The sequence below is a fragment of the Pinus tabuliformis genome, chromosome 7 (genome assembly GCF_031772625.1).
Source record: "Pinus tabuliformis cultivar Carrire ecotype Pingquan chromosome 7, CPIR1, whole genome shotgun sequence".
Lineage (NCBI taxonomy): Eukaryota > Viridiplantae > Streptophyta > Pinopsida > Pinales > Pinaceae > Pinus > Pinus tabuliformis.
Window position 1 is genome coordinate 218,392,354 of NC_142293.1, and position 288,358 is coordinate 218,680,711.

At 39.1% G+C, this 288,358-nt stretch overlaps 2 protein-coding genes across 4 annotated transcripts; one reads left to right on the forward strand and one right to left on the reverse strand.

Moving 5' to 3' along the window:
* The first annotated feature begins 63,858 nt into the window (after positions 1 to 63,858).
* LOC149246640 (pterin-4-alpha-carbinolamine dehydratase 2, mitochondrial-like) lies at positions 63,859 to 222,741 on the forward strand. 3 transcript variants are annotated; one of them, XM_089457987.1, is made up of 6 exons: positions 63,860 to 64,113; positions 106,571 to 106,700; positions 120,165 to 120,250; positions 120,355 to 120,478; positions 178,509 to 178,577; positions 222,396 to 222,741. In XM_089457987.1, exons 1-6 carry the CDS (start codon positions 63,982 to 63,984, stop codon positions 222,485 to 222,487), a joined length of 633 nt encoding a protein of 210 aa, XP_089314113.1. In that variant the 5' UTR covers positions 63,860 to 63,981; the 3' UTR covers positions 222,488 to 222,741. The 3 variants fall into 3 exon arrangements, with proteins under 3 accessions (XP_089314114.1, XP_089314113.1, XP_089314112.1); XM_089457986.1 differs by having other exon boundaries at positions 63,867 to 64,113; positions 120,159 to 120,250; XM_089457988.1 differs by lacking the exon at positions 178,509 to 178,577 and having other exon boundaries at positions 63,859 to 64,113; positions 120,159 to 120,250.
* On the reverse strand, positions 113,979 to 115,909 carry LOC149246641 (uncharacterized). Its single transcript, XM_089457985.1, has 3 exons — positions 115,054 to 115,909; positions 114,798 to 114,939; positions 113,979 to 114,673 (listed from the first exon to the last, which is right to left on the reverse strand). The coding sequence occupies exons 1-3, from the start codon at positions 115,859 to 115,861 to the stop codon at positions 114,169 to 114,171; spliced, it is 1,455 nt and encodes a 484-aa protein (XP_089314111.1). The 5' UTR covers positions 115,862 to 115,909; the 3' UTR covers positions 113,979 to 114,168.
* Positions 222,742 to 288,358: the final 65,617 nt, after the last annotated feature.

Consider the following 288,358-nt stretch of genomic DNA (forward strand, 5'->3'; position numbering starts at 1 on the left):
ATATCACATTATAGCCATGATCCTCCAACATGGAAACTGAAACCAAGTTCTTCTTCAAACCTAGAACATACATGACATCTATTAATGTGAGAGGAGAACCAAACTCCCTATGAAAGGTAACAGTATTGATGTTGGTAGTGTTATACCTCCCATCATCTCCCACTTGATGTGCATCTGAAGGTCCTTCTTCTCCAAGCCACTAAAGAAATATTTGTTGTCGGTCATATGGAATGAGGCTCTACTATATGGGTACCACACACTGCCCATCACCGATGTCACCATGCAAGTGATGATGGTGAAATCCTATAAGAGCCCTGGTAAAAATTCCATGTAATAAAGTTAAAAACAATAACCACGGATGAATGAGACACTTATTCCAAGTTGAATGTTGGGCAAGACATCCTAAGGGGTGTTCATTTGGTTGTTTATGGCTAAGGAAATTGGCAAAGGCAATGGCTAAGGCATTAAAAGGCATTTTGGCACAATTATTTATGAAAATAATGGAAATTAGGAGAAAAAGGAGGTGAAAGGTCACAAGTTGCATGTGAGGAGGAAAATGAAGGAAAATAATGGAAAATGAAGAAAATAGAGGCCTCATTCATAAAAATGCTTTTGAGGATCAGTTGGTAACCGTTTTTCCATTTAGATTTGGAGCTCTCTCAATATTATCTCTCTCTCATAATTTTGGATACTTAGAGTTTTCTTGGAGCACTCTGGGAGGGTGTGACATACTTGGAGTCTTGGAGAAAGAAGGCAAAGGAAGAGCAAGAAAGTGCAAGAAGGCATCGGCATCAGTAGCTACATCAGATTTTCTTGCAGGTACCGAGTTGCATGTATGATTTCTTCACTAGTTTGGACATGCATGGCATATGCATGTGGATTCTTGGTCATGATTTGTCATTGGCATAGAGGATTTTCTGGATCGACAGTGGGTTGCCTAGCCTTGCCATCTCCTAGATATCCATGGTGATTGTGGGTTTACTTTCATGATTTGTTTTTGGTTAGTTCTCATGATTCCTTAGCAACTTGCATTGAGTTACTAGTCCTGGAAGCCTTGGTTGGAAAAAAACGCTCTGGAAGCCCTAGAAGGCTTGGATGGAGACCAATATGATGATGATTTTGTGATGTCTGGCCATGAGGTGGAATCACTATTTGATGGGTTGAGGTGGATGGCCTCTAGAAGCCCTGGATGAGTTTTGATTGATGTGTTCTATGAGATCCAACATTCTTGCTTGGACTATGGCATGGGGGTGAATGGCTGAAGAGAGATTTGGCTAAGCCATTCTACAGTCAGGTGGAACATGGTAGTCCCATCTCTAGTTGGTTCATTGCATTCATTAATGAGAAATCCTTTCCCTTGATTTCCATGTGTAAAGGTACTAGTGTATTTATGGATTTGATGGCTATCATTTTTATTGTATTTTTGTCCCTCTTATGTTGGTTATATGCACATTTTATGACAACATTTATGTATGGCTTTCAACATTTTTTTTACTTGTATGTGAATGGATAATGCATCTATGACCTAATAGATGATAATGCAATAAATGGCATAAGGGAACAATGGTTCATAGTGATTCTCATATAATTATGAGATCCCTACACTTAACTTTGTTATTTACACATGTAGATTACATATCGATGATATGTTTGACGAAATCCCTGTCATGGCTAGTAGGGATCCAGTCAAGGTCTTGAACAAGTATTCGCATTACTACTTTCATTTCCATGTTACTTTACTGATTTGAAGAGATGGATCAGTTCTAGGCAGTGACCTGGGCTCTAGGCCTGAAAAAGTGGCTCAAATCCCAGAGTCGTTGGCATAGCACTGAAAATTCTGGTCCACAGTCACTGGCAGGAAGGCCTGTAAGAGCGACTTTAGGTTGTTGGTCATTCCCTTGCCCATAGCATGAGAGCGAATATGACCCAAGAGACCTAAAGCAATAGTGGGACCCAAGGACAAGTTGTCTGAGTGGCTGACTTGTCCTCTAAGGATTTTGTTGATGATGTTGGAAGTTTATATGGAGTGTTTCCATTGATTCCACTTCCTTAATGTAACTTAGGAGTTCAAATCATATCATAGTGGCCTCTCGTCGCATGTTTAACCTTGCTAGCCAGTTGGTTGGGTAGATGTGGGAGGAGGGTGTTACAGAGTGGTATCAGAGCATAGTTCACTCGTCAGACTAGATGGGCTATGTGTTGGTCATGCATGCATGTCAGTTGCATGTGCGTCTCTTACACTTATATACTTGTTACATTTTCTTGATGATTGATTAGGGTTGTAGTATGGTTATCATGGAGAATTTGTTATTGATTTAATGAAATGTATTTTAAATGAGTATGTGACTGACTGTGTATGGATTACATGTCACTTACATGTCGATTTCATGGTACATACTTATGTCCTTGTATGTTACATTAAATTTTGAATATTTTGATTACATGCATCTGTCTTGTAGGTTGATTACAAGAGCTGGTCGATTATGTATTTGTAGTTGGTTTGGCATTGCTTATGCATATTGCTGGTTGCATGTGGAAATGTGTACAATGGAGTAATGTTTGTTGTCATGCATGAGGTCATAGCATGCATTGTTGATATGGCCTTGCATTGATGACTGGATCCTAGTTATAGTAATGTTTATGAGTTGATACATTTTCTCGTCTATGTCTATATGATGTTATGGTTATGCTATACATGTATCACACTGAATTGGTAATCTTGTAGACAAGGTATCCTCCCCAAGTTATACTAAGGTACGTGAATTATTATGATTGGTTTATTTGACATACTATGGCTTGCGGGAAGAAATATCAAATGGCTAGAAATATGGTTGACTACAGAGACTCTCCCTACAAATCCAAGGAGCAGAATGGTGTTACAAACTCTTCCAACTTGGCAGTGACACTGAGAAGTTTAAAGGAAGAGATCAAAGGTTGTAAGGCGGATAATGACGGAATCATGCAGTCACAGGAAAAGTTAGCAGAGGTAAATGCAGTCATACTTCAGAGCTTGTCGGATTTGCAGTGACAAGGACCGCTCCAGAATAGTCATGAGTAGGAGGACAAAACTAATGGGGCATATGATAGCAGGTCTCGTAGTAGAAACAGGTCAAATGTATTTGGCACCATCTGAGATGGTAGATTTTTGGACACTCCGGAGAGGAGAAGGGACATACACAAGTATGATTCTAGTTCTAATTCAGATAGGCACTATGATCGTCATCGGTATCATCCTTACGGGAGGAGTGATAGGGGGTATTTGCCAGATGAATTTAAGAAAGCAAGCCATCTACTTTTGATGGGGAAATGAAGAAACCACAGGATGTAGAATTGCTTGGCATGAGGAAGTTCTTCAAGTTTCATGATTATTCAGAGAACATGAAAGTTAGAGTAACCACCTTCATTCTCAAAGGTAAAGCAGACATCTGGTGGGAATATGTGAAGAATTTTAGGTGTGCTCATGAGGAAGATTTGTCTTGGAGTGAGTTTGAGCAGCTATTTAAGAAGAAATACTTGTCAGAAAGGTACTTTGATGACATAGAAAAATAATTTTATGAACTAAATATGGTTTCTATGATAGATGATGAATACACTAGCGGGTTCTTGGAGTTAATAAGGTATGTGCCTTACCTCACAGAGGAGAAGGCTAAGATTCAGAGGTTCATTAGTGGATTACCAGTTGCATTCAAAGACATGATTGAATTCCATGTGCCTATATCATTGGAGGAGGTCATTAGAAAGCTAAAGCTTTGATATGAGCAATCGAAGTGCAGAACTGAGACTAAGCGAGACTAGAGAGGTAATGAAAAGAACAAAGGAAAATAGGATAAAAAGCGAGCAAGTTTGCAGGGTACAAATAACAAGGAGAATGTTGCACCACCTAAGAGGTTCAATGTATCACATAGAGGACAGGGACATTGAGCTGAAGAGAAGACCAAGGATGGAGTTTGGAAGCCTATAGAGCGTTGGACTTGTGGCAAAGACCATCGCAGGAGAGATTGTCCGCAGAATCAGGGTGACTAACCCCAGATTTACAGTGCACAGGAGGCGTAGACTGTTGGAGATGTAGGCCAGATTATTCCTCGTATGTATGCAACCGTGGACAATGGGCAAGCAGAACACCATGCATCTATCATTGAGATGGACGATAAGATTTGTGATCAAGTTATTTCTATTTTGATTGACCTTGGATATAATTATAGCTATCTTAGTCCTAACTTGGTGGATAAGTGTGGGTTGAATAAGGAGTTGCATGCATAGTCTTGGTTAGTGCAGTTGGCTACAGGTACGAAGAAGTGAGTTCATCATTGGGTAAGAACTTATGCATTTGACTTAAATGGTATTCCTACCACAACACATTTGAGTTTTTTACCGTTGGATTCATACAGTAAGTTGTTGGGCATGGATTAGTTGTATCTACATAGAACCAAGGTTGACTACTATGACAAATCCATTGAGTGTGTTGATGACAATGGGGGGCCAAGAGTCTTGCAAGGTAAGAAGAAAGCCGCATCAGTTAGGATGGTGACAGTTAGGCAAGAAAAGTGTAGCCGCATGAAAGGGTTCAAGCTATTTTCAGTATACATTTCTAGTGATAATGGTAAGGAGGTTGAGGATGCATATGTGTTGAACAAGGACCCAGTTTTACAACAATTCAGGGATGTATTTCCTGAGGACATTACAGAGTTTCCACCTCATAGGGAGGTATACTTTTCTATTAAGCTAGTGTCATGGGTAGCTCCAACATTGAAATCACCTTACAAGATGAGCATTCCTGAGTTGTTCGAGTTAAAATTGCAGCTGAAGGAGATGTTGGACAAGGGGTACATCAGGCCAAGTGTATCAGCTCGGGGCGCACCGTTCTTGTTCTTCAAGAAGAAAGATGGTACCCTCAGATTATGTATTGATTACAGGCAGTTGAACAAAGTGACTATCAAGAACAAGTAACCTTTGCCAAGGATTGATGACTTGTTCGATCAATTGAAGGGAGCAGCAGTGTTCTCGAAGATTGACTTGAGATCCGAATACCATCACGTACGCATCAAAGAGGACGACATATACAATACTACGTTCAGGACCAGGTATGAGCATTATGAGTTTTTTGTGGTTCCATTTGGCCTAACTAATGCTCCAGCTACGTTCATGTGTTTTATGAATAGTGTGTTGCGTCCATATTTGGTTAAGTTTGTTATTGTGTCCATTGATGATATACTGGTATATTCTAAGAATGAGGAAGAGCATGCCGAGCACTTAGCAGTAGTGTTGAGGTTGTTGAGAGAGAATCAGTTGTATGCTAAGATTAACAAATGCAGCTTCTTTCAGACTGAGGTACACTACTTGGGACATGTTGTCTCCAAGGAAGGTATTGTAGTAGATCCAGAGAAGATAAGGGCCATCATGGAGTGGGTAGCTCCTAAGAGTGTGGATGAGGTGAGATATTTCATGGGTCTGGCAGGCTATTATAGGAGGTTCATCAGGAACTTCTCGTAGATTACTTATCCCATTACATCTTTGCAAAGAAAAGGTAAGAAGTTTGAATGGACTGAAGAGTGTGAGGCTAGATTTGAGCAGCTTAAGCAGCTGCTAACACATGCACTAGTACTACATATTGCAGATCCAGACAAAGAGTTTGTAGTACATACATATGCTTGCAAGAGAGGGCTTGGTGGAGTCCTTATGCAGGATGGAGAGGTGGTATGTTATGATTCTCGAAAACTAAACGAGCACGAGCAAAACTATCCCATGCAGGATCTTGAGTTGGCAGCAATTATACATGCATTGAAGATCTGGAGACACTATATTCTTAGCAAGAGGTTTGTGCTTATGAGTGATCACATTGGGTTGAGGTATTTGTTTGAACAACCGAATCTAAATGTCAGGTAGGTTAGATGGTTAACCATAATCAATGAGTTTGACTTCGAGATCAGATACATAAAAGGCAAGGAGAATAGAGTGGAAAATGCTCTCAGTAGGCAGATACAGGCGAATCACTTGGTAGCTATGAGCTCTTGTGGGACAAATTTACAAGATAAGATCTTGCAGGCAGGACAACATGATGTCAGATATATGGAGATTGTGCATAGGTTGCAGCAGAGTACAGGTACATGTACATGTGCAGGTGATGGTACATGTACAGGTGCAGGTACGGATCCACAGGACTGGGACTATTGTCTTGCAGCAAATGGATTGGTCAGGTTCTAAGACAAGACATATGTGTCAGATGACAGTGACCCCAAGAAGGTGTTCTTGAGGGAGTTTCATGTGAAACCGTATTCAGGTCACCCAGGTTATCAAAAGACATTGATAACAGTAAAGAGATATTACTATTGGTTGAATCCGAAAAGGGATGTAGCAGAGTTTGTGGCGAGATGTTTTGATTGTCAGTGACTGAAGACATAGTGTAAACATCTGGTGGACTGCTATAGCTGATTGCGATTCCAGAGTGGAAATAGGAGGTCATTTCCATGCATTTCATCACAGTGTTGCTGAAGACAATGAAACAACATGATTCCATGATGGTCATCGTGGACAAGTTAACAAAGGTTGCACACTTTGTCCCAGTAAATTCTACATTCTTAGCTAGTGATGTGGCATAGGTATTCATCTGAGACGTGGTTAAACTACATGGTGTTCCAAAGAAGATTATATCAGACAAGGATGCGAAGCTTGCTTCCAAGTTTTGGAAGGAGTTATTTGCAGGTTTGGGCACAAAGTTTGCCTTCAGCACATCTTATCATCTGCAGACGGATGGATTGACGGAGAGGGTCAACAGGATATTAGAGGACATGTTGAGGATGTATGTGATGCATCAGTAGCAAAAGTGGGAAGAGTATCTCCCTTTGTTTGAGTTTACATACAACAACTCTTATCAGGAGTCACTGAAGATGAGTCCCTTTGAGGCATTATAGGGGCAGATTTGTAACACTCCCATTAGTTGGAGTGATCCGGTTAGCAGGGTATTGATTGGACTAGATATGTTGGCAGACATGGAACACGAGATGCAGGTGATTAAGAAGAATCTTAAGGTAGCACAAGATATGTAGAAGAGTTATGTAGATAGGAACAAGTTGTTCGAGGAGTTTCAAGTTGAGGAACATGTGTACTTGCGCATCAAACCGAAGAAGAGCTCCTTATAGATTGGCTCTTGTGCCAAGTTGGCACCACGGTTTTGTGGACCCTTCAATATTATTGAGCGGATTGGGCCAGTAGCCTATCAACTTACACTACCCCCAAGAATGAAAGTCCACGATGTTTTCCTTGTCTCATTACTTAAGAAGTATGTTAAAGATGTTGATCATGTAATTGACTGGTCTGTGTTGCAGGTGGAAATAGATGGAGAATTCCAGTTGGAGCCTTAGTGTATATTGCAGAAAAAGGTGCTCATGCTCCATAACCAAGCAATAGAGCAAGTTAAAGTGCAATGGAAGAACTTTGGGCCCGATGAAGCTAAATGGGAGATGGCGGATCAAATGCGGGTTATGTATCCTTCCTTGTTTTTTGGTTGAGGCAAAGTAGCTTAACATGGTGGTTTGGTATTTTATTTATGGTGGTTTAGTATTTTCTTATGTTGGTTTAGTATATGATTTATGGTGATTGATATATGTTTTATGATGGTTGATATATGTTATATGATGTTTTGATATATGCTTAGACATGGTGTTTAGTATATGTTTTTATATACGCTTTGGTATATGATTTGGCATATGTTTTGGTATCTATATTTTGATAATGTTGCTATATGTACACCCGTGTATGGATGTAAATATTGTAACGAGCTATGTTATAAAGCTCCACTATGCACTATGGGTGTCATGTTATTATGCTATCATGTGGTTATGTTATCATGATGTTATGATGTCATATGAGTTGGCACTCAATAGGATGATCATTGTAAATACTGTAACGAGTTGTGTTATAAATCTCCACTATGCGATATGTTGTCATGTTGTAATGATGTTTTTTGTTGAGCGGGTCTTTAATTGTAAATATTGCATTGAGCCGTGTTATAAAGCTCCATGAGCAGTATGTCTTCTTCAGCAGATTGCTAAGGAATATGTGTGATTGAAAACTGAGGACGGTGTCCCCCAAGGGGGAGGGTTTTGTAACAGGCCTAGTAAAAATTCAATGTAATAAAGTTAAAAACAATAACCACGGATGAACATGACACTTATTCCAATCTTAATGTTGGGAAAGACATCCTAGGGGGTGTTCATTTAGTTGTTTATGGCTAAGGAAATTGGAAAAGGCAATGGCTAAGGCATTAAAAGGAATTTTGGCACAATTATTTATGAAAATAATGGAAATTAGGAGAAAAAGGAGGTGAAATGTCAGAGGTTGCACGAGAGGAGGAAAATGAAGGAAAATAATGGAAAATTGAGAAAGTAGAGGCCTCATTCATAAAAAGGCTTCTGAGGATCAGTTGGTAACCTTTTGTCAGTTTAGCTTTGGAGCTATCTCATTATTCTCTCTCTCTCTCTCATACTCTTGGATACTTAGAGCTTTCTTGGAGCACTCTTGGAGGGTGTGACATACTTGGAGTCTTGGAGCAAGAAGGAAAAGGAAGAGCAGGAAAGTGCAAGAAGGCATTGACATCAGCAGCTACATCAGATTTTCTTGTAGGTATCGAGTTGCATGTATGGTTTCTTCACTAGTTTGGACATGCATGGAATATGTATGTGGATTCTTGGTCATGATCTGTCATTGTCATAAACGATTGCCTGGATCGACAGTGGGTTGCCTAGCCTTTCAATTTCTTAGATATCCATGGTAATTATGGGTTTACTTTCATGATTTGTCTTTGGTTGGTTCTCATGCTTCCTTAGCTTGGGTTGAGCTACTGATCCTGGAAGCCATGGTTGGAACAAATGCTCTGGAAGCCCTGGAAGGATTGGATGGAGACTAATCTGATGACGGTTTTGTTATGTTCAACCGTGATGTGGAATCATTGTTTGATGGGTTGAGGTGGATGGCCTCTAGAAGCCCTGGATGAGTTTTGATTGATGTGTTCAATGAGATCCCACATTCATGCTTGGAATATGACACACGGGTGAATGGTTGAAGAGAGATTTGGCTCAGCCATTCTATGGTCAGGTGGAACGTGATAGTCCCATCTCTAGTTGGTTCATTACGTTCATTAATGAGAAATCCTTTCAATTGATTTCCATGTGTAAAGGTAATGATGTATTTATGGATTTGATGGTTGTCATGGTTATTGTATTATGTCCCTATTATGTTGGTTATGTGCACATTTTATGACAACATTTATGTATGGTTTTAAGCGTGATTTTTACTTATGCGTGAATGAATAATGTGTCTATAACCTAATAGATGATAATGCAGCAAATGGCATAAGGTAACAATGGTTCGTAGTGATTATCAAATAAGTATGAGATCCCTACACTTAACTATGTTATTTACACCTATAGATTACATGTCGATGATATGCTTGACGAAATGCCTGTCATGGCTAGTAGGGATCCAGTCAAGGTCTTGAACAAGTATTTTCTCTAGTACTTTCATTTTCATGTTAATTTACTGATTTGAAGAGATGGACTAGTTCTAGGCAGTGACTTGGGCTCTTGGCCTAAAAAAGTGGCTCAAATCCCGGAGTTGCTGGCATAACACTGACAATTCTGGTCCACAGTCGCTGGCAAGAAGGCCTATGAGAGCAAATTTAGGTCATTGGTCGCTCCCTCTCCCATAGCATGAGAGCAATTATGGCCCAAGAGACCTAAAACAATAGTGGGACCCAGGGACAGGCTGCCTGAGTGGATGACTTGTCCTATGAGGGTTCTGTTGGTAATGTTGGATGTCTATATGGAGTGTTTCTGTCGGTTCCACTTCTTTAATGTGACTTAGGAGGTCGAATCATATCATAGTGGCCTCTCATTACATGTTTATCCCGGCTAGTCAATTGCTTGGGCAGATGTGGGAGGAGGGTGTTACAAATCCAGCTCTAATTGTGAAGCAAGAACTTCACCTACTGCTCCTCCTAAGGGATTCTTACCGGCCTTCTTGTGCAAACATTTTGGGGCATAATGTCTTAGCTCGTGACAGTGAAAACATTTAATCTTCAACATGTCCTTCTTCTTGTCACCCTGACTAGAATCTGATTTGGAATGGGATGACTTCCTCTTCCCTTTATTCACCTTTCTAGTTAAGGCACAATTCTCATCATCATCATGCTTGGATGAGGATCCATCTTTGGTGTTCTGCCGAATCTCTTCTTGTACCAAGTCAAACCACAATTGCTCCCACTCTAGTAGCTTCTCCCTCCCATTAACTGAGTCCTAGTAGTTGTGCCATCTCTTGGGAAGGCCTAGAAGTGTTAGGCTCACCATGTCATCTTCAACAACTATAACACCAACACTTCCAAGCTCATCCCAACATTGGGTGAAATTGGTCAAGTACTTCAATATTGTGTCGACCTTATCCATCTTGATCTTTTTGAGCTTGTCCTTTAGTGCTAACTTCACGTGGTCACTGTTGTTTTGAAACATGTATGTCAAGGCCTTCCACATTGCAAATGGAGTTTCCTTACCATGGAGGTTGGAGACAATATGATCTAGAACTCCTTTTAGGATAATCCTTCTTGCCTTTTCCACACATTTGCTCCACTCTACTAGATCTTGAGCATCAGCTGGATTAGGAATATCTTTGTCTATGAATTCCTTAAGCTTGTTGTCTTCCAACACTGCCTCAATATTGTCCTTCCAAGAAATATAGTTCTAACTACCCTCAAGGTCATATTCGAGTCTCAATCCATAAAATGACATCTTTCTAGCTCTGAAGTACGATATTGAAAATTCAATTTCTCCTACAAAAGACAAAATCATATTCTCCTCTTCTATAGTGATTGAAGCTCTGATACCATGTAGAAATTCCTTGTAGGTTCAAACTGCATATTTTAATATGCTAAAACAATTGAATTGAATCTACTCTACTCATCAGCAGAAAGAATAAACTATCGATGAAATCACGAAGCATAAAAGAGAAAGAATTCAATCACACACAACACACTGATTTTCCAAGGAAAGCCACAGTTAAAAACTCTTGTTATCTGTATATTGCATTAATCAGAAAATATGAGAAGATTACAATGCTTTGCTCAAACCCGAGCAACCTCTGCACTATCTCTATCTATCTCATTGCTTCCTAGATAAGCTCAAGCCAATACTTAGCCAATTTTTTCGCTGCCAAGCTCCTATTTCCTTACCAAGTTTCCTTGGCAATTGGCCCATATTTAATTGGGAAATTCCACAATTATGAATTGTGCAATCCTCATAGGCCTCCTCTGATTGCATGCACTACATGTATAATTCAAATGATTACACAACTGATAGTACATTATCCCTAAACTCCAATCTCAACTAGGTCTTTCTCTAAGCTGACATGCATGAGTTAATTATGAGTTAATTTTTAGTTTACTAGTTGATCAATGTTGGTTACACCCTACTACTGCAAGTTACACCCCACTACTGGATCTTCCACTAATTCCTCTATCGGTTGGAACTAGTTTAACTGAATTTAACTCAGTTAGACTGAATTAAATAATTATAACTCAAAATAAACTCAATGAGTGCTCCTAAAAAGTAGGAGACACTCTACATGACTCTAGTTAGACTCCCAACTCAAATTAACTGAGCTTCAAATTAACTTAGTTAACTATTACAATTTGTCATGAGATGTGGAATTACAATTTAATTCCTAATTTAATTGAAGGACAAAATTAAACTAGGATTTACTTGTTGCATTTTCAACATGCACACAGTGTCGTAAATGATGATACCAGATATCTATATGCTTAGATTGATCGTGAAATACTGGATTATTAGAGAGATTAATGCAACTCTGATTATCACAATAGATCACAGTTGGATCCCTCTCCTGACCAAACATTCCCACAAATACATTTCTCGCCCAGATCACCTCACATGTAGCTTGACTTGTAGCCATGTATTCAACTTCTGCCGAGTTGAATGCCACAGACCTCTAGTTCTTGTTGTACCAGAAAATTGTTGTGGACCCAACACTGAAGATTCCACCTAATGTACTCTTTCTATCAGATGGACTCCCGACCCAATTTACATCTGTGAAGCCACACAACTTCACTCCCTCTACCCGTATGTACCATAATCCATACTGGGTAGTGCCTCTGAGGTACCTTAAGACATTCTTTGCTGCCTTCCAATACAATTTGGTCACCCTAACCATAGCTTGGCTCAGTTGGTTGACTACATAGCCCATATTTGGTAATGTTCACAAGATACATTAGTGAACCCACTAGCTGCTGGTAAATGGTAGCATCAACCTCTTCACCTAAAGTGGAATTCTCCTTCCTCCAATTGGTTTCTAGATGTGTCTCTGTGGGCTTACAACTCTCCATGCGAAATTTCTACAATATCTTAGTGGCATACTTTCCTCGAGACATAAACAATATCACATCACCTTGCCATTCTTCCATCCCAAGGAAGTAGTCATCAAACCCATTCCTTTCATCTCAAATTCCCTTGCAAGCGCTGATCAACTGCTCATCACCTGTCAATATTAAATCATCAACATATAAAACAATGATAAGTGATTTACCTTCTACCAAAATATGATAGAGGTTCGCATCCGCTACACTTTTGGTGAAGCCCAATCTAGTGAGATAACTATCGATCTAAGGGTACCAAGCTCGGGGTGCTTGTTTGAGACAGTATAATGCTTGCCTAAGTATACACACATGGGACTCCCGATCAAATGTCTAAAAACCTTCTCGTGCCTCGATGTACACCACCTCCTCAATAACACCATTGACAAATGTTGTTTTTACATCCATCTGGTGTATCTTCCACCCTATTTGCACAGCTAGTGCAAGAATTGTTTTGATGGATGAATACCTTGCTACGGGAGAAAAGGTTTCCTCATGGTTAATTCCCTCAAATTGAGAGAATCCTTTGGCCACAAATATGGCCTTATACTTATCTAAGCTTCAATTTGCTGCATGCTTAACCTTGAAGATCCATCTCAAACCCACAACTGATTTATCTATCGGTCTTGGGACTACTTCCCAAACACTGTTCTTCGTGATGGATTTGTATTCTTCCACCATTGCATCAACCCAAATTGGTAGCTAAAATGCTTCCTAAAAATAGTATGGCTCAGGCTCTACAAGCTCAGTCATTAGAGCCATGTAGATAATGTACCTCTCAGGTGACCTCCTTTTCCTACGCAAATTTGAAGGAGCTCCCATGTTCTCCCTCGCATCCTAAACCAATCTTTCGGCTTCCCTGGTTCTTTTTCTACCTTATCTAGATGGTTTTGCTTGAGTGGATGTCTCCACTCTACCTCCTCTCTGATCCTCCATTTTTTGCTTCTCTAAAACTTCCTTAGGCTCCTCCTTTGGAACTAAAAGCTCCTCTTTGGTGGGACCCTTGTTGAGAAATCTTGGGCATAAAGATGAAGTGATTTATCTTCTATTAGTAACTGCTTGTGAGTGATTTTTACTTCTTTGGATTAGGATCTTATTTTACTTATGTTATTAGTGTTCTTCTTCATCAAAAAACTTCCAATAATAAACCATAAAGAGACAAGAGACATAGAATATAGGCTATCAGCCAGGGCCAAAACTATTCACTCTTTGAGAGGAAAAACCGAACAATTTTTTCTTCTTATAGAGATTCCAATTGACGAATACCAAGGCCAAGACCCTTGACCTATTTGACCTATCCAAGACCAAGACACCAAGCTTCTTATCTTTCCCTATTGAGTCAACAATAGTCAATTATTTTCTCCTTCCTTCTGCTTTGACTTCCTTTCAGATATTGGCTTCCTTTCCTTTTCTTTAGGCCTGCAACTTATCAGCCCTAAATCATATACCCTAGCACGTGTAGATTACCATCCTTTCTACGTTGATTTCCTTTGCTTGAGGTGGAGGATTCCTCTTTGGCAACTCAGCTTGTGTTGCACCTCAATTTTCTCCTAGATCCGACCTTCAAGTATAACAGTGGAACCTCGACTTCTTTTGTAGTGTACAACACCATTTCCTCAAATGTGTGAAATGGATTATCCTAAAACATACCCAAAAATAATACCACAGACTTCAATTTTTCTTTCCTACTCTTCGTTGTTCATGAGACTTCTTCCTCATACTTCCTATTGCAGACTGTTCCTTCACCGAAAAATATGTCTCAGCACTATTAATAGCTGTTTCCCTATGAAAATAAGCTGACTTGAAGAGGGTGATCTGGCATGTCTGTTGGAGGAGATAATTAATTCCATTTTGAAGCCGACTTGAGATTAATGCTTTTTCTTGGTCTTAGAGGGCTACTTAACATTTTCATTGACTCATCTACAAATATCATATGCCCAAGAAGGGTCCTTCATACATGACATAGACTCAAATTAACTTGTATAACTAGATGAAAAATCCTAAAGACTCACAATGGGAGCCATCACTAAAACTAAAATTCCTTTCTCATGAAACCCATAAGAGAAGCATTAATAATAATTTTATTATTCTTCTTTTCATCAGTTACATAAAATCATATTTCCACATGTCATTATGAAGACCGAACCTAGTTACATTTTTCAACACTCCTTGTTAACTAGGGAGGTATTCATAATGGTACTTGGTCATTCTCAATCTGAAGAATTTCTCATAAGAAGAGTTGGATTGGTAACCCATTTTTTTAGCATCATATCAACCAACATTGTCACATAACAAGGTCTTAACTAATAGCTCTATCTCTCCATGAGATCTGAGCACAACGTTGGCGATACCAATGATGTATAGACACCCTCATCATTGTATCTCTCGGAACATACCACAGTTGAGTTCTCAAGGTGTGTTCCACAAGGACTATTCTTATCTTGGATTCCCAATCCTCAAATAATATTGGCCCTCTACGACTACTCTAGTCTTGGATGTCCTCACACATCCTCAAAGAGCATTGGATGCCAGATGCTTACAAAATCCTCCATTTTGTCTTCCCAAGTGAAGAAAAGAATGATGTGTCTACCTCTCCTTCTTAATTAGGGAGGGAATATATATTTCGATAAAGGAATGGACTCATTTCTACCGAAATAATGTACCTAAGCTCCCTCTTGGCTTAGGAATTTACAAGTTTATTCCAAGTAAGAAACTTGTTTCTAGGCTCCCTCTAAATTAGTGACCTACAACAACTCCTCAGGTGGAGATGATGGGACAACCAAATGCTTGAAAAACTCCTCTTCACGATGTCATGAAATTATTTTCATTATCTAGGAGTCTTCATGTTTGGGACTACTACAAGGGTACCAACCATAAATGAGTCAGCGGTGTCATCATCAGAAAGTGATCCATCAGTCCATATCTGGCCTTCCTTCATGCCATGCTACTTTATTCATGACATGTTTACTTAAGGATATTTCATCCTACTACATATGCATCGATGGTGGAAGTCATCCATAAATCTTCCCTCAGCATCCGTGCATAAACCCATCCAAATATTTATTCAAAAATAAAGGAATAAACATTAAAATCAACATTACCTTTGTGATGGTATTTCATCATGACATCTTCTAATTTGCATTAACATCTTGCATACATATCGACACACCTCCCAAAGATATATATTGTCAAGGGTCTCTTTCTTTTTCAGACTCCATCAGAGTCTTCATATCTTCCATGGAGATATCCTAGTCAAATCTTCTTGGTTTATTGGATGTTGATTGTCTTTACCATGGTTGCACATTCCACGATCTCTTCCTTCCTTTCTTCACACATTTCATTCCTAGGATCTTTCGATCAGAGTTCCTCAATTGTATTCAACCACCTCATACTTCATACAAGGAAATATTATGTTGATTTCATCTAGTGAATGTGTGACACATGCATTCCTGCATCCTTTTGAGGGAGGAGATCCTTTCTTTTGATCATGCTCTTAGGATAAAGAATTATATATTCAATCATATGATATGACTTCCACAATATCAAAAGTAATCTCACCTACCTCATTTTTTCTTTGGGTCATCCAGACTTCCTGCAACATCTTCCTTGATTGAAAGAACTTCAATCCCTTGATTTGCTTCACCTTTATGTCATCATACCATCATCCCATGAATTCCACAAGTTTGGAATTCTGGATGAAACACTTGCTTCCCCTCTTGATTGGTGAACCTTTCAATGAAGATTCCATCATAGAATATTGAGGATCTAAAGTATCCCCATCAACAGATGTTTCCATTTGACAAATGTATGATGAACCTCGTACTAGATGACCTTGCCACTTGTGTTTTCAATGAGATTCCCAAGATCTATATCCTTGAATTCCTTAGATTTTAATCGTATTTCATGCTTCTCTATGATGATGTCCTGAGCTCTTTCTTTCAATGCTTCTATGATGCCTTGACGCAACCGATTATTTACTTAGTGAATCATGATAACCATATCTTAGAAGACTTAGGAACTTGAAAAGAACTTATGTGAGGAAGACTATCTCAATAGTGGAGATATATCACTTCCTCCTTCTTGGATTTCTTCTTTTCAGCTTCCTCCAATTCCTTGGTGATGTTTGCTTCTGCTCTTCCTCTTTTGTTATTGTCCTTCTTGAGTTTAGGACAATCTCTCCTATAGTGCCCATATTCTTGACACCCATAACATTGTATTTTAGCCATGTTCTTCTTCTTTTTCTAAGGACCAAACTTTCCAAATTGTCCCTTTCTTTTTGTCATTGTAGCATAAGCTTGATTATGCTCACCTACTCCCAAATCATATTTTGCCTTTAGTCTATATTATTCAATCTTGCACAGTGACCATACATCTTGGAATGGAGTGGCTTCTTTCTTCTCATAAATACGTGAAGTAAAGTTACCCCACTCCTCCGGTAGTGCATTTAATAAAACTATAGTCATTTATCTACGAGACATGACTTTTCTAGATCTTGTAGTTGATCATAAATCTCAGATATCCTCATAAAATATGAGGTTATTCCATCTTCCCTTGACATATTTAGCTTGTAGATTTCTTGCCTTAATGAGATGACTTCTCGAGTAGTGCTTATGGAATACAACTCTACAACTTTGTCATAGATTTATTTTGAAGTTTCGAGTTTAGATATATATGGGATGAGGGGATCCTTGATGGATTCTATGGGAATCCTTTGAGACCTAACTTCCCATTTCATATGCTTAGCAAGAACTTGAGCATCTTCCTTTCTTGTTTTAGTGATAGAACCTTTGACATGTTCCATAACCTCATTTTCAATGAGATTCAGATCTGTCTTTTTATTCCATGCAAGATAGTTTGAAGCCCCGGCCAATTTTTTACTTTCCTTGCAAAAAAACATTTTAATAGATTCAAATGTGGACATAAATATGCTTACTTGATAGGATGCTCCTTATTCTTGTTACTTCCTTGATGTTGACAATGATATAGAGGATAGAAAACTTCTCTTTGATGAAGGTAGTTTTCTTCAAGAATAATCCTTGATCCCATAGAGAGTGAGATGACACCGCTTTTTGATCTAGATTCCTTTGGATGTTTAGTCTTCAAAACACTTTAACTTGAGTAGATGTAGGGTTTTGACCTTCTTCCTCTTGATGATGATCCCACTACTCCTTTGTAGACTTCTTTGATCTAGGGTTATGATGCTTCTTTTGACTTCAAGATGATCTCCGCTTTGATTCCTTCCTTGAGATTTTATCCATGAGTGTCCCTTCATAAGATGCCCTTCCTTGACTTAGTCACCTTAGCTCTGATACCATGTTGAGAAATCTAGGGCATAGAGATTAAGTGATTTCTCTTCTATTAGTAACTGCTTGTGAGTGCTTTTTACTTCTTTAGATTAGGATCTTCTTTTACTTAAGTTATTAGTGTTCTTCTTCATCAAACAACTACCAATGCATAAACCATAAAGAGACAAGAGACACAGAATATAGGCTATCATCTAGGGCCAAAACCTCTCACTCTTTGAGAGGAAAACCCGAACAAATTCTTCTTCTTATAGAGATTCCAATTGACGAATACCAAGACCAAGACCCTTGACCTATTTGACCTCTCCAAGACCAAGACACCAAGCTTCTTATCTTTCCCTCTTGAGTCAACGATAGTCAATTGCCTGCTCCTTCCTTCTGCTTCGACTTCCTTTCATATCTCAGCTTCCTTTCCTCTACTTTAGGCCTACAACTTCTCGACCCTAAATCAAAAACCCTAGCACGTGTAGATGATCATCCTTTCTACCTTGATTTCCTTCACTTGAGGTGGAGGATTCCTCTTTGGAAACTCAGCTTATCTTGCACCTCAATTTTCTCCTATATCCTACCTTCAAGTATCACAACATAACCTCGACTTCTTCAACAGTGTACAATACCTTTTCCTCACAAGTGTGAAGTGGATTATTCTAAAACAGACCCAAAAATAATCCCACATACTTCGCCTTTTCTTCCATACTCTTCGTTGGTCATGAGACTTCTTCCTCACACTTCCTATTGCAGACTATTCCTTCACCGAAAATTTGTCTTAGAAATGAAGTCGAGCAACCCTATTTATAGTTGTTTCCCTGCGAAAATAAGTCAACTTGAAGAGGGTGAGCCGACATATCTATTGTACGAGATAATTAATTCCATTTTGAAGCCAACTTGAGGTTAATGCTTGTGCCTGGTCTTGGAGGGCTACTTGATATTTTCATCGACTCATATACAAATATAATATGCCCAAGAAGGGTCCTTCACACATGATATAGACTGAGGTTGACTTATATGACTAGATGACAAATCCTAAAGACTCACAATGGGAGCCATCACTAAAAATAAAATTCCTTGCTCATGAAACCCATGAGACAAGCATTAATAATAATTTTATTTTTCTTATTTTCATCAATTACGTAAAATCATATTTCCACATGTCATTATGAAGACTGAACCTAGTTACATTTTTCAACAATCTGAAGCTCTCTCTTAAGCGATCATCTCATTGCATTCTCCTCATCAAAATCTACATCCTTTCGCACAACTGCAATTTTGAGGGAAGTTAGGTACACCCTGTAATTATGTGGAGTTTAGATGTAACCCACAAAAACTCCCAACTCTATTATCAACTCAAGTTTCTTCCTTGAATATTTGGAGACATGGCAGTAAAGAGAGGCTCCAAAAATTCTGAAGTTAGACACATTTGACTTTCTCCTTGATAAAGCATCCTTCGGTGTAATCATACTAAGAATCTGATGAGGACTCCAATTCTGCAAGTAGATTGTTATGTTACATGCCTCTACCCAAAAATGCAGTGGCTGGCCTTGGTCATGTAGCATAGCTCTCGCAGCTCCCATAATGCTCTAGTTCTTCCTCTTAGCTGCCCCATTCTATTGTGGGTTGTTGGGTGCAGTGAGCTCTCTTCGAATGCCTTCTTTCGCAATAAAATCCTTGAAGTAATTCGAAAAATGCTCACCAACATTGTCGCTCGTAAGAGCCTTCACCTTCTTGTCGATATCTTTCTCAACTAGTGCGCTGAATTATACAAACTTTGAGAATGTGTCATCCTTCTTCCACATGAAGAAGATCGAGCTCTTCCTTTAGAAATCATCAATAAAAATAACATAGTACTTAAGTTTGGTAGTGGAGGCTGTCGAGAAGGGTCCATAAACATCAAAGTGAACTCTCTCCAAGACTACATGTGCTTTGTTGTCTCGATCATGGAATGTGGATTTCACATACTTCCCTAAGGTACAATGCTTGTAGACATCCTACTGCTCAAGTGATCCTTTAGGGAGGCCAATGGTTATTTGCCGCATAATTTTTAAGGTGCCATGATGCAAGCGACCCAATCTCCTATGCCATAGCTCACCAACATCGTGACTCTGCACTTTCTCTTCCTTACTACTTAATGCAACATAATCTTCCACATTAAGTTTATACATGTTCTTCACACGAACCTCGATCTGCTTCACCTGTCCAATAGCTATGCGCCTCATAAAGGTTTTCCTTTTACTGAAGATTACATCATAGTCGTGGTCTTCCAAAAATTCTATAGAGATGAGGTTCTTCTTTAGGCCTGGAACAAATATGACATTTTTTAGGCGAAGTGGGGATCCCAAATCCTTCTTAAAGGCTACTGTACCAATCTTGGTAGAATTGCACCTTCCATCGTCCCCAAGCTATATGTGCATCTAGAGATCTTTCTCCTCCAAGTCCCTGAAAAACTCTTTACACCTTACATTTGGAATGAAGCACTTGAGTCCAAGTACCACACACTCCCCATCACAGTGTTGGTCATGCATGTGATAAGGATGAAATCTAGTTCGAACTGTGAAGCCAATGCTTCACCTACTGCTCCTCGTGATTTATTTTTGCTAGACTTTTTGTGTGGACAATTTGTAGCATAATGCCCGAATTCATGAAATTTGAAGCATTTTATTTTGGAAAAGTCTTTCTTCTTGCCCCCTTGGCTGGATTCTAGATTTGTTTGAGATTTCTTCCCTTTTCCCTTCTTTCCCTTTCCAACCAATGAAAATTTTTCTTCATCCTATCCCTTGGATGAACTTCCATCTCTAGTATTTCCCTTGATTTCTTCTTGTACCAAATCGGACTCTAAGCATTCCCAATTTGCTAATTTCTACCTCACATTCACCGAGTCCTAGTAGTTATGCCAGCTTTTGGGAAGTCCTAGAAGAGTTAGGCTCGCCAGGTTATCTTCTATAGCATTCACACCAACTGCTCCAAGCTCGTCCCGAACTTGTGTAAATCTGGTGAGATACTGTAGAATAATATCATTCTTTTGCATCTTGATATTTCAAAGTTTGTCTTTGAGGGCCAAAAAAGGAGTTTCTTTGCCTTGGATATTTGACATAACGTGGTCTTGCACTCCCTCCAAGATTATTCTCCTCACCTTGGCTACATCTTTCTTCCATTGGGATAGGTTATGGGCATCAACTAATCCTGGTTTTGGAATGCATGTCTTGACATATTTCAACAATCCATTGTCATTAAGCACTGCCTCCATGCGATTCTTCCAAGAAATGAAATTTGAGTTGCATTCCAAGGCATACTCTAATCTCAGTCCGTTGAAGGCCATTTTCCCAACTCTGAAGAAATCACGTTACATTGAAGCTGCAAATTTGAACCTCTTGAGGAACAACTTAGAAAATCTTGTTCTAGTGTGAATCATGCTATGATACCATGTAGAAATTATGGTGATAGAATTGTAATTGCTCAATAAATTTCATCTAAATCAAGAGACATAATTATACTCTACTGCTTTGTGGAAATTAATTCACTATTTAGAAAAACATTCACAAACATGGATCAATCACATACAAAAGTACACAAATTAATCTAAGGGAACCAATTGTTAAAAATCCCTTGCGTCTGCTTGCATTAATCATATGACTAGAGAATGTATTACAATTGCTTGCTCGCTCTGAGATCAACCTACAAGTGAATAACCTATTCCTTTGCTTAATGAGAAGCTTTGACCCAGACTTAGTCAATTTATGCCTCTACTTGAGCCCCTATTTCCTTGCATAAATCTTGAGAAATTAGTCCCCTATTTTTTAGAAAATTTCCTCCAATTGATTGCGCAATTCCCAAGGTTAATCCTCTGACTGCATGCAACACATGTACACTCAATACTAGTATGCAACTGATGTTACACTACCTTGGAATCTCCACCACAACTGGGGAACTCAAATTCTTTGCATGCACTACCTATTTTTGGTTGATTGATCAATTAATTGGATGATCACTGAGTGAGACGACTGTCCCACTACACAACTGACCTCCAATTAGTTCTATCAACAATTAGAACTAGTTTAACTTAATACAAATTGAAATAATTGAACTGGATTGCTACAAATTAACAATCAGACATGCATAACTGAAATACAAGCCCTTTAACTCGAATTTACTGAGCCAATTGAGTGAAAAGAGCCATGTCACCTCAGTTAACTACCTCCAAGTTGTTTGATGATGTGGAAATTTGAATTTTCTCAATTTAACCAAGGCAAAGTCAAATTGAAACTTTCTTGCTACACTTATCAACAATTACAACAATATTTATCAAGTCAATACAACTCATCATTTCACTAGCAATGATTTGAACCAGGGTGGGGAAGATAACAACATTCTTCCCAACCACCCAAGATAACCCTAATTGACAAGTAAGTATGCTTAATTATATGTGAATCCTACCTATTTTGGTGCAAAGACTTGCTCAAGTTATGGTGGTTGGGCAATAAATGTTCATAATTATGTTTATTTACCATAGTATGAGGAATGTCTGAAGTTTCCTTATTCCTAGGAATTGAATTTGAAACCTCAACTATATAAGTTCATATGTATATGAAGCAATGTTTTCATAATTTTTAGGGTTAGTAAATTTAATTGATGTCCCACAATGAAGATAATCCCCTCTAATGTTTAATTCAAATTCTCTTACATTTGATGCAAGAAGTGCAATATCTTTACTATGGAGGAATGTTTAATGTTGTCAAAAGGTAAAATCCTTGATTGCTACCAATTATTGGCGTGTGTGGAATTCACTGATGGCATTGAAAATCGAGGGATGAATTAAGGGTTTCAAAGGGAAAAAGTACTAAATTTCATCTCCAGGTGGATAATGTCATCAGTGACTAAAAACATTGGATTTTTTTTTCCAGAGGGTAATCAACAATATTGGATAATTTTTTCCAAAAGGTAAACTATCAAATTTCATTGATGAAAATTAATGTCTTTAACGATTGGAAACATTGGACAAAGTTTTCCAAAAGGCAAAATATTAAATTTCACCTATGGCTTATGAGTCCATTGGCTATTTAGAAAAAAAGTTCAGGTTTGACCTCATAACTAGTCGATAAAAAGTTGGGGGTTGACCTCATTGGCAGTCAGTAAAAGGTTTGGGGTTATGCCTCATTAATAGTTAGCAAAATTCTTTGGGTTGACTTCATCATCGGTCGGTGAAAAGTTGAACTTTACCCCATCGAAGATCGTGGAAATATTTTGGGTTGTACTATGGACAACTCGTGAAATTATCCTATTGCAAATGAAGCCTTTGACACTTTGGAAATTTGCATGTGGAGTATGCTCATATGTGAGTTTTATTTGCACGTGGGTTCAATTATTATTTAGATAAGGTAAAATATAAATATTTATGTGGAGTTAATGTATTAAAGTTTTATTTAAAATCTCACTTATGTAAATGCACGTAAAGTAAATTAAATTGAGCCAACAAATGACATGGTGCGGTTGGAAGGCCTTGGTGCTTACTCAATAGTCCACTTGGTATGACATGTGGATTGCGGTACCACGTCATCTACCACTTGGAAATTGTTCAATAGTGCTAACATGGTGCTAAGGGTGAAAATCTTCAAATGATCATATCTCGATGATCTAGCCTCAAATTTTAATGAAGTTTATACCTTTGAAAATCTTTTCAACGAGAAGAAGGTGATAGTAATATCAAAATAAAGTTTCAAATTGAATTAGAAAAACAAAAAATTGATACCCCATTCCATCAACAAGATACATAAGGGGTTGGGCATGTTACATACTACATCTAATTCCACTTCTTCAATAAACTTAGCATTTACAACAAATTTGATATTGCACTATTCTATGACCTTCATTTTTTCATTCTTTTTCAACCACCCCATGGGTATGGGCTTGGATGATCATGAACTTCCAACCCATGCTTACTGACCATATTAGCTGCTATGAGATTCTGCCATGAACTAGAATCAAATAGAGCATCTACCTTGGTCTTCTTGACCTAGATCTTGATATGGAAGAAAATTGGCATCTCCTTCTCTTCCTAGTGATGAAGACTACTTAGGTTCACCTTATTTTGAACCACTTAGACCTCTTCTATGGCTTGTATTTTCCAAATATTGTGCTTGCACATAAGACTCATTAATTCTATTGGGCTTGACGAGCATCACTTGCTTCTAGAAATGATTGTGTAGCCCTCCCCCCCCCAAAAAAAAAAATACTTGAGGAGTACATCTCAGTTCTTAGGAGAGATACAAAGTACAATAGTCATCTTCATGAATTTGGTGTTGTACTCTTGCACACTTTGCCTAAAGTAATGCTTACATATCCATTGGTCCTCTACATAGCTAATAGGTTAGAAATGAGACTTAATGAGGGTTTTGAAACCCTCCCATTTATTTATTGGAAGATCACCCTCCAACATAAGTGTCTCTATATGACTTTCCCACTAGACTAATGCATGGCCCTCTAATTTCAATTTAGAAAATGAAATCTCCTGCTCTTCCTTTGTATGGCGGAAAATTGAAATAGATCTCTCGCTATTGCAATCAATGATTCAACTTTATTGCATTGATGTCACCTTGGTGTGCTAGATTCACTTTTGCTTCCATTTTAAATAATGATTGTGATGGGGTAATGGCACTAGAACTCAGTTTCTATTTCTCAAGATATTTCTTTGAATCCTTTTTCAAGTCTTTATTTTCTCTTTATTTCCCCTTTGTGTTGATCTCTAAAATAGAGTTTGAAATTTCCCCAAATTGTCCAAGCTTGCTTGTTAGAGCCACCACGAAGACAACCATTTGTGAACAATGTCAACAACTTGCTCTTCTAGCCTCACAAATATCTCTTCTGGTAGATCTCAAGGGTAGTTGCGAACATACTCATCTGCCATAGCTAGGGTTTTATGATTTTTTTAAGCCAACTTTTGGACCTTGCAATTTCCCACAAATATTCCCAAAGAAAACTACTCTGATACCAATATGATCTGTATACCGTTGTGCATATTCCATTGGAAGAATCCATCTCGATATCTCTTATAATGTTATGAAATCCTAGACTATGCAAATTTAATTTTTCCTTAGACCCCAAATTAATTAATTACTAGCTTTGCTAGAATTTTATGAAATAACAGAAATAAAAAATGTGAAAAGAATAGGTACAAGTATAGAACATTCGCACAAATGAACACAAGATTTATCCTAGGACACCTAATATGAGAGAAGAGCTATCTAGAAGGTGAGGCATACACTATTCTTTCTTTGGTTCAATTATAAAATGCATATACAAAGGAATGGGAACTCACTATGGAGTTATATTTTGACATTGTGGGCTAAATGGGTGTGTTATGAAACCAACTCACAAAAAGATAGAAAAGATAGATCAATGAATTCAAAATTAGCCTCTTCGAGGGGGCAACCTCCTTTACATTATACAAATGAATAATTCTTCGATGATACAAATGACAAGACCTCCTTTTTATATATAGGAGTCTAAGCGGTCCCAATAAAATTAGAGCCTACATAACAATAATATTGTAGGGGCACAACAATAACAATAGTTGGCTTCTATGGGGTACAATAATAACAACATGGGGACTATATGGGCACAATAATACAATAACGGGGTTGCACTAATAACAATAAGGGCTTACACTAGTAGTATAGGGACCTAACATGCCCCTCTCCTTCAAAAAGTGTTGTCCTCAACGCTTGAGTAGTTTTGGATGCTTCTATATAAAATTCTCATCCTCCCATGTGGAATCTTCAGCGATGGGTAAGTTTTTCCACTTGATGAGATACTCTAAAATTGATCAATTTTGTAGCTGTCGATTTCTTGTTTCTGTGACTGCTTCGGGTTCCAATATGATTTTTCCTTCTTCGTCAAGTTCTGGCAATATTGTTTGAACTAGGATCTTCTGCAACTTTTGAATGAGTTCCCACACTTCTTCATCATTGTTCCATTCATCCTTTGCTTCATTTATCCAATCTAGTTGGATAATAGAAATGGCACAAAACAATGCTTCCACATCCTCATCCTTTCTTGAGAGTGCATCTGCAATAACATTTTGCTCCAATTTTTTGTAGATGATTTCAAAGTCATAACCCAACATCTTTGTGATCCATTTTTGTTGTTCTTTTGAAGATAATCTTTGTTCTAAAAAGTATTTAAGACCATTGTGATATGTTTTTACCTTTAAGTGTCTTCCCATTAGGTAAGATCTAATGTTTGGAGAAACACTTCCTGGAATCAAATGAATAACGTGATCATGATCGCAAATAGGTGGGAGGCCTTTGGGAGTCTCAAATACCTTGGAATGATTGTCCAAGACTTTTTGGAGATCTGGAGAAATAGATGATTTTGATGTGGGAACCTCTAGTGAACATAATTGTGCAATTATTCCTCATTGTTCTTTCTTTAGAAGCTTTGTCATTCCATTAGAGTTTATTATCTTTCCTGGTTTCCATGCGATACCCCTTAATTCAACTTCCTTTCCTTCTGAAAAAAATTTCATGAAAAGTTCTTGAAAATTAAAAGCTATTGTACCCAAGGATTGTAGCCATTGGACTCCTAGTACAACATCAACACCACCCATTGGAATGGAAAGCATTGGGCTATTCAATACATATTCTCCCATGGATAGTTTGATATTATGGCACTTTCCAGCGCAATTTATGGTTCCTCCACTTGCAACCATCACTTGAAACTCTGGTGCTAGATATAGGAAGCAATTCAATTCCTTGGCTATCTTACAATGAATAAAATTATTGGTATTGGCCAAATCAATCAACACTATTACCTTTTTCTTCTTGATATGTCCTTCTATCTTGATAGTTTGAGGAGTGGTAATTCTGGCCAATGCATTACAAGATTTGGTTGGATTCATTTCTTCTTTCTCTAGTGTTTGTTCCTGGTGTATATCCTCTTCTTCTAATGTTTCTTGTTCCTTTTCTTCCTCCTCTTCACAATCTATGTAGAATAATTTGTTCTCAGCACACTTATGACCTTTAGTGTATTTTCTATAACAACTGGAACAAAGCCCTTTTTCTCTTTTTTCTTCCAATTGTTGTGGTGTCAACCTTGTAGGTTGTGGAAGGTTAAGGGCAACAACACTTTCATCTTTATAATTGTGAGTGGTAGGATTTCTTGTTGCCATAATTTTGCTTTCAATTTTTCTTTCCAGCCTGAATTCCTTCTCCAATGAATCAAGTTCCCAAAGACGAACCTCATGTTGAATGTTATCCTTTAAGTTCGCTATGAAGACATCAATCCTCTGCTTATATGGAATATCATTTACCCTTCTATTCAATTTTTTGCAGTCCTTAATGTTCTCTGTCATTGAACCCTTTGTTTGAGATTTATCAATTGGCTAAAGAAGGTGTTGCTCTTTGTATCCTCATAATGTGCTATCATTTCCTCCGTGAAAATTGACCAAGTGACAAGTGGTTTACGAGAACAAAGCCCTTTATACCATAAAAATGATTCGGTTCTAAATATAAAGATGAAATATGTACCTTTTGTAATAGTTGTACACCATGTAGATCAAATATTGCACCATATATAGTATCCAATTTACCAGATCCTTGCCATGAAACTTCCTCATATCGTTTTTTCTTAATTTTAGGAGCTCGATCTTGAAACCACTGTAACTCTATAATTTCGGATCTCCAATTTCTGAAATTGCGTCTTATGGTAGCTCTCTGAGTCCTCTTTCTAACCCCACCAGTCTGATCAATATTGGATTCTTCAAGAAAGAGTTATGCCAAATATCCTATGATGACCTGATTATAGACTAGTTCAGTAGAACAAACTTGTACAAAGTGCCACGTGTCACTGTTTCGACCTTTGGACCTAAAAACAATACATAGAAAAGTACAGTATGTCCTATTTCTATAACTTCTTACGAAATTTCAATCTGATGCTCAGAGAGGAAGTTATGACGATTTTCCGAAGGTCACTTGTTTGGAATGTAATTCAGGAGTCTGCAAAAATGCTAAATGTCTTGGACTGTATCTCTGAAAATATAGCGAAACAAGATCTGAAATGTGGGTCCAAGCTTCACCAAGAAGGCAGATCAAATGGGTTTTAATTTTAGAGTTTGAACCTTCGTAGAAAAAAATTATAGAAAAAATTCCACGATGACCTGTTTGAGATGGAATTCTAGAGCTTGCAAAAACCCTAACTTCCTCAAATCATATCTCCGAAAATATAGTGAGACAAGATCTGGAATTCGGATCCAAGGATCAACGAGATTTTGGTTCAAATGGGTTTTTTTTAGCTTTTGAAACATCACAAAAAAAAAAAAAAAAGTTATATCGAAAATTCCACGATGGCCAGTTTTGGAGCAACAAAACCCTAGAATCCAGAGCTCTGATACCAAATGTTATGAAACCAAATCACAAAAAGATAGAAAATATAGATCAAAGACTTCAAAATCAACATCTTCGAGGGGGCAACCTCCTTTACATTACACAAATGAATAATTCTTCGATGATACAAATGACAAGACCTCCTTTCTGACACTTAAGGATTGTTTGTGGAGGAGAGCGCGAGACGCTGCAGTGGCTAGGGTTTCCGCCAATCGACGCCGCAAAGCTTCCACCATCCAAGACTCGCAGGCTTAAGACTAGCTTGGCAGAGGTGCGGGTGCGGAATACGGTTCTGGTCTTTAATTTTCATTCTGCGAGGGGGCAAGGTGGCTGCCCTTGCTGCCTCTGCCCTCGTTTCTTGCCTTTGCTCTATTGTGGTACTTTTCCTTTGCAGCGGCAGTTGGGTTTTGTTTTGGTTGCTCACGGGCTATCAAGTTGGAGCGTTGAGGGAATAGGGATGTGGAGATTATGACTCTGCATTGTTTCGTGCCGCATCAATGGCCAGTTTCGCTGGTTTTTTTTGCTGGCTGCTGTGGATGTTTGGGGCAGTTGTTCTTCCTCTGGTTGTCTGCTTCTGGAGGTGAGTTTTTGAGGGGGTGGGGAAGGAGTGGCTACCCTGGCTTCTCTCTTCCTCATTTCGTGCCTCTCCTTCTTGTTTGGACAGCCTGTTCTAGGGCCTACTGTTCTCTTTACCTCCACAGGAGCCTTTTTCTGCTAGCGGTTGCATTGGTGCCGGATCTTCTTCTGGGTGCTGCACCTCTGTTTTTTTTTTGCTTTGTTATGTAATGGGTTTGGGTATCCTCTTCAGGTCTGTTTTTCAGGGGCACAATATTGGCCTATTGGGGTAATTTTTTGGGCACTGTTGATGCAGATTTGTTTGGGTTTACATAACCTTTTTATGCTGCACTGTCTGAGGCCTTTTCTGGATACTTCTTTGGGAGTATTGTTTTGTAAGTGGCTCTATCCACATACTGCATATGCTACAAGCATCTACAATATGTAATCTTCTGTTAATGAAAATTACGAATTTTCTCCACGGGAAAAAAGGCAAGACCTCCTTTCTATATATAGGAGTCTAAGTGGTCCCAATACAATCAGAGCCTACATAACGATAATATTGTAGGGCCACAACAATAACAATAGTGGGCTTATATGGGGTGCAATAATAACAACATGGGGACTATATGGGCACAATAATACAATAAGGGGTATGCACTAATAACAATAAGGTTTTACACTAGTAATATAGGGACCTAACAGGGTGCCATGAAATCCTTCTACTCCTCTATTATGCTGATAAAATATAACTCCCAAATGTTTTTCTCAACTATGGAATAAGATACAAAGATAATGAATGGAACCTCGTTTCCTCCTAGCAACCTAGTATTTAACATACCTTGATAGCCATCTAGAGGTAGAGTTTTGACTTCCACAACCCTCAATTGTGATAAGATTTTGGACCTTTTAGAATATTCTTGAAAATCCACACATGGCTAGCCCCACATGTGTGAGTAGTGGGGGTTGTTGTGGCATCCAATTGCACCATGGTGGTCAATGACATTAATCAATTATCTAGAGGCATAACTTTCACATGCGAACTTTAAAGAGACAATTCTTGCATCATTTGAAAACTCTTGGTGTGTGAATACTATTAAGTTGCACGAGGGATCTTTCTAACCAACAAATGTCATTTAAGGCCTCAAAATGAATCTAAAAGGTTTCATATGATTTCTAACCTGGATTTTCCAAACTTGAACCTATTACTAAAATGGCCCTATAGACTAATTTTCCTAATTTTTCCAACTTAGAAAGTACTGACATAGATGACAAATTGTATGATGATCTAGCTTGGATCATTATTATTGGGTGGATTTGCAATACTATGTTCAAAAATTCTAATTTTTGATTGAGGGATTCAACAATGATAATGTAAAGTAGGGGAGGAAGTGGACATCCTTGTTAAAAACCTCTACTAGCTTTGAAAAATAAGAGGCTCTTCCAATGACCAAAAGAAAAATCCAAGGATTGCTAAATCAAGAATATATCCAATGAATGAAGACAAGATAGAAGGAAAACTTATGGATAACATCAAATAGAAATGAATGTTTGACTCAATCAAAGGCATTAGTTGTATCAATCATAAATATCATACCTTTGTCCCCTATGGTTTGGTTTGAATGGATCACCTCTTGAACCCTGATAATATTATCTAGAAGGAAAACTTATGGAGAACATCTAAGATAAATGAATTTATGACTCAATCAAAGGCATTATCCATTTAGATATTAATGATCATACCTCTATCCCCTTTGGTCTAGCTTGAATAGATCACCTCCTAAACCATGATAATATTATCTAGAAGGCACATTTATGGAGAAAATAAAAGATAAATGAATTTCTAACTCAATCAAAGGCATTAGATATACTAATCTTAATGATCACACCTTTGTTCCCTTGGTATAGCTTGAATAGATCACCTCTTGAAACATGGTAATATTATCCATCATCTATCTCTTTTCCATAAAACTACCTTGATTTAGAGATAATTCTAGGGAGAATCATTTTCATCCCGTTGGCAATGATTTTGTTCATTATCTTGTAAGATACATTACATGAAAGAGGAAGAATTGTTATCCTATGGAATGAGAGATTAGAAGGTTTCTTTCATAATACCTCCCATTCTAAGATATTTATGAACATGTGGGAGCATCTTGATTAAACCAAATTTGATGGTATGCCAACGTTCCCAATAGAAATGAATAGAGAAGCAATGAGGACTAGGTGTTTTGTCTAGAGAAAGATCCAAGATTACTTTCAATATTTCCTCATTAATTTCTTGGGTCAAAATCTCATTCCCATCTTGAGAAATTTTTGTTAGAATATTTTACAAAAGTTTTGCTATCTCTTATAGCTCAAATCCTTCCTTTTTAGAATATAACTTAGAAAAATGGGTGAATGTTGCTACCTTGATCTCATCAAAAGAGCATAGTTTTTCACCACTAACAAACCTGATTTATTTAGCATTATTTTTCCCAAAGTATAGCATCTATTTACTTATGAAAATATAATGTATTTATATCCCCTATAGCCAACCAAAGGCTCTAGAATTTTAAATGCCAATGGACCTCCTCTATTTGAAGGGATTTTTTATAGAAGTGAAAAGCCTCTTTTTCTATATTTAAAAGACCCTGAGCAAATTGTTCTCATTCTAGGAAAACTTGAATCAAATCCATATTTTCTTTTCTCTTTGAGAAGATTATTATCTAAAGAGGGGAAGTAATTCTTAGCCCATTCCTTAAGAGCTTGCTTTGTATCTTGGAGTTTTTTTCCCCATATATGAAGTAGCCTATGATCCATTTACTCCAATCCCTGACAATGACATCTAGTGTATATCTTTCCTATAACCAAAGGAGATTGTATTTGAAGGGACTAGGACAATAATATATAAGATCCTCTATGAGAAGAGAGATAGGCCTATGATCAAAAGTTTACCATGGAATGATTTTGGAGGTGATTGAAACATATATTTCATGGAAGGTGCTTTGAACAAGATGTTTGGTCAATTTAGTGTGTCCTAAATTGCTACATTAATTATCAATCCGGGAGTCGTAAACTAATGAAGTGTGGCGCACTATATGTGCAAGACAGCCTCTTTCTTATATTTTTGTCATTTTTCAATTTTATTTTGTTTTGGGGGTTTTTATCTTCTTTTATCTCCTAATGTGAATGGAAATCCTATTCTTGAGTCTTTAGAAGGCAAGCATGGATATGGATTTTAGGCAATTATGTCCTCTATAATGGTTTCCAGCACTTAACACTTCAGAAGACCTTAGGATATACTAGTGATGACAGTAATACTTGAACAAGAATGGAAAATGTGCTGCTATTTAAAACAAGTAAATAATGAACTACTGATCATGAAACTATTATCTCTGTTGTTGTCTAAATACAGAAAAATGATTTAAGCTACTACACTCAAAGAAATAAAAAATTTCAAAGAAAGTAAAACTAAAATCAAATTACATCATTCATAGTCTGATCTCTCGCCAGTTAGTCTAGATATGGCTTTCGGAGATAATCGTCAATAACATGAGCAATCTAATATCTAATTGCAGAAAAGTAAAACTAAAATCAAATCACAACATTCATAATCCGATTCCTCACCAGTTTGTCTAGCTATGGCTTTCGGAGATAATCGTCAATGACATGAGCAATCTGATATCTAATTGCAGAAAAGTAAAACTAAAATCAAATCACAACATTCATAATTTGATTCCTCGCAAGTTAGTCTAGCTATGACTTTCGGAGGTAATCATCAATGATATGAGTAAGTTGATTTCTAAACTAACTAACAAAGCAAATGAACAAGACTGAAATCAACAAAATAGAACTGGAATTAAAAAAAAAAAACCAAGAGAAGCAAAGTCAGCAGAGAATTAATCCCATGTCATTAGTCATTGCGAAAATTATATGCAGATGCCTGGGCTGCCTATTCTATACTGAAACATACATACACTGATCAGCGTCATACAAAGCTTGTAAAATCATGAACATAAGTGAAATGTTAATACCATAACAATTGAAATATACACAGGAAAATATATGCAATGGAAATAAGGAAACAATGCATAAAAATTTACAGCAACAAGGAAAATGAAACCTCAGCGTACAGGGGCCCTCTACACGACCTCGATCAACATGCTATCAATCCAAAATTATGTTCATGCAATCATGTAGAAACAGAGTCTTCTCATATATTTCAAAACACAGTTACAGCAATAAGACTAGTGTCACGACACAGTGAACTTTGAATAACAAAATTACATTCAAAAATACTAACTCTATGCGTATCGAAACGTGTTATTTATAACAAAGGTTACATAACTGTTTTCTTGTAAAACTACATGAACAGGAGACACGTAAAAGACAACGTCCATGGATTTAGCATAATGGTTGCCGAGACTATTAAATCTATCAACTGTGGTTGTTGGATTCGCATCGTGGGGCAGTCTACAAGTGGCAACATGATCCCATAGATTTAGGAATGGCCACGCATCCTTCAGAATCCTTCACGTGTTTGAAAACAGAGTTCGACTGCCGTAGGACTCTTACGTTGGACCACCATTTGACCACCATTGACCACAGCTTCCCTTGATGAATCTGACTGAACCAATAGGACCTGATCCATGTCCAGGTCATTTCTAACTTGCCCATGTGGCTTGTTTTGCCTGATGACACCTGCAAACTATAGTTTAACAAAAATAGCTGCAGAAAGTTGAATCACCTGCGGAAAGTGACTAGATTCCGCAACTAATGAGCAAAATCTAGTTCAAACAGCAAACACAAAAACATAGTTAGAAAACCACTTAAATGCTCTTTTAGAATCAATATGCAATGATTTCTGACAGCTTATGGAGTACTGGTGAGGGAAAAAGTCTGGGAAAATGTGTAGGAGAGGTGTAATTTCAAAGCTCAACATACCCCCACTGTGAAGGTGTTGCATGTCCCCATGCAACCAAAACTTTGATCATCCTCCTTTCAGTTCATGTGTTCTGAGACCTCTGCCAATACATCCAACCTTCTTTTCTTCTTTCTTGGGACCACTACCATCCTCGGCTTCCTCATTAGACACCTGAACTTGAGGTTGATGAGAGCCCTGTTCAACCTTCTGTTCTTTTTCTTTAATTTTCTATTTTTCTTCTGCCATAGCCCAAGATGCAACATGGTGTTGTCATGAATAATCTTATCTAACTTGCCTTGTTCCTTCAATGTTTCGTTTTCTCTTTTGATATGTCTATATAAGACCTCCAACTCAAAAACTTCCTGTTTTAGTGATTGAATTTGAGCTTCTTGAGCTGTATTAGGTTGGGCAGATGAAGTGCCTGGATCTGCAGCCATTTTCTCCAAGGACTCTATATAATCATACATTTCTTGTTGGTTCGGGTCTATCTCAGGTGTGGTCTTTCTTGGGCTGACCCCAAAATCCTGTTGAGAAGGACTGATTTCAAAATCTGGCTGAGAAGGACTCATGTCAAAATCTGGCTGAGAAATAGGAGTATGGTGGGGGCCACGACCAGGAGGGATTGTTGAAGGTTGTTCCGGTGTTTCCCCTCCTAAATCAATAAAGTGGGGCCCCTTAATTTGTATTTTCCTCAATTTCCCTTTAAGTCTGGAACTTCTCCTCAAATTTTGTGGGCTAGAACTCTGTTTTTCTTTGCCTTTCTTCTTTGTTGCAGCTGACTGTTCTTGAAGGTAAACTAGTCTTTCAGATAGTATTTGGTGGTCCTCTTCTAAGGAAGGTTCTTGGGTTTGATGTACAACCTCAATATTTCTTTTCCCTTTTGATTTTCTTGGCTTCTTACCCTCAGTTCTTTCCTTCCTACCTTCAGACAGTTTTTCTTCCCTACTAGTTTCTTTGACTATGTTAGTAGGAGTATCCTGAATTCTATCACTTGTTTTCTTTCTTCTAATTCTCCTTGATGTGCTGCTTTCAGGGGTTTCTTGTGGATCTTTAAAGAAATTTCTAACTAAAAACTGCTCCCAGGTGTCCTTCTTTTCCTTTAATTGTCTTTCAATCAAGATTTTCACAAGGCCATGGTGATACAAGTGGGGTTCTACGTCCCCCAGATTCTTTTGGACGGTGGTGGACATTTTCTTTAGGCTATTTAACAAGAAGTAGGGCAAATTAATAGTTTGGTTTTCTATAAAATTCATCAGCAACCGGGTGTGTTACATGTACATTGACCCGAATCGTCCCTCACAGGTAATGAATTTCTGGATTATTAATAGTAAACTAGCCCATTTTTCATGTAAAGCAAAGACAGGGATTCCTTGATTAAAGATGGTTACATCCATACCTGGATTTCGTAGGATAACCCTCCATGCTCTCTCGTCAAAGCTTTTATTTTTGAACCACCGTTCTCCCTCCTGTGGAAGTTCAGTTACAGCTGTTATGGATGCCTCTGCGATTGAGAACTTAAGGTCTCCAACCTCCGCTTCTATGCCGTCAAAGGACCTCGCAAAAGTCTTCGTAACTTCCTTGTTGTAGCCTCTGAATTTCTGAATAAATTGTAACCACCAAGCCTTCCTTAGCATGCTTTTCACTTGCGGATACCCTTCCATAAATTTGGGCCCTTTCTGTTCTGCTCTCAACAGAGGACCCATTCTTTCCTCATGTCTTAAACACGTCTGCATGGGTATTGGATAAATGGAGGTGAGACGACTAGGTTAGCGGGAAATGGACAAGGTTTATGGAGAAAAACCAGTGACTGTAAATGGAAAACAGAGAACAGGTAGTGGGAGTGAGTTTATGCAGCGGAGCAGAGGCTTATGTGAACAGGGTAGGAATGCAAACGTGACTTCAATAGAATAGTAGGGGAGTAAAATGAGCCCGACAGAGTTTTAAACTGGATGTCTACGAAGTAGACGCAAACATGCTCAAGAAATGGCTGCGGAATTTGTGTGGCGGAGAAGAGCCGTGATCAAATCAACCACGTCCCCATAATTACAGGTGGAGTGTCAAAGTACAGCCAAACACGATTTAAATCTGGAGGCTTGATCATGAGGCCATTTGAAAAATAAATACAAGGTTCGTGGAGGAATCATAGGTCGTGGAATGGTTATGCGCTATCAATGCCAATCATTGCATATAATGGAGCCGTGGTTTCAAAACTATATAAAATGTGCTCTAGATGCTATTTGAAATAAATCTTACTCATACCTTGGAATTTTTGCCACTTTTCATCCACTAACCTTTAATCAGATGCTTCTTGTTGATGCTTTTAAGTGCCTCATGTCTTCAAAATATGTGCTTGTTCATACCTGCATTTGATTTTCATGATCATTTAACTAACATCTGACTGTCAATGTTGAAAAACAGAGTGATGGCTGCGGAAACTGGGCTCAGCTGCGGAAACTGACACAGTAATCATATGAGTGAATGGAGATGGATAAATGATGACTGAATGAATGAAAATGGTAATAAAAGGAATTTTGTTGGCGGAATGAGATGATGAAATGAAAATGAAATGAAGTGAAGTGAAATGAGGTGGAATGAAGTGAAGTGAGATGTCATGAAACTATGAATACAATGAGAGGAGATTTTTTTTTTGGGAAAATATAAGGCGTCAGGAGTTCCTGATTTTCACCCTGTATTTTCTGTATAAGACTGCCAATCAGTGATTTGTTTTCAGGCTTATACACTTTCTTTTCTTTTCTTTTTCTTTTTTTTTTTAAGAGGAAAAAAAAAAAAACAAAAAAAACAAAGGCTAGGCTGGTGGAGAAGAAGGGTTCTTCTTCACCAGCCTTATTGTAGAACTATCTTGAAAGATTTTGAAAAATTCCTCTTTTGAGAGTGGCTTATGATAGATCTTTAATCTGTGGCCATTCACAATAAGAGGAGTTTGATTTTCATCAATGGTTTTGAATCTTACCGCTCCATTGCTAAAGATTTTGTCAATCTCATATGGCCCAAGCCAATGAGTCTGAAATTTTCCTTTAAAATATTTAAACTTGGAATCAAATAGCAATGCCCAATCTCCTTCTTGAAACTTTTTCTCCTTGATGTATTTTTCATGCCACTTAGCTCTTTGATATTGAACTAGATCAGTTCTTAGGATTGCCTCTTCTCTGATCTCATCTAGCTCATTCAACTGCTCCATTCTATGCCTTTGGGCTTCTGATAGATCAATTCCCAATTGAACTGCCATCTTGAAAGTTTGACTTGGAACTCAATGGGGAGTAGGACTTCTTTCCTATAAACAAGTTCATAGGGAGAATGTCCTGTTGTATTTCTCCATGTAGTTTTGTAGGCCCACAAGGCTTCAGGAAGCCTTTCTGCCCAATCTCTTCTGTGTAGATGAACATTTTTGGTGATGATGCCTTCAATAACTTTGTTTGTAGACTCCACTTGACCATTTGCTTGCGGATGGTAAGGAGTAGATTTTCTGTGCTTGATTTTGTATTCTTCGATAAGCTTTTCCACCAGGTTGGATGTGAATTGACTTCCTTGATCTGTCACAATTTCTCTTGGAACACCAAAGCCAGTAAAAATTTCCTCATAAAGAAAACTAACAACTGAATTTTCAGTAGCAGAAAATAATGCTTTGGCTTCTACCCATTTAGTGACATAATCGGTACATACCAATATATACTTTCTTTGTTTAAATGGTGGGTTAATAGGTCCAATGAAATCTAAAGCCCATTTTTCAAAGGGTTCGATGAGTACCTGTGGCTGCAATGGCATTTCTTTTTAAAGGGTAGGTTTCCCTACTCTTTGGCAGCTATCACACCTTTTGACATATTGTTTTGCATCTTTGAAGAGGGATGGCCAATGATATCCTAAAGAGAGGATTTTATAGGCTATCCTTTTGTCAGCAAAGTGTCTTCCGCATGGTTCATCATGACATGCTTTGAGAATACCAAGCATTTCATCTTCCCTAACACATCTTCTGATCACAAGATCTAGCCCTGTTTTAAACAATTCGTTAGAAATCCATGAATATTTTGAACTCTCATGAATAATCTTCCTTCTTTCACCAGGAAATAAATGTCGAGGTAGTTTCCCAATAACCAAATAGTTAGCTATATTTGCATACCAAGGGGTCTCAGTAGTTACTGCAAATAAATATTCATCAGGAAACTTATCCTCTACATGAGAATATTCTTTAGTATTTTGGATCCTAGACAAGAAATCAGCTACTGTATTTTGTTTCCTTAGTCTATCTAACACAGTAATATTGAATTCTTGTAAAAGTAGGAGCCACCTTGTAACTCTGCCATTAGTAACAGGTTTGTTTATTAGATATCTAATTGCAGAATGATCAGTATGAATAAAAGTTTCATAGCCTGTTATATAATGTCTAAACTTATTGATTGCATGAACAACAGCTAAAAACTCTTTTTCAGTTACAGTATAGTTCAACTCAGTGGGAGTCAAATTTTTACTGGTATAGTAAATGGCATAAGGAACTAAATCTTTTTGACCCAACACAGCTCCTAAAGCTGTATCTGAAGCATCTGTAGAAATATGGAAAGGGAGTTTCCAATTTGGTCCTCTCAAGATAGGCGCTTCAGATATTCTTGTTTTCAAAGTTTCAAACGCTGATTGACAATCAGGATCCCATTTGAATTCACAGTCTTTTGTAAGCAGTTTGAAGAGCGGAGATGCTATTTTAGTGAAGTTTTCTATAAATCTTCTATAATATCCAGTAAATCCTAGAAAACTTCTAACATCTTTTTGACAATTTGGAATAGGCAATTTGGAGATGACTTCAACTTTTGATCTATCAACTTTAATCCCATCCCCTGAAATATGATGTCCTAAAACAATACCTTCAGTAAACATCATAAAGCATTTTTCATGGCTTAATGAAAGGTTTGTCTCTTTACATCTTATAAGGACTTTTTCCAAATTTTCTAATGCCTCTTCAAACGAATCACCATAAACTGTAAAATCATCCATATAAACCTCTACACAATCATGGATTAGATCAGAAAAAATTCCTAGCACTGCTCTTTGGAATGTCGTCGATGCATTACATAATCCAAAAGGAAGCACTCGATAAGCAAAAGTTCCCCATGGACAGGTAAAAGTGGTCTTATCCTAATCCTTAGGTGCTACCTGAATTTGATTATAACCACTAAAACCATCCAGAAATGAAAAGTACTTTTTGCCTGCTAATGTATCTAATACTTGATCAATAAAGGGCAAAGGAAAGTGATCCTTCAAGGTTGCTTTGTTCAATTCCCTGTAATCAATGCATACCCTCCATTTACCATTATTTTTGGGTACTATAACCAAAGGAGAAACCCATCGGTTATCCGAAATTGGATAAATGAAGTTTATATTGAGTAGTTTTTGGAGCTCTTCTTTCACTATTTCCCTAAGATTTGGATTCATCCTTCTCTGAGGTTGTCTGATTGGTCTATTGTTTTCCTCAATATAGATATAATGGATGCAAGTCTTAGAATCAATACCTTTCATATCAGTATACTCCCATGCAAATGCAGTAGAATGTTTTTGCAAGATTTTGGTTAGCTCTTCCTGTTGTGATTTTTCCAAATTTTTGTTGATATTCAATGTATTACCTGAAAAAATCTCAATGGTAAAACTACCAAACTCTTCCATAGAGTAAAGAGACATTTGTCTTGATGCTAAATACTCAATGTCAGAATCTAACTGAAATTGTGTGTGGTCATATTCTGAAGATGTTCCAAAATTTTCTAATGTGTTCAAAATTTGACTATCTTCACTAATTTCAGAAATGGTAAAGACAGGTTGTATACTGTCCTCATCATCGACCCATTCATTGTCTCCTACTTCTGCAACTGATTTTGCTGGAGGATACAAATTAATTTTCTTTGTCGAACTACCATCAGAAATGTACATATCCCCAGATCTACAACTAATGAAAGCATCAGTTGTGGCTAGCCAAGGTCTTCCTAAGATGAGTGGATGCCCTCCTAAATTACTCTTGGGAGTCAAAATCATGAAATCTACTGGATATTACCAAGAATCTAAGGAGACTGAAATGTCTTCTAATACACCATCTGGTTTGATTATCGATCTATCTGCAAGTTGCAGTAAGGTAGGTGTAAAAAGAAGATTAGGAAGTTTAAGTTGTTCCATAGTCTGTCTACTCATAATGTTGATAGCAGCCCCTAAGTCAATCAAAGTATTTGGAATTTCTATCCCATTTATATGTGTCTTGACAATTGGACTACCTGGATCTACATATTTCTGCATGGTAATTTTTCCCATCATGATATCTGCAATTTTTCCTACCAAGTGGATTCTTCTTGTATCTCTTGGTTTCCTTCCTGGTCTTTTAAGACTCAACTCCTTTATTGTTTTTGCTAGAATAGGAATCTCTCTAATGGCTTGTAGCAAGGGAATCTTGATACATACATTCTTTAATTCATCTAGGAAATCATAGTCAGGCAACAAGATTTGTTTTTCCACCCCTTTGTCAATTTGTAATCTTTCAGGGAAAGGAGGTGTGGATGAAGATGCAAGTTGCTCAACTACAAGAGTTGTGGGGGTTGACTCTTTTTCTTTTTCTTTTTGAATGTTTGGGTTTTGAAGAGATGCTTCCTCAGTGTAGAAATTTTGAATAATTTAACACATATTCAATGGAGATTATCCTGATCATGTACTATTGCGGAAAACATACACAATACATAAGCTCCTCTACATTGATCATCAATATAGCAGCATCAATAACAATAAAACATCAAGAGCATTCACACATTAACACAGTATGTATCCCGGGGAAAGCATCTCGCTAAAAACCCCAACTATTTGTATATTAATGATTGAGTCATGTAACATTACACAGCATAATACTTCTCACAAGTATCTCCACCTCTGTTACACACAATACAGCTCAGATCTGATCTCCAAATCTCTTCCACTGCTTGCCTGCCTCCACTGCTCAATACCTGCTCAAGAACTGATGAGAATGGCTTACCAAACTCGTTTTTCACCTGCAAAATAGTCACTCACTCTTTGTTGGACGTGAGCACAAGCTATAATGTGGGCAAATATGTGAGAAAACTCATTGGCATACTCAATCCCTTTATTGTGCAAGATCTGGTGCACAACTATAGTCACAACTGATAGCAATCTGATTCTCTACCACCTGTCCCTGTTGAACTGAACATGCACTGACATGCAACTGAGTTAACTGATGTATTCATTAGTTGTATTATGAGTTAATAACTTGTGAATTAATTAATAACTAATTCACCCAACTCATCTCTAGTCTATTTGCCAGTTAGACTAAATACAACCAGTTTAATAAAGCTAAACTGAACACAACTCCATCAACTCCACAATCAACTCCACCAAACTCAACTGATTGAGTTCTAACTGAAGTCATGCATGCAACAACTCAACTGACTCATAAGAAAAGCGTATTTCCTTCTGACAGCTGCATGTGCCACCTCTGTAGCTAAAACTGAAGTGCTCCAAGAGAATAAGATTAAGTTTATAGTCCAAATATTATTGTGAGATAATAATATTTGACTTTTCTATTTTTGACAGCCAGTCTAAAAATAGACTTTGATCACTCACACTGTGATCACTCACACTTTCATCAAAAATAGAAGTCCATCTATTTTTTCCCAACTTGATCAATCATCCATAAACAGCAACCTGCAATCCATAGACATGATCCATATGTCTAAAAATAGACATAGTCTAAAAAATAGACTTGCGCCAAAAATAGCCTGCGGGCCCACTTAGTGAAGGCGACTCTTTTCACTAAGCTCCATCATCTTGTTGCAATCTCAACACTCCCTCTCGACAAGATATGGATTATCAGCAACCCCTATCCTGCCTCGGTGGTACTCGAATTTGCTCCTGGTGAGAGCCTTCGTCAGAATATCAGCATCCTGATCCTCCGTTGGAATGTACAAAAGTAACATGATCCTCCGCTGCACACAATCTCTGATATGATGGTACCTGATGTCAATATGTTTAGATCTATCATGAAATACAGGATTAGCCGAGAGTTTAATGCAACTCTGGTTATCACAGTAAATCACAGTAGGATCCAAATGAGAACCGAACAAACCAACTAGGATCTTCCTCATCCATATAGCCTCGCATGTAGCCAAACTTGCTGCCATATACTCGGCCTCCGCTGAACTGAGTGCCACGGATCTCTGTTTCCTGCTGTACCAAGAAACTGTTGTCGATCCAATACTGAAGACCCCTCCTGATGTGCTCTTTTTGTCTGTTGGGCTCCCTGCCCAATCTGCATCCGTGAAGCCACATAGCTTCACCTCATTCTCGTGTCTGTACCACAAACCATATCCCAATGTGCCTCTCAAGTAGCGCAATACATGCTTGCTCGCCTTCCAGAAGAGCTTGGTAGGCTTAACCATAGCTTGTGAAAGCTGGTTAACTGCATAGCATATATCAGGTCATGTATTGACCAAATACATCAGCGACCCCACCAACTGTCGATAAACAGTGGCATCCTCTTCTTCTCCCGAAGTGGCATCCTCCTTCCTCCAACCTCCAGGAAGAGGAGTATCAACAGGCTTGCAGCCATGCATGTTGAACTTCTCCAGTATCTCCCGAGCATACTTGCCCTGAGAAACAAACAGTCCACCACTGCGCTGCCATATTTCCAATCCCAGGAAATAGTGAAGGAGGCCCAAGTCCTTCATCTCAAACTCTGTAGCAAGATCCTTCTTGCATGACAGTATCAACAGCTCATCACCCGTTAGAATCAAATCATCAACATACAGTACAATGATAAGCAAATTACCCTCCACCACAATCTGGTATAGGTTCGGATCCGCCTTGCTCTTGGAGAATCCAAGTCCTGTGAAATAGCTGTCTATCCGTGTGTACCAAGCACGTGGTGCTTGCTTCAACCCATACAACGCTCTCTTGAGCCTGCACACATGCGACTCGCTGCTGAAGACTTCAAAGCCTTCGGGTTGCTCAATGTACACCTCCTCCTCAATGACTCCATTGAGGAATGCAGTCTTCACATCCATCTGATGAATGTGCCATCCCATCTGCGCTGAGAGAGCAAGAATCGTCCGTATGGAAGAATACCTTGCGACAGGTGCAAAGGTCTCCTCATAATCGATCCCCTCAATCTGTGAAAAGCCTCGGGAAACAAATCTTGCCTTGTACTTCTCCACACTCCCGTCAGCTGCCTGCTTAACTTTGTAGATCCATCTCGAACCCACCACTGATTTCCCTTCCGGTCTAGGAACAATCTCCCATGCACTGTTTCTGACAATAGAATCATACTCTTCCACCATGGCGTCTACCCATGCGGGATCCTCCACAGCTTCCTCGAAAGAGGATGGCTCAGTCACAACACACTTGCTCATAAGAGCCATGTATCCAATGTACCGATCAGGTGACTGTCTCTGCCTGCGTTGGGCTGTAGGTGGTCCTACAACTTTCTCTGCATCTTGAGCCAGTCGCTCAGCTTCTGTCAAGCACTTTCGCCCTCTAATGGTTGGCGCTGCATGAGTGGTCTCTTCCACTCCATGAACCTCGTCCTGTGGCTGATCCACGTCCTGAAGCTCATCCTTAGGAACTAATAGCTCCTCATCTGCATGCAAGTGTAGCTCCCTCTCAAGCGAACACTTCATGGCTTTCTCCTCCTGAAATTTTATATCCCATCGCACAACAGTTTTACCACTGTCTGGCAAATACACACGATAGTTGTGGGGCGTATCAGTGTACCCCACAAATATCCCAACCTCTGCAGTCGGCTCCAACTTTTTCCTGGCATCCTTCATCACATGCATGTAAACGTTAGCACGAAAAATCCTCAAATGAGAAAGATCAGGCTTCTTACCAGAATAAGCCTCCTCGGGTGTACTCATGCCAAGTATCCTATGAGGACAACGGTTCTGCACATAAACTGCTGTATTGCATGCTTCCGCCCACAAGTGAAGGGGTAGGCCCTGATCATGCAACATTGCCCGTGCAGCACCCACAATCGTTATGTTCTTCCGCTCAGCTACCCCATTCTGCTGTGGGTTATGGGGAGCTATGAGCTCTCTACGAATCCCTTCTGTCTTGCAGAAATCCTTGAACTCGTCCAAGATGTATTCACCACCATTATCACTCCTAAGAGCCTTCACCTTCTTCCCCGACTCCTTCTCGACCAGTGCTTTGAATTCACAAAACTTTGAATATGTCTCGCTCTTCTTCTGCATGAAGAAGATCCAACACTTACGAGAGAAATCATCAACAAAAATCACATAATACCTGTGTTTTGCTGTCGAAGCAACTGAGAAAGGTCCACACACGTCTGTGTGAATTCTCTCAAGGATCGTCATGGCGCGACTATCCTTCTCGTGAAAGGTGGCTTTCACAAACTTCCCCAAAGTACACCCCTTGCACTGATCTGACTGCGCAAGTGTGCCTTTAGGAAGCCCTGTAGTGATCTGCTGTAGTATCTTCAAGGCTCCATGGTGAAGGTGACCCAATCTTCTGTGCCACAACTCGCCATCATCCCAGCTCACCAATCCTTCTGCCTTGCCTGCCATTGTTGTGCATCCATCTACATGCAACTGATAAAGGTTCCTCACTCGAACCCCTATCTTCCGGGTCTCACCAGTTGTCTTGCTGCGCAGGAAGGCCTTTCCCTCGCTGAAAACAACATCATACCCCTTGTCTTCTAACATCGCCACTGAGATGATATTCTTCTTCAATCCTAGAACATGCATGACTTCCTTCAATACAAAGGGTTTACCAGACTACCACTCAAAGGAAATGGTACCGATACCGGTCGCACTGTATCTACCATCATCGCCCATCTCGATGTGCACTCCAAGATCTTTGTCCTCCAGATTAGAGAACAAATCTTTATCTCCTGTCATGTGAAAAGACGCACCACTGTCCAAGAACCACACTGATCCCATCACACTTGAAACCAAGCATGCGATCAATGAAAAATCAAGCTCAAACTGAGAAGCTAAGGCCTCTCCCCCTGCAGATCCAGCAGCTTGCTTGTTCTTCTTCTTCTGTAGACAATTTGTGGCATAGTGTCCGTGCTGGTGATAGTGAAAACACTTCACCTTGGACATATCCTGCTTCTTGCCTTTCGCATCAGACTGAGAAGCTTTATTGCTCTTCCCTTTCTTTGCTTTGGCAGCCAAAGCACAATTCTCTTCATCAGATACCTTTGATGAAGATCCATTCTCACCTTTATTGTTACTGAGTTTATCCTTGAGTGCCAGGTCGCTCTTGCTTTGGAATAAAATTTGCAATCCGTTGAAAGACATTTCAACAACACTGCTGCAAATTCGATTTTCCACCAGCTCCAAACTCAACCGCCTCTGATCTAGAATTCGTGAGAACCCAATATTTCTCGTACAGAGATTGACTGTATGGGCATTCACCGGATATCTCACCTTCCAAAGGAAGGATGAATCCAGAGGCTACCTAGCCCGATTACAGACTCTGCCTGAAGAAATAGAATGTAAACACTTCCTGAATAGTAGATCTGATGATCAATCCTCGCTTGATATCCTGTAAAAATCTCTTCTACAAATCAAGCAGCGCCGATACCATGTAGAAATTTTGAATAATTTAACACGTATTCAATGGAGATTATCCTGATCATGTACTATTGCGGAAAACATACACAATACATAAGCTCCTCTACATTGATCATCAATATAGCAGCATCAATAACAATAAAACATCAAGAGCATTCACACATTAACACAGTATGTATCCCGGGGAAAGCATCTCGCTAAAAACCCCAACTATCTGTATATTAATGATTGAGTCATGTAACATTACACAACATAATACTTCTCACAAGTATCTCCACCTCTGTTACACACAATACAGCTCAGATCTGATCTCCAAATCTCTTCCACTGCTTGCCTGCCTCCACTGCTCAATACCTGCTCAAGAACTGATGAAAATGGCTTACCAAACTCGTTTTTCACCTGCAAAATAGTCACTCACTCTTTGTTGGACGTGAGCACAAGCTATAATGTGGGCAAATACGTGAGCAAACTCATTGGCATACTCAATCCCTTTATTGTGCAAGATCTGGTGCACAACTATAGTCACAACTGATAGCAATCTGATTCTCTACCACCTGTCCCTGTTGAACTGAACATGCACTGACATGCAACTGAGTTAACTGATGTATTCATTAGTTGTATTATGATTTAATAACTTGTGAATTAATTAATAACTAATTCACCCAACTCATCTCTAGTCTATTTTCCAGTTAGACTAAATACAACCAGTTTAACAAAGCTAAATTGAACACAACTCCATCAACTCCACAATCAACTCCACCAAACTCAACTGACTGAGTTCTAACTGAATTCATGCATGCAACAACTCAACTGACTCATAAGAAAAGTGTATTTCCTTCTGACAGCTGCATGTGCCACCTCTGTAGCTCAAACTGAAGTGCTCCAAGAGAATAAGATTAAGTTTATAGTCCAAATATTATTGTGAGATAATAATATTTGACTTTTCTATTTTTGACAGCCAGTCTAAAAATAGACTTTGATCACTCACACTGTGATCACTCACACTTTCATCAAAAATAGAAGTCCATCTATTTTTTCCCAACTTGATCAATCATCCATAAACAACAACCTGCAATCCATAGACATGATCCATATGTCTAAAAATAGACATAGTCTAAAAAATAGACTTGCGCCAAAAATAGCCTGCGGGCCCACTTAGTGAAGGCGACTCTTTTCACTAAGCTCCATCATCTTGTTGCAATCTCAACACTCAGAACCTTTATTGGCTTTAAGAGAATCCTCCTCAGAGGTATCTTGCTTTTGAACATCTATAGAAGGTTTTTCTAAAACTCTACTAGACCTGAGTTGTACATCGTTGAGAGGAACAATTATACAGGTAGGAAATTGTTGTCCTTCTACCATGTAAGCATTCTGAGGAATTTTTTTATTGGGATTTGGCAATGGCTGGGCTGGTAGTTGATTTGTCTTTTGTTGAAATGGAAGCAAGAGTTGAGAATTTGGATTTTGCTGAGAAGGTTGTTATTACAGAAATGGTAATGAAAGTTGTGGGTTTTGATTTGGAATTTGTGGATTTTGTTGATTTTGAAAAGATGGAGGATATTGATAAAATTGAGCAAATCTCCCATAAGGATTTTGCATCCCTTGTACCCATGATTGGTATGGATTTTGAGATTGGGGCCAAGGTTGTTGCCAAGAATTCCAGTTTGGTCGGAGCTGAAAGTTCATAGGATTGTTAAATCCTTGATTTTGTGGCCCCTGCCATGGTCTTCTTGAAACAAAACAAAGGGATTCTACTGAATTTGGATCTTCCTGAAAGACAGCTTTGAGCCCAGGAATTGAAGGACAATCCTTGGTCTCATGGCTTTCTGAGCAAATCACACATGTCTCTACAACTTTTGCATCTAAGGGACATTCCCTTAAAGTATGTTTCTTTCTACATTTTGGACAAAATATTGCTAAGGCTTCGGCTTCTGCTTTCTGCTTGTTTTGTATTTTAAGGGTGTCTAGTTGTTCACTAAGGCTCCCTAGAATATCAGTTTTGAACTCATCAAGCATATTGCCAATCTATGCCCTACTTACTGATCCAGTTGCAGATTTGTTTGCTCTAATAAGAGAAGGATCTCTAGGCCCTTTTCCAGTTTTAGCTTTTCCCCTTGAGAGATGGACACATAGTTCTGCTATGTCATGGAGTGGAAGTTGAGAAATATCTCCCTTCCCCATCATGTTTAAAATATCTATCCATTCATCTCTAATGGCTTTCAATAGAAGGGCTTTCAAGGTTTCCTCATCTAAATTACTCATTTTTGCTTTTTTTATAAGTTGTATTGAAATCTTTCAAGTAAATCCTCCAAGTTTTCATCTTCTTTTTGCATCATCTTGAATACCTCATCCTTATGATTGGTGGGCATGCAATAATCCAGGTATCTATCCAAAAATGTTTGTTTCATATCATTCCAAGTCCTAATAGATTGGGTGACTAATCCCATGAACCATTTGAGTTTTTGTGAGTCTTCCATATAATCATAGGTTTGGCACAAGACTTCAAACTCAAATAGAAATGTTTCAGGATCCTCACTTTGCAACCCATAAAAGTTTGGGAGGACAGATGGTGAAATGTTTTTCATTTTTGTATGGGTCTCCTCATCGGCTATAGGGAATCCAAATGAGTTATCTCCATCCCTATTTCCCCCATTGTTACCTCTACCCCCTCCATTGTTTCCTCCTCCTCTACCTCTACCTCTACTCCCTCCTCCAAATCCATTCACTACTTCCTATGTCATGATAGTTTCCTCAGAGTTCTCAGAGTCCTCTGGTTCTTCTATTAATGGCGAATGAGGAAGAATTTCTCCCTCCTCTTCTTCGGGTGATTCTACTTCTTTGATTACAATGTGTTCCCCTGTAGAAGTGAAGAAAGGTTATTCTCCTAGGTCAGATTTGATGGATAGTGTGGGAGAGTCTCCTAATTCAGCTGTTGCCCCTTAAATTCCAGGAATCCTAAGGTTGGGAGTGTGAGTCGGAGATGATGGAGGTGTATCTTGTCTATGCCTTGAAGTAGCTGGAGTTGTGAAAATCGAACTTTTGGCCCTAGCTATAAACCTTCCCCTAGAATCTCTTGCTCTATGCATGTCATTTTTTATTTTTTATTTTTCAAGTCGGGCTAATAATTCTCTTTCTGATCTTCCAGGTCACACTAGGTGCAAGAAGAGAGAATAATCAAGAAATTATTAAACTAACAACTCTCTTTTCTGATCCTCCAGATCACACTAGGTGCAAGAGGAGAGCATACTTCAAGAAGTTATCAATTTTTCCCTTCTCTCTTTTTTTTAAGAGACTGGCTACCTAGTTACACTTCCCCAGCAACGACGCCAAAATATTTGGTCAATTTAGTGTGTCCTAAATTGCTATATTAATTTTCAATCCAGAAGTTGTAAACTGATGAAGTGTGGCGCACTATATGTGCAAGACAACCTCTTTCTTATATTTTTGTCGTTTTTCAATTTTTATTTTGTTTTGGGGGTTTTTATCTTCGTTTATCTCCTAATGTGAATGGAAATCCTATTCCTGAGTCTTTAGAAGGCAAGCATGGATATGGATTTTAGGCAATTATGTCCTCTATAATGGTTTCCAGCACTTAACACTTCAGAAGACCTTAGGATATACTAGTGATGACAGTAATACTTGAACAAGAATGGAAAATGTGCTGCTATTTAAAACAAGTAAATAATGAACTACTGATCATGAAACTATTATCTCTGCTGCTGTCTAAATACAGAAAAATGATTTAAGCTACTGCACTCTGTTAGCCTCCTATACCAATAGGTTTCATGTTTCATGATTGGCATGGGAAGTTCCAAATATGTTCAGCTTTGATGCTACAAAGGCTCCATATTTTTGTGCACAAACACAGTTCTAAATGATTTTGGTACTGTTCCTCTTATTAAATGGGTGATCCAACAGTTCAATCTGGATCATGCCAGGTTTAAATTGATGTTGTAGAATAGAGAAAGAAAATTTGTCCAAACAGTTTAAGCTTGGCAGATTAGTAGTTAGGTAGAGAATAAAGGCGCCCAACTGTTTAATATGGGCCCTTGGAAGTAATAAGGGTAGTTTTGGATAGAAAATCATTTGAAAAGAAAAAGAAAAGAGTAAGTGGGGGTTTGCAAGTCTAAATGCACCCTCCCTGAAGTAACAAAAAATGCTAGGAATGTTAAGATGGGTAGGTAGCCAGGGGTTGTAGAAGCCTGATTCTCTCCAGTTTTAGCCTTGATGAAGAAGGCTCATGTCAGCTAAAGCAGAGGTATCTATGCAGCATTTTGATGGTAAACTATGGAAACATGTCTAATTTCCCTATTTCCCCCCAGTAAATCTCTTTCTAACATCCCTCCAATGGACCATTAAGATCTCCCCAACGAGTCCTAGCATCACCTTATCTTTTGTGAAATATTAAGCCAAAGTGTTGGTTTCCACCACACAAGAAAGCCACATCTTTTGTACAAAATCATTTCTCACTCTCATCTGCTTCTAAGTCTAAGTTTACTCCTTAAACTTAGCTCTCTGTTCCTCTTTCACATCTCAGATTCATATTGACTTCTAACCTTATTATATAGCTTCCTCGGTTTTACCCTCCCCCTATTATTATAGCATTCTATGCAAAAACCCCCAAAAAACATATATAATGTATGTACATACCCCCCCCCCCCTGGGCATTATAGCCATATATTCTCAAGTTCAGACAATGTTGGTAAAAGCAGGGACTCATGTATATAGTTTTCCAGATTATATTTGGGATTTAAATTGACATCTGGTCAATTTAATAACCCTCATCCGCTATACAGTTTACAAGGTCACCTCCCCTTTCCGCACTCATTTGTATTATATGTCCGCATACCCACTTTTTATCGTTTACCAAAGGTTTTCTCCGCCGTGCCTTACCAAAATAATAATTTTATAATCGGCGGGTCCCGGTGTTATCGTGCTGGCAGTTTGTCTTTCCGTCTGTCGTCGGATTTGGGCCCTCCCATCCGACGACTCTCGGGGATTTCGGAACCCCTCCACCATCCGACCTTTAGCCTCCGAAATGGTCAGTGGTTTTACGCCGTACCAGGGACGCACGTCCATTTTCTATTGCGTCGGGCGACCACTGACAATTACCATCCCCGTACAATAAGCGGTCTGATAAAACCGCTTACCACTGTTTATTCTCGCGCCTGCGTCATCGCTCACGTCAGCATCTGCGTCAACTGCCATTTAACCGCTAATCCAGCATGGCCGCCGTGTCACCCTTCCAAGTCAGCCCACTCATACATCGCCACGTCATCATGTTGTACCCGGGCCCGACCAGTGACGTCATTCGCAAAGGGGCGCCAAAATCCCATTTTTTACATATTTTCGCGCAAAATCATTATTTTCTCGCATTTCTATTAGTCAATTGTGGAATTTCCTTGCATGCTGCACTACGTCGTCTGCATGTCCGGTTGCAAATTCAATCCCCTGAGCTACTGTCAACACAAATTCATCAACTCTCAAGCGTCCTCGGCCTTGCCATTACCAGGTACTTACTGTTTTTCCTCTGCGTTCCCTGGTTTTCCTAATTGTCTGCATTAAAAGCATATCGGCCTGCTAAATTTCCGAGTTTGAGACTCTGTAACTACCAATTCCACCTGAAACTCGTTTAAAAAGGGGGTCCCCGGTTCAAATTCACTCAATTCCCACAACTTCTCCTGCATTTGCAACTAAAAAACCATTAGCAGACAAATTCTACTGTAAAGGCAGCGCGCAGTCCCAACATTGGCTCCTTTCACTTTCTCAGCAGCAGTTTCCCTCTGTTCACCTAATTCACCCCTTTTTCCTTTCTGCAAATCACTCCACCCCTCATAAACCACTGTTCAGTGCTGCTCTTTGCTGAAACCCAAGCATAACTCAATTCTAAGTCATAATCAAACAATGGAGACTTCTGTAGCTTTAAACATTGCCCCCCTAAATGCCCCACATAAGAGTTTGGAGTGGTTATCCCTTGCTGATAGGGATTACCAGATGGTGGAAGTAATTGAATTATCAAGCAGATATCATGTTCCAGTTATTACTGAGATAAGATCAAGACATAGAAATGGTATTGATATCTTGGGAATCTGGGAGTCCCACTTACCAGTCTATTATCTCCCTCAGGTGAATGTTTTCCCTGATTTGATTCACCAATGCTGTGCAAATTATGATCCCAATCAAAGGGTTGTTCTGAGTCCTTCAGGCTCTGTATTATTCCATATCACTCCTGAAGCCATCAACCAAATGCTACAATTTCATTCAGCAAAGCCACTAACTCCTCTTTCTATGCAACTTCTGCTGGAGCAAGGTGCCAAGCTGTCTAGCTCACAAATTACAAGAATTGCTCAGTTGTTCATGCGGCCAGATTCCCAACCTCAGCGGCCTCCTCCTTTCCTGCATGTATGGTTCAATGACATAGGCAAAGTCCTAGTGAACATGATGTCCTACATCTTGGGGTACAACACTAGTGAATATGTGGATGAAACAATCTTGGTCATGCTATCTATGTTTGCCCCAGGAAGGCCTCCTGCTGTCCAGTATGACTATGCTACATTTATAGCTGACAAGATTCATGAACAGTTCATGAATTTGGAGAGAGAGAGGGTATTCAAATACACCTCCTATATATATCATTTGCTATTGTACAATCAGCCTGATAGCTTTCCTGTTTTCCTCAAGAAGTTAGATGCAAAGGGAAATAGAAGATCTGTAATATTCTGGTCATCAATCATTCACCATATCTTTCACTCTCCATACACCTACTGTGAGTTTATTGATCTGTTCATCCACCCAGCCCTGTCCTTGCTGATGAGTTCTCCTCCTCCTAGACTCACAGATGAAATGCAGAAGATTCTCCAGCTCTCAAAGAACTATAGCATTGGAGATTGGTATTTTTACCAAGATCACACAGTAATCAGGGTATATGGTTGTGAACTAGCCCCATACAGACTACCAAAGTATGTCCCCATGAGGCTTTTCGCCTTGGAATACTTTCGGCAATTTGGCAATGCAGACATGGTTCACTTCCATAGCAAAAATAAGAAAGCACAACTCAAAATCAAGCACCAACTAGGTCCATTAATTTTTAATAAGAGGGAGGAACCTTGGGAAGAGGCAGATAAAATCCTAAAAAGTTTCTAGCTGAAAACAAGTTTCTACTGGGCACCATATGACCCCAACCACTTCATAAGCCTTAGGAGAATCAAATACAGGCTTACTAGCTATGACCACTTTAACATTCCACAAATTGAAAAATATGCTAACCAACAAGAGTGGGTAGAAGGTACATTAGTTGAAGATTATTCTGAAGAGGAATTAACACAAAAAGCAATTAAAGGGATTGAAAAAGCAGTTGACCTAGAGCATGTTGGACAGGTATTTTCCTCAGCCCCTGGGCATCTTGGAGAAAGCGCCTCTTCTTCCACCGTTCCCCAGCAATCTGCCCAAGCAGTTGTCCAAGCAACAGCCACAACTAAAGGGAAAGAAATGCAGCAAGAAGAGCATCTCCCCAATGTGGAGCAACAAGAAGAAATGGTTGATCAACCTGCTTCTATAGATCAGCAAGCTCAAGGGCAAGCCCCTCCAATGCAGGAAACAACAGTTGAAATCCCAATATTGCAAACACCAGCCAATGAAGAAAGGATTAAGAAAAGGGATAGGCAAGAGGAAACTCCTCTAACAGCCTCAACAGATCAACCAGGGGAAAAGCGACAGAGGCTAAATCCTTTCTCTGAGGAGGAAATGCCTGAAAGACCAACTGAGACTATGCTTCCTCCTAGCATTGAAACATCGGCCAGCTCCTTGCAGCAGGAGCAAGAAATGCAACAAGGGGCAGAAGTAAGTTCTTCAAGGCAGCGGACCAAGTCAGACTCTAGTATCAAGAAGCAGTTCACAGACATCAAGGCAAGAAATGAGCCACTTAGATACCAGCTCTACAATCAACTCTTAAATATGGCACCAACCAATCAGCAGAGGCTAATGACAACCTATGATATTCAAGAAGGAAAAATGACTCTTAGTCATTTTAGGCCTACTATGCAGCAACCTCAATCAGCTGCTGACTATATTAGAACCAATTTGGAGGTTTTTGCTAAAGACATCCACCCCATGGATCAGATTGAGTTGCATAAGCAAACTGGGGAGATGGTGTACTCTACCTTGGTTGACAAAACTTTATTGGCACATAGGTTACAAAATTCTCTACATAATACTGTTGCTAAGTTAGAGTTGGAAAAGGCATCATCTCAGGCCAAGGACAACAAAATTAAGTCCTTGGAAGAAATCATTATAGAGTTGGGACACGATCCCAATGATCCTAAAGGTGTGCAGGCCTTAATGAAGAAAAAGGATGAGGATATAGCAGCCCTGAGAAAGCAAATCAAACTACCAGCTACCCATCACCCTCAAACTGAAGGTGTTGCACAACAAAAGAAGGATCAGGATGTGGTTGCTCTACTCTTGACCTTACATAAGAGATTAGTGGAAACATAGGGTGCCTTGGAGGTAGCATTAAAAGCAAAACAAGGAGAGTTGCCACCTCAGCTAGCACAGACATCTACAGCCATTGAAGATGTGCCTCTTGTAACTACTTCAGCAGGTCCTCCCACTAGACAAACATCAGAGGCAGGCCCTTCAGGCTCAGCACCATCTCCAGAAGTGACAGCACAGACAACAACATCAGAGCAGACACCTAGCCTTAGTATGCAAAATATGATGAAAGAACTAGAAGCTCTTGAAGCACAGATGGCAGAACTAAAGGAGGCTAAAGAAAAATTGGCTATGCTTGAAGAAAAATATGACAAATCAAAGCAGAATGTAGCTGAGAAGACAAGAGAGGTAAGGGCTCTTGAAAGAAGGATAAAAGAATTAGAAAAGGAGCTTACTCTTGACAAAACTTTAATTGAAGTCAAGAAAATATTATGGGCCAAAATTGGTCAATCCATCACAGACCAATGGCAATCCATTGAGACCATCCATGAGCAAACAAATCTCATAAACAAGGCGCAATTTGAAAATCAAAAAGCCAAAACATCTTTAGGGAATATGCCTGAGCTAGCCAACAGAATGATCCAAGTCCTCAACAATCGCACTGGCCCTCAACTGGCAGAAATGGGTATCAGGAACAGGACAGATACCATCTTGCTAATAAAGAGGGTGCTAACCCTGAGGAATTATGTACAAGCATTAGACAGAAAGTGCCAAGAGATGCAAGCAGAGGTAAATGAATTTATTGCAAAAATCACAGCATTTCATAGCAGAGGGCTTCCCAGCTTGGTAACTAGTGCAAGAAGATTATTATCACATGAACATTATGCCAAGAGGGTCAAAAATTATGCCACCAATCAAATCACAGCATCCTCAAGCACCTCTGAGGAAGCAGGGCCCCCATCTGGACAGAGTCTTTATGATAAGTTGGAGAATCTATTTTTTATTGAGCATGAAATCAGACATCTTTTTGAAGTGCCACCAAATTATTATAAATACACTGAGGCTGATGAGACTTTAATTAAATTACAGAGACACCAACTGCCTACAGAAGAGTGGTGGAAAGGCATGATAGAAACATTACTCTGATAAATCAAGTTTGTTGATCAAAATCCTTGGATCAGTCACAAATCAACATTCTCAAAATGACTCATATGTTTAGTCTACCTGGAGTGGCAATGGAAAAGAGCGACTGAATGACAAGGATGGTGACTAGGCACAAATAGATGAGTACAAATAATGTGGCTAAAGTAGCAGCGTCTTGGAAAAGCAGCGAAAAATTCCCGCAATGAATGCGCATCAGTCGGCCAGCCCAATTGGTTCCAAAGTCAAAGATCTCTGACAAAAATAAACAGCTGTTTATTAATCTTTTCAATAGCAATAACTTTTGTATCTACTATTCGTAAAGAGTTGGTAAGGAAAGTTATGAGTTAATGACTCATATTTCAGATATTTTGTATCCTCCTTTGTATATATATCCCCTTGCATAAGGCATTTGGGGTTGTTGATTTTTCTTCTGAAGAGCTACGCTGTAAGTTTCAGACTTTGAATACAAGAAGCTGATGGAGTTCCTGAGTTCTGCGTTGTTTTGATGTGTTGTGATGAGATTGCTTGCTGCTGCAGAATTCCTGCGTTATTTCATGATACAATAAGTTTTCTGAACCGTGTTTTTATGTTTTCTTCGCTCACAAAATCCGCATATGCTGTATGTTTCATGGTCTTAGCATTAGAGAAGAAGAATAGTTTAGGATTTGTTTGTTAAACACCCTAAGCTCAATCTCTACTGCTAATTATGTTTTCTTCAGAATTAGTTATGAATGTGAAACTCTTAATTGCTCACATTTACACTGAATCTTTCATGGTAAGTACTGTTTAGGAACTCTGAGTGGCTCCTGAATAATATTTTACTTTTCCATCTCACCAGCATAGTGAAAAAATCTTAACTGCTTTTCACTGACTGATTGCATCACATTCTTCTCAAATTCGAAGGTTTGTTTCATGAATGCCTATCTGGCTCTGCAGTATCATCATTCTCACCAAATACCTTAAGCAACACATGACCACTGACTCCAATGCCCAATGGACTAAAACTCTCTGAACATTGCATGCCCCTCTATTAGAAGATATCACCCAACCAAACTTTAAACAAACTCAGTACATCAAAGCTAGCCTAAAATCCCATAAAACAAAGCTAAATCCTAAAGAGAGAGCCCTCTCTGATTACAGGTGGGCTAGAACCTGTAGTCCAAAGATTGGTTTGTGGTTACCTCGGCCGTATTCCCTTAGGAGTCAAAGGGAACAACCTGAGTGATAACACACTCAAAGAAATCAAAAATTGCAAAGAAAGTAAAACTAAAATCAAATTACATCATTCATAGTCCGATCTCTCGCCAGTTAGTCTAGCTATGGCTTTCGGAGATAATCGTCAATAACATGAGCAATCTGATATCTAATTGTAGAAAAGTAAAACTAAAATCAAATCACAACATTCATAATCTGATTCCTCGCCAGTTAGTCTAGCTATGGCTTTCGGAGATAATCGTCAATGACATGAGCAATCTAATATCTAATTGCAAAAAAGTAAAACTAAAACCAAATCACAACATTCATAATCCGATTCCTTGCCAGTTAGTCTAACTATGGCTTTCGGAGGTAATCGTCAATGATATGAGTAAGTTGATTTCTAAACTAACTAACAAAGCAAATGAACAAGACTGAAATCAACAAAACAGAACTGGAATTAAAAAAAAAAAAAAAACCAAGAAAAGCAAAGTCAGCAGAGAAATAATCCCACGTCATTAGTCATTGCGAAAAATATATGCAGATGCCCGGGCTGCCTATTCTATACTGAAACATACATACACTGATCAGCGTCATACAAAGCTTATAAAATCATGAACAAAAGTGAAATGTTAATACCATAACAATTGAAATATACACAGGTGAATATATGCAATGGAAATAAGGAAACAATGCATAAAACTTTACAACAACAAGGAAAACGAAACCTCAGCGTATAGGGGCCCTCTACACAGCCTCGGTCAACAGGCTATCAATCCAAAATTATGTTCACGCAATCATGTAGAACAGAGTCTTCTCATATATTTCAAAACACAGTTACAGCAATAAGACTAGTGTCATGGCACAACGAACTTTGAACAACAAAATTACATTCAAAAAGACTAACTCTATGCGTATAGAAACACGTTATTTATAACAAAGTTTACATAACTATTTTCTTGTAAAACTACGTGAACAGTAGACACGTAAAAGACAACGTCCATGGATTTAGCATAATGTTTGCCGAGACTATTAAATCTATCAATTGTGGCTGTTGGATTCGCATCGTGGGGCAGTCTATAGGTGGCAACATGACCCCATAGATTTAGGAATGGCCATGCATCCTTCAGAATCCTTCACGTGTTTGAAAACAGAGTCCGGCTGCCGTAGGAATCTTACGTTGGACCACCGTTGACCACAGCTTCCCTTGATGAATCCGGCTGAACCAATAGGACCTGATCCATGTCCAGGTCATTTCTAACTTGCCCATGTCGCTTGTTTTGCCTGATGACACCTGCAACCTATAGTTTAACAAAAACAACTGTGGAAAGTTGAATCAGCTACTGAAAGTGACTGGATTCCGCAGCTAATGAGCAAAATCTAGTTCAAACAGCAAACACAAAAACATAGTTAGAAAACCACTTAAATGCTCTTTTAGAATCAATATGCAATGATTTCTAACAGCTTATGGAGTACTGGTGAGGGAAAAAGTCTAGGGAAATGTGTAGGAGAGGTGTAATTTCAAAGCTCAACACAAGAATGTGATTAAACCATGCTGCAATTTGGCCTAGACCAAATACTTTATTTTTCCATGCATATTTTCCCTGGCTTGGTTTAATATTTATAAGATACCAAAGTGAGACCAGATCTTCTATCCTTTTCCAAAATGGGTCTCTTATTATACTCCCACCTTTCTTTTCACTTTGATTGATGGTGGTGTTGAAGTTGACCACATAATACTTCTCTACCAATAATCAATATCGCTTAAGGTGGAAAGAGACTCTCAACACTATTTTTCCCCGTAAATCAAAGGTATATAGACATTCACAATGTTGAAATCGTACCAAATTGTAGATGGGCGAGGTTTTTAAGAAGCCGATGTCGAAAATGATAACTAAAATTTAGACAAAAAGAGAGTTATTATAGATTGTGCAAATGTCTCCAGAGGCACCTCTCACACTTACTACTTTTCCTTCATTATAATTTTTTATTTTTATTGCAAATACCTATGGACTCCTTATCCATTAGCTTTGTTTCCTAGAGCAGGAAAACCACAAGCTTATTAATTTTAATTAGATCCTTCATTGATTTTTCCTTGCTCCTATTGCCTATGCTCCTACTATTATAGGAAATAATATTAATCATTTACTTGCTAGCTTGTTGGACCCACCATTGGTAGGTGGGATCCCGTTTGATTCCCTGTACTTATAATTCCCGTTCCATACAAATGATTAAGAGTGCTTTGCTTACCTAGTTCCTTATCTTTGTCTACTCACTCTTCTTACTTTTCTTGGGAGGGTTTTCACCCTTTTAGTTTGTGAGATTTTCCTATGACCATTTTCCTCTTTCATTTCCCTCATTTCAATATATTCTTTCGAATATCGATAGGCTTGATGTTGGGGAGTAGTTCCAAAGGAGTAAAGATCCTATTATGGAGAGTGTGCTAGCTCTTCCTCATCCTAAAAAAATGATACTATTGCTTATTGGAAAGGGGTTCAATTCACGATTTTCTTTTATAATTGTCTCTTCAAAAATATTTCATTAATGAAAGAGGGAGAAGCTAACATTTGAATGCTGGGGACATTTCCCCTTGAGATGGAAATCCATGCATGTTTTTTTTATGATTAGAGTCCTTACCTTAAGGTTCCATTTGTTGGGTTGTTGTTATTGCTTTAGGTTGGATCTATAGATGGATTGGTCTCTCGTGGTCGACCTAAATATTTTCCATATATAGAAGATTTGAAGGTACTACTAATAGGGTCCTTTGTTTCAATTGAGAGGAAGAATTAGCTTGACGATTATTAGCCTTTTTATTATTAATTCGCTTCCATTTGTTGGAATTGAAACTAGGTTCGGTCTTCATAATTGTCATTGTATCATTGTGTATCTCATGTAAAAACAAATGAAGAAATCATTATTATTATTATTTTGATTTCCAAGCATGTTCTTCATGCTTTGTTTTGGTCAAAAGAAAATGTAAAAGGGAATGTTCTTCATGACCCTTGTAAAAGAAGAAAAGTTGTATTTTTAAAGTGCCATTAGTCTCTCCAATTTGTCAAGTTGGCCCTCCTAACCATCAAGTTGGCTATGCTTTGAGAGGCACCTTTTCAGACAGGGAAACAAGTATATATTGGAACATATCTTCCATAATTTGGAAACCAATTTAGTAGCATTTGAGGAGATACAAGTTCGAGCATGTTTCGAGGCTAATTTCTCTATGGAATCTAAGCAAAGTTATGAGGCTAAACATCTCTACTTCGCGAAGGTTTGAGACTGTGACTAGTGAAAATGTGAGGCACAAACTCTCTATAATGCCAGCTACATATCTCTGTGATGTGAACTATACATCTTATGTGATGCAAGCTACATGAATACACATATCTCTGTGATGTGAGCTACATGAAGACACATGTTTCTATGATGTGAATCTCCGTGATGCGAGCTACATGAATACGCATATATCTAAAATACATGCTACCAATCTCTATGATGCAAGCTACAATCTCTGTGTAAAATTGTACTGCATGAAGGTCATCATTTTGTGTTATATGAGCTACCCATCTCTATGAAGCAAGGCATCAAAAGGACATGAAAGGAGCAGATTGGTTAACTATCATGTGGACAAAACATGGAAAAGTTTGGAGGGATGACTTAACACTTGGAGCACTGGTTAGTTTGACTTGGATTTCTCATGTTGACAAAAGATCTATAAGGAAATGATTGATGGGTTTTCCCTTTGTGGGTTTTGCCCTGGCCTCTGGCCTAACTTTTGGTGTCTATTGTCTTTTTGAGCACTATGATCTCTATAATTAAATGTGTTATTGCTTGATGACATAATAGAAGAAAGAAAAATGCTAAATAAAACATATGTAAATATTCACAAGTAATTATCATGTCTAGAAATTCTCTCTTGCATTAGAATTTCAACACCATTGGTCATCCTTTTCTTGGGTTTCTTGTTTTTCTAAGGTGTTCTTGGTGCATTTTTCACAAAATGACCATATTCATGACATGACCTACATTTAAGCTGAATTTGATCATAATCCATTAATTGAATGTGCCTCTAGCTATCTAATGTGAGTTGGATTGCCTCAGGAAAACCCTTCTCTAAATCTACCTCTAAACAATCATGTGCATAGAAAGCATCTGTTTCTTAGGCTTAACACAATCAATGTATTTACCAAGGGTGTTTCCTGTAGATCTCAAGATGGTCTCATTTTGATATTGATGTGAGAGATGCATAAGGTGCATCCAAGCTAGGTTATTAATGAAATACCATTTTCAAGATTGTAACCAGACATTCACATGTTAAGATGGATTCCATTGGTGCCATAAAAGTAAGGTCCCATATGGATCAAGATAAGATCCATATCCTCTTTTATCTCAAAAAGAAGGCTTGAACCCTTGAACACAAAAGGAAATGGGTTAACTAGCCCTTGATCAAGACTTGCTAGGTCTTTTTGAATCTAGATTTCCATGGCCCTAAAAGAGGGCCATAATTATTTAAACTAATAGACTAATCCTTGTTCAACCAATTTCATAGCCATATGACAAAAAGTGGGAGGTAGCTAAACCTTTGGAATCTCCTGAAGCTTTTTAACAAAGCAAGAGGGTGGCATCTTTGAAGATTTTCCTAGAGAAATAATCAATGAACATAATGCTTCAATGGAAGAGATTGGAGGTGGAGTGATGCCACCTCCAATGGCTACAAACTTGGTTGAAATCAGATCACTTAGGAAGATAGGGTTTCGCCAAAGCTCCTAATGCTTCTTCCTTTACACTTAACATATTTTACTTAATGTTTATTAGTCAATTTCTTTTTAAAGGTTGTTTGCATATTATTGGTTTTTTTTTTTTTTTCATAATTGTAAGATTACAAGGATTATGTAAACACTTTCAATAATATAAATTAGCGATAAATATAAATATTGATAAACAAACTAAAAACTATGCAAAATTTAAATAACATATAGACATTGTTGTTAAGCTTTTTATGATATGCAACAATAATAATAACCCATCGTAAAATTGAAATCCTCATTTAGGAGTCCTTTATGAACGATACCAAAAATGGTTTTGTGCAATTTTCTAGGAACACAACTTTCATATACATGTTATTTTGTCTTGCACTTTATGGGTCCAAGTAAGATCACAAAACATAATTTTAGGAATATTCATGTGGAATGAATAGACACACTAATCAAGGCTTACACTAATTGACACTTACATTAGTTCTTAAAGGGACCAAATTTAACCAAAGGTAAAGTATGGTAATAAGAAGTAAATTCCGTTAAAATGGCTTCATCACTAACTATATATAAATTTCAAGAGTTCACATTAACTAAGTCAAGCATTGAACTTTCTAGTAATGTCACATAACACATCCACGGCAAGAATGCAAATTGCATTGACATTCTCATTGGAATGATATACAAAAATGAAAGAAAATGCATGTGTCTCACTACAAAAAGTAGAAGAAACATGCCTATGTTCTATGCCACTTAAAAAACTATAACCTTGACCCCCTCTATCTTTTTATATTCTTACAATGGGGCAAGTTTATAGCTTCTTGTATGCTATAGACACTTTTTTTTCCAAGGAAAACTTAGCAAAGAGGCCCTAGGCACTTCTCCACATTTCATAGACAATACACAATATGCTTGACTTGGTAGGGACATTAAGTAAGGCACACAACAAAGGTAACCAACCCAAGGGATTGACCCCAAGGCCTCTTGCATGAAACTCAAATCACTCAACCACTTGAGCTAACAAACTAGGCTAAATATTCATATGCATTCATGGTAGTTGTAGGGGATTTTGTGTTTCATTTTTCTTCTTCTTTCAATGGATCATTTTTGAGGAATGATGAATAATAAACATATTCACATTGCAACCAATCGACACCAACCCTTTGTAGTTGCCCCCATCGACATGTTATGAATATGCTTCTACATAGAAAATGTTTGATTCATATTTATCATCAAATGAAGTTCGTCTAAAGACAAATGTACAGATTCTTTAATCTTATCGAGCTTTCTAACTAATTAAATTGAGGCATATAATTATTTTTCAAAAATATTTATTTTAAAAATAACATAAAATAATATCCATAAACAATATATTGTATGGAATTTGGACACAAACCTACTTTATATATGTATATGTGTATGTATGTTGTTTATATATAGGCGTAGTCTAAGTTATAAACAAAATGACATTTTTATCGGAATCTGGTGATTATACATTTCGAGTAGGATTGTGATTTTTTGTTATTTAAAATGCATAAATGGATTCAACATCTTGAAAAACCTTTTGCAACACTCAAATTCAAGTATTTAAAAATCAATCAAATTCTATAGACTAAACAACTTAAATCAAGTTATTAAAAATTTATGTCAGATGTTGGTTAAATTTAACAAAAAAATGTCTTGAAAATTGCCATTTTATCTATTCGTTAGACTACGCGTGTGTGCCCACACACACACATACACATATATATATTTAACCATGATGAATTGATAACTTGTTGGAGTAATCTAAGCAAGGTTCAAGATCAAACCTTTTCACTGCCATTATAACACTAAGAGTATATCTAATAATAATCTAATTTTAAGGTCATGGCCAAGACAAAAATCAATTTGGTGTATGTGATCTCTGGTTTGTAATATAAGGGACTCACCTTTATGCAACTGTCTAACTGCTAAAGTCTTGACCCGTCATAGTAACGCTAGAAGGATAGGCGTCCCGTTGGAGTCTGGGATCTCGACTCCAGTTCCAGTGGTCTCCGAACGTCTCAGTCCTAGGTTGAACTATTAGTTCATGATGCATGTGGCTTGCGGGCTATCACATATATCTAGGGAGGTTGCTAGTTCCCTATCAAAATTTATCGTTGAAAATATAAGTGACCCACCTTTATGCAACCATGTAACTACTAAAATCTATAAAAATATACATACTCTACCAACCTCTAAATTTAAACTTAAAATCTCTCGACATAAAACACATATTCTCGACCATTAAATTTAGTAAATAGAAAGAAATTATTTTAACATCCACGAGGCTAAAGATAGCCTATGGGACAGATTGTTTCTTCATTTGCTTGATGTATTCAACCTTTTTCTATGAAGCTTCACAATAAATGCTCCCAGCTTCTCGACAAACCCTTCACTAAATAGATTATCCCAAGAGCTAGCTGCCAGCATATCTGCATAACTTTCCCTGTTGCCTTTAAAGGCCCCACATTCTAAAATGAAATGCTTTTCTGTTTCCACTTTTCTAGAAGAACAAAAAAAGGCCACACTTCTTTTGGCCTTTTCCAGTGCCATGTTTCAAAACAGAGTTGATGAGAATTAGTCCTTAACTGAGCAATACGAATTTTGGCTCTCCAAGAGATATTGACCTCTATGTATGCTTTTGGTTGATGACTATGAATGAGATTAAACACTTCAATATAATACTTTTTCTTTCTTCCTAGCTCTTTATCCCAAGTGCATTTGTGGAACTTATCCATAACAAAAACTTTTATCTTTTCGGTGTTTATAAAACCCTATTCAAGCACATACCCGATTTACTAAACCATTTGTTATTTTACTTGCATATCTTTAAGATTAAACCATATCTTTAAATTTTTATAATTCTATGTAATGTTTGAAATTTCTATTTACTTCTCTTCATTGGCTCCTTTTCAATACCACTTAGCATAATTTTTGTTTTTTTTTCATTGGCATTTGGTGAATGCCACGTGGCACTATTTTTTTAGCTTTTCGTCATTGACATTTTTGTGAATGCACGGTGGTCCTTCATATGTCGTCCTCCCCTATTCCAAGGATATGCTAATGTATCTCTACAGCTAAGTTTGGGAACTCGCAAATAGAAAGGACAATTTCAAGATGGGTATTGACTGCGGGATTGAAAAGGTGGCTCACCTAGGCATAGAGCCTTGGATCAGTGAGAAACGTCTTATACTCAAAACGCATGTGGCCCTGTCAGCAAGCATCCGTGCAAAAACTGAACTGCATAGATTCCCTCGTTCGTTATCCATTGTCCCTATCATCTATCTACATATAGCTAGTTATTCTTGAAAATGAAAAAGATGGCGATGAATTTTGTGACGAAACGCAGCTTATTATCTCCTGCCGTTCGCCTCCCAGTACCAGCAGCACAAACGAGCATGGCTCTGCTCTGCAATCGTCAGCTTCATCTGCACCCTCTTCAGGTAACCTTCTCATGTTATTGTTTATTTTTTTCTACCTTTCAGAAGCCATATGTAATTTATCGGTTTCGCAATTTGATTGTCATTTCTGTTTCACATTGGAATTAAAGAAATTAAACTCCGGCTTTACACCCTTTTGGAACGCCTTTGCCAAACGGAACTAAGCAAAACAGAACATTTTATGAGTTGGGTGCCATTTGAGCTGCTAGATATGACAAACAAATTACAGAGCTTCGTGCACGAGCCTGTTAATAATTTCTTTCGCTTTAATGTTTTTCATGATCCAATTTGGATAACAATATGTATAGGGTTGCAAAAACAGAAAGGCAACATCACGAGGTCATAAAGAAACACAAATAACTGCCCTCTCAAGACTCAGACAGCCAAAAACTGATCAAAAAAATCTTTGAATGTGCAACAAATCCATCATGATCTAGTAGTAATGACAAAATCATGGGCACAATTCTGGCTAACATAAACCCATGAGATTCACTTAATTTCTGCCGCAAGGGTTGCGCTGGCAATAAGCATAATCATCATTAAATTCAGCACAAACTGCCACAACTGCAGGGTCCGGCTCATCATCTTTAGGTTTGGGCCAATCGTTCATCTGTGGAGGTTCGTTCAAAACTAGCGGTCCGCATTCATTGGTCTCCTCCGCGGGTGGTTTGGCCACCTCTAAAATGGCCAACGGGAAACATGGCACTTAATCATCATTGACAGTCAAGCAGTGCCATAAAACTGACCAGGCCATCTCTGTCTCTGCTCCTCCTGCTCACCCACTTGCCCGCCTGCACTATGGTGGGGCTTGCATTGGCTTGAACCCTGACAGGATATCTAGGAGGGTACCTTCGACCGGGATCTGGAATAATCGAGCAGGATATGCCTCATAATGTAGGGCCCTGTAGGGATTTCTTCAAGCATAAGGTTAATTAAAAAGTTGTGCTTAATCGCGCATACTGAAAGAGTTCTTATCTTTTATTTTAGTGACAATCTTATCTGATGGTTACTATTCAGAGATAAAATGTTTTTGTTGGTCAAAATGATACATGCATGCATTGTGGCCACAGTGTATCGGTGATCTGCCAGGTTAATTAAGATTAGGCGATTTTGGCAGAATAACAGACTTACGAACAAAAAAGTCCTCAAGCTAAAACACAATCAATTCATTTATCTATAAAAACTTAGAAGACCTGGAACAAAATATGCTCAAGAAAAATTGAGAGAAGTCTTTCATAGATTTCCTCTCTTGATTCAATGCCTCCCTTACATTCACCGTACTTGTCTGGAAGAATTCATTTCAGTTCCTTAGAGAATTTTCTTACTTTTTTTCTAGTGTTTCAAACTTTTTATTAATATATCACAAACTGTACATGACATTTAATACAAAAGTGGGCTGCATAGGCAGGCCATCACAAACACTCTCTAGAGGAAAATAATACCTTAATAACTATTTATCTGCCAACATTAAAATATCAATTAACAAAGCACCTGCCAACAGTGGCTTGTCTGGTTGGTGGATGTGGGTAGCTAATATGGTCCCTACTAGGGCTAAAGTCCTATCAATGACATTCTCATGCTTGTGCTTCTGCTTGTGGATGTACGCCAATGCACACAACAGTAGTTGGGGCCAGGTGCAAGTCCTATGTCACTTTGTTGGAACAGATACCCCCCACTTACAGCTTCAAGGGCTTCTAATCAAAAGGTCATTGAATTGGTGTGAGTTTTTTCTCTATCATGCCAAATATGGGCTTGCTAGCATTATTGTGACAAGATGAAGCTAGTTTAAGTAAACCTAAATCACCACATATTGCAATACCAGAAAGAGCATATGTACCAATATTTAATACTGCCATCCTGACGGGTGCACCAATAAATACTGAAATGTACTCAATCAAAAGCACTATTAAGCTATCATCTTGTCATCATTTTGTGGCTCTTGCCAACTTTATCGGCACCTCAGGCTCAGGCACATTAACCTTCGACCCATCATTTTCTTGCTTCAAAGGTGGGAATTTCCTTACTAAAAGATCAAGCATTTCTTTAATTATCTCTAATACAGGGAAGGCTATTTCTATCAGTTATTATTGCCTCTTAAACGTTAATGACTCTCCTTTTCTGTAATCTCTAGCCAGTTAAATTATTTCTATGTTTGGGGGTCTATCTCACAGGCATGCTCTGCACCATCTACAAAATTGTTTTGTCTTTCCTTTCTCCATTACCATTATTCTGAGGAGTATAAGAGTAAGTTTATTATCTGTGGATGCCGTGGAATTTACAGTACTTCTAAAACTGTTTGGATTTGTACTCGCTTCCCTTGTCTATTGCCAGTTCTAAAAACTTTGATCTGGTTGCCACTTTGCCTTTCAGCCATACTTGAATTCTTTGAATGTTTGAAGAGTCTTTGATTTGATCTTGAGAAAGTATACACACTTTTCTAGAAAAAATATCAGTTAATATCATTAAATACTTTGCAGATCCCCATAATTGTTGGAATTACGGGTATAATATTCACATCGGTTAATAAACCCCTTGAGATCAAACCCATCTATCTCAACACCTCTTAAATCTGAGTCTGACCTGGGCAAAGGGAATCTCAAAATCCTTCAAAATGAAAAGACTCATTGTAGAAATTTCTGCAAAATGGCTTATAATGCAAAACAAAATTTTCACGTCTTTGACTAGAGGATTCCTGGATCTTAACCCTGTGAATTTCAGCTTAGGTGTGTTATGAAATAGAGTATAAAAAAGCAGTGAAAAGATACAATATTTCACTCTCTAACAGCGCAATCTTCTAGACAATCCAAGGAGAAAAATACTGAATTGTCTAGATAAATTTTCCGCTCTTAAGGGCAGCATATCACACATTGTTAAATTTGGACAACTAGGTCCAAACTCCATGTTCTGATGCTCAGATTAAGAGGCTAATATTTTTGTTGGATTCCCCTTTCTGAGAGGTGTAAAATCCATATAAAAATAGTCTTAATCTGATGAGCAGAACTTATATTTTGAATTTATTATTCTTAATAAATTATATGTGCAAGGTCAGCCAGTTTTGTAATGTAGGCTCACATGCCCAACAGATGTGTCACACACCCTCATTGATGGATATATATACAGGAAAAGTTGGAGAGAATTTGAACATAACTTACATCTTCCTCTCTCATCCTAAAAAGTACGAGCTACCTGGAGGACGAATTTCAGCCACACGTGGGAAGGACGAAGAGGATTTTTTCTGCTGCTAGGGTTTCTGCTGCTAGGGTTTCGGAGAAGTTTGACCAGCGTTGACTTTGGTCAACGCTTGGTCCAAACAAGCTGAAAACTTGTGGGAGGTTCGATTTTTGAAGGCCGTACTACCTGGCACAAAAATCGAGGTCAAAGGGTTGACCGTTTTGCTGCTGCGTTGACTTTTAGCTTGCTGCCCCTGCGTTGACTTTTCAGGACAGCGTTGACTTTGTAGAACTGACTTGGGTTGACTCATCTACTGGTTGGAGGGTTGTTGTGACACATGCTGGGCTGGCTGACCAAAGGAGACTTTGCTGGTTGAAGCATCCTGTTGACCGCCGAAACGAACACATACATTTTTCTTGTTTCTGATTTGTCTTCTGTAAGATCTGCTTATATGTTCTATCTGCATTTTGCTTATCTACTTGTATGATTGCTGTGAGAAAAGTGAAATTGCTCTTAGCATAGAACATCTACAAAACTTTACATGGCATCAGAGCTGAGGTGAAGACAAACTCTATCTATAGCAATCATCATCGAAGGAAATGGATTCCTCTAAGCTTGAATTCAGGGAGAATGACAAGCTGACTGGAAGTGATGACTTCCATGCCTGGAAGATGTTATTAGATCTCAAATTAGAAGATCATGATCTCCTAGATCATGTGACAGGGAAGATTCAAGAACCTCCATCAAATGCCTCTGCTGCTGTTAAACACAAGTATAAGAAGGGAGAAATCAGAGCAAAGCTGCTGATCAGGGAATCCATAAATAAGAGTCTGGTTGCCTACATATCTGAACTAGGCACATCCAAGGAGATGTATGACAAACTGATACTTATGTTCCGAGTAAACAATGTGAACCAAGTGCTATTCCTCAAGAACAAGTTGAAGAATATGAAGAAGGGCCGAGACGAGTCTATTCAAACTTTCTTTATGAAGTTGACCGAAACCAGGAACAATCTGCTAGCTATTGGGGAGACAATAGCTGATCGCGAGATGGTTCTCACCGCACTTGGAGGACTTCCATATGAATGGCAAGTATTCACAACTACCATTCTCAACAATAATACCATCCCTAACTTTGATGAGCTTCTGTCTAGATGTATGCAAGAAGAAACAAGGATGAAGGAATTTGATAATGAAAGAAATGCTGCCTATGTTGCTCATTCCCGAAAGAAGAACTCTGGTGGTTCCAAGGACAAAGGAAGGACTAAGACTCAAAAGAAGAAGGGTAAATGTTTCACCTGCCATAGGACTGGACACTATGCTAGAGAATGCCCCTTCCAGAAGAATTCTCCCGATAGTGACGACAACAACAACAACCGAAGGAATGGGAATCGAAGAAATGACAAATCCAAAGGAAAAAGGAAGGCTCACTTTGAAGGAAACAATCCACCTTCTAAAAGGACCAGAAATACCAGGTATGAGGAGTCTAATGTTGTTGATAAAAGAAATGAGTATATTCTAATATCTGCTCTCTCAGCTGCATCTCCGCCCGACACTATGGATGTCTGGCTAATCGATAGTGGTGCCTCAAGACACATCACCGGATTCAAGGAAGCACTTTCTGACATGGTTGAAAGGGATACTGATCTAGAAATTATCCTTGGGGATAATGCCACTTATCCTGTGAAAGGGACCGGGACTGTGACCCTCCACTTGTCTCAAGGACAAGTCCTCCATCTACAAGATGTACTCTATGTACCCAAATTGAAGAAGAACCTTGTGTCTGTATCTGCCATGGAAGACAAAGGATTCAATGTAACTTTCTCTGATGGAAAGGTACTCATGTGGAAGAAGAGCTTCAAGGAAGCTATCTCAATTGGTTTTAGGGTCGGTACACTCTACCAGGTTGGAGGGAGTCCGTTGGGAGCTATGACTTGTGATACTATCCGTCAAACCGAACTATGGCACCGAAGATTTGGACACTTTCATTACAAGGCTCTTCCCGAAGCAAGGAAGGTGGTGACAGGGATGCCTGATTTTGGAAATAATCATAAAGGTGTATGTAAGGGCTGTGCTGAAGGAAAACATACAAGGGGACCTTTCCCCTCAAGTGTCACAAAGACATCTGAGATATTGCAACTGGTCCATTCTGATCTTTCTGGTATGTTGCCTGTAACATCCCTGGGGGGATGTTCTTACTATATGACATTTACTGATGACTTCTCTCGCAAAACCTGGATATACTTCTTGAAGAAGAAGGATGAGGCTTTCATGTGGTTCCGTACCTTCAAAGCCTTGGTGGAAAATATGATCGGAAAGAAGATCAAGATTTTGAGGACTGACAATGGCACTGAATATGAGTCAAATGAGTTCAAAGACTTTTGCAGAGAAGCTGGCATTAAGAGGGAGACTACCACTGCATATACTCCTGAGCAGAATGGTGTTGCTGAACGCAAGAATAGGACTATTGTGGAAGCTGCCCGTGCCATGCTATGTGACCAAGGTCTTCCAAAGTTTCTGTGGGGAGAAGCTGCAAATACTGCTGTGTATATTCAAAACCGATGCCCTCATTCTGCTTTGGACTCCAAAACTCCCGAAGAGGTTTTCTCTGGTAAGAAACCTGATGTCTCACATTTTAGAATTTTTGGATGTCCTGTCTATTTTCATGTGCCGAAAGAAAAGAGAAGTAAGCTGGATGCTACTGGGAAGAAAGGAATGTTTGTGGGCTACAGTGAGACTTCTAAGGCATATAGAGTCTATGTACCTGGTCAAAGGGAAGTAGAGATAAGCCATGATGTCACTTTTGACGAAGATGCTTCCCTGAAGAAAGCAGTAGATCTTCCTAGATCTGAAGAAAACCATGAAGAAAGACCTGGAAATCTGGAAGAACCCCAGGATGAGACTATGCCTGATGTTGAAGGGCCAATGGACCCTATTGATCCTTCCCCTTCTCTAGGAAAGAGGCCATCATGGCTCAGGGACACCCTCGAAGATGCTGAGGGTCATGCTGCCCCAAGGGGAACATTCCGAGAAAGCAAGAAGCCGTGTAGATACCAAGGGTATCTAGCTGCCATGAGTACTATTATACAATCTGAACCTGGATCTTTTGAGGAAGCCATCAAGCATCAAGTCTGGAAGGATGCTATGCATGAAGAATATGAGGCTATTATGAAGAATGATGTCTGGGATGTGGTCCCGAGACCGAAGGACAAATCTGTTGTCACCGCTAAATGGCTCTACAAGATTAAACATGGATCTGATGGGAGTGCTGAAAAGTTTAAGGCAAGATTTGTTGCCCGTGGCTTCTCTCAAAAGGAAGGAATTGACTATGACGATATATTTGCACCTGTGGCTCGATATACCACCATCCGATCCATCATAGCCCTTGCTGCTACGCAAGGATGGAGTCTTCATCAGATGGATGTCAAGACCGCTTTTCTGCATGGTGCAATAAAGGAAGAGGTGTATGTAGAACAACCTCTGGGATTTGAAGTTCAAGATCGAGACACTTATGTCTGCAGGTTGAAGAAAGCCCTCTATGGGTTAAAGCAAGCACCCAGAGCTTGGTATGAGAGGATGGATAGTTACTTGATGAAGCTGGGCTTCACTCGAAGCAATGCTGATCCAAACCTTTACTTTAAGGTTGTGGAAGGAAAGCCTCTCATTCTAGTGCTGTATGTGGACGACCTCTTCCTGACAGGTGATGACCCTCTCATTCATCAATGTAAGAGGGAGCTTGCTGCTGAGTTCGAGATGAAAGACCTAGGACTGATGCACTATTTCCTAGGCCTGGAGGTCTGGCAGAGACCTGGAGAGATTTTCCTTTCTCAAGGAAAGTATATTGTGAAGCTTCTGGAAAGATTTGGGATGGTGGACTGTAAGTCCGTGTCGACACCAATGGAACTCAACTTTAAGAAGTTGAGTGGCAGCGCTGCAGGGCCTATCTTGGCCAATCCTACTGAGTATCGTCAACTCATAGGAGCTTTGATGTTCTTAGTGAACACCCGTCCGGACATATGTTTTGCAGTGAATACTTTGAGTCAACAGATGGTTGAGCCTCATCATTTTCACTGGGTTGGTGCCAAGAATCTTTTGAGATATCTTCGGGGCACGATAAACCATGGGCTGAGATACACTGCCGGGAGTGTGATACTCCGGGGATATACTGATGCCGATTGGGCTGGCAGTGTGGTGGATCGTAAGAGCACATCTGGATGCTGTTTCAATCTTGGTTCTGCTTCGATCTCATGGATGAGCAGGAAGCAGAAGTCGGTGGCTTTGAGCACCGCGGAGGCCGAATACATTGCTGCTAGTATGGCCTGTTGTGAAGCAGTTTGGTTGAGGAAGCTCTTTAGTGAGCTGTTCCAACATGTGCTAGATACCACTATAATACTCTGTGATAATCAGAGTGGGATTCGTATGACTGAGAATCCTGTGTTCCACGACCGATCCAAGCATATTGATATCAAGTACCACTTTATCCGGGATATGGTACAGCGAGGCGCCGTAAGGCTCGATCATATAGGAACTGATGAGCAGGTCGCGGATATTCTCACTAAGCCCCTGGGGAAGGTCAAGTTCCTAACCTTCCGTGAGAGTCTTGGTGTCGTGGAAAGACCCTATGATGTGGGTCCTGTTGGACAATGAGCTCTGGGAGCTCTGGGGGTCTTTGGGGATAGCTTCTCGGAGCTATAAGCACTCATAATGCTTCTGCCCCACCCTTGTGATTATTGAGCTGGTTCGCCACTCATTTAATCTGTGCCCCGTATGCATCCTACCCATTGAGTTCAGGGCTCATGGGAAGTACCTCTCATTTGGCCAATGAGGTGTGGAAAAGCTAGAGACTATTAGCAAAGACTGATGGACGCATCAGAGATTGCCGTACTCTCTATCTAGGATGGCATGGTCCAACCACTTGATCTGGGATCAAGATTTGTGAGGTCTGGGACCTCTGGACTGATTATGTTAGTCGGGGAATGATGTCTTTGTGACTGATCCACTTCTGTTCTGAAATAAAGAAGCCAGCAAAGCAAGTTTCGGCGGGATGACTCACGATGTTAATTGCACTAATAGATGGAGTTCTCCCTAGTTGAGAGGGAGTGTTAAATTTGGACAACTAGGTCCAAACTCCATGTTCTGATGCTCAGATTAAGAGGCTAATATTTTTGTTGGATTCCTCTTTCTGAGAGGTGTAAAATCCATATAAAAATAGTCTTAATCCGATGAGCAGAACTTATATTTTGAATTTATTATTCTTAATAAATTATATGTGCAAGGTCAGCCAGTTTTGTAATGTAGGCTCACATGCCCAACAGATGTGTCACACACCCTCATTGATGGATATATATACAGGAAAAGTTGGAGAGAATTTGAACATAACTTACATCTTCCTCTCTCATCCTAAAAAGTACGAGCTACCTGGAGGACGAATTTCAGCCACACGTGGGAAGGACGAAGAGGATTTTTTCTGCTGCTAGGGTTTCTGCTGCTAGGGTTTCGGAGAAGTTTGACCAGCGTTGACTTTGGTCAACGCTTGGTCCAAACAAGCTGAAAACTTGTGGGAGGTTCGATTTTTGAAGGCCGTACTACCTGGCACAAAAATCGAGGTCAAAGGGTTGACCGTTTTGCTGCTGCGTTGACTTTTAGCTTGCTGCCCCTGCGTTGACTTTTCAGGACAACGTTGACTTTTGTAGAACTGACTTGGGTTGACTCATCTACTGGTTGGAGGGTTGTTGTGACACATGCTGGGCTGGCTGACCAAAGGAGACTTTGCTGGTTGAAGCATCCTGTTGACCGCCGAAACGAACACATACATTTTTCTTGTTTCTGATTTGTCTTCTGTAAGATCTGCTTATATGTTCTATCTGCATTTTGCTTATCTACTTGTATGATTGCTGTGAGAAAAGTGAAATTGCTCTTAGCATAGAACATCTACAAAACTTTACACACATAAACCAGATCTAAAAATTCACTTACAATAGATATAATGGCAGAAGAATAGCCCTTAGGTTCTTCAATGATGAGGTCAAATCACTCTACAAATTGTCCATTTACTTATATCAAATAATCAAGGCATATATAGCTGTAAATAACAATACCTGAAGAACATATATGGCTGAAAACCAAATATGAAAATTGCACAAGTTTTGGACATTTGAGCACTTCATTAATTTATTAATATGATTAAGATGAAGTTAATGTAGATACCATAGCCTCCTCTCAAGGCTAGTACAAACCATTAGCTCTCCAAAACCCTAGCTAGGTAAAAATGATTAAGATGAAGTTAATGTAGATCCCATAGCCTCCTCTCAAGGTTAGTACAAACCATTAGCTCTCCAAAACCCTAGCTAGGTAAAAATGAAAACCCCTAGATCAACCAAGGAGCTCCAACATACTACAATCACTTAAACAAGTCTTGCAAGGCAAGATGTCCTTTTCTCTTCTTCTTCACCAAAGGTAAATCCCTATTCCTAAACTTCCAAGGGATAAACCCTAACCCTAGACTAAAAGATGCTCCAAGATGCTCCAAGAAGACGACGAAACCTTAGTGACTCCAAGGGAGAGAGATCAAGTACAAAGGAAGCCCAAGAGAGAAAGAGAAGACGAGTGGGCACTCCTCAAGATCACATCTCTATATAATGAGTGAATGATATGAATGCAAAGGACTTTCACCTTCATATATATATATATATATATGCGGGATGTAAGGGAGGCCAACAAGACAATGTTGGCCTAAGCCCTTACAAGCAACCTACAATGAGCTCACGTAGGTCCACGCAAGTGAAGCGATTGCTCCAAGGGTACTCATGTCATGCTCTAAGGTGATGTCTTACATAATTTGAGCTCTAAGTTGGTGTAGTTACTCGATTTGTGTCCACACCTCACCATCCCAAGCCCACATGGATTTTGTTGCTCCTCCTAAGCCATATAGTCCAATAGTTGAACTGCCCCTAAAAGAACAGTATGGCATCCCATGTTTCCTTAGCCAATTCCAAGCCTCCATCTAGGAATCCAAACTACACCATGCCATATTGGACTGACTGGACGCCTTCCTTCAAGATGCACATAGCGCAACACTTCTGATCCATAGATGGTGGGCCTATGGCCTATCTATCTATCTATCTCACTAAAAAGTAGGAAATTACATCAACGTTTATCAAAAGTCATACTAGTGTCTCGTAGGGGAGGTCGGACCACAACCAAAACTGCACCCTTTGAAGGGATACTAGAGATAACTGAAAACTAAAAAGACTAAACACCAAACAAACCTATGCTGAGACATTGGCCTATCTAGCCAAATAGATAATCCACAACAAAATGAAAACCATAAACTTGATCCATAACATAGTCAGGCGAGCGGTTCAGACTGTAAGCCGACAACTGGAATTGGGTCAACTAGATCTGCAGAGGAACTAGCAACTGCTAGAGTGATCTTGAGGTGCTGTTCAACCTTGGCTAGTCTACGATCTATTTGTTCCAACCTGTAGTCGTAATGTTTCATATGGCCATGCATATGATCTAGGGTGTGTAGCAGGTCCCTTCTAGATTTCTGGTTGTCCAATAACATGTGTTCCAAGAGAATTTCATTTGCCAGTACAAATCTACTGTCTGCAGATACTGCTTGGCTTTGCGACGAGTATTTCCCGTATCCCGGATCCATGTTGTCCACTCTGCCAACACTGCAAAGTCTGAAAGGGACGTTCTTGTTAAAAATATAAGGGTACCAAGGAGGTGTTTCCTAGTGCATTAGCCTTTTTGCCTAGAAAGACACTTTAATTACCTTTTTGGCATGTGACTTTATGGGTTATATTAAAGTCATGAGGAAAAAGTCACTTTATGTGGTACATGTACTAGGTACTTTATATTAGTGTCACTTTATGTCTTAAAGTGACTTTATGAAAAAAAGTACTAAAGTACTTTCTAATATTAAAGTCACTTTATATTTTTAAAGTAGACTTTATGTGGAGAAAAAGTATAAGGTACAAAACTAAAGTTATAAAGTGACTCCTCATTAAAAGGGAGTCAAGTGAGGGAATTATATCCACCATTGATCTCATGGATTTAGACCCAATCTCAGCCCTTGATCAATAAGGTTAGGGCTCTCCTATTTAATGAGAAACAAAAAGGGTGAAAAGGCAGGAGATCTCTCATTATTCTTCATGTGCATTTGGAGAGGAGGAGAGAAAAGCTAAAGGTGGAGAATAGCTAAGGGAGAAGGGTTTCTACAGCTGAGAACACCATTGCTACAGCAGGATCGAGTTCCCTAGTGGCTAAGTTCAAGCTCAAGGAAGGCAGAACAAAATTCTAGGAGATAGCCAGAGCTATTCTGCACAAATTTGAAGGATAAAACAAAGGTTTGGTTGAAGAAATTTCGTGGCAGAGGTTGAGAGAAATGTTGCACACATTTCCAGGTAGCTAGTCTTACTTCTGTACACAGCTCAGGGTACCTGTAGCAACCAGTGCAAATCTCGGGATTATATTTGCTGACAGCAAGCATAAAAATCAATGAAATGATTGCAGACTTGTCAGTGCGAATTTTTTTAGGAGGTCTGTGCATTAAATAACTGGTTGATTGTCCCGAGTTTCAAGGTAGTCTGAGAAATTTTATTGGCACAGATTTTCAGGAAACAATGGATTGTTCAGTGCCTCGATTTCAGAGAAATTCTAGCTCTACAGTGACCCAGAATTCAGTCAGCAGAGTACAGTGGAGGCTCACTAATTGAAGAGAGAAAGCAAACTGACTGTGATACTCTTTCCAATGGAGATAAAGTGCAATTTTATCGTATTTATTGCTGTAAATATTTTCTTGAGAAGAAGCTAATAATATAATCCTCCTTAAACTGGTTTTCCCCTTGTGGGTTTTTCTAGGGTCATATTAAACCAAAAGTCACTGTGTAAATTCTATGTGTTCTTGTCATTGTTTACTTATCAGCTGAAACGATAATGAAAAATGTAGAGTAGCTTGTGTATGTTTCAAATTAATTTGAATTAAGTTTTATATCAGCTAACAGTTTGGGGTTGAGGGCATTAAACTTTATGCTAAAACCTTGAATTTGGGAGGGCTATAGAACTCAAAATTTCTACATGGTATCAAAGCCTATGAGACTACAATGACACCTTCAGCTGACAAGAAAACCACCAACAAGCACTTCTTCTACTAAAACTGTGAACAATGAACCTAAACTACCTTCAGACACCTAGAGTTTGGTTGTTGAAAGGAAGGCAGATTTGGGGATTTTCAGATCTGAGATTTTGTGTTGGCTGTGAGGGTCATGGCGATTGGTTTGAGGATGGAGGACAGATTGAGTGGGGATGATAACTTTGGCCCTTAGAAGGAGAGAATCCTGCGCAACCTTCCACTGATCCTGTTCAGTTGGTTGACTTTAACAAGCGGAATGTGAAGGCAAGGAGATTCATTCTTGATGCCATCAAAGACCACCTATTCCCTCATGTGATAGGAATGAAATTTACCTACGAGATGTGGGATTACCTAGTCACACTATACCAGAGTTCCAATGAGAATAGGAAGATGGTGTTGATGAGGAAGCTAAGAAGCACCAAAATGACCAAGACTGACAATGAGGCCTCATACCTCACCAAGATCAAACAGGTGAGAGATGAGTTTGCTGCGGTGGGAGAGGTTATCCCGAGGACCAGGTGGTCAGGATGACACTAGATGGTTTCACCAAGCAGTGGGATGGATTCATTGTGGCCAAAGAGCATTTTCCAGACTATAGAAGGATGTGGATTGATTTCATCCAGGAGGAGTGCCAAGAGTAGAAGTCAGCGTGGTGGACCAGATGAGGAGGAGAGTGTTGCCCTCACAGTGAAGGGCAAGAAGGCCAAAAGGGGTCTTTTAGTGGAGCCAAGGAGCAGAAGGGGAAGTAGAAGGCCAAGGAGAAGGACATGAGCAAAGTGAAATGCTTTGCTTGTGCAAAGTCGGGTCACTATGCTTTTCAGTGTCCCAACAAGAAGAACAAGAAGAAGGGCATAACAACTTTGGCAAAGGTGGATGAGTTCGCCTCCAGATTTGACACGGAGTTTGCCTTAGTGGCGAGCCTAACCACTAGTGTCATGTCTTCCGATGTGTGGTTTGTAGATAGTGGAGCTTCCCGCCATATGAATGGAGTGAGAGAGCACTTCACGAGTCTCATAGACGATGATATTGACTTGGAGGTTGTGCTTGGAGATAACTCCAAGGTTAGAGCAGTTGGAGTGGGGACAATATCCTTTCAGAGGGATTTATCACTTCCTTTGAAAGTGACAAATGTTCATTATGTTCTAGGGCTGAAGAAATTGATTTTAGTGTCTAGTATTAAGGATAGGGGGTATGTAGTGGTGTTCCAAGGAGAACCTGGACAGGTGCTTATATATCCCAGGGGATCCAATATCGAGCCTGCTAGAGTGATTGGAGTCTGCAGTGGGAATGTGAAGGCAAGGAGAGTCATTCTTGATGCCATCAAAGACCACCTATTCCCTCATGTGATAGGAATGAAATTTACCTACGAGATGTGGGATTACCTAGTCACACTTCACCAAAGTTCCAACGAGAATAGGAAGATGGTGTTGAGGCGGAAGCTAAGAAGCACCAAGATGACCAAGATTGACACTAAGGCCTCATACCTCACCAAGATCAAACAGGTGAGGGATGAGTTTGCTGCGGTGGGAGAGGTTATCTCGAGGACCAGTTGGTTAGGGTGGCACTAGAGGGTTTCGCCGAGCGGAATGTGAAGGCACTAGATGGTTTCAACAAGCGAAATGTGAAGGCACTAGATGGTTTCAATAAGCGGAATGTGAAGGCAAGGAGAGTCATTCTTGATGCCATCAAAGGCCACCTATTCCCTCATGTGATAGGAATGAAATTTACCTACGAGATATGGGATTACCTAGTCACACTACACCAGAGTTCCAATGAGAACAGGGAGATGGTGTTGAGGCGGAAGCTAAGAAGCACAAAATGACCAAGACTGACATTGAGGCCTCATACCTCACCAAGATCAAACAGGTGAGAGATGAGTTTGCTGCGGTGGGAGAGGTTATCCCGAGGACCAGTTGTTCAGGATGGCACTAGATGGTTTCACCAAGCAGTGGGATGGATTCATTGTGGCCAAAGAGCATTTTCTAGACTAGAGCAGCATGTGGGTTGATTTCATCCAGGAGGAGACCAGGAGGAGTGCCAAGAGTAGAAGTCAGCGTGGTGGGCCAGATGAGGAGGAGAGTGTTGCCCTCATAGTGAAGGGCAAGAAGAAGGCCAAAAGGGGTCTTTTAGTGGAGCCAAGCAGCAGAAGGGGAAGCAGAAGGCCAAGGAGAAGGACATGAGCAAAGTGAAATGCTTTTCTTGTGGGAAGTTGGGTCACTATGTTGTTCAGTGTCCCAACAAGAAGAACAAGAAGGGCATAACAACTTTGGCAAAGGTGGATGAGTTTGCCTCCAGATTTGACACAGAGTTTGCCTTAGTGGTGAGCCTTGCCACTAGTGTCACGTCTTCCGGTGTGTGGTTTGTAGATAGTGGAGCTTCCTGCCATATGACTAGAGTGAGAGAGCACTTCACGAGTCTCACAAAGGATGATATTGACTTGGAGGTTGTGCTTGGAGATAACTCCAAGGTTAGAGCAGTAGGAGTGGGGACAATATCCTTTCAGAGGGAGTCATCACCTCCTTTGAAAGTGACAAATGTTCTTTATGTTCTAGGGCTGAAGAACTTGATTTCAGTCTCTAGTATTAGGGACAGGGGGTATGTAGTGGTGTTCCAAGGAGAACCTGGACAAGTGCTTATATATCCCAAGGGATCCAATATCGAGTCTGCTAGAGTGATTGGAGTCTGCAGTGGGAGACTTTACAGGTTTATGTTTCAGCCTACTAGAGCCTTAGTGGCGCAGACCAACAATAGTGAGTTGTGCAAGATATGGCACAGGAGGATGGCCCACTTGCACCATGGAGCATTCAGGATGCTGAGGGAGATGGTTACAGGTTTACTTGAGTTCAACACTGAGCATCATGATGTGTGTAGGGGGTGTGCTTTGGGAAAGTACACCAAGACACCTTTCCCAAGCAGTGACAATAGAGTAGTAGGTATCTTAGACTTGGTACACTCTGATGTGTGTGGTCCTATGTCTCATGTATCATTGAGCGGACACGAGTACTATGTGACCTTCATTGATGACTACTCCAGGAAGACCTGTATTTTCTTTCTGAAGACCAAGGATCAGGTCTTCAAGAGGTTCCAAGAGTTTAAGGCTCTTGTGGAGAACCAAACGGGGAAGAAGATCAAGGTGTTGAGATCAAACAATGGGGGTGAGTATACCTCCAAGGAGATGAAGGAGTTCTGTAGGAGTGTTGGCATTAGGAGGGAGTACATAGTGCCTTATAACCCCTAGTAGAATGGGGTGGCAGAGAGGAAGAATAGGGCCATAGTGGGTGCAACTAGAGCTATGTTGCATGATCAGAGACTACCTTTATTTTTATGGGCCGAGGCGTGTAACACTGTAGTGTATCTATGGAACAAGAGCTTGAACAAAGTATTGTGGAGTAAGACTCCTAAGGAGGCTTTTTCTAGGAAGAAGCCTGAGAATGGGCACATTAGGATTTTTGGGTGCCTTACATATTCACACGTCCTTAAGGAGAAGAGGATGAAGCTGGAACCCATTGTGGTGAAGGGTATCTTTGTGGGTTACAATGAGACCAACAAGGCCTACTGTATATACGTTCCTACACTGAGGAAAGTTGTCTAGAGGCGGGTTGTGAGATTTGAGGAGGGGGCCTTGAGGAGGTCTCAGGAGGTTGTTTGGGTAGAGCAATGGACTCCTCAGCAGGGAGCCATACCACAAGTATCAGGATCTTCAGGTGGTACACTAGGGTCAAGAGGATCACCTACTTTTGGGGTGACAGGCTCACAGAGTCTAGTATCACTAGGCACATGATCTTAGAGTACATGTTTACCGCAAACCACAAGAGGGGCTTCCTCATTAGGAAGAGTGGAGAAATTTCACATACCAGTTGAGGGGGCTACTGCACCGAAGAGGAAGCCAAAATGGCTTCATGAGATACTGAAGGAAGCACATGATGCAGTGGGCAAATCCAAGTGGTAAGTGAGGGAGAGTGGACCACCAGAGAGGTTGGGTGGCTATTTGGGAGATGTTGTGGACACTGAGCTAGGTATCTACGAGGAGGCTGCTAGTCAGCGTATCTGGAGGGATGCCATGGTGGAGTATGCCTCCATCATGAAGAATGATGTGTGGGAGATAGTGTTGAGACCTAAGGGGAAGTCAATAGTGACTTCCAGGTGGCTCTACAAAATCAAACATGTTGCAAATGGCAGCTTGGAGAAGTTCAATGTTGGTTTTGTGGCGTAGGGTTTCTCACATGTAGAGGGAGTTGATTAAGAGAAGACCTTCGCACCAGTTTTTCGTTATACCTCTATTAGAGCCGTGATCTCCATAACAGTTGAGATGGATTGGAGGATTCACTAGATGGATGTGAAGATTGCCTTTCTCAATGGGGTCATACAAGAGGAGGTGTACATTGTGCAGCCACAGGGCTTTGAGGTGCATGGGAGAGAGTCTCATGTGTGTAGGCTTAAGAAAGCCGTATATGGACTAAAGCAAGCACTGAGAGCATGGTACAAGAGGATAGACGCCTACTTGCAGCAGATGGTTTTCCAAAAAAGTGATGCAGATTCGAACCTATACTTTATCATGGTCGGTGACTATCCACTCATTTTGGTTCCATATATGGGTGACTTGTTAATTATAGGTGAGGATAGACTCATCCAACATTGCAAGTGGGACCTTGCTTCAAAGTTTGATATGACAGATCTGGGATTGATGCATTACTTTTTTGGGGTGGCAGGAGGATGGGCATATCTTCATGGGCCAGGGCAGGTATGTAGGGGACATACTAATGAGATTTCGTATGGAGGGTTGCAGGCCTATGGCTACTCCTATGATCACCAATTGGAAGAAGCTGCATGCTTCAGATTCGGAGTTGGTGAACCCCACCTTGTATCATTAGTTGATTGTAACCCTCAATCTGGCAGTAATACCTCTCTTCGGAAATAGGTATTCGGAAAGCCTGCTCCACGAAATCCCTCTCCAACACAATCTGAAGCCCAACGACAACCCTGTTGGCCTCTGCGTCAGCCTACTGAGGCTCTGCGCAGCCTCTCTGGCTCTCTGCGTCACTCCTGTAGCCTCTGCGTGGATGAAGCAGGCCCCTTCTGGCACTGTGCAGCCTCTGCTGCCTCTGCGTGGCTTCCTCTAGCTCTGCGTCCGCCTCTCTCTGCTTCTGCATTGGTCTCTCGGCATTGTCCCTGCCTCTTTGCCTCGTACTCACTGCCCCTCGCTGTAATTGATCGCTGATTCTATCTCTCTTAGCAAACCCCGCTCTAGAGAATAGAATGACTGATCACTTTGGTGTGTTGTCCGAGTGACCCTCAAGCCTCCTCTTATACTTTTCTCGTTGACAAATCAATGGCCGAGTTTAAGTCCCTAATCGACGGCTAAGATCAGATCTGGCTTGATCCATGTCTTTTGGACCATTCTAACACAATTTTATATTAATTCACATTAATATTTTAATTTCCTTAAGTTTAGACTTATGGACTTCATTAAAAATATTAATTATTTTAATATCTCCCTAACTGTTTAGAATCTGCCCAAACCCTTTCTGGGTACTGGAGATCTCATGTGCCCTAACCTCTCCACCAAATTTCGTGGCTAGAGCACATCCGATGCTACCCCAAATCAACACTCCCTCTTAGCGAGGACTATGCTCTAGCAATACCCCTTACTGAGTATCACCCTGATTATCTGGCATCGGTCCTTGTGTTGATGCCAGGCCTGCTGCCCATCATCCTTTGCACTGCTGCATCCTGTACTGTTGCCCATATCTCTGGCACTACCATTGCTGCATCTGTACGATAGCTCCCTCTGCATCCGTGTTGCTGCCCATGGCCCTGCCACTGCCACTGCTGTGTCTGCACTGCATCTCCTCTCATCATGCTGCCCATAGCACTACCACTGCTAACTGCTGCACTGCAACTCAGTTACTGAGAAGTAAGTAACTGATCTCCCAACTCTAACCTCTCTGTCAGGCTAGAGTACTCCTAATGCTGAAGCTCCCTTTGCCACTGACAAGTGCTCCCTCTCTGACCTCTGCGCTGCTGCAACAACTCCCTGCATCTCGCACCATTGCACACCTCTCTGTGCCATCCTACACTGGTGCAACACTCCCGTGCCTCTCGCACTGTTGCAGCCTGCTAGCCTCGCGCTGTCCTGGGAATTCTGCACTGTAGCTCTCTCTGCCGCTTCATCCGCATCTGTCTCTACCCACATCTGCCAGTCCTGCTACTCCTCTTTGAGGCTCCCGTAGCAAGGTATAATCCAAGAGGTTGGGTACCTCAAGGATCTTGCCCTCATCGCCTGTAGTCTGTCTGACTACAGCTCAATGTCTCCCCACTTCCGCTCAAGTGGCGTGTGTGCACTCATGGCACAGTCATCGTCTGTCTCCACTTCCTGCTTTTTCCTTGCTGGTGCTGCCTTGGTCTCGAAGGCCTCTCCCTTGTTCTTCTTCCTTGGACACTGGGTCGCATAATGACCCAGCTCCCCACAGTGGAAGCATTTGACCTTGGAGAGGTCCTTCTTCTTCCGTTTCTCTTGCTTTCCCTCAGATGCTAGGGCAACATCCTCCTCCTCCTGCTTGACTCTGATCCCCTTGCCGCTGCTTCCCGTCTTGCTTAGCCTTTTGATCTCTTCTTGGCAAAGAGCCGCCCACATTTCCTCCCAATGTGGAAGGGTCGCTCTGCCTAGTATACTCTGGATAAATACCTCCCAGTATTCTGACACTGCGTTCAGGGCTGTTCTCACATTTAATTCTTGATCCGACGTGGCTCCTATGGAAGTCAGTTGATCTCGGATCTCATTCAGTCGACTGAGGAAGGTGTCAATTGGTTCTCCCTTCTTCATCTGGTATGACCGCAACTGATTTTCTAGTAACATCCTTCTTTGCACAGAAGTATGTTGGTACAATTTCTTTAGGGCCTCCCACATCTCATTTGCCGTTTCCTTCTCGGCAATGTGTGGTACTACATGGTCCTTGACCCCGTCAAGGATGATGCTCTTGGCCCTCGCCATTGCCTCCTCGTACTTGTCATTATCAGCTGGGTCAACTGGGATCGCTATCGTCCTCAAGGCGAAGTGCTTGACACGATTTCTGTCAAGTACGGATAAGATTCTGGCCTTCCAGACTACGAAGTTTGAGGCTCCATCCAGTCTGTCCTGGTCTCTTACTCCGTGTAGTGCCATGCTGCTCTTCTACTTCCCTCCTGGAAGTTCTCAATGTGGTCCCTCTGGGCCTTGATTTCCCTCCTGGAAATCCTTCTGCCGATGTTGAGATGCCCCCTACTCTGATCGTTTGTGCAACTGCACCATTGATCTGGATTTCTTGGCTAGAAACCCTTGGTAGCAACTCCCTCCTCCTTGGCCTTGCCCTGTTAGGTACTGTTCTGACTACAGTACCCCACCAGCTCCACTCTGCAACTTACCCACAACCTCCTAAACCCCAGCAACCTGAAGGTGAGAGCTCCTAGGCTCTGCGCAGTCCCGACACCGGCAAACTAGCTTTCTCAGCCAACTGCGTCAGCCCTCTTGGCCTTTGCGTGGCTTTGCGTGAGCCTGTCCTTGCCTCTTCCAGCCTTTGCACAGCTTCTTCTTGGCTCGAACTTGATGACGTAGGCACTGCGTCACCCCTTCCTTGCTGCTTTGCTGCTAGGAACAACTTTTGTCACTCGGGACAACTGTTTTCTGCTGCTGTTGCTTTGCTCTGCTGATGTCCTCAGTTCTCCTGTGATCTGCAACCACGCTCTGATACCATGTTGGAATTTCTAAGTCTGACACGTTAGAAACCCTCCATGCACTTTACTGATTTATTCCTACCTACTTGTTCTGTTAATTAACAAGTTATTTACCATGTAAATACTGAAAATAAATACAAGTGCATGCTCAACACATTACAGATCATCAACTGAAGGAAACAGAAACAAGCACACAAATGACACTGTTATTTTTGGACTAATGTCCCCGGAAAAACCCAATGCGGGAAAACCGGTGCAACTATTTGAGGGTTTTATTATTAAGCGACTCTTTTTTGAGTACACTAGGTGCCAAACTAGCTAACCTAATAGAGATAAAAAAATATGGCAGCAATACCTCTCTTCGGAAACAGGTATTCAGAAAGCCTGCTCCACGAAATCCCTCTCCAGCACAATCTGAAGCCCAGCGACAGTGCTGCTGGCCTCTGTGTCAGCCTACTGAGGCTCTGCGTAGCCTCTCTAGCTCTCTGCGTCACTCCTGCAGCCTCTGCGTGGATGACGCAGGCCCCTTCTGGCATTGTGCAGTCTCTGCTACCTTTGCGTGGCTTCCTCTGGCTTTGTGTCTACCTCTCTTTGTTTCTATGCTAGTCTCTCGGCACTGTCCCTGCCTCTCTGCCTCGTACTCACTGCTCGTCGCTACAACTGATCCCTGATTCTATCTCTCTTAGCAAACCTCGCTCTAGAGAATAGAATGATTGATCACTCTGGTGTGTTCTCCAAGTGACCCTCAAGCCTCCTCTTATACTTTTCTCATTGACAAATCAACGGCCGAGATTAAGTCCCTAATCGACAGCTAAGATTAGATCTGGATTGATCCATGTCTTTTGGACCATTCTAACACAGTTTTATATTAATTCACATTAATATTTTAATTTCCCTAAGTTTAGACTTAGGGACTCCATTAAAAATATTAATTATTTTAATATCTCCCTAACTGTTTAGAATCTGCCCAAACCCTTTTTGGGTATTGGAGATCTCACGTGCCCAAACATCTCCACCAAATTTCGTGGCTAGAGCACCTTCGATGCTACCTCAAATCAACATTCCACCCTGGTTACTAGACGATTGACCACATCTTCACGCTTCGAGCCATTATTAAGAAGGCTTGTCACCGCTCTTCGAAAGTCTACTGTTGCTTTGTAGAATTTTGGAAAGCATTTGATATTGTGCCTAGGGAGGCATTATTCTAGAGGCTTCGAGACATTGGCATATCTGAGACCCTTTTGGTAGCCATCATGAGGCTATAGGAGTCAATTTCAGGTCGCCTTCAGGTCGCCTTAGGATGGCACATGGTCTTTCTGACCTTATCTAGAGTATCATTGGAGTAAAACAAGGGTGCCCCCTCTAACTAACCCTCTTCAGGATTTACATTGATCAGCTGTAATCTTTTCCCCATGAGCATATCTAGGAAGGGGAATGGTTGCCCTCTACATCAGGTGTTGATCTCCTTGTTCCTTTTTGCAGATGACTTGGTCTTGTTGGCATCTACTCCCAAGGGATTGCAAAGACAGATCGATGACCTGGCCAACTGTTGTGACCTTTGATAGTTGATGGTCAACCTAGGTAAAACCAAGGTTATGATATTCAATGCTTTGAAGAAAACTCTAATTTCGGGGGAAGTGATAGAGGTCACCATATCTTACATCTATACGTGAGTACAGTTGACAGGACCTTCTTTTGGCATTCGACATGCCCTCTAGCCTCGAATTAGCAAAGGGTATGGTTTCTTAGCCCTTATCGAGAGACAATGCTTCTAGAGTCAGTTTCAGGACATCTCATCCAAACTCTACCTCATGGACATAATTATTAGACTCATGGTCCTATATGGCTCCGAGATCTAGGGGTTGAGCTTGGTAAAGAAAGATTGGCCTAGATGGAGAAGGTCCAGACCTTGCTTCTCAGGCACAAACTTACAATCCTGCAGCCCATTATTCAGGTTGAGTTTGGTGCCCACCCCTTTTGCCTCGATGTCATCTTTCGCTTGGTTTCTTTCCTCTACAAAGTCCAATATTTTAGAGATCTCGTTGTCAAGATAGACTGGTACCCATACCTTGCAATTTGTTCCTCGAAGGCTCTAGCTTTGGCTCACCCCTTAGGCTGGACACGAGGTTGGTTCTTAGATGTTTCTCGACTTCTCTAGACATTGGCCATCTCCCTAGAGCGTCTTCCCCCCTTTTGATTCTGCCTTGTTGTACTGAGCCATCTTGTGCCACCTATATAGGTACTGAATCAGTCCATCAAAGAGGATATCTACAAATTGTACATTTAGGTCACTTGGAATCCCCCTCGATGGGCCTGGGCTCGAAGATGTCTTTCTACCTTGAGCATTTTCCGGAGTTACAAGATGGCATCATTGTCTCTCCTCATACACGCGCAGACATTGAATGCACTCACTCAGGATCCCTTTAGGCCAACTTTGGGTTGGTTCTCATCAACTTCGAGCGGATACTGACCACCATATACCAAGATCTGATATGATTTGCCAGGTTTGTGACTTTGGGAGCTAGAGACAGAGCAACACCTCATTTTTAGATGACCCCTATACTACAATATCAGAGTGTGCTACCACTGCCTCTATAGAGAGTCAAGAGGATCCCTCTTAACGTTCTTCTCATATCCTAACCAGATATGCCTATCCCTCTTCATCAAGGAGATATTTAGACACAAATCTCAGATCCTACATACTCGTCTAACTCGGGGATGATTCCAACGATCACATCATGCTTTCAGATTGATTCGGTTGATTGAAGCAACAAGTGACGAGTTGAGCTCCAAAGTATTTTAGATAGTAGATTAGTGAGACCTCGTGCCCCCCCCTCTTTAGGAGGCCAATTGGTATCATTGAGATCATTGTGAATGTGCCAAATATCGCATCGGTTCACTCACATCCAGAGTGTCAGAGGGATTAGTTCTAGGTGGTTCGTGAGCAAGGTGCCCCCCGACAGACTCCTCCCTAGCCCTAGCATAGAAGCCAATGATTTATTCAGAGCTTCTTCCTTTGGCCTCAATTGCTAGGAGTATCCCTTGCGCCTCAGATGCTAGGAGTATCCCTTGCTTCTACATCCCCCAGGATTGTGCAACCAAACACCTCGTTGGATCTAGAGGACTCCAATAGCAAGCCAACGCCATTGTCACCCCTCCCACTACCAGTTATTAGACTTAGGCATTCTTGACATTATTGACCTCCAGCCCTAGACGTATTCACTTAGTCTTCTACATTATTGGGGGGATTTGATCTAGTTATATACATGTTTATGAGGCTGTCCTATTTTTGTATCCTTCTTTACTTCATTTAGCTTGGGAGGTATATCTGCCACCACAAAGGAAGTCAGGCCGTAGGCCTATAGGCGAAGATGAGGGCTATAGGGAGGTCTGGTCAATGTTGGCAGAGGGATGAAGGTGAGCAGGGCATGCTTAGCTTGGAATTTTCCATGAGTTGCAGTTGCACTACCACATTGTACTCGTACAAGATGTATCCATTAGTCCCATTGACCTACTTTTGTGGTCATTTGTTGGACATTAATAACGCTATTTTATCTTATCTTATCTCAAATGCACACTCCTCCTTCTTTTGGTCTCTGCCTTGCCTAGTGTTCCCATGTGTGCTTCAACTTCTTCCATCTTTTCCTATTTATGCTATGAAAGAGAACTAATCTCCTAAATCCTAACAACTAATTTCCCATATCTTAGCAACTAAGCTCTTTAAGCCTAGCAACCAACTTATCTCAATAATGAGGTGTACAACTAAGATTAGAACAAATCTAACTGACTAATATTCTAGAATATATTTAGATTTCTAAGACTAGGAGTAAGTGGTCACTAGGAGTTGTCTTGAACTACTTCTCTCACAAGTTCGCACTTAACTTGTGAAGAAGCTCTTGCTCGAGCTATATTTCTCAACAATGAGGTGTTTGAGAATTTCAGGGAATTCAAATCTCTAGCTGAGATTTAAAAAGGGAGACAAGGATGCTTCTTTTGATGCTCCTACAATACAAATTGGGGTCAATGAGAACCTTAGAAATGACTTGTCTTGCTCCAACCTCGTACTGCTTCTATATGATATGGTCATTTCTACCCTCCTGCGATGGATGAGTAGTTCAATGATGATGATGTGACTTATTGAGTGATCCATCTACTCCAACTACTCTTACTTTGGCCAAGTCAAGGCTTATGCCCAAGTGGACCATGTCCATACTTACATATGTTGATTTTATTGTAGGCCCATTAGATGACCATTGAGAGTCTCCTTTGCATTAGCCCTTATTTCCATGGTCAATGACATGTCCATTGAATTGCATCTGTGTCATCCTTTGTCACTTTGAAGCATAGTTGCTGCTATCGATGACTCTATAGGGTACCTAAGGGAGTGCTATGGTGTTTGATGAGGAAGATGATATGGCATGCCTTTTTTATGTGGTCTTTATCAACATTAAGGGTGCATTCTTGTGATGTAATACCTTCTTGTCATGGTCCCCTATTTAGATTAAGAGGTGATGTTAAAAACTGGTGTATTCTTCACATTAGGCCAAAACCAACATTATTTGTAATTTTATACTATATTTCAAGGTTTGTTGAACTCAATGAAGTCCCCAATAACCCCTCTTAGGGAAAGCACCTTACCTCATAAGCTGAGTATTAATATACATCTCTTATTCATATTTACACATATTGTGATTCGTAAACGAGGGACTTACAACCCACTCACTTCACCAGCATGGATCCTTTGGATTAGTCTCTTCTAAGCTTTTTTCTCAGGCTTGTACAAAGTGCTTTGTCTTTAGAAAGGCAACTAGGCCTCTATGCTCTGCTTTATACAAGGATATCAGTTCTCCTCTGTCTTTTTGATCATTGTAAGGTCTTTGTTGTCAACGACCCTTGCTCTAGATGATTGGCCAGTACCTTCTTTGTACCTGAACACTGGGATCCATATGACAATGCAATAAAAATAATAAGTGATACTTCTAGTGAGTAAAATAAAAACCACTATGCCAAGTCTCTAACTCTAAATATCATGCTTTTGTGTATGCCAATCAATTCTCTACGTTGAAGTTATGGGCAAAACTCTATCACTTGTATACTCTACCTTGTTAAATCCTGAACCTAGCACTTGCCGATTAGTTCTTAGTAGATTATTATAGATCTACTGAATAAAGCACAAATAGTTTTTTAACACAATTATTTAGCGGAAGAAAAAATGTTAACCAATTTCAATAACATGTGACACATCCAAATGTTGCGTAATCAACAGTGCTTGATTTACTTAATAATCTAGACCTACTTGGGCTCCCATCTTGGGATAATGGTCCAACTAAAGAAAGTACATTTACAACATCCCTTGGATTTGACCCAGCTAATTAGGCTCTAGATCCGTCCTTGAAGCTTGGTTGATCTGGATCTCCAATGTTGTATCCCTGCACCTTCTTTGGACCCAACACACTTGAGTATCTCACTCCTCACTTGAGAAAGTCCCTCTCTCAATGGCTTGTGCTGTTGTATGCTCTGTCCTTCTCCTCTAATTAGCCTTGCTTTTATAACTTTTCGTTGAGCTGAATCCATAACCCTAATCTTTAAAATGATGGATGGTCGAGATTAGATCTTGCCTCACTCACTAAAGTAATTCATTTTTTCTAAGTTTCTTTAGCTCACTAGCCAACATAACTAATTAAGTGCTTTTCCTAAGACTTAGTCTAAGTTACAATAACAACTTACTCAATACTTGAGCAAGTGTCCTAAGGAAACTGTAGGCGACTTCTTCACGGTTAGACACTTAGGCCTATGCATAAGTAACTACTTGAGCTGCAAACATCAATACTCCCTCTTAGCAAGGAAGATACTTTTGTCACCTGGAACTAGCTTTGATCCTGGAACTACATCTGTTGCCATGGCTGCTTCCTTTGAATTGGAAGCCTTTTGTGCCACTTGGTGTAATGTCCCTTTTCAATAAATTTTGTTAAGGGAAGAATTACAACTTTGCAATTTTGAAGTCAACACCATTTTTGGACACCAACTTAGGAAAAGTGGGTCAAGAATTTGAGTTGGTGTAATGTGGGGGCCACCCTCACATGAAATACACACCCCTTGAGGAAAAAAGTTGATTTGGATAAGGGAGGTCGAATATTTGGTGGAGGGGCCCACAAAGGGAAGGAAGTAAACAAATATGAGTAGGAGGAGGGCAACTATTGGGACCGTTTGATAACTTGACATTTACCATTGTTGCTCTAGCTGTTCAGCTGAGTCACAAGCGCTATTTAGCACCAACGTTTTCCAAGGAGAAAACTCATCCTTTCTTTGGTAGACCTTGAGTGCCACCCTAGGGAGGTATTTCTAAATTTTGTGGGGAGGGAAATCATGGGAGATTGTGGTGCCTTTCAGCCTTTTTTATCAACCAATTCGTACTCCAGGGAGGACGCAGGAGCAAAATCGTACCACTCAATAGAGTGAGTTTCCAAGGATATTTTGGTTGGAGAATTTTGGAGGAATCTCATTAGGGGTGGACCAACACTTGTGGGAATTTTTAGAGCTAGAGGTTGCTACTTTGAGAGGGTCGAATTTGTCATCTTTGGGCCTGCGCAGGGGGGGTCACTGGGCAGAAATTCGTGGAACTGGGATTTGCCCTCTTGAGCCGGGTTTTGGGGAAGAAACTCTCTCTCTCTCTTTTGGAGACCATTTTTGAAGCATTTCTACAACAGATTGAGGAGTGATAAGGGCCATCTATAACAATTTGGATTTTGGGGGACATAATTTCTGACAAGGGGGCGTAGCACAAAAATTGGGTAATTCTGGGAGGTCGGAATTAGCCCAATTCCTTTCTAGGTTTTGCCGGACTAGCCTCAAGGAGAACACACCTAATTTTGCAAAATTTTTGGAGGTGTTTTGACCCCTCAAACTCCAGTTTATCTACAACAACAGAGCAGGTAATTTTTGGGTGTAGCGTACAGCTTGTGGGAGCCATTTGCGTGGAAATTTCAGCTATCTTCACCTAAGTATTGCTTGGTTTCATAGCAAGCCCAAGTGCACACTTTCCACCACCTATTGTAATTGAATTCCAACACATTATCAATAAAATGGCTCAGATTTCTTGTTGCTGCATTGTGGGTTTTTAATTTGTGCATGCTTGTTTCATTCTACAAAATTTTGTGCTCGTTCATATGCTGTAGCCAGTGCAAGTTTTTGGTATTCTACTGAATATTTCCATTAGGAATATTACAATGGTATCAGAGCATGTTCTTGGCTAGTGTGGGGAACAAGAGCAGGTGATGCCACCTAGATACGAAGGAGTGGTTTTCCAGAGGGGCCATGGAAGAGGAAGAGGTAGAGGTCGTGGTAGAGAGGGAGCACGAGACCCACTTTCAGATACCGAGTTAGAGAACTTCAGAGAAGGCATAGAGAACCAGGAGAACTTAGAGGGTAACAAACAACCTAGGCAGGGAGGACAAAACCAGGTCATGGAGGAGCTACTGAGGACGAATCAATAGATGTTGAGGCAGGGCCAGTTGATGATGGACATGATTCAACAGATGATGGGCTTGCAGATGAATGGGAGGCCAGAGGCAGAATCCCATGGGGATGGAGGTTCCAGAGCAGGGGGAGGAAGCCGTATGTATCAACCCATTTACACTCCTCTGCGTGGCCAAACAGGCCGTCCTACTATTCCCCATTTTGTGGATGATCCAGAACCGGAGAGAGAACTTGACCCAGCTATAGATTTGGTTAACTTAGTTGCATCAGGCATTGATGAGTATGAGGGGTTAGACCCCAAGATTAGGAGAGTGATGTCCTTTGGGGAGTACATCCCCCTCAAAGAAAGAGGAGGGCTACACTCCCTAACTTTGATGGGTCGGCCAAGAGTTCGACCAGGGCATGGGTTTAGAAGCTAGACACCTACTTTCACCTGAACCCCATGCGGGATACTGATGCCATCCTGTTTGCTACGCTACATCTAGAGGGGGATGCACAAGAGTGGTGGTACCACGGGTTGATTACATTGGGGCACATTCACATCACCTATTACACCGAGTTCACCCAGAGACTGATTGAGAGGTTCGAGAGGAAGGACCTTGAGCTACATTTCAGGGAGTTGGCCCACTTGAGGCAGACAGGTAGCGCAAAGGTCTACATTTTAGAGTTCCAGAGGCTAGCCATGATGGTGTTTGATATCTCGGAGGCCCGACTGATTATGTTGTTTGCGGAGGGGTTTTATTGAGCCACTGCATGGATGGGTGAGGGCCTATAAGCCCACGTCCTTATTGGATGCTATTTCCAGGACCTGAGACATGATTGACGCAGTGCCCAAGACCAGGGTCTTCGTACCCACGAAGTCCACTGCTCCTTAGGGAAGCCGAGACATTCACCGACCTTAGAGAGAGACTGGACGCAACCAGTTGGATGATGAGGCTAGGAGGGACCTCAGGAGGAGGAAGTTGTGCTTCACATGCCAGGAGCCTTGGGCACCAGTGCACAAGTTTACCAAGGGCAAGGCCCATTACATTGAGGTATACTCAGATAGTGAGCTAGAGGAGGAGGTGGAGTTAGAGGCGGGCCACGCGGATGGAGGGCCACAGTTTGTAGGAGGAGCAGCAACACCCCCTTAGGGCAGGGGACTATTCGCTCCGTCTAGGGGCGTGCTAGCTTCACTTCGGGAAGTTCCAAAGTATTTGACCCTCTAGATTAGAGGCACAGTGCAGGAACATCGTGTCTCAGTGTTGCTGGATAATGGGGCTACCCACAATTTTAGTGATGCCCAGATGGTAGACCGGAGGGGCATACATATAGAGACATTTGAGGGGTTCTTAGTGTTGGTGCCTAGAGACCGGACGATGCAATGCACATAGTATGTTCCCAACTTGACTGTAACTATGGGGAACTACTCTGTTATTGACCATTTCTTTGTAGTAGATGTCTTGGACAACAACGTGGTGATGGGTGTCCAGTGGTTGTACTCATTGGGGCGGGTCACCATTGACTAGCAGAAGCTTGAGATGGAGTTTATGGGCCCAGATGGGAAGTTGGTAGTGCCAAGGGGTATGCACTCCTACCCCCCTTAGACACGACCTGTGCATCCAGACATTTTGGCCTTGCTGGAGAGGCATTAGGGGGTTTTCGGGGAGATTCCTCCAGGCAGATCATCAGACAGAGGGTTCGAGCACACTATTGAGCTGGAGGAAGGGGTGCATGAAGTTATTACCACCTCCTATAGGCACCCAAAAGCCTATCGAGACGAACTTAGAGGGTGATACATGAGTTGTTGAAGTTGGGGCATATCAGGCCTAGTTCGAGTACCTTTGCTTCTTCCATAGTGTTGGTGAAGAAGAAGGATGGGACCCTCCACATGTGCATAGACTACACAACTCTTAACATCAAGACGCTGAAGAATAGATACCCCATCTCGCACATTGATGAGCTGATGGACGAGTTTAGAGGAGCAAAATACTTCTCTAAGATAGATCTGTGCTCGGGATATCCCCAGATGCGGGTGAGGGAGCAGGACATCCCCAAGACTGCCTTTCGCTGTCATTATGGTCACTTCGAGTTTTGGTGATGCCTTTCGGGATAACCAACACACCAGCCACATTTCAGTCCTATATGAACCATGTGTTCCATGGGAAGTTGCGGCGTTTTGTCCTTGTCTTCTTTGATGACATTCTTATCTATAGCCAGAGTTGGGAGGAGCACCTCCAACACTTAGAGGAAGTATTGCGCATACTTTGAGGAGCAACAAATGTATGTGAAGATGTCCAAATGTGAGTTTGGACTGATTGAGATGTCGTACCTTAGGTACGTGATAGGGAAGGATGGAGTGAAGGTACACCAGGAAAAGATTAGGGCCATCTTGGATTGGCTTACGCCCAAGAATGTGACCGAGTTGAGGGGATTCTTGGGCATTTGCACGTACTATAGGAGATTTGTGAGGGGATTCTCACAATTGGAAGTTCCCCTCATGAAATTGACAAAAAAGGGGGCTTTTGAGTGGACGCAAGTAGCAAAGGAGGCATTTGAGCGCATGAATAAGGCGATGAGCAACTGCCCCGTCTTGGCTTTGCTGGATTTTACACGGCCATTTGTGTTGAAGTGTGATGCCTCTAGTGAAGGGGTTGGACCTGTATTGACACAGGGAGGTCACCCCACAACGTTTGAGAGCAAAAAGTTGCTTCCCTATGAGCAATTGTATTCTATAAATGACAAAGAGATGCTGACCGTGATGCATGCACTGGCCAAGTTCAGGCAATATTTGGTGGGCAACCGGTTCAAGGTGAAGATTGACCACAATAGTCTTCGGTTCTTCCTAGAGCAAAAAACATTGTAGGAGAGACAACATAAATGGGTGAGCAAAATCTAGGCATATGACTTTGCGATTGAGTATGTCAAGGGCAAACAAAATGTGGTAGTAGATGCACTTTCCCGGAGGCCCTCGACTTTATCATTGATGGACATCACCCAGGATTGGAAGGCTCAACTCTTGGTTGAGTATTCCAAGGATAGGCAGGCTTGTGAGATATCGAGATGGTACACTTGGGGATGACAGGTTCAGGGTGATGGATGACGTGATATATTACAAGGATAGGATCTACCTGGAACCAAGGTCTCAACTCAAAGAGAAGATTTTGCAGGCAGCCCATGACTCACCTTTAGCAGGACACCCCAGATTCTCAAGATTATCGTGCCATCAGGGAGCGTTTTTCATGGAGGGGTCTCAAGGGAGACATATTGAGGCACGTGCAAGAGTGTGTAGTTTGTCAAAGGAATAAGGGGGAGCTATCACACCCAACAAGACTACTTCAGTCATTCCCTATCCTAGAGAGGAAATGGGAGAGTGTGTCCATGGACTTTATTACGGGGCTTCTAGTTGCACAAGGCTAGGATTGCATTTTTGTTGTGATGGACAGATTAACCAAGTTTGCCCATTTCTTCGCCATCCCCTCGAGGTCTTCTGCTTCTCAGGTAGCAGAGTTGTTCTTTAGAGAGGTATTCTGACTACATGGTCTTCCAAAGACCATAGTCAGTGATCGAGATAATAGAAATTGTGGTTGGAGTAATGGGTGATTGTGAGGCCATCTACAACCCGTTGCAGTCCAAGTTGTTGGCCATTTGGAGAAAGGAGCAGACTGTTTCACTTGTTGCTCCTGAATTATCAAAAAGGTTGGTTGAGAAAAAAATGAGCCTATTCAAAGGGCAGTTGACCAAGGAGGAATTGAGGAGGATGTGGGTTTGTAGTGGAGACAAGGAGGCGAAGATTTAAACTGGTTGCAAAAATGAGCTAAGGAGGAAAGGTCTATGCTTTACCTATAAGGGACCTTGGGGGCCTAACCACCCATGCTTGAGTGACATAGAGGAAATGATGGAGATAGAGTTGGAGGAGATTCCTTCTGACCATTTTGATGAGGATTCTTCTTCTATAGTTCAGTCCTTTGACTTTCATGGGGATACCTTTGCAGAGCGTGAGCAATCTTCGATTGTGTATCCATATTTGATGGCGGGAAATGATGAGCAACAGATTGATTCCAGAGCAATGAAGGCCAAGAAGAAGACACTTAGGAGGTTTTGAGGAATGAGCCACTTTTGATGGTCCAACATGGAGAGAACTTAGAGGTGCAAGGGAAATTCTAAGATGATATGCACAATGTGCATGATGAGTCATCTGTGAAGTAACTTCTAGTGGCCAAAGAAAATATGGTGGACGATTTACCATTTTCATGGATTAAAAGTGACTTTAATTAATTACTTCATTATATAAAAATGGAGAAAATGATTAATTGAAGGAAAAAGGTCAAAATTGACTTAAGTATAATAAAATAAAATTAAAAAGTCACTTAGATGAAGTCAAGGGGGAGCTTCTAGAATAATACTAAAATAATCAAAATAGAATACTTCTAGAAGATTGGAGATATATCTATCATGCTTTTAAAAGGAGGAGATCATTTGGTACATCACGGATTTGTGTATTTGTCTTCGATGAGGGTTGGATAACCGAGTTCTTTTCTTTAGTAGCCCCAGGACCAAAACCCTTGGGTGACTTGGTGAGATTTGACGAAAACCCATCTCATCCTTGGGTGAATTCATTTAGAATTCACAGATGTATCGAGCGATTGATAGCCTCGAAATTTGTGCTCAGACAACCCGAAGATTTGTGCTTTGACAACCTTGAATCTTGTGCTCTGACAACCTTGATTTCTGTGCACTGACAACCTAATAAATGCATAGACTTTCCTCAGGATTCATGCCAAAATAGTCTCGATTTCATGCTTGAAGTAGTAGTTAAGTAATGCCTGTCAGAGCCCTCAAAAATCATGCTGCCTCTCTCATTTTTGTGCTTGAACTCTACCTTCGAATTCGTGTTACTTGGCTATTGTACTTTGGTTCCCTTGCTATTGTACCTTCTCTTGTCCTGTTGTACCTTGGCCTTGTTGCTCTCCTCTCCTCTCCTCCAAAGCTCATGAAGAATGCATGCAAAAAATGCCTATTCATCCCTTGCTTTTTCTTTTTGTTCTATTGTAATGAAGAGAGACCTAACCCTAAGATTCAATGGCTGAGATTAGATCTTAGCCATTGATATCAAGTGTGGGGATTTGACCTCATTGACCAATAAGTCACTTTATCCCTTAAGTCCCCTTTTCATTAATTAACTCAAAAGTCACTTTGTGACTTTATGTCTCATAAAGTCACTTTAACTTTATTTCTCATAAAGTTAAGTCAAGGGGGTCATGTTGGATACATGCTAGACACCAAGCCTTAGGAACACTTGTCCTAGGTACACCTTTTCTAACGATCATTGCTCAAATAGGTTGGCCGTTTATCCTATATAGGTTGCCCTCTCTAACTCCATTGATATGGCAATTGTTTGGGCTAGATCCCCATGGGTTTGATCAGTGCCTGTATATCCTGGAACGCTACGACAAACCCCTTCTTCCTTATCATAGAGACTAAAAGAAATTCCACTTGAATTCCGGAACCCATGGCACATCCTTCACTTCCAACTTGTCTCCTAAATTAAGCTAGAATATCATTATTCCAACTCTCTTTACTGCATGCTTGGTTTAAACACCAAACTCCAAGTGCTACTCTGTCAGGCTATCAAAAAACTTTCATGTTGTTGTCATATGTCGTGTGGGTCCACTATTTAGTAGTCATGCACCAGTTGGTATGGTGCTCAAGGAAAAGTAGGAAACTAGTGATAATTTTGTCTCAAACAATGTGGCAAACTCTTCCACTCGAGCTTTTTCCAATGCAACTATAGATAATTGTGTACCCTTTCTTCCCTTTTTCCTTTGTGGACACTGTGAAGCGTAGTATCCTGTCTTATGACATGCAAAACTCTTGACCATAGTCAAGTCCTTATTCAGTTGTGAGGCAAACCCCTCGCTCTTGCTAAAACCCTTTCCTTTGCTCTTCACTGTCTTATGGAAAAGAGCTAGGTCCTCATTGCGTTCTTGATTACTAGCCTTGGCCTTTGATGGATCCCACATCTCCTCCTAGATGTAGTCATCCCATATCCTTTGAAATGAGGGCTAGTTCTCTCGAGTGCATATTTCTTGGTCAAATAGATACCATGTCTCTTGGAAGCCATTCAACGCCACGTTCCCTATCTCTGTGTCATCCACCATTTCTCCCACTACTGCAAACTAATAACAGATATAAGTGATCTTCATCAACGTAATTCTTCACTATGTCAGATACAGTCATCTACGTAGACCAAAGCTTGTCCCTCAACACCATTTTCTTGCTAACAATTTTGCTTTGGTATAAACCCACCAAAGCATCAAACATCTCCTTAGCTGACTTCTTTTTATACAAGTGAGGGACCAGTTGGTCCTTCACTGCATCCAAGAGTAAACTTTGTACCTTTATCTCCCTTTTAGCTAGGTTGGCCTTCTCCTTGCCATTTGTTGGCTTTGAGATCACCTTCTCTATAATTTCCCAGAGATCATTTTCTTTGAGAGCCAGGGTGAACCTAGCCTTCCAAGATAGGATATTCAAGGCTCCATCTAGCATGTGTTCGAATTGAAGACTCACTGTAGTCATCATACAAAATCTTGTCTAAGACATGTGCTTAGTTTGTTGAACACATTTTACTAAAGAAATTTGGTTGGTCTTCAAGGCACCCAAATTTGCTACCAATCCCTCAAATGGTACGGTCTTCCTCCCTCACTCTGAGGGTTGACCTCTGCTAATATTGTTGGTTGCACTATACAAATTATGGTTTACATCAATTTGTAGACCCCACTCACATCCTTGGCTTGTCAGACCTCCGACTGCCTCTCTTGTGCAGTCTGCCCTTGCTTGGTTGCTGTCTTCATTGGAAGGCCTTTGTTGGTTTCCCTTCAACACCGACTATGGTGGTTTGTTAATTCGAGCTCTAGCCTCTGCATCAACCAGTGCTATTCACGCTAGCTCCCCTTGCAGATTGTGCTTAACTGCAACTATAGCTTAGCTTGCCTATCTGCTTGAGCCCAACTACTTGTCAGTTGTGGCTAGAGCGTGCTCACACACTCTACTCAACTCAACGTTTGACCATTGGACCTTCTCCTTGCCCCATCCTGGATAGCCGCATCTTGTCTGGATTCACTACCTAGACTATTGTCAGTGGATACCCTACAATCTATTTCGATTGTTGTGCTGCCCGTCAACCCTACAAAAAACCTTGGAAACAGTGGCCCGTCACAACCTTGCAGCACCTATTGTAGTCTGTCGATTACCACTCGTGACTTCCTTTTCGCAGCTTTTTCTTAGCTCGCTACTCCCTTGAACCCTAAGTTGCATGATATTGGGAAACAGGTATAGGTACGAAACGTGACCACCCCAAATTTTGGAAATAGGGAAACACGATATATATGTATTTGTGTGTGTGTGTGTTAGGACATTTAAGAAATTTTATGTGCAATCATAAATCATACATGATACATTTTTACATTATGATTACATTGTCCAATGTCATTGCATAAACTATAAGTCTATCAATTATACATGATGATGAAACATACTAACATCACATTTACTCATGAATGATCACATTATGAAAGTAGTAATATCCAAAAACAGTCTTGATAAACAAGGTTTGTTATAGATATATATTTGTTATGAACATAAATTATGTACAAATAGATAAAAGTAGATAATAAATAATAATCATAATAATGTAAATATGATAATAAATAATAAGTAAATTAACTAATGGTTAGTTAGTTAATAATGAAAAGACATATCTTAGAGACATGTCTGTTTTTGAAAGAGTACTTACCTGGGTATACATACAAGACCCTCATTCTCAATTGTAATCATCTTACATCAATTATTTAATACAATATACATTTACAATTACTATCTTACGATGGATGTCTATGTCTACTAAGTATTTTAAAGTTTCCACTGCATATTCGACTAGTGGTCATTACATTGGTATTAGAGCTGTTTGATTCCCTGGATGCTCAACTGTTGAAGAGAACCAGTATGATCTGGACTTTGGCCATTAATTCTTTGTCAATGTTGTTGTCGTCACAATTGAAGTGTTTCACTACACAAAGTTGGAGTTTCTTTGTTTCTCCAGTTTCGTCATTCAGGGCTTTGGCCATTAAAAAAAAAAGGAAGAAAAAAATAAGATAGTCAAAGAAAAAAAGAAAAAAGAAAAAAGAAAATAAAAGAAGTACATATAAAGAAATAAATAAATAAATAAATATAGTCCGATGTAAATTTTGAAGGAGAACATTCATATATATAAAAATGTTCTACATTATTGATAAAAAGTGCATGATAAAGTTAAGAGGGAATCTTTCCAAATATATTTAAAACTATACGTAAGAGAAGGAAGAGTAGATAATATTATCTTGATTCTTCATTAAGTGGTTTACAAGCCCGTGGTTTTAGCAACCCATGGTATTTTCAAGGTAAAATAAAAACAAAAGGAATACAAAAACTCTTTATGTGAATGATAAGTTTTACCTTTTACATAGAGAAAATTAACCGAGTCAAAGGCACATAAGTGGACATATATTTTATATTATACCCCAAAGAGGTGAATAGCCATGTTTCACTAGGGTTGTAACTTTTCAAAAAGAAAAAGAAAAGATTATAAATAAAAGATATGTAAAGAGAAGTTTTATATTATAAAGGGGTATTTTAAAGAAAATTTCAAGTCATAAAATTATTGAAAATCCATATATTAAAGTATATAAAGGGTTAAATCTAGAACTATAAAGAGACATAAGGATAACAAGTTATAACAAAGGAAGAGTACTTTTTAAAAGCATTATAATAAATATAAGGTGCAGTTTATTTAAATAGTGGAGCTATATTAACTTATTTTAAAGTGGGAAAAAATATATAATTGAGGAAAATAAAAGTTAAAGGAATTTATAAAGGTGTTCAAGTTTATCAAATAAAAGGGCACTTATTTTAAAGAAGTCCATTTTTGAAGAAAAAAACGAATGGAGCCTAATTCTAAAATGATGAAGGAAGGACGATTTTCCTATAAAGGTGTTTTAATCACACATCACAAGTTAATTACATTAAGAGGGACTATCCAAGGGAAAAAAGTTAATATCGCTATTAGTACAAGCAACAACGAAAATTACATAAATATTAATCTGGCGAATCGACTGTTAATTTCAGATGCCAATGTAGGGGAAACAACAGATCTTTTTGGAAAAAAAAATATGAAATTAATGATTTACAAATAACAATAGATCATTATGAGTGCATATCCCAATTTTGTGTTGTAAAAATGTATGACATGGAGGTTGACATAATTCTTGGTCAACCTTGGTTTAGAGAATTGGGTGTGTTCATGTTAAACATAGAGAAAAAATGTTGATGTTTTCTTATAAGGGAAGGATGATCACATTTCGAGACATGAAAATGAAGTCAAAATCGATAATGTTCTCGTCAGAAGACTTTAAAGATGTTATGAAATTAATAAAAAGAGCTTGAGGAGGCCATATCCAATAAAAACGACGAAAATTTTCATTTAAAAAATCATATCAAGAAACTACTTGCACAAGTCAAAAGTGTAAAATTAAGAAGCAAAAGTTAAAACAAGAAAAAAGAAAGTTTTGATGAGAAGCTCAATGAAAGTTTATCAGAGAAGGAAGAGGAAAATTTACACTTAAAGAACCTTAATAAAAAATTATTAGAACAAATAAAAAAATTAAAAGATCAATCAACGATTCAGTAAAAATACTGTTATGTCTAAAAAACATAACCAAAATCTTTTTAACCAGATTAAAAAACTTAAGGCTGATAAGAAATCATTGAAGAATAGATACGAAGAACTTATAGCAAAGGAAACATCAAAATCTCCAGATGTAGCAGCCCAAGCTGAAGAAACAAACATCAATCCCACTAATCTCACAGTTCGGGCAAATCCAAATCTTACTAAAGTAAAGACGTACTCAGAGGTTGCATTTTAAACAACGGACACCCCAAATGAGGATTCAATAGTCAAGTCAACAACAACAATGCCTGATGGAAATAATGAATCTGCCATAAAAATGTTTAAGGAGGTTCAAACAAGAAGAATTCCTTATCTACATCCAAATCACAAGAGTAGACACCTTAATCAATCTAGAAATCTATATCACACAAAACATAAACAAACTTATGTTCTGAAGAATATTGAAGTGAGCTCAATCTGGTCATACGATAACTATTCAGCACACATCTCCAAGGATCAAACGATTCCCCAGAAGATTAATCTAGGATGGGCCGATCTGTTTTCAGTGCGTCAATTCTGTCTATCATTCAGAACATCATATCATCTTGTATCAACAAAGATAAAAGCTCAGAAATAAGAAGCTATTCTGAACGACAGAAGAGGTTTGATCCTTCATCAGTAAACTTTGAGGACAAAGCTTTTTGAAGGAGAAAGCAATGTTATGAACATAATATATGTAAACATAAATAAAAATAGATAATAAATAATAATCATAATAGTATAAATATAATAATAAATAATAAGTAAATTAACTAATGGTTAGTTAGTTAATAATGAAAAGGCATGTTTTAGAGACATGCCTGTTCGTGAAAAGGTACTTACCTAGCTATGCATACAAGACCCTCATTCTCAATTGTAATCATCCTACATCAATTCTTTAATACAATATACATTTACAATTACTATCCTACGATGGATGTCTTTGTCTACGAAGTATTTTAATATTTCCTCTGCGTAAATGACTAGTGGTTGTTACAATATCCAAAATCAGCGTTTATATATAAGGCTGCAAGTACAATGTTACATCAACAAGTATCAAACTATGGACAATGAACACATATATAAATAAAACATAAGCTCAATCTAGTAAACAATAAAGACTAATAGTCTTCAATCTTCATCCTCATCATCAAAATCCTCATCAAAAATAGAAGAAGAAGCATGCTCAACAGTGGATGGTGGAGCGAAAGAAGATGTTGGGCCAATTCCAAATAAAAAAGTCAAAATGGAAAAAGGAAAAAAAAGGAAGAAAAAAATGCCTTTTTTTTGTTGGAAACGCTGTTGTACGAGCTTGAAACACATTTTAGGCTGTACTGGTCACGTTTTAGCCTTGTGAATCTCGCTTGTATAGCCTGAAACGTGTTTTAGGTCCTTACCAAACGTATTTTAGCATTTCGTTTTCGTTTCGCGCTGAAACACCCTCCAGTCCAGTGTTTCCTAAAACATAGCTTGAACCTTGCCTAGTCCTGATAGCTCCGCTTGAGCTCAATTTCCTACTATGACTGTGTCCGTCTCCTTTGAGCTCTTGATCCAACATTCCACGTCCCATGCATCCTTGCCGCTTGCTCTATAACCAGTGTCTGCTTGCAGCGACTATGCCAAACTTGTTCACCTATGTGATGGTTTCTCCTTGTGTTCTGCCACTGGGTCTGACAACCCTCACAAATGTCGGCCAACACTATTGTACCTTTACGATCACTCAACCACCCCCTTTTTTAATTTCCTTCTTTACTTAGTCGCTGTATGGTGTACGACCTTCGACCTTTTGGTTCTCAGCCTAGAAAATTTTAAATCTGTAACTCGTATGATCACAACTAAACTTGACCTTGACGATGCCTATACAAGCTTTGTACCTTGAGGTCAACTTCTTAGAATTGTTTCTCTGGTGCCATGTTAAATCTTGAACCAAGCACCTAGCAATTAGTTCCTAGCATATTATTACAGATATACTAAATAAAAGGAGAACTAGGTTCATAACACAATTATTCAATGAAAGCAAAAACATTAACCAATCTCAATCACATGTGACACATACACATTATGCCTAATCAATAGTTCTTCATTAATTTAATAATTTGAACCTACTTGTGCTCTTGTCCAGGGATAATGGCCCAACTAAGGAAAGTACATTTAGAACGCACCCTGGATCTGATCCAACAAATTAGTTCCTAGATTTGTCCTTGATCTACTTGGCTGATGTGGATTTCTAATGCTGTATCCCTGCACCTTCCTCAGATTTAGCACACCTGAGTATCTCACTCCTCACTTGAGAAAATCCCTCTCTCAATGGATTTTGCCATTGTATGTTGTGTTCTCCTCTCCTTAGCCTTGCGTTTATAACTTTTTGTTGAGCTGAATCCCTAACCCTAATATCCAAAGTGACGAATGGTCGAGATGAGATCTTGCCTCAATGGAGATCAACAGTTGTGATTAAAACATGATCACTAAAGTAAATACTTGACTTTTCTTAAGTTTCTTTAGCTCAATAGCCAACATAATTAATAACGTGTTTTTTCTGAGGTAGACTAAGGCTAAGTTACAATAGCAACTTACTCAATGCTTGTGCAAGTGTTCTAAGGAGACTTTGGGCGACTTTTGGATGCCTAGGCACTTAGGCTTATGCAGAAGTACCTCCCCGAGCTACAAACATCAACATACTTAACACTTCAGAGTCACATCAATCAAATGAGGGACCAACTATACCTATTGTTAAACATGAAGCAGACATACACCAAGTAGTTGTGCTTCTTGGCTCAAGGCTTGTTCTTTGTGAAGTAAATGCTCAGTTAGAGCAAGTTAATATTTTGCTCACAACAACCTGCCAATGAGTCCAATGACTTGCCAAACAAATCCTTCAATTTTTATTCACTTGGAAACTTATTTTCTCTCAGTAAGATTGTCAACAGCCTTCTTTGCTTAGACCATTCCTTCCATTGAAATTGGATACTAGGGAAATGGAGTCAACTTATCTCCTTGTGAAGTTGACGAAGTGGGGGATATCGACCAAGTGAGAGAGCGATTGACCAGGTAAATATAAAATTTGATAAGGGATGGAGTTGACCAATGGATTAACCAAGTCAACCTAGCTACGATAGAGGTCGACTAAACATCCAATTCAACTAGTAAGGGGATGAGTCAACTATCAATCAATTAGTTGAAAAGTTTGATGGATGTCGACCAAGACTGTGATGCAAGTTGACTAGGTAAGTATATTTCGACCAAGCTAAAGCAAATCAACTAACTGAAGAGTAAGTCAATTTAGGGGAGATGCAGTTGACTAGTGGATAAGAAAATCGGCCAGGGAATCAACTAAATTGAACAAGCTAGTATGGATCGACCAAGATGAAAATTTCTGCACCCAGAAGAGATGCGTATGGCCACATACATGTGAGAAAACAATAGACACTCCAACAAATAAAATTGACCCAGTAGACACAAATTTGACTAAGAGTTAACAAAATCAACTAGCAATGTCTTGAATTACCCTGCAATTATTTGAAACACTTAGGTGGAAGGAAATTGACCAAAGAAGAGAAATTCAGCTAGAGAGGGAAGAATTCAACACAAAGCAAGGAGTGACTCACTCCCAGTGTGTATGGACCCCATGGCCATCACATAACTGTGTGGGTGAAATTCAACTTGACCAGTAAAGAAGAATTCACCCCCAAGCAATAACATTATAGTCCAAATGACTTCTGGTCGAACTCTTCTTGTTAGTTGAATGCTCTTTCGTGTGCTGGGCATGGAGTGCAAATGTTAATGGATGCCAGTGGTCAGAAGAAATCCCACATGTTAGTAAAAATTCAACGGTGGGCATCATAGCAGCTGTTGGCTTCCACAGAAAATGAATAGGAAATGATTTCTGAGCCTTGCTAACTGAAAGATAGTAGATAGTTCTTCATTTCCATTTAGGATTCATCTACAGGCAGCATTAAAGCTCAAAGGAATTCATATTGTTATCTAAAGAGTGCAGCAAACAACAAAATTATCTACACCATGACCATAGTGAATCCGTACATAGTTTTCTCTTCACGGACACAGAAATATCCAAGAATTCATACCGCCATTTAAACAAACCATAAGACATATTTATATTGAAAATCCAAAGGGGAAAACCAGCTTCGAATGGAACTTAGTATTTCATTCAGCTATCTCTGGCTACATTGTTGTTCCCTCTCCTTGGCAAAAAGAAGACCCATTGAGAGTGAAATGCATGAGAGAAATATGGAGAGATGGGGGGTCGACAGCCATGGCCCTTCACTTAATATTTCTCAGCCTTCTATCCTATTCATTTCTTCCTTTTCGTCTAATTTTTTTGTCACACATTTTATTCAATGCTACATTTACTTGTATTTTATATAGTTGGCTAACCTTCATTAATTGCCAAATTGCATTATAATTTATAAGTACTAACTCTTACATCCATTCATCGGTTCAGATCCATTTTGGATCATATTGTTATCATTCATTTATTCTTATACAAGTGATTTAACTTAAGGGCACCATTAAGCACTGCACTCTTTGTTTCTTGGTTTGATCTGTCTTGTGCTTGGTTTATTTCTCTCTCTAGCACACTTGTGCTAGGGTTTATTTCTGAACCTCTCTTAGCTGCTCTAATGCCGTTTAAACTTTATCTCTTTCTTCATTGCAGAATTTGGGCTGTTTTTGGTTCTGTTTGATTCTATTGCTAACACTTGTGAATCTATACAAGTCTTCTTGGTAATTCCTGGTTCAAATCCAGTCATAACAAGTTGTAATTATCTCTTATTATCTACCCTTAAAAAATGAAAGCCTGTCATTTCTGTAGACTGAAAAAGCATTTTCAATGATAGCGAGAAATAGGCATACATACGCTCTTGCATAAAAAAAATAAAAAGTCTCTTTAAGCAACTGAAGAGCTACAGAGTACAGAATACATGATACTTGCGTGCAATCTAGTTAGCTACAGAGTACAGAATACATGATACTTGCGTGCAATCTAGTTATTTTAAGAGAGTACAAAATATTACTTCTAATTCTCTTGAGCAATCTCAAATAGAATGTTTCCATTATGTTTATCCATGTTGGTAGAAAGTGCCATAACCTAGTATGATTTGGAAAACTTAAAAGAAAAGGTTTATCATAAGCCAGTTGTAGTTTGTCCATAATATCTTTGCCATCCCAAGATATGATATATTATATAAGTTGTTTTATGATGGGAAGTTTTGTGCTGGGAATGGCCAGGTGAATAGAAATTCGGGCACTTCGATTTTGGATGCAAGGTCACGTCCCATTCGTCATGAAATGTTTATACTAAAAGTGTCACCAACTGCAAAGTTTTTGCGTTTGGTTACTAAATGTTCTCAAGCTAATGGTATGTACTGTGTAAATTATTTTCTTTTGATCCATCTACTATTTCGGTTTGTTTGCATTCTATCTTTCTTTTTCTCATTTTGAACTTTCTTCTCTATTATCACTAGTTACAACTAAATATTATTGGTGTCGCATATAGTATAAAGCACGAGGTTCTAGTACTCGTCTATTGGATTATAAACAGTTTGATGTTCCTCTATGTTAACAGTGTTTATATGAATCAAAGCATATTGGGAAATCTACTCATTATAATCCACACAGAGTATGGCAATGCATATATAGGCAGAGTCAGAATAAATTGCATGTACAATTAAATGAATGAGCCAAAAACATCGAAAAATAATATACTGGTTTTTTCTTTTGTTGAGAAATACTGATTCTAGAAAGCTACAGCTGTTCCTGGGCTAAGCTGCTGTGCTATGGGGGTCATATTTCTGCTGTGAAAATAACCAGGACATTCTGTTTACTTTTATTCCATAGACATGTCCAGAGATTATTATGTTCAAAAACACCTTACAGAAAACAGGGAGGAGTTATGAATGCCAATACTCATGTCGAAATGCATTTTGTCAATTATGTCCTTTTCTTATTCTGACAAAATGCAATGTTTTAAATCATCTTGTTAACAGCAAGGAAACAGAAAGTTACTTTGAGCATTTGAATTTTCCAAAACAAAATCTGCTTCTGCTTCATGGGGGGTATCACACGAGACTCTGTAATGAACTAAAGCTGCTCCAGTGCAATGTTATTATCAGCATTTGGATGTTAAAAGTTATATTGGCCTGCATAATGTCATTGATTAGTCTCCACTCCTGCAACCCCACCATATTTTGAGATGAGAGAAAACATTAAACAATCATGATTACACCTAGAGGGAGTGCGTGGATAAGCAAATGATTGTTTAGTATGCTGGAAACCTTGGATATAAACCTTTGGCATGCCCAACATCAAACCTTAAAGTAGTTGCAGCTAACTTGGTTGGTGCCATTTGATGTTTATTCGTGGACATCCATGGGGAACAGGGGCCGCTAACTGATGATTCCTCCAACTTATGGCATACTTAGCAGCCCCTATTCCCCATGGGTGTCAATGAAGAAAGCATCATCATAAAAAGACAGACTCCATCCAATAGCTGAGGGTTTATCTCTATCCAACAAAAGGCTACCTTGTTCTTGCAGGAGATAGGAATCATAAATATCATTTTCCATTTAATAGGAGACAAATAGTTCGCCATCAAACAGGTGAATTGAAGGCATTTCTAGCACATTCATCAAATCATTGCTTCTAAGGTCAATGCTAAGTCTTATGTATGATCTACCATCATCATAATCTTAAAAAATGTACATCTCAATTCAAAATAAATAGAATCAAATTCCTTATTTCAAGAGGAGTGTTTTTGAAATTTTGATGTTCTATGCTGTTACAATCACTTAAATCCAAAACTTCTTTATGCTTCAAAATAAGTTAAGTAATTGTAAATAGAACATAAACCATATAAACCATATGCACAATGAAAGACAACCAAAAACTCAACGAGACACAGAGAAATTAGGTTAATGACCAAGGCAAAACCCACAAGGGGAAAACCCAACCATATTCTTTTTCTATTTGAAATCAATTGTTTAGTAGAGATACAAAGTACAATGAGTGAATGAAGAAGTTCACCCAAATCTGAAGAAGATCTCTGATAGCAGTAGCTAATGCAAACACTGAATCACTTTGGCTCTCCAAGATCTTCCTTTACTCTTCAAGACTCCCTTTCTCTCTCTCTCAATCTTCCTCTCGACTCTCCAACTCTCTCTTTCTCAAGTTCAAACTCTCTTTCACAAGCACAAGTAAGTGCCTCAAGTGAGGATGAGAGACACAAATATATAGGAAGAGCAAGGAGGTCGAATTCATGAGGGAGTAACTCCTATGCCTTGAGGAGGAGTTACATATGCCAAAATAGGAGTGTAACTTATGCCATAAAGGAGAGGAGTGTAACTTATGCATTTAGGAGAGAAGTGTAACTTATGCATTAAAGAGGTGTAAGAGGAATCTTTTTATGACGAGTCATTAAAGTGTGTAAGAGAGTGTAAGAGGTGCGTAAGAGCATTAAAGAGAGAGAGGAATGAATCCATTAAGAGAGAGAGAGTAACATATGCATTAATTGAGGGGAGTTACATATGACATGATTGAGTCTCATGATTGAGAGACTTGAATTTCTTTTTAATAATAATATAATAATATCATAAAGAGGATAATAATAATAATAATAATAATATTGATGATTAAGTTAAAAATTAAACAATTGAGATTGATTAAGGACAAGTTAAGTGATTTTCCATCATGTATATATGATTACGAATTGATGGAAGGTGATTTACTATTTTTGGAAAGTCATGGTTGCAAAGATAGACACAACTTTCTATTTTTAGAAAATCACTTTAGAAAGGTCAAAAATGAAATTCTATTCAAGGAAATTCATCCCATAGTTGTCAATTTTCAACACTCCCTCTCAGCTAGGGAGGAATTTCTTTCTGATACAAGGATCTCTGTTATCTTTGCTTTGGAACAATGATGTTACAATCTAATGAAGAAGAATCATCATAGGGGAGATACATCCATCACCCTATACACACTTGGGGGGATCCACTTGTCAACACATGACAAGGATCTCGCACATCCAAGGCTCATCACTGCTTGGGGGGATCCACTTGTCAACACATGACAAGGATCTCGCTCATCCAAGGCTCATCACAACTTGGGGGGATCCACTTGTCAACACATGACAAGGATCTCGCACATCCAAGGCTCATCACTGCTTGGGGGGATCCACTTGTCAACACATGACAAGGATCTTGCTCATCCAAGGCTCATCACTGCTTGGGGGGATCCACTTGTCAACACATGACAAGGATCTCGCTCATCCAAGGCTTATCATCCATGACCACCCTCTCTAGGAAGGGTCACATCTGTTAGTCCAAGCTGCTCTCTGAAAACCAAGAACTTTCCTTTCAACAAAGGCTTGGTAAGAATGTCGGCAATTTGGTCATCAATCACTATATATAGTGATATTTGATCTCAATGTTTTTGGACTTGTCATGGAACATGAGATTTTCAGCAAGTCGAATCCCACTCTTATTGTCACAATAAATTATTGTAGTATCCAATACTTGCTCAAACAACTCTCCAAAGAGCTTCCTTAGCCATACTGCCTCACAGCTAGCCATGCTAGCAACAATGTATTTTGCTTCAGCCGTGCTAAGGGCAATGAGCTCCTACTATCAGTAGAGTTACCAGCCCAATCAACATCAGAGTATCCATGTAGCCTTACATCTTCAACAATATATCTCAATCCAAGATTGATGGTCCCATGCAGGTACCTCAACACATGCTTTGCAGAAACCCAATGTGCATGAGCAGGCTTAATCATGTATTGACTCAGAGTATTGACTGCAAAGCATATATCTGGTCTAGTGTTCACTAAGAACATCAGTGCCCCAATCAGTTGATGGTACTCAGAAGGATTAGCCAAATCAGGTCTTGCAGCTTTACCACAAAGCTTCTTGAAATTCATTTCCATTGGAGTATTCATGGACTTACACTCAATCATGCCAAACCTTTCTAGTAGTTTGACAACATATTTTCCTTGAGAAAGGAAAATCTCACCAGATTTCTGCCATACCTCCAGGCCTAGAAAGTAGTGCATCAAACCAAGATATTTCATTTCAAATTCAAAAGCTAACTCCCTCTTACATTGGAGAATAAGAGGTTCACTATTGATTAGAAATAAATCATCAACATACAATACCAAATTCAAAGACATACCCTGGATTGTCTTAAAATAAAGATTTGGATCTACATTGCTTCTGGTAAAACCAAGCTTCATCAATAAACTATTTATGCGAGCATACCAAGCTCTTGGAGCTTGTTTCAAACCATAGAGGGCTTTCTTTAGTCTACACACATGAGTTTTTGGATCATGTACTTCAAAGCCTTGTGGTTGCTCCACAAATACTTCTTCTTTAAGGAAGAAGTTTGACTTCTTTTTGGCTACCTTTCGGATTCTACTAGGCACGTGGCCTAGTTCAAGGTTCTTCATCCTCCTGTAATGGATCCTAAAACTTTTCAGCTTCCTGCAATTTGTTGTCTAAGGCTGCTTTGTCCTAGTGAAACAAACTGAGGCCTTTCGACCTATTTTCAATACAGATTAAGGGCTTTGACCCTCCACAAATGCAATCATGAACTCAAATAGACCTTAAATTTGATCACGAGCTTTTCTTCCAACGAAATGAGTCTTGGCTCCATGAAATTTTGGCTTTCCTGATATGATATGAGATTCGGCCTTGAACCAGGGCTTCAACCTCTTTCAGATGTAACACAAACTTGTTTTACATGGGCCATAAGTCACACAGATAGGGCACGAGCAACAAGGCAGATCTAGGCTTCATATAGAATGATCTTCGCCCTTTTTACAAACACAATAGACCTAGGGTTTCTAGGGTTGATGTCATAATAAGCCCTAGAGGATATCTTGAAAAGATTGGCTTCTCTTAACGCTACTTTTCATCCAAGCTTTGATACCATGTTGATTTTTCATAGGTCTTCTATCTGATAATTACTTTTAATGATTTTCACTTTAGATTATTTCAGATTCATTTTAATCATTAAGCAATTACATTGAAGATCTTCAACAATAAACATTAGGATCATAAAGAGATGGCCAAATCAAGACCACAAGCATTTAATGTAGGAAAACCCACATGGGGAAAATCCCATCAACCTTTTCCTTAGAGAAATTATTCAGTTCAACAAGAGACACACCTAGATCTTCTAGTCATGAACAAAGAATGCTTGGTCAAACCGGGTCCACTGCCTCCTAGTCAAGTCATAAATTTGTCCACTGAATTTGATTTGATTAGGTCTGCTAGGGCTAAACTCTGGCTTGCTTTTGCTCCCAATAAACTCGGTCTTGCAGCGCTAGTTTACCTCATAAACCCAACCTTACTGTGTCTCAGAATTTCGATTTGTCACAGATAATAATTTCGGTCTACCTTAGAATCATCTTGCTTGCCTCAGATTTAACTTCTTCTCTTCCTCAAATTCGATTTCTTCTTGGCCTCATTCGTCTTCTTGTTTTGCCTCAAAAAGTACGAGTTACTTGCTTGGAAAGGAGGTCAACTTCCTCATATATATATATAGTAGACTGGCTGGCTGAATGGGTGCCTTTATGACTGGGTCAACTTGACTAGGAGGAAGGCCAACTTGTTTTCTTTGGAGCCAAAAATTTAATTTTCAAAAATGAATTTTCTCTTTTGAAAAGGGACATGAAGAACATGCTTTTATCTTTATTGTTACAAGTACATCAAAGCCAAAAATAAGAATCACTATTTTTCTTAGCTTGCTTCCTTTAGCTAGTAATTTACACTACTTAATTTAAAACTAGCTTAAAATTTCTCTTAAGTTAAATTTTTCTTTTGAAAGGGGTAGTAACTATGTTGCACGGGTTCGCATACCCGGGGGTGGGGTTCTCGAACCCATCTCTGGTTCACGTCCCCAAGTACTGCATTCGGGTATGGGTGTTTCTGAGAAGAACCCATAAGAACCGGGTTCTTCTATGTAGAATTGAGTTCTCCATTAAAAGAATTTGGGTTCTTTTGTCTTGATAGGTATGGAGAACCCTGATGATGGGTACTTGGAACCCCAAAATCGGGTTCTTTGGGGTTCATTTTATTTTTTATTTTTAAAATTTTAATTAATTTAATGGGCTTCCCCTAATATTCCAGGTAGCTAGTTCTTCATCTTGCGAGAGGAATTGGAGTACTTATGCCTTTATCCATTCAGTAAAGAGAAATAGGTTGGGCTCAAAGAAGACAAAGAACTTAGTGTACATTCATAGCACACTTCGTCTCATATCTCGAAAAGACCTTGGGTATAGGGAGGGTCCTTTCAAGAGATGGGACCAATACACAGATGATGTAGTGTGTGTGGATGAGGATATACAACCAGATGGCCTTATTGAACTACCTCCAGTTGCTATGGATGAGAAGGAGCCTCAAGATGAAAGTGATTCCTACCTGGAGAGCATGCTAACTAAAGATCTGAGTGATGCTGATGATATGCATGTTGATGACATGGCTTGAGGAAGCCATTGTTCACTATTAGCTATTTTTATTTTCGTATTTTAAAATTTCCTAGTTCATGTTTGGAGATGCCTTAAGGCAAATTTTGATTGTAGTATGACAATGGAAATATATCATGATTCTTATTAATATGTGAGCTCCAATTTGCACTTGATATCAAACTAGAAATTTTGAAATTTCAATGTGAATGTTGAATGTTCAATGATGTGCTTGTTTAAATCTTTAAGTTTAAATCATAAATATTTTAGTTTTCTTGTTTAAAGTTGAAAATTATACAAATTCATATATATTATAATTTATAAAATATCATATCTATATATTATATATATAAATTATAATATACCCCCAAAGAACCCATGCACCCTATTTCAAAAAATGATGTACCCGTCCCTGAACCTACGTTTCCTGGCAACATAAAATTAAACTGATCTAAGAATTTAAATTTTAGAAATTTTAAACATTAGATCAATTTGAGTTTCTTTCATTTAACTCACTCACATCTAAGAAAATCATAAGCGAATGGATAAATTTAATGATTGCACATCTTTAATATTGAATTAGCATTAATTTAATTGTCTTAATGGTGCTGTTTATTTTTAATTTCTGCAGTAAATAGTCAATGGGACAGCAGCATAAAATCATTTTCAATTTACATTATTGCTTTAAAATAACATCTTAAACAATTAAGTGAAGAATTGGGATAATGATAATGGAAATATGAGTTCATGGAATGGTGTTGTTTATGATTATTCTAATTTTGTTTTCTTATTTCATTTACAATATAAATTACTTAATGTGTTGATGGCAATATTAAAACAATGGCTGGTATAATTACTTTTGATCTTGTCATTTGTTTCATGTGTTATGATTAATACAATTTCAAGGCAACACTAGCAGTAATAATTTCCTTATGGTGTATTTAATGTTCATCTCACATAAGAATCTCAAACTCTTTATCAATGTTGCACACATCGCGATCGGGATTTAATCGGCGCCGGGAAAAAATCGGAAAAATCGTTAAAATCGGGAAAAAATCGGGAAAAAATCGGAAAAAATCGTTTGGCACAAAAATATTCATTTTTTTTCATTTTTTTTCAATTTTTTTAATATCTAAACCATCTACAACATAAAATAAATACATTGACACATAAATATGATAAAAAAACTAATATATAAGATGTTCAATATCATTTCTAGCGCTAAAATCACACATAACATTGAATCATGTCCTGAATAGTAAGTCCTGAGTCCCAAGTCCAACTCAGCCTCAAAATATCAACAAAAAATATGATAATGTATCTCATCATGTCATAATGTCATATACAATAAAATGAAAGTCTAATCCTATTGATTTCCTCTGCCCCTCTTGCGAGAATATGGCACAGCTTTCTCTTTCCCTCTAGATGTAGAAGCTGGTGCCTGTGGTGGTGGAAATGGCAGTGGAGTCTGACGTGCTCTAGAAGCTGAAGAACTAGTAGTAGCAGCTACAAGAGGCTGAGGTGGACGGAGACCACGTCCTCTACTGGTGGTAGTGGTAGCCCGGGTAGCCCGGGTAGGCGGTGTCACCTCCTCCTCCTGCTCCTCCAACTCCTCCTCCTCCTGCTCCTGCTCCTGCTCCTGCTCCTCCTCCTCCTCCTCCTCCTCCCCCTCCTCCTCCCCCTCATCCTGCACTAACCAATCCTCAGTGGGATCCATGAGAGGCCTCTCGGTCTCAACCCTCCATTCAGCAGTGGTGTCAATCCCATCCAATGAGATGGCTTCCGTATCAGGTGTCTTCTCTAGTTGTTTCACCCACAATCGAAGATTGTAGTAGACATAGACCATGTCATTAAGTCTATGGGACTCCAACCTGTACAAAGTTCATGAAATAATAAATTAATAATTAATATTATAAAAAAAATATTGTTTAAAACTTTAATGAATTCAAAAATTTATTTGGAAATTTGCAATATTTTAAATGTTTAAGTGTTAACCTATTGCGCTTCTTGTTGTGTATTTTTTCAAATACACTCCAATTGCGCTCACATCCCGAGGAGCTGCATGTTTGGCTGAGGATGCGCACGGCAAGATTTTGCAAAAGGGGTACTCTGCCACCATACATCTTCCACCATGCGTCTACAACAAAATTACAAAGAAAATTTTAAATAAACATAAGAAAAAAATGGAATTTGAAGAAACAATGAAATTTGAAACAAAGTTACAAAGTACATACTACAAACTAAAAAATACCTGGGATTTTAACCGTCCTATCATTGATAGCCATCTCAAAGCCAAATGTGCCACCTGACAACTTATATTGCTCAATTTGTCTAGAGACCTCCATACGTTCTTCTGGAGTTTTCACCATCTTCTGGACACAGGTTAATAATCCTTCCACGACCTCAACATCAAAATTAAACCCACATGCATAAGAAAATGCAGGGTTCAGGAAAAGGCCAGCAGCATGAATGGGACGATGGAGTGTGTTGTTCCATCGCTCATCAATGACCTTCCATAGAAGGAGTTGTCTCTGGAACCCATCATCTCCCTTGTCATCATAGTAGGACCGAATGGCTTCTTTGGCCCTATCCATGGCTTCATACAAATAGCCCATTGCGGGCTTCTCACCATCTACCAACCGAAGAACCTTTACCAAAGGTTCTGTGACAGCGCACACCTCCTGCACTCCCGCCCAGAAGTCTTCTTGGTATGAAACAAGTCTGCAGACGGCCTCTCCTTCTGGTTTGCGGCTCATTGGCGAAGAACGCCACTCCTCTGAAACAAACATTCTCTTCAAATCCCACATAGAATTCAAGAGGGATTGAAGAGATATGAAACTCGTCGCAAACCGTGTAATGGCGGGGCGCACCAACTCTTTGTTGTTGGTGCATTTTCTCATCAAGCTAAGCACAGATGTGTGATTGTAAATAAATTTTGTGATGGTTTTTGATGAGTCAACAGCCTCTTTGACAAAGGGAATTTTCCCTATGTCCTCTAACATCAAATCAATACAATGGGCAGCACAAGGTGTCCAAAATAAAGTAGGATGCCTGTCCATAAGCAATCTACCAGCAGCAACATAATTTGCAGCGTTGTCCGTTATGACTTGGACAACATTTTCTGCACCCACCTCCAAAATAAACACATCCAGCAAATCACATAAATTTTTTGCATCTTTGATTTGATGAGTTGCATCAACAGATTTGATAAACATAGTCCCCAAGGGACAACTAACCAAGAAGTTTATAAGGGTTCTCCCCTTTTGGTCAGTCCAACCATCTGACATAACAGTGCATCCTGTTTGTGCCCATGATGCCCTAAAATCCTCCAATCTTTGGGTGCAGTCACGCTTTTCATCTTGAAGAAGCCGGCCTCTGAAATCATGAAGAGAAGGGAGTTTGTACCCCGGGCCAACACTGGCAACAGCATCAAGAGTAGGTTGGAAAAATGGATTATTCCTTATAATGCTGAAAGGAATATCACTCCAGAGGAGAAATTTTGTCATCAACTTGTCAGCTTTTTCTTTTTCAGTTCTTTTCATCATTGAACCGATAGTTGGTTGTGAACCAGGTGTGGTTCGAGGAACAAAATATGATGATGCAGCAAACGGATTGACTGACGCTGCAGTAGAACCTGTGCCACTTGGCCCACTTCCTTCAACTGACCTTCTTAGTTGCCTTTTGAGTTCTTCTTTGGCGTCTCTAGTGTGCTCTAATTCTCCCAATGCTCTCATGGCTTTTTGGATAATTTCAGCATTTGTCTTTAGACAGGGCCCCACATCACGTCCAGGGATTTGTGCAAGGTGGAACTTCAACCTGTACACCCCCCCGAATATTTCCTTTCCACACAACTTGCAAATCAAGTTTTGTCTATCATTCGGAGTTTTAGGGTCACCATATTCCCAGAAAGGATCCAATTTCCTTGGCATGTTTGTTTTTGAATTTTGAATTTGCAAACCTATGGAAAAATAAGGATTAGGAAATAGGAATTTAGGATTACATAAATGATAATAGTAAATAGTAAATACAAATTACAATTTAGCATTTGCAAAATTACAAGCTAATTATTTCCAAAATCCCAATTTGAATTTCTAAACCCAAAAAACAATGAAAAATAAAAAAAAATAAACAATGTTTAAAGAAAATGAGAAAATAAAAATCAAAAATTGGTTCTCATAGTCATAACAAATAACCCATCCCAAATCAATGAAAAATTTCTAAAAATTCTTTAAAAACAATGAAAAACAAAGTTTTTAGAGAACCAAAACAAAAAAAAATTAATCTACATACCTGGTTTATGGACAAATTCGCGATCTTGGCTTGGATTCCTCCTAAAATCGGCTCCCACAAGCGACGGCAACCCTCTCCCTCCCTTCTTCTCCTTCTCCTCCTTCTCCTCCGCGGCGGACTGCTGAATGAATAAACAAAAAATCGATTTTACATATAAAACCCCCGCTGCCCGCGCCTCCCGCGATTTTTTCCTTAAAAATCGCGATTTTTTCGAAAAAATCGCGATTTTTTAAAAAATCGCGATTTTTTCGATAAAAATCGTTAAAAAAAAATTTCCGCCGATTTTTTGGATAAAAATCGCGATTTGAATCGGCATTTTGAAAAAATCGCGATTTTCCGATTTTATCGCGATTAAATCGCGATGTGTGCAACACTGCTCTTTATGCACTAAATGGGGAAGTTTAATTGATCAGTTTGTTGGGCGATTTATTCAATTATAGATGTGCTATCTTGAATGGCTTACACATCATCCATGGAGTTGCAATATTAATACATGATTGGCATAATTGAGTATTTAACATTTGAAGTTTCTTTAGAAGTTTAACAATCACACCACAAGGTTCAACATTTCATTTAACCTTTCAAGTAATTGAACACTTCACCAAATTGTGTACATCTAAATCAACAAATAAAATCTTGATCATCATTAGACCCCCTTTTAGTGAATTTTCCTTGTCCTTGCTTCTGATACCACACCATTCGTTCAACTTGGACTTACGTGGTCTAGCATTGCAAGCAGCAAGTAGATTTAATATCCATTAGAAATTCACTTGTGAGTTAGTTTTCCTTGTCCTCGGTTCTTTAGATTCTTACTTCAATGATAGGATTAGCCCAAGGGATTTCCTCCTTGGCTTTGTTATACCAAGCCTAAAGTGATGAGGAATAAGTCACTTAGGTGACAGGTGGCTTGTTTAGTAGTTGCCTTAGGCATTCCCCTTTGGGAGGTTAGGACTTTTCCTCTAGGGAGTGTTTGAGAGCTAACAAAACCAATTCCGCCGACCATACTAGAGGGTTTCATTTGTCTTAGTCGATGCTCATAAGGCAATCCTTTTTGGTTCTTGTAACTTTGAAACTTTAGACATATGAACTACACCCAAGACTAGATCTAGTGTTCCCCATAGCCCAGGTGGGGTAAGCCCTAGTCTTCTCTATTTGTTTTCTTCAACTACAAAATATTTATTCAATTCCCTTTTTTTTTTGATGCAATCTAGGGTTTCAAGGAAATTATTTCATTAGATTTAGTTTGCTCTTGTTTACAAGTTCATTAGGCTATTAATCTTGAATATCTTGCTAGAATGGATTTGAAAATCATCTTTTTCCTCATAGAGTAAACCCAATATTGTTTTGCTAACATCCTTCTTTGGTTTATGGTCGACTCCAGCAGTTTCATTTTAAATAAGTCTGATAGATCTAGATACTGTAGTTTAATGAATATAATCAGTGCATCCTCTAGGCCAGTGATTTGATATTTTGCACATGTCATCGATGGAAATCTTCTAAAGGGTCAATTTATTATGCTGTTCAAGGAAATAATCACTGCTCAACTGATTTATAAAATGTTAATGCTTCAAGTACCATCCCTTAAGAATGCTATCCAATAAAAATTCAGTTAAAGTGCTAAGTTTAAACTCTGTTGGTTACATGGATGACAGTTTCTCTAATTGTTACAGCTTTGAATTCTCAATGATTTGTGTACATACATCAGCACTGTATTCATTAACCGCAATACTTCTCTTGGTTCATGAGCATTTGTATTTTGTGAGAGATAAAGGCCTCAGTTATGGAATCATCTTTTTGAAGAAACACACACCTTTATTTGCACTTGTGATCTTAAAGTTGGAATGAATTTCAGCTCCGGAGTTAGTATTCAATATTGATAATGCATATTTAGCAAATCTGTGAAACCCTTTGGTTCATTGAGCTTATTAATAATCATTTCATTTTCCAGTATATCTCGTGGACAACTTACTTTTCATGATTGCTGGTGCATTTCTGAGTAGTGCCACACGACAATTGGTTACTTGTTTTTTGTTGTTGTTGGACAAATCACTTGATTCATAAGAACTTGTGTTAATCAATTTGCATGCTTAGTCACTTGTGTTTCATATAAGGCAAATTGTTCATTTGTTATAAGGTTCATGAGTCGAGATCAAGCTAACAAGACCCTCTGACATTTGCAACAAACTTAGCATGTTTGACCACAGTGATTCTGCCATATACTAGAATAGTTTCTTTTCTTTAGTTCGAAGAGTGGGACAAGGCCACAGAGGTGACGGTGGGTGGCTTACCTGAGAGTTGCCTCTAGGCTTTCTTGCTGAAGTTAAGAATTTTCCTCTTAGGTGAGAGTTTGAGTGGTAACGTACTCCTCAATTTAAGAATTGTTTTCCTTATTTTTTTAGTAAGTCATTATTTTTCCCATATGTAAGAATATTCTTTATTATTCTTCTCATCTTGGGCTGTCCCAGCTGTTATCACAAAGTATTTCATTCGATTATACTGAACAACTTTACTCCATGCTCATTAGTAAATCACAAAATATTTCTTTGATTGTACCGAACAACTTTACTTCATGCTCCTTCATTTACTAATGACATCTCATGCAAAGTGATGTGACGATTTTTTAAAATTGCTTTCAAAACAGCATAGGTAAAGTGTATGTACAGTCCAACTATTTTTCACTATTGCGAAAGTGTTCCTGGTTCTGAGTTATTTTGGTTCAGCAAACCTCTCATTTCTTTTATACTGAAAATTCCATATGTTAAGATTCATTCCCAAATTTTTTTGGTTTTGTTCAGGGTGTTGCTGAGCATGCATATAATAGTAGAATTTTATGTCTTTGGTGTATTTTGGTGTGTATATGTCTATGTCTTCAAAATTTTCTATTTGTGCTTTTCCAGATTTTACATTGGATTCTGAAGCAGTGTGGATTATTTGAACTTTGGAAAACTGGTCTATTTATATGGCTAAGAAAAGTTAATATTGAGCTTTAAGATACATTATTTAGACTCTAGAGGCACTGCTTATTAATCTGGTTGCACCAACACAATTTTTTTGTTACTGGTGAAGAAATAGAGTTGGCAAAAAAAAAGTGTGTTCCGTGTGAATCGAAGGACTTGAAACCCATGTCCATAGAAGTAGCAGAGGAGCTATTACAGCAGGTGAATTTTGACTCTACTAGTCTGCAAGCTAATTTTGTGGATTGTTTAATTTCATTTTTTCACGCTTCATAAGAGTGCTGATAGTCATTCTGTGATTTATGTAGGTGCCAGGGTGGAACATCTCAAACGAAGATGGCAAACTTAAGTTGCAAACAGCATGGAAAGTGAAAAGCTTTATAAAAGGATTGGAACTTTTTAAACATGTAGCAGATATTGCTGAAGCAGAAGGTTAGATTGATATACTTAGACATTACTTTCGAGTATTTTATTTTTTGTAGATTTATTTGAAATGGCATACTTAATTCTATTTTCTTTTTATGAATAAATGACCTTGGCGTGAACAAATATTTCGGTATATTTATTTGAAATGGCATACATCAAGTTTTATTTTCTTATTATGAAAAATCAACCTTGGGGTGAACAAATAATGTTGACTATTACTACAGAATATTCACCTTTAAAAGTTCAAAGACTAATTGATGGAAGTAATTAGGTTTTGATCGGAAGAAGATTGGCAAACAACGAATTGTGAGCATAGGAAGCAGGGGCATTCATTTCTGTAGAGAGACTGCAATAATTAATGTTGGCTCGGTTCACAGTGGGTACCCTGGGTTTCATCGTGTTTCCATTCAATAGTTACCTTAGACAAAAATTTCATTAGTACATTTCAAAACAGTCCTCCCTAACCCAGGCAAGGGGATTGAATTGGTGCTAAGATGGGGAGAGCTGGATTCTTTGACAACTAGATGAAGGTTCTGACGGTGAGATTGTTCCTTCTGGACAAGTAACAGGGAAGAGTTAGAACTTTGAGAATTGGGCAATTTGTCGAGAAAGTAGAGGCTTATGAATAAATTTGCGGAAAGAAAAATGAGTTTATGGGATGATAGGAAATATGGAAGAAAAAGACGTTCATTATTCTATACTCCAAATTTGGAATTTTGGATGCTTCTTCCTCCTCCTTTACATGTGTTCATGTGTTGGAAATTGCAATAAACTTCATCTCTCATCCAAAACAAGGAATAAATACATGCTTTACGTTAATCCAAAACCATAGGATCTGTGTGCTTCATGTGTAGTTTCAGGCTATTCACAGGGTGAACAATAATCTTTTTAATCAATTACATGACATGATTTACTTTGTTACTTTATGAGTGAGTTCCAGTGGTTGATGGTGCTATTATTAGTACATGATGGGTTGAGAGATGTAGCTTGACTGGAAACTTCTTGCAGAGGTTCAATGTGAATGTGCAGAAGTGGTTTGAGAAATTTCTTTGCTGATCACCTTGGAAAGGTTTTCACTAATTATGTTTTGTAATTTCACTTGAAAAGAGAATCCCGTCAAAGTTTAATGTTTTGAATTTAATAGTAGGAATCTAAATGAAATGTTGTAGAAATTCTAGAACATTAATGACTTAGATTAGGATTTAATTTTAGCTTTACATCTCAAGATTGAGGTAGGTGGCAGTTGGGATTGTTGATTTTGTAGCTTCGAAAGATCTTCTGCATAGGCTGGTGTCTTGCATGGAGGAGAAGTCCTCTTTAGGGGTTGTTCAAGAGGAGCAACTAATATGATCTCCTTCCTAAGTTTTTAAATTTGGAAAAGTACATTGATTAATTATCTATTTAATGTTGACATTGAGCTAATGTTTATCTAAGGATAAATGCTAAATTAAGTGACTTAGATCTAATCTCCACCGTTGATCTAAGAAGGCTAGGATTTAATCTTTTAGCCGTCTATCACTTTGGAGATTAGGGATTTGGTCCATGGAGGAATTATAAAGAGAACCTATGTGAGAAGATGAAGACACATTACATTGCTATTGTTGAGAGAGCGATTTTTTCAACTAGTGAGAGACTCTAGGACGGAAGAGAAGGGAAGAAGATTGCAGCAAGGAAATTTTGGGAGCAAATTTAAAGGAGACCATGTTGAAGAATGTAACTAGGTTTGGTCTTCATAATTGTACTTGAAGTCAAAATGTAATATATTTGTCAAAAGAAAGCAAAAGGAATTTTTATTATTGATTTAATTGACTTGTTAAAGCATGGATTTCATGCTTGGGTCAATTATTATAGGTCAAGCCTCCATTGTAGGCTTTAGGATTATTTATTTAGGTCAAAGTTAATTTGTTTATTGGTCAAAGACTCCTCCATCAAGTCTTCCTCTGTCAGCTTCAAGTAGATCATCATCAAGTCGGCCTCGTTCAAGTAAAATCATGTCAGCCTAATCTTAAATGGAGACACAACTAATCATGAAGTCATGTTAGCTTATTTTCAAGAAGAAACAACTATATATACAAGGCTATACCTTGCTCCACAGTTTAGAAAAGAAGCTCGCAAAAATCTCAGAAGGACAAGTTCGGATATCTCTGAAATGAAGTTCGGACATCTCTGAAATGAGGCTTGGTTTATCTCTAAAATGAAGTTTGGATATCTCAGAAAATGAAGCTCGGATTACCTCATGTTCGGTGCTACTGCTATAACATTGTTTCAGTACCACAACAATGAGAAGGGTCAATGATAAGGGTATAACTACAATGATAATGGTTCGGTATGAGTTTAAGGGTATAACTACAGTGATAAGGGCTTGGTGTTACAACAGTGAAGATCTCGGTGCAATCTCTGTCCCAATGTAATTACAGTGATGAGAGTTCACAACAGTGAGAAGGATTTGGTGTCTTCACAGTAAGAAGTGATGATGTCTTGGTGCAAACTCAGTGGCAAGTATTTGATGCAAACTTAGTGATGAAAATTCAATGACATGGATGCAAACACAATGAAAGAAGGATGACTTGATGGAGGTAGTCTCAAGTCTATGTTGTAAGGGTCTTGGTCGTCTCATTTGGAATCTACTGAAGGAAGAACTTTGATTGGGTTTTCCCCTAGAGTGGGGTTTTGCCTTGGCAGTGTGCCTACATCTTGTGTTCTCTTTTATTTGTTGCATGGCATTAGTCTTGATGATAAGAAAAGATAATTCTAAAGAACAAATAATAATAATGAAAACATCACAAGATAATGTCATAATCAGAGAAATCAACTAAGTGCCACCTCCTTGGATTTCTCAACATGGGATCAGAGCTATGGTCAAGAGGCAGTTTGAAGATCACTTGGGTGCATTGGTATTAAAGATTAGGTGGGTGCATTTGTTGAGCATATTTGTATTAAAGATCAAGTCAGAAGGAATTCAAAAACATCCTGAAAGGCATAGTGACACAATTCGGTCACTTCAGAAAATGAGTAACCATGTTTAGTATGTTTTCAGTGATACAAGATTCAATGTAACTTAAGGAGATAAGTTCGGATAACATTTTCAGAGAAAAGGTCTTGGTGATGAAGATGTTGATTTCTGGTAGCATCAGATGTGCTCTAAGCCTCAAAACTTGAAGGGAGGTAGTGCAGAGCCACATTGAGGCAACACAGATTTTGAGGGGAGATTTGAAATTTGCTGAAGAGTCGAGTTCTAGAGCCAGAAGCCAAGGTTTGAGACCGTAATGGCAGAGAGTCGAAGCTTCCAGAGGCAAATCGACCAACAAGAAGGGAGACTCAGAACCTCGTAGCTGTGATGCTGCACTGCGTAGGCTGACGCAGAGGCAGTGTGGCGCTTTCCATCCAGAGCTTGGATCAATGTTGAATCTCCAGTGATAATGTGAGGTATTTCTCACTAATTTATTTGCCAGTCAGATTCTCTGTATTGGATAGCTAGTAAGGCATTCCAAGATTGTATTTAGAAACTATTGCATAATAATACAAACCCTCAGCTGCTGCACCGGTTTTTCCGGGGACATTTGTCCAAAAACAACGGTGTCACTTGTGTGTGTGTTATTTCTTCTTGCTCAGTTCTTGTTTCCGCATATAATTTAATTAGTGAAGGTTGTAGTTGTATTTACTTCGATATTTACAGTGTAATACAGTAAATAATTTGCATGAATTAACAAGTAGAAGTAATATCAGTTTGCTGTAGTAGGGATTTGGTGTGAAAATTCGGAATCCCGAATCACTACCTCAGCAACTGATTACGGTTCTCCTATTTGTTAATTACTGAAGAAAATTATTTACTATTTCCTACAGTAAATATTGAAACGAATACACTGCAGCCTACATCGTTTAAATTATAAGCAGAAACAAGAAACTGAACAGGGAAGAGATACAACACACACACATCTACACAATTATTTTTGGACAAACGTCACTGGAAAAACCCAGTTTGGGAAAATCGGTGCAACAACTGAGGGTTTTATTATTATGCAGTGGTAATTATGAGTACAATTCGATTTGTGCCCAACTGGCTATCTGATACAGAGAGAAACTGGACAAAACAAGTAGTGAGATGATGTCACCCTATCACTGGAAGATCCTGCTCTGATCTCGCTGGGAATGAGCCTCTGTGTCCCTTGTGTTAGCCTCTGTGTAGAATTGCATCAACCCCACGCAGTCTCTGCGTCACCTCTGCTGGGGACTGTGCTGCTCCTCCTTCTGACCCTCTGCTCGCTGGAAACTTTGAATTTCAGCCTCCCAGTCTCACCCCGGCTCCCGGCTTCTGATACTCGATTTCCTCAACAGGAATTTGATTTCCTTCTAGGCTCTGCGTTGCTACTGCGTCAACTTTGTGTGGGCCAACGTCAACTTCTCTCTGGATGTCGTTTTGCCCTCTCTGCCTTGTACTCTCTGGCCCAAGAAAAATCCCCACTGGATACTATCCTTGGCCTTCACTGCAAAATATCACTTCGAATTTCTCTCCAACGACTACTCTGCTTCAGTAATTCGATCTTTTGATCTCTACTCGATGTGTATTCTCCAAGTGCCCTGCAAGCCTTTTCTTATATCTTTCTGTTGGACAACCAATGACCCAGATTAACTTTTAATCAATGGCTTGATCCTCGTCTTCTTCTAGAAGTTACACCCACAGTTTAGATTAATACCCATTAATTATTTTAATTTCCTAAGTTTATACTTAGGGTCCCATTAAAAATAATTAATTAATTTAATAAAACTATCTCCGAGTGGAGTTTCCCAAAACGGTTTCTGGGTATTGGAGAATGCATGTGTCCAAGCCTCCCTACAAATTTTGAGACTTAAAGCACATTTGATGCTACCAGAAATCAACACTCCCTCCTAGCCAGGAATGTGCTCTAGTAATGCATCTTGCTGAAGCATCAATCTATTTTGTAACATCTCCTTCTACGCTGCTAATGTCTGACATCTTGTGCATCAACTACTGTGCAAATACTGCATCTGTACTGTTGCTGACCTTGCCACTATCAATATTGCATCCGTACTGCAACTCCCTCTCAATTATGTGTCTGTGTTGCTGCTGGCATTGCCATTGCCAACTGCATCTACACTGCAACTTTCTCCAACTATTGCTGCTACTGCATCAACAACGGAAATCATCCCAAATTACTGAACTGGTGTTCAGTATGATGCATCTCGTTGCTGGAGTTATGACTGCCACTAGTCTCTACGCTGACCCTCTGAAGCCTTTGCGTTGCTGTTGACCTCTGCTTTGTGCCAATTGCACTGCTGTCAACTCTAGCTTTGCGCTGCTCAGTCACTGGCGCTCCTAGCCACTGCAACTGTCACTCTAGCACTCCTCTGCACCAATTGACACTGGTCCATCCTGCTACTACTAATCTAGGTTCTTGTAGCAAGGAATTGATCCAAGAGGTGGGCTCCTCAAGGATCCTGCTCATCTGTAGCTCTTTCGAACTACAACTCTAAATCAACCCACCTCCCTCCTAGAGGTATTTCGACTGTTATGGCAAACTCCTCCTCCTTGATCTTTGCAGCTGCAACCTTTGGATTATGCTTCTCATCTTTGTCCTTCTTCTTGAGAGGACACTGTGTTGTGTAGTGACCGAATTCACCACACCTGAAGCATTTGATCTTCGAAACATCTTTCTTCTTTTTCCATTGCTCCTGCTGTCCCTTGGATATGAGGGCTGCATTATCTTCCTCCTCCTTGGGCTTCGACCCACTGTTGCTGCTTCCGTCAAGTTTACACTTGACCAAGTCTCTCCTCAGCTCCTCTTGCTTAAGAGTTGCCCACATTTCATCCCAGTTTGGCAAAGTCACCTTGCCCAGGATGCTCTGGACAAAGACTTGCCACTCCTCAGATACTGAATTTAGGGCCAGTCTTACCATCTTAGAACCTTGAGGTGTTGACCCCACAACTGCTAGCTCATCTCGGGTCTCCTGAAGCTTAGTGAGGAACGGATCAATGCACTCCCCCTTCTGCATCTGCAAAGATCTCATCTTCTGCTCTAAATACATCTTCCGCTGCTCGGAAGATCCTTGATACAGCGTTGACAATGCATCCCACATCTCCTTGGCAGTCCTCTTGGCAGTGATTTGACAAACTATATGATCCTTCACTCCGTCGAGGATCATTCTCTTTGTCTTCGCCATCTCTCCCTTGTATTTCTTGAGCGGATCTGGATCCGCGGGCACAACTACCACGCTGTCGACGTAGGTTTTGAGAAAATGCTCATCCAGAAGGCACGACATCCTTGCCTTCCAGATCACATAGTTGGATGCACCATCCAATCGATCCTGATCTCTCAACCCACTGGCTGCCATCCTTGCCAAACGAAAAATGTTGAATAGCCTCCTCTCTCCTTTGCGCAGTGTTGGACTGGTCTATGCACTCCCTGCTGGAGCTTGTAGATCTGCCCCTCCGCTGCTTCTCAGCAAATGAGAATTCAGACTCCTTGGCTGGAAGTCCTCTAAGGAAGAATTCCCTCAACCGTGTCTCTCTCTTCCCTTTGACGTCTTTCTGGAGCTTGTAGATCTGCCCCTCTCCGCTGCTTCTCAGCAAATGAGAATTCAGACTCCTTGGCTGGAAGTCCTCTAAGGAAGAATTCCCTCAACCGTGTCTCTTTCTTCCCTCTGACGTCTTTCTGCCTAGCAACTGCCTGCAAAAAATCGCGTCTCACCAGAAACCTCCTCTTCGCTGAAGCTTTTGCGCTGCTCCCCTAGACACTGGCAAAGTTCAATCTGGAAGTCTTACCTCTCTGTCGATTCACTCAGAGAGAGCCCTTCCTCGAAATTTTTTCCCTCCTAGCCTGGACTGCACAATCCCTTTGGGGATTCGATTTGCTGCCTATGCAACTCGTCAACCCTCCTTCTCTTCATCTCCGGGTTCTTCCAGCTCTGCTCTCTTGCTTCACTTGCAACTATGATACCATGTGAAAATTCAGAATCCTGAATCACTACTGCAACAACTGATTACGTTTCTCCTATTTGTTAATTACTGAAGCAAATTATTCACTGTTTCCTACAGCAAATACTGAAACGAATACATTGCAGCATACACTGTTTAATTATAAATGGAAACAAGAAACTGAACAGGAAAGAGATACAACACACACACATCTTACACAGTTATTTATGGACAAACGTCCCTGGAAAAACCTAGTGTGGGAAAACTGGTGCAGCAGCTGAGGGTTTTATTATTATGCAGTAGTAATTCTGAGTACAATTTGATGGATGCCCAACTGGCTATCCGATACAGAGAGAAACTAGACAAAACAAGTAGTGAGATGATCTCACCATGTCAATGGAAGATCTGACTCTGATCTCGCTGGTAATGAGCCTTTGCGTCCCTTCTGCATCAGCCTCTTTGCAGAACTGCGTCAACCCCATGCAGTGTCTGCGTCACCTTTGCTGGGGACTGCACTCCTCCTTCTGACCCTCTGCTGGCTGGAAACTTCGAATTTCTGCCTCCCGGTCTCACACCTCGGCTCCTGGCTTTTGAAACTCGATTTCCTAAGTAGGAATTCGATCTTACTGTAGGCTCTGCGCTGCCACTGCGTCAGCTCTGTGTGGGCAAGCGTCAACCACTCTCTGGATGTTGTTCTACCCTCTCTGCCTTGTACTCTCCGGCCCAGGAAAACTCCCCACCGGATACTATCCCTACCCCTCACTGCAAAAGATCACTTTGAATTTCTCTCCAACAGTTGCTCTGCTTCAGAAATTCGATCTTCTGATCTCTACTCTATGTGTATTCTCCAAGTGCCCTTCAAGCCTCTTCTTATATCTTTCTGTTGGACAACCAACGACCTAGATTAACTTCTAATCAATGGCTTAGATCATTTTGGCTTGATCCTCATCTTCTTCTAGAAGTTACACCCACAATTTAGATTAATACCCATTAATTATTTTAATTTCCTAAGTTTAGACTTAGTGTCCCATTAAAAATAATTAATTAATTTAATAAAACTATCTCCAGGTGGAATTTCGCAAAACGGCTTTTGGGTATTGGAGAATGCATGTGTCTAAGCCTCCATCCAAATTTTGAGACTTAGAGCACATCCGATACTACCAGAAATCAACATTTGGGTCTCCAAATTTTCACATGGTCTCAGAGCGAAGGTGAAGCGAGAGAGCGGACCGGAAGAGCACATTGTTGAAGAGAAGAAGGGAGATCGAAGTGTTGCGTAGGCAGCAGATTGAATCCCTAGAGGGATTGCGCAATCCAAGCTAGGAGGGCATGATTCTCGAGGAAAATCTCTCTTTGAGTGAGATGACAGAGAGATAAGATTTCCAGTTCATGATTTGTTAGTGGTAGAGGGAGCAGCGCAGCAGGAGATTCAACGTTGAGCAGTCTTCAGGTGGGACACAATTTTCTGCAGCAGTTGTTGGGGTAGAAAAACGTCAAAAGAAGGAAGAAGACACATTTTGTTGGAAAATCGGAAAGGCAATAAAGATTTTCTTGACCTTCATAATTACTTGTGATGTTTCTTATTATTACTATTCTTTATATCTTCTTTCTTTAGTTCATCAAGCAACTACCAAAAGCAACAACACATAAAACAATGAACACAAGATGTAGCACATGCCAGGGCAAAACCCCCCTCGAGGGGAAAACCCTGTCAAAGTAATTCTTCCTTTCAATAGTATTCTTTGAGACTTTTCACCCTAGATCAAGATCAGACCTTCCCTCCACACCAAGTCAGCCTCTAGAAGATTGATCTCTTCTCAACAACTTCGACTATGCAGCGATTTGCAGCAGCTGACAGCTTCCGACAACATACCAATTTGGAAGACTTTGATCTCCCAATCCAGAGCATGAAATAGAGAGAGACCACTGCCAAAATTTCGATTTTCTTTGACTCCTTAGGCTCACCCAAACTCGCATTCAGTTTGGCTTCCTGGCAACAAACTTTCCTAGCTACCCATTTCGTACTTCTGCCCGTCAACAAGATTTTCGCACTTCTGCCCAGTAGAGAGAATTCAAACTTGATGAGAAGTGATGCTCCAAATGAAATTGATATCCTTCTTTTTATAGGCTTCTTGTGGGGTCGAATAGGGTCTTAGGCCGACTTAATCTTCCCTTGGGCCGACATGGTGTGGAGGTTCTGTAATTCATATTTGACTCAATATTTAACCTTTTTACATGATTCAAAAGCCCAATAAGGGTCTCTTTAAATGTACAATAATTTTGTAGACTCATAATAAGTCCTAGAAGTCCTCAATGGGGACTTTGGCCTAAAACATGGTGACCCAAGCATGAAACCCATGCTGTAATAAGTCACAATAATAATAATAATAATTATTTTCTTTATTCTTTTGACAAATACATTTCATAATGACTCAAGTACATTATTGAAGACCGAACATAGTTACATTTTCCAACACTTCCTCTTAACTAGGGAGGTATTCATAATGTACATATACAATGGAAGATCTCAAACTATATGAACCATGAAGAACTTTAGGCACCGCAATGCCATGGACTAGATTCCTGACCAGGGCAATCTATCCAACCAGTCACTCAACAATTTAGGCATCGCAATGCCATGGACTAGATTCCTAACCAGGGCAATCTATCCAAGTGGGACTAAGGTGGACTCAAGATTTCAGCCCCTCTAGGTACCATCAGGCTTGCTAACCACCAACCCAAACATACAGGTGTGTATCCAAAACAGAGCTCGATAAACAACACCACCTTTTCAATTCCGGAATTCAAGACATCAAGACAGAGTGCCAGCGTGGTGTCTCCCCAGGCAATGCTTCACTCGCAAAGCCTCAACACCCCTTGATTCAACAGATCAAGAATGACCAATCTCTCCCAATCAAATTGATTGGTAACTAGCATGCTATCAAATCCTTCGAGAGATACACCTCTACAAACACAATGCCAATTAATAATATACTTTCATATGTACATAATCAAATACAAACCTCCAAGGCCTTATAGACAACTTGATGTTGCTTCTCAACTTTCCATAGTAGGATTATCAACCGAATCTTTTGACAAAAGATTCCTCAATCATATGATTTACTTCCTATTCTCATGCAACAACATATCCTTCAAAAATCATTCTTCAATTAACACCAAGCTAAGCCCTCCCTCTCAACCAAGAAGCACCTCTTTATCCTTACTCTCTCTTAATATTAGGGAGATCTCTTCTATTCATGCTTCCTCTGAGGGATCAACTTCTTCTTTTTGACATCGGAGAATCTTTTGTGGCTTCCAACCATTTCATCAGAGTTATCATCATCCCCATCATGCTTATCACATCTTCACCAAGTTGAAGATTGTGTACCAACACAACTTGCTTGTCACATTGAGCATCTTCACCAAGTTGATGATTGTGTACCTGCATAGCTTAAATAGCAAGTACAACCAAATCTATAGAAGCATGATGTTAGCCATATCAGACTCACAGATGCATTTCAAATTTATTCATAATAGATACCCAAAATCAATTACAAACAAGAGAAATATACTCTTCGACATCTTGCTAGGGACTTAGTTACACACCCTAGACTATTTCATAACAACATTCATTCCATCTTGGGTTCCAGTATGTCTTCCAAAGGTATGACATACCTTATTACACCATATAACAAACCCTAGAAACAATTCAAAATACATATAGATCTACAAGGCATCTAACAACTTTTCAAAATACATATGTTAGACTTCTCACTAGGGATTCATACAAATCCTAGATTTCATATAAAAGAGTCAATCAAAGTCAATCACAACTTAGTTATTAACCTGACCAACTTCCACTAGGGTTAGTTCCAACCCCTAGATTTTCAATCAACTATCAATTAGTCACTAACATGACCAACTACCACTAGGGTTAGTTGCAAACCCTAGATTTTCGAGCAATCATCAATCACAACCAAAAATTCAAATTTCAACACATCTCAAGTTATCATATAGTTACCATTCATCAGAGATTTCTACTTCAACTAAGGTTCAACTCCAAAATCGTAGAATTCACAAATTCACCAAAATTTATACAAATCTCAAATCATCATATTCCAGGGATTTTACTTTGACTAAGGTTTAATTCTAAAACCTTAGAATTCCATTTTTCAAAATCTCAACAATCATTACATACATAGATCTCATATTGTTACATTTCACACTAGACAATGCCACTACTAGGATTTAACTGCTAAACCCTAGATTTTCAGATATCATCATCCTAGAATCTCAGACAAGGACTTCCATTAAATCCTAAGACTCATGACCATTAATGACTAGGTGAACACATATCTAGGAATTCATAACCATACATAAGCATATCATATGTCCAAAACATAAATACATTTGACCTAGACAAACCTAGGCTTTTAACCAAAAGGACATATCTATATAGATGCCTAGATATCATGCAAATACATTTCATATCATGTGTTAGTCAAACCCAACTTCACAACAATATCAAATAAGAGTTAGACACAATCATTTTGACTATACTGCGGTTTGATCAGACAAACACACACATACCAAAGAAAACATTTTTAAGACAATGTAAGGGTCTTATTCACACATTCCGCCAAACCCTAATGAGCTAGGGTTCCAATGTAGAAACATAGAAAACCCAACATTACCAAAACTTCAAAGGTTTGGGATTTTAGACCTTAACATTCAACCCTAACAAGTTAGGATTTCCAGATCACATCAAAATCCCAAACAATACATCATCAATAAAACTTTAGCTAGCATTTCACAATATCCCTATGCAGGTTAGGATTTCAGACATTCATATTAGCATACCCTTCGGTTAGGGTGTTCTGGAACCTGTCTAGGGTTCTACATAGTCAATCAAGAATATGAGTGGGGTGGGTAGATTTATCAAGAGATGAATCACCCAAACAAGAATAACTGAGATTCAATAGCTAGTCACAACAAAGTTAGTAATAGATATTCAAATCAATAATCCTTTCAATCAATGTATTCAAAGCATACCTTTGAATCTTGACTATTAACCTTGTCTTGAGAGATTCTCCTTCTTTCGGATGTTTCCCTGATCAAGACAACAAAGGGAGAAAGGTGATTAGTATATAATATAATCAAAACTAAATGAGTACATGAACCCAAAACTGAAAATATATGAGATACTTATCTTTGAGAGTTGTTGGGAGCTCCCTCCAAAGCTTGAGGGAAACCTACAAACTTAAAGCAATACAAAAATGTCTTTTCCAAAGATATGTTAAAAACCTATAAATTCTAAAACATATAAAACAAGTTATGTACATCAAATAACTTAATAGCGTAAGCCCCTAATGTCAGATTCTTCAGGCTTGACTTTCTTTGAGTCTCCTTCTTCAGCAAAGTTGGCTTGATCTCTTCCTCTCTTCTTATTCCTTGGATTCTCGGGATAGTCACTTTTGTAGTGACCTTTCTTATGACATTGATAGCACTCTATCTTAGACATGTCAACTTCTTCCTTGGTCCCTTTCATCTCTTTCCTTTATGATGAGCAACATAAGCATTTGATACTCCTTCAGGATTGGAAACCATTGAGATCCTTAATTCTTCTTGACTACATGTGGTCCATAATTCTTCAAAGGTGGGAGCTACCTTCCAACTATTGAGACCTAAAGCAAATGCACCCCAAGAGGGTGGAAATCCCAATATAGCAATGATCACCAATTATTTGTCTGGAACAATCTCATCGATGGCCAAAAGATCATCCCTGAGTCTAGCTATCTTCACAGAGAAGGTTGCCATAAGATCTTCTTTAGTCATATTCCTCAGTTCATTCTTCAAATTTGCTACTTGACCGATGTTCTTAATGGTGAACAACTTCGACAAGGCTTCATACATCTCCTAAGCATGATTAATGTTAGCTATGAATGGGACAAGATTGTCTTTTATCCTTCTACCATCAGAGTCATAGCCACCAATTCTAAATCCCTGAATTTTTCTTTGTCGGCATCACTGGCTTCTTCTGTAGGCTTCTTTACATTTCCTTTTACCAAATCTAGCACCTTGTTCTTCTCGAGGATTAGGTCAATCCTCTTCTTCTAGTATCTGAAGTTAGATGCTTCTTCAATGTTTTTCTCATCCTTGCTAGAGTTAGACTTCTTCCTCGAATATGATAGACTCCTTCCCTGAGATAGTGCCTATAAATGGATTTGCCTTTTTCTTCTTCACCAAAGCTCTGAAACCATGTTGGAAAATAAGAAAGGATGTAAATATTTTCTTGATCTTGATAATTACTTGTGATGTTTCTTATTATTACTATTATTTGTATCTTCTTCCTTTAGTGTTGAAGTTTCTAAGTTTACTTAGTTAGAAACCCTCCATGCACTTTATCTGATTTATTCCTACCTACTTGTTATTTTTCCTTAACAAGTTATTTACAATGTAAATACTGAAAATAAACACTAGTGCATGCTCAACATATTATAGATTAGCAACTAAAAGAAACAAAAGAACAAACACGCCATATGACACCATTATTTTTGGACTAATTTCCCCGGAAAAACCCAATGTGGGAAAACCGGTGCAACTATCTGAGGGTTTTCTTATTAAGCAATATCAGAGTACAATATGGGTGCCGAAACTGGCCTACCCAACAGAGAATTTCCTTGGCAGTAATGTCTCAATTTCTGACAAATCTACTAGTTGAAACCCCGGATAATCCTTCCGACAACTACTCAACACAAATCTGCCCTAGAAACCCCAGCGTCAGCCTCTCTCTGGACTGCGTTAGCCCCTCTCTGCCTCATGCTGGCCCTGCGTCACCCCGGATGGGTCTGCGTCAGCCTTGGGAGGCCCTGCGTCAACCCTCTGGCCCTTTGCGTCAACAGTGTTGGCCTCTCTGAGGCTCTGCACAACTCCCAGCTGCCTCTGCGTGGCCCTGCGTGAGCCCTGGCTGGCTCTGCGTCACTCTCCTTGGCTACTGCGCAGCTCTCCCGACACTATCTCTGCCTCTCTGTCTTTTTGTACTCAAATGCCCCTTAGCGGCATCTCCCGATCACTAATTCTATCTCTCTTAACAAACCTCGCTTTAGAGAATAGAATGACTAATCACTCTGGTGTATTCTCCAAGTGACCCTCAAGCCTCCTCTTATACTTTTTCTGTTGACATCTCGACGACCGAGATTAAGTCCCTAATCAATGGCTAAGATTAGATCTGGCTTGATCCATGTATTTTGGACCATTCTAACATAGATTCATATTAATACACATCAATATTTTATTTTCCCTAAGTTTAGACTCAGGGACTCCATTAAAAATATTAATTATTTTAATATCTCTTGATCTGTTTAGAATCTGCCTAAACCCTTTCTGGGTATTGGAAATCTCATGTGCCCCAACCTCTCCACCAAATTTCGTGGCTAGAGCACATCCGATGCTACCCCAAATCAACACTCCCTCTTAGCGAGGACTGTGCTCTAACAATACTCCTCACTGAGTACTACTCTGATCATCCGACATCGGTACCTGTGCTGATGCTAGGCCTTCCTGCCCAACATCCTCTGCACTGCTACATCCTATACTGCTGCCCATGGTTTTGCCACTGCCACTGCTGCATCTGTACGACAACTTCCTCTGCATCCGTGCTGTTGCTAGTCCTTTCTCCCAGCATTGCATTCCCACTGCACCTCTCATCATGTTGCATAGTGCTACCCACTGCTGCACTGCAACTCAGTTACTAAGAAGTAAGTAACTGATCTCCCAATCTGACCTCCCTGTTGGGCGAGAGACACCCACTGATGCTGAAGCTCCCTCTGCCACTGACAAGTGCTCCCTCTCTGACCTCTGTGCCGTTGCAACAACTCCCTGCATCTCGCATTGTTGCACACCTCTTTGTGCCATCCTGCACTGGTGCAACACTCCTGTATCTCACGCACTGCTGCAGCCTGTTAGCCTTGCACTGTCTCGGGATTCCTGCACTGTAGCTTTCTTTGCCGCTCCATCTGCACCCGTCTCTACCCGACTCAGCCAGTCCTGCTACTCCTCTTTAGGGCTCCTGTAGCAAGGTCTAATCCAAGAGGCTGGGTACCTCGAGGATCCTGCCCCTCATTGCCTGTAGTCTGCTTGACTACAGCTCGATGTCTCCCCACTTCTTCTCAAGTGGCGCATGTGCACTCATGGCACAATCATCGTCTGTCAAAACTTCCTTCTCTGCTCGTGCTGGCGTTGCCTTAGTCTTGGAAGACTCTCCCTTACTCTTCTTCCTTGGACACTGGGTCGCATAATGACCCAGCTCCCCACAGTGGAAGCACTTGATCTTGGAGAGATCTTTCTTCTTCCGCTTTTCCTGCTTTCCCTCAGATGCTAGGGCCACGTCTTCCTCCTCCTGCTTGACTTTGATCCCCTTGCTGCTGCTACCCATCTTCGACTGCCGTCTGATCTCTTCCTGGCGAAGAGCTGCCCACATCTCGTCCCAAGGTGGGAGAGTCCCTCTGCCCAGTATACTCTGGACAAACACCTCCCAGTCTTCTGAGACAACATTCAGGGCTGTCCTCACCATCAACTCCTGATCCGGTGTCGCCTCTATAGCAGTCAACTGATCTCGAATCTCATTTAGTCCTTCGAGGAAGGTGTCAATAAGTTCTCCCTTCATCTGATACGACCTCAACTGGTTCTCAAGCAACATTCTTCTTTGCATAGAAGTATGCTGGTACAAATTTTTGAGAGCCTCCCACATCTCAAATGCCGTTTCTTTCTCGGCTATGTGTGGTACTACATGATCCTGACCTCGTCAAGGATAATGCTCTTGGCCCTTGCCATCATCTCCTCATACTTGTCATTATCATTGGGGTCCACTGGGATAGCTATTACCTTTAAGGCGAAGTTCTTGACACGATTCCTATGAAGTACGAATAAGATTCTGGCCTTCCAGACTGCGAAGTTCGATGCTTCGTCCAGTCTATCTTGGTCTCTTACTCCGTGTAGTGCCATGATGCTCCTCTACTTCCCTCCTGGAAGTTCTGTGTTCGACTCCTCTGAGTCTCTACTTCCCGTCTGGAAGTTCTCTTCTGAACTCCCTCTGAGTCCTGATTTCCCTCCTAGAAATCCTTCTGCTGCTGTCGAGGTGCCCCCTACTCTGATCTTCTTGTGCAACCGCACCACTGATTCAGGTTCCTCAGCTAAAAACCCTCGGTAGCAACTCCTCTGGCCTTGTTCTGTCAGGGACGATTCTGACTACAGTACCTCACCAACTCCACTCTGCAATATTCCCGCAACCTTCTAAACCCTAGCAACATGAAGGTGAGAACTCCTAGGCTTTGTGCAATCCCAACACCACAATCTCGGAAAGAAATGGCCAAAGCTAAGAGGATGGTCCTAGATGGGGTTAGGGATCACATAGTCTTGAATTTTGTAGACAAGAATACAACAAGGGACATATGGGATGCCATCATAAAATTATATGAGAATCCATCAGAGAATCGTAAAGTGATTCTCAAGGAGAAGCTGAGGACCACCAAGATGTAGAAGGGAGAAGGCGTTACATCCTATCTCACTAGAATTTAGATGGTTAGAGATGAACTTGCGGTAGTGGGTGAGAAACCAGAAGAAAGTGAACTAGTGCGGACAACTCTCAATGACTTCACCAAGGAGTGGTATACATTAGTCCAAGTTATTTCTGGGCGAGATACACTACATGGATGGGATCGTATGTGGAATGACTTCACTCAAGAGGAGCTGAGGCTTAGTCTTGCATCAGGTACTATTAGCAATAGCAGCAAGGCAATGAAGGAGGAGGATGAGGAGAATGTAGCCCTTGCGAGTAAGGGAAAGGCGAAGATGGGTCCCAGTCAGGGATAAGGCTTACTTGGAGGTGAAAAGAAGAAAAAATACCTGTTGAGGTTCAATTACTTTGGGTGTGGTGAATTTGGCCACTATGTCTCCCATGTCCTCGAAGGAAGAAGGACAAGAAGCATGAGTAGACAACAACTTCAAAAGAGATTGATGAGTTGATTGCCAGATTGGAGGAGTTTGCAGTGATAGCAGCAATATCTCTAGGTGGAGTTGGGGCTTGATACCTTAGTGTGTCAAGATGGGTAGAGTCTAGTTGTTGCAATAAGACCATCACCACAGGGGCCCACAATATCATAGTAGCAGGTTTAGTGTCAGTAGAGTTAGTTGTAGTCAGTTCTTGAGAGACAATGTAGAGCTAGTTACAGTGGCACAAGCAGTGCGAATTGCTTAGTTGTAGTTTAGATGCAATTCCAACTAGAGTGATTTCTAATTAGGAGATCGAGACTCAGAGAGAGTCTAGCTTCAAAGGGAGCAACGCTATGGAAGTTTAGAGCTTCAGGCTCTGAGGAGATCAGACTCACTATTGTAGTAGTTACAACAAAAGTGCAGAATCATCAACAGAGAAGTAGCAACAACAGCGTGAGGAGGACCAGAGTATGTGTAGTTGTTGATGGAAAATGTTTACTAGTTCGCTTCTTCATAGTGATTTCCAGTGATAGGGAGTCAAACTAGCGTGAGATGTGAAGAAAGGAGATGCAACAAATGTTAGACATCAACAACGTAGACAATCCAACTACAGTTTGAAGTGAAGGAATGTTGAGGAGGGAACACCTTCCTCACTAAGAGGGAGTGTTAGTTTTTGATTATGGTGGTAGCATAAGACAAGTGTTCTAGTCTCTAAGGTGTTAGAAAGGCTAAGGAACATGAGATCTCCAATACCCATAAATGGTTTTGCGAGATATGGATCCGAAACACCTTAATTAAATTCAATGACCGGATAATTAAAATTTCCTAAGTTTAACTTAGGAAAATTGGTTAATTAGTTTATTAATTAGGAAATCGACTTTTTCTCTAGAGACTTCTCAAAAGTAATTTGACGCAGTCTAAGATGATTTGAACCATTGATCCCTTGGCTGTTGGTGCTCTAGTGAGAGATTTATAAGAGCAAGTTGATGGGGCTTGGAGAAGACACATTGAAGGAGCAAGAGAGTTGGGCAGTGCAAATTTCCTAGTGCGCAACATTCAGCGAGGGAAGAGTTCGAGCCAACAAAGCATCAGTGAGAGGATCAACAGAAATTGGAGAGAGGGTTTCCAGGGGAGATTTCCACTGAAATTTGCAGAGGCCGAGTTTACCAGCAAGAAGGGTGTGCGAGTTTCTCTAATGCGCAGATCTAGGCAACGGATCGCTTTTCCAGTTGCCAGGAATCAATTCCGAAGGTCAAAGCGAGTTGTTTAGTGCGAGTGCAAGAACACCAAAGAAGTGCAAGATCAACAAAATTCCAATTTCCCGCAACATTTTTTTTTTCGTGCATTTAATGGAGGGGGATCGAGTTTGATTTTGCAAGGGAAACAGAGGGTTTCGAGGTCAATCTGCTAGTTGGAGTGATGGAGAAAATTTTCCGAAGCTTTGCCAGTGTTTTGGCAAGCAGATCTATGTACTCTTTATTTTGCTGAAGATAATAAAATATAAATCCTCATCTGCTGCACTGGTTTTCCCTTCGAGGTTTTTCCGGGAACGTTAGTCCAAACTTTGGTGTCGTTTTTATGTGTTTGCTTCTATTTCTTAGTTCCTGATTTATTTTCCATGAGGTTTATTTTAATTGTGAAGATTGCAGTAGTGACCTATTCGTTATTTGTCGTTAATTAAATGACAAAAGACAAATAAACTACATCAGTTAGAAGAACAGTTTCCAGTTTATTGCAATCATGGATTTTTTACACGAACAGGAAGATGAAGATCTTCAAGAAAAATTGAAGAATAGTGAAAATGAAAATGCTAAGCTTAGAAATAAAAACAGAGAATTGAGAACCCTACTTAAAAAGCATGATGAAGAAAACATCACTTTAAAGGTCCATCTTGAAGAAGCAAAGATAATTGAGGAAGTGATGAAGACCCAGATGAATAAGAAAGAAGAAGAGTGTAAGAAACTTGAAGAGGAAGTTGTAACATTGAGGGTTGAAGTTGATAAGCTTAACAAGAACTTGAACAACTCACTAGTGCTGGATAACATTCTTAGCTGTCAAAAATCTCCTGGTGACAAAATAGGTCATGGTTATGAAGGCACATCTTCAAGCAAGGAGGACACAAGCTCCAAGCCTTTAAAGGAGAAAATTAAAGGAGAATCTAGAAATGTTGCTGCTTCAAGAAGTTCTGCTGATGTTCCCAAGAACATCCATCACAAAGATGATCAACAATGGATTGAACCTCCTCCAAGGAAAAACAACTTTAGAAGATCATCCTACTCTCCCAAATATGAAAATATCTATAATTAATAATTTAAGTACAATATTTCTTAATTTATAATTTATGACCGTCATATATGTTGGAGCCCCAACACCTTAAGGACATGGTCTATGTTTACTATAATCTCCCATTTTAGGTGAGGCAACTTCTAAAAACACCTAACATAGGCACCATCTCATTGGATGGGATTGACACCACTGCTGCATGGAGGGTTGAAACCCAAACCTATGTCATGGAATCACTCTGATTAGTTAGAAGAGGAGGTGCCAAAGGAGGTAGCATTGGAAAGAGAGGTAGCGGAGCAGGACGAGGAGGTCATGCCACCTCCTTTAGTGACTCAGATAGATTGAGTTAGGCTTAGCAGTAGCATTGGCACCAATAGAGGATGTTAGAGTGTACCTCTTCTTTTAGAGAACATCAAAGTCCAATGCCAGTCCCATGGTCTTATTCCTCTAGAGGAAAAGCCATTACCTTTGCTCGTAAAAGGGGTAGAGGAAATCAGTAGATGACTCATGATGATGAGATAGATTTATTATATTTTTTGTTGATATTTTGAGGCTGTGTCAGTACTTAGGATTCAAGACATGATTCAATGTTGATGTGTGATGTAGCATTAGACATCTTATACATCTTATATATTATTTATGTTTTCATGTTTATGTGATAATGCATTTTTTTGATGTTGTTTCTTTATACGTTAAATAAATTGAAAACAAAATGAATATTTATGTGTTTTTTTAATTTTGCTAAAGTTAGTTGATTTTTATCGATATTTTCCCAAGTTTAATGATTTATGCTTTTTCAGATCCTTATCGATTTTTTGCTGATGTCGATGTTAGCAACATTGATTTCTGCATCTTTGGCTATCTAGTTTAAATCCATGTAGCTGTAGGAAAGAGGACAGAGTTGGAACCCTTTAACAGGAAGGGTTTATTTGTAGGTATCAGTGTGACTTCAAACACGTACAAGGTCTATCTTCCAAAGCAGAGGAGGACAATAGTAAGTAGGGATGTAAATTGAGGAAGACTTTGTTTCCAACAAGTTCCATGAGCCTATTCCATCGACAATAGAGTTATGTATGTATGTCTTATCTTTCTTAGATCTCTAGTTAGTTCCTGACATGATACGAGCCAAGGAGATAAGTGAAGTGACGTTATAATATTGAAAATAGATCCGTCGTACTTCTTATTTTCCTTGGCTCTATTCAAAGACTTGTGTTTACTTGTCTAACTTCGGTAAGATGAGGAGTCGACAGTTCCAGAGGCTGAGATAGGGTCAACAATGATTTCTTGAGTAGTACAACCTTCAGCTAAAGAGAAGAGGTGGCAGTGGTTGCTTCCTTTTTTTGTTAGAATACCTCAATGGTTCACTTAGAAGTTTCTAGGCTACATGACATTGATGCACAATGCCATATATTTCAAGCCTTCGAACTTTCAAAAGGCAGCAATCCAATAGGTATGGCAGGATTTCATGTTGAGTACACCTCATCATGAAGAATGATGCTTGGAAAATAATTCCAAAACAAACGGGCAAGTCAATATTGAGTTCTGGGTGGCTCTACAAGATCAAGCATGCAATAGATGGCAACATTGAGAAGTTCAAAGCTAGGTTTGTGGCAAGAGGGTTTTCCTAGAAAGAGGGAGTAGACTATGAGGTGACATTTTCTCCAGTGGCCAGGTACACTTCCATTAGTGCAGTTATGTCCTTAGTTTCATTTATGGGATGGAGGATACATTAGATAGATGTGAAGACAACTTTTCTTAATGGGCCTATTATCCATCAAAAGTGGGTAACCCCCTAGGAGAAACTTCTCTCCTATTCATTTCTTCTAGTTGGTAGCCAGTAGCCCTTGAGAGCCACCTTGTAGCTTATGTAATGTGCCATTCATATCTTCGCCACCTGCATCATTGTTAAGTTATGGTATGTTCTATGCTTATAACAGTTTACTTCTTTTTCTTATTATATTCCACCGATTAGCAATCACATGTACATAAAGTAAAGTGCAGATAGAACATTAAACGATCGACAGAAAACAAGCCAAGACAAGAGACACAAGATTTGGCGGCTAGCCAGGGACAAACCCCACAATGTGTGGGGAAACCCTTTGATCAAATCTTCTTTTATCTTCAATAATTCAGCAAAGAGAAATAGTACAATAAATCTGATTCATATCAGCAGTTGCAAACCCTAGATCAGTAGCATCAGCATTAGTGGCTTCATTATCAAACTAGGGCAGACCATATCTCACAAACCGATAGTCGGATTGACTTCATTCCACCACCAAAAGTTTCGGCTTCCAAAGGAGGTTCAGATGAACCTACAACGCAGTTCAGATGAGGAGATCTTCTAGGCCACGCAAGTCAATCTTTACTTCTGCAGTTGCAGCTTCAGTTTCAGCAGTTTTCGGCTTCAAACTAGGGCAGTCGATATCTTGCAAACCGTTTGTCGGATTGACTTCATTCCACCACCAAAAGTTGCGGCTTTCAAAGGAGGTTCAGATGAACCTACAGCGCAGTTCCAAACAGGAGATCTTCTAGGCCACGCATGTCAATCTTTACTTCTACAGTTGCAGCTTCAGTTTCAGCAGTTTCCGGCTTCAAAATAGGGCAGTCGATATCTTGCAAACCGTTCGTCGGATTGACTTCATTCCACCACCAAAAGTTGCGGCTTTCAAAGGAGGTTCAGATGAACCTACAACGCAGTTCCAAAGAGGAGATCTTCTAGGCCACACAAGTCAATCTTTACTTCTGCAGTTGCACGGCTTCACATGTGAGAGAGAGAGAGAGACCCATTTCAGCGTAGTAGAGAAGAGACTCATATCTGCGCAGTAGAGAGAGAGATGTGATGAGATGAGTGAGTCTAAATGAGGAAAAGTCCTCTTATATTTATACACAACGTTGGTGGGTGAATAGATGCCACTGTTTGGCTTCTGAGCCTACATGAGTTGTGGGTCGGCTTGATAATAATTCCATAATCAAAATAAATTCATATCTCCATGAATACTTATCGAAATTGGATGATCTTTATATCAATCCTACACCTCTCGACGAGAGGAATCTAATAAAAATATTATTAGCCATGAATAAGATGACCCATATGAAGTTTTGCCCTGGTTGCCAATTTTAACACTCCCTCTCAACCATGGAGAACTTCATCTGCAATCTATCTATCGGTCGTTACTATTCATCCATCAAATGCACTGCCTTGTACAGCCTGACCCTTGCCCTGCTCTGCTCTATTTTGCCTGTTCTGCTTTGTCTTGTTCTGCCCTGCACTGATCTGTACTGTTTTGTTCTGTTCTACTCTGCTTTTGTCCGAATTATGAAGAAGAAGAAATGATCGAGGATGTATCATACTGACTCAAAGTCAGTCTCAGAGTATGTACTACTGGTCCCAGACCAGTCTCAACCAACCCAAAGTCAGTGTCATAGTGAGTACAACTCCAATGGTCCCAGACCAATATCATCCTCCACTGACTCAAAGTCAGTCTCAGAGTATGTACCACTGATCCCAGACCAGTGTCAACTGACCCGAAGTCAGCGTCATAGTATGGTGCAACTCCTACCACTGGTCCCAGACCAGTATCATTGATCCCAGATCAATGCAGGTCATCGTAGCGTAGGGAGTACGGTAGTTACAACGATGCGTCCATCGGTACTGCTATGGTCCCTAACTTCATTTCCCTGCTCATTGATCAGATGAGAGGTACTTCCCATGAGTCCCAGACTGCATGGGTAGGATGCCTCGACAGGAGAACTAATCAATCCTGTCCTCACAGGAGAACACATTAATCCTGCTACAATTGCCATGGAGAACACATCAATCCAGGCCGCCATGGAGAACACATCAATCCAAGCCTCACAGGAGAACACATCAATCCTGCTACAATCGCCATGGAGAACACATCAATCCAGGCCTCACAGGAGAACTAATCATCCTGCTACACAGGAGAGCGAATCATCCTGTTCCACAAGAGAGCGAATCATCTTGTCCCACAAGAGAGCGAATCATCTTGTTCCAGTGTGCACCACCAGGGGAGGGTGAGTCACCCTGTGGTCGTATGTTGCTCCAGTAATAACCGCAAGCCCTCAGAGCTCCCAGAGCTCAATGTATGCAACATGCAGGACCCTTGTACAAGGGTTTCTTACAGACTCCAAGTCGTTTGGGAAAATCACAGATTAGATCTTTCCTCGGGGCTTTGACAAGGTGTATCAACCTGTACATCATCTTAATGCGATGGAGCCTCCTTGCTCATCAACTTACCATATCCAAGATGATGTTTATCTACTGGAGCAATCGACGAATACGAGATTCCTCAATAATCGAATCCCACCTCTGGTTGTTATAGAGAATCACAGTGGTATCCAATGTAAATCCAAACACCTCACTGAAGAGCTTTCGCAACCAGACTACCTCACACGAGGTTATGCTAGCAACAATATATCCTGCTTCGGCGGTGCTCAAAGCCACCGACTTCTGCTTCCTGCTCATCCAGGATATCGAAGCAGATCCCAAGGTGAAACAGCACCCGGAAGCGCTCTTACGGTCCACCACACTGCCTGCCCAATCAACATCAGTATATCCAAGTAGTCTCACATCTCCGGCAGTGTATCTTAATCCATGAGAAATTGTGTCCTGAAGACATCTCAGAAGATTCCTGGCATCAATCCAGTGAGGCTCAACCAAATATGAGCTCACAATGCTAACTGCAAAAAAATATGCTCGGACGGAGGTTCACCAAGAACATCAATGCGAATGAGTTTATGAAACTCAGAGGCATTTCCCAAATCTGGCCCGACATCACTACCATATAACTTCTAAAAGTTAAGATCCTCGAGGTAGTCACAGGCTTGCAGTCCATCATACCAAACCTTTCCAATATCTTTACCACATATTTCCCTTGAGATAGGAAAATTTCCCTTGGCTTCTGCCATACTTCAAGTCTTAGGAAGTAGTGCATCAGTCCTAGGTCTTTCATTTCAAATTCAGAGGCCAACTCCCTCTTACATTTGTGAATGAGAGGGTCTGCACTTGTTAGAAAGAGGTCATCCACATACAATACCGGTATGAGAGGCTTTTCATCTTCAACCTTAAAGTAAAGGTTAGGATTGGCTTCACTCCTAGTGAATCCCAACTTCATCAAGTAGCTATCGATCCTCTCATACCATGCTCGGGGTGCTTGCTTCAGCCCATAGAGAGCTTTCTTCAACCTGCATACATGAGATTTTCGATCATAAATCTCAAATCCTTCGGATTGCTCCACGTAGACCTCTTCTTTGATCGAGCCATGCAAGAACGCAGTCTTGACATCCATCTGATGTAGGTTCCATCCTTGTGAAGCGGCAAGGGCTATGATCGAGCGGATGGTCGTATATTTGGAAACAGGTGCAAATATCTCATCAAAGTCTATACCTTCCTTTTGGGAGAAACCTCGAGCAACAAAACGAGCCTTATACTTTTCCGTGCTTCCATCTGCTGCAAGCTTTATCTTGTAAATCCATTTTGAAGTAACAATTGTCTTGTCCAGGGTCTGGGAACTACTTCCCAGACATCATTCTCCATAATAGACTCATATTCTACGGTCATAGCATCCTTCCATACTTGATGCTTGATGGCATCTGAAAATGACGAAGGCTCATTTTGTATGATTGTGCTCATGATGGTCAGGTATCCTTGATACCTATTAAGTTTCTTACTTTGACGGAAGGTTCCTCAGGGTGCAACATGTCCTTTAGCATCATCAAGTATCCCCCTAAGCCATGAAGGCCTCTTCCTAGAAGAGGAAGGCTCATGTGGATGAGAATCTATCAGATCCATGGGTTCTTCTACATCAGGCATTGATTCATCATCCTTTTCTTTCGGTTCCCTGGTGTTGGCTTCTTGAGAGCTCCTCAATGTCGAAAGATTGTTCACCTTGCGGTGAACTTTTCTTTAGGAGTCTTGGAACCCAATGCTTGATGAGGGCATCAATTTTGTACATATACGACGGTGATTGTAGTTTCAGCCCATAGAAACATCAGAAGTATTTGATCATGTAGCATGGCCCAGACAGCTTCCATCATCGTGCGGTTCTTCCTTCCCACCACACCATTCTGCTTAGGAGTATGTGGTGTAGTAGTCTCCCTCTTAATGCCAACCTCAGGTATGCCTGAGTGAACCAATTGTAATATATCAGAGGTCTTGCTTTGGATTGAGGGGAATGGTCCCCTTTTGAGCTTTCCTTTAGCACATCCTGGACATACACCTTCATTCTCTATTCAGAATTCGGGCATCCCTATCACCAGTTGTCTTACACCGAGTATAGCTTTATAATGAAGGGGGGAAAACCTTTAATGCCAAAGTTCGGACTGAAGAGATGTGTCATAAGACATGACACCTAGCAGACTTCCATCGACCTGATATAATGAATCACTAAACCCAAGAGTAAAGGCATCTTTAACATTATTTTTCCATATACATACCTTGCCATCGCTGAAGGTTACCTTGTAGCCTTTGTCTTCCGTTCCCGAGATGGACACTAGGTTCTTTTTTTGAGGTCAGGTGCATTTAATACATCCTGGAATTTCTGGCCTTCTTGAATGCTTGTCCTCTTCCTTGATTCCCAGCTCTCCTCTTACCTTTGCTGTTGAATTTGTCATTCCTTTGATTGCCATCAGAGGGATTTTGATCATCGTCCTAGAGTGAGTCCTTTCTATTAGGGCACTCCCTTGCATAGTGACTTGCTTTATCGCAAATGTAACATCGTCATTTTCTTCTAGCCTTAGGTCCAGCCTTTCCTTTTGATTTAGTCCCGAAATTATTTCTTTTCTTTGCATGAAAAGAAAAGGCAGCAGGAGGACCTTTAGGCATGGGCATTTCTTACACTTCTTCCCTTGTTTCTTCTTGAATGCATCTAGCCATTAATTCCTCGAAACCAGGAATTACATTATAGTTCAGAAGAGTAGTCCTTAACACATACCATTCAGATGGTAATCCTTCAAGAGTTGTGAGTGCCATTTCTCTGTCAGTAATAGTTTCCCCAATAGATAGGAGATCGTTCTTGATCTCGGTGATTCTTAAGAAGTATGCTTGCATACTTTCATCTTTACCCTTCTTGATTTTCCTCAGCTTATTTCTAAGAAACAAAACTTGATTTGCATCATTAACTTTAAATAAACTCACCAGTCTGTCGTAGATTTCCTTGGAGGTGTCTAGATCAGAGATGTAGGCCACCAAGCGCTTGTCGATAGAGTCCTGGATGATCTTCTTTGTTTTGACTTCTCCATTTTTCCATTTGTTCCAGGCAGCGACAAATGCATTTGATGAAGGCTCAACAAAATTGCCTCTTACATGGTCCAGCACTCCTTGATCTTCAAGGGTTAGATCGATAGACATCTTTCATCCGTGATAGTCAGCTTTCTCACGGAGCTTGTCTTCGGCAGGAAAGAGTGTTGAGGACCCCATAGTTCTTTTAGGATAGCCTTGCCAATCTTCTCTTCAATGATTGCTCTTGCTCTTGCTCGGGCTTTGTCTTCACCTCAGCTCTGATACCATGTTAAGTTATGGTATGTTCTATGCTTATAACAGTTTACTTCTTTTTCTTATTATATTCCACCGATTAGCAATCACATGTACATAAAGTAAAGTGCAGATAGAGCATTAAACGATCGACAAAAAACAAGCCAAGACAAGAGACACAAGATGTGGCGGCTAGCCAGGGACAAACCCCACAATGTGTGGGGAAACCCTTTGATCAAATCTTCTTTTATCTTCAATAATTCAGCAGAGAGAAATAGTACAATAAATCTGATTCATATCAGCAGTAGCAAACCCTAGATCAGTAGCATCAACATTAGCGGCTTCATTATCAAACTAGGGCAGACCATATTTCACAAATCGACAGTCGGATTGACTTCATTCCACCACCAAAAGTTTCGGCTTCCAGAGGAGGTTCAGATGAACCTACAGCGCAGTTCAGATGAGGATATCTTCTAGGCCACGCAAGTCAATCTTTACTTCTGCAGTTGCAGCTTCAGTTTCAGCGGTTTCCGGCTTCAAACTAGGGCAGTCGATAAGCTGCAACGTGACCTATGTAAGGTAAAAAGCAATTCTCCGAATTCATGTATGTTTCCTGATGATGATTTTGCTGTTTTTGAAAATCATACCATAGGGAATTGGCTCCAAATTGTTGAATAAAATGGGGCATGAAGGAAAAGGCTTGGGCATTAATGGCCAAGGCATTGTCCACCCCATCAAAGTAGAAGAATTACCCCGTCAGGCAGGACTTGGGTATGTTAGAAAGGAAGTTGGGGAATGCACCGAGACAACTAGCAAACCACCAACAACAGATGATAAGCCCTCATTAGTTCTTTCGAAATCGACGGAGGAGGTAAACGATGTTGATTTCCTTTCAGTTTCGTCTTCCCATGGGGACAAACATGAGGCTCCTTACTGGGATGAGGTATAAGGAGGAAAAAGGACTTGGCGTTAAAAGCCAAGGCATAACTCAACCATTGGAGGTTGTGTAGAGACCTCGATTTGCAGGCTTGGGATACACTGAAGGAGAATGCTTGAAGGTGTCAGATTCTTTCGAGACATCGTCGAAATCGTCGAGGAAAGAGAATGATGGGAACACATCCCCATCATCCCATGGCAGTGCCCATTGCAGGGAAAGAGCTGAGCAAGTTCTCATCGCCATACTTACACCAGAGATTACAAGGAAAGGTATAACCAGTTTCGATATTCGAATGTTCATTTTGATTATAATCATGTTGTTGTTACTGATGAACATAAAACATGGCATCGAAAAACGTGTACCTTTTGTGGATTACATAACCATACATTTTCTAAGTGTTGGAAAAGAATAGCAACACACAAAAGGAGGAGGCATGAAAGACCCTTTCAACAACAGGTAAAGAAACATGTTAAGTAGATTTGGAGGAAGAAGGCATATTGCAGTCATTGCAATAGAGGTGGCCATAAAAAAGCCACTTGTTGGAGGCTCCATCCAGAGCAGCACCTTAAAGACAAAGTGTCGGTGCATGAACCAGGTGAAGCAGTTATTTGACAAGCAAAACCACCACAGGGGGATGACCCATTCACATTGATAAATGAAAGATGGTTTCTAGATATGTTAGCTTGTTATGGTTGTGCTTTTGTAAATCATTTGTTGCATTTTAAAATGTAAAAGTGATGATGTGTTTTCCATCACTTGTTAAGCAACAATGATGTATGGTCTTATTTCGAGTTGCATGTTAAATTGTGAAAGTGATGTTGTGTTTCCATCAACTGTCAAAGCAAAAATAGTGTTTGGCCTTATTTTTGTAAATCATGTGTTGCAGTGATGATGTGTTTTCCATCACTTGTTGAAGCAACAATGATATGTTGGCCTTGTTTTCATAGCTGGGGTCTTGTTTCCATTTTGAGGTAAACTTGATCACTGAGTATGTGTTATAAACTCGTGGCAAGTATGGGATGCTTGGGTCATTAGTTGGTTAGGTAAGTCAAGCATGTATTTTGCAAAACAATGTACTATAGGTTGCAGAGGTTGCAGGTGTCGACTCATCGCTTAAGGCTCCGAAGAACAAAGCTGAAGGAGATGGAAGCGAGACCTTTTAGGATGCTTGTGATGCAGACAAGGTACAAAGAAGTTGCAGATTATTTTTCATGCTTTTGGAGGACCAAAAGCTCCTCAGTGGGGAGGATTGATCCAGGTGGCTCCAGGGACACACACAGGACAAAGAGGGCTTATGGAAGCTCAAAAATCAAAGTGATCAGAATGCTTTTGAACCAAGACCAAAGCGTAGATCTTGTTGTCCTGATCGCAACGGTGTGAACGGTTCATCAATCCAAGCTCGTATGAGGGAGAACGAGCCAATCAAAGTTTTGGTCAAAGTTAGGTTGTGGGCCAGGTTTAAGTGTCCTACAATTTGATCGACCCGGGGGCATGAAACCGAGCTCCCAAAGCGGGTGAATTATTGGATCGTTAATTTGTCTAATATCCCCCATATTACACAAATTCGAAAAAATGTGTTTGTTGTTAAAAAATAAAAAAAATATATTTTATGGGGTGGCGGGCCACCAACCCCACCACCCCCCCAACGATCCAACACTAAATATCAAAATTTAATTAAATATGGCCGACGAGTTGTGACCCCCTCCGACCCCCCATCCAACCACATAACGAAAGGAACCGACGGGCCATGACCCCACCGGTCCAACCAACATCAAACAATGTTAATGTATGGGGGTCGGCGGGCCACCTCCGGTGGAACTGGCCCACACCCAACCACCGTTCATTATATATGCCGTAATTAAATGCGAGGTTGGCGGGGATTGAACCCGCCCAACCCATGTCGCTGGCCCCCACCGGGCAGCCCCATAATACAACCAAATCTCAAAACAAAACGTGCCATTTAAATACGGTTCCACCATTATTTACGACAACCCAAACTTAAAACATGCGATGGGTAGCGCCATAAAAATCCGCGCCCACTCATAACTGCGCTCTATTACAAAAAAACATTTATATGTTAAATTTGGTTTGGTGGGGATTCGAACTCGGAACCACCTCTAACAAATGTGCCAAACTTAGCCACTAGGTCAACGACCCTTTTCATTGTAATTTCCGCCCACGAAGTTAATATAAACCCTCATTTGCTTAGTATGCGGGGGCCAAGGCGCGACACGGAAGTCGAGACTATATTTTTTATTTGAGGTGGAACCATGAACTTGGAAAAACACAGGCGGAACCATGATTGAGCCAAATTCTCAGGAGGGCGAGATTTTGCCAGTGTCCAAATTGGACAAATCTTATGTCTATCCTACACCTCTCAGCGACACGAACTTGATGGCGCAGTCATAATTTTGATCTGAGCAACAGATCTTCAGATGACTTGAAGGAGGGAATCTTGGAGGAATCTAGGGGGAATCTAAAAGATTTCTATAGCCCCAGATTTCCACTTTCTCAGAATTCAGAAATTTGACAATCGATTTTACACTATTCGACGCAACAAATCTGATGGTGTAATCAGATTTTCCATTTGAGCATCCTATTTTTTGGCCACTTTTCAAAGTGGAGTGCAGGTGTCAGTATTCCATGTGCAAGCAGTGATTTCCATGAGATCCGATGCCGCGAGATTGATGGTATGACCAGCTTTAGCATTTGACATCCTTTTCTTCAGATGGCCCCATGATGTGAGGTATACGTAGTGTGTTCATGTACTTCTTTTTGCTATGAGATGCATTGTGCTGCATAGATCCCTGTTTGATGTCATGATTCCTGCTTGATGTGACACGGAATCATCTATGGAATGTACTTGTCATGATTCGTCATGTTTTGTTTGAGATCCCTTTGTCGTCATGTTGACGGGATACTCATGTGTCGTCATGTATGTTTGCATTGAGATCCCTTTTATGCCATGTTGGTGGGATGGTCATTATCATCATGCATGAGTTTATGTCATACTGATAAGAGTCCTTGTGATTGAGAGTTCCTGTAGCGGAACATCTCATGGAGCCACTCCTGCGAGAGGGCATTTTCCTTGTATGATAGCGATGTTACCATCTATGTACATCATCACTATTGACAACACTTAATGTAGCGGCCTACACCATCTTGACACCGGGGCCCAGAGACGTAGTCCCTCTTGGACGAACTCCGTTATCAACGCCTTGTTATTTTATGTTGCTGATGATTGTCATGTTCCTTCTTCTTTACAACATGCATATTTGTTCCTTTATGATATTTTAAATGCAATTATAATCACATCACGAAAGCAAAAGATCTTGGTTAAATCTGGGAGTTGAGTCAACTCAGATCATTTGTCAGGAACACATGTTGGAAGGTGGGCTTTTGATCAAATGGAACTTTATTCATTTTGCAATTGGGTGCATATGCTTATATGTATTTGGGCATTTGGCATGGATTATGGGGTAACTTGGAAGAGAGAAGGGTCTTGACCGTAGTCTTGTTTCCTCACCTTAAATGGGGTGTTAATTTTCAATCCTAGTCCAGTGGGACCTCCCTTAATGCCCCATGACTAGTGTTGCATGAAACCCCCCCGAAGGATCCAAACCAGGAATTGCGTCTCGTACGGATCCGTGGGGGATTCGCAGTTCAGGATTTTAGAACTGTGGATCCTCCTCGGATCCATGGCGGATTGGGTACGGATTTGTACGGATTCCAAGCGAATCCGAAGGGAGACGGGCAGTTCCACAGGGTTCTAATTTTTTTTTTTTTTTTTTTTTTTTGACTTAAGTTGGGTTGGGGCTTCTCGGACGCTCCCAAGGTGCTCCCTTGATGCTCCTTAGATGCTTCCTAAATGCTCCCTCGTGGTAATGTTAAATAAAAGTGACATTTTCCTTTATTTTTCATTTTCATCCTTTTACTTAAATTTTTAACATTACCATGAAATGCCCAAGGATGTTTGAGAGTGGTTCCAACCTCATTGAACTTCACATGGAGAAAATAGAATTTCATATTCTATTCAAAATTCAACAAACTTAACAGTTTTCATGAATTCAGGATCAATGGGATAATGACATTTCATTAGAATATATCATGCATGAGGGTATGTGATTAGCATTTAATCAAGAGCACCAAGCCCTATATGTAACCTAGTGTTGGTGTTGTTAATTGTTGAACTCCTTTGTCATGCCCTTAGCAAAAAATTACCTTTCAATCAAATCAAAATCATCGATCAAGCATGTTAAGCTTTTTCTACCATATTTTAAGGCTTGGATTAGGTAGTTTGATCAAAATTGGGAATGCTGACTAATATCCCTAGACAATCGAGGTAAAGGCAAAGTCTAGACAAGAGGAGAAGAATCTAGATTCTAGATGGTTGATGCATCTAAATGTTTTTTGCTCGAATAAATAATCAATAAAAAACAATGGATGCCATATCTATCTTGATTTATGTACAAATATGCATGTTTCCATATCTTCTACAATTAATTTGGTATTTTGGATGTTTTTTTTAATATAAATGCAAACCATCCATAGAAAAACTTTGATCTCTTGGCCTCAATTGCGTTGGTGTCTCTCCTAGGCCTCCTCCAAATTTGAGGAAATTCTGACATTGGGTTTGTGAGATATCCCAAGCCATAGCCTTGAGATTGGTTTTTGCCCCAAGTTTCCCTAGGCTAGTTCCTCACAGGGATCATTTTGCACCTTTGAGTAAAAATCACTTCTTTGATTCCTTTCTCTTCTTTGTTTAGGTCAAGTCTATCATTGGTTGCTAGAATCCTTCCTCTTGACCTAACCTGAGTCCACTTGGCCCTGTGTGATCCCATACCTTCGAAAAGGCAACTCTTCAAAAACCACTTGGGAAACCAGTTCAACAAGGATTTTAGGGTTTTGGAAGCTCCTTTACAATTCACACTCCTTAAACCTAGCCCTTAAATCCTCATCCTCTTATCCTAGAAAGCCTTGTACCTTGTACCTTGTACCTTGCTTAGGAAGCAAGCAAGTTCCATTCTTGAGCTTCCCCTAGGAAAGGGTCCCTGAAATTACTTCACACCCATTTTAGTTGATCTATCCTTTATAAGTGATTCTCTATATATCGGGTCTCCTCCCATCAGTGAAAGTTCGTAAAGAGTAGGAAGCTTTAGCTGTGGTGACAGTGGACTTTAGCTTCATAGTTGCTCTTGACCTAGCAAGTGCCCCTCTAGGACCCCCTACTAGTTTGAGCGGTAACAGGATGTAGCCTCAAATTTTGGTGACTGGAAAGCCAGAATCATCTTGTTGTTGGAAGACAATGGTCTCAAGGAATATGCAACCAATGTGATAGTTGTACCAACGGATCCAGCATAGCTCACAATGTATAAGAAGGAAGATGCCAGAACTAGGAGGATAATCCTTGATGGTGTCAAGGACCATGTAGTTACACATATTGCTAAGCTAGATACAACAAAGAAAATGTGGGATACAATCATGAAACTGTTCTAGGATGCTACTACAAATAGGAAATTGATCCTTAGAGATAATATGAGAAACAAAAAGATGAACATAGGGGAAAGCGTTGTAAGTTATCTCACCAGAGTCAAAACATTGGAGCGATTTCACTCAGGACGAGCTTAGGCAGCGCATGATCAGTAGCCGCAGTAGTGGTAGAACTCAGAAGTGTGAAGATGACAAGAATGTGGCCCTAGCAGGGAAGGGCAAGGCCAAGAAGGGCTCAAATAAAGGGTCCATGGGAGAGAAGAAGAAAAAGGACTTGAGTAAAATCAAATGCTTTGGTTGCTGTCAACAAGGACACTATGTTAGCCAATGTCCAAACAAGAAGGGAGAGGAAAAGAAGGGGAAGCAACAGACAATAGCTTCAATGGACATTGAGAATTTATCTTCGAGACTAGAGGATGAATTCACTCTCATAGATTGCCTCTCTAGTTCTACATCTACATGTGTCTGGTGTATTGACAGTGGAGCGTCATGTCACATGGGATTTTAGATTTAGATGGGGAATAAGTGTACTCTAGTTGGGAGAGGGACTGTCAACATTCAAAGGGAGTTAGGCAAGAGTACTAGTGTTACAAATGTGCTACACTTGCCAGGTTTAGGAATGAACCTGATTTCAATTTCTGCACTTCAGGACAAGGGATATGATGTCTACCTTTGAGGGCAAAAGGTGTGCATTAAACACCAAGTCCAGAAGACGGTGAAACAAATTGGGGTGAGAAGCAACAAACTATATAGGTTGCAGTTAGCCGCTCCAAAGGCACTGGCTAGCAACAACAGTAGAAGAGACATGGGAGAATTATGGCATAGGAGGATGGGACATATACACCATGGAGCACTTAGGTTGCTCAGGGAGATCATGATGTGAGTTCCAGAAATCAACACGGAACATGATGATGTGTGCAGAGGGTGTGTACTTTATGATATTTGTGGTTCGTTGTCTACAAGATCTCCCAAGGGTTATGAGTATTTCATAACCTTTATTGATGACTTCTTCAGGAGAACCTAAATATTTTTCTTGAAGACGGGGGGTGAAGACTTCAGTGGCTTCCGATAATTTAAAGCTCTTGTGGAGAACATGACAGGAACAGAGATAAAGGTTCTTCATATAGATAATGGAGGCGAGTACAAGAATAAGGTCCTCATGGGATTCTGTGTGAAGGAGGGAATTAAGAGAGAATGGACAACTCCATATAACCCACAACATAACAAGGTTGTAGAGAGGAAGAACAGATCGAGAGTTGGAGTAGTAAGGGCGATGCTATATGACCAGGATGTGCTTAGGTTTCTCTAGGAAGAGGCATGTAGTACAACAATATATATTCAGAACAAAGTTCCTCACAAGGTGTTGGGGAAGATGACACCTGAGGAGGCTTTTATAGGAAAGAAGCCAGAGGTTGGACACTTCAGAATCTTTGGTAGCATATCTTATTGTCATGTGCCAAATGACAAACACACCAAGTTGGATCAGACTGTGGAGAAGGGATATTTCGTTGGGTACAATGAAACGTCCAAGGCATACAGGATCTACATTCCTAGTAGCAAGAAGATTATTGTGAGACGAGATGTGAAATTCTAGGAGGAGAAAACCTTCAAAAGATCTCGTGAGTTGCTAGCAGTTGATCAGAGTGAGCCAACAGAAGCTCCAAGGGATGAACGGGGATCTTAGTCTCAGGCACTAGTACAAGTACAATGACTAGTACAAATGCAGAGGAGAGTTCACAGCAGAAGGAGCAAAAAGGGAAGGATGAGGAGAGTGAAGCTCCACCCACCACCAGTGGTTGACGAAACAAGGAGGTTCTTCAGACATTGAGAGATGTGCAAGAGTTCGTGGGAGATCCTACAACAAGCACTAGAGAGCGCATACAATCAGACAAGTTTAAGGCATTGGTGACTGAGGTCATTGACAGTGAGCCTTCTAGTTATCATGAGGCCGTGCAATATCAAGTGTTATAGGATGCAATGGTTGAGGAGTACAACTCCCTCATGTTGAATGATGTATGGGAAGTCGTGCCTAGACTGGTGGATAGGGCAGTAGTTGGCTCTCGTTGGATCTATAAGATCAAATATGTTGCAAACGACAGTGTGGACAAGTATAAGGCTAGGTTTGTGGCCAAGGGTTTTTATTAGAAAGAGGGCATAGATTGGGAGGAGACATTTGCTCCAGTGGCCAGATACACTTCTTTCAGGGCCATGTTATCTCTAACAATGCAGAAGGGATGGCAAATTCATCAGATGGATGTCAAAACAACTTTTCTGATTGGAGTAATTGAAGCAAAGGTGTATATCGAACAACCAAAAGGATTTGAGATTCATGGGAGGTATACTCATGTTTGCAGGTTAAAGAGTGCTATACGGACTCAAGCAAGCTCCTAGAGCATGGGATGGTCGAATTGACAGTTACTTGCAATAGATGGGCCTCATGAAGAGTGAGGCAGACTCAAACCTTTACTATTTAACGGTAAGAGGCGAGCCTCTCATTCTTGTACTATATATGGATGATATGTTTTTGACAGGGTCATTAGTGCTTAGAGAGGACTACAAGAGGGACTTAGCAACAAAGTTTGAGATGAAGGATTTGGGACTGATGCATTATTTCTAAGGTCTAGAGGTATGACAAATAGATAGGGAGATCTTCCTTGGGCAAGGGAGATATACTATGGAGATCTTGAAGAAATTCAAGATGCAGGATTGTAGACCCATGTCTACGCCTATGATTACCAATTGCAGGAAGATAGATGCATTAGAGGACGCAATGGTGGACCCAACCTTGTATAGGTAGCTTATTGGCTCTCTTATGTATCTGGTCAACACAAGGCCAATCATTTGTTTTGCGGTCAACACTGTTAGTCAATTCATGGTAGAACCAAAGAGAGTACATTGGCCAACAACAAGGCATGTTCTACGATATCCAAGAGGTACGGTCGAGTATGGTTTAAGATTTAATTGAGGTGATAGTGTTAGATTGGTGGGATACACAGATGTAGACTGGGCAAGTAGTCCAGTGGATCAAAAAAGCATCTCAAGATGTTGCTTTAGTATTGGATCAGGGGTTGTCTCCTAGTATAGCAAAAAGCATAAGTCTGTGGCATTGAGTTCTGCAAAGGTAGAATACATGGCAACAAGCATGGCTACATGTGAGGTTATATGGCTTCGGAAGCTGCTAGTGGCACTATTTGGTCAGAGGATGGATTTGACCAATATCTATTGTGACAATCAGAGTTGCATCAAGCTCTCTGAGAATCTAGTGTTCCATGATAGGTCAAAACACATCAACATCATATACCACTTCATTAGAGATTATGTACAATGTGGATCAATTCGGCTACAATATGTTTCCACATATCAGTAGGTTGTAGATATTCTGACAAAGGCCTTGGGTAAGGCAAAGTTTGTCGCTACAGGGATAAGTTGGGAGTAGTGGAGAACACATTCCTCACTAAGAGGGAGTGTTATTTTGGTAGCTTGGACATGTGTTCTAGTCTCTATTCGTGTCTACGAGGCTAAGGAACTAAGAGGATAATTATCTCCAATACCCATAAAAATTTTCTAAGGAAAAATGTCTTAATTAGATTAATTAGCTAGTTTTTAATTATTTTCCTAAGTCTGAGTTAGGAAAAGCGGTTAATTAAATCAGGTTAATTGAGACAAAATCGATTTTTCTCTAGTGACTTATAGAAAAAATTCATGTGATGGGGTTAAGATGATGTTAGCCATCGATTGGAGTTAGATTGTTGCCGTTGATTCGTCAATGAGAGATTATAAGAGCAAGTTGATGGGGCATTTGGAGAAACATGAATTGTAGTGAGAGCAAGGGTGAGATGATAACGTGGAGGACACTGGCAACAAGGTTTCAGTAGGAAAATTGAGAGAATTTCCGGAGAAATTCTTCACAAAGAGTCCAGTTTTTTCAAGAGGAGGAAGGAGGCTGAATTAATTTTACAGAGAGGCTGCGTTAGCCAGTGTGAGTTGCTGGGCAAAAGTTCAGTTTCCAGTTGCCGAAGACAGTGGTTGGAGGAAGTGCTGTTGATTTTGGTAGCATCGGATGTGCTCTAAGTCCCAAATTTTGTAGGGAGGCTTGGGCACATGTATTCCAAAGAACCCAAAAAGCGTTTTGGGAGATTCCACCCAGAGACAATTTTATTAAAATAATTAATAATTTTTAATGGGACCCTAAGTCTAAACTTAGGAAATTAAAATAATTAATGGGTATTAATCTAACTGTGGGTGTAACTTCTAGAAGAGGATGAGGATCAAGCAGAAATAATCTTAGCCATTGATTAGCTTCTAATATGGGGCGTTGAATGTCAACGAGAAGATTATTTAAGGAGGCTTGAGGGTCATTTGAAAAACACACCAAGAGTTGATCAGTCACATCGAATTGCTGAGCTAGAGAGTAGCGTAGTGATTTCGTGGTGATCACGCAAGGAGAGGTAAAGAAAGTTTTGGCTGGAGAATCTTCTTCGGAGCCAAGAATACACATCAGAGAGGCAGAGAAAGACACAGAGGAGGCAGCGTAGTGCCCAATGAGGGTGACGCAGAGCCAGGAAGGGCTCACACATAGAAGTGCAATGCCTTCCAAGAAGAAGTTCGAGATTTTGCTAGGGGTTTTGACGTTCTGAGCCAGGAGGACTGAAGTTGAAGCTCCTGAGAGCAAATCGATCCAGCAAAGAGGTGACACAGTGCCTCAAAGGCAATGACACAGCCCCACGCAGTGACTGCGTAGGGGCAACACAGAGGTAGCCAGGGACTCGTTGGTTCAGCTTCTGGATTAGCGGGGACTTGCAGTGTAGAGTGGTTAATCTCACTAATTTCTTCTGCTGAGTGATATTCACTGTACTGGATTTCCAGCAATGCATCTAGAGTTTGCATTTACAAATAATTTCTTCTTAATAATAAAATCCCTTAGATCCACTGCACCGGTTTTCCCACATTGGGTTTTTTCTGGGGACATTTGTCGAAAAATAACGGTGTCATTGTGTTGTATTTTCCTTCTTGCTCAGTTTCTTGTTTGCGTATTATATTAAATTAAGTGAAGGCTGCAGTTTATGTATTTCGATATTTGCCATAGGAAATTGCAAGTAATTTGTTTAAAGGAATCTAACAAATAGGGGAAATATCATTAGTTGCTGCAATAGGAATTCCGGTTTAGGAATTTTCACATGGTATCAGAGCAGTGTAGGTGAGACAAGAAGAGCAGTGCCAGAGAACTAAGCGCTAAGTAGAGAAGGAGGTCGAATAACTGTAGGAGGCAGCAGTCCAAATCCCCAGAGGGATTGCGCAGTCCAGGCGAGGAAGGCTGAATTTTCGAGGAAAGTCTCTCTCTGAGTGAGTCGACAGAGAGGAAAGACTTCTAGATCGAAATCTTGCCAAGCCAGAGGGAGTAGTGCAGAGCCTCAGCGTGAGGAAAGAGCTGGTGGGATACAGTTTTCAGCAGACAGATTGCTGGGGTGAAAGACGTCAGAAAAGAGAGGAAAAGCATAGTGAGGGAATATTTCCTCAGTAGACTTCCCGCCAAGAAGTTTGTTTTTTTATTGCCTGAGCAACAACAGTAAGAGACAGAGAGGAGAAGTTCGACATTTTCGTCACAGAGATGGAAAATTTTGGGTTGAGAGATTAGGACAGGTTGGATGGGGCATCCAACTATGTGATCTGGAAAGCAAGGATGTCATTCCTTCTAGATGAGCATTTTTTCAAGGCCTATGTCGACAACGTGGTGGTTGAGCCCGCGGATCCAGATCAGCTAAAGAAGTGCAAGGGAGAAATGGTGAAGGCCAAGAGGATGATCCTTGATGGAGTAAAGGATCACGTGGTATGTCATATTGCTAGTAGAGGGACTTCTAAGGAGATGTGGGATGCCTTGGCAACATTATATCAAGGATCTTCTAAGCAACGAAAGATGTACTTGGAGCAGAAACTGAGATTTGCATAGATGCAGAAGGAGGAGCACATTGATCCGTTCCTCATGAAGCTTCAGGAGCCCTGAGACGAGTTAGCAGTTGTGGGGTCTACACCTCAAGGTTCTGAGATGGTGAGACTGGCCCTAAACTCAGTCTCAGAAAAGTGGCAAGTCTTTGTCCAAAGCATCTTGGGCAGGGCAACTTTGCCAGATTGGGATAGTATGTGGGCAGCTCTCAAGCAGGAAGAGTTGAGGAGAGATCTAGTCAAGTGTAAGCTTGACGGAAGCAACAGCAGTGGGTCGAAGCCCAAGGAGGAGGAAGAGAATGCAACCCTTGAATCCAAGGGGTAGCAGGAGTAGTGAAGGTGGAAGAAGGATGTCTCGAAGATCAAATGCTTCAGGTGTGGTGAAATGGGTCACTACGTAACACAGTGTCCTCTAAGAAAAAAGGACAAAGATGAGAAGCACGATCCAAACGCTGCACCCGTGAAGATTGAGGAGGAGGAGTTTGCCATGACAACTGAGATACCTCCAGGAGGGAGGTGGGTTGACTTAGAGCTGTAGTTCGAAAGAGCTATAGATGGGTAGGATCCTTGAGGAGCCCACCTCTCAGATCAATTCCTTGCTATGGGAGACCATATCAGAAGTAGTAGGATGGACTAGTGTCAGTTGGTGCAGAGGAGTGTTGGAGCGACAGATGCAGTGACTAGAACGACAAGTCTGAGCAACATAGTGCATAGTCGCAGTAGTGCAGGGAGGCACAGTGCAGTTGCAGTAGCAACACAATGGATTTAGAGGGATAGCGTGGGACTAGCAATAGTCAGATCTTCAGTACGAGATGTATCTATGCTGAATACTTGTTCAGATTTTGGGATGTTTTTTAGTGCAGATGAAGTGTTAGCAGTGGCAGTGCTAGCAACAACACAAATGCAACACTTGAGAGGGAGCTATAGTACGGATGCAATGTTGACAGTGGCAGTGTCAGCAGCAATACAATTGTAGTAGCAACGCAGTAGTTTGTGGACAACAAGTCAGACATCAACAACTCAAAGGACGATGTTATGAAGTCAGGGTGATGCTTCAGTGGGAGGCAACAGTCAAATCTTCATCCTTGAGATGTATCTATGCTGAATACTTGTTCAGATTTTGGGATGTTTTCAGTCCAGATGAAGTGTGAGCAATGGCAGTGCTAGAAGCAGCACAGATGCAACACTTGAGATGGAGCTGTAGTACGAATGCAATGTTGATAGTGGCAATATCAACAACAGTACAGTTGCAACAACAACACAGTAGTTGGTGGATAGCAAGTCAGACATCAGTAGCGCAGAGGACGACGTTATGAAGTCAGGGTGATGCTTTAGTGGGAGGGGAAAATTGCAGTAGTGATTTTATTCGTTATTTGACGTAATTAATTTCTTAAGACACACAATTTGCATAAGATAGAAAAATAATTTCCATTAATTGCGATTAACGAAATTTAACAAGATCAACGACCAAGATTAAAATAAAAGCATTGAAGTAAATCACTTTACTTTTCCTAAGTTTCTTTAGCTCAATGAGCCAACATAATACTTATGTGCTTTTCGTAAGTTACAAAGCAACTTGCTCAACCTAGAGCAAGTATCCTAGGGAGATCTCGTGGGTGACTTCTGCATGCCTAAACACTTAGGCCTATTCAGAAGTATCTGTCGGAGCTACAAAAATCAACATTGGGCGTCTAATCTATGCACCTAATAAAGACAAATCATCAAAGTAAAAAGCGCATCGAAGGGGTGGAAACACAAGTTGAGGAAAGGGGAATATCATGCCACTATGAGTGCTCCCTCGTTACATCAATACACTCAAGACGTTAAACCCCCATTTGCTGGTCTCATGATTGTGGCACCTGCTTTGAAGGTTCTCCCACTTTGTGACCATCATTATCACACACACCTATGGATTGATGGGCCAACTTGGGACATGTCACTTCCCTTGGGCGCTGGAACCACCTAATAGGGTTATTGACCTAATCATGCCTAACATAGGTGAGGTAACTTGTTCACAAGTACTGATCTAGTTAGACATTTAAAGGGGAGTTTTCTGTGAAGATTATTGTGTTGTTCGCATTAGTTATGGTCAACTATGATGCTTTAATGGCTTTTATCTTTAATGATGGTTGATCTCACTTGATCTTGAAAGCTTTGTGTCAGGTGGTGTTATCATAGCAACAAAGATCTCTTGAGAGATGGGCATGACCCCCCCCCCCCTTCAACACCAGTCCAGAGGATGTTTTCCCCATTCTGATAGCAATTATGACACTGATGCTTCAATGTTGTCTATCCAGAGATGAGCTTTGGGATTTTAGATGTTTCCACATGGTACTACATCTTGACATGTATCTCTAGATGTTGAAATGCTAAGCCATAAAGCTTGGGCGTTGGACTGCTTGAAGATGTGCCCAGTTGGACCCAGGACGCCCCCAGGTTGGCCTTGATCCTATTTGATGGATGTCGCTTGTTTTTGAGCTCAAATGAGGATGATTTAACTTGGCAGGCCTTACACATTATGCTTGGACCCCAATGCTTGCCTTGCATGATGTCACATCACCTCCATAAGCCTTAGAAGGGTGAGATATGCCTCTTCGTGGATGACATCATGGTTGAGGTTACACTTTGGAGATGTACCCGCACAATTTGAGGATTTCTTGGAGTGACAAGCACTCATGGACCTATTCATCACTTGATTGATGGTTCTTGATCATTTTTAGAGGATGACGTCATGGTGGAGACCTTTATTTCCCACACTCATGGGCTTGTTTTTGGCATTTTGTTATTTTTTTGAGGAATTTTATGGCTGGCTTGTGACCTTTTGTGCTTGTTGAATGCTCAAATCAACGTTTTATGTGTTTTTGGTCCAGGTGGATATTGGTGGCCACCTGCCAAGTCCACTTGGACCCCCACCATTGTTTCTTTCAGCTTTTCAGTTTCCTTAATTGTAGCACAGTTTACTATTTTTAGCAGTTTTTCGGGTCCTGAACTTTCGGAGCTGTTTTGAGGCCCTAAACGACGTTTTTTTGGGAAAACTGGGAGCAACATGGGTCCATGGATCGATGTTGCTCTTCCCAAAGTTGTAGTTCTTGGATAGATCTTTCTAACGAGATATTGTGTGCGTCAAATGGAGATCATATGCCAAAATTACGACCCTGGGAAGTTGATGTACCAATTTACCCAAATGGGGCCCACAGTTTGGCATTTCAGTTTGGCTTTTCATCTTCTAGGGTTAGGTTTTTGGATGTTTAGGGTTTTCCATTGTTTCTCAATAATAAATAGGCCTTCAAGCCTCATTGTAACACAGTTCAGAGGCATGTAGCCGCCATATCTCTTCTTAGAGATAAGCTACCATCGCCCTAGCTGGTTTATTTCCATTGTTGTTTGTAAGCATATTTCAGTATTTTACATTAATGAAATGAAGTATTATTTCCGCTGCATCTCTGTGTTTATGGTTATCTCTGTAATTTGTTGCGTTCCTGTTTAAATCCAGATCAGTGGTATCAGAGCGGTCTGCTTTTTCTCTGCTTTTCTTTGCACGTTCCCAACAAGGTCAAGATATAAGGAGTTAGGGCCAATGTTGCAGGAAGCGCCCCCCCCGGATCCTAGGCCCGAAGCGCGCCCCGTACGGAAGCGCCCCCGGAAGCGCGCTTCGGCCTTTTTAATGCGCTTCCTGGAAATTAGGAAGCGCCGGCCCCGAAGCGCGCTTCGGATGGCGCTTCGGGCCTCCGAAGCGCAGCGCTTCGGGCCAGGAAGCGTGCGCTTCACGCAGCGCTTCGGAGCGCTTCCTCCAAAACCGCGCGCCCAAGGGAAAAAAAACATCATTTTTTTAATTTTTTTTTAAAGTTAACTTAAGTTAGCATTGAGGGGGTGGGTTAGGGTGAGGTTAGAGTGAGGTTAATGTGAGGAATGAAAAGAATAAAGCCCCCATTCATTCCTCATTTTCTCACTTTGAGTTTATGAGAGTTGGAGAAGAGAAGAGAGGAGAGGAGAAGAGAAGAGAGGAAAAGAGAGGAGAAGAGAGGAGAGCTTGGAGGAGTGAAGAAGGAAGAGCAAGGAGAAGGAGGAGGAGCTTGGAGCAAGAGCTTGGAGGACTTCATCTACAAGAGCTAAAGAGGTAAGTTCAAACCCCAAACTCCCTTATTTTTTGTGACAATTTTTTTGTATTTTTCTCCTCCCTCTCCTACTCTTTCCCATTGTTTCTACTTGCTCCTTTATTTACAGGTTGTCCACCACCTATATCCATATTCCAAGATGGTGTTCTTTTGGCTTCTATGTATCATTCCACTCTTGGTTTTAATGATGGCAAGGGTGAGGAATAGAAGGGAAGAAACAGAAGAGGACATTGGTGATGGTCCTAATATTAGTGACCCAATGTATGATGAGGAGGAAGGGTTTGAAGAGGAAGGGGATGAACTTGAAGGGGACACTGAAACACAAGATGGGAAAGCTACATCAACACCCTTGTGGAACTATGTGACCAAACTTGATGGGGGAAAGGGTGGTGGATCTTACAAATTTGTGTGCCCTCATGGTTGTCATGGAGGAAAACCATATTGTGGTTCATATACCCGTCTGAGGAGGCATCTTTGTGGGGTGCTGGACAGTGATGAAAAAAAGGGTTTTGTGGGGGTACAAATTTGCCCAAACATTTCAACTGAAGAAAGAAGAAAATACATCCAAATAGAGATGGCTGCACAACAAAAAAACAAGAAACAAAAAACTCATTTTGAATCAAGTGCAACCTCTAAATTTGGTAGTTGCTCATCTCCTCATGGTACTTCTGCAAGCTCTGGAGGTAGAAGAACAATAGGGGATTTCCTTAATGTTGCTGGGAGGGATGATGTGGATGGAAAGATAGTCCGTTTTCTTTGTGCTTGCGGTGTACCATTCAATGTGCTTCGCTCTCCCTATTGGCATGAAATGGTAAAGGCCATCAATGAAGCCCCAAAAGGATACAAGGCCCCCAACTATGAGAAAGCTAGAACAGTGTTATTAGAAAGAGAAAAAGCTAAGGTTCAAAGAGCTTTGACACGTTTTACAAATGAGTGGATAGATTCTGGGGTATCCATTGTATCAGATGGGTGGACAAATATTAGAAACCAACATTTGATAAATGTTCTTGGTGTTTCTTCTAGTGGTGCAGTATTTATTGCATGTCATGACTCCTCCTCCATCACTGCATCTGCACAAAACATTGCAGATCTCCTATTGAAATCAATCAAAGATGTTGGTCCGAATAATGTGGTTCAAGTGATCACAGATAATGCAACAAATTGTAAGGCAGCAGGAAAAATTATTGAGCGTACTCATCCACACATCTTTTGGTCTGGGTGCCTGGTTCACACATTGAACCTTTTGATGCATGATATTGTGAAACACAAAGATTGTGGGTGGATTGCTGAGGTTTACAGGAAAGGGAAGCAGCTCATTAAATTCATCACAGGGCATACAAGGGTAAACTACTTCTATGGCACTTACTCCAAGTTGCAATTGCTTAAAATTGCAAAGACAAGATTTGCTAGTTATTACCTCACCTTTAGGCGGCTAGTGAGGGTGAGACAAGCTTTAACTAATCTGGTGTGTGCTGAAACATGGGATGAAATTAACACTGACACAGAGGGTGCTAATGCAGTCAAGGACACTGTTCTTGACAGTTACTTTTGGTCACAGGTTAAATATGTTTTGCAATTCACCAAACCAATTTATTACATGATCAAGTTTGCAGATTCAGATCGACCAGTAATTGGGGAGGTGTATGAGCAAATGGATAGCATGTTGGGGCAGATTAAAGACATTGTTGAGCCTAGAGATACCACCTTGTACAATTATATTCGTGTAGAGGTGCAAAACCGATGGGAAATGCTAAATATTCCATTGCATGCATTAGCATATGTTTTGACACCTAAATACTATCATCCATCATGGCTTTCAACACCAGCACCTGGGGGGGGAAGCAGGGGAAAACCACACCAAGATAAAGAGGTTCACGAAAAATATATGGCTGCATTGAGTAAATTAATCCCTGATGAGGAGGACGCTGCATTGGTACGGAGACAGGTGAGCAACTATACGCTCAACACTGGTCCATTTGGGAGCATGCATGCAATTAAAGATCGAGAGACTTTTTCTGCTCTTGAGTGGTGGAACATGCATGGAGGGGGTACTCCACTTCTACAGAGTTTGGCATTGCGGGTGCTATCACAGGTGGTAAACACTTCTTCTGCAGAGAGGTGTTGGAGCTCTTATTCTTTCATCCACAGTGTTAAAAGGAACAGGTTGAGTTTAGACCGGGCAGAGAGCTTGGTTTATGTTCATTACAACTTGCGATTGTTGTCCCATTACTGTGAAGATGCAAAGTCTAATAAAGACTTGTTGATTTGGGACAAGAATCCAGAGGAGCCCAATTTGGAGGATGGAGTGTTGCGACTAGAGCAATTAGAAGATGCTCTTTTCCAGGTATGTCCATTGTGGTATGAATTTTCCAATTTTCCCTTATAAAGCATTTCTCTAATTCATGTTTTTAATTTTTTTGTTAACTAGTGTTTTTTTTTTTGCATGAATTTTTTGAGCGATTCTAGGATGATGATGACCGTGTTGATATGCCACCACCCCCACCCCCATCTGGTCCCTTGGTTCCTAGGTTCCATGGTTCAACACCAACAGCAGGGGGTTCTTCTTCATCAGTTTCAGTGCCACGACTTACACAGGCACCATCTTCTTCATTGCCACCACGTTCTATTCGTGGTGGAAGGAGGAGAGATTAGTAGATATATTCACAATCTACTACTTTTTGTCATAGATTACTCATTAGACTTGTAGACTTGTGAATTTGAATTTTGAACCTTTTTGGCTTGGCGGTGACCAAGTGACATATTTTGTAAACATTATTATTTGAATTTTGGACATGACAAATGTTGACAGTTGCTCACTTGCTAGATAAATCATAATATGCTCTATGTTTTATGTTTTATAATATGCTTAAATGTTTTATGTTTTATAATATGCTTAAAAATTTGATGTATGTTTGTAATAGCTAGAATATAGATGATTGTTGTACATACTAGTAACTACAATGGAATCATGGATGCCATATCTATCTTGATTTATGCAAAAATATGCATGTTTTCATGTCTTCTACAATTAATTTGGTATTTGGGATGTTTGTTTTCAGTATAAATGCAAAAAAAATATAAAAATATATATATATATATATATATATATATATATATATATATATATATATATATATAGCAGACGCTTCCGCGGACGCTTCGCTTCCTAGATTTTTGGAAAATGACGCTTCCGCGCTCCCGCTTCCGCTTCCGCGCTTCCGCTTCGCTCCCGCTTCGTGCAACATTGGTTAGGGCTTGAACTGGTCGAACCTTTGCAAGACCAGCCTTGAAAATCTCGACGGCCTCCCATGGCGGATGAAAAGAAATACGAGGGGGCAGGAGATCCTATCAAAATCTTGCTCGAAGAATCCCTCAAGCGACAAAGGAACGCGATGATGGATAGCTTTGCCCAGATCCTTCAGTGGCTACCCAGGGGCGACGCATAGGCTTCCAACAGCTACTCTGGAAACGCCACACCGTTTAAGGTACAAGTTAATTTTGAAATCCCCATATTTGAGGGTCAGATAGACGCGGATGTCGTCCATAAATGGTTAAATCTGCTAGAGGGTTATTTTTCTGTTCATGATTTTCCAGTTGGGAAAAGATTATTTTTGCTCTTCTCAAAGCAGCCCCCCACGTCAAGGACTGGTGGGAAACTTACTGCGAGCAGAAGGATGAAAGTACAGGCTCACTATTTTCAGCCGAACCCACTTGGGGTTCATTTCGGGATGCCATCAAGGAGCAGTACTACCTTATCGGTAGCTATAAGGATCAATACATGAAGTGGACCACGCTACAGTAGGGAAGGGACCAAGACGTGCTGGAGTTTACCAATATTTTCCATACCCTTCGCACAAAGTTGGGTATCAAGGATTCAGAGCAGCATTTGGTACTCAAATACTGCGGCTACCTGCACAAGTACATCTAGGAAGAAATAGAATTCCTGAACATCCCCTCGCTCGGCATGGCATACCGATATGCCGTCAAGGTCGAGAAAAAGTTTAAACAGAAGAAGCGAGACTTTGGATCTGCGAATCCGAAGCAAGGGAAAGGTGCCCCCAAACCGCAGAACAAAGGACAAAGCCAAGGCGGGGCGGCCCAAGACAACTCGCCAAAGCTGCAACTGCGTCGTGAAGCCGAAAAAGGACATGGGAAAGTGGTGTGAGTTCCATAAGAGCTCCACTCACAACACAAGTGAGTGTCGGGCCAAGAAGTCACTGGTGGCTGAGCTAAAGGTTTCAGAATCAGATGCATGTTCTGACTCTGAGTCAGAACCCGACAAGGGGAATGACAAAGGGAAGCAGATTATCGATGCGGAGCCCAATGCCACTGTTGCCACCACGAAGATCCAGAAGGAGGAACCCGAAGATTGAGAGGAGGAGGAGCGTCTCTTCCACTCCAGGATGTGGGTAAAGGGTTCCCCGCTTCAGGTCATTGTCGATAGCGGGAGCCAAAAGTACCTCATTTCGACAGAGGTCGTGAAGCGGCTGGGCTTACCGACCACAATGCATCCACAACCGTACACCATTGGGTGGCTTCACCAAGTGCGGGATCTTCGTGTGAGCCAGTAGTGTCGCTTTCCATACAACATCAAGCCCTTCACGAATGAGGTATTGTGTGACATTGCTCCCCTTGAAGTTTGTGATGTATTATTAGGACAACCATACTTGTGGAAGCGACATGCTGTGAATCAAGGTCCTGTGTGATCCAGGTGGATGTTGGTGGCCACCCACCTATCCCATTTGGACCCCCACGACTGTCTCTTTCAGTTTTTCAGTTTCCGTAATTGTAGCACAATTTACTATTTTTAGCAGTTTTTCGGGTCCTGAACTTCCGGAGCCGTTTTGAGGCCCTAAACGACGTTTTTTGGGAAATCTGGGAGCAACATCAGTTCGATTGCTCTTCCCAAAGTTATAGTTCTTGGATAGATCTTTCTAACGAGGTATTGTACGCGTCAAATGGAGATCGGGTGCCAAAGATACGACCCCGGGAAGTTGATGTACCAACTTACCCAAAACGGGGCCTACAATTTGGCGTTTCATCTTCTAGGGTTAGGTTTTGGGATGTTAAGGGTTTTCCATTGTTTCTCAACAATAAATAGGCCTTCGAGCCTCATTGTAACACAGTTCAGAGGCATGTAGCCGTCACATCTCTTCTCAGAGATAAGCTACCATTGCCCTAGCTGGTTTATTTCCATTTCTGTTTGTAAGCATATTTCAGTATTTTACATTAATGAAATGAAGTATTATTTCCGCTGCATCTCTGTGTTTATGGTTATCTCTGTAATTTGTTGCATTCTTGTTTAAATCCGGATCACCATGCTATTATTGTTACTCTGGGAAATAAGTTGTACAGGATACTGAAGATAGCACCGCATACCACCATCTCTTAGGTTACTGCAAAACAATGCAGTAAGCTCATTTCCAAAACCGGGAAATTTGTTTTCCTGATGATACGCCCTCAAGGAAAGAAGAAGACAGTGGCCACGACCTCCAGACAGGGCCCCTCCGCACGACAACTACAGATGGACAAGGTCGTGGAGGAGTACGAGGACATCTTCACCTCCCCCGCAAGGGTTCCTCTGCACTGTCAGGTCAAGCACTCCATCGATTTGACCGCAGGTGCGCCGCTGCGCAATGGACCAATCTATCGGCGATCCGTTCTAGAGAACGTTGAAATCAAGAGGCAGATTCAGGAGCTGCTGCAAAAAGGTCACATCCGTCCGAGTTCATCGCCCTGTGGAGCCCGATCGTGTTGGTACAGAAGAAGGATGGGACTTGGAGACTCTGTATTGACTATCGGGCGCTGAACAAGATCACTGTTCGTAATAGGTACCCGATCCCACGGATTGATGACCTCTTGGACCAATTGGAGGGGGCAAAATATTTCAGCAAGATCGATTTGAAGTCAGGATATCACTAGGTACCAATCGAACCCTCCGATGTGTGGAAGACTGCCTTCAAAGCCAAGGAGGGCTTTTTCAAATGGTTGGTTATGCCTTTCGGATTGACGAATGCTCCTGCAACCTTCATTAGACTAATGGATGACATCTTGCGGCCATTCACCAACTCATTTGTAGTGGTATACTTGGATGATATCCTGATCTTCAGTCAGAGTTGGGAAGAGCACCTCCACCACATTCGGCAGGTTCTCCAAACACTACGACAACACAAGTTATGTGCCAATTTGGAGAAATGCACTTTTGGCATGACCCAGGTTCAGTATCTGGGATACATTATTGATGAACAGGGGGTGCATGTGGATCCAACTAAGATCCAAGTCATTCGGGATTGGCCATCTCCAACCACTCTGGCAGAGCTCTGCAGCTTTCTAAGTCTTGCCAACTTCTACCGTAGGTTCGTGTTAGGATTTTCTCATATCACTTGGCCCTTGAGTCAACTCACCAAGGGAGGAGCGAAAGCAAAATTCTTTTGGTCTGAATCTCAACAGAAGGCATTCACAGAGTTGAAAGATCGCCTTTGCATGACACCAGCGCTCGCATTACCAGACTTGCAACAACCATTTGAGGTCGAGACAGATACCTCTGACTATGCTATTGGTGCAGTCCTTACTCAACATGGGCATCCAGTGGAATATCACAGTGAGACACTTTCAGACACAGTCCAGAAGTATCCCACTTATGACAAAGAGATGTATTCCATTGTGCAGGCCTACCGACAATGGAAGCATTACATTTTGGTGAAGGAAACGGTCATCCACACAGACCACCGACCCCTGCAGTTCATACAGATCCAAGGGAAATTGCAGAATGATTGCCATCAGAAGTGGTCCACATAGCTGCAATAGTTCCATTTGAATATCAAGTATAAGAAAGGCAGCACCAATAATGTTGCAGATTGCCTTAGTCGACCACCGAACATGGTGTTAACCACCGTGCTCAACTCTTGTGGGCATGAGACTTTTGATTGGCCACTTCTCTACAAAAGCGACTCAGAATTAGGCCAAATCCAGATTGCATGGAACAAGCTGCAACTGATCGGATCATGGACACACAGATCAAGCACACTCGCCAGCAGAATATCCAATTGTATTGAGTTGTCAAAGCAGGGCAACTCCTTCACCAGGGCAAGTGGCTCATTAGGGACCAAGTTCAGCAGAAGTTTCCTCATCTTATGGAGGAACTCAACCTAATGGGGACCATTGCTTCCTAAGGGGGGAGGGATGATCGAGGTGGATATTGGTGGCCACCTGCCAAGTCCACTTGGACCCCCACCATTGTTTCTTTCAGCTTTTCAGTTTCCTTAATTGTAGCACAGTTTACTATTTTTAGCAGTTTTTTGGGACCTGAACTTCCGGAGCTGTTTTGAGGCCCTAAACGACGTTTTTTGGGAAAACTGAGGTCCATGGACCGATGTTGCTCTTCCCAAAGTTGTAGTTCTCGGATAAATCTTTCTAACGAGATATTGTGCGCGTCAAATGGAGATCGTATGCCAAAGTTACGACACCGGGAAGTTGATGTACCAATTTACCCAAACGGGGCCCACAGTTTGGCGTTTCATGTTTTAGGGTTAGGTTTTTGGATGTTTAGGGTTTTCCATTATTTCTCAACAATAAATAGGCCTTCGAGCCTCATTGTAACACAGTTCAGAGGCATGTAGCCACCACATCTTTTCTCAGAGAGAAGCTACCATCGCCCTAGCTGGTTTATTTCCATTGTTGTTTGTAAGCATATTTCAGTATTTTACATTAATGAAATGAAGTATTATTTCCGCTGCATTTCTGTGTTTATGGTTATCACTGTAATTTGTTGCGTTCCTGTTTAAATCCGGATCAGTTTTTCTTGTAAAATTATGAAAATGACTTGTTTTCCCTCGTATAAATAGAGGGAGCTCTCATTTCATTTTCATCGTCATTCACTCAACACACTCTCCTCTCTTTGGGAGTGCGCATTAGTTCGTTGTCTTGGTGTGATTTGCTCTTGGAGAGGGAATATTGCTTGAAGTTGGTTTCCTAGGGTTGATTAAAGTGATTCTTGTGAAAATTTGTAAGTTTGTTGCATATTTTCCATATTTTTCATGCGATATTGTTTGAAGTAGGGTTTCTACATGTGCCATTGTTAAAATTGTTAAATTTATCTAGAAATCTTACTTCTGTATGGTATTGAAAATTGTTTTCCATGAATCCTTTAGGAGAACTCTGAGTTGTGCATGTTGAAAACCCACCTACAAGTTGATTTTCCTTTGTAGGACTTTTTTCAAACACTTGGTCAAACTTTGATTTCTGTCTCCATTAAAAACTTTCCCAAATAATACATTTAAGCTTAAACACATACAATCTGATTTTTATGAGCAGAAATACAAATGACTAAAATCTGATCTTTAGTTGTAGAAATAAACAGTAAGCATCACACATTTGACACAAGTATTTTGGGTAATGTACCTGGAAAAACCTCGAAGGGAAAACCAGTGACAAAGAGAGTTTTTATTTCTTATAAGAGAATTTTACAGCATTAAATAACATCAATTAAATCAGCTTATCTCTTGTAGAATTTGTGCCCAAAATTTCCTTGGTGAAAGTGTTGTAGTTGTTCCTTGAAATCTTGGAATAGCTGCCTTGACTTTCGTACCCTTCACACTTACAAAATCATACCCACACATAGCTTGCCCCTAGAAATTTGTGCCCACAGGCCCCTCGAAATTCTAGCCTCTGATTGCCTCAAAATTCAAGCTCTAATGGCCTCAAAAACAATGCTCAACCACCCTTGAATTATGTGCACTTTCAGCACAATAAATGTGTAGTCTCTCCTTGGAATTAACACCTAAACGACCTTGGATTTTGTGCCTTCTCTCTGCAATAAATGTGGCCCACTTGATAGCATTTAATGCAGCCCAATTGCCTCAGAATTCCTGCTATCCTTCCCTCGAATTCCATGCCTGTTCTTACCTTGGAATTCATTCTGCATGGCTGTTGTCTTTACAACTGTCCGTGTTGTACTTTTCCCTTCTCTGCTAAACTTCTCCCTTGGCTCTCTTCCTCTTGTTCTCCAAATCTCATGAAGAATAATGTGCCTCTTCACTCTCCCTTTCTCCTTTTATTTCACTTTAATAACCAAAATCCCTAACTCTAGATCTCAATGGTTGAGATTAAATCTCAACATTTCAAGATCAATGGTCATGATTTAATCTCACATTGGGCCCACTTAAATCACTTAAGTGGCCTAACTTTATAAAGTCTCTCTGCAATAAATGTGGCCCACTTGATAGCATTTAATGCAACCCAATTGCCTCAGAATTCCTGCTATCCTTTCCTCAAATTTCGTGCTTGTTCTTTGCCTTGAAATTCATTCTGCATGGCTGTTGTCTTTACAACTGTTCGTGTTGTACTTTTTCCTTTTCTGCTAAACTTCTCCCTTGGCTCTCTTCTTCTTCTCCAAATCTCATGAAGAATAATGTGCCTCTTCACTCTCCCTTTCTCCTTTTATTTCTCTTTAATAACCAAAATCCCTAACCCTAGATCTCAATGGTTGAGATTAAATCTCACTATTTCAAGATCAATGGTCATGAATTAATCTCACATTGGGCCCACTTAAATCACTTAAGTGGCCTAACTTTATAAAGTCACTCACTTTATAAAAAGTCACTTTTTAGCCATTAAATAAAAATGTACACTTCTCAACTTTATAAAATCACTTTATAAACTAAAGTTCCTAGAGAGTGAAATATGCTTGGTCACTTTTGCATGCTAGGCACTTTCAATGCAGAAGTACCTCTCGAGCTATAAAAACTGATAACTCTCCCTTACCGAGGGAGGTACTTCTGGTTCCTCCACAACTTGAATCTGTCTTCAATCCCATCTTATCATCTGTAGCAGCTCCCTCTGAACCTGAAGCTTGTCCTGCTACCTATCCTGAAACCTGAGTTGAGAGCCTACTAGAGCCAACCATGCTCCAAGGAGTCCTACCACACTCCTCAACATCTCTCAATGCCATGTCATACGAACTGAGTCTCCTGACAGTATTGGAAGAATCGCTTATCCTAGTCAATTGTCCGTTCTTAGTAATTGCCACTGATCTTGAATCCAAGATCCCCTCGGATCCACCCATAGGCTATCTCGACAACCTGTATGACTGCCCCTGTTTGATGCCAAGCATTGGTACTACATCCAAGGTTGCTCCCTTTGAAAATAGAAGCACCTGTCCATTCCGTAAAAAATGCTATATCCATCATCCTCCAATGCTGATACCGAGAGCGAGTGTGCCATCAGTCTTGGAACAATCAACATCGTTGTTACCTATAGAAATTCTCGTGACTCTAGTTGGAATCTGACACATCTAACCCCCTTCACTGCATGTGCGGTGCTAGCTCCATAACTCATATGGAAGTCTGAGCCTGTCTTTGAAATATTGCGGAACACTGACCTCATCCCCGTCATGTGACTGGATGCTCTATTTTCCACTAGCCATAACTCACTGCCCTCATACACAACAATACTATTGTCCAAAATACAGGTGATAAGAGAAAACTCTTTCTCAGATTTCTTTGCAAAGTCATCAATCTTAGTTGATGCTACTACTGTTGCTACTTGTACCACTTTCTTCTTCTTCTTGTATGGACATTGGCTTGCATAGTGACCAGTCTTGTGACTTGCAAAGCATTTCACATGCTCATGTTCTTCTCAAAAGCAAATCCCCCGCTTCCCTTTACCTTAACTTTGCCTTTTCCCTTAACATTTTCCTAGCAAAACGCTCATGCAATCCCTGCAATACTGCTGTGTCAAAATCTGCACAGTTTCCCTAAGACTCCCGACTTTGTTACAATGTTCGAAAAGCACCTACAAGCTGATTTTCGCTTGTAGGACTTTTGTCAAACACTTAGTCAAACTCTGATTTTTGTCTCCAATAAAAACTTCCCCATATAATGCATTTGAACTTGAACACATACAATTTGATTTTTATGAGCTGAAATACAATTGACTAAAATTTGATCTTTAGCAGTGGAAATAAACAGTAAGCATCACATGTTTGACACAAGTATTCTGGGCAATGCCCCTAGAAAACCCTGAAGGGAAAGCCAGTGAGAGAGAGAGAGAGAGATTTTATTTCTTATCAAGAGAATTTTGCAACATTAAATAACAACAATTAAATCAACTTATCTCCCTTGGAATTTGTGCCCAAAATTTTCCTGGAGAAAGTATTGTAGCTATTCCTTAAATTCCTGTACTGGTTGCCTTGAATTTTGTGCCCTTCACGCTCAGAAAATTGTACCCACATGCAACTTGCCCTTAGAAATTTATGTCCACAGGTTGCCTTAAAATTTGAGCTTTAACAACCATAAAAACAACGCTTAGCCACCCTCGATTTGTCTACATTTTCAGCTCAATAAATGCGCAGTCCCTCCATGGGATTCATGCCTAAACAACCTTGGATTTCATTATGCAGCCCACTTGATAGCATTTAATGCGGCCCAACTGCCTTGTATGTCTCACTATCCTTGCCTCAAATTCCATGCCTGTTCTCTGCCTTGGAATTTGTGCCGCCGGGCTGTTGTCTTTACTGCTGTCTCTGCTGTACTTTTCCCTTCTTTGCTAAACTTCTCTCTTGGCTCACTTCCTCCTCTTTTCCTAATGTCATGAAGAATAGTGTGCCTCTTCACTTTCCCTTTCACCTTTTATTTCTCTTTAATGACCAAAGTCCCTAACCCTAGATCTCGATGACTGAGATTAGATCTCACCATCTCAAGATCAATGGTCATGACTTATTCTCACATTGGGCCAACTTAAATCACTTAAATGACTTGACTTTATAAAGCCACACTCACTTTATAAAAATTCAGTTTTAAGTCCTTAAATAAAAAGGTACACTTCTCAACTTTATAAAGTCACTTTATAAAGTATCTGTCAAGTTATAAAAGCTAACAGTGTATTTCTTACATTTAAAATATCCCTAAAAAGAAAGCCACTAGGGTTTGTAAGTAGATGCCCTTGCCATCTCGCCCTATTCAAAAAGGCCTTCCTCATTGAATCTGCCGTACAAGACTCCTTTTGCCAATTAGAACAAGGCACTAGTCTAAGTGGTGTTGATCAAACTCTCTATTTTCATTAAATTTTCTTTCTTCTCTCTTAAATTTTAGATATCTAGGGTTAGAGATTATTTGAAATATTGCTAAAAGTGTATTTTCCTTTGATGTGTCATTGTTATCTAAATGGGAAATACATTAAAAAATTGTCGAAACGCAAAAAATCTAGCATTTATTGCATGTTACATTTAAAACCTATTTCTAGGGTTGATGCCATCTTTCTATTTCTGTTTTATGCATGTTTCAGTGATGAAAACCCTATTGGAAACACTAAATCCATCATATCTAATTGAAATTCTTGATCCTTTATTGATTTTCCTTTGTAATACTTTTCTTTCGATTGTTATATGGCATTGTATATCCCATCATTGAAAATCTGCAAAGCTCTAAATTTTTTTATTTTTTTATTTAACTAGAACGAGAATTTTTGGAGAAACAGTAACTTCGAAATATCGACTGCCACTATTACACCAGATATAACTATTTCATAAACGCCACAAATAGGCCAGTTTCAACATGTCTCTAGAGACTTGAATCCATGTAGTTGGGAAAACAAATTGCACCAAACCTGCTTGAGCTAAGATCCTTTTGAGTACAAAGCTCTAACTTGTAACAACCCTATAATTTAGTTTAGTGGTCTACAGATAGAGTGCTGGAACTTTTATGAAGATTATCCCATCCATCCAAGCTTTGCATCTATCACTTTGAACCATTCTTATTGAATATTCTTTAGGTGATCCTCATACGGAAGCCTCCCTTGTGGTTTAACACCACTAAATGTTGGAATTTGGTTGACATTGATGTCAATCCAAGTAGCAGCCAGAAGAAGCCCCACTTTTGATGAGGAAAATGACAGGGAAGATCTGTGTTTTTGCAAGCAAGACCACCAACATTTGATTGTTCTTGTCATGATGATTCCAACGATAGGTGGCATGCCACATTACTCCCCACAGCTGAGGAGATATGCCTAGTCAAAGTTGGAGGCCCGTTGTGTGGTCAAAGTGCCCCAAAATGAGATGTTTGATGATTGATTAAATATTGACTTCATATTGAAGAAAAATTAATAAATTTGTGTGGGTCTTATCTATTGGCATTGTTCTCATTGATGGAAAAGGAGCAAGGTGTACAAGTTATATCTAAGTGCAATGATATGTTTGTGTTGCTTGATATGTGTGATATGTTGTTGAGCTGGCATGATGCAGAAAACCTGGCGGTTCGAGAATGAATGTCACTAAATCAAGGTACATAGAGGACCTGGTGCTCTTGATTAAATACAAGTTCCATACCCTAGTACATGACAAATCCAGTGGAAACATTGTAATCCCCCCAATCCTAAAATCCTGAAAAAACTGATAACTCTTCTGGATTTTGAGTGAGGTTTAAAATTCTAATTTCTCGATATGAAATCCAATGAGGTCTGAACCACTCTCAAACATCCCAAGTCATTTCGTGGTAATGTTAAAAATTTAAGTAATCCTTTTACTTAAAGAATTTAACCTTACCATGAATTGCATATAGATACTAGGGCCATAGGCTTGAATATTAGGCTACCCCGCTAAAAAAATCTCATTTATTTGAAAAAAATTTGTGCTTGGAACATCTTTGTGAATTTTTTTTTACGAAGAAAGCTAGGGAACAATTTTTTATTTTATTTTAGTTTTTATTTTTTATTTTTATTTTTATTTTTATTATTTATTTTTATTTTTTTTATTTTTTTTTTTTGCGAGAACATGTTCCTCGGGTCGCTCCTGATGCACTCCCGTTTGGAGCACACTTCAGGAGTAGATGTGGGTCGAAAAACCCAAATTTTCCAGAAAATGAAATGATAGAGAATTGTTTGTGGGTTAATTAATCTTTTCATGTGTGATTGATCTCTTTGGCTTATTTCCGCTGCATATTTTTAATTCTAGAAGTTAAAGATACTAATGATTTTATTTTTCAATGATTCGATTATTATTTAGGTCAATAAATAATAAACTAGGGATTAATTTTGGGTAAATAAATAATAAACTGGGGATTAATTAAATTGCCATGAGAAAATAAATTTCGCTGGTATTAGATATTTAACACAGTAAAAAGAGGAAAACCCTGCATTGAAGAAGTGAATTAGGGATGAATTAAAGGTGCATTTGAGGGAGAGAGATGCCCAAGCTTGATTGTTATATACATGAGATGCACAAATGCACATCAAAAATAAAATATGCCAACCACAAGAGTTTGCAAAAACATTTGTATTAGATAGCCTTAGCTCAGTAATTAGAAATTATTATTTACAAATGATGCTGTAGTTGTGTATTTAAATTTTTAACACAATTCAAGAAGGGTGTCTTCCCAAGAGGGGTTATGGGTCTACATAATTTGGGTGCTCTCACCAAGAGGGTTAATGAGCCTACATATGAAGGTTGATTAGGTCATGCTTAACCATAATCTAGTATCAAAATAAATGATGGCTTTAGCTATAATTAATGTCTAACCAAATGTAGTAATGATCCAATATGAGATAGCCATGGCACTGCATGAAGGTAAGGTTGTTACAAACATGTTCAGTATTTATATTGAGATATATGTATATTAGGTATGCATTGTGTATATGTAGAAGTATTGAATTGATTTAAAAATCTTGTCACCCAAGAGGTTGTATTATATGAAGTTGAACAAAACATGCAAATGCTTCTTAATGATCTAAAATTATAACTAAGTCTTGTCTAAATTTTGTACGAATTACTTGTTTGGATGTTTATATGGGGAATTTGGCATTAGTGATATGTGATGGATTAATTATTACCTGTGGCTTATAAGCTTTTCTAAACATATTTGCAGGTCATCATCCCGATCTTCATCTTGTCAATTGGAATAATGCAAGTATAGACATATGGACACATTCAATTGGTAGGGTTTCAAGTCTCTTACAATGCTTCTGATCACTGTTGATAATATCGGCGATATTCGGAAATATCGCGATATTTTCGGCAAAACGATATATCGCTGAGAAAATATCGCGATATTTTCAAAATATCGGAAAATATCGGCAAAATATCGCGATATTTTGAAAATATCGGCAAAATATCGGCTATATTTAAAAATTTGAAAAAATTATTTTTTATGCTTGCCGATATTTGCCGATATTTTGCCGATATTTTCGCCGATATTGCCGATAAGATATTTTCTAGACCCTCGCCGATATTTTCCCGATACCGATATTATCAACACTGCTTCTTATAGATCAATCCTGTTTTCATGTAATTGGAAATGTCAATGAACCTGGATATATGTCTGGAACTCCTCATTGAGGGTAATGTTCTTCTAATGATGGCGAACAATTCTTGAGGAAGGTTGCAGTTTACAAAGGGTTCTCAGTTTTTGGATGCAAAATACCCATTAAAAGATCAAACAGAGACTTAAAACCATTCAAAACTCATTCTTCATGGTTCGAGGAGAAGAAGAAACACCGAGTGTAATGTTATCTTTGGTTTTCTTATAGCTAGTCCCAACTAAACAATCTGCATAAAAATGACAAAATGCTTCACTTTGGAGTAATTCATCCCTTGTGAATGCATACAATCATTATAGGATAAATGGGAGTGACTTATAATGCTGGCATTATACGGCTTCAAGTCAAGAAAGAAAGCTTCAATTGGTTGGAGGGTAAAGTGCCTTATCATTGTTACGTAAAGGATTCTCCTCTGCCATAATCACTGCATTTTCATAGGAGTGTATATTCAAGGATCACAGATCAGTGTCCCAAAAGGTGCATGCCTCAATGTCAGATTTCAAATTCTAGCAGAACTCAAACTCATTCTAAAATATATTGACACCAAAGTGAAGCAGTTAACATTTGTCTTCAGACTTTATTTCTACATATTGGAAAATTAGCTGTTTTACTTGCTGCAATAGGTTTCATTCAACAATCAGAAGTATGCTTGGGGCTCCTTGGTCCTTGAACATTCTACTTTTCCATGTTATACTGATGTAGTTAACATGAATGGTGTTTTGTTTCTTGTTTTCATGTTTGATCCAAGCATATTGAGATCTAATACCACTACATTAGAGACAGGGTCACAGGGTTCTAAAGGGAGTTGTGGTTCTATAGCACATTCCAATAGATCAGTGAGTTGCTGATATTTTGACTAAGACCCTTGCAAATGGGAAGTTTGAGATGGTCAAGACTAGCTTGTTGTGGTGTAGAATACTTTCCTCAGTAAGATGAAGTGTTAGGGTGTGTACCTTGAATAGTCTTCTATGGGGTAGAGCATGTACAACAAATCTTTGCTTCTTCTATTACAATAGTAACAAATCTGATAGGTAGATGATGGCACAACAATAAGACGACCAGAGGGCACAACACTAAATTTGCCTTCTAACAGTTAGGGTGCATGCATGCATGCATGTGCAAGCTTTAAATAGGACAAGGACAGGATAAGGTTATCCTTATCCTTAATCTCCAGTTAAAGTAGATAGCATGCTAAGTTGAGTCTTATTTCTAGCAATTTTTCTGTTTTGGTGTTTGTCTTTCAGTTGGGGCATATATCCCAAGGGAATTTGAACTCTTTCCTTGGAGTGCACTACCTCATCCTCGTGCAGATCCATAGATATAGGAATTATATCTAATTTTGAAAAGTCTAGTATGGCTTCCTTCATCTCTATAAAAGAAAGGTAGGTTCTGGATCCGTAATAGAGTTTTTATGTTCAACCATTAGCAATTTAGTGCTTTCATGTTATAGAGTTTCATTTCAAAATTAATGACAGATAGTTACAGGTTTTGATAGTCAGCTATTGAGTTTTGTTCTTTGTTTTCTACAGTATGTGTTTATACATTCTAATATTTATTATTTATTACAAAGTGTTGTTTTGAGAGGTTTTTTAATTTAGGCTGTTTAGTTTCTTGTAGGAATTAGTTTATAGTGCATAATTTGTTTCCCAGGCTTTATATAATTTTACAGGTATTGCCTTACAACTTTGTTCTTTGATTTCAATGTCGGTATTTTTCTCCTATGGAACATATCCATGTATTGGTTGTCTCTGGAGTTCTAGTTTGCATTAAACTTTGAACTCCTTTTTTCCTAGCTCGTGGCTCTTGGATCTCTGTTGTGTTGGATGTGTATTGTATTCTTTGTATGCAGACTTTGCAACATCCCAACGAAGGTTGGGGGCCTAATTCTCCCCTTGAGGAATTTTTTTAGGTTTGTATTTTGCTTTTTTGGCCAATGGTTTCAGACCATTGTAATTTAAGTTTGGTTAAGGGATTGGGTTTTGATCTAATGTGGGTTGTGGATAGGGTTGATTGAAGCTACAAAATACCTAAATATTGGATTGCGAATGGTCGAGTGTAACACCCTCCTCCCATATCTACCCAAGTAACCGGCCAACTGGTGTAAACATGTGACGAGAGGCTCCTATGATATGATTTAACCTCCTAGGTATCCTTAAGGAAGTGGAATTGATGGAAACCCATCAAACATACCTCCCACATCAGAGACAACACTCCCAGGGGCCATCCCAACTGCACATGTATCATGCCCCTAGGTCCCACTGAGTTTTTAAGCTATTAAACCTTTGGACGCTCCCATGCTATGGGCATGCTAGTATTTAGAGAGCTTTAGACGGTCCCACAAACTTGCATGCTTGCGTCCAGGGACTCTTTCTAGCAGCCCTGTGCCAGAGTCCGCGGGATTTAAGACACTTTTCAAGCCCAGAATTCCGGCCACTACCCATAACTTGCTATAGCTTCCAGAATCCATTAAACACATGATGACAAGACTAATAAACCAAAAATTACCTCTAGGATTAGGCTTGAACATCCCCAATCGGGACTGACATTCTGTTAAACATTTGGCATCAATACAATCTACAGGTTTAGGATACAAGATAGGACATGAATGACTGGAAACTCTTACGATACATGACAAGAAGGATCACCACCTTCTCCCTTGAACTGTTATAACATCAATTAGGTCTTGCATCCATTATCATTTCAGTTACAAGTAAATACATGAAATAACCATGACAATAACCAGTCATATAACCATGCTTATAACCAACATTAAATCATGAAAATAATAGTGAGATATCAACCATTAAATCCACATTAATAAGTACAAAAGCAAGAGAACTTAGCTTTCATTAAACATAGGCAAATCTGACCAGGTTCGGGTTTTCCACGTAGCACCCGATCGTAGACATGGCTGAACCAAATCTTTCTTTCAACCAGTCACCCCTGTGCTACATTCCGAGTATGAATCTGGGATCTCATGGAAAAACCAATCCAAAAACAACCAACGGAATCCATAGGTTAAACCACCTCCACCCTCACTAATCCTTGATCACACCAAAACCGATACTCTGATCACAAAACCAAACCGAACTTGGAACGCCATCCGAAATCCTTCACTATCCTTGAGGAATTTTCCGTCTCCTTGTCTCTCAGGCTTTACCACAATCCAATCCTGGATCACTAGGCGCTAAATTGAGACACCAATCTCTTAGGCTTTACCTCAATCCACACGGGATCACTAGGCCCTAAACTGAGACTCCTCTCTCAGGGTTTACAGTGTATCCCGCCAAAACCATCAAGGGATTCCTAGGCCTTTGTGAATGAACCTTGAGACCACCTCTTCCCCAGATTCCGAAATCCACCCCGACAATTCCAAAGCTCAAAACCGAGATCAACATCCCAACACACCATGGCATCTGGAAAAAGGCAAGGCTAGGCTAAAAACCACTGTCATAACCCGACAAAACCATGCCACCGATAGCAAGAGAACCATACAGCAACATGCAAAGCTAATCATGTCAAAACCAGCTATGAAATCACACATGCAATATGTTACCAGCAAGTATTCCTGCTGAAGCTGCTTGATCCTGCTCTTTCTTGCTTGATCCTTGCTTTCCTTCCTTTCCTTTTGCTTGCTTTTTCGTCCTTGCTCCAAAGCTAGAGTGCTCCCAAAAAACTATTAAGTGTCCAAGAGTGTGAGAGAGAGAATAATGAGAGAGCTCCAAAACTGAACTAACCAAGCTTGCCAACTGATCTTCAGAAGCCTTTTTATCAATAAGGCCTTTATTTTCTTCAATTTCCATTATTTTCCTCAATTTCCTCCTCACATGCAACCTGTGACCTTTCACCTTCCTTTTCTCCTATTTTCCTTTATTTTCATAAATAAATGTGCCAAAAATGCCTTTTTTTCCTTTGTAATGCCTTTGCCAATTTCCTTTAGCCAAAAACACATCTAGTGATTCCCACTAAGATATCTTTGCCCAACATGCAGCTTGGAATAAGTGTCCCTTACCCATGGTCTTATTTTGCCTTGGTTAACTTTTATTACATGAAATTTTCACCAGGGCTGTTACATCGAGTTAATACAATGAGATGATAGAGGTGCAACTCTTAGGTTGGCTTTCTCAATTAAGGTTTTCTAGGTAACTCTTGTGAATATAGTGTGAACGTGGTATTGTTATTCTTCTGTTTTACATGATGTTAGTATTGCTTTGCTTGCACACAAGTTTATCAAATTCTTCCTGTTAGAACAACACATCATTGGTCTTCTTCTGTGCATCAGTTTTCCCCTTGGTTCTACTACAGTGTTGATTGTGGAATCTTGATGGTGATTGGAATTCTTGTCTTTACTTGTCTTCTCTTCCTTTTGAACTCTTTGCAGCAAAAAAAAAAACCTTTTATTCTTCTAAAATTTTCCTTAAATAGGCACTCACTAAGAATGATGAGAGAGCTTCTCTTAGCCTCTATTTCTGCAAGTTGAGAGAATTTAATTTGCTTTCCCTAACTCACTCATTCCCTTCTGTTTTTCTATTGGATAGCTCCATGCATATCATGCAGCGTCTTCAAGGAACAATTGTAGTTTAGTTGGTCTTCCCCACTGCGTCTGGTCTGCGTGCCAACCAATTACATCCCTACCATGTACTAGTGTTCTTCTTGTCTACTAAACTTTGTAGATAAGGTCTTCCTATGTTGTCATCCACGATGTCATTCAAGAGTCATTGACTTCATTGTTTTTGACTTTGTTGTTTGCTTGTAAACAATTTTTTTGTCTACCAAATGTTCCACAGATTTTGAAATTCTCGATGTTAATGAGTGGTTTGTTGATGAGGACATTGTGGATGAATCCTTTTGTTGAAAGATCCCCTTGTTGATAGAGCCTTTGTAAAAAAATCCCTATTGATGAATCTATTTTTGACAAACTTCATTGTTGATGATGCCTTTATTAATGAAGTTATTGTCTATGATGCCTTTGTCAACGACTCCCTTTCTTTTTTATTGTATCCTTGTCAATAATGCCTTTGTCGATGACATCCTTATCAATGACTCTTTACCCTTTCTACTCAGCCTTTTTTAAACAAGTTTTCTTCACCAATTCTTTACAAATCAAGGCTCTATATTTTTATAAGTACTTAATTGATCATAGAGTGCATAGTTTTGCACTTGTTGCAATCTCTCCTCTTGTTCATTAGTGGATGCAAAACTATAATATAAAAAACGCTGGCCTCACATGCATCCACCATAAGCACTAACAAAAACTAACAAAAAATGTTGGTTGTTTTACCCACCAAAATAGGTAACTTCTTTAGGAGAAATTTTTTCTTTCATTCCTCACATCCAGCCAGCTAGCCATATAGCCCTTGACAACCACTACTAGTTGATGATCTGCCATTATATCTCTGCCACTTGCATCATCCATATGCTTCTCACCCATTCGGTAAAAAGCACATGGATGAAGGTGAGCTTCCGTTCAAAAGGTACTTTATTCATTTTGTAATCGGGTCCTTATGCTTGTTTGTATTTGGGCATTTGATGTGGATTATGGGGTGAACTAGAAGAAGGAGGGGTTTTGACCATGATCTTATTCTCTCACCTTAAATGGGCAGTTAATTTTCGATCCTAGTCCAGTTGGACTTCCCCTAACGGCCCAATGGGTATAGGGGGCACTTCTTGGGAAGCCCTAACTGAGATAACATAGTTTTGTTTATCCCTATTCCATACTTTTCACTTTCCATTATGCATTACAAGCCTTTATCTCAATTCCATTCTTCGGGTCAATTGACCATTGGTTCTATGAGATTTGGCACCCATACATCCTCATACCTAGGTAGGGCCCAAAACTTTGCCCTGGGAGGTTGATGTAGCTAAAAGAAAAGGACAAAGGATATTATGGCCACAAGACAAAATCAAGATAATGAATATCAAAATGCAAAAGATGGTCGTGACATACAAATTAGCATGTGGGAAAAGCCTAGCATGAGCTCTACCTCACTCGTTATGGCCATCCCTTGGTTTTTGAGCACATGTTGCTCCCTTACATCATAAAGGGAACTGTTGCATGTCCCAACGTTGATGAGCAATGAAATGACTCATCCTTTAGGGGTAATATAGTTGCAATATCATTGAACACAAGTTCTAACCCTTTGAGTTATGAGCAGTAATACAAAGAAAAATCGAGAAAAAGTAAAAGGCACACAAGAGGGGTAGAAAAACAAAGGTCGAGTTGGTAACTCATGTGTCCATGATTGCTCCCTCCTCACATCTATACAGTCAAGATGTGGATCCCCATCATGTTGGTCCCTTTGGCCATGACACTTAGCCATGAAGCTTTTTGCCCTCCATGTCATCATTATTATTTACTAATGCCTATCAATTGAAGGGTGGACTGAGGAAATGTTACTTCCCCTTAGGGGATGGAAACACATACAATTATCCTTTAGGCGCTCCTACCTAGGGAGGAAACACCATTGCGAGTTCAAGGCCCTAATTTTGGAAGGGAATCCTTATTTGAAGTGTTAAATAGCCCATTACATTCACAAGCTTAGTTCAACTAGATGCAGTAATGATCATTGTCCCTAATGATTGGTTGCTTTAACTAGACTTTATATTGTGATTTTCAGGTGGTTCCACAGTCCATGTCCTGAGCATTTTCTCCACAGATACCGACCTTCTGAGAAGATATTGACACTCATAGGTGAAGCGTTGAGAGCCTTGGGCCACTGAGCAACAGTAGCACATCACACATGACATTGGGTACCTCTTGCACTCAGGATGTTTTGCCACATTGCATTACATTTGGTGATGCACTTGGATCCAACGTGCCCCTAGGCTGGCCTTAACACCATATGAGGGATGGTAGTTGATCTAGGGCTCAGATGAGTATGGTCTCACCTTTAGAGACTTCGAAGGGCTAGTAGCACCTAGAAATCCCTCAACATTGGAGCAGAGATGGACATTATGGGCATTTGGAGACACATGGAGACCCCTTTATGGTGCCCCAGTTGGATTTTCGGACCACAGAGAACTATTGATGACGATTTGAGGGCCAATCATCAAATCATGACTTTTAGATGCTACTACATCACACTTGGCACCTTGTAGTATCAATGCTTGACATTTGGAGCATATTTTATGGATGATGTCATCCCTAGAGGCCTCACAATTCACACATGGGTTTTTTTTAGCATTTATGTCTAAAGATAGTGGGTTGGCTTGTAACCCGAGGCGTTTTTGTGATTTTACTTGTTATTAGGAGTTCGTAGGTTAATAATTAGAACTCATTCTCTTCATATGAATAGAGGAGAGGATCATTTCATTTCATCATCGTCACTTGTGACAATTCTGCTTCTCTTGGAGAATTTTGGCCTTCTTGTACCTTTTGTAACGTTCCCAATTTTTAGTTTCCTTTATAATACAACTAGGATGGGTTTCCAAGTTGTGTGATGGCCAACGTTAGGGTCAGGGTCAGTTTTAGACAACTCATTCTTGGTTTCGCTGCATTTAACAATTTCCGTAAAACGAGGTTATAATCAACATATTTTAATTAAAAACACTAAAGATGTTGCTAGGAGCAAAATATTTGGAGAAACACCTTAGTGTAATAGTTCATTGGAACCAAAATGAAGAGACCTACAGGATGGGATGGTGAGAAGTGGTTTCTAGTGGCTGGAGAAAATATGGTGGCCAATTAATCATTTCCTAGGATTAAAAGTGACTTTAATTAGTCACTTAATTAATTAAAAGGGTGAAGAGTGCTTGATTAGAGAAAAAAGACCAGAAGGGGAAAAGTGACTTAAATAAAATAAATTAAAAGTCACTTAAATAAAGGGAAGAATCTTCTAGAATGGCAATAAAATAATAAAATAAATACTTCTAGGAGGCCAGAGAGCCATCCATCAAGTCTTTAAAAGGAAGGGAAGCAAAATATTTGGGACATCTTGGAGTGGTTATATTTTCTATTAGAGAGGTTTGGGAACGTGGTTCTCAACTTTCAACAAGCTCTAGGATGAAAACCCTTGGGTTCCCTTGTGAGTTGGATGAAAACCCAACGTATTGTTGAGGAGATTTCATCCAAAAATCTCATAGAACTTTAGCGACATCAGTTGGAGATCGGATCTGGAGAAGATATGAGGATTGGAGTGGGGATCATTCAGATCTCCAATTTGGGCGTCATTTTCAGTTATCATTTTGGAGGACAGGTTCAACATTGCAACAACTTATTTGATGGCCATCACTATCTTAGCTATTTCCAACTATTGTATTATCATATTTTATAAATAAAGCTGAGTCTGTTGCATACATTCCGTGTTCTGTGTAATTACAGTGTTTACTAAAATTGCCATAGTAGCAACACTTTTAATATATGGGTTTTATATGTAATCTGTTGCCAATTTCTTTGATGCAAATTCGAGAATTTTCATGGCATTGTAGAATAGAATTAACGACATATATTTTTGAAGATTTTTTTTGAATATTTAATGAAAATATCTAAACAAGATATTACACCTTTGGAGAGATGTGACCTATGGAGCATTTTGTGTATTGGAGCTATATTCTTGTCTTTGGAGAAGTTGCCTTGGATCAATAATTGGATTGTTCATGTATATTGTCTTGTGACTGCTTTTATTATTGAAAATTTATGATGTTATGTATAGTGTATGGAATAAATTGATGATCTAGGTTTTCTATTATGCCTTTATTTGTTGAATATCAATTGTATGGAAGCTAGGTCTCATTATTGCATGAATTACTCATTGTAAGGTATGTGAATATCAACCCCCTTGGTGAATCTTACATTAGCTCTCCGAAGTGAATTTTGTTTTCTCATAAGGGTAATAGTTAGGGTTTTTTTGCTAGGGCATTAAGACATCCTTACTCCTTTGCAAGTTTTAGCTCCATCAACCCTAAGACTAGGTAGTGGCCATATCTTTTTGGTGATGAAGTCAAAATTTACCCACAAATTGAACTTCGCTCGTCTCTCTCTAAATTCGGCCCTCTTAAGGCCAGATAGCCTAATTAGGGTTTAATGCGAAGTTACTTGGAAAGGGAATTTTTGGAATTGGAGGTATTCAACAACAAGAGTAGAAGTGGTTTCCTCAAAATCACTCATCTTGGTGGCCATTCTCTCCATTTTCATCGATAATTTCTCTTGCCCTAGTTGTTTTCCCTAGGAGAAATCTTTGGCATGCAATCAAGTAGCCAAAGATATGATGAGAAAAAATTATGAAATAATTTGGCAGAAATTCAATATTTGTAGTAGCTTGAAGATGATAATGAAAAGAAGTAGAAGAGAAACTTTACTTTGCATTAATCTAAAGGATGATTGCACCATAGAGACAAATATAACACTGATCTAGTGATATTCCCTACATAGAATATGAGAAGCTAGAAGAGAAGAAAAATGAAAGAGATGTGTTGTTGCTTCCAGATTATTGCATAGAGAACATGTAATGTAACAAAAATTTCCAAGAGTTGGAGAATGGCATAGTCAAACTTTATTTTGCATTATAATCAAAAGGTCATATTGCATTTGTAGGGTGAGCGTTGAGAGCCATTGACCTCCAACATAGCATAGAGGAGATTTCCACATCATGGGAGCCTTCAACACCTTTACTGCTTGCTCGTGTTCCATTTATTTGATGATGATGGTGCACCTGGACCACCTTGCCCAGCCGGCTACACCTTGCACCACACACTTGGCAGCTAATCCAAGGCCTAGATGAGGATTTGTCTCACCATGGGAGATAATGGGAGGGATTGCATCATTCTTTCAACCCTTACAAATGGGATACAGGCTTGTTCGATCCATTTGGAGACCCATGAGGATGTTTCATGCCCCCATAGCCACTTGGAGGCGCCACATGTTATTTGCTCGAGTATCAAGGGGCCACCCCCTTTATCACTATGTTTGGATCCCATCCATTCATTTTGGCACACATTGGACTCCACTAGGCCTCTTCAATGACCCTTTGACCTATTGTATCTGTCATTCTTCTCTCTTGAGAGCCTTATTTTTGTATTATGGAGCTATCTTGGTGGGCTTCTCACTAAGTAATGTTATTTTTGCACATTATTTTATTAGTTGGGGCATCATTAGGCCTAATTAGGCAAATCGAACCACTTAGAGGAGGAGGATATATATTGATGTGGTGATCATTTCATTGGATGATCACTTGGATTTGGATCATTGTTTCTTCTGGAATAACGCTATAGCTATTGGAGGACAAATTGGAGGTTCTTTAATGCATTTTGATGTTTGGGTTAATGCTTTTCTATTTTGGAGCTTCTCTCTTGCAAATGTAATGGATGGAATCGGTGGATATACTTTTTCTGCCATGTAAGTTTCTCTTTTATGCGAAATTTTCATTGTATGTTTAATGTATGAAATACTACATCATGTTGTTGCGTGTGCTCTAAATTATGCGAAGATCTTGAATCACATGGTAGTCTATCTATTGCATGTGTTTTTCATTGGGCAAGAAAAAGCGAATGTTCATAGGGGTTGTTTTGAAAACCTAACCCTAAAACTCCATTATTTGACAAGTCAAAGTATAAATCCTTGTTGTAGCTGGGTAGTTGCTTCACTAAGGCATGTGAAGCTGCAGTTAGGCTCCTTGATAGAGCGAAACCCTAAATCAATCTCATTATTGACTCCATTCTCCCAATAGACTAGGCACTGGTCTAATCCTTGATGATCACCTCAACGAAAATTCTTTTCACCTCCTCCCTCTTTTGTACGCCCTAACCCTAGTGTCTCCTAGGGCATCACACAAAATCAATTGTAGCGATCCAAACTCAATGGAATTTGGTTAAGAGCTGCCCTAGTGTGTCCTTGAGAGGTCCTCCAATTTTGAAGCCATTCCAATGGTTGAATATCAAGTTTTGCCAAGCCCTAGCCCAAGAACCATTCTCCCTACTTTTCCTTTTGTTAGTGGCTTCATTAAGGATCATTGCATTAAAATATCAAGTTAAATCTAATCTCTTTGATCCTTTTCTTCTCCCTCACTTGGTCAAGACCTTTTGTTTGAAGTCTCACCCTAAGCCCTTGACCTTGTTTGGGCCCACTAGGGTTTCTTTGTGGTCCCACAACCTTGTCACTCCAACTTCAAAAGGATTGCTTAGAAAACCATTTTCTCTTAGGATTGTTAGGCCTAGGGCACTTTATATCAAGGAATACTCCTCAACCCTAGGTCTAGGTTTCCCTCTAGCCCTTCTTGGAGAGCCATTCATTTTGCTTCTTGAGCAAGTAAATCCCATCATTAGAGTCTCTCCTTTGAATAGGTTGTTGAAATCACTACCTCCACACCACTGATACATTATTCTTAGTGATTTCCCTAATATCGGGATTCCTCCCATTGGTGAAAGTCCGTAAAGAGTGTTGAAAAACGTGTAACTAGGTTTGGTCTTCATAAGTATGAAATGTGTTCTTGTAAAGTATAAAATGAAAATGAATTATTATTATTGGAGCATGGCTTTCATGCTCAAGTTCTTTTATTTTATAGGTCAAGCACCCATTGAGTGCTTCTAGGGTTTGTCCTAGGTCTAAGAGTCATTGTCATATATTGAAGACCCTTATGGGCACATTGTATATTGTAAAGAAGAAATATTTTTGTCTTTAAAGTGTCGAAATGCCCTGCAAGGTCAAGTCGACCTAAGTGAAGAGCCACGTCTACCTGTTGAAGAGGCCTATATAAAGAGAGGAACTCATCCTCGAAAAGCATCACTCACCCATCTCTCATTCTATGTGAAGAAGAGGACAAAGATGTTATGAATTTAAAATTCATAAAAAATAAATATTTAAATATTACTTTAATTAATGAAATAATAATGCATAAATAATTAATTAGCAATTATTAAATTAGATTTGATTAAAAGAAGAGACAACAATCCCAACGAACATGTCTCTCTACACGGGCATGGCTAGTGTACTCCTATTTATGGAGCATCGCCACAACCTTGTAATCATCCATTCATTATTAATAAAAAACATTATATATATATTACATTCCGATGTATATTGATAATTCAGTCTGAAGCATATAGTTTATCTTGTACCAAAAGAAGAGGTCAAAGGAGAGGACGAATAAGAGATCGAAGGAAGTCGAAGTGTTTGGGCTAGTTCTCTCTCCCACGTGCAAGACGAAGCTAGGGTTTCTGCGCAAGGGTCATCTCTGGTTCGATCTTGGAAGGAAGAGAGGAAAGAAGTCAAGCGTAGGTCACTTAGGGAATCTCACTAGCCTTAAGTATCAATTAAAGGAAAGCGAAGGGAAGAGGAAGGCTTGATGAAGAAGAATGAAGTTTTCTAGTGTGGTAGCAACAGTTATAGCAGTTGCCGTGGAGACAAAATTTTGGATTTGCAGTAGGAGGTCGAAGTTATTGCAGCAGGAGGCCGAGTTAGTGGTTGATCTTGATCTTGCAGGGTATTTGTTTGAGTCACAAGGTCTTGGTATTTGTCAATTGAAGGATCTATAAGAAGAGAAGAGATTTAAGGGTTTTCCCCTCAAGAGGAGGGGTTTTGGCCCTGGCTTGCAACCTATATACTGTGTCACTGTTCTTATTGTTTTGGTAGTTGTTTGATGTATCTCACATTATAATAATAAGGAATAAAGCTAATAAGGAAAAAGGTAACACAAACAATTATCAAGTTAAAGAGAATTAACATATTCATTGCCCTATTGAATTCTCAACAAAGAGTAGGGAGATTTAACTGAGGTGACAATGTGCTATTGCTCCATTGTTGCCACTTGACCTAGTAGTTGCTCTATAAGAACCCCTCCTAGGACCCCTGCTAGATTGAGCGGAAACATGCCTCCTTATCCTTAAAGGGACAAAGAAAAGAGGAGAAAAATGGAAAATTTATGGATTAAATCCAAGTTTGACCACCAAGGGATTCGACTAGTGCCTAGACCAAGACCCTTGACCTATTTGCCTCTCCAAGACCAACTCACAAAGTTTCCAACTCACAAAGTTTCTTTGATGAGTTCCTTCTTCGTTGTGTCAACAATAGACACACTTCACGATTCTTCCTCCTTCTTGGCTCTCTCTGAGTCTCGGTTCCTAAGGACAGACCTACAACTTTTGGTCCTAGATCAGAAACCCTAGTTCATGAAGATGGACCAACTTAGATCCTTGTTTTCCCTTGGTCTAGAAGGAGACTTCTTCTCCTTGAACTTGGCTTGAGTATCACCTTGACTTTCTCCTTGATTTATCCTCAAATCTGACTGTGATATCTCGACTTCTTTCTGCAGTTTGAACAACAAAAATTCCTCGCACTTGTGAATACTTTCAACGCTTAAAACACACCCAAAACAATGCTAGGGACTTCGTTCTTCCTTCCCTTCTTTTTGCTGACTATAAGGCTCCCTTTCGCTGACCTTTGCATCACTTACTAACTTCAGACCTTGACTGAAATTCCTTGCTCTGAAATGAGTCCGAGTGGCCTATTTATAGTTGTTTCTCATGATAATAGCTGACTTGACATGTAGATGAGCCGACATGTCCTTTGGTGAAGATATTATTATTCTTCTTGAAGCAGACTTGAAGGAGGTGACTTTGCTTGGTCTTGGAGGGCCTTCTTATATATCAAATGACTCATACAAAGATGTAACATGCCCAAGAAGGGTCCTTCATACATGACATTGACTCAATTTGACTTTAATGACTAGATGATAAAACCTAAAGGCTCATAATGGGAACCATTACTAAAAATAAAATTCCTTGCTCATGAAACCCATGAGACAAGCATTGCAATAATAATTTTCTTTTTCTTTTTCATCAATTACATAAAATCACAGTTACACATGTTATTATGAAGATTGAACCTAGTTACACTTTTCAACATATATCATTTCTCCTGTCGTGCTTATGGAGAATAATTCTACCAACTTGTCATAGATGTCTTTTGACTTCTCCAATTTTGCTACATAAGGGATGAGAGAATCTTTAATCGATTCTCTAAGGATTCTTTGAGCCCTTATCACCCCCTTCATATACTTCACTAGAGCTTGAGCTTCTTCTTTTGGTGGTTCGACGATTGAACCCTTAACATGTCCGATGAATTCATTTTCTATGAGGATCAAATCTGTCCTCTTCTTCCATGCAAGGTAGTTTGATGATCCAACCAATTTATTGCTCTCCTTGCAGAATGAAGTCATTTTGATAGTAGATTCAGTCATAGATATAAGGATACTTGTCAAGTGAAGATGCTCCTTTGATGGTGATATCTTCAACTTGATGCCTTCTTGATTTTGATGATGATGTTTGCTTCCTTGATGACAATTCTTCTTCTGGATATGTCCTTCTTCAAATATGCTTGTGATGAGATTCTTGATTTAAATAGAGGGAGAACACCTTGATTCCTTTGATGATGATGGCAATGCTTCTTGCTTCCTTGAACTGGAGACTTCAAGATGCTTCAAATGTGTAGTCCTTCTTTGAGTGGAGGTAGGGTTCTTGAGGTCTTTCTTTTCCTTGTGATAATAATGTATGATCTTTCCAAGAATGCTTTTGAATGTAGAACCCTTCTTGAATGAGCTAGGGTTTTGAGGTCTTCTATGATATCCCTTAGTTCCTTCCTTGATACTACTTAGATTGTTCGGCCCTTATGAATCCCTTCTTAATGGTTCGATGTCCTCCTTAATTGACCTTTCGTGATATTCATTTTGATGGTCCTTCCTCAAGCTACCTTTCCTTGTCTTGTCACTTTAGCTTTGATTCCATGTTGAGAAATCTAGAGGTGGAGAGGTTAGGTGATTTCTCTTAAATTGATAACTGCTTAGCATGATTAACTTCTTCTTCAACTTGATTATTATTGTGTTCTTATCATCAAACAACTACCAAACAATAACTAACAATGAGGCAAGAGGACACAAGATATAGGCTATCAGCCAGGGCCAAAACCTCTCCTTTTGAGAGGAAAACCCGCAAGAACTCTTCTCTTCTTATAGAACTTCAAATGATGAATTCCAAGACCTATGACCCTTGACCAATACTCCTCCAAGACCAAGTCAATCTTCTTCTTAATGAATTTTCTTCCAACTACTTTGACCCATAGTTTTAAAAACCGGTCGACCCGAACCAGAAACTGGTCAAACCGACTGGTTCCTTACACAACCGGGTCGAATTGGGAAAAAAACTTGGTTTAAGCACTGACTTCGCTAACAAATCACAAAAACTAGACCAAACCGACCGGTTTATGGTCAAACCGACTGGTTCCATAAAAAACCGACCTGTTTATTGCCAGGCCAACTACGAACCCCACATAATGCTTTTTGTGAGCTTTGAAGTTGTTTTGAGGGAAATTTGGGGTTGTTTTCCTCCAAAAACAATCCCTCCAAGAAAAGCATGCCCGCCCTCATCTCAACCCTAGCAATGTTGGCAACTAATGGTAATGTTAAATTCTTAAAATAAAAGTGACATTTCCTTTATTTTTCATTTTCATCCTTTTACTTAAATTTTTAACATTACCATGAAATGACTTAGGGTGTTTGAGAGTGGTTTCGACCTCATTGGATTTCAATATGGAGAAACTAGAATTTTAGATTTTACTCAAAATTGAGTAGACTTAATGGTTTTCAAGATTTCAAGGTTTGGGGGTTTGTAATGTTTCCATTTGATTCTATCATGCGTGAGGGTATGACATTGACATTTGATCAAGAGCATGAATCTCTTTAAGAACCTTGATGTTGGTGGCATTGATTATTGAACTTTGTTGATGTTGGTGGTATTAATTGTTGAACTCCTCTACCATGGCCTTAACAAGAATGTACCCTTCACTCTGTTAGGATATTCCGACACATAGGATATAGTTAAGATCAACTTGGTCTAGTTTAGAGTTAGGTATAGAGTTAGGTAAAGTGTCTTTCTTTACCGTTGTACATATTGTAGCTTACAATCCGACGGTCACGATATATAGTGATCCGACGGTTCACTCTCACCTCGGTATTATCGACACTTGATCCGTGGCTTGACACCCGATTGGTCCATGAGTTCTATTTAAAGCGCATGGAGGGTCATTGTTCGGGTAATCCGTGCATGAGAGAAGCTTATGTAAATTTTCATTCTTTGATTAATAAATTGTCTGTACCCACGTTGGGACAGGCCGTGGACTGTTTCCCTCCTTGCACTCTGAGGGTTTTAACCACGTCAAAAATACTGGTGTATTGATTTGAGATCTGGTTGTGAGCGGTGTCCTTTTGGTATTCTTTCTGAGGAACTTACCCTGTAAATTCCTACATGGAATCAGAGCTATTTGAGGGCCGCGTCCGTTGGTGATCCAAATCTGAAGCCGGTAGAACTGCATGCGGCTGTCGTTTCCTAGATCTGCTGTTTCTGACTGCTTTCGGGCCGAGAGGACTGCTCTGTTGCGTTCGGAGCATCTGTTTCAGTGAGGAACCCCTTTCGTTTCACGCGAAAAGGTTTCCGGTAGCCCTAGCTGCGTCATTTTTCAGATCGGGAGGTATACAGTGTTTTTTTTGCAGTTTACTGTCATTTTCTCTCTGCTTATTTCGGTTTCGGTTTATTTAGCCTTTTTTTTCCCGGATCTATACCTTTCATTTCTGCGTATGCTCTTTGCCCTGCGACTCTGTGCGATCTGGGCAAATCAGAAACAGAAAGAAAGGATTTTTCTCATGCGTATGCTCTTTTCCCTGCACCTTAGTGTGATCTTGGAAAATCAGAAACATTGAGAAAAATATTTAGTTTTTCGGTTAAAAGCTAACTTTGAGATTTTTTTTAAAATTCTAGTTTTTTGGCTAAAGCTAACTTTGAGCCGTAAGGTTCGTTTTTCTTTGCATATTCGTGTTGGGTTTTGTGTTTTGTGTTTTGTAGGGAAAAGAGCCTTCCCAAGGCAAGCACGCAAATCGAGGCCCCCCCCCCCCTCTCTCTCTCTCTCTCACTCACAAATATTTTGTATAGATCAATTGGTTCAAAGACTTTTTAAGAGAGTAGAGGTCTTGGGTTCAAGTCTCCATTTTGTGGGGGCGGATTTTTTTTCCCGCACATTCGCGCACTTTGCCGGCAACGTCAACAATTTTTTTTTCAAAAAGCCATAACTTCTTCATCCGGAAGCCTTTTTCAGAGCCGTTTTTTTTAAAACCGCCTATTTTTTCGAGATCTATCCATTGGACCACTTACTTTCAGCATCTTCAGCTTCAGGGTTTTTTTCAAAAAATGGAAAGTCCATGCCAAGTCATTCTTGACAGCACTAACTACTTCCAATGGGTAGCCTACATGGGAGATTTACTTAGAAGTAAAGGTCTCTTCAGAATAGCCACAGACCAAGAGAAGAAACCCAAAGATGAAGACAAGGCCGAAAAATGGGAAAATAGACAAGATCAAGCACGTGGTTTGATAGGAATGTCTGTTTCTCCTGATCTTAGATTCCACATTGCAGAAATTGAAACTCCTCATGAAGCATTAGAAAAACTTGCTAAAGTTTTTGGGATTAAAAATGAAATTAGAGCCCATCAACTTGAGAATGAGTTGCTTACTTTGGATCCTAATAATTTTTCTTGCATTGAAGATTTCTTGTCCAAATTCAAGACCCTTAGATATCTCTTGGAAGGTGTTAAAGTTAAGAAAGAAGATGGTAACCTTATTTATTCCATCCTTACTAAGTTGGGACCAGCCTACTCTGTATTTGTTTCCACTTTCCATTCTACAAGGGAAGCTTTCATTTGTCAAGGCAAAGACTACAAACCCCCTTCCTTTGACTCCTTTTGTGATTCCTTAATAAGAGAACAAGAAAAACTCTTACACCTTGGTCTTCTTAATCTTGGAAACTCTTCCTCGAAAGCGTTAGCCGCCCAGCAGCAACCAAATTCAAAGAATCCTAAGAAGTCTTATCCTCAAAGGAATGGTCCTAAACCAACTCAGCCTCAAGATGAAAGATCATTTCAGCAAAATGACAAGACCAATAAAAACAAATGGAAGAGGACTGACAGACATTGTAACTTTTGTAATCGAGATGGCCACTTAGAATCTAAATGCTTTAAGAAGATGGAAGCCTTGGAAGCCGCAATGAAGAAACATAACATCCATGTGGAGCCTACTTCAACTTCAACTTCCGGAATGGCACTTTCTGCATGTCGTTGTCAATCATCTCAGTCTGGTTATGCTTTAAATGTATCTTCTTCTTCTTCTCATTCTCATGAGTGGCTCATTGATTCTGGAGCCTCTTATCACATGGCCAAAAACCAAGCCATGTTTTCTTCTTTAAATGATTGTAACACCAAAAATATATATGTTGGTGATGATAGATCTCTTAATGTTGTAGGGACTGGAACTGTTCATCTAGACAATGGTCAGTTTAATGATGTATTATGTGTTCCAACCTTATCCTGCAACCTTCTATCTGTCTATCAGATAACTCATTCAGGTGAAGGCAAAATTGTTGAATTTTCACCTCATGATGTTGTAATCAAGGATCTAAAAGATCCTAAACAGATTCTAGCTACTGGTCTTGCTGATGATTCCACAAGGTTGTATAAGTTTCACAACTTTGGGTCATCAAATCTTCCCTCAGTATTTGTTGCTCATAATGATGAAGTGAGCAAACTTTGGCATGAGCGATTTGGTCACTTAAACTATCGCTCCCTTCAGCATCTATGTAAAGAAAATATGGTGACAGGTCTTCCTATGGTATCTTGCAGAGATGGTGTTTGTTCCGGATGTGTACTCGGAAAACATCATCGGGACAGTTTTGACAAACGTGCCTCTTGGCACGCCTCAGCCCCTTTACAGCTTGTGCACAGTGATTTATGTGGTCCTCTTCCTGTTGCTTCATTCTCTGGTTGCAAGTACTTCTTAACCTTCATTGATGATTTCTCCAGACGCACTTGGGTATACTTCTTAAAACTCAAGAGCGAAGTATTTAACACTTTTTTGGCCTTCAAAGCCTTTGTTGAAAAACAATCTGGACATCAAATTCTTAAGCTAAGAACTGATAATGGTGGAGAATATGTTAAAAACACATTCATCAACTTTTGCACTGAAAATGGAATTCAAATGCAACATACTGTTCCATACACTCCACAACAAAATGGTGTAGCTGAAAGGAAAAATCGCACCTTAAAGGAAATGGCTAATTGTATGCTGCAATCTAAAGGACTCAGTCTTAGTTTTTGGGCCGAAGCAATTAATTGTGCAAATTATATAATCAATCGCACTCCTACTAAGGTTCTAGAGAATATCACTCCAGAAGAAGCTTGGAGTTCCATTAAACCAGATGTAAGTCACTTTCGTGTGTTTGGAAGTGAAGCATGGGCCCATATTCCAGATGAAAAGCATAAAGCTTTAGAACCTAAGAGTGAGAAATGTACTTTTGTTGGATATTCTGAAGATGTAAAAGGTTATAGACTTATTCCATTTAAGTCCAAAAATGTTATCATTAGAAGAGATGTAAAATTTGATGAAAATAAATCGGCCTGCGAGCCTAGTCCGGCGGATGTGCCACCTCTTCCTATCTCTTCTACTTTTGAAAACATTTCTTCTTCAGATGATGAAAGTGAGGATGACAATCCTCCCCCACCTTCTCAGGATCCTCAACTTCCAAGATGGGTCCGTGCTACTCGAGATGCAGCAGGTGATCTTGCCGGTGATCCTACAGATCAGCGACGTACACGTTCTCAGTTTGAAAGAGCCTCTTCTTTACTGGCTCAAGCTCCAGTAAATCATGATCCTGACACTTTTGCAGAAGCTTCAGGCCATCCACATTGGGAAGCAGCTATGAATGAAGAATATCATTCATTGATGACAAATGATACATGGGATCTTGTTCCTCTACCAAAGGGACGAAAACTTGTAAGATGTAAATGGGTTTACAGAACCAAGTATGGACCAGATGGGAAAATTGATAAACATAAAGCTCGTCTTGTTGCTAAGGGCTTTTCACAGGTTGAAGGCATTGACTACACTGAAACCTTCGCCCCTGTTGCCAAAATGAACTCTATCCGCCTTGTTCTTTCCCTTGCTGCCTCTTTAAAATGGGAAGTCCATCAAATGGATGTTAAATCTGCCTTCTTGCATGGGGACTTGCAGGAAGAAATCTATATGGAACAACCCATTGGCTTCATACAAACAGACTCAAGCCTTGTGTGTCGACTTAAGAAATCCCTTTATGGTCTCAAGCAGGCTCCTCGGGCTTGGTATGCCAAAATGGATAGCTTTCTTTTAGAATCTGGCTTTTCTAGGTGTCATTCTGACAATACTGTCTACACCAAGAAAGTGGGTGACTCTCTTATCATCCTTGTTCTTTATGTTGATGATCTTATCCTTACTGGTAGTGATCCCAACCTTATAAACCATGTGAAGTCTATCCTTAAAAAGAAATTTGAAATGACAGACTTAGGACACTTACACTATTTTCTCGGTCTTCAAGTCTTGCAATCCAAGGAGGGTATTTCCCTTTCCCAGTCCAAGTATGCTTGTGATATTCTTCGTCATTTTCACATGGAAGACTGTAAGCCAGCCCCTTCTCCCTTTCAGTCTGGAGTCAAACTTTCAGTCTCTTGTTCTTCTCCTGAAGTTGATGCTACCTTATACCGTCAACTTGTAGGAAAACTCTTGTACTTAACCCATACTCGTCCTGATCTTTCCTTTGCTGTTGGCCTTGTTGCTCGTTTTATGCAAAACCCCCGTGAAAGTCACTGGAAAGCAGCCAAAAGAATACTTCGTTATGTTCGAGGTACAGTACAGTTTGGGATTCATTACAGTGCCAAAGCAGCTCCTCTGTTAGTTGGTTTCACTGATTCTGATTGGGCTGGTGACCCTGATGATCGGAAGTCTACTGCCGGTTATGTCTTCACTCTTGGTTCAGGACCTATTACATGGGCTTGTAAGAAACAGGCTGCCATTTCTCTTTCGTCAGCAGAAGCAGAGTATCGTGGTGCCGTGGAAGCTAGTAAGGAAGCCTTGTGGCTTCGTCAGATCCTATCAGAGTTTGGCTTTGAGCAGCAGCATCCAACCTCCCTTTGGTGTGATAATCAAAGTGCCATTCAGCTATGCAAAGATCCAGTCCAGCATCAGCGCAGCAAACACATCGAACTGCACATGCACTTCATCAGAAAACTCATTCATGACCATGCTCTTGAAGTACAATATTGTCCAACAGATGATCAGATTGCAGACATCTTCACAAAGGCTCTCACAGAGGCGAAGTTCACTAAACTTCGATATATGCTTAGAGTTCAGGAAGTTGTCACTAAGGGGGGATAGGCTCTAGTGCCTCCTTCCTTCTCCTATTGTGTCATATTTGTAAATCCTTCAATCCTATCCCAAGTTGTTCTTAAGGGGGGATGTTAGGATATTCCGACACATAGGATATAGTTAAGATCAACTTGGTCTAGTTTAGAGTTAGGTATAGAGTTAGGTAAAGTGTCTTTCTTTACCGTTGTACATATTGTAACTTACAATCCGACGGTCACGATATATAGTGATCCGACGGTTCACTCTCACCTCGGTATTATCGACACTTGATCCGTGGCTTGACACCCGATTGGTCCATGAGTTCTATTTAAAGCGCATGGAGGGTCATTGTTCGGGTAATCCGTGCATGAGAGAAGCTTATGTAAATTTTCATTCTTTGATTAATAAATTGTCTGTACCCACGTTGGGACAGGCCGTGGACTGTTTCCCTCCTTGCACTCTGAGGGTTTTAACCACGTCAAAAATACTGGTGTATTGATTTGAGATCTGGTTGTGAGCGGTGTCCTTTTGGTATTCTTTCTGAGGAACTTACCCTGTAAATTCCTACACACTCAAAGGAAAACAACTGGTTAGGCATGCTAATCTTTTTTACCACATTATAAGGTTGAGGAGATGAAAGCTTCACTCAAACCAAAACCATTAGTTAGGCATGTTAAACTTTTTCAATTTCTATCATGTTATAAGGTTGAGCAATCCAAGTCTGAAGGCTTTGAGCTAGATGATGTTTACGTATCTCTTGTTGATGATGCCATTTCTAGTAGCGCTGAATCAATGATGAGTTTCATGAGTGACCATGTTGATAAGTTATTTGTAATTTTGATGCATATTTTTGCTACTACTACTAAAGTTGTAGAGGAGTTTTAGGAGTCCTCAAACTCTGAGCCATATTATTTATGTAGCTCATGTTGATGATCCCTTGTCTAGTAGTGGTGATGAATTTGATCACGATGAGGAGTGATCATGTTGTTGATCACTGATATGTAGACTTGTAGTAGGTCAGTGGCCCCATAGCTTAGAGCATTGTTTTTGGACTCTAGAGGCCATTTAGAGCCTCATTGATTATGTATTTTGTTGTTGATATGTATTGCACTTGGTGCCATTTTGATATATTCACCTTTACATGGTATATAGATGAGAAAACCTTGCATATTTTATCTCTATTGGTTTGGAATCATGGTTTTAAATCTTAAAAATAGTTTTTAATTAAAAACTAATTATTTCATGTATTTTTTTAAAGACCGGTTCATTGAGATATGACCAGTCCTGGTTTGAAACCCTGTTTATTAGGTGGACCGGTCCAGTCACTGGTTCCAGTTTTTAAAACTATGTTTTGACCTAGTAGCTTCCAACAACTTCGACAACTTTTAGGAACTTCGACCCAACAACTTCCAACGATTTCGACCCCTAACAAGTTGCCAACAACTTTCTAGCACTTCGACTTGCCCAACAACTTTCCAACACTTCGACTTGTCTTATGTCTTTTCAGCGCTTCGACTTGCGTAACAACTTTCCAACACTTCGACTTGTCCAACAACTTTCCAACATTTCGACTTGCCGAACAACTTTCCAACACTTCGATTTGTCCAACAACTTTCTAGCGCTTTGATTTTTCAGTGGTAAGGTTGCTCTAATCTTCGCACATGTGAGGATAAGATAGCCCAAAAACAATATTGTTATGAATATAATTCATAACAATTAGATAAATAAAATAAATATTAATATTAAATAATTAAATATTATTTAGGTTAAATAGTCATTAAATTAAGTGAAAAGGCATGTCTAAAAGACATGCCCATTCACGAAAAAGCAGGGTCCTCATTCTACATTCAAATCATCTCATACATTTTTATATATATTAATAAATTATTATTTTTAAATACCTTTGTGTATTTTTTATAATCAAGTCTACAAGCTATCAGTCCTTCTTGTTTCAACATAAGTTTTTATGCTACAGTGGTATCAGAGCCATGGCACACAATATAGTCATGCGGGCCCTTGAACGCAGTTCGCCTCACAATGTGCCATTACATTCACATTGTGAACGCGTCGAACATTTTAGTGAAATTCAAGAAGCATTTCAGCATTTGAAAAAATCAATTGCAGAAGTTACAAATGGAGATTGTCGCGAGCAGGAAGATGACCTGCATCCATCTGAAAACTCTAAAGAGAAGGGACGTGTGGAAGAAGTCCAAACAGCAGATGATCCAGAAGGAACGGAGTCGGTTAAAATGGGAATACCGATTCAAGATTCGGAGCATGAACCTTCAGTAGCCAAAACTGTACAACCTGATGAGGTTGCTGGTCAGAAATCAGTGGAAAATACGGCTTCAGGCAGTGAGAACGAAGATGAGCAAGATATTGCAAAAATTTGGCCTGAAACTAAAAGCTTGTCCATCGATACAAAAAGTGATAATTATGAGTCTGAATCCATTGAAGGTAGTGCAAAACTGATAAATATGACTTCTGCAATAAGTATGGAATCTTCTCCTGAGCCTGAATCGAAAACTTCACCTTTTCATTTTGATCCAGGACAGGCTGGAGATGATGTAAAACAAAATCAGGAAAGCTGCCACGATTTTGTTCTTGAACCTGTTAGCAGGCCGGAATCGGACAGTTCTAAACCTGCTAGCACGCCCAAACCAGGCAATTTGTTGGCCCTAAGAAACAACGAAGATCTTGATCCAGGTAGTTTTCTTGAACCTTCTAGCATGCTCGAATCAAATAGTTTGTTGGTCCATGCCTCCTACGATCTGCGGATGCCTTTGTTCCATGCCTACTACAATTTCATCAAACACCACTTAGATGTTCCATTGTCGCGGAGTAGGGAGCTCTCTTTGTGTGCAGATGTTACAGATCTCGCACTTGTCCTGGCTGCGCTTTTGTTCCGGTTGGCAGGTTACAGAGACAACCTTGTTTTTTTTATCAAGACAGGAGGCCTCATGATGGTCAAAAACACATAGGTGCAGGAGGAAGCGGTGATAGATACGGCCTACACCTTCTTGCAGCACATGGGCTTTCTATTGTCGGACGAGACTAACAAGTACGGTGCCAAGAGTCTGGTACAACACTATAAAGAAATAGAAGGAACGCGTAAAATATTGGCATCATTTTTGTCGAAGGGTGATCCAGAAATAGAAGAGTTTCTACAATCTTCGTATTCGTCGAGAAAATTGGCATTGCAACTGTTGGTACGTAAGAACTGCGGGTGGACTTTGAATGTGACCAACCCTGAAAGAGCACAGATTGAAGTTTCCATCTCTGATCTTATCGAAGAACCTGTAGAATACGAGATAATGAATATGGTTGTCATCTATTGGCCAGAGTTGTGTCCACGTGTAGTGGTGAACTGTGTCGAGTCGAATAGATATGGGTGGGAAATGAACAGATATAATGTGCTTGAAATTATTTGGAATGATAATGACACGCAACAGATACGGGCCCACAAGCGCGTGCTGAGCGAAGCATCCCCAGTATTTCGGGCATTGCTAGCCGATGACTATTCCCAGGACACGGGTGGGGTCATCGTAGTTCCAAACATAGGGTTTTCATCATTTAAATCCATCATTGATTTCATCTATGTAGGTGAACTGGTCTCAAACGTCCGACACCAGACGGTTGTAGATATCTATGGGTTTGCCGAGGCGTATCACTCGAAACTGTTGATGCACGTTTGCATCCTCGACATTCTGAAGTATCATCGCCAGGTTCACTCCCTGCCCTGACCCGGCTCCAGCGACGTCTGTTCAAACGACGGCTCTATTCGCATCGGGCACCAAAAAGACTGCGGGTCAACCAGCTATCAAACCCGTCTAGGGCCCCCTCTGATTCGGCGCGACAGTCAACATTGTTCGAACCCGCATTTAATAAATTTAATTTAATTTAATATATATATATATATATATATATATATATATATATGCATAACTATTTTATATATATATATATATATAATAGTTATGCATATATATATATATATATATGTATATGTATATATAACATATATATATTATTTAATTATAATGATAAAAAAAATATTATTAAAAAAATATTTAGATTTAAAAAAAAATTAGTTAAAAAAAAATCAAAAGAAATATTACCGATGAGCTATAAAAGAAGAGGATGGCCAGACTATATACATTGAAAAACCACATACACTAAGTGAAGAAAAACCCAAGCGTTAAAGCTTTGAGGACAAAGCTTCCAAAGGAAGAGGCTATGTTATGAATATAATTCATAACAATTAGATAAATAAAATAAATATTAATATTAAATAATTAAATATTACTTAGGTTAAATAGTCATTAAATTAAGTGAAAAGACATGTCTAAGAGACATGCCCATTCACGATAGGTCACCTGTTGAGGTATAAAAGCAGGGTCCTCATTGTACATTCAAATCATCTCATACATTTTTATATATATTAATAAATTATTATTTTTAAATACCTCTGTGTATTTTTTATAATCAAGTCTACAAGCTATCAGTCCTTCTTGTTTCAGCATAAGTTTTTATGCTACAAATATTCAAAATTTTCATTCCTTTATGTTGGAAATACTGAGATGGGAGGAGGGGGGAATCAATATTCCTTTTCAATTATTACTTTTACTAGTTAGATCACTTATATTTAGAACACAAAATGAACAATAGGAATAAATGCTTTTATTAATATAATCTTTATAATGAATCAAGTACAATGTATATAGGGCTCCAACCCTTGATGAAGACACTAATCTTCAATCTCCCAGGCTCCAACCTGTTGCCAAGCACTAACTTGGACTTTTGTGAGGCTCCAACCTCTAGGGCACGGACCCTGCGTTTAGAGGCTCCAACCCCTAGGGCACCAACCCTTCTCTGGTATAGGCTCCGACTTGGTTTCTTGAGGACACCGATCCACTAGTGCTCCAACCCTATCCTTTCCAAGGCACCAACCTTATATTTGCCAAGCACCAACTTGGACTTTCCAAGGCGCCAACCCTGTCAATTCTGAGGCATCAACTCCAAGGGCTCCAACCCTATAGCTTTACTTTGTCAAGGTATATTTGGTTGTACTTCACGTCTCCTTAAGTCTTCTTCGCCGAGCCCTGTTGTTAATTTATGGTATGTTTTATGCTTAGTGCAGTTTACTTCGATTTCTTCTTATTAGCCACTGTTTAGCAATCACATAAACATAAAGTAAAATGTTGATAGAACATTAATAGATTGACAGAAAACAAGCCAAGACAAGAGACACAAGATGTGGCGGCTAGCCAGGGACAAACCCCAATGCGGGGAAACCCTTTGATCAATTCTTCCTTAATCTTCAATAGTTCAGCAAAGAGAAATAGTACAAATTCAGAAATCTGTAATTTTATGACAGCGACAACAAACCCTAAATCAGCAAAGTCAAATCTAGTCAAACAACCTCGGATTGACCTCTAGTCAACTTTGAAGAACTCGTTCTTCAACAACAAACTTCGGCGACCCAAAACAACCCTTGGTCAATGGTCAAAACAACAGTTAGAGATCAGCAGTCTGCGGTTAGCCCTAACTAGTCAACGTTGGTCAACACTTTGGTCAATGCAACACCCAAACAACATTCGCAGGTCAGCCCTCGGTCAATGCTTCATTTAGCAGCCCAACACTTGGTCAACGCAGCCCTAGAAAAATCAACTTTGCCCTAAAATTAGTCGACGCTGCCCTAAACAGAAAATGCGTCCTTCCTCTTGCACGTGTGAGTGAAGCTGCGCCTTCGTTGGCTCAATGAGATGAGGAAAGAGAAGATGAGTGTTTAGATCATGATGAAATGAGGCACAATGTCTCCTTGCTTTATATGCAACGTTGAGGTAAAGCTGGGGGTGTGCCACACACTTTATCTTGCTGGCCGACCTTGACAAATTGTTAAGTATATACAAATAAATTCATATCTCCATAAATACATGTCGGAATCGGATGATCGTTAGATCAATCCTACACCTCTCGACAAGAGGAATCAAGGAAAAATATCAGCTCTCATAAATAGGATGACCCACTTGGAGTTTGGCCCTAGTTGCCAATTTTAACACTCCCTCTCAACTAGGGAGAACTCCATCTACTAATCCATCTGACCGTCGGTACTATTTCTTCCATCAAATGCACTACCCTGCACTGCTCTGCTTTGCTGAACTATGAAGAAGAAGAAATGATAGAGGATGTATCATACCATCCTCTACTGACCTGAAGTCAGTCCCAGAGAGTGTGTCATACCACTCTCACTGATCCCAGATCAGTTTCATTGATCCCAGATCAGTTTCATTGATCCCAGATCAATGTAGGTTATCCTAGCATAGGGAGTATGGTAGATACAACGATGCATCCATCGATAGTACTGCTATGGTCCCTAACCCCATTTCCCTGCTCATAAATGAAAGATCAGAGAAGCTCAACACCATAAACGAAAGATCAGAGAAGCTCTTGAAATTATCAAACACCCGCATAATCTCAACAGAGACAGTGGTTTGGAAATTAGTGGAAGCTGGCTTCCCCTAATCAGAAAAATTAACCTCCCTCCAGTATAATAATAATAATAATAACTAATTCACTATTAAGCATTTACAAAATTAATTATCATTAATTAATTAATCTATTTATTAACAAAATTAATTATCATTAATTAATTATTCTATTTATTAATTACCCTTATTAATTATTTCGTTTCTTAAATATTAAAATTTCTATTTTAGCATAACAATAATAATTATTATTATATTTTTTACTCTTTCAAATAATAAGTTTAACCAATATTATTCCCAAATTATCAAAAGTATTTTAATAATTATTCAAAATAAAAATATAAATATCATTACTAACATATTTTTTATATATAATTGAATAAATATTAATTATTAAATTCTAAATGCAATTTACTAGGATTTATAGTTTCAATTTTATTCTAAATACAATATTCTTGAATTAATTTAATCAATTCAAATTATGTTCATTTTTAATATTATTAATTCTAATCTTTATTATTAACTATTAGATTAATAAATAATAATTATTAATAACAATAATTTTTTCAATTAGCAATTATTTATTAACTAAACTAAAACCTATTCTAAAATAAATAAATAAATAAAATTGTACCAAACATATATTATAATAAATATAAAAATTAATACAATATTCCTAGATTAATTTTTTTTTTAATTATGATGATTATAATTATTACTACTAATTATTATATTAATTTATGATAAATAATAATAATTATTTCAATTAATATCAATATTAATAAATATTATTGATCAAATATTAAATAGTAATTCAATTTTCTAAAAAAATTTAACATCAACTTTGATCAATTTAATATCATTAATTCTAATTAAAAAAAAAATTTAATTAATTAATTAATTAAATAAATTAATCTGAGACAGCCGACTTCTCATCAAAAATTGAGAGCCGACATTTATCTTTTCTCTCCTCATTACTATTTAAACCTAAAATAAGCTCTTCTTCTATCAAGCATTCAACTTGTCTTGATGATGGATCCCGGTTGGGATTTGAAACGTTGGCAGAAAATGGTTCTTATTGTGGATTCTCCGGTGACTAAGTCGAAAATAATAAAACACAGAGGTCTTAAATCCAGATGAGAGGTACTTCCCATGAGTCCCAAACTGCATGGGTAGGATGCCTCGACAGGAGAACTAATCATCTTGTCCCTAAGTCGCCATGGGGTATCACAGGGGAAGGTTGAACCTTTCACCCTGTACATAGCGCACCACTAGGGGAGGGTGAGTCGCCCTGTGGTCGCATGTCGCTCCAAGAAGTACCCCAAGCCCCCCGGAGCTCCCAGAGCTCAATGTATGCATCATACACGACCCTCATAAGAGGGTCTCTCAACGACACCAAGTCGTTCTCGGAAAGTCAAGAATTTGACCTTTCCCAGGGGCTTCGTCAAAATGTTGGCAACTTGCTCATCTGTACCGATATGTTGGAGCCTTATTGCTTCCCTCTGCACCATATCCTGGATATAGTGGTACTTGATATCGATATGCTTAGAGCAATCATGAAATACAGGATTCTCTGATAAACAAATCCCGCTCTGGTTGTCACATAGGATCACGGTAGTATCCAATGTAAATCCAAACAACTCACTGAAGAGCTTCTGCAACCAGACCGCCTCACAAGAGGCCATATTCGCGACAATGTTCTCTGCCTCAGCGGTGCTCAAAGCCACTGACTTTTGCTTCCTGCTCATCTGGGATATCGAGGCAGATCCCAAAGAGAAACAACCCCCGAAGAGCTCTTTCGGTCCACCACACTTCCTGCCCAATCAACATCACTATATCCATGTAGTCTCACATCTCCGGCAATGTATCTCAACCCATGAGTGATTGTGCCACGAAGGTATCTCAACAGATTCTTGGCACCAATCCAATGTGTGTGGTGAGGCTCAAACATATGTTGACTCAACGTGTTGACTGCAAAACATATATCTGGACGGGAGTTCACCAAAAGCATCAATTCTCCGTTGAGTTGACGATACTCGGTAGCATTTTGTAGAATAGGTCTGGCAGCACTACCGCTTAACTTCTTGAAGTCAAGCTCCATCGGGGTAGTTATGGGCTTGCAGTCCACCATACCGAATCTCTCCAATGTCTTCACCACATATTTTCCTTGAGAAAGGAAAATCTCCCCTGGCTTTTGCTAGACTTCTAGTCGTAGGAAATAGTGCATCAGTCCCAGGTCCTTCATCTCAAACTCAGAAGCCAACTCCCTCTTACATTTGTGAATGAGAGGGTCTGCACCTGTCAGACAGAGGTCATCAACGTACAACACCAGCATGAGAGGTTTGTCATCTTCAGCCTTAAAATAAAGGTTAGGGTCGGCTTCACTCCTAGTGAATCCCAGCTTCATCAAATAGCTATCAATCCTCTCATACCATGCTCGAGGTGCTTGCTTCAGCACATAGGGGGCTTTCTTCAACCTGCACACGTGAGATTCCCAATCATGAATCTCAAATCCTTCGGGTTGTTCCACATAGACTTTCTTTTTGATAAACCATGCAAGAACGCGGTCTTGACATCCATCTGATGTAGGTTCCATCCTTGCGAAGCAACAAGGGCAATGATCGAGCGAATGGTGGTATATCAGGCAACAGGTGCAAATATCTCTTCATAGTCTATACCTTCCTTCTGAGAGAAGCCACGAGTGACAAAACGAGCCTTATACTTTTCAACACTTCCATCAACTCCATGCTTTATCTTGTAAAGCCATTTCGAAGTGACAACTGCTTTGTCCTGGGGTCCGGCAACCACATCCCAGAGATCGTTCTTCATGACAGACTCATATTCCTCAGTCATAGCATCCTTGCATACTTGATGCTTGACAACTTCTGCGAACGATGAAGGCTCATTTTGAATGATCATGCTCATGATGGTCAAGTATCCCTGATACTTGGTCGACTTCTTACTTTCACAAAAAGTCCGCCTGGGTGCAATGTGTCCTTCAGCATCATCAAGTGTCCCCCTGAGCCATGAAGGCCTCTTCCTAGAAGAGGAAGGTTCTTGCGGAGGGGGATCAATAGGATCCATAGGTTCTTCTACATCGGGCATTGTCTCATCTTCCTTTTCCTCTGGTTTCCTGGTGACAAGTTCTCCAAATTTCCTCAATATAGGAAGATTGTCAACTTTGCTAAGAGCCATATCTTTGTCAAAGGTGACATCATGGCTAATCTCGACATCCCGATCACCATTTGCCTCACATTTGGTAGAGCTTTATAATGAAGGTGGGCAAACCTCCGGTGCCATAGTTCGGACTGAAAAGATGTGTCACAAGTCATGACACCCAACGGACTTCCTTTGACATGATATAAAGAGTAAACCCTAAACCCAAGAGTGAAAGCATCTTTGAAATTCTTTTTCCATACACGTACCTTGCCATCGATGAAGGCCACCTTGTAGCCTTTGTCTTCCATTGCCGAAAGGGACACCAAGTTCTTTTTGAGATCAGGTACATATATGACTTCTTGCAAATGAATTGTATTACCCTGATTCAATTGTAGAGAGACGCCTTTTACGGGATATTTGGAGTTGTCCCCAAGAACAATTTCCAAGTTGGTCTCCTTCTCTATCAGATTAGAGAGAGCTTCTTTGTAACCATTGAAGTGCCTTGAGGCACCACTATCAATAAGCCAATTTCCCAGCGAGTCCGGGGGAGCAATAGTAGAGAGGGCCGCTGGTAGATAATATTCATCTTGCTTATTGTTAACAACGTTAGATTCATACCTGGAGTTTCTTTCCTTCTTGGAGGGTTGACCATTTCCCTGATTTTCGTCATTCCTTTTTCCTTTTCCATTGAACCTGCCCTTCCTTTGATTGTTGTTGGAATTGCCTCGGGAGTGATTTTGATCATCGTCATGAGATGTGTCCTTTCTATCAGGGCACTCCCTCACATAGTGGCCAATTTTGTTGCAAATGTAACATCTACCTTTCCTTCCACCTTTCGGTCCGGCCTTTCCCTTAGATCTTGCCCCGAAATTATTTCTCCTTTTAGCATGAGAGGAGAATGCAGCGGGATTGCCTCTAAGTGCAGGCATTTCTTGCTCTTCCATCCTTGTTTCTTCTTGAATGCATCTTGCCATCAGTTCCTCAAATCCTGGGATTACATTATTGTTGAGAAGAGTGGTTCTGAATATATACCATTCAGATGGGAGCCCTCCGAGAGTTGTGATGGTCAGTGCCCTGTCAGAAACGACTTCCCCAATCGATAGGAGATCATTCTTGATCTCGGTGATCCTTAAGAAGTATGCTTGCATACTCTCGTTTTTGCCCTTCTTAATTTCCTTCAGCTTATTTCTAAGGAACAAAACTTGATTTGCATCATTAACTTTAAATAAGCTTACCAGTCTATCGTAGATTTCCTTGGAGGTGGTCAGCTTGGAAACATAGGCCACCAGGCGTTTGTCGATAGAGTCCCAGATGATCTTCTTTGCTTTGACTTCTCCCCTGGTCCACATGTTCCTAGCAGCAGAAGATGCATTTGATGGAGGCTCAACGATTCTGCCTCTCACATGGTCCAACACTTCCCGCTCTTCTAATGTCAGATTGAGAGACATCTTCCATCTGTGATAGTCGTACTTCTCACGGAGCTTTTCTTTAGCGGGGAAGTGCGATGAGGACCCCACGAAGTCTTTGAGATTGCTTCAACAGCCTTCGGTGATTGCTCTTGCTCTTGCTCTTGCTTGGGCTTTGTCTTCACCTTAGCTCTGATACCATGTTAATTTATGGTATGTTCTATAGTTAGTGCAGTTTACTTCGATTTCTTCTTATTAGCCACTGTTTAGCAATCACATAAACATAAAGTAAAATGTTGACAGAACATTAATAGATCGACAGAAAACAAGCCAAGACAAGAGACACAAGATGTGGCGGCTAGCCAGGGACAAACCCCAAAACCCTTTGATCAATTCTTCTTTAATCTTCAATAGTTTAACAGAGAGAAATGGTACAAATTCAGAAATCTGTAATTTTATGACAGTAGCAGCAAACCCTAAATCAACGAAGTCAAATCTAGTCAAACAACCCCGGATTGACCTCTAGTCAACCTTGAAGAACTAGGTCTTCAACAACAAACTTCAGCAACCCAAAACAACCCATTGGTCAACGGTCAGAGATCAGCAGTCTATGGTCAGCCCTAACCAGTCAACGTTGGTCAACACTTTGGTCAATGCTGGTCAACGCAGCACCCAAATACCATGCGTAGGTCAACCCTTGGTCAACACTTCATTTAGTAGCCCAACACTTGGTCAACGCAACCCTATAAAAGTCAACGCTGCCTTAAAATCATTCAACACTGCCCTAAACAGAAAATGCGTCCTTCCTCTTGCACGTGTGAGAGAAGCTGCTCCTTTGCTGGCCCAATGAGATGAGGGGAGAGAAGATGAGTGTTTAGATGACGATGAAATGAGGCACAATGGCTCCTTGCATTATATGCAACGTTGAGGTAAAGCTGGGGATGTACCACACACTTTATCTCGTTGGCTGACCTTGACAAATTGTCAAGTATATACAAATAAATTCATATCTCCATAAATACATGTTGGAATTGGATGATCATTAGATCAATCCTACTCCTCTCAATGAGACGAATCAAGGAAAAATATCAGCTGCCATAAATGTGATGACCCACATGGAGTTTGGCCCTAGTTGCCAATTTTAACACCTGTCAATCTTCATCTTCACTGCTACATCAATGACAACCTGTCTTCATATGAAGGAGTCTTCACAACTCTTCATATTGCCCAAACGGAGTCTGCAAAGTTACCTCATGATGATTTCAACAATGTATCATGATCTTCAATAATGTCTCCAAGATCTGCTGAAGTTTTTCAACAAGATACTTTTAATAGACTGCGCTAAGCCTCAATGTCTGCACAAAAACAATTCTTTGTTTCAAGCCTCTGTTCTTACTGTCCCGGTAACTGCTTCAGGAGTGATTGCTTCAGAGGAGTGATTGTCGTGGTCTGCACTTCTACAGATTAATTCATTTTAGGTCCGAACCTTTCAAAAATTAACCCAGTCAAAAGAATTTCTTTTCCTGCTCGACCTTTGGCTTCCTTCTTTCCCTGTTGGACCTTCGGCTTCCTTTCCTCTGTTCCTTCAAGTTCACGAGTTGTGAACTGTCTCTTCTTTTCTGTGATAGATGCCCGATTCGCTTGCTTGAAGTGAAGCATTTTAACTTGTATTTATACGAGTCTCACCAATAACCAAAAGACATGTTCATTGGGAGGAGAGGCCGACTTATGAGGGTGCACATTAAAATTATATCGGAGGGGCCTTTATCCAATTAAACTTTTTTATTTACGAAAATCATAAAGGATAGGCTATACCCACATTATAATAGATGTCTGGCAGTTCCCACATGCCACGTCATTGCTTAAATCCCGTAATCGCAACTTCATGAAAATCCCGCAATCGCAACATTCAATATCACCGATATAACATTGCCGATGCCCCTATTTCCGACGGAGCGGATGCAATATTATATTAAACTGTTTTTGATAACTCCGTCCGGTCCACAACTCTATTGCAATCGACGATCCGTCGGCTCCACAACTCTATTGCAATCGGCGGTCCGTCGGGTCCACAACTCTATCGCAATCAGCGGTTTGACATCCTTTTGAAACTTGCAATTATTGCGGATGCGATATTACATTAAGTTATGTTATAATGGTGCAACGGGTCCTCAATACCAACGCAATCGACGGATTTGACATGACATTCCTTTTAAGACTTGCGGTACATGACTTCTGACGAGGCGGACGCGATATTACATTAAGGTGTATTATAATAAACTGTTTGGGTCCGTATATTATATCGCAATTGGAGTTTTAATTTGACAAGCCTTCATAACCTGCGAAGATTTTGATAGGGCGGACGCAATATTAATTAGGGTGTTTTATAATGGGACCATCGGGTCCGCAACTCATATCGCAATTGGAATTTCAGTGTAACAAGGCTTCAAGACTCGTGATGCGGTGGATGTGATATTTCAATAGAGGCATATTGTAACGAAATCGTCGGGTCCGCAATGCTCCTCTGATTTCGCTATTTTCTTCCTTTAGCACTTACTCTCGGGTATATGTGATAGGTGTCATTGTTCTTCCCTTTAGCACTTACCCTTGGGCATATGCGATATGCTCTGATAACTCTTCCTTTGACTTCCGATAGCTCTTCTTTGATAGCTCCTGTTCTTGACTTCCAATGGCTTCTCAATGTCTTTCCAATGGCTTTCCTTCTTGGCTTTGTACTACTGTTACTTCACGGATCGGCTTCTCCTTGGCTTCACATCATCATTTAGTATCCCAAAATATTGCCATGTTGACATCAATGACAATCTAGATCAACAATCTCCCCTTTTGTCATTGATGGCAATATTCTTCTTCTCTCCCCGTTTGACATCAATGGCAAAGGAGCGCACAAGGACTCCCCCTGTCGAACTGCTCCCCTTGTCATGGTGCTCTTCCTTTTTTTTACTCAAGATAGAGTGATCGCTGCCTTATCATCAGCTAGTACATTATCCGTTCTTCATGTCTCAAAAGAACTATTTTATCATGGCTTCAATAATGCTGCTCCAAGAATGTCCCAAACAGACCTTTAAAGTTTGCTTTTAACCATGCTCAAGTGTGGGCAACGATGCCTTAAAGATGCTCCACTTCAGTTCTTCCAAATAGACTCCAAATAGCCACACACCAAATGTCCAAGTCCAAGTTTTTATGCTTCTGCAATCCGAATTCTGTTGCCTCCACAGTCAGAATCAAGAGGTCTTCATAGTCCGAATCAAGAGAATTGCCACTGAAATTGTTTTTTCGCTATCTCTCTTCAGATCCGAGTTCCTCTGTATCTCTGTGCTTCTCCTTAAGTCATTGCCATCCAATATTTCAACATCATTGCATTCAGATGAAATGGTGATAGGTTGTGCCTTACTGTTGCTATTTTTCTAAGTGATTAGCATCAACCTGAGCTATTTTTGACTGCAGAACATTCTTCTTTCTATAGTCCTTTTGATGAGTCATATTTTCCTTGTGTTCTTTGCAAGTTATCTCCATTAGCAGATTTTGATATCAATCTGTGACTGTCTTTTAAATTCTTTCTACTGACTAACAACTTTTTGCAATGCTTCAATTATGTTAAATGCTACCAACTACTCTTTCTTGTGCAGTGAACAAAACATTCAAGCTCCATTTCCAGATGTATCAATTTGTTTGAAGGTTGCATCTATTTGTGTCCACAATTTACCTGTTCTCACATCATATCCATGAGCCGAGACTTTCAACTTCTATAATAACAACAACATAGTTCTTTGCCCCATTTCTTTAGCATTAGATGGCCTTCTCTGCTGCTCCAATTTCTGCTTAGTGATCAAGTGGAAAAAATCTTCAACAACAGTCCAATGGATAGATAAGAGATCATGTTCTTTCTAAGGAGTGTTCCTGAGAAATGATCTATGAAAGAATGATTGTCAATATAGCTCATCAAGGATTTCATAGGGACCCTTTCACGGATAGCTTCTGCAATAATGATCAAGAATCACAAGCTCCCCCTAACTGTATGCATGGTCTCTTTTTGGCAGAATCCCATCATCAAACACTCAGAATATTAAGGATATGTTTATCAAGTCAACAACATGTGTTGTTGGCTGGAGAGTTCAAGAGATTTTCAGATTGTATTTGCTTTCTTCTCCATACTTGTGTAACTTTTTTCTTTGGCATAGTTCTAGCTTGAGTAGGTGCCCAAGTCAAGTTACAATCACGTGCCATATGACCAATGTTATGACACTTGAAGCACTCTATGTTGTTTATGAATAAAAATTCATGACTTCTTGCAAAATTGCTTCTCGGAGATTGTCAGGGACCATAATATTTATCTTTGTGATATGCCCTACAATCTTTTGCCATGTGTCCAAAGTTTGTACAAGCATAACAATAACCAAGAAATAAACTTTGGTACCTAGGAGATGGAGATTTCCTTGATGTACTTCTAAAGTCTTTCTGCCTTGAGATCCTTTGATGATAACCATTGCTTCTCGCATCCTTGACATCATTTGCATTTCTTCTTGGAACATGACTTCATTATTGCCTTGAATCTTATCCTTACCTTTGCTGAAACTGGGAGCATCAACATTTCTTTCTGACTTCCTCACATCTTTGTTGTTTGAAGCATTGTCATTCTTGCTTGAGGATTCACCTTCATAGCCAAGACCTGATTTATCAAATGGAGATCTTTGATGGCTGAGCATGTCATCCAAGGCTTGAGAGCTCTTCAAGATTTTGTCCATCCCTTCAACCTTTTTCCTGAGGGAGACAATCTCTTCTTCCAATCTTTCACAATCATTATTCTTCTTAGCAAGTTGTTTCTCAAACTCTTCCTTGATACGTATTGCTTCATTTGCTTCTATTTTAAGGGAGATGATATCTGACTTCATTTTGAAGATTTCTTCATTTTCTTTTGCTAGACTGCTCTCCATTTCTTCCTTGATCCTTGTAGCTTTACATGTTTCGGTCTTGAGAAGGTTGATGAAAATTTCTTCATCCTTTGCTTTTAGTTGACATATCATGGTGTTTCTCTCCTTTTCTGCTTCATCAACCTGTCCTTCTATGATTGCCAATGCTTCCATTGTCTTCTCAACTCCTTGTACTAGCTTTCTTGCTTCTTCTAGTTGAGATTTAAGAGAGGAGACCTCTTCCTTGTATTGACCAATCTCTGCTTCAAGTTTGTTCAAGCTTTTGTGCCTTTGTTCAAGGTGGCTTGACAAGGTATCTTCCCGTTTCTTTGCCTTATCCAATTGATTTGTCATGGATATGACTTCTTCATGATACTTTCTTTTGTTTTGATGAAATTCCTCCTTAAGCTTGGCGAGCTCTCCATCCCTTTCTTGTACTTGAAGCTTGACAAAGTCAACTTCCTTCCTTGTTTGGTCCTGGTCTCCAACTAGTGCTTTCTTCTTCATTTCCTCGTTTTCCTTTTTCAAATTGACAATCTCTTCCATGGCAGCCATCTAAGTTGCCGGAAACGGCTACCCTAACCCCCAAAACGACGTTTTCCCATTTCAGATACGGATCCGGGAACGAAACACCAGAAAAACGCCAGAAAAACGTTTTGGTGCCATTTTTTGTTTTTGGATACGGGACGTTTTTTCAAATGGCGTTTTTGTAGAAAAAACGTGCTGTTTTAAAAAGTTGAAAACGTTTTCTGAATTTGGAAAAATTTTAAACGTTTTACAGCAAAAAAACTGTTTTGAGGTCTGCAAATACCAGATTTATCTGGAAAATTTAATGGGCCGCCTTCACATTACAGCTAAGCACCTTGCCAATCCGCATCGTTTATGCAGCGACCGAGTATGATAAATTGGACGGAACCATGTTAAAACAAGTTATGAGCTCGATATTTCATGGGAGATCAGCTAAAGGGATTTTTTGATATAATTAATGCATCGAGCTTAGAAGGGGCCAAAAAGTATTTCAACGCTACATCTCTTTTCGTTGAACTCTGGTCTTTGAGGACGCGAATACAGGTTCAGTTTTCGGGTAGATATGGTTTACATGAGATGATTTAACCATGCGGTTGACTTGAGCGTTGTAGAGAGACTCGAGAGCCGTCCATATTATGGTGTTTTGGTCAACCTCATGATGGGGCCATCCCCATTATCTAGTATCAAGGGCATTGATGTGGCCACCAAGTCCATCTAATTTCTTCATGTTGTGTTTTGTGTAGGCTCTATTGATCTATTTCGCCCATTTAGGATACTTTTATAATTCTCTCAACGTATGTTGGAATAAATAAAAATAATATTTTATTTTGTGAGGTAGGTTGAACTATTTATAGTTCTTTCCAATGTCTTGTAGAATAAATAAAAATAATAATTCATTTTGGACCTTAATGGCAATAAGCAAATCTTTTTCTGTCTGGAAATCAGTGATTTGTTCTGGTGCAGATGTTTTTATAATACTATGCCATCATGTAGTTTTGATTAACATGTGTTTGTTCCCAATGAAGTTCTTTCCAAGTTAGTAAATTCACTCTCTTGGTTTCCGATTGAGAAACCTCAAACCTGTTCTTGGAGTTATATAAAAAAAGTTAACTACTCGCCATTTTCTTGAAGTTTCATCAACCCTGTTTTATTGTTTTTGGATGTATTAATATATTATGTTTTTCTTTGAGGCACAATTCAAATTTTATCGATCTACTTGCTTACAAATCTCATGTAAACTCTTTAGCGTATATATTTTAATATAAAATCTTTAGCGTATATATTTTAAAGGTATTTTGTTAGTTTACATGTTGAGATTTCTTGCTTAATGAGGGACATTCTTTTGTCTCGTATATATAGAGAGGCTCAAAATTTCAAATAAGTTTCCAAACACTGTCATACACTCAAGAAATTATACTTGGCTGTATCCTTATGGCATATGTTGAATTGATGATGATGAATCATGATAGATCATAGATGATAATCTAGATTCTGAAATATGAATGGTAATATGAAATTCTTATTTTTAAAATATCTATATATATATGTGTGTGCCATTTCCTGCCGTATCGTATCCAGATTTTTTGAAAATTTGCCGTATCCGTTTCAAACCCCGTACCCGTATCCGTTCCCGTATCCGTTTTCTGGTAACTTAGGCAGCCATAAGTTTAGTGAGGAGATCTCTGTCAAAATCTTTTTCATTCTCTTCATCTTCTAGGTCTTCTTTGTCCTTGATGTCATCATTCCTATTTTTAGCTTCCTTGATGGTTTATGGATTTCCTTCTTGCTTTCCATCATCTTCTTGACTAGTGGTTATGGTCAATGCTCCTTTTGAGTGAAGGTCATGAAGTCTGTCCCATATACCCTTTGCTAACGAACACTTTTCTAAATTGGCCTTTATAGAATTTGGTAGCCCATTCAAGATTGCCTTCATCGCTTTTGCATTGTACTCCTTGGATTCTCCATCCATCATGCTATCAACAATCACCGATTTCTAGACTTCAATGCCTTGAGTCTTTAAGAAATTCTTCATTCTTGCTTCCCATATATCAAAGTTTCCATTGAGCAATGGAGCCTTCACAAATTGACTGACTTCAATTTCAGTGGTTGAGGGAGACACATCTTTAGGAGGATTGGAGACTTTCTTCCTTGGATTTTCCATTTGTGTTCTAAATGATCAACCTTCAAGTTGTTAGGCTTTGAGTGAAGGTACTGGCTCTGATACCAATTGTTGGAAACACTGGGGGGGGGTCAATATTCCTTTTCAATTGTTAGTTTTACCAGTTAGATCACTTATATTTAGAACACAAAATGAACAATAGGAATAAATGCTTTTATTAATATAATCTTTATAATGAATCAAGTACAATGTATATAGGGCTCCAACCCTTGATGAAGACACCGATCTTCAATCTCCCAGGCTCCAACCTATTGCCAAGCACCAACTTGGAATTTTGTGAGGCTCCAACCTCTAGGGCGCCGACCTTATCTTCCCAAGGCACTGACCTTGCGTTTAGAGGCTCCAACCCCTAGGGCACCAACCCTTCTCTGGTATAGGCTCCGACCTGGTTTCTTGAGGACATCGATCCTCTAGTGCTCCAACCCTATCCTTTCCAAGGCACCAACCTTATATTCGCCAAGCACCAACTTGGACTTTCCAAGGCACCAACCTTATCAATTATGAGGCACCAACCCCAAGGGCTCCAAATCTATAGCTTTACTTTGTCAAGGTATATTTGGTTGTACTTCACGGCTCCTTAAGTCTTCTTCACCGAGCCCTGTTAATCTTCAGCTTCACTGCTACATTAATGACAACCTGTCTTCATATGAAGGAGTCTTCACAACTCTTCATATTGCCCAAACAGAGTCTGCAAAGTTACCTCATGATGATTACAATAGTGCATCACGATCTTCAATAATGTCTCCAAGATTTGCTGAAGTTTTTCAACAAGATATTTTTAATAGACTGCGCTAAGCCTCAATGTATGCACAAAAACACTTCTCTGTTTCGAGCCTCTGTTCTTACTGTCCGGATAACTAGTTCAGGAGTGACTGCTTCAGAGGAGTGATTGTCGTGGTCTGCACTTCTACAAATTAATTAATTTTAGGTCTGAGCCTTTCAAAGATTAACCTAGTCAAAAGAATTTCTTTTCCCGCTCGACCTTCGGCTTCCTTCTTTTCCCGCTGGACCTTCGACTTCCTTTCCTCTATTCCTTCAAGTTCATGAGTTGTGAACGGTCTCTTCTTTTCTGTGATAGATGCCGATTCACCTGTTTGAAGTGAAGCGTTTTAAATTGTATTTTTATGAGTCTCACCAATAACCAAAAGACACGTTCATTGGGAGGAGAGACCGACTTATGAGGTTGCGCATTAAAATTATATCGGAGGGGCCTTTATCCAATTAAACTTGTTTATTTACGAAAATCATAAAGAATAGGCTATACCCACATTATAATAGATGTCTGGCGGTCCCCACATGCCACATCACTACTTAAATCCCGCAATCGCAACATTCAATATCATTGATATAACATTGCTGATGCCCCTATTTCCAATGGAGCGGATGCAATATTATATTAAACTATTTTTGATAACTTCGTTGGGTCCACAACTCTATCGCAATCGGTGGTTCGTCGGGTCCACAACTCTATTGCAATCGACGGTTTAACATCCCTTTGAAACTTGCGATTATTGCAGATGCGATATTACATTAAGTTATGTTATAATGGTGCAGCGGGTTCGCAATACCATCGCAACCGGCGGATTTGACATGACATTCCTTTTAAGACTTGCGGTACATGACTTCTGACGAGGCGGACGCGATATTACATTAAGGTGTATTATAATAAACTGTTCGGGTCCGTATAATATATCGCAATCGAAGTATTAATGTGACAAGCCTTCATAACTTGTGAAGGTTCTGATACGACGGATGTGATATTAATTAGGGCGTGTTATAATGGGACCATCGGGTTCGCAACTCATATCACAATCGGGGATTTCAATGTAACAAGGCTTCATGACTCGTGATGCGGTGGATGCGATATTTCAATAGAGGCATATTGTAACAGAACTTCGGGTCCGAAATGCTCCTCCGATTTCGCTGTTTTCTTCCTTTAGCACTTACTTTTGGGTATATGCGATAGGTGTCGTTGTTCTTCCCTTTAGCACTTACCCTTGGGCATATGCGATATGCTCCGATAACTCTTCCTTTGACTTCTGATAGCTCTTCTTTGATAGCTTCCGTTCTTGATTTCCAATGGCTTTCCAGTGGCTTTCCTTCTTGGCTTCTTGCTCCTGTTACTTCATGGATTTGCTTCTCCTTGGCTTCACATCATCATTTAGTATCCTAGAATATTTCCATGTTGACATCAATGACAATCTAGATCAACACTTTAGTCTTCCTCTTCTTTGCTCTCCTTCTCTTCCTTGATCGAGTTTCTTGTGGTGGGTGAGTGCTCTTCAAGTGAGGTCGAAGTCTCTTATATATAGGCTTCACAAGGTGTAAAATATCTTGTCATGTGGCCGACTTACTCCTTCATGTAGGTCGACTTGTTGCTACTAGTTTGACAAGGTCTTGAAGGGTTTTTGACTTAAATAAATTTTCTTTAAAATATGTAAATGCCCAAAAGGGTCTTTCATACATGACAATGACTCAATTGACTTGTAGACTCAATGACAAGCCCTAGAAACACTCAATGTGTGCATGACCTAAAAATAAATTTCCCTTGAGCATGAAACCAATGCCTCAAGAATAACAATAATAAATTTATTTTTCTCTTTACAACAAATACATAAAATCATGATTACGTATGTCATTTATGAAGACCGAACCTAGTTACATATTTCAACATGGAGTTGATGTGAAGCTCATAATACTTGAGAAGTCAAACACCAGACTTGCTGATAAGGTCCCTCTAGATTTGATGCTAGCGGATTTTAAAGTGAATATTTGGAAGCTTAATGTGGTGAAACTTCAGATAAGCATTGGTTTACTAGATGTCCACTACCTCAGTAGTAAGATACCTAAGGTTGCAGTTCATCCTGTAGTATACACCAGCACGTGTAAACATACTTTATAATCAACAGGGGCAATAAAGCATTAGAATTAAGGTGACCCACATGTTACAAAGAAACCCCAGATGGAAAGGGAGTCAGGGATGTTGGAGTCAAAGGTTGCATTTATGGCTTTTCATTTAGGATAACACAACCCTTGAAGAGTGTTCCACTTTCATATGGAGGAGCAACTGCAATTTTTGGTTAGAAAGGCATGCATTGCATATGGACAAAGAAGACCATCTGAGAAACACGTTGCATGATTAGTTTATGACATATCTGTTATATCTTAACTGAATTGATACTCTTATAATTGCATGCCTTAGGTAAATTTGAAGCCTCTTTGTACTTTTGAGTCTTGTAGCACTTAGTTGCAATATTTTCATTGTTGAAGCATCTATTGTAAACAGTTTTCTTGTTATTCCTTGTCATAGACACATAGGCTGAACCATAAGAGTGAAAATTAACTTATGTTCAAGCTTATATTATAGGCGTTTACAGAATGTTTTTTCGATCCAATGTTCTGTCTTTGCCCCTATGTAATTTTGTATGTAAGAGATCTAAGTGGGAAGAACATGCAGTTTCACTTAATCCTTTCCCATGAGCATCAGATAGCAACTTTGGTGATCACAATATACCTTCAGTATTCCGATGAAGAACACTGAAAGCAATTTTCACTGTTTTATGGACAGGTGGGTTAACTGAAAACGACTTTATACTTGCAGCAAAAATTGGCTCTCTGGATGTGGAACCGTTTCTAAGAAAGAAAGCTGCAAAGAACTAAACCACAGTGCCCTGAAGAATCACCTTTATTCTATCAGTACTCTGGGTATGGGGATGTATCAAAGTAACTGTATACAGTATTCATACAAATATTTTTGAAATGGGAAATTTGTTCTTGCTGTTTTCAGTAAGAACAATGTTAATAAGTAGCAATTTGCATTGTATTTCTTAAACTTTTGTCTTTGGAATGAAAAACGGGTCATCCTACTGGTATTTAAAAGCTATAATCACAAAATATGTTTTTTATTTGTTTTATCTATTATTATTTGTAATTCCACATATGACCCAAAAATTTGTGGCCTTGCTATACGTTGCTGCAAGTGCAATTAAAATGCAGTTGTCCAAAGACGAGAGAGATTCATGAGCAATTTAGTGCACTCTTCAATATGGTAGCCATGCAAACTAGAAGCAAAATTGAGACAATAATTACTATTTCTTCATTCTGGATGTTTTGTAATATTATATTTTAAATTAAATCTTGTCTTGCAAAAAATTAGGATTGTAGTTGTTGTTGTATTTGTTGTGCACAAGGTGAGATAACCTCGTCTGTTGACATCGAGTGCAGCCTGCTTTAAACAAATAAAGAGCCTTCTACAACTGATGATTTTCAATTTAATTGCTATGGATAGAATAATATTTCCAATTTATGGAGGTGGGGATTTTATAGCTGCCCAAGGCAGAGTATATTGTAATGGCTTTTTAGTCAACTTACTTTGACTTTTAATTAATTTGCAATATCTTGATTTTTATTTATTTATTTTAAATAAAGTTTATGAAAGTTTTGTAAATCTATATGTTAAACTAATCATTTTTAAAATTGTTTTTTTTTTGAAATATAATTTTTTATTTCATGATTGGTTGATATCTATGAAGTGACTAATTTTATGTGGCATAACATCAAATTATCACATACAAAAATAATTTGAAAAACAAAAATTTCTACTGCTGCCCACTGTTCTGTTGCTTGATTACCACTGAATACATTGCCAGAGAGCATTGGATGTGCTGTCAAAAAGAGCTGTGAGCATAAGAAGGACGATATCACTATGTTAATTTATTGCGATTGTCCTGATTGATGAACCAGCATTTTTGTTCATAGTTGGCAAACGTTAAGAGCTATGCTGGATTGTTTCATATATGCTGCATATCCGTTGGCAGCAGGGTGATACAATGTTCAGGTTGATTTAATGTTTGAGTCCGAACAGTTTCATTTATTGGAAATAAGTTAATAATGGCATTATTCTTCATTCATTTGTTTGCATCGGTAATAGCAATTTCCATCTAAGCCGAGAGATCAATACAGTTCCCCGTAGGAAAAATGTGGGCCTCATAATTGGAGTCTCTTGTAGGAGAAAGAAGAAAGATGCCAATTTCAAAAGTACGCGAGAGTTGGAAGCTTATCTGAATAGGCAAAAAGGTAAGTGTGTAGGATTTTCTTTCATATTATGCCATTTTATACCCATCCCAGGACTTCCTAAAGTTACATTCATTGGTATTTACTGATGTAAAAATTCATAATTAGGAGTATTTTGTCCTATTTGAAAATCCTGCATGTAATAAGACAGACAGACAATTTTGATGAACCGAGCAGATGGAATTTGTGATCATTATGTATAATTTTTGATAAAAGAACAACAAATCTAAGCTTGATTGAATCTATACCACTTCAAACTTTGCCTGTGAATGTTTGACGATGGCTTTCATCATTTTCAACAAAATATCCGTATGACAATAATGTCAAGGCTCTGTCCTTCTCCTTCCCATTCGTTTTTCGACTTCATATTAAAAAGGATTAAGACATTGTTTCTATTTATGGGCATTTTTATGCTATGCCATCTCTTGGTATAAGAGAAAATGCCTTCCAAGTTGGCTCAAAGGGTTCAAGGGAACCACATTACTCCTCTCCTTCTCAAAAGTATGTTTCCTCTCTACCCTTAAAAAAGTCTGCCAAAACGACTTAGTAAGAGTAAATCCCATTCTCAAAAGTATGTCTCCTCTCCTTAAAGACTGCCAAAAAAACCCGGTAAGAGTAAATCCAAGACTGTCAAAAAGACTTGGTAAGAATAAATTGTATTGACGTGATGGTCCTATTTGTGGGAATTTTATGCTCTCTTCTCTTGGTATAAGAAAAAATTGCCTTCAAAATTGGCTCAAAGGGTTCAAGAGGAACCACATTACTCTCCTTCTCAAAAGTATGTTTCCTCTCTACCTTTAAAGAGCCTACCAAACAGCTTAGTAAGAGTAAATCCCATTCTCAAGTCTTTCTCCTCTCCTTGAAGACTCTGCCAAAACAGCTTGGTAAAAGTAAATCCCATTGACATGATGTTCTATTTGTGGGCATTTTATGCAATGCTTTCCCTTGGTATGAAAGAAAATACCTTCCAAGTTAGCTCAAAGGATTCAAGGGAACTGCATTACTCGTCTCCTTCTCAAAAGTATGTTTCCTATTTACCCTCAAAGAGACTGCCAAAACGACTTAGTAAGAGTAAATCCAGTTCTCAAAAGCATGTCTCCTCTCCTTAAGATTCTGCCAAAAAGACATGGTAATAGTAAATCCAAGTCTACGAAAAAGACTTTTTACTGATTAAATCACATTGACATGTTGCAGGTGGTTATGACAGTCCTTCCATTAACCATTTTATGTTCATCTCATAATTCAACCGCAAACTTTTAAGTAGACTGTAGATCGACATGAGCTCATTACCACATTCCATAGCCAAAGACCGACCAAGCAATCTGCAATTAATGGTGATGTTTGATAAAAAATAATTTATACTGAGCTATTAAATTTAGCATCATGGAGATTCCAAAAATGAATGGACTTCCTAGATTTGTTAGTGATCTCGTTTATGAACAAACATAGTTTATCAATATTACTCAATAATACAGTTACAGATTACGGATCACTGAATAACATTGTTACGGATTACATATTACCAATTAACATAGTTATGGATTACAGATTACTGAATAACAGTTTATCAATATTATTGATATTGATTGCAGAGATTTAAGTTGAACATTAACCCTGATAAATGACAAATTGGGGCATTTCCTGAGGAATTTGGAAAGGAATAACTGTACATACAATCACAGGGCAGATTCACTGTAAGAAGATGTTGAATTAGGTAAATAAGCCTTTTTGTTAAAAAATTGACCATCTTCATTAAAAAGATAAAATGCATACAGAATTAAATTAATTGCTGTCACTATTAAATTTTAGATGTAGATTCTGATATGAAATACATATTATGCCAGATTTTGGATCTCTGTTTTAAACTAAGAATAATTTTCTGATTATGTCTTGATATATATATGTTTGAAGAAGTGGTTTTCCCCATTAGTGATTTGAGCATCTGAGATAGTTTTGCTCATAAGCAACTCGGGATTAAGTGGAAAGGAAAATTTGGCATGGAAAATACTTTGAGGTAACTAAGGTTACTAGTATTCTCCATGGCAGTGGGCAAGGAGAAGATCATTGTCATTATTGTGCCAAAGCAGCCCATATGAAGTAGCACTGCAGAAAGAGGTTGGCTGACTAGAAGAATAACTAGGGAGGGCTTGTGCAACAGGCTCATGTTACGGAGCAGATAGAGGAGGATTCAGCTTTGTGTGCATTCACAGCCACAACACAAGTAGATCAGCCGTAGTCATCTGTTTGGTTCATCGATTCAAGTGCATCATGCCATTTCACCAACAGGCAGGACTGGTTTACAGAATACAAGACTTGTTCATCCAATGATTTAGTGATCTTTGGTGGTGGGCAAGAGTATACAGTTGTTGGTAAAAGAAATGCCCATATTTCCTTTAGAGGGAAATATGTTGATATTCCTTAGTGTCTACTATTGGCCAGGTATGGTGCTTAATCTGCTTCCAATTAGTTAGATTATGAGGCATTGACCCCATCTAGATGTCAACTTTAGCAATCACAAATACTACATGGTTGATAAAGAGACCAAGAAGAATGTTGCTTGTGGTGTGTAGGACCATAATTTATTTAGATTGGTGGATATTAGATAGGTTAGAGAGCATACACTAGTAGCTAAGAGTGCATCAAATATCAACATATTGTGCCTTTAGAGGAATGCACCTCAACTTGATCTACCTCTCTCAATTGGCACAAGAAAAATTGGTAGATGGACCTGTTGCACTCAAATTGTCAAAGTTCTGGGGAAGTGGAAGTACCAACTTTTTCAACAAGAATCAGATCACATATCAGCAGTCCGTGTGTCATGGTCATCCCATTCTGTAAGTTATATATTGTAAATGATCTTAGTAAATCTTTGAGTATATGTACCAACCTAGGTAAGCCTATAATTTGATGACGAATTCCATCCTAGGAGGGTTTTTAACCTTCACTGATTCCTTGTGTTTTTCGACACGGCTAATCAAAAGAGTTTTTTCCCTCCAGTTTAAACCCCCAAAGCTAGGGTGAAATTTATTGTCGGATGATTATGTGAGTCCTAGTGTTTTAGTCAAGTTTGATGTAAAAGTGGTTTGAGAATAATTTAAGTTAATTGGCTTAATTATTTTATTACAAATCATTTGGTTTACCAGATCATATTGAGTCACAGATGGGTTCGTGCCTTGAGGGTCTAAGAAAAATGTGTATTCTCTCTTGAGTATTGTAAATGAAAAATCATATGTATTAGAGGGTTGGAAAAATAATTAATCCCCTTGTGTAAATTAATTAATTCTTTTGGCAAAATAAAATAAAATCATAAGCTAGAAAATTATTAATTAGATTCAAGTTAAATTGTCTTAGGAAAATAAATTTTCCAAATGGAAAAATTCGTGGGTCTTAAAAGAATCAATTTTTAAAGGTTCTCCACTAAGGGAATATTGTATTTTTCAAGAAAATTTGGACTATTAGACCTTGGTGGTTAAGTCAAAGTCAAAGTCAGATTTTTGAGGAAATTAGCTCTAAATAATTAATTTTGAGCGAATTAAATTGAAATTAAATGATAAATTCGAAAATTACTCAAAAATAAAAAATCAAATGCCAAATTTAAAAGATCTTGAAGTGTTTATCAACGAAAAAGATTATTTTGACAAGAATAAAAAAACTAACCGTTATTTTTCCATTATCTATAAATTAGAGAGTTAGTTGAATCTCTAGTCACCTTGATCTCTGGCTAGAATTGTTGCTGAAACATTACTATTGTCCCACTAAGAACTATCTTTTCTACTATGATAAAAGACTTTGGGGTGCAACTCAAGGTGTTCTTATCGCTGATCTATGGTATGTATTGACTATGGACTTCCTATGTAGTGCTTTATATTGTTATTTTGAGATAATACATAGTGTGTGCCGGTACTCAATCCTTGGTCTCCAAGTTCACAGACTGTGGGTAAGTGTTACCTTGCTTGGATCTCGAGTTTTTATATGGTGGATTGAATATTTTCTTGAGATATATTGAACATTAATTTTTCTGAAGTCTTTTAGTCATTCCTTTAAGGAAAAAATATCATACAAATTATTTTCTCAAAATCCATTTGAAAACTTTTGTAAATAGTTTTGTAAAGTTAAATGTGTAAATTATTTTTCTAATGTCGATTGGGGTTTTAGTTTTATTTTTGTATATATTGGGGTTTGGGTGTTTCTATTTTTATTTTTGCAAGTTAGATCGAGAAACCAAGTGGTAGAAGAGCTAGATTTAGGCCCTTGAGGGTAAGATTTAGTATCTTGGATTTCTTTGCAAATTCCCCATGACTTTTTTTTGGAAAAAATAAAGGAGCTGAAGCATAATATTTTTGAGCAGGGGTTTCAACATTTTTGGGATTTCTAGGCCTGGATTTTCCTTCCTAGGCCTCACCGTTAGCCTTCCTCCCTTCAACATCTTGGTTTAGAGCCTTGTTTAGGCCTTGCTGTGGGGTTTGGAGGCCTCGACCTCCTCCCTCTCCTCCTCCTTGACCTTCCATTCACCTAGCCTCCCCTCCTTCCCTTTGCCGTAGGCCTTAGAGGCCTTGCAACCTCCTCTTTGGTCCTCCATCCTCCATTGTGAGGCCTCCTTGGCCCTTCGTCCCCTCTCGGCCCTCCTTTCAAACTTCACTCCCTTTCCTCGACCCTCTCCTTCCCCTCGACCCTCCTCCCTTGGCCTCCATTCCTCCTCCTCTCTCCCTCGACCTCCCTCCTCGACCCCTAAACCCTCTCTTTCCCAAATGCTAGCATCATTAGGCATAGTGTTGGCCCTTTGAGGCCATATTCTCCATCCTTGTGCCCCAATCTATCATCTTAGACCATTTATCCCCGCAAATTTGCTTCCCTTAGCCTTGTTTCCAATTATTGGTCTCTTTTGCCCCAAAATTGACCTGAAACCCTAAGATGAAGTTTTAAAGCTAAATAATTGGTAGTTTTGCAGGATTAAGGTCATAAAATTCATATTTTGCAAGCGGCAACGTGATCTTAAATTTTCAATGATTTTCAACGGTGGGATCTTCAAGGCCTTGGGCCTGGGGTTTGACCTCTACACCCTTGTTTTCTGTAGTTTTATTACAACAAACAAATTACTAATAACTAGGCCTAAAATCACAAATTAAATGGTCAAAGTCATTTAAAATTGCAAAATCTTCATTTTCACAAATTTTGGCCTCTTGGGTATTTGAGTTTTGGCCTAGATCTAACATTTAAGCTTGCTGGATTTTTTTGCATAACTGAAATTTTCTGCAGTTCTAAAATTTCTGAATCAAATATTTAATAAGGGCCAAAAACAAGAATTTTTAATTTCCAGATTTTTTATTTTTGGAAATATTGGGCATCTATTTTTGGCTTGATTAGTTTGTTGATTTGTAGTTAACTTAGTTCTGTAATAAACGTATCAGTTTTGAAAATTGTTGAGTTAAACTATTTAAAAGCCGTAAAATTGAAAATTTTAAGTTCTGGTGCATTTCGCTATTATTGGGCATATAGGCCATCTATATTTGATGGTTTTATCTCACTGATTTGTCTTTACTTACTGCTGTAAATCAAGAAACCAGATCTAAAATTTTACTGAATACATCATTTTAAAAGTGATCTAAACAAGCTAAATTACATTTGCTTGTCATTAGAATTTCAGTGTTTTATGTGTTGGGCAAGTTTCATCATTTGAAGTGGTTTATGCACTGTTGTTACAACATTGGTAAGATCTAAATTTTTTGTAGTATTGTTGGTATAAATTGTTATAAATCTGTGATCAACATCTTGATTGACTATTTTAAGCATTTTGCATCTTGGGTTACTTGGTATCTCGTAGAGTATTGTTGAAATTTACACTTGTATCTCTAAGCATTTTATCTTTGTCTAAAATTGTAATTCATTATTCTTAAGTATTCTTAAAATGATTCTAAGTACTTAAACAACTTAAGAAAATCTTAGCTCAAGATAAATCTTACTCATAATCTCTTGCATAAGCATACTAAGTCTAATTTACAGTAATAATTTACCTCCTAGCGTAAGCTAGGTTGATAGAGATATATGCCAACCCTTCTTATCTAGCTTGAGGGGTCTTGACAACTCTTCGGTAGTTAACACAATGACCTTCAGTCGTCAGAGCCACAGTCTTTGCAGCGCCGGAGGCATCGATTGATAGAAGCTTAACAAAAGGTATCATTAATCTGACCCTAGCCTGCTTCCCATTAGTCTTTTTCCCACAACCTATCTTGGGGCCCAGCTTCAAAATAGTTAAAGGAATGTTACACAGACTAAGCATTTAACTAAAATTTACCAAGATCACTACATCTCACATAGGTCTTAGGATTTTCATATCATATAGGTTAGTCAATCATTCAAGCAACATGTGTTCATCCGCTCATTTGGTTCCAATTCATAAGAAGAAAGGATTTGTGACTCCATTAAGGCACTGGTCTCATAATAGAAAATTTAATTTAATCAATAATCTTGCTTAATTTCAAGCAAGTGGCTAGACCAGTAATTAGTGTCTCCCAAGTAAGTTGATTCTCAACTTTCTTTCCTTCACTTCATTCTATAGGGATAAACTGCCATAACCTGCTGTTGGGAGACAACTAGAATGGAGCGGGCGGGGATTAGAGTGACAAACTCCGTCTTGAACGTTGTTGTAGTGCTTGTATAATTGGGCGGCAACATTTTTTGGCACTGTTGCCGGGGACAAGTTTGTCTTGTTGCCGGGGTTAACGACATTTTCTCATTATCTTCTAAATCATGTCCCATATTTTCATTTATCTCGCCAATGCCACATTTTTGGCACATAACTCATCATTTTTCATCTTCTCATCACCTTATCATTTTTTCTTTCACTAATCTTCTCATCTTGTTCATTCTCACATTTAACGCATGGACATTTAGGTTGGTTTTCGGTTTGGGTGGTGACTCCACTTACTCATCCATTCACTACAACATACTCTAGAAGGAATCCAGCCTGGTTAACCCTGCTCCCAATCTTGAAAAGGTTCTAAGAGATTGGTTAAACAAGTTACATTCTAGAGATTGTTTAAATTTTCTTAGACATGACACTCTCCTTGATCTCCATGCGCTTTTCATCAATCCTTCGAGTCAAAGCATCATGGGTGACTACTATGGTCCTTGCAATTTCACCAAAAACCAAGGGTATCCACACGATTTGTTAAATGAGTCAACTATGAACATATTGCCTATATTTGAAGGGAATAATGCTATCAACGCTGAAGAGCATATAAAGAAGTTTAATTCATTCCTCCATAGATATTTTCATCCTACAGACTATAATTATGAACATGTCAAGATGAAGTTGTTTGTCTTATCATTGGAGGGTAATGCAATTGATTGGTTTCATGTCAAGGATAATAATGCTTTCAATTCTCTAAGGACCCTCGATGCTTTTCGAGACAAATACATGGATAAAAGGGAAGGGAAGTACTTGGTGAAAGAATTCAATACCATCAAGAAGAAAGAAAATGAAACAATGGTGGAATTTAACTAGAGGTTCAAAAAATTACTAAGGGACATGTCTCAAGACTACAAGCCTCCTGAGAAAACTGTCTTGGAAACATATCTTGAGGCTTACCATGTAGAAGTTCAGTATAAGATAAGGCAGACTCACCCTACCAATTTAGTTACTGCCCAAAACACTACGGAAGTGTTAGAAAAGGATAAAAGAGCTTCAAGTAAATCTGAGATCCTTGGTTATGAAAGAGTTCCAGTCAAAATCAAAGAAGAGTCAAAAACAATAAAAGAGTTAACCCGATTGGTTAAAGAAATGGAAATTAAACACGACAAGCAAATGAGTGACTTACACTCTAGGATGATCCAGATGGTGGATATTCAGCTTATGGTCAATACTGGGCCTTGGCTTAGAAGAAATCTTCCCACAACGCAAAGCCCCCCAGATCCTCAAATTAACATGTTTGGAAATGAAATCCATTTGCCTCTAAAGGATTGGATGGAAATTATCAGGAATAGTCATAGTATTGATTCTCTTAACTTAAGCAATAAAGGTGAAGAGTGGCTTGAGGAATCACCTATCCAAGGCATAGGAGAATCAACCTCTGAGTTTCTTAAAACTAACCCTGGTTTTGCAGTGGTAGAATGGATCAATCAAATAAAAATAAATGTACCTATCAGTCGGATGATCAAAAAGCCAATTCAGAATAACTCAATCACAGAAGAGGTTAAAGCGTTTCCTCAATAGGTTCTTGAGCCTCCATCTCTTTCTGTTTCATGTGATGGTCATACCAAGCTTGAAGAAGTTTCGAATGAAATATCTCATCCCAAGGACCCTTTAGAAGAACCTGTTGTGATGCAGTCCAACATTGGGAATTATGCTGTCCTTTTTTATCTCATAGATTTTCCTAAGGATGATATAGAGGCTAAATATATGATGTGGCATGTTAGAGTCAGTTAGTTTATTAGTCGAAGGTCTTTGAAAATTCATAGTTTTGCTGTCATACAAAGGGTCAAACTCACAAAAAATTTCACTGTTATGAGTTTGACTAACCACTGCCTGGGAAGTCATTATGAAAGTGGTTTTTCATTTGGTCATCAAGGTCTTTATCATTAATGGGAAGGGGTGTTTGAGTTTGAAAGCTTTCATTATGATTTTTGAGTCAGAATTTTGGGGGTTTGTATGTCAATTTAGCCTATGATCACTGTTGTCATAGTCTAGGGGGTCATTACATGGGGTTTCCATTTATCACAAGTTAAAACCATAGCAATCAAGTTTCATTTGTTAAAGTTTTATAGGTCTATTAGTGGTGTCTATTATATCCCCATGTAACCATTCCCATGTCCATCATTCACGATTTATCATTCACCTTTATGTACTCCTTCCATGTGCCATTTATCATCATTTCATCCCTCAATTCACACCTCATCATCATGCCATTATACCCCCCCTAAATTCATAATCCATCCTCATAATTCATAATCCATGTGGAAGAAGGTTGTTGTGCAACCACTGTGCAAACTAGGATCAATGATTTTGGAAGCCTGCAAACAGGGAAATGAGAACTTAAAGGATTATACACCATCACATAGACATTTAAATCCTACCCCTTTGATCCATTTTTCCAGAGGAGGTGTGCAACCATACAGAGCATGGAGGGCTACTTGGATTCGCTGTGCAGTGCTGCGCAAAATACCCTGTTTTAGCCATCATTTTGAAACACTGTTTCCGAATGAATGGAGGCAAATTTAAAAAATATGAAAGAGGTTTTTCTCAATCATAGAACAATTAACAATAACCTCTTCTAGTTTCTGCACAGGTGTAACAAATTGAGAGTTTCAAATGCATCTTCAAAGCTCATTTTTCGTAATTTGTAAATTTCCTGTTTTTGTAGAGAATTTTCTAGGAAGTTGGGGAAGAATTTGGAGAAACTGAGAGAGGTTTATCTTCACAAAGGTATCATCTACAATAACCTCCTTTAGTTTTTACATAGGTATTACTACTTGGGAGATATACCCAAAACATTGTCCCGCTGCGCAGGTGCTACACAGTTGCTGCGTAATTACTGCACAGGCCATGCCCACACTATTACACGCATGCTGGAGGGAAGCCACTTGTCAGGTTTTCAAGGAGTTGACATGGAGCATGTGTGGTAGCCATATCACCTCCTTAGCAGTTCGCCACATGCCAGTTTTGAAAGCACAAAGTACCGGTTGCTGCTCAACTGCGACACAACCTTTTGCACACTCAACTACCTACCTTTGTGCTTTTTGCTTTTTTCACTTCATTTTGATCATTGTCGAAGATAATATTGTTTCCTTTTAGAAAAAATTAGTTTTAAAGATAAAAAAAACACTTTTCTTCTTCTGTTTTCGTGAAAAAGACTTTGAAAAACAACAATTTTTCTCCTTTTGAATTTTAGGATCAATCCTCTCTTGGAAAACTATTGCAGTTTAATCTTGTGCTTTGTATTAATGCATTTGCTTGAATGTTGAAGATATTCTAGTTGAGTTGCATAGATACTTATGGTATGAATGGTTAAGAAAAAGTTTCTTTTTAGTTTATATGTTATCCTGTTATGTTATCTTCTTAAACTGATTTGAAGGTGTATGGAACAGTGGCACTTGAATTCATTTCATATGCTCATGTCTAGTTGTACCAAATGTTTCAGTTTGCAAATAAAATATGTATACCTTCGAAAGTTTTGTATTTTCTTCTTGATAGTCATTTATCTAAGTTGTAGTAATGAAATGTCATTTATTCTGCTACTTTTCACGAATGTTTTGATAACCCCCCCCATAATCTTCAATATACTACAATTTATTGTTCATTCCAAAGCTGTACTAATTGAGGCTTTGTACATGAAACTGGTTGGAAAATACATTAGCATGTTGGACTACGGAGGTCATGATCACATCACTAGTTTTTCTTAGAATCCTCTACCACCCCCATACCAAAAATTAAACATTTCTAGAACTGGTCTCTATCAAAGATCATATTCAAAAGTTTTATATCTGAGTTTGCTCAGTGAGGGAACCCCCTCAGGTTGAAGAAGACCAGTCTATCAACCTAAAGAGGTCTGTGGTTGCCTCTGAGGTTTCTCCTTTCAGCCTGGAGAAAACTATAGAGTGCTAACATGGCACATGAGTTTTGATGGTGCTTCAAAACCAGGTAAAGGGGCCGAGATTGTTTTCACTTCCCCCTTGAACATGTATTCAAATTTTCTTCCTGCCTAGAGTTTGAAGCTACCAACAACGTAACTGAATATGAAGCTTTACTGCTAAGTTTGAAAATAGCTCGGGACCTCAGAATAAAATTGCTAACTGTAAGAGGTGACTCAAATCTTGTTATCAAACAAGTTAAGGGTATATTCTTATGCAAGAGTGATAGACTCAGGATGTTGAGTCCCTATAATACTAGTGATTACCCCATTAATATTGTAGTTATACCCCTTATTAATATTGTTGTGCCCCTATTTCCCCCATATTGTTATTACTGTGCCCCATAGAATCCTTCTATTGTTATTTTTGTGGCTTTATATTATTATTGTTAGGTCGGCTGGATTATATTGTGACTCCTTAGACTCCTATATATAGAAAGGAGGTTTTGTCATTTGTATCATCCAAGAATTGTTCATTTATGTAATGTAAAGGAGGTTCCCCCTCGAAGAGGTTGAATTCTAAGGCGTTGATCTATCTTTTCTATCTTTTCTTGAGCTGGTTTCATAACATTTGGTATCAGAGCTTTGGATTCTAGGGTTTCACTGCTCCAAACAGGTCATCGTGGAATTTTCGCTATAACTTTTTTTCTGTGATGTTTCAGAAGTCGCAAAAAAAACCTATTTGAGAAGAAATCGCGCCGAACCTTGGGTCCGAATTTCAGAGCTTTTCGTGCGATATTTGCGGAGATATGATCTGAGGAAGTTGGTCTTTTTGCAGACTCCTGAATTACATTCAAAACAGGTGAACTGGGGAAAATCGTCATAACTTTCTCTCTGAGGATCGGATTGAAGTTTCATAAGAAGGTACAGAAAGAGGACAGACTGTAGTTTCTTGTGGGTGTTTTTCAGATTCAAAGGTCGAAACAGTGACTCGTGGAACGTCGTACAAGTTCGCTCTATTGAACTAGTCTATAATCAAGTCACTGTGGGAGATTTCACATAACTCTTCCTTGGAGAATCCAATTTGGGTCAGACTTGTGGCATTGGAAAGAGGACACAGAGGGTTACTACAGGTCACAAATTCAGAACTAGATAATCAGAAAGTACAGAGATACATCAGAGGCAATATCGAGCTCCTACAAAGTGAAAAAAGGTGTGTATATTTTCTTTAATTTTTGCTTAAGCTTGGTTTGAAAATTTATTTTGAAGGAATTCAAAGGGCATATTAGAGAATTATTATCGGTAAATGATGCCCCGAGGTAAGAAAATGCAAACACCTAGTAAGGAACCTGAAAGCTCTAGCATGACTCATGAAGAAGAAGAAGAAGAAGAAATGCTATATGATATATCAAAATTACAAAAACAACTGCAACAAGTGTCACTTGCACAAAAAGCAACAGAATCTAAGATGGATGGTTTAAGGAAAGATGTAGAAGCTAAGATGGATGGCTTAAAGAAGGGTGTAGAAGCTAAGATGTATTTTTTAAAGAAAGGCGTAGAAGCTAAGATGGATGGCATGGAAGCTAAGGTGAATGGCATGGACGCTAAAATTGATGGCATGGATGATAAGATGGAAGAATTGAAGATAAATATTGAATAAGTTGCTACAAGAAATGGTCACTAAGGGTGAAAGGGTACTAAAGGAAACTCATGATGAGAACAAAAGAAATTTTAATCATGATTCCATAGACCCTAATGTTGGATCGAAGACTCACCATATTCCAAAAATCGATATGAGGAAGTTTGATGGCAAGGATCCCGCCACATGGATATTACAGATGGAGCAATTCTTCGATCTCAATAATGTGCAAAACACACAAAAGGTACGTATGGCAACTTTATATTTGGAACCAAATCAGTTTGTATGGTATCAATGGCTTTGCTCTCGTAAACAATTTATCACTTGGGCAATTTTTACGGAAGAATTGATAGCACATTATGAGGATACAAAAAGCAACACTTTTTTTAGCCAATTGATAAGTCTCAAACAAAAGGGTTCAATAATGGAGCACATTGAGGAGTTCCAAAAATTGAACATAAGGGTAAAAGATATTCCAGAGGAGCATAGGATTGATGTGTTCATAGGGTCTTTAAAGGATAATATCCAACATGATGTTCGCCTTTGGGAACCTGATTCATTAGAGAAGGCATTCAGGTTAGCAAGAAAAATGGAAAGCAAAATTATGGCAACCAGGAAGCATACCACTCACAACTATAAAGACGGAAGTGTTGTTGCCCTAGTCTTCCACAACCTATAAGGTTGACACCACAACAATTGGAAGAAAAAAGAGCAAAAGGGCTTTGTTACAGTTGTGATAGCAAATACACTAAAGGTCATAAGTGTGCTGAGAAGAAATTATTCTACATAGATTGTGAAGAGGAAGAAGAAAAGGAGCAAGAAAGGTCAAAAGAAGAGGATATACTCCAGGAACAAAGCCTAGATAAAGAAGAAATAAATCCGACCATATCTTGTAATGCATTGGCGGGAATTACCACTCCTCAAACCATCAAGATAGAAGGACAAATCAAGAAGAAAAAGGTAATAGTGTTGATTGATTCAGGAAGCACCCACAATTTTATTCATTGTAAGGTAGCAAAAGAATTGAATTGCTTCCTATATCCAGCACCAGAGTGTCAAGTGATGATTGCAAATGGAGGAACAATAAATTGCTCTGGAAAGTGCCATAATATCAAGCTATCCATGGGAGAATATGTATTGACTAGCCCAATGCTTTCCATTCCAATGGGAGGTGCTGATGTTGTACTAGGAGTCCAATGGCTACAATCCTTGGGTACAATAGCTTTTAATTTTCAAGAACTTTTCATGAAATTTTCTGTGGAAGGAAAGGAAGTTGAATTAAGGGGTATTGCAGGGAAACCGGGAAAGATAATCAGCTCTAATGGTATGACAAAGCTTCTAAAAAAGGAACAAAGAGGTGTAATTGCACAATTATGTTCGCTAGATGTTTCCACATTGGAATCATCTATTTCTCCAGATCTCCAAAAAGTCTTGGACAATCATTCCAAGGTATTTGAGACTCCCAAAGGTCTCCCACCTATTCGTGATCATGATCATGCTATTCATCTGATTCCAGGAAGTGTTCCTCCAAACATCAGGCCGTACAGATATCCCTATGCCCAAAAGAGTGAAATTGAACGTATGGTTGCAGAAATGCTAGAGGCTGGTATAATTCAACCAAGTCAAAGTTCTTTCTCTGCTCCAGTAGTATTGGTGCACAAGAAGGATGGATCATGGCGCATGTGTCCGGATTATAGGGAGCTCAACAAGCTCACTATTAAAGATAAGTTTCCCATTCCTGTCATTGATGAATTACTGGATGAATTGCATGGATCAATTTACTTCACCAAGTTGGATCTTCGTTCGGGATATCATCAAATCAGAATGAAGATTGAAGACATTCCGAAAACAACATTTAGAACTCATGAGGGTCATTATGAATTTTTGGTCATGCCTTTTGGCCTTACCAATGCACCTTCAACATTTCAAGGTTTGATGAATTCAATTTTCAAACCATTCCTTAGAAAATTTGTGTTAGTATTTTTTGATGATATACTAATCTACAACAAGTCTTGGAAGGATCATGTTGAACATGTTGACAGGGTGCTACAACTATTGGAGGAGAAACAATTATATGCAAAAAGATCCAAATGTTTCTTTGGAGTACAAGAGGTGGAATATTTGGGTCATATTGTATCTCATGAAGGAGTTAAGGTAGACCCTAGCAAAATTAAAGCCATTAAGGAATGGAAAATTCCCACATCCATAAAGCATCTGCGAGGATTTCTTGGGTTGACAGGGTATTATCGCAAGTTTGTTAAGAATTATGGGAGAATAGCAGCACCTCTAACAACATTATTGAAGAAAGATGCATTTTCATGGACCCTAGAAGCAACAAAGGCCTTCAAACATCTTAAAGAGGCAATGTGCCAAGCACCGGTCTTAGCTACACCGGACTTCACAAAAACCTTTATTGTGGAATGTGATGCTTCAGGAAATGGAATTGGTGTTGTTTTAATGCAAGATGAAAGACCCATTGCTTTTGAAAGTCGTCCAATCAAGGGAAAGTTTTTACACAAAGCTATTTATGAGAAGGAAATGTTGGCAATACTCCATGCACTTAAGAAATGGCGACCCTACCTAATGGGAAGACACTTCAAGGTAAAAACGGATCATGATAGCCTTAAATACTTTTTAGAACAAAGATTATCCTCTGAAGAGCAACAAAAGTGGGTCACAAAGATGTTGGGTTATGACTTTGAAATCATCTACAAAAAAGGGAAGCAAAATGTGGTGGCAGATGCACTCTCAAGAAAGGATGAGGATGTGGAAGCATTGTTGTGCGCCATTTCTATTATCCAACCAGATTGGATAAATGAAGCAAGGGAGGAATGGAAGAATGACGAAGAAGTGTGGGCACTTATTCGAAAGTTACAACAAGATTCCAGTATGTTTGATACATTTAGCTGGAAAAATGATTCGTTATGGTACAAAGATCGCTTATACCTCTGTAAGAATTCCCAGCTAAAACAAAAGATTCTTATGGAATTGCACACTTCTCCCTTAGGAGGGCACTCAGGATTTTTAAAAACTTACCACAGGGTTAAGAAGGAATTTTTTTGGGATGGCCTTAAATCAGATATTCAAAAGTTTGTGGCGGAATGTTTGGTTTGCCAACAAAATAAAGTTGAAACAATTAAGACACCAGGTCTATTACAACCTTTATCCATTCCAAGCCAACGTTGGGAGGAGGTTTCAATGGATTTTATCACAGGTTTACCCAAGTCTGAGGGAAAGAGTGTCATCATGGTGGTAGTTGACAGACTTACCAAGTATGCACACTTTTGTGCATTATCACATCCATTTAAAGCCAGTACAGTTTTTACTGCATTTATGGAAACAATTCAAAAGCTACATGGAAACCCAAAGATTATTGTAAGTGACAGAGATCCCATTTTCACTGGAAATTTTTGGACATAATTATTTTCTTGTCTTGGTACTCAGTTAGCTCATAGCTCATCTTATCATCCTCAATCTGATGGGCAAACTGAGATAGTAAACAAATGTTTGGAAGGATATCTTCGTTGCTTTGTATCTGATAAACAGACACAATGGGTCAAATGGTTGCCTCTGGCTGAATGGTGGTATAACACTTCCTTCCATACAGCAACAAAAATGACCCCATTTATGGCACTTTATGGGTATCAACCACCATCCATCACATCATATTTAAGAGAAAATTCTAAGGTTCAGGCAGTGGAACATCACATCGAACATCAACAACAAGTCCTCCAACTCTTAAAGGATAACCTCGTGTTGGCACAGAATAGAATGAAACAACAGGCAGATCAACATCGCAGTGAAAAAAGTTTTGATGTAGGTGATTGGGTATTCCTACGGCTACAACCATATAAGCAAATGTCCCTCAAGCAAGCTAAGAAGGATAATAAATTATCACCAAAGTATTATGGTCCGTACAAGGTGTTGCAAAAGATTGGTACTATGGCATACAAATTGGAGCTTCCTGCAGCTTCTCGATTGCACCCAGTTTTCCATGTTTCATGTTTAAAGAAGGTTATAGGCGACAAGCTCCCAGTTCAAACAATATTGCCAGAACTTGACGAGGAAGGAAAAATTATATTGGAACCGGAAGCAGTCACAAAAACAAGAACTCGACAACTACGAAATCGATCAATTTCAGAGTATCTTATCAAGTGGAAGAACTTATCCGCTGAAAATTCCACATGGGAGGATGAGAATTTTATGCAGAAGTATCCAGAACTACTCAAGCGTTGAGGACAACACTTTTTTGAAGGAGAGGGGCATGTTGGGTCCCTATAATACTAGTGATTACCCCATTACTATTGTAGTTATACCCCTTATTAATATTGTTGTGCCCCTATTGCCCCCATATTGTTATTACTGTGCCCCATAGAATCCCTCTATTGTTATTTTTGTGGCTTTATATTATTATTGTTAGGTCGGCTGGATTATATTGTGACTCCTTAGACTCCTATATATAGAAAGGAGGTTTTGTCATTTGTATCATCCAAGAATTGTTCATTTATGTAATGTAAAGGAGGTTGCCCCCTCGAAGAGGCTGAATTCTAAGGCGTTGATCTATCTTTTGTTGAGCTGGTTTCATAACACAGGAAGTACACAAATGCTATATGGGATACCATAGAATTGTTCGATGCATTTGGCTTACATATTGTTCATAGAGAAGAAAACGGTCAAGCCAATGAGCTCGCTGTAGCTGCTTCCACTTTTCAAATCTTTGACAGTTTAATAAAGGATAGAGCTAGATTGGAAGTCATTTTTAGACCATCTGTTCCTATTAATGTGGAACATTGACAAGTTTTTTATAATGAAAAACAAATTGTCTATTTCCTAAATCACTTAGACGAATTTGAAAGTTTCCAATCTTGCTATAAGGAAGAAGGATATAAACTTAGAGGAAAGGATGTGGTAAATCCCACCGTGGGAAACATGGTGGCCATGGAACAACTCTTTGACAGAAACAATGCAACCAAAAAGAATGACAAAAAAAGTTAGATCTCAGGGAATTCATTGAGGTAAATATCAGTTTTCCTGAAAACCCAAATATGGTTAAAATTAGTAAAGGAACTTTTGAAGGGGAAAAGGAAAGTTTAGTTGAATTATGCATTGAATATCTTGATGTTTTAGCCTTTTCATATGATGCTCTCAAAGGATATCGGAAGGATGTTATTCAACATACTATTCCTTTGAAAGATGAAGAGGCCAAACCATTCAAGCAAAAGCTTAGTCAAATAAATTCTAAGTTAGCTCCTCTGGTTCAGAAAGAATTGCAAGAAATGCTTGTTGCTGGTATCATCAGGCAAACTCAACATTCATCCTAGTGCTCAAACCTGGTTATTGTTAGAAAGAAGAATGGTACTATCAGATTATGTGTGGATCTTCGAAATCTTAACCTGGCCTGTAAAAAAGATAATTATCAGCGACCCAACATGGAGAATATGTTGCAAAGGATAACCGGGTCTGGTATGATGTATTTATTAGATGGTTTTTCTGGTTCTAACTAAGTTTCGGTTAAAGATGAAGATCACCATAAGACCACTTTCACCACACCTTGTGGTACTTTTGAATATCTCAGAATGCCTTTTGGATAAACAAATGTAGGGGCTACTTTTCAGAGAGCCATGGATTATGCTTTCAAGGCGATCCTGTGGACTTACCAACAAATGGGAAGATGTTGAAGTTATACTACAGAGATGACATTGGATGCCATGGGCATCGTTTTGTATAGTATCTCTAACCCTATTCCCTTTTTATTTCATGTCGTTAGATAGTTTATTTCACATATTTATATTATGTCTTATATTTCAGTTTGTTAAAGTATATTTCTATTCTACCGGTATTTACTATATATGCATGATGATTTTGATGTTGAATGGATATCTATTTGATGGACTTTGTTTCCTTGGATGCGATATTTCGGGATTCTCACGTTACTTCTTGGAAGCAACGTGTCCCCATATGGAGCCAGATGTTGCACTCAAATTGTCAAAGTTCCGGGGAAGTGGAAGTACCAACTTTTTCAACAAGAATCAGATCACATATGAGAAGTCTGTGTGTCATGGTCATCCCATTCTGCAAGTTATATATTATAAATGATCTTAGTGAATCCTTGAGTCTATGTAACAATCTAGGTAAGCCTATAATTTGATGATGAATTCCATCATAAGAGGCTTTTTAACCTCACTGATTATCTGTGTTTTTCGATAGGCTAATCAGAAGAGCTTTTTTCCCTGCAGCTTAAACCCCCAAAGCTTGGGTGAAATTTATTGTTATATTATTAGGTGAGTCCTAGTGTTTTAGTCGAGTTTGATGTTAAAGTGGTTTGAGAATAATTTAAGCTAATTGACTTAATTATTCTATTACAAATCACTTGGTTTACTAGATCATATTGAGTCGCAGATGGGTTACGTGTCTTGATGGTCTAAGACATGTGTATTCCCTCTTTGAGTATTGTAAATGAAAAATCATATGTATTAAAGGGTTGGAAAAATAATTAATCCCCTCATGTGTAAATTAATTAATTTTTTTGGCAAAATACAATTAAATCCTAAACCAAAAAATTAATTAATTAGAGTCAAGTTAAATTGTCTTAGGAAAGTAAATCAAAATGGAAAAATTCGTGGGTCTTAAAAGAATCAATTTTTAAAGGTCCTCCATTAAGGGAATATTGTCTTTTTCAAGAAAATTTGAACACTTGGACCTTGGTGGTTAAGTCAAAGTCAAAATTTTGAGGAAATTAGCTCTAAATAATTAATTTTGATTTAATTAAAATGGAATTAAATGATAAATTAGAAAATTTCTCAAAAATAAAAAATCAAGGGTCAAAATTAAAAGATATTGAAATGTTTATCAACGACCAAGATTATTTTGACAAGGATAAAAGAAACTAGTCGTTATTTTTCCATTTGGACGATTTATCTATAAATTAGAGAGTCAGTTGAGTCTTTAGTCATCTTGATCTCTGGCTAGAATTGCTACTGAAGTATTTTATAAACTATTGTCACATTGGGAACTATTTTTCTACTGTTATAAAAGAGTTTGGGGTGAAACTCGAGGTGTTCTTGTTGCTGATCTGTGGTATATATTGACTACATGCTTCCTATGTGGTGCTTTATATTGTTATTTTGAGATAATACATAGTGTGTGCAGGTACTCAATCCTTGGTCTCCAAGTTCACAGACTGTGGGCAAGGGTTACTTTGCTTGGATCTCTAGTTTTTAAATGGTGGATTAAATCTTCGCTTGGGATTTAGTGAATATTAATTTTTCTGAAGTGTTTTAGCCATTCTTTCAAGGAAAAATATCATAAAAATTATTTTCTCAAAATCCATTTGAAAACCCATGTATATTTTGTAAATTTAAATTTGTAAATTATTTTTCTAATTTGGGTTGGGGTTTTAGTTTTATTTTTGTATATATTGGGGTTTGGGTGTTTCTATTTTCATTTTTGCAGGTTAGATCGAGAAATCAAGTGGGAGAAGAGCTAGATCTAGGCCCTTGAGGGTAAGATCTAGTCTCTTGGAAATTTTGCAGGTTCCCCACAATTTTTTTTTTTTGGAAAAATCAAAGGAGCTGAAGCATAAATTTTTTGAGCAGGGGTTTCAACCTTTTCGGGACTTCTAGGCCCGAATTTGCCTTCCTAGGCCTCAACGTCAGCCTTCCTCCCTTCAGCGTCTTGGTTTAGGGCCTTGTTTAGGCCTTGTTGTGGGGTTTTGAGGCCTCAACCTCCTCTCTCTCCTCCTCCTTGGATGTGCATTCCCTTGGCATCCCCTCCTTCCCTTTGTTGTAGGCCCTAGAGGCCTTGCGGCCTCCTCTTTGGCCCTCTGTCCTCCACTGTGAGGCCTCCTTGGCTCTACATCCCCTCTTGACCCTCCTTCCAACCTTCGCTCCCTTTCCTCAGACCTCTCCTTTGCCTCGACCCTACTCCCTCGACCTCCCTCCTCGACTCTTAAACCCTATCTTTCCCAAACGCTAGCCTCATTAGGAATAACGTTGGCCCTTTAAGGCCATATTCTCCATCCTTGTGCTCCAATCTATCATCCTAGCCCATTTATCCCCGCAAATTTGCTTCCCTTAGCCTTGTTCTCCAATTATTGAACTCTTTTGGCCCAAAATTGACCTGAAACCCTAAGCTAAACTTTTAAAGCTAAATACTTGGCAATTTTGCTGAATTAAGGTCTCCAAATTCATATTTTGCAAACGACAACATGATCCTAAATTTTCAATGGTGGGATCTTCAAGGCCTTGGGCCTAGGGTTTGACCTCTAAACCCTTGTTTTCTGTAGTTTTATTACAACAAGCAAATTACTAATAATTAGGCCCTAAAATCACAAATTAAATGGTCAAAGTCATTTAAAATTGCAAAATCTTCATTTTCACAAATTTTGGCATCTTGGATATTTGAGTTTTGGCCAAGATATAACATTTAAGGTTGCTAGATTTTTCTGCATAATTGAAATTTTCTGCAGTTTTGAAATTTTTGAATCAAATACTTAATAAGGGCCAAAAGCTGAAATTTTCAATTTCCAGAAATTTTTTCTATTTTTGGAAATATTGGGCATCTAATTTTGGTGATATGTGATTAACTCACTGTTGTAATAAACATATCAACTCTGAAAATTGCTAAATCAAACTCTCTAGAAGCCCTAAAATTGAAAATTTCAAGTTCTGATATATTTTGCTATTTTTGGGCATATAGGAAATCTATTTTTGGCAGTTTTATCTTGCTGACTTGTCTTTACTTACTGCTGTAAATCAAGAAAATAGATCTAAAATTTTATTGAATACATAAACTTAAAGTGATCTAAACAAGCTGAATTACGTTTGCTGGTCATTTGGATTTTAGTGTTTTATGTGTTGGACAAGGTTCATCATTTTAAGTGTTTTATGTGTTGGACAAGTTTCATCATTTGAAGTGGTTTATGCACTACTGTTACAACATTGATAAAATTTGAATTTTGTGAAGTAGTATTGCTAGTATAAACTGTGATAAATTTGTGATCAACATCTTGATTGACTATTTTAAGCATCTGGCATTTTAGGTTACTTGGTATCTTGTGGAGTATTATTGAAATTTACACTTGTATCTCTAAGCATTTTATCTTGTCTAAGATTGCAATTTATTATTGTTAAGGATTCTTAAAAGGATTCTAATTAAGTACTTAAACAACTTAAGAAAATCTTAACTCAAGATAAATCTCACTCATAATATTTTGCATAAGCATACTAGGTCTAGATTTGCATTAATAATTTACAAGATAGAGATATAGGAAAACCATTCTTATCTAGCTTGAGGGGCCTCGACAACTCTTCGATGGTTAACACGGTGACCTTGAAGTCGCTAGAGCCACAGTCTCGGCAACGCCAGAGGCACCGTGTGATAGAAGCCTAATAGAAGGTATCGTTAATCAAGCCCTAACCTGCTTCTTGTTATCCTCCTTCCCACAACCTACCTTGGAGCCCAACTTCAAAATATTTAAAGGAAGGTTACACTTAGACTAGGCATTTAACAAAAAATACCAAGATCACTACATCTCACATAGGTCCTAGGATTTTCATATCATATAGGTTAGTTAATCATTCAAGCAACGGGTGTCCATCTGGTCATTTTTGGTTCCAATTCATAAGAAACAAGAATTTGTGACTCCATTAAGGCACTGGTCTCATAATAGAAAATCTAATTTAATCAATAATCTTGCTTAATTTCAACCAAGTGGCTAGGCCACTCATCTGTGTCTCCCAAGTAATTTGATTCTCAATTTTATTTCCTTCACTTCATTCCATAGGGACTACCCCCCATAGCTTGCTGTTGGGAGACAACTAGAATAGAGTGAGCAGGGATACGAGTGATAGCCTCCTTCTTGAGCGTTGTCGCGGTGCCTGTATAATCCGGGCAACAACATGACCTTTAAACATTCAACACCAGAGACAAGGAGTTTGAGGAACTTGCTAGGAAGAGAAGTAACATTGCATGCCATTTGATGAAAGGAAAAGTTTGCAGAGCACGAAGAGTATTTCACTTGGTTCACATAGAAATTTGTGGACCAATGAGCAAGAACATCAATCATTGGTGTTGGGGTTTCCTTTTTGTTGATGATTACAATAAGAAAATATGGGCGTTTTCTTTGAAAGTAAAATCTGAAGTGTTAATTAATTTCAAAAGTTTAAAGCCTTAGTAGAAAAAGAGTCAGGTTGCCAAATTACCTTTGTTATGTCTAATAATGGCGGAGGATTATGTTTCAAATAATTCAATAACGTTTGTTCTAAACATGGAATCAAGAGGAAGTTCACCACGCCTTACACTCCACAAGAAAATGCAACTGTTGAAAGAGGTAACTGGAAAATCATAGAGACAACGAAATGTATGTTGTAAAATTGATGTGTCCCACATAGGGTTTGGGATGAGGTAGTTTTCACAACAATATACTTGCTAAATAGATCTCCTACATTGGCAGTGAAGTAGAAGTCCTAGAGGAAGTGCCAGTGTATATATATGATTGATTATTTCAACAGAGGTTTAGGCTACACAATTCACTTTAATTGTCAGATTGGGGTTGGTAGACTTGTGAGGCTCTCCATGTTGTATACATAAAAGACAAGTCCCTCATACTTGTATGGATTCCCTAAGCAAGGAAATTCATGGGAATTTGTGATTAAATGAAAGAACCTACTTATGTATGGTACACTACTCAGTTACATGGCACCTCAAGCACCTAATTGTTCTTTAGCGCTGACTAGCTCAATGTCACTGGGTGTATTTCATACTCAAGCAATTCTGCAGAATTCAATTCTATAACATTTTTTGACAAGGAAGACTGAAAAATTCCTCAAACCACTAATTCTATGAAATCATAAATCACACAATCACACTTGCTTGAAACCGAAAAAAATCAACTAAACTTGAAATGCATTCAAATACTTTAAGAACAAATACAACAATATAAACCTACTTAAAAATTAAAAAGGAAAAGTATTGACACCAAACCACACCTTGAGTGGGCCCCTACTCAAGGTTGGCTTGTGCCTCAATGCACCTGAACGATCAACACGTGTGAGGTTAAATCTCCAAAATCATTCACAACAACACAACAAAATATGATTACACAAATTAACATGTAGAACAATAGACTATTAATCTAAACATAGCAATAACATAGTTTATATATGATTATCCCATGTGCTACAAAGCATTGGTATATATAAAAACTTCACAGTATTAACATGGAACATATAACAACAAATATCCATTTCAGTGAACTAAACAAAAACAAGAATAGTTGGTCAATGATTCCAACAACGTGATGATCATGAGTTTTATTCATGGCTCTAGTGCCTACACGCTAAGCCAATGCATGGGTGCAATGGTAAATATTGGTGCAACTGTAGTCATTGATGCAATTTGCAGACATAACACACTCAAGATTCCAACATTTGGTTGAAATCTAAGAAATACCACATGCGTTAAAGGATAATTGTTCAACAATTTTATAACAACCCTCATAACTAGAAAGATCACATGTTTATGAAATTCGGCCAACAGGCCTACAATTCTTGGTGTTGGTGTGCACCCATGCCCTCTTGACCCATTAGCATGGCCACGATCCTCATGGCTTCATAAAAGATAAAGGTCACTTTTATGCCTAGTTGCCAAAAGGTCTTAGGACTTTGCAAAAATCTTTTGAGATTCATTAAAATAGTGGACCCCTTGAAAATACCCAGTATCTAATAAATATCCCTAATCTAAAATAAAAAAGTCTTCAACCTGGTGGTCAAGGTTACTCCTTTGATGCTTGATCGAGATAAATATGGCCACCGAAAACCAACCTGTGTATTCAAGAAATTCTCCGGATACTATAATTAGTTGACCAATGATTATAACATTGCAAACCATAGACTTGTGTATATATCTACGGAGGCACATACACCTACATCTAAATACCTCTTTAACAACCCTTAACATTAATCAAAGCAAAAGAAATAAATAACTTAGGAATATATATATATATATATATATAAAGCAATGGAAGATATATAACAATCAAAGACTGGAAAATGAGGGATACTTAGGCAAACATGGATGTTTTATTAAGCCAAAAGGATGCCAAATAAGCGACTCATCATCTCACCCCAACTGACTTGGTCACATATATATATATATATATATAAGCAGTGGAAGATATATAGCGATCAAAGACTGAAAAATGAGGGATACTTAGGCAAAAATGGATGTTTTACTAAGCCAAAAGGATGTCAAATAAGCGACTCATCGTCTCGCCCCATCTAACTCGATTGCATATATATATAAGTAGTGGAAGATATATAGCGATCAAAGACTGAAAAATGAGGGATACTTAGGAAAAAATGGATGTTTTACTAAGCAAAAAGGATGCCAAATAAGCGACTCATAATCTCTCCGCCACCAAATCGATTGTATGTCCCCATGCAACCTATTATGTTTCAGGAAGACCGACATGTAGGTCCCCCTAATTATAGGTAGGGTGGCAAAATTCCCCTGGGTTGTAGTACCCCAACGTCTTATCCATCCATGTCCAATTAGATCATTTTTCTTCTTCATCCCATTGGATTAGGGATCAATATAATCTTGTAGGGCACCAAATTTGAGGGTAGTAGAAGTGAAACCCTTTCCATCGTGACCGTGAGTAAAGAGTAGGTTTAGTACATTTCCTGATTAAGGGCTGGGCTAATGTAAGGGTAACCCATGGGTTTTCTATCCTATAAGATTGGTGGTAACTCCTCCCAAATATCATGTTACACCAAAAGAGCCTTCAAGTAATAAGTGCATGTCAACTCATGACATTCTATGGAAGTGTACCATTGGTTATGTCGAATGGTCGCTGGTTCACTAGGATATTCTCTTGGTCTTGAAAAATCATTGACAACAAGGCCAATAAATGGATATTCTTCTCGAACCATTAGCCTAACTTCTAGCTTTGTCTGTGCATAAAAAATTGAGTCCTTTTCCCATTTGACTAAATTAGTAATGTAAGACATAAAAGCCCTTAATTGAAGGTCCTCGATGAAGGGGTTGGGATTCCATTGAGAATTGTCATGCAAATAAAGTTGAATAAATAAAATTTACAAAGTATATTTTGATCAGCTATATCTTGAATTGTGATATAGTTGATAAAAGTTTTCGGTTGATTGATTTCATAAGACTGGTTGTCTATATTTTTCCTTAGTCAGAAGGCAATCCATGAGTTGTCTAAATAGACATGGTAAACTCTAGAGTGCACTTAAAGTCGAGGCCTCCATACCAATTTCATAAGCCGCGTAATTAGGTCTTTGTTCTTTCTAATAGAGATCTTTCCATTTGGAAATTTGGGTTTTCCATTTTTTATCATGAGTTAAATACATGAAAAACCATCTTTGTTTGAGTTTCTTTATAACCTATTAGTGACTTTATTGTTAATAATCCCTAGGTCAAAAAGATCATCTTTGGTCTGCCACTGTGGCATGTTTGTCTTCAACTGGAGAAAAACATAGGTATTGGTGAGAATATCCTCCAAAATAACATTAATGACATGTTGAACTTCTTTTCTACATCCCCTAGATAACATTTTATCCCTAGTTATAGCATCTTCTTCTTGCTCAATGGCATGAAGCCGGGCACCTAGGTTATTCAGTTTAGGCTTGTGTTGGCGCAATTTTTCTTTGAGTTTTTCATTTTTCAATATCAACTTTTTTGTCTAAGAAGAGCTTGGTAGCTTGAGCTGCAAAATCGAAAATATTTTGGGGCCACTATATTACCTTTACTGCACTTAGCCTTTTAGAGCTTACCATTATTGGTCCCGATCTTCAAGGTCGATGGTAGCTTCTCAACAACAATTTTTTTAGTTCCCTTTGCCTGTGATGGAGCTACAAACTCAACATCTTCTTCACATTGACAAGCTCCTTTATAATGGCCTCTGACATACTAGAGTCTATTTCCCTTGGTGGTATCAGTTCTTCCACAAAACTCAAAGTTTTAGAGATGGATGTCAGTGCTTTGCCTTTCTAAGTTCACGGGGTTTCCAAACTTCTAATGGGATTTCGTCATTCAAATGAAAAGTGGGTTTCAAAGCTTATCTGTCTGCTTTGGGGAAAAACTCTCGCCTAGGCTTTTCTTATGGTTCCTCAGACGAAAACATCCTAAGGTATGTATAGTCTATGCAACTCTGCATTGATCAATATTTTAATCAATCCTTGATGACATAATGCCACCTCAGGGTTCTTTCTATTGATTTTATAGTGAAATCGAGAGTAGTACAAATTTTCAATCTGATAACTACTTCCAATGATAAATTATACTTCTTATAGCATTCTAATCATTAAGCAGTTATACATGAACTTTTTTAACCATTAACAATAGAGTAGCAGTAGAGATTACAATAAACAATAAGATAAGAGACACTAGAAATTAGACCAATGACCAGGAGAAAACCCAGAAGGGGAAAACCCTACAAACCTTTCCCTATGAGAGGGTATTCAGTTCATCAAAAGTACATTAGAATATCCCAAACAAGATTCCAAGTTTTGACAAGTCAAAGCAACCGAAGGGGAGAAAAATAGTCAATGTTGGTCAATGTCCAAGTATGCAATAGAAGGGATGAATTTTGGCTCGAGGTAGTTGAACATAGGAGGCCAAAATTCGGTCAAATCTCAGAGTTGACCTATGGTCAACGAGCTAGAAACATGAGCAGAGTTCGGTCAAACAAAGTTAATGAACCTTTGAGATTTTTGGCCTCTCTAAACAATCAAAAATTTGGTTAAACCAAAGCAAATGATCCCAAGTCAATGCTGGTAGAAAAAAAGATAAGATGGCTAGTCAATGCATAACATAACTTCTTCTTTCCTCCTTCACATGTGTGGAAAAATCACGTTCTTGTTTTGGATGAGATGTGATGGATGAGATGAGATTCCAATGTGAGGTCAACAAAATTCTATTTATATGTGATCTTGGAGGAGGGTTTTGACCTCAGCTTGAAACCCATTCATTAAGTGGGGCCGATTTTTGCATTTAGGGATGACTTGGTCAACATGCAAAATATGAATTTTCTCCTTTGATTTGCTAATGAAAATAACAACTGCAACTACCAATTTTCAAGACTCCCTCTGAGCTAGGGAGGTACTTTACATTATCTCTCTCAAGATCAATCTCCCCCACCAATCTATTGGTATCTCAGTAATAACCCTGTTGAAAAATGTAGCTAGGTTCAGTCTTCATAAATGTATTTGAGTCATTAGGTAATGCACTTGTCAAAAGAATGAAAAATAATTTTTTAATTATTATCACAGTGACTTATTAAAGCATGGGTTTCATGCTTGGCTCATCATGTTTTAGGTCAAAGTCCCCATTGAGGACTTCTAGGATTTAGTTTGAGTCATTAGAGTCATTGTCCATTTAAGGAGACCCTTCTTGGGATTTTGAATCATGTAAAAATGTTTATTATTGAGTCAAATTAGGTATTTAACACCTCCACACCAAGTCGGATTTAAGGAGAAAAAATCAGCCTCAAACAGGGAAATTCAACCTCACCTCAAGCTTATATATACAAGGAGATCGAATTCATTTGTAGCACTCTCTCACTCACTCATAAATTTGATATCCAGAAGAAAGAGTTGGAAAAGTGCGAATAAGGAAGATGAGGCTGGAAGAAGTGCGAAGTTGAAGAAAGAGGAAGGAAAAGAGAAAATCGAAGTTTTGGGCTATTTCTCTCTCCCTTGTTTTGGTTTCTCTGGGAGATCGAAGTTTTTCTTGTCTAGTCAAAGTTGTTGCTTCCATTTGCTGGGTCGAACTGTTGTTGCTTCAAGGTTGAAATTCTGGGTCGAAGTGGTTGGAAGAGGAGGCTGACTTGGTGGTTGGAGGAGGTCTGTGTCTAGGTTGAAGAGTCTTAAGAAAAACTATTGAAGGAAGAGATTTTAACTGGTTTTTTTGTTAGATAGGGGTTTTTACTTGGAAGAGTGCATACATCTTGTGTATTGTGTTTTTGTGATCTTCATACATACATAATTTGGAAATTTCTTGATGAAACATAATATAACAAATAAGTAAAATAAGCTGACATAATTCAAAAGTAATTATTAGGAAAGAGAAATCTAACTTTAATTCTACTAGCATTGATTTCTCAACATGGTATCAGAGCTAAGGTCAAAGAATATTGAAGATCACTTTGTTGGCTTGAAGGAAATGATTACTCCCTCTATGATAAGAATGGGATTCAATACTGCAGGAAGCTAGATCAAGAACATATTCTACTAGTTATTCAACAAGGTCAAAATTCAAGGGTTCTTAGCTGCACATACAAGTTCAATTAATGATGATAATGCACAGATCATTTACAGTGGAGCATCAAGGCATATTACAGGGGAAAGTAAACAACTTCAAACTCTATCAAAGGAACCATATTCTCATGTAGTGGAATTCAGAGACAACAAAAGATATGTTGTTAGAGGTATGGGATCAACATCTTTGAAGTTGGAGAATGGAGCTAAACTACATCTCAACAACATACTATATGTTCCAGGTTTGAAAAAGAATTTGCTTTCAATTTCTTGCTTAGAAGATAAAGGGGATAGATTTTCTTTTGTTGATGGAAAGGTCTTGGTTTGGGGAAAGATTCAAGTATTAATAAGGCTAGGGTTATTGGAGTTCATAAAGGAAGCTTATATAGAGTCATTACACCACCTCCTCAAGCCCTAGTTCATATGGAAATCAATCCCATTGAGATATGGCATAGAAGATATGGTCATCTTCACTACAAGGTCATTCCCACTCTTAATTAACTAGTTCATGACATCCCCAATATCAAAGAAGATTGTGAAGGACTTTGCAAGGGATGCTCTTTGGGAAAACATACCAAAAAAACATTTTCAAATAGTGAAACAATGTCTAAAGAAATAGTAGACCTCATTCATTCTGATGTGTGTGGGGCTATGTCTGAAAAATCAATTGGAGGACATCTTTACTATGTCAGTGATAATCATTGATGATCACTCTATAAAGACATGGTTCTACCTTCTCAAGAAAAAGGATGAAGTATTTGAAAAATTCAAGGAGTTTAGATTTGAAGTGGAGACCCTAACCGAAAGCAAAGTGAATACTATGAGAGCCGATAACGATGGGGAATACACTTCTAAAGAATTGATTGCATAGTGTAAAGAAACAAGAATTAAGAGAGATATTATTGTTCCCTACTATCCCGAAAATAATGGAGTGGCCAAAAGAAAGAATAGGACAATTGAAGAAGGTATACGAACAATGCTCCTTGATCAAGACTTAACAAAATTTATATGGGAATAAGCAACAATGAAAATCGTATATATTCAAAATAGAAGTCCTCATAGAATTATTGAAAATATGATACCTGAGGAAGCTTTCACAGGGAAGAAGCCAAGTGTGGACAATCTTCGAATCTTTGGGAGTCCTAGCTATATCCACATTTCAAAGGATAACCGAAAGATGTTAGATTATACAAGCATCAAAGGAATCTTCGTTGGCTATAGTCTCTCCTCAAAGGCATATAGAATATACATCAATGAAGGAAGACACATTGAAGTAAGTTGGGAAGTTATATTTGATGAAAATCATGCCTACAAAAGATCTAAGGACATTCCTATTGATTATGATGACAAAGATCTACCTATATTTGAAGAAGAAGTACAACCCGATAATCCATCTACAATTCAAGAAGAAGAAGAAGGACCAAGTGAGCCTATTCAACCTGTGATCATATCGAACAAAAGGAATAGGCAAAATTGGTTAAAATCTTCTCTTGAAGATGTTGAAGGACATGGAGTTATGAAAGGAATGTTTAGAGAAAGAAAAATGACGAAAATATATTCTGGATATGCTACATATATGAAAAAAATAATTGAAGTTGAACCATCTACGTTTTAAGAAGATGCTAATCAAGAAGTATGGAAGAAAACTACATGGGAAGAATATCAATCCATCATGAAGGATGGGGTTTGGGAAATCATTCCTAGACCTAGTGAAAAATCGGTTGTCACCTCCAAAATGGATCTACAAGATCAAGCACGTTGTTGATGGAAGTATAGACAAATACAAAGCTATATTTGTTGCAAGGGGTTTCTCTCAAATGGAAGGCATAGATTATGAAGAAACCTTTGCACCCACTGCAAGGTATACTACCATTAGATCTTTGGTTTCATTGGCTGCTACAATGGCATGGAATATCCATCCAATGGATGTAAAGACAATATTTCTAAATGGGACCATCAATGAGGAAGACTTTGGTGTTTGGTTACCACCACCTGTAAATACTTGTAAAGACATCTGTAGATATGCTAAGCTCCTCTCCCAAGTCATTAAGAATTATCCAATATTTAATGAATACTTCTTTCCCTCTGTTAGGTCCCTATAATACTCGTGTATCCACCTTATTGTTATTTTTATTGTAGCTCCATTATTTTTATTTTTGTGCCCATGTAGTCCCCATATTGTTATTTTTGTGTCCCATAGAAGCCCACTATTGTTATTGTTGTGCCCTTACATTATTATTGTTATGTAGGCTCTGATTATATTGTGACTCCTTAGACTCCTATATATACAAAGGAGGCCTCGTCATTTGTATCATCCAAGAATTGTTCATTTATGTAATGTAAAGGAGGTTTCCCCTCAAAGAGGATAATTTTTAAATTGTTGATCTATCTATTTGTGGCTTGTTGCATAACATCTGGTATCATAACTTTGGATTCTAGGGTTTCACAACTTAAAAAGGTCATCGTGGAATTTTCGCTATACATTTTTTTCTAAGAAGATTCAGAAGCTAAAATTGCAACCACATGGAGCTGAAATCTTGGTGAACTTCGTGTACGAATTTCAGAGCTTGGTTTGCTATATTTTTTGAGATATGGTCTGAATAATTTAGGGTTTTTTCATGATCCATAATTCCGTCTCAAACAAGTGACCTAGGGAAAATAGTCATAACATTCGTTTCAGGAATCAGAATTGAATTTTGTAAAATGTTGCTGAAAGATCATGAAATTTAGTTTCATTTGTAGAAAATTTAGGGCTGAAGGTCGAAACAATGACACGTGGAACTTCATACAAGTTCGCTCTATTGAACCAATCTATAATCAGGGCATTGTGGGAGATTGGGCATAATGCTTTCTTGAAGAATAAAATCTTGGTCTGATTGGTTGGATTGGAAAGAATACTCATAGAGCTACTAGATGACGTAATTTTAGACCTTGAAGATTTGCAATTACAGAGATATAACAACTACAATATCTAGCTCCTAAAAAGCAAGAAAAATGTGTGTATTTTTTACTTTTGTTTGAAAAATCAGTTAGAAGTGATTTAGAGGGCATATTGCAGCATAAATATTAGTATTTAGTTAAAAAATTCATCCCAACCAAAATAATTCTACACCCATTAATCCCTTAGAAAACTCTACTATGGCACATGAAGAAAAAGAATTGCAACATGATATATCAAATTTACGGGACCAAGTGCAACAAATTTCGTTCTCACAAAGAGCAACTAAAGATGACATGGATGGCTTAAAATGGGACATGGATGGTATTTAAGACAACATGGGTGGTATAAAAGGAAACATGGACGTTTTTAAAGTAGACATGGGTGCAATGAATGTCAAGTTGGAAGGGTTGACAAAGTTGATGTGAGAAAGACTTCCCGACGGTGACAAGGTAATCCATGAAAATCATGATGAGGACAAAAGGAATATTAATTATGATTTTAAAGACTTTAATGTGGGGTTTAATAACCACCACATTCCAAATATAGATATGAGGAAGTTTGATGGAAAGGATCTGGTAACAAGGATACTATAGATGGAGCAATATTTAGATCTACAGAATGTGCAACCCTCACAAAAGGTACGTATTGCGTCTTTATATTTAGAACCCAATTAGTTTGTATGGTATATACGGATTTTTTCTCATAAACCACTTGTCACTTGGTCAATTTTTACGAAGGAAATGATAGCACATTATGAAGATACAAAGAGAAACACCTTTTTTAGCCAATTGATAAATTTCAAACAAAAGGATTCAATGGCAGAGCACATTGAAGACTTCCAAAAATTGAATATTCAGGTAACCAATATTCCAGAGGAGCATAGGATTGGTGTCTTCTTAGGGACTTTAAAATATAACATCCAACATGAGGTTCGCCTTTGGGAACCTGATTCATTCGAGAAGACATTTAGGGTGGCAAGAAAAGTTGAAAGCAAATTATGGCAATAAGGAAGTCTACCACTCACAACTATAAATATGGAAGTGTTGCTACTCCTAGTCTTCCACAACCTACAAGGTTGAAACCACAACAATTGGAAGAAAAAAGAGAAAAAGGGATTTGTTACAACTGTGATAGAAAATACACTAAAGGTCATAAGTGTGCCGAGAAGAAATTATTTTACGTAGATTGTGAAGCGGAGGAAGAAAAGGAACAAGAAACATCAAAAGAGGAGGATATAGGTCAAGAACCAACCTCAGAGAAAGAAGAAATGAATCTGACCATATCTTGTAATGCATTGGTAGGAATTACCACTCCTCAAACTCGCAAGATAGAAGGATACATCAAGAAGAAAAATGTAATAGTGTTGATTGATTCGGGTAGTACCCATAATTTTATTCATTGTAAGATAGCCAAGGAATTGAATTGATTCCTGTATCTAGCACCATACTGTCAAGTGATGTTTGCAAATGGATGAACTATAAATTTCTATTGAAAGTGCCATAATATCAAGCTAACCATGGGGGAATATTTATTGAATAGTCCAATGCTTTCAATTCCAATGGGTGGTGTTGATGTTTTACTACGATTCCAATGGTTACAATCTTTGGGGACAAATCTTCTGAAGAAAGAACAATAGGGCGTAATTGCACAATTATGCTCACTAGAGGTTCAAACGTCAAAATCATCTATTTCTCCATATCTCCAAAAATTATTTGACAATCATTCCAAGGTATTTGAGACTCCCAAAAGCATCCCACCTATTCGTGATCATGATCATGCTATTCATTTGATTTGAGGATTTTTTCTCCAAACATTAGGACTTACTTATATCCTTATGTCCAAAATAGTGAAATTGAATGTATGGTTGCAGAAATGTTAGAGGCTGGTATAATTTAACCTAGTCAAAGTTATTTCTCTGCTTCATTAGTCTTGGTGCACAAGAAGGACGGATCATGGTGTATGTGTCTAGATTATACGGAGTTCAATGAGCTCACTACTAAAGATAAATTTCTCATTCCTGTCATTGATGAATTGTTGGATGAATTGCATGGAGAAATTTACGTCATCAAGCTAGATCTTCATTCAGGATATCATCAAATTAGAATGAAAATTGAAGACATTATGAAAATAACATTCATATCTCATGAGGGTCATTATGAGTTTTTGGTCATGCCTTTTGGCCTTACTAATGCACCTTCCACATTTCAAGGTTTGATGAATTCCATTTTAAAACCGACCCTTAGAAATTTTGTGTTAGTATTTTTTGATGATATACTAATCTACAACAAGTCTTGGAAGGATCATATTCAACATGTTGACAGGGTGCTCAAACTATTGGAGGATAAACAATTATATGCAAATACCTCCAAATGTTTCTTTCGAGTACAAAAGGTGGAATATTTGTGTAATATTGTATCTCATGAGGGTGTTAAGGTAGACCTTAACAAAATTAAAGCCATTAAGGAATGGAAAATTCCCACAACCATAAAGCATCTTCGAGGTTTTCTCGGGTTGATAGGGTATTATCACAAGTTTGTTAAGAATTATGGGAGAATAGAATCATCTCTAACATCTTTACTGAAGAAAGATGCATTTTCATGGACTCCAGAAGCAACTAAGTCCTTTGAACATCTTAAAGAGGCGATGTGCTAAGCAACAGTCTTATCTATGCCAAACTTTACAAAAAAATATATTGTGGAATGTGATGCCTCAGGAAATGGAATTGGTGTTGTTTTAATGCAAGAAGGAAGACCCCTTTCTTTTGAAAACCGTCCAATCAAATGAAAGTATTTACACAAACTATTTATGAGAAGGAAATGTTGGCAATACTACATGCACTAAAGCAATGGTGACCTTACCTAATGGGAAGACACTTCAAGGTAAAAGAATATCATGATAGCCTTAAATACTTTTTGGAACAAATATTATCTTCATAAGAGCAGTGAAAGTGCGTGACAAAGATGTCGGGTTATGAATTTGAAATCATTTGCAAAAAAGGGAAGAAAAATGTTGTTGCATATGAACTATCAAGAAAGGATGAGGACATGGAAGCATTTATTTGTGCCATTTATATTATCCAACTTGAGTGGATAACTGAAGCAAGGGATGAATGGAAGAATGATGAGAGGTGTGGTCACTCATTCAAAAGTTGCAACAACATCCCAGTACATCTGATACATTTATCTGTTATGGTACAAAGATCGCTTATATCTTTGTAAGAATTCCCAACTCAAACAAAACATTCTTTTGGAATTGCACACCTCTCACTTAGGAGGGCACTCAGGATTTTCAAAAACTTACCATAGGGTCAAGAAGGAATTTCTTTCGTATGGCATAAATTTGATATTCAGAAGTTTATGGCAGAATGTTTAGTTTTCCAAAAAAATAAAGTTGAGACAATTAATACCCTAGGGTTGTTACAACCTTTAGCCATTCCAAGTCAGCGTTGGGAGGAGATATCAATGGATTTTATCACAGGTTTACCCAAGTCTGAAAGAAAGAGTGTCATCATGGTGGTAATTAATAGACTTACCAATTATGCACACTTTTGTGAATTATCTCATCCTTTTAAATCTAGTACAACTTCTATTGCATTTATGGAAACAATTCAAAATCTTCATGGAAACCCAAAGATTGTAGTAAGTGACAAAGATCCCATTTTCACTGGAAATTTTTGGACATAATTATTTTCTTGTATTGGTACTCAATTAGCTCATAGCTCATCTTATCATCCTCAATGTAATGGTAAAACTAAGATAGTGAAGAAATGTTTGGAAGGATATATTCATTCCTTTGTATTTAATAAACAAACACAATGGGTCAAGTGGTTACCTCTAGCTGAATGGTGGTATAACACTTCCTTCAATACTGCAGCAAAAATGAACCCATTTATGGCACTTTATGGATATCATCCACCATCCATCACATCATCCTTAAGAGAAAATTCTAAGGTTCAAGTAGTGGAAGATCACACCGAGAATCAAAAACAAGTTCTCCAACTCTTAAATAATAACCTCACTATGACGCAGAATCAAATGAAACAACAGGAAGATCAACATCGTAGTGAAAGAAGTTTTGATGTCGGTGACTAGGTATTTTTACAGCTACAACCATACAAACAAATGTATCTCAATAAATATAAGAAGGATAATAAATTATCACCCAAGTACTATGGTCCTCACAAGGTGTTGCAAAATATAAGTACTATGGCATACAAATTGGAGCTACCTGCATCTTCCTGACTACACCCAGTTTTCCATGTTTCATGCTTAAAGAAGGTTATTGGTGACAAGCCTCTAGTTCAAACAGTGTTTCCAGAACTTGACGAAGAAGGAAAAATCATATTTGAGCCTGAAGCACCCATGGAAACAAGAACTCGACAATTATGGAATCGATCAATTTCAAGGTATCACATTAAGTGGAAGAACTTACCCACTGAAGATTCCACATGGGAGGATAAGAATTTTATATAGAAGCATCCGTAACTATTAAAGTCCTGAGGACAACACTTTTTTGAAGGAGAGGGGCATGTTAGTTCCCTATAATACTAGCGTAGCCCCTTATTGTTATTGTTATTGTATCCCCATTATTTTTATTGTTGTGCCAATGTAGCCCCCATATTGTTATTGTTGTTCGTCCTAGAAGTCCACTATTGTTATTGTTGTGCCCTTACATTATTATTGTTATGTAGGCTTTGATTATATTGTGACCCCTTAGAATCCTATATATACAAAGTAGGTCTTTTCATTTGTATCATCCAAGAATTTTTCATTTATGTAATGTAAAGGAGGTTTACCCCTTGAAGAGGATAATTTTTAAATCGTTGATCTATCTATTTGTGAGTTGGTTACATAACACCCCCTTTGTAGAGATGAGCATTGTAGATCTGATGTTGCTAAATATAAGCACTGACCATGCTCCCCCTGAGCAGGGAAAATTTTAAGAACCCCCCTAAATTTATATGTATAATAAATGGGCGAATCTCCATGGTATATAGGAAAAATGGAAGGCGATTTTATCAATAATATAATATGTATATATAATTTTTTGGCGAATCTCTCACCAGGCATGGCGAATATTTTACTCAATTATAAAATATTGTAATATCTTGGCGAGTCTTTCACTAAATAATAAAACTTTGTAAAGTCCTAGTGAATCTTAGCATTGTGAACTCTTAGAGAATTTTTTGAAAAAGTATAAAACCATATATGACAAGAGCCACATGGTGGCAATATCACTGTTTTTTTTTCACATTTCCACGACATGGAACTTGTTTATAAAATTATAAAAAATCCAACCAAGTCCCTTATAATATGCAGGTAAGCTTATAACAGAGTCCGATACCTCTACTATGCTTGTCTTCATTCAAGTGTCATAGCTGCTCTACTTAACACTGTGAATCACAACTCTCTCAAAACTCAACCCTATAGTGTAATTAAAACCTTTGGAAATTGAATCTGACAACTATATAAAAAGGATTAGTGAATTAGAAGCTTTTGTGAATTAGCCCACTAACTATCACTACTAAACAATCAATCTAGACTATGAAGTCTTCCATCTTGATCACAATCGTGCTCATGATCAAGGGAGTGCGACCACTTGGCCTGACATAATGGCCATCATAGCTTCCAATAATAAAAAACCACCTTGCAAGGACATCCTAGCTCATGTCTCATGAATTTTATTCATCAATCTTAACTGATATAAATCTTATAAAGATAATATTAGAATCCTCTCCAGATTCACTGTTAATACAAGGGTAAAGGAAATTTTCTAGCTCAAGGCACTAGCCAATACCAACTTTGGTATTTGTGACCCCTTTGTGGGGATGCACCTACCCTGCCCCATTGGGTTTTTGCCTTGTAACATAGTTCAAGGATCACAAGACTTTCCAATCTTCCTACTCCATTATACACACTTTATATGCTATACATAGTGAATGGAAAAGAAGCATTATAGAACACTCAATTTCACAGAAGGAAGAAAAATCTTAGTCAGTTCAATATCAAAATCTTAACCACTGATTAATAAAGAATAACAAGTAGTGTAACGAATTGTTCTGAGTTATTTATTTACAAGCTGTAAAGAATGTAGTGGAATGGAAAATATTACTTAGGCAACCCTTCAATATTTTCTACTAATATGTCTGTGCATGTACATATGAAATTAAGAGCATTGTTGAATACAAAGTTTCCTTTTCTCTTGCCTCCATTTTGACAAATCTGTGTGAAATCAATGTCAGTTTGAATCTCCTTTCCTGTGTGGATGTTTTGACAAATCAATGTGAAATCAAAGTCACTTTGAATTTTCTTTCCTGCGAGGGATCACATCCACAGTTGATTAGTAAAAGATAATCTACTATATATTATGTTCAAGAAACTGACTGCAATCTACAGTGGAAACGAGACCTAAATTCTTATTCTGAATTTGAATATCTCAGGACAACATAAGAGATAAAAATGCATATGGGATTATTAGCTAGAAAACAATCACTCCATCATTACAATACCACCTAGATTTCGGCACTTAATCTAAATAATGGCACTAGTTGCAGTGCTTATTTGCATTAACACCATGGAAAAACAACAACAATGTTTCAAAGCACACTTACTGGAAAAGTTGTATCATTCCGAGAATATTTAATGATAGCATCTGAACCTCGTAGCTATGGTGGGGAAACTAGGGAACCCAAATCTTGGAAGATATCTCATACCAAATCTGAGAAAAAAATAGAAAAGGGAAAAAATCAAAATCTATAAATCAAGCAATGAATTGTTTACAAATCAAATACAATTCCTTTAACTAACAATTAAATTGTGGTGATATATTTAAATATTTAGTAAGAGGGGAACTTCAAACCATGGAATATTACCTTTGTCATTACTGTCATCCCTCAGTGACTAAGATTACAAATCAATACTTATGGAAAGATTGTAAGAAATTCTGTGAAATAGCAAAGCATAACCTCTATTTTCAAGCAACAAAATCAAGACATTGTTACATCAAGAGCCATAATTGATACATAATCAATGAATCAAGTCCTTGTATGGCACAAGCTTGTTTCACAACCTCTATTTTCTCAATAAAAAAATCAAGACAGTGTATGTGGTTATTGCCAAAAGGAAACTGCGTTCTAATTTGGAAGAGGATCTTATCAAAAGACATGGATTTATTCAAAGCTACAAATTCTAATGGGTTACTGAAAAATAAGTTGGAATATGGGATCATGATACTTAAATTGAAAAAATATGCTTTCCTTTTAGAAACATTACAGTTATACAATGTTTTTTGAAAGCATTAGAATTTGAAATTGGGCCTTTCTATCAAGACAAATTTTCATTAACAGAATGTACTTTCCTACCTAAAACGTTGTAGATATCCAAGAAAAACCTGAAAATCATAAGAGAACTTAGCATAATGTACTTTCTTTCCTTCCTTAACATTCTTAAAGAGTTGAGGTTCCCCAAGTCATCAGGTAACTTTCAAAGGAAATGACAGTTAGTAATAATCCAATTCACAACTGAAGATGTGTCACAAATATGAGGGGGCATCTCCTCCAAATCACAAAAGTGCTCCAGGTTAAAATCTAGCATTATTGGAAGCTTAATGCTCGACTGGGTGTTATTGAACCCAGACATTTTTCCAATCTTCACTAAAAGCTTAAAGATAGCTTCTCTAAGTTCTACATGACTTTACTATGCTCTTGAAGTGGGGGCACATGCAACCTCTCCAAGTGAATAGTATAAGGCCGATAGATCATTTAGTGTGGATCTTTTTAACCCATAACTGAATACTATGTCTCTCTTGAACCCATAATTGAATACTATTAGGACTTTCAAATTTTTCTTTGAACTCAAAAATGTTGGAAGAAAGTATTTGCTTCCAGAAAAGAGTAAAACTAAAGCCTCTACTTGAGGACAATTGATGTCACACCACTAATACTTCTCCATGGAATCTGTATAGGTAAACCACAAATGTAGAATTCCATTAGAATATTTTGTTTATTGAATACACAAATGAAATCATTTCATTTCTTTAAAATATCTTTTGAAATCAAAATTACCGAAATTACATATCGATAACCTAGTGGGTATAGGATAAAATTCACCCGTGTCATTCGCAGAAAGCATGAGAAGAAACCTAATACTATATATAAAACCAAGAAAAATTCAAATTCATCACTTCTAGGGACCTTGTAACGACCCTGCCAATACACAAGTATGTTCCTGTTTGCAGTTAGAAAAATTACCCAAATTACAATCTATTTACTCCAGCCTATGTTGGAAAGTTATAGAAGGATGACTAGTGCAATCAATCCATTCCTTTTAGCCCTGGATTTGTTTCAGTTTAAAACAGAAGTATACAAATATACTTCTCAATGTTTATGCTTTAACCATTCACCTTAAGATGTTTTTACAATATAATTTCCTAAGTCTATTTAATATCTTCAATATCATAAAAACCAACCTATATCCATCTTAACTCCACATCTACCACTCTTAGGGGGATGAAATCTATTTATCCCTCGGAGCACTTGGTAGACCCAGAATTAAGATGGATCTAAGATGATAGAATTTCCCCTTTAGATAGTCTATGCTCACATGAATACCATGGTATTACCATGGGTGAATACCATGGGTTATCATAAACCTGGAGCTTAAAAATTATTATTAGTAATTTATAAAAATTAATAAAATTAATAGTTGATTTTTTTTTATTTTTTATTTTAACCAAGCTAAAATGTTTAACATACATTAAATTACAACGTCCATTTTTACTCTTGATCCACCAAGCCTGAGAGGGATCAAATATTTTTCACTCTATGCTAGTTTGCATATCATGATATTTGATACCTTTCGGGGGTTAGTAGATCCAGAGTAAAGATGGATGCTGGTTTAATTCCCCCATTTAAATAGGCTACATTCCAGGTGAATACCATGGGTCAATACCATGTGCCATTTTGGTGAATACCATGGGTCAATACCATGTGCCATTTTTATTTTTATTAATACTAATATTAGGGTTAATAATGTTTTTTTGCATGGTATTAATAATAATCTATCCCATGGTATTTGTACCATAGTATTTTGCCCATAGGTTTCACCTAAATATAACACATTTTTGAGTATTCGTAAATATAAGGTGAGTTATGGAGTAAATATAAAAAAATGTTTTATTTGTTTACCATACCTCTCGTTTATTTATATTTTTATTAATTTACCATAACTCTTTTACAAATATGGTATTTGGCCCATAGGATTCACTTAAATAAAACCTCTTTTTTGAGCCTTCATAAATAGAACGCGGGTTATTGACTAAATATAAAAAGAGGTTTTATTTATTTACCATACGTCTAGTTTATTGATATTTTTATTTATTTACCATACCTTTTGAGTAAGTATGAAAATACATTTTATTTATTTACCATACCTCCACTTTACTTATATTTTTATTTGTTTACACCCTTGCATGTATATAAGGTGACTTATGGAGTAAATATAAAAAATGTTTTATTTATTTACCATACCTCTCATTTATTTATATTTTTATTAATTTACCATACCTCTTTTATAAATATGGTATTTGGCCCATAGGATTCACTTAAATAAAACCTATTCTTGAAAATTAGGGCGAATGGAAGGTTGTAACTCCTAATTTCAAGGGCTAAATTTACCTTTTTTACCCTCTCCCTTAAAATAAGGTGGGCTATTTGAGGTGATTTGTAAAAATGTACTATGATACAAAATATTTGCCCACTAAAAATTTAAAACGCCTTAATTTGCCAAAGGGCGAACATTCGCCCCTAAAATTTTCCATGCCCCTGAGCATATGCTGAACTTTCTAGAAGATATACAAATAAGTACATGATGCTATGACTCAAACAAAATATGGCCTTTCCTATTATCAATGACTCATGCATACATCAATCACCCAACATAGTGGCGTTACATATTTGACTCAACATTACATCAAGTGCCCAAAACAATGGGATTACATATATAATTGACTTGAATCCAATAGTCCAAACATGATTGGATATTACAATTTTACATCATGGGTATTTATATGAACTTTACATCAAGAGACAAATATGAAATTTAAACCAAAATCAAAGACCTCAATAGTGAGGTAGCAAGATCATGATACTCATCAACAACCATCATTCACCATATAAGAATTTGTACTGTGAGCATCTGACAACAACAATATGAACATCATTATGCAACAAGTAATGCTTCAAGAAATCATAATGCCAATAATGTAATATTATAAATATAGAAAATGTTCCCCCTGAACTTGTGTCATCTATTCATTGTCAGGACTACTCATAGCCAACTCATTCACTAGTAAAGTCATCAAAGAAACTTAATGAATCAGTAAATAAATCAAAGAAACAATGTCATATAACATCCATGATAAGCCAATATCACTTATAAGTTTCATTTTAGAAACAACAAACTGTAACCAGACATCAGAAGCAGAGGGCCAAAAAACCACTGATTGAAATATACCAGAACCTCTCATTGAGTCTGTCCCATAGTTTCTTCTTCATAGAGAAGTATGTGCTACTGACTAGAACTAAACTCACATATATACGTGACTATCCTTCATGGGGTCCACGTACAGAAAGTAAACTGCAATAATTTTTCAGTCTCAGCTTCCCCTGAACATGAAAGATCTGTTAGAATGATTAATAAAGTGATGAGGCAGAGACCACTCCTAGTTTATGTTTGAGATATTCAAAGGGATCATGTGGAAGTGGCTTTGTAAATATATCTGCAACTTGTTCTTTTGAAGGAACATATTCTAGTTTAACCTTCTTTTTAAGTGACTTTTCTCTCAAAAAGTGATATTTGATTGGAATATGCTTGGTTTTTCAGTGCATGACAGGGTTTTTAGAAATACTTATGGAACTAGTATTATCACACATAATAGGTATAGGTTGAATACAATTGATTTGAATGTCTTGCAATGTTTGCATCATCCATAGAAGTTGAGTACAACAATATGCATGATCAACATATTCTTCCTTAGCAGTAGATAAAGAAATGGAGCTTTGTTTTTTGTTGGCATGATACCAAGTGAGGTCCCAAATAAAATGCTCCTCCACTAATATTCTTTCAATCATCAATATTACTTGCCCAATATGCATCTTTGTAAGCATGAAGTGAAAAATCTGCATCTTTGGGATACCATAAACCAAAATCTTGAGTTCCTTTTAAATACTTGAATATTCATTGACTACATGGAGATGAGTTTCTTTAGGATTTTCTTGAAATCATCCAACAATCCCAACTGCATGGAGATGAGTTTCTTTAGGATTTCCTTGAAATCATCCAACAATCCCAATTTCATGCATAATATTTGGTCTTATGCCTGTAAGGTAGAGTAATCTCTCGATCATAGATTTGTATTCTGGTTGGTTTACTAAAGAAGAAGCATCATGTGAGCTAAGATTACATCATGTTACCATTGGTGTGCATACAGGCTTGTAGTCTTCCATTCCATATTTCTTCAAAATATGCTTGAGGTACTTGGTTTGTGAGACAAAGATACCCTCCTTTTCTTGTTGAACTTGAAGACCAAGAAAGTATGTTAGTTCACCAAGTAAGGAAATTTAAAATTCTTGTTGCATAACTAAAGTTAATCCTTGACTCATAGATTCTTCATTGCTTCCAAATATGATGTCATCTATATAAACAACAATTATCAAAAGTTTATCTTTATCCATCTTTATATTTAGATTGTTATCTGTAGACCCCTTTGTGAAGCCTTGTTGTTGAAGATACCAATCAAGACGATAATACCATGCACAAGGGTCTTGTTTTAGCCCATATAGAGCCTTCTTAAGTTTGCAGATAAGATTTGTATCATTTCCTAGAATGAACCCTTCAGGTTGTTTAATATGAACTTCTTCTTCTAGGTACCCATTTAGAAATGCAGATTTAACATCCATTTGATATATTTTAAAGTTATGAAAGCTTGAAAATGCAAGGAACATTCTTATGGCTTCAATTTTGGCTACAAGTGCAAATGTTTCTTCAAAGTCTATTCCTTCTTGTTCAGCATAGCCTTTGCATATGAGCCTTTCTTTGTTTCTAATTACCTCTCCATTTTCATTTAGTTTTTTTTAATACCAATTTTTTCCCAATAACATTTTTATTGTGAGGTCTTGGTACTAGTCCCATGTATGGTTCTTTTCTATTTGACCAAGTTCTTCAGTCATTACCTTAACCCAAAATTCATCTTTTCTTGCTTGATTTACATTTTGAGGTTCAATTGTGGATAGTAAGGCTAGATAATTGGATGTTCCAACAAGATTTCTTCTAGTTTGTACTCCAGCTTCCTTTTCACCCAGAATGTGAGATTCTAGATGATTTTTCTGAACATAACTTGAAGCAGTCTTCCTTTTATTCTGCTATGCTTTCAATTCCTTCTTTTGGTGCTTCATTAATTCCATCTCCTACATCCTTTTGGCTTGTTGTAGGGACAAGTTCGTCATATACTAGTGCTTCCCTTTTTGTACCTGTGGATTCTTCATCAATTACAACATCAATGGATTCAACAATCATTTGAAGTCTTTTATTATAGCATTTATATCATTTTATTCCAGAGGAGTATCCAAAGAGAATTCCTTCATCACCTCTAGATTCAAACTTTCCAAGCTTATCATCATTATTCTTTATGTAACATTTTCTTCCAAAAACTCTGAAATGTTTGGAGTTGGAGGCTTATCGAACCATAGTTCATAAGGAGTTTTATCACTATTTACCCGAATATGAGCTTTGTTGAGGATAATTATGATTGTATGTGTTTCTTCTCCCCAAAATGTATAAGGTGTTCCAGACTCATCAAGCAAGGCATGCTCCATTTGTTGGATTGTTTTTTTCTTTCATATTGTCACTTTATTTAGTTGAGGAGTTTTATCTATAGAAAATTTCCTCTTGATACCATGATGTTTGCAAAAGTCGAAAAAATCATTTGATATAAACTCTTCTCCCCTATCATATCTAAGACATTTGATTTTTAAGTCTAACTCATTTTATACTACGACTTTGAAGACTTTAAACTTATCAAATACTTCATATTTATGTTTCAATAAGCGAATCCAACACATTCTAGTAAAATCATCAATGAATAAAAAGAAGTATTTTTCACCTTGAGGAGACTTCTTTCTCATAAGACAACACAAATCAGTATGAATAAGTTCAAGAGGCTTACTTGAGGTACCTTGTTTAGCATTAAAATAAACTTGGGTTTGCTTACTGAATTGACAAGATTTTCATATGTTATTTTCTCGCAAAGAGATGTTAGGCAAGTCACGTATTGCTCCCATTCTGCTTGACTTATGTAATTGAGTGAAGCTTAGATGTTCCAATATTTTGTGCCAAAGCCAGCTTTCTTCTGATTTTCTCAAGTAACAATGCTCTTGTCTACGTTCCAAGACATAGACATTACCTAGAGTTCTTGTTTCCTTTATTATGATCTTACCTATATCGAGATTCAGCATACCACACAATACTTTGATCTGAAAAAACTCATGTCCTTGGTCACACATTTGACTAACACTCAACAAGTTATGTCTTAATCCATTAACAAACAAAATGTTGGGTCGTTAATATACCATTATTATTATCACTTTTGAACGCTTATTCCACCCATTTCTACCATTCTTCATCACGTCATTTATCATAATTTATCATATAATTCTATTTTACAATGATTTATGCTCTTATGTAAAAATATTATTTATTCTCCTTTATTTCTAATAAATTGAAGATTATGCATAATTTTATCAATGAAAGTTTAATAAATTGGTTATAACATTATTCACCATTTTTAGCCTTCAAGATAATTTCCAGATTGAATATTTGGCCATTAAAAGTGCCAACTCAGAAATTCGTTGGAATAAGAAGTGACAGTTTTGTGGTTGAGATTCTGAGCAAATGAAGCAGAATATGGAAAATACGGAACATGGGTTTTGTCCAGAACGGATCCAATTAACTTTAATGAAGAACGGCTTGCCCAAATTCGGCTTGTACTGAGAGAAATGCATGGTTCTTTGAGCACGATTTTCTCAGATTTGTTGTTTCGGTCGTCCTCCAAATCTTAGCTGCAAAGCCAAATTCGTCTTGCTCTTGTTGAAAGATGGATGGAAATATATCTTCTTGTTGATCAATTGGTTGGAAACAATCTAATTTTGTAATAGAAATTATGTTGTACTTATCTTTATTGTAACTTCTCTCTGATCTCTCTCTATTTAAATGAAAACAGAGATCAGAGATGGGGATGATTTGGGGATGGAAAAAGGATGGCTAAGAGAATGGAGAATTGAGGATTTAGAATTAGAGATTTAGAATTAAGAATTCATGATAGGATAGGAGGAAGAAAGGATTGTTTCATGCTGTAAGTCTCAAAGCTTTAACTGTTGTAATGATTTCACCATTTGATGATTAATACATGATTTGGGAGTTGTTGTTCATTCTTCTCATCTGAAGTAGCCCAGCAGCATCCGCTGGCGGCTAAGGGCCCAGCCTCTGGTGGAGTATGCTGCTGCTGTATTTTATCTTTCCGATTTCTGTCGTGTGATGGTTTGGTTTCCTTCTCATTTCTTCAAATTGTGTTATTCAGCAATCTTTTGTTTATGAACATTTTGCAGAATTGTGAAATCATAATTGGATTGCGTAGTGACAAAATTATTAATTATAACTTGAATTGTCCTACTCTTAATTCTAATCTAATACTGCGCTGTCTGATTAAGACTGTGATTTATTTAATTGCTATTCATTTGTAATTGCAATTGTTGTTCAATTATGTTACTATTCAATTATAACTGCAATTGTTGATGCTTCAATAACTGTGATTAATGTTCATGCCGCTGGGTTAAGGTTGCTGATTCAACTACATCTGTAGTTGCTGCGTATTTTTATTTCATTAGCTTTGCTGTTAAGTTTTCCAATAGATTTAGTTGTTGTTCCTTTTCCGCAAGGATTTGTTTTTGTCTTTTAAATGTTATTACAACAAATGTGTTTATTCCATTTCTGTTAGCAGCATTATTGATTTATCATTTTCAATTTATTGCTTTAGTATGGTGTGAGAGATCAACAACTGTAAAGGACATTGGCTATCACTGCCTAAGTTCTCAGATTGTGGATCTTATTTATGCTTGATTTAATTTATATCAGTTAAACAAGGATAGAGTTTTGTTGTTCAATCCTATTTATAAAAGTAGACGATGTTCCATTTCTTGTTATTCACATTATCTTTGCTTTGGTGTGCAGAAGGTTTGAGACTGTAGTGAACATTGACATATGTTGTCTAGTTCCCAGTTTGATGATCTTTCTTTTGAGTGCCTTTTCAATTGCATCAATCTCTAGAGGAATGAGTTATTGCTACTGTATCCTCAATTGATGTTTGCTGAGTGAATAGTTGGATTTCAGAGCATTTGAGTTTATGTTATTGTTAGATTTCTTTTCCAGCTTTCATTTACTTTTGGGTTTGAAGCACTATACTGCAAAACATTACTCTTGAGTAAATAGCCGCCTCAGACTGAGTACACTCTTGAAATAAAAAGTCGTCCCTGGGTTGATAATTAATGTGAAGGTAATTAAGAGTTAAAAGAGACACCTTTTTATCGCTCGACACAAAACATTTCCATCTTTAACCTTATCCTTTAGCAAAACAGTGCCTTTCCCTTTGATGGCAGCAGATGAATTGTTTCCAAATGTTACGTTCTTTTCTTTATTTATTTCACTAAAGTACATAAACTTATCTTCATCACTTGTCATATTCTTTGAGCGTCCACCGTCAATGTACCACAAATTTTCTTGATCTCTTGCATACAAAGCTAAACCACAATTTTAAGATTCTATGGTTTTCTTTTTCCATACCTTGGATGTTGTTGCCTTTTGTTCATTCTAAAGAGCTGGTCTCATTCTGCTTTTGCATTCAATTTCTCTATGCCCAAATTTATTGCAAAAGGAACAATTTGTTTCATCTTGGAGAGGTGATAAAGTATGGTAAGAGTATTTATTTAATCCAAACTCATTCTTTTGTTTTTTTGCTTCTCTAGTCATGATAGTTTTATACGCGACACATTGAGCAACCTTATGAAAAAAATTATGACAAGTGAAGCATAGACCATTGAAGTAAAAGTTCTTGTGAGTATAGTAAATTTTTGTGTAATTTCCCTTTTGATTGTGGTAAGGGTGATTTACCTGAGAAACATTTGATCCTTCATTCCTTTCCTAAGATCTAGAATTTTGTTGACTACCTCCCTTTACTACATTGAGATAGCTTCATGTACCTGTTTCAGAATATTTTATAGTCTTTGATGATTCTCCATTGTATCCAAGACCTATTTTTATTAGAGGAGAGCATTGTACTTTGATGATTTCTTCTAGGGTCTCATATCCTTCAACAAATCTAAGGTATAGACCTTTTTTTCTCAAGTTCCTTTCTTAGACTTACTATTTCTAGTTTTAACTTTTCATTATGCCTCTCCTTTTCTAGATTTTGTTTCTTTAGTGCTTCTTCTAGATGAATTTTAAGTTGAGTTATTTCTTCAATGAGAGTATCTTTTTCTTCTAGGGCATCCATAAAAACATCATCAGACTCATCAATACATTTATCTTCAAATGCCATAAGTAATTAATATTCTTGATCAGACTCACCATATTCACCATTTGAAAGACCATCACTATCTTCGTGTGTGTAGAAACCTTTCTTGTTTTCAAACCTTCCTCTAAAATTTACTTTGCATAATTTTTCCCTTTCTCATGGTTTTCATTATAAGGGAATTTAGCAACATAATGACCAACTCTTCCACAAGAAAAAACATTTGAAAGGAAGCTTATCTCTAAATTTGTCAGTTCCTACTTGGAGTTGCTTTACAAAGTTTGTCTCTTCTTCATTTGATACATAACTTGATTCCTTAAGCTCCTCCTTTTCTTTTCCTTTAGAAGTAGCTTTGGATGATGCTTTTTTGATATATGAAGGACTCCCTTTTCTCAAGCTGGTCAGCAGTAAGGTTCTTCAAATATTTCATTTCTTCAATGGTAGAGACTTTTGAATCGAATTTTGGGGTTAGAGATATTAGGATTTTCTCAAAAATCAATGATTCTTTTACTTCATCACTAATATTTCTCATTGAATTAACTATCTCATCTACCCTAAGAAAGAAACTTGCAATACTTTCATCACTATGAATTATGAGGGTTTCATATTGAATTCGATAGGTTTGAAGTTTGCCACTCTTTACCTTAGTGTGACCTTCATAACTCTTGATAATCTTGTCCCATATAGCCTTTGTGGTATTCAATTGCATTACCTTCACAAATTTTGATTCTTCCAAGTTTCCCAACAAAGTGTTGACAAAATTTTCATTGGTCTCATATTTTTTCTCATCTGCTTCATATGTGGGAATGGAGGATGGATAATGATAGCCTCCTTCAAAGATTCCGCAAACATCAGCTCCAAGTGACTACAAATAAGATCTTGTTCCGACTTTCCGAGAAACCAAGTTGGATCCATTAAATAATGGTGTCCTGATAGATGCTACTCCCTCTTGATTGTTCATCCTGATGAATCTACCTTCAAGCGATCAAGCTTCTTCTGAAGGACCTACTCTGATACCAATTGTTTGTTAAGAAAAATATTGAGTGGGGGGGGGGGGTGTGAATAAGTATTTTGAAACTTACTTCAACTTTAATTTTCTTATTCCAATTTCTATATGCGTCTGTTATTAAGTGAACCCATGTACATATGTGACTATGATGAGAGAAAACTATGTATATCCAGTCAACTAGCTTTACATATAATTCATCATATGTTAATATTTAACCAGTGCATCATTACTTCACTAAAACATGTATTAAGAAGAAACTATGGGAAATAAAGAGTAGATGGATCATCAACACATAAGAAACATATCAACACACATGAACACCAAGGTTTTCGGTGGAAACCCAATGTCGGAGAAAACCACCTTTTTTTTCGTCTTTGTCTTCTTTTCAAATAATTATATTTTTACAATCTTGTACTAGTGAAAAATTCAACTAGTATGGAGTCTCCTACTTGCAGAAGGCTACAACCTCCTCTCATTTTCTAGCTCCTACTGGGAGGGAGCTACAATGCCCTTTCTAAAGATTGTTATCCTCAGCTCTTTATGGATCACTTTTTAGAATGTTTCAAATTGAATCCACTTTCAACTATTCTGAAATCAATTACTCCAATACTGAACCAACTGAATCATCAAATCAACTGTTGTAACCAATGAAACTAGATAAAACTAGATCAGAATAGATCATGCCAATGCATAACCACTTATTTATATACCAAGCCAAACATTGTTACCCATCACGGAAACCAAATGTTTCCTCTGTAAACCATTATCAAGCATACATTAGATTGTATACGCTATTGTTCTTAATCATACTTGCATATGTACGCGATTCTCTTGAACAATACCCGCGTATAATCTCAAAAATATTGATACCTGAATCTGAATCATTATCATACTAAAACAATCACTGTATCACATACTTAACACATCACAGATCACATAACCAAACACAGATCATTATCAACATCATTACTTAGTTAACTTTTCATTCCATAATCAGTTCAACCCAACCAATACTGTTAAACACAGATCATTATGAGAGAGACACCATTAGCAGATAGTAACAGACATAATTGAACTGATTAACCATCATTAACAGTTCATTCTTCAAAACCCTAGAAGTTTCACTCGACTCTTATAAAGAAAAACCGCGTATCTACACGCTTTTAATACTTCACACCTACATACCTTGGTGAAAACACAATGCTTGCGCGCTAACTAGTGTCACCCACTCTAGTTTGTTGTTTTTGGGTTAACCCTTGTCAGCTCAAGCAAGTAGAGTAAGATGATGGGGAAAATCTTAACAAGCATGTCAGAGATAAAATAAACTACTTCTCTACTAGAACAACCTCTTTTTCCTCAATAAGTCGGGATCCCTCTTCCACCTATGAAATGAATGATTGCTATGCACAGTTGCAAAAATGAAAAGTAAGAAAAATTCAAAATGAAAGTGAATAAGGCGAAAGAAGAGAAAGGCTTCCTGCACAGAGAGGTGATGCAAGTAACTCCACTGGGGTGCTGACCAGGCTCGCTGGTAGCGGAGCCATGCTTGTGTTCCTATGTGACTCCGCTGGGGTACTATCCAAGCCTTCTGGCAGCAGATAAACACCAGAGATGAAACTAAGACTCTGACGACTATACTGCTTGTGCACCAATATACCCCTCAACCCTAATCGAAACAACTGTGTTTCCTAGGCTTGGAATTTGTGTTAATTAACCAAGAGCTTGGAAGATGCTGCATCTTATAATCAAGCTAGTGTGGAACCAAGATGAGCTGAGAACTGAACAATACTTTCGGAGGTGTTAGAATTTCTTTTCACGAACAAGGTCCATTCAGAGAGCTAGAGTTCTACCAGTGCGTCACCAAGTGTTGTAGCGACTACAACCACCCTCCAAAATTTTTCCTTAGCTTCATTTTGGAGCCTCCCTACCAACTTTTCACAGCACCTTGTCTTGCTTTGTCAGGTACACAAGATTCAGTGTTTTTCTTGCACAGAGGTAGCTTGTCGATCACAGCTTGATGCATTCCCCTCACAGGCTGTTCATTCGAACTTGGTCCACTTGTAGGCTGAGTAGCTCCCGCAAGAAATTGAGCAACTCTGGAGGGAAACCAACCTTCCCTCCAGAAATTGTGCAATCATGTCTGGCATCCTTCTAGGCTTCAAAATTGCGCAATTCTTCTAGTCAACACTCACAATGAAAATTGCGCAATTTTCCCCAGCAGGACTGCTCAGCCCAAAATTTGTGCAAATATGGGCAACAGTCAGCTGCTCTGCCCAGAAATTGCACAAATCTCCTGGGCAGCCAACCCAGCTCCCAGCCAAAAATGCACATTTCCTTCAAGAAGTTGAGCAACTTCATGCATGAGCAGTTGGGTTGACCAGTTCCACCCGGGACCAAGGAAACTTGACTTGCATGCATGGATTGCTTTTTCTCGGAATAGCAAAAGGCAACATGCAAAAGGCATCCCGTGATTCAGGGAGCTATTTTTAGCAGCTGGAGGTTACATGAAAAGTTATTTTAGAAACTTTCCTCCAAGTGTTGCTTTTTCTTAGATTTGTGGCATGCGGGTCATGAACTCAAAACTTATTTATTCGACGCATCAGAACTCATTCTTTCACATCGATCTTAGTGCTCTGACATCCCACAACACATCCAGGTCTCTTCGAAACATCCAGCTCATCTATTCATGGGTAAGTGGCCTCAGCTTGTATTTTTTCAACATTTCTGTCGCTTTTTATGTTTTTGCTTGTGTGAGTGTTGTTTGCTTGATTGCTTTGAATGCTTGTTGTCGTTTACATGTATACTAGCTTGTCCTAGAACTGTTTCAGTTTTCATTTCTATCTCACTGTTGTTGCATGCATGAAACTATTTTGCATGAATGGTCATCGATTCGGCGACTCGCTTCACCCACATGGATGTTGATCTATTTACTGAATATTTTACTCATGTTTGCATGCACCGTTAATCACTTCTGCTTTCACTTAGTGTCGCCATGCATTCACTTTCATATTTTCTTTTAGTTGCGAAGGCTTTGTCTTCCTCTCCAAAAATGTGCATTTCTGCCCATCACTGTCCTCCAAGATTGTTTTACAAATTTTTGAGGGACAATGATTGCTGACCTAGAAAATTGTGCAATGCAGTCCCTAAGGCTGCAGTCACTCCCAACTAGAATTGTGCATTGCACAATCCCAACAGCCAGTATGGATTGCACATTGCGCAAATCCAACGTTTAGTCTTGCCTCCCAGATAGCCAATAATGCCTTTTGAGCAATTTTGGTAGCCAGTCACCCAACCTCCCAGAAGAAATTGTGCAATCTTTCTCATCAGTTCCCCAGGTATGTGTTTTGTCATTCCCCGAATTTTCTTTGGTTTTCGCTGACATATTTATTAACATGCATGTTGCTTTGTCTTCAGATGTTTCAGGTGTTCATCTACCTCCTAGAAGTACAAGATCAATGGCTTCCAAGAGAGTGGGATCACGAGACATTGACGAAAACACAGCTGGAGCAACAGTTGAGTGAGTGTCCTCTAGTCTACCGATTTATGAAGATACAAAGTTGTTTCTAGACAAGGACATCAAGCTGAAGTGGCAAGAGGTTAATGAAGCATTTGTAGGCACTTTTGAGGAAGACCTCGAAGACCATCAGGTGTATGTGAACATTCACAAGTCTGGCTTGTACCAGATTGCATGCAAATACCCCGCGTTCCCATGCGTGGACATGATACACTAGATCGTCTTTCACACTGACCTCGAGACAATGACCTTGAGAAGTGACAGTGGGACGAAGCTTGCAACCTTCTGGGCACGAGATTATGATGAGATGTATAAGATGTCAGAGCCCGTGACTATCATGAATACTCCATTCAACTTACTCAATAATAGTTCTAACTCCAGAGACATTCTGAAGAACTTGGTAAAGGAGCCAGATCGATTCAAGTTGAGACCCCAACCAGATCTACAAGACAAAGATACTGCAGAAGATGTATCAATTCTTGGTCATATTTGCATGTCGACTGTGTGGCCAAGAAAGCACGAAAAACTTCCCACAGAGTTGGGTGATCGCACTGGACCAACTGGATAAAGAAGGAAAACCATGTAACTGGTCTAGCTCGTTGGCTCATCAGTTGAAGGAACATGTAACGGAGGCTTGACAGTCACCTGGAGGTATGCATGCAAATATTTAAATGTCTGCCTCCATCTCAGATGAAGTATGTGCCCAACATTGAGGTCCCGAGCTTGGAGTGGGCATGGTCACCAACGAAGACTACTGTGAGCACATATTTCAAGTTTTTGTCCGAATGCAGCTTCATAGTAGTAATCAGATGACTGTCTGATCATTTTTTCACCCTAGTGTACAAGATGATATTCGAATAGGATCCACTCTGCATGTTGAAGAAAGCAATGGACGCACTAATAGGCATTGTTGATTGGTATGCTTCACCGTTTGACACCTTCATCTGAATGTTCAGCGTGGAGAAGCCTCCACATGTTCTAATGAATTTTACCTTCAACGTACTTGTCATGCAGGAAGTAGCATATCATATCTCAGCAGGACTGACAGCTAGACTGCACTAGAAGAATAAGGCACCTTGGCCCGCTCTTCCGTTGCAGATTGTGTTATATGAGATTCATAGTATCAAGCAAGCAGATGTCGAACCCAAACTGATGAAGAAGTACCAATTCGACCTCCGAAGCTACAATTCGTATGACCCACATTTCATTGTGGAAGATCACTGCATGAGAGTTCAGCTCAACTAGATCCACGGGGCATGTCATTTGGGCAAGGAGGACCCATGGAGATATTTCTACAATTTCTCCAAACCCAATGAACAGGCCAGCTTCGCTGTGGAGTGGTTAGCGAAGCAACATGAACCAACATCATGGAAAGCACCAGTAGTGGCACCAGAGGCAAGCATACCAGTGCGCGACAAAGGTAAGAGGAAGATTGTCGATCACATGGAGGAAGAGCAACGCTGCAAGTTTCGAGGAGATCCATCAATAGAGAAAGCAACTATGGCTATAGAGGCAAAGAGGCACTAACGTGACATGCGAATCGTGCAAAGGTAGAGGGATAAGAGAAGAATGGAAGAAGCAGAGAAGGAGTTGCATGAGCTAAGGGAGAAACTTCGGAAGGAACAAGAGCTGCGCAAATAGGAGAGGAAAGAGCAGCCGCATTAGATACAGTAGGGGCGCAACATGTGCAAACACATGAAGCAACACTCGTACAAGTGGTGGACTTATCAGATTAGCTAGCATCAAGTAGATAGGGTGAACCATCGCAGGAGAAATATTTCACTAATGAGATAGAACAAGAACTTCAACAATTGGATGCAGACATGGAGTAGCAAGAGTTGGAACAGGACAATGTCCTCATGCCTCATCACCAAGAGGTCGACATACTTGCTTCATCACATCCAGATGATGAGCAAGTCTCAAGTGACGAAGGAGGCACTGAGATCCTTGGTGATCATCCAGAAGGAGAGATGCACAACATCTCATTTGACAAATCTCAACATAGAGTTGTGCAGTCTCGTAGAGAGTCAACTTCGGAGGATCATACATCTCCTGCGCAAGTTGAGAAATGCGTGATCATGATTGATGTGTGCAAAAATCCAGCAGCCTTGGCCGCTGCAACTAGAGTGTATGCCGAAGCCACTGGCTCAAGTGTTCACTTTCTAATAGCTGAGAATGAGCGAATGGCGAAGGAAATACAGACGACCAAGCAAGGAGGAGAGTTGGTAACATCATCCACCCGACATGAATTGAAGAAGGAAGTACTAGATGAAGTATTGTCCCTTGACACAGTGATGTGAGTGTTGTAGTCCAAGTTTGGTACCGTGCATAAGGAAGTCGTCCATCTCAACGGTTGGCAACAACGATGTGTTAGAAGAGCATGTATCTTGACGAACTTGCATGATGTTGTTGATGACATGCAAACATGGACGATGAAATACAAGGGTTCCCCACTTCACTTACCTAAGATGATCAGGGCCAATGCAGTTGAGTTGAAGGCACGTGTCTGGAGTCAAAACCGGAACTATGAAGAGCTCCCATAGCTCATCACTAGTATACAGGCTTCCCATGCACGAGTATTCAAGAGTATGGATGTTGTGGTGTGCACACATGCGATCCCATCTATTGGGACTCTCACCCAGGTGAAGACAAAGAAACAGGTCTGACTAGAGCTTGACTCGTACTTCGATGAGTTGATGTGCATTGTAACCAGCCCAGACTTTCCCGTTAGTGCAGAAATCATGCATAAGCATGTTGCTGGTCCGGCCGCATTGAAGAAAATGATGCGCATGCTTTCAGACAAGTTGGACAGAGGAGCCCGAGCAGTGTACCCAGATGCTATGGAGGCAAGAGTCAGGTTTCAAACAGATGTCACCGCGGAGCACACAAACATCATCAAGGACTACTGATCTTGGCATCAGTATGTTACTGCCGATCAACATGAAGATGTTGAGGAGTTGGAATTCCATGGTTTTCTAAGCCAAAGTGATGTCTAGCATGGCTTGCTCAAGCCATTTTGTTTCACATGGGTACATGTGCATTGTAATGTAAAGTCATTTCAAGTGTAAGTCAAGTGTTAATAGTTGGATGTAACAATCATAGAGTAGGTGAAGAGTCATGCCAGTAGTTGAACTGACATAAAGGGGAATGCCAAGGGCCACCCCACCCTTTGCTATAAATAGTCCCTCATAAGCCATTGTATAGGCTTTTGGTCAGCCAATCTTCCGATAAGACTATCTTGGAGAGAGCTTGGACAGTATTGTAACGAGCGTTGGCTTCTCCACTGCACAAAGCTAGTACATCGCTTTGGAGGAGCAGGCGGATGTGGCTGTAACATTCCACTATTCGAACAAGTGGTTGGACATAGATGTATTGTATGAATCAAAATTACACTTATTTATATCATAAGAGCCAACATGTTTCATGCATATGTTGTATTGTATTATATGATATCTGGTTTACTCTAAATGATATATATATTGTTTGCTTACGCATGCATGCATGGACTATTCTGTATAAGTATGTATGAATCTTTCTGAAATGTGTTGTTGGTTTAACCATCACTTTGGATTGCTCGCTAACGTTCCTTCCATGTTATGATGTATCTTTGCTCGTGTGTTCCCTTCCAAGCCGAGTACTATTACAGGTTATCAACGGGCACACTCACCTCAACTCCCTTGTGTTAGAACCTCTCATGCACCTTCCTTGACTCACTGCAGCTGTCACACCCTTGCTACCAACAAAGTTATCTTACTTGCCTCTGTGTGAAATCGTGGTCAAGGCATTACCATAAGACCCACTACTGGGACTCCTACACCAAACGGTCTGAGGTTTAATTGGGACTTCTTGCCAGGAAGATCCCCTAACATGTTGGTAGGTCCATCGTCAACATTTATGGCGCTAGGAGGGCCAGATGACAAGCTGTGTCCTCTCATCTTGTTTTGAGCCTTTGCATATGTTTCATGGATTCTTGCACTCTTATCCCTCCATGATGTTTTTCGGATCATGAAGATGTCACCATCATGAGGGATTTTTTTGATCACTCGTCGACTTACACGTATGATGGTGAAGGCAAAGTGACGTGGCCTGAGTACTTACATGACTTTGTTTCCATGCTTCATGAGGAAGATGGGTGTTTTGACAAATTGGCCAGCTTGCTGCTTGCATACACACTTCGTGAATATCCACTTCGGTGGTTGTTTAGCCTATTGTCTGAGAACGTGCACTCAATTGAGCACTTTTGTGATCTCATTGAAGACACTTTCTATCATTTTGATCTAGACCATCTTGATCAAAAACTGCTACAACAACAGAAGGCTCCGCATGAATTGATTATGGACTTTTGGCAACGCTTCCGTGACTTGTAGTTTCAAGCTCCGAGGAACCAAATTAACTTTTCCTATCTTTGGGACCGATTCGAGTATTGCCTTAAGAAATCTGCCCGTCCCAAGAAGAAGTTTGAAATCAAGCCTCACTCAACCTTCTTTAGTGATGGAGATGCGTAATCTCAGCCAGATGCGGTCACTGCCACGAGTGATTGTCCGCTATCCCCTCATCAAACAGCTCCACCACTATCAAGTGATGTTGAGGATCATGCTCACACACCTGTTCAACTTTCACATCCTCCCAAGATAACTTCACTTACTTTTCACGCAGATCTGGTTGTGAGTCCTTCGAGTTGTCATATTCATTCTGTTCCACAATCTCTGTCTTCACACTTGGCTGTTCCTCTTGATGAGATTATCTTGTGTTCTTCCATTCCAGACTCTTCACTTGTTGTGAATGAGGAACAAGCCACTGAAGGAGTTGGTGTTGCACAAATAACATGTGCTGTCATTCATGAAGAGTATGAGTGGGAGCTTGAACATCAACACTCGGCAAAGGATGACTCCCTTCCGTCTCAGCCTCCTCCATTATTTCCTGACATCTTTGGTGAACTTGCCATCCAAAATTTCACATGTTTATCTCAATCCACAAATGCACCCATTTTTGATCACTCGCAGGACACACGAGATGTTGGTCCATCATTCGACAACAGAGAGGATAAGTTATTCATTGAAAATCCACTTGATATTTCATCTGCCTTTTTTAGAAACATAGAGGATGAGTTTGTTAGATTTTCATCTACCCCTCTGTTTGATTCATCTGATCATGAGGATGCCGATGAAATCATTCATTTTTCTGATCGTGGCAGCCGTGATCCATTTACTACCATATTTTATCATGATCATGAATCTATCGCAATTGATCTTTCGAAGCCATCGGTTTATGATGATCTACCTGATGATGAAGTTGAAACACCCAAGACTGTCGAGGCACTTCAGCCTGAGCTGATGGCTATGTCAGGCCCTCACTCTCTTGGGGTTAGTCTCACTTCTGATTATGAAACTGTTCAATCACCCAAGGCTCCTCATCGCTCATCTGTATGCATTGAAAATCCATTTCACACATAGATCATACTTCCTCCACTTGAACTGCACGATCCTATCACTCATGCATTGGAGGAATCTTACATTGCAAGAAAACGTGCATGACACAAGTTATCTTTGTTTCTTTCATTTGCTTGCATGTCTCAGTCAAGAGTGTGCTTATGCTTCAAAGTTGCATGCAGTGTCGCATAGCACCATGATAAGTCCACGGACTGCTCGTCATGCAATTTCACTCACTTATGTCTTGTGGACACTTTGAAACATGAGGTGTGGTTGTCTTCATTGTTATATCTGTCTTTCTTGCTGGTTCGCGCAACTGGGTTGCTCCTGGACCAAGCCTTCACCAACATGGGTCAACCAATGCATCGGTGGCTGCATTGGAAATATCACTTCACGTGATCAGGTCCATGCACCACTAGCTTAGGAGTAGGAGTAGTGTTTTCTTTCAGTCAGTTTGCTTTCATGCGTGTTTGCTTACTTTGTTTGTTTGTTTGTCTGCTTTCTTGTTTTCTTACTCACTTTGCTCCCGCTTTTGCTTCTGCTCTTGCTTTTCTATGTGGTTTGTTAGTTATTTTGTTTAGTTCGTAGGTTAGTTTCACATGAAACCATGTATGAATCTTGAAACGAGTTGGGTAAAGTACAAGAGGGATTGTACAACTATCACTACTTGGTTATCTGTCATCTTGCCTCTGTATGAAGAACTCGTTACTTTTAGTCCATGATACGCTAAAGGAAAATACATACTCTTCGAAGTGAACCTTGGTGAAAACACAATGCTTGCGTGCTAACTAGTGTCACCTACTCTAGTCGGTTGTTTTTAGGTTAACCCTTTTCAGCTAAGTCAAGTAGAGTAAGGTGAGGGGGAAAACCTTAACAAGCACGTTAGAGATAAAACAAACTAATTCTCTACAGTAACAACCTCTTCTGCCTATGAAATGAATAAGTTCTATGCACAGTTGAGAAAATGAAAAAATGAAAAGTAAGAAAAATTCAAAATGAAAGTGAATAAGCCGAAATAAGAGAAAGGCTTCCTGCACAGAGAGGTGATGCAAGTAAATTCACTGGGGTACTGACCAGGCTCGCTGGTAGCGGAGCCATGCTTGTGTTCCTATGTGACTTCGCTAGGGTATTGTCCAGGCCTGTTGGCAGCAGAGCAACACCAGAGATGAAACTAAGACTCTGACGACTATACTGCTTGTGCACCAATATACCCCTCAACCCCAATTGAAACAAATGTGTTTCCTTGGCTTGGAATGTGTGTTAATTGTCCAAGATCTGGGTAAATGATACATCTTATAATCAAGCGAGTGTGGAACCAAGATGAGCTGAGAACTGAACAATACTTCTGGAGGTGTTAGACGTGCTTTTCATGAACAAGTTCCATTCAAAAAGTTGGATTTCTACTAGTGTGTCGCAAAGTGTTGTAGCAACTACAACCATCCTCCAAAATTTTTCTTTAGCTTCGCTTTGGAGCCTCCCTACCAGATTTTCATAGCACCATGTCTTGCTTCATCAAGTACACAAGCTTCAATGTTTTTCTTGCACAGAGGTAGCCTGTCGATCACAGCTTGATGCATTCCCCTCATAGGCTGTTCATTCGAACTTGGTCTAGTTTCAGGCTGAGCAGCTCCCCCAAGAAATTGCAAAATTCTAGAGGGCAACCAGCCTTCCCTCCAGAAATTGCGCAATCCTATCTGGTAGCCTGTTGGGCTCCAGAAATGTGCAATTCTTCAAGTCAACACTCACAGTGAAAGTTGCGCAATTTTCCCCAGCAGGGCTACTCAACCCAAAATTTGTGCAAATCTAGGCAGCAGTTAGCTTCTCTGCCCAAAAATTGTGCAAATCCCCTGGGCAGCCAGCCTAGCTCCCATCTAGAAATGCGCATTTCCTTCCAGCAGTTGAGCAGCTTCATGCATGAGCAGTTGGGTTGACCAGTTCCACACGGGGCCAAGGAAACTTGGCTTGCATGCACGGCTTGCTTTTTCCCGGAATAGAAAAAGGCAACATGCAAAAGGCATTCTTTGATTTAGGGAGCTATTTTTAGCAGCTGGAGGTTACATGCAAAGTTGTTTTAGAAACTTTCCTGCAAGTGTCGCTTTTTCCTAGATTTGTGGCATGGGTGTCATGAGGTTAAAACCTATTTATTCGACACGTCAGAGATCATTCTTTCACATCGATCTTGGAGCTCTGAAATTCCACAACACATCTAGGAATCTTCGATATATCTAGCTCAACTATTCATTGGTAAGTGGCCTCAACTTGTCTTTTTCAGCATTTTTGTCGCTTTTTATGTTTTCGCTTGTGTGAGTGTTGTTTGCTTGATTTATTTGAATGCTTGCTATCCTTTACATGTATTATATCTTTTCCTAGCACGATTTCAGTTTTTGTTTCTATCTCATTGTTGTCGCATGCATGAAATTATTTTGCACGAACGGTCGCCAATTCGGTGACTCGCTTCACCCACATGCATGTTGATATATTTACTGAATTTTTCACTCATGTTTGCATGCAATGTCAATCACTTATGATTTCACTTAGTGTCGTCATGCATTCACTTTCATATTTTCTTTAAGTTTCCCATCAGTGAGTTTGGCCAACCTTGGCCCAGAATCTGCCTTCACTGAGACAACATTGCGCAATCTAGGGAAGGAAGGCTCTATATTCCTCTCTAGAAATGCACATTTCTACCCAATGCTACCCTCCAGGATTGTTTTGCACATTTCTGAGGGACAGTGACTGCTGGCCTCAAAAATTGCGCAATGCAGTCCCTGAGCTTGCAGTCACTCCAAGTTGGAACTACGCATTGCACAATTCCAACAGCCAGTCTGGATTGCACATTGCGCAAATCCATCATCCAGTCTTGCCTCCCAGACAACCCAGATTGCCTTTTGCGCAGTTCTGGCATCCAATCACCCAGCCTCCCAGAAGAAATTGCGCAATATTTCCTATCAGTTCCCCAGGTATGTGTTGTGTCATTCCCCGAATTTTCTTTGGTTTTCGCTGACAGATTTATTTCCATGCATGTTGCTTTGTCTCCAGATATTTCAGGTGTTCATCTGCCTCTTAGCAGTACATGATCAATGGCTTCCAAGAGAGTGGGATCACAGGACACTGACAGAAATGTAGCTAGAGCAACAGTTGAGCGAGTGTCCTCTAGTCTACCGATCTATGAAGATACAAAGTTGTTTCTAGACAAGGACATCAAGTTGAAGTGGCAAGAGGTCAATGAAGCATTTGCAGGCACTTTTGAGGAAGACCTCGAAGACTGTTAGGTGTATGTGAACATTCACAAGTTCGGATTGTACCAGATTGCATGCAGATACCCTGTGTTCCCATGTGTGGACATGATACACTGGATCGTCTCCCACACGGACCCTGAGATAATGACTTTGAGTAGTGATAGTGGGACGAAGCTTGCAACCTTTCGGTAACGAGATTATGATGAGATGTATCAGATATCAGCATCTGTGATTGTCATGAAGACTCCATTCAACATACCCAACGTGCTAACTCCAGAGACATTCTGAAGAATTGGGTAAAGGAGCCGACTCGATTCAGGTTGACACCCAACCAAATCTACAAGAAAAAGATACTGTGGAAGGCGTATCAATACTTGGTCATATTTTCATGTTGACTGTGTGGCCAAGAAAGCACGGAAACCTTCCCATAGAGTTGGGTGATCACACTAGACCAAATGGATAGAGAAGGAAAACCATGTAACTGGTCTAGCTCGTTGGCTCATTAGCTGAAGGAACAGGTAACGAAGGCTCAATAGTCACCCAGAGGGATGCATGCAATGATTTACATTTCTGCCTACATATTAGATGCAGTCCGTGCCCGACAGGAGTTCTCGGGCTTGGAGTGGGCATGGTCACTGACGAAGACTGCTGTGAACACATATTTCAAGTTGTTGTCTGAATGGAGTTTCAGAGGAGTAATCAAACAACTGTCCGATGATTTTGTCACCCCAATGTACAAGATGATATTCAAACAAGATCCACTCGGCATGTCGAAGGAAGCAATGGATGCACTGATAGGCATTGCTTATTGGTATGCCTCACCGTCTGGCACCTTCATCCAAATGTTCAACACAGAGAAGCCTCCGCATGTTGTACCAAAGTTTTCCTTAGACGTACTTGTCATGCAGGAAGTAACATATCACATCTTGGCAGGATCGATAGCTAGACTACACCAGAAGAAGAAGGCACCTTAGCCCACTCTTCCATTGCGGATTGGGTTATATGAGATTTGGAGTATTAAGCAAGCGAATGTCGAAGCCGAATTGATGAAGAAGTACCCATTCAACCTCCGAAGCTACAATCCGTATGACCCACATTTCATTGTGAAAGATCAATGCACGAGAGTTTGGTTTAACTGGATCCACGGGGCATGTCATTGGGCCGAGGAGGACCCATGGGGATATTGCTACAGTTTCTCCAGATCCAATGAATAGGTTGGCTTTGTTGTGGATTGGTTAGTGAAGAAAAATGAAGCAATATGACGGAGAGTATCAGCAGTAGCAACAACAGTGGTAGCAAAGGCAAGCATACCAGTGCGCGACAAAGGTAAGAGGAAGATTGTCAATCTCATGGAGGAAGAGCAAAGCTGCAAGTTTCGAGGAGATCCATCAGTAGAGAAAGCAACTATGGCTATAGAGGCAAAGAGGCACTAGCGCGACATGCGAATCACGCAAAGGAAGAGGGATAAGAGAAGAATGGAAGAAGCAGAGAAGGAGTTGCATGAGCTAAGGGAGCAACTTTAGAAGGAACAAGAGTTGTGAAAATAGGAGAGGGAAGCGCAGCCGCATCAAATACAATAGGGGGAGAAACATGTGCAAATAGATGAAACAACGCCCATATAGGTGGTGGACTTATCAGATCAGCTGGCATTAGGTAGATAGGGTGAACCATCACAGGAGCAAGATTTTTCTCATGAGATAGAACAAGCACTTCAACAGTTCGATGCAGACATGGAGCAACAAGAGTTGGAACAGGACATCAACCTCATGCTTCATTACAAAGAGGTCGACTTACTTGCTTCATCACATCTAGATGATGAGCAAGTCTCGAGTGCCCAAGGAGGCACTGAGATCCTTGGTGATCCACTAGAAGGAGAGATGCACAACATCTCATTCAACGAATCTCAACATAGAGTTGTGCAGTCTCGCAGAGTGTCAACTCTAGAGGATCATACAAACATCCATCAACCTTGGTTGATGCAACCAGAGTGTATGCCGAAACCACTAGCTTGAGTGTTTGTTTTTTGATAGCTGAGAATGAGTGAATGGCGAAGGAACTACAGATAGCCAAGCAAGGAGGAGACTTGGTGACAACATCTGCCCGAGTTGAACTGAAGAAGGAAATACTAGATGAAGTATTGTCCCTTGACACAATGATGCAAGCATTGTATTGCAAGTTTGGTACCCTGCATAAGGCAGTCGTCTATCTCAACGGTTGGCAACAACGATGTGCTAGAAGAGCACGTATCTTGACGGAATTGCGTGCTGCTGTTGATGACATGTGTTATGAAACCAGCTCAAGAAAAGATAGAAAAGATAGATCAACGCCTTAGAATTCAGCCTCTTCAAGGGGGCAACCTCTACATTACATAAATGAACCATTCTTGGATGATACAAATGAAAAGACCTCCTTTCTATATATAGGAGTCTAAGGGGTCATAACATAATCAGAGCCAACATAACAATAGTAATGTAAGGGCACAATAATAACAATAGTGGGCTTCTATGGGGCACAATAGTAACAATATGGGCACTACATGAGTACATCAATATAATAAGTGGGTTGTAATAATAAAAATAAGGGGTTACAATAGTAGTATAGGGGCTTAACATGCCCCTCTCCTTCAAAAAGCGTTGTCCTCAACGCTTGAGTAGTTATTGATTTTTCTGTATAAAATTCTTGTCCTCCCATGTGGAATCTTCAGCGGGTAAGTTCTTCCACTTGATGAGATACTCTGAAATTGATCGATTTCGTAGCTGTCAGGTTCTTGTTTTTGTGACTGCTCCAGGTTCCAATATGATTTTTCCTTCCTCTTCAATTTCTGGAAATATTGTTTGAATTGAGACCTTTTGCAACTTTTGAATAAGTGGCCATACTTCTACGTCCCTCTTCTATTCATCCCTTGCTTCATTTATCCAATCTGGTTGGATAATAGAAATAGTACAAAACAATGCTTCCACATCCTCATCCTTGAAGAGTCTTCCCATTCGGTAAGGTCGCCATTTTTTAAGTGCATGTAGTATTGCCAACATTTCCTTCTCATAAATAGCTTGCTTGAGATGTAGCAGTAAAAATACCCAATCACCTAGATCAAAATTTTTTTCACTACAATGTTGATCTACCTGTTGTTTCGTTTGATTTTGCACTGAAATGGCATTATCCTTTAAAAGTTGGAGAACTTGCTGTTGATGCTCGATGTGATCTTTCACTGCTTGAACCTTTTTC

What these genes read in the sequence shown, in the direction of transcription:
- LOC149246640 (XM_089457986.1), top strand. Translation starts at nt 63,982, where the DNA reads ATGAAAAAGATGGCGATGAATTTTGTGACGAAACGCAGCTTATTATCT. An exon ending in TTCATCTGCACCCTCTTCAG is followed by an intron (nt 64,114 to 106,570) that starts GTAACCTTCTCA and finishes GGGAATGGCCAG; the next exon opens with GTGAATAGAAATTCGGGCAC. An exon ending in AGATATTGCTGAAGCAGAAG is followed by an intron (nt 120,479 to 178,508) that starts GTTAGATTGATA and finishes ACATATTTGCAG; the next exon opens with GTCATCATCCCGATCTTCAT.
- LOC149246641 (XM_089457985.1), bottom strand. Translation starts at nt 115,861, where the DNA reads ATGGACAGGCATCCTACTTTATTTTGGACACCTTGTGCTGCCCATTGT. An exon ending in TAGGACGGTTAAAATCCCAG is followed by an intron (nt 114,940 to 115,053) that starts GTATTTTTTAGT and finishes ATTTTGTTGTAG; the next exon opens with ACGCATGGTGGAAGATGTAT. An exon ending in CACAACAAGAAGCGCAATAG is followed by an intron (nt 114,674 to 114,797) that starts GTTAACACTTAA and finishes AACTTTGTACAG; the next exon opens with GTTGGAGTCCCATAGACTTA.